Raw genomic sequence first — 288,358 nt, 5'->3', positions numbered from 1 at the left:
AACTCCGATGTGAAGCCCACCTGCAAGCCCAGTTTTATGTCCCTTTTTAACAATTTTTTATTAGTTTGTATTTGTATCCGGTTGATACGCAGTCTAATTCAGTGTCCCATTTAGAGGCGAATCTAAATATATAAATCTAATTTATTGTCAATTTCACCTCTGAGTCTAATTTCAAGTCCAATTATGGTCCGACGTCGAGTCCAATTTGTTGTCCCATTCTGGGTCAAATTCAATACTATCTCAGTTTATATTTTAACTTTAATGTGAAGCTAAGCTTCAAGTTTAATTTAATGTTCTGTTTCCAATTTTTCCTTTTTCAGGTTTCATTTAATTCCAATTATGCCTATGATTTTAAGTTCAATTTCAAATTAAATTTATTGTCCCACTCAAAAGCCAATTTCGTTTCTAATTTAATTTCAATTACACCAATCTTATGTTCAATTTCAAGTCCCATTTCATGTCCAGTAGACGTCCGATTTCAAGTCTAATGTATTGTCCCATTTTGAGATCAAATGCAATTACCATTTTAAGTGCGATGTGAGGCCTAGCTTCATGTCCAACCTAATGCACCATTTCAAGTCAAATTACAAGTCTTATTTAAATCCAATTTTATCTCCGATTTGAAGTTCATTTGCAAGTCTAATTTAATGGCCCATTTGAAGGCCAATTCCGATTCTAATTTAAGTTCAATTTCACTTACAATCTTAAGTCCAATTTCAAGTGCAATTACAAATCCAAATGAGGTACGATTTCAAGTCCAGTTTATTGTCCCATTTAAAAAGGCAAATTCAAGTCTTACTTAATTCCTATTTTAACTGCGATATGAAGTCCAACTTCAAGTTCAGTTAAATGGCCCATTTTAGGTTCAATTGCAAGTCTTATTTAATTCAAAGTTTGTCTCCGATTTAAAGTTCAGTTTATAGTCCAATTTACTGTCCCATTTTAAGTCCAATTGCAACTCTCATTTAATTCAAAGTTTGTCTCCAATTTAAAGTTTATTTTCAAGTTTAATTTAATGTCCCTTTTCAAGTCTTACTTAATTTAATGTTTGTCACCTATTTCAAGTTCATTTTCAAGTCCAATTTAATGTCCCATTCAAAGGCGAATATCGAATGTAATTTATTTTCATTTTTCCCTCCGATCTGAATTACAATTTCAGGTCTAATTTAGTGTTCCATATAAAACCCTATTTCGAATCTAATTTAAATTCAATTCACCTTCGATCCTACATTCAATCTTAAGTCCAATTAAAGTCCGACTTCAAGTTCAATGTCCGATTTTAAGATCAGATTGAAGTCCAATTTAATGTCCCCTTTAAAGGCCAATTGCGAATCTAATTTGTTTTCATTTTCACGTCCAAACTTAAGTCCAATTGAGATCCGATTGCAAGTCCAATTTATAGTCCCGTTTTAAGTTCAAATTCAAGTCTAACATAATTGCTATTTTAAATCCGATGTGACGGCCAACCTCAAGCTTAATTAAATGCCCCATTTTAAGTCCAATTTCAAGTCTTGTTTCATTCAAATTTTGCATCGGATTTTAAGTTCAATTTCAAGTCCAATTTAATGTCCCATTTGAAGGTCAATTTCAATTCTAATTTAATTTCATTTTCGCCTCCGAACTTAGGTCTAATTTCTAGTATTTTGAAGTCCTATTAAGGTTCGATTACAAGTCCAATTTACTGGTCCATTTCAAAAGCAAGTTCAAGTCTAACTTAAGTCCTATTTTAACTCGGAAGGGAATCCCATCTTACATACTTTCACATGAATAACGTACCAGGCCCAGAATTTTGGACGCAAAATTGTCGAACAGTTTGATTCAATTCAGGCCTATTTCAACAGAATTTGTAGTGCTATATCGACAATCGAATTTTTTAAAAGTTTTGTTTTATTTCTATTTTAAACAAATAACTTAGACAATTGACGAACATTAATTAACTCTATTTGAGTTTCGTTTGAATGCACTCTTTGGTCCTCGATTGCTAGTGTTAGAGCGCAGGTGGATACGGAGGAAGCGGTAGCCCTAACAAAACACTCCTGTGTCCTGAATTTAGAATCTGTGGAACGTAATGCTGATAGTACAAGTGCTTCACCATTTCTTCAAGGGTATCGCAGGTCGCTAAACAATAACCACACTCGGGTAGTTTGGTTTGTGGCATTCCCTGCCCACAGTTCATATGCTGCTGTTCAATATTTGCCATACATTCCCTTGGGCAGTACCGTTTGCACACTGCACAGTAGAAGTCCAGTTTCCACGCATCGCTATGTTGTTTGCGCGAGGTGACCTTCGATGTTTGCGATTTTTCTGTTACTGGATTTGATGGCGTTTCCATCGAGGATGCTCCCTGACTGCGTCGCTCCTCGCCTTCAGTGCTTACTGCCGGAGCTTCAACTCTTGCAGGTTTTGCGTTTGGTTGACACGGGGATTTCCATTTGCATTTGGTTGACGCGAAGGTTGCCGAGGGTTCCTGTTTGCTATACATTGGCGAGGGTAGATATCTGTCCAGTTCGCTTGGATCGAACGGTTCATAAGTATACGTTTGCAGAAAAGAGTCCAGAACCTTGCTAGGGAAAAAATGTGAAATCTTTTCGAGCTCTTCGAGCGTAACATTCTCCTTGTCCCGAAGGGCACCGTTTTGTGAATCCATTCCAGGTAACTTTAAATCCCCGCAGCACGGGATAGTCGGTCCGTTTATGGCCTGCAGAACTGCTGTCGTTGTCGTTTGAATTTAAACTTTTACAGGTATCTACCATGTAATGACTGCAAGATGAAATTAAATTTATTTATTTAGTTTGTTGCTTTGGTTATCAAAAGATGTATTAGAAGAGTGAAAAATACAATGAAAGGCGAGGCACTGCCGAATACTTTGCCCAATCTGGGGTCAACCTAACTAGGTAAACGATATGATCTTAGCGCTTCACTGTCTGAACTGAATTTTGACTTGGTTTATATGACGAAACTGGATTTGTGAAGCAATTTACTTTTGGCTGAAGTTTTTGGAGCGTCTTAGTAGAATACGAAACCTAAAAATAAAAAATAAGAAAACTTATCCAATTTAATTCTACTATGTGTATTTTATTCAATGACAGATACGTATTTCGCCTACGACTTGCAGGCTTCCTCAGTTCGAAAACAGACACTGAGGAAGCCTGCAAGTCGTAGGCGAAATACGTATCTGTCATTGAATAAAATACACATAGTAGAATTAAATTGGATAAGTTTTCTTATTTTTTATTTTTAGGTTACTTTTGGCTGATTTGCCATCTTATTTAACCGATTCATAGAGAGGTTAACAAAATAACATAAAATATAACAATACTGTACATTGAACCCTGTTTCAAGATTTTATTTCAAACTTGAATCACTTGAATCAGTCCATTTTCTTCTTCTAACTACATTATTTTTCAGCATTTTTAAGTTAGTTCCACGTTTTTAGGTCGTTTTAAGTTAAACTCCGCACTGTCGGGTGCAATCGGATTCAAAATGAAGGTTGAAATTGGACTAGAAACTAGATTTGGGATTCAGAGAAAATGTGTATTTTAGCATACTGAATAATTTTGTAGAACATTTGAAAGCAATAAAAAAAATTGTTAAGTTATTGAGCATAGAGTTATTGAGCATAATTGATTTTTGAACGCTCCTTTTTGGCACATCATTATATTTTGCAACCGGTAAGAGATACCCGATCAGGAGGGCATAACAAAATTATAACTGATCCTGTTATTTTTCGACCGATTTTTCGCTAACAACGGCTGTTATAATTTAGCTACTGCAAGTGGTTAAAATAACTCAAATTCTAACAAAACTGCTTAGCAGTGATAGCAAAAATATAACAAAGTTTGTTATGTTTTGAACAAAATTATATCAAAATTTGTTACCATATTTCTAACAAATTGTGTTATAATTTTGATAAAACCATAACTTCTTTACCTCTGCCTGCTATATCGACATTTTCCCGACCTATTGTCAAAAATAGTACAACTATTTATCGGGAACATTTACAAATAGCAACAAAAAAAGTTTTTCACACATTCTTTCAATTTCAAAAACCGCATCCTTTCAGTCGGAATTGAACTCACGACCTTCTGTCAGTTGTCAGTTTTTGCTGTTCGGGCTGTCTATAAATATATCTCTTTTGGTACGAGACTGTGATCAAGAAAAAGAAATCGAATCCGTTTTATCAGTGTTGCACCGTTCTGGCAGTGTTGCTCGAAGTGCTTTCAAATATACCAGAAAATAAATTAGAGTGAACCTGGCCATTCAAACTTTGTTTTTAACTGAGTTTTATATTTCAGATTTTGATTCTATAAATGTTATTGCTGATTTTGGTAGGAACCAACCACAGTAAAGATTAAAAACAATTATGAACCTAATTATTTTAATGATGCGTGGAAGAAAATATTTCTCAATTATACGAGGTTTTGTTAGTAAAGGATTGGAGAAAACACTTTTTGCTTTTAAATTTTGTAAACAAGACGTAAACCGAGAAAAAAACTAAAACATTTTATTTTATCGTTAATTATTTTTTTCGTAATGTGTTTGCTTGATAACGTTTGGATCCAAGCATCTACCAACAAAATAAAAGTTTGAGAGATTTTCTTTTTAATCTCAATTCGTTGTTCGTTTCAATTCGTTGTTAGAACCTAATAAAGTGCGGAAAATACATAAAAGATGGCTTAACAGGAGCGGCATTTTGTATCGAGTATATTTCTAACTGCAATAGTTTATGTTTTCATTTTATACACTTGCTGTTGTTGGATGCTTAAAAAAATTGTTATCCAAATAAACAAAAAAAGTCTAGAATTGACGACAAAAATTGATAGATATAAGAATTCGCTACATGTAATCGTTATTTCGTTCTGATGCACTGAAACTGTACACTAAAACTGAACAACTGAATTTGCAATTGCACTTGAAATTAGACACGAAATTTTACTTTGAATTTCATTTGAAATTGCATGTCAAATGTACATGGTATTGGATTTGATATTGGGCCAAAATTTAAACTTGAAATTGGACATTAAATTCGTATTAAATTTAGAATTCAAATTGAATTCAAAATAAACATGAAATTTAACTTGAAATAGTACTTGAAATTTTACTTGAAGTTAGGCTGGTATTGCATGTAAAATTTGGCTTGAAATCAGATTTGAAATTACACATAAAATTTGCGTTAAATTTTATAGAAAAGGTATGGCACGTTCCCCATTGTATGTCCCGGGCACACAAGTGATGATATGTAACCAGGGATGGTTTAATCACGTTGACTCAATTTTGATTCATTTGACAGTACCGTCTCAGCCGAGCCAAATATGACAATGTTATGTATGGGACATTTGTAGAACTAGTTCTAATCTACAATTTTTATGAACAAAGTTTTGCTGTATCTTTTGTAGTTACGGTGCTACAACGCTAGTAACTCATCTGTGACTAAATGAACGTTCATTTAGTCACTAATAAGATACTAGCATTGTCGCGCTGTAACTATAAAAGATACAGCAAAACTTTATGCAGCAAAATTATAGATAATAACCTGTTCTACAAATGTCTCATATATAACTTTGTCATATTTGGCCCCGTTAAGACGGTACTGTCAAATGAATCAAAATTGAGACAAAGTGATCGAACCATCCTTGTATGTAACATTTTTAGTAGTGGCCAAAGCCCTAATTCTCCTATAACTCAATGAGTTATAACTATCAGAATCTGTTACAAACTTGAAACTTTTGTTTTCACTTCCTGATCAGTTTATTTCTGATTTGTAACACAATGTGTTATAAATATCAGAATGTGTTATAAATTTGATGTTATCTTGTTATGCCCTCCTGATCGGGATAGTTACTAGATTCCGCAAAATTGCTTAGTTTAGTGTGCTCTGCAACCTTTCGAAGAAAAGTTTTCCATTCTTCGCACCAATTAAACCGTCATTTCAAATTTGGGCTTAGTTGGGAATGTCTCCGTTTTGGTCAAAGTGGCGCTTTTTAACGAAAGAAGGGGATGTCCCCCATAAAAAATACTTGCTAGTTCGAGGGATAGTCCTGTTGCGCTTTGATATTTGGGAATGTCGTTCGTAGATGATACTAGTGTTCAGGCAAAATGTGCGGTACGATAATTTTTGTGATTTTTCTTCCAAGTGCTATGTCTGTTAGTCTATGATAACACGTTGATGTGTTTTAGACCATATTATTACAAGAAATTTTACTGAAGACAGTAACCTTCTATCTCTTTAGCGAAGAGAGAGAGAAATTTTATTTATTGTATATGAATTTGTAAAATTAGTTTTTTTGTTTTAGCTTTTTTTGTACTTGTTGTATGACTTTTTCATGTATTACAAAATTGTACAAATAGTAAAAATACACAAATTTGCTGAACATAGTATACCTCTATGTTTGCTTGTTTAGGAACTGTAGAACTTTGATTATAAAAAATACCCTAATTTTGACCCCGAATTACTCGACTACCAGCCGACGGATACATTTTAAACATTTTATATTTGCTGATTGTTTTGTTGCATACAGGCACCAATTTTCCATATGAAGAAATAAGAGAAAATTTCAGTTGGCGTCAAATTCTGGTACACCTCACATGCTGATTGCTTCGTTTCTGTGATGGTAGTTTATGCTGATCTATTTTTCCAACAATTTAAAGTATTAATGCATTGAATATATATGACATTTTGCTCATAACAAGTTTATTGAAGAATGTAAGTTAGATAAACAACAATTTGTAACTTTATAATAATATGGCGTTCAAAAACCTACACGTTTTTACACGTTGTACAAAATGCAACAGCGTGAATAGCCGAGGGTAATAAAAATTGATGAAATTCATTCATTAAAACTTTATTGGTATGAATCAAATAGAATGGCATTACAGGAAATGATGCATAGTTCAAAAACCTATAAACTGGACCTTTACTAGGCAATATATATGATAAAGAATAATATTTTCTCCTACAACTTACTTTTACTTGCTCTTACTCAAATTAGTAACAACTTACTAAGGATAACTTACGCAGCAATTTCATGAAAAAAGTCTCTATCAAAATTTATAAGTGCTCCTATTTCGTTAAAATTTTGTAAACTTATTCAATTTTCAAACATTGTATGTAAACTAACGCACCACGCAACGTTAACCAATAGATGAATTATGTTCCGAAGACGTGTCGATTTCTATCTCAAATAGCAAGTAAGACCGTATAACAAAGGTTCCTTTCACCGCTAGATGGATCAAATCGGTTTTTTCATGCTACAACCTGTTGAAATAGATTAGTTTTCAAATGCGGGATGTGTCGAAGTTAGTCGCTTTTCCGTAGTTGAAACCAAAACACATTAAACAACACGTGGACATGAATATCTTTTTTTGATTATATTCTGATCGACATCGACAATGTTAAAGTCGAAATTCGGACCAGTTTGGAATTAAAGCGATCACTGTTTAACAGTACTGTACTGAAGTTGACATCGACAAAACGGTAACTTTATACACTGGCGAGAAAAATAGTATCTTACAGAATGCGAAAATTAAAACCGCTACAAGTTAAAAACTGAACGGTAAAATGCTTCTCTTGTTCATACAGTACACCTGCTCCGCCTTTTTTTCATTTCGTATGGGTGATGATCGTAATATTTTTTTACCTGTAGAGTTTGTTATTATGCTAGTCGCTGTTTTTTACTTTACAAGTTCACTGTCTCCCCAAATCAAAAAACCTTTACAGTGATCTGAATCGGTGTTAATAAAACAAAAAGAAAGGCTTTGCCAGAGGTGGGCACCGCTAATCAGCTAACCGCTAACATGTTACCTAGAGAGTAGCGCGTTCGCTAAGTTTCAAATGTGCTAGCGCTTCTATTAGCTTCCAATAAATATAAGTGCAACTAAATAAACTACCAGTTGGACTAGAAATTAAAGTTGCAATTTGATTTAAAACCAGACTTAACATAGGACATGAAATGAGACTTGAATTTTGATTGATTTGATCTTGAATTTTACTTCATTTACTTCATATTAAGCTGGAAATTGGACCTGAGGTTGAGATTAAATTTATAGTAATGCTGCAAGCTGCAAGCATTACTCGGATTTAAACATGAAATCGGGCTTAAAACAGAATTTGTCATTTTCATTTGAGACTGGAATTGAATTACACCTGAATTGGAAATAATTTCACTTGAAATTAAATTTGATGCAAAGCTCGAAATTGAGCTTAAAATTTGAATTGAATTTGCACATAAAATTGAATTAAATTGGACTTGGGATTAGACTTGGAATTTTATTTGAAATTGAAATTCAAATTGTACTTGCCATTGAAGTTGTAGCAGGAATTAAAATAGATTTGAAATTAAGTTGAATTCGCTGATTCGTTTTTTTCTCTTTTCCAGTTCCGTTTTTTTCCTTTTTTTCGTTTTTTGTACCGTTTTCTTAGTTTTTCCTCTTACTTTTCTTCCTTGTTCTTCCACTTTTCGGCTTTTCTAGCGTTTCTCTTTTTTATATCCTGTGTTTCCTGTTTCATTGTTTCGTTTTTCTTTGTGTCCTGTTTCATTTTGCTTATCAATCGGTTTTTCCTAACGCTTTTCACTAGCTTTTCGTAATTTGCTATTCCGTTTTCCGACCTCGCTATTCACTTTTTCCGTTTTTCTTCGTTTCTACCATAAGGTCGCCATTCACCGTTCAGCTCTATTTACCGCTCATTTCAAACAAAAAATGCTTATATCTTTTTAAAATGGTTCATGTTTGCAAAAACTATTGACAAACAATAATTTTGTATATTTAATGATACGGATTAAACATAAATTAACACTATATTCATAAAAGCTCATTTCCAAAATAAATAATCTTTATAGTGAGGGACGAAGAACGACATTTTGATCGCGTCTTTATTAAGACCGAGTGCAAATGACTAAGTTAATTATCAGCTCAAGCGAACTTGTTGCTTTGGTTATTTAGAAACTATTCTACTAAATAACGTGAAATAAGTCAACAGTATTTATATTAGCGTTCTATTCTGCTATAAATACCGCACCCAAAACAAGGGTCAAAACGCGGGTTTTATTTATTTGGTAACAGTAAAAAATATGAGCGGTAAATGGCACCCATATGGGCTGTGAATGGATCATCATATGTGAAGTGAGCGGTAAAAGGGGTTATGAGATTGCATTACTTTTTTTTAAAAAAAAGTCACTATTATTAAATATTTAGAAACTCAGTAAATTTTTCTTGTAAACACAATTGTTTTCTCTATCTTATGACGTAAATTGGGTTTCGATGGACCTCAATTTAGATTTGCTATGGACAAACTAACTTAGAATCGTTTTTGAATGAGCGGTGGATGGCAACCATACGGTAATTTGTTTTTAATTTCCTTTCCTTCTCGGTTTTCGTCGTTTTCTTCTTATGTCCCGTTTTACTATTTTCGATACCCCGTGTTTTCGTCTTATCTGTCACATTTATGCGGTTTTTGGCTCACTTTTTCCCTTTTTCGATTCCGATATCCATCTTTTTTTTCTTACTCGTTTTCGTCTGTTCCGTTGTTGCTCCTGCTCTTCCTTTTTTTTCCTGTCACGTCCACGGCACGTTTTCTTTTCTGTTAAATCCCTTGGTTTTATGGTCGGAAGACAATGTTTTCATTTTTTCCTTTTCTCCTTTTTTTGGTTTTGTTTTCCATTTCCCAGCTCCCGTATTTTCTCCCTTTCCTTTTCTCCTTTTATATCCCAGTATTCTCCGTTTCGTCTGATTTATATTTCCCCTTTTCTGTTCAATTTATCTTCATTGTTATCCCGTTTTCCCAACTTCACTCTTCTCTTTTTACGTTTTTCATCATTCCTTTCCGTCTCGTTTTTCATCTCCGCCTTCGTATGTCTCGTTTTACTCTTTTTGATGCTCCGTTTTTTCGTCTTTTCTGTCACATTTATGCAGTTTTTGGCAGCCTTGTTTCCTATTTCTATCCGGGTTTCCTTTTTCGTCTTTCGTTTTCCGTCTTTTTTCTTTCCGTTTTACCGGTTTCTTTGAAATCCGCTATCTATGTCAACTTTTCCGGTTCGGATTTTTATCTTTTTCGCCTATTAATTTTTTATCTTTACAGTTTTTCGTTTTCGTCTGTTCCGTTCTAGCTCTTATTATGTCCTGCTTTTCCTTTCCTTTCCTTTCCTTTTTCTGTCACGTTCACGGCACGTTTTCTTTTCCGTTTAATCCCTTGACTTTATAGCCGGAAGTTAAAGTTTTCATTATTTTCTTTTCATTTTTTTTGCTCTTCCCATTTTTTCTAGCTTTGTTTTCTATTTTCCAGCTCCCGTATTTTCTCCCTTTTTATCCCTCTATTGTTCTCCTTTTTGTCATTTCAATTCAATTCAATTCATTTATTGTCCGATAGCGTAAGGCAAGCCTTTTTTAAATCTACTATCTCCGATCTTACTATATCAGTATTGTACAGTTTTCTATTATTATATCTAATACTAATAAACTAATTTGTATTTGTTTGTAATAAACTAATGTCGGTTCCAATAATCTAGAGAGCCCCTCTTAAAAAATGCTTCTGACGGTATTTGCTTTACTGATCTAGGAAGAATATTCCATTTAACCACACCAAATACAAACAGCGAGTTAGAGTAACCAGAGGTAGTGTGCGCAGGAACTACTAAATTTTGATGCCGTTGTCCTCGAAGAAAACTTAACTTCTGGTAAAGCGGTGCAGGATATTGCGAGATGATGAGCTTGTGTAAAAACAGACACGAACGATGAATGAAGAGCCGGTCCAAAGGACATCCGAGGAGGTTTCGCTGAAGATGGGTGACGGAAGAGTAGCGATTCAAGCCGTATACATATCGTACACAACTGTTCAATGCCACGTGCAGTTTATTCATGGCAGCGGCGCTTGGTTTTATATGCACTACATCACCGAAAAGTAGATGCGGCAAGATTAGCGCCTTGAATAATTTCATCTTGGTAGCAGTCGGTGCTGCAGCAGTGGTGCAACGCAATGTTCGCAGAGCAGCATAAATCTTACCACATTGCTGATTAATCATGCTATCCCAGGAAAGATCTTCACGAAAGAGATACCCTAAGTTCATCGCACTAGCAGCAAATTGGATCGGCTGGCCATCGATGATTACCGGAGGTATTTCCGATGAATTCAAACGATTATTTCTATGATATCTCATCCACAGCGCGCTACTCTTGGAGTTATTTATATGCAAGTCGTTTTTTCTAGACCACGCAGATATACGGCACAAATCATCGTTAACAATACTAACAATTTCTGCTGCAGGAACACCATTTCGGAGAACGTACAGCTGAACGTCATCGGCATACATTTGGATGGAGCAGTACTTGAGCACATTAGGAAGGTCGTTGATATAACAGCAGAACAGCATAGGGCCAAGCACAGATCCTTGTGGAATTCCGGAACAAACTTCAGCACATCGTGAGAATCGACCCGCACATGATACAGTTTGCATACGTTTCGAAAGATATGATGCAATAATTATTTTTTCCCTTTTCTGTCTTCATTTTTTTCCTCGTTAGGATTATGGTTTTTCCTTGATTTCTTTTCTGTGCGTCATTTTTTTCTAAACTTTCAACGTCGTTTGCTTCCTTTTCTCTCGTTTTCAGTTTTGTTTTCTTCATTCTTGCTTTTTTGACGTAGGACTACGTCTTTGTTTACTATCTGGGACTGGGTAGCACTTTGTGAAAACGAAAATACAAGTGTAACGTTGACATGAAAGATTTCAATTGCTAATAACTACTAAACTACTTAACGAACCTGAACAATTTATATGTCGTTGGAAAGATAAAATGATCAGCATTTTTATTGTTGGGGCGAGAGAGCAAGTATATGGACGGCGTAAGAGGGGGCTCCTATACAAATGAAACACAAATTTCCTCAAAACTCGAGAACTAATCAAACAAATTGAACCAAACTTGGCATGTGGGGGTTTTTGGAGGTAAGAATATTTTCTATGGTGTACTGAGACCTCGTCCCCTTCTAAGAGGGGGGGCTTCCATACAAATAAAACACAAATTTATTCATAACTCTAGGACTAATCAAGCAAATGGTACCAAATTTGGCATGTGGTGGTCTCAGAAGGAGAGATTTTTTTTTCTATGGTGAATTGAGACTCCTCCCCTCTTTAGGAGGGGGGGGGCTCTCATACAAATAATATCCAAATTTCCTCATAACTCGAGAACTAGTAGATCTAAAGTAACCAAATTGGGCATGTGGGGGTTTTTGGAGGCATGAATTTATTTTTAACTTACCGTTAACTTATGTACTTGTTGCCATTTATGTCAAACGAGAAGGACATTCGAATGGCACGTCGTGGGATGAGCGTGCTTTGGCTTTAATGTTATTTGTAACCAATGGCCCTTTTAAAGGTCACAAGCGAGTAAAAGTAAAATTATTGAAACGTGTCAAGCTATGCATAATCATATTTAATGCAATAATCTGTGGGCTGGTCATTCATTACTATTTAAACCTTTATGATGCACACAAGTGATTTTTAAACGTCCACGTAATTCCAAAGCCACCATTGCATTCAATGAAGAATTGACTTTGAATATTTCGCTCTCTTTTAATCATTCACTTAAGCAATGGTACTCACAGATTCTTATAAACATGCGTATGCCAGAAATGCAATTTACATTAGTCTTTGATCTAATGATCTAATATAGTACTACGTCACCCTTTGATACAACCCGTAGGGCTGTATACCTTGTAGTTTTTTTATTTTATGTTGTTTTCCCTCGTATTTTGTCGAGTTTTTCGTTCGTTTATTTTTCTTTTTTCAAGCCTAAATACTGCACAGTGGTCCGGTTTCGAAAAAGTGCGTACATTAGTAATTGGGAAAAAAAATTTTTCAAGGGTGGTGTCTTCCGAGAAGTTTAATAATAAAATATAGCGCATCTATCTGAACTATTAAGGTAACCGTAAATTCACTTATTAGAGTGATACAAACTTTTATTTTTTTAATTTAATTTAAAAAAAAATCTTTTTTCCAAAAAGTTGCAGAACATACTAAAATAAGCAACTTTGCTGAATGTAGTAACTATCTATCTCTTACCGGTTGCGATATATAATGATGAGCTAAAAAGAACACTTAAAACTTAATTATGATCAATAACTTTACACGCGATTTTTTCATTGCTTTCAAGTGTTCTTCAAAGTTATTCAGTATGTTAAAATACACATTTTCTCCAAAAACTGTTTGTCGCTGGGACGCATTTTCAATTAGTTATAAAAGAAATGAAAAAAACAAATTCGCACTATTCAATTTTTCTTCAATTGCGGACAACTTCGCGCAAATTAGACAACTACTAGGTGAAAGTACTTTATTTTGTCTATGAACAAAAAATATTAACATCGGAAGATCTTCAAAGGAATCTCAGAAAAAAAATCAATTGAAAAATGTGTTATTTTTTGATTAAATTTTGATTTGAAATTTTAAATATTTTGATAAAATTTTATATAACTCAAAAAATAGGCATCTTAGAGAAAAACAGTCTTCACAAAAAATGTGTATTTTAGCATACTGATCTAACCTTTCCACGGTGCCTAACCTCAACTCTTGTTTGAAGTTTTTGTGTGGTTTGTTTTGAATCCATTTGTAACCAAAATTTATTGCTAGTGGGCTTAGTACTAGTAATTCGTACCAGTTGTTTGCGGAAACCGGAAATGCCCGACTTTTCCGAAGCAGAAAAATAATAGCAGTTCTGTACAATATACATTTTTGTCATTTTTGCAGTTTTTTCACTTCTGGGACTTGCGAATAAGTAATCAAAACAAACCACACAACACTTTCAAACTTGGGACGAAAAAAACGCACTGACATTTGCGTGGAATATTTTATAACTTTGTTAAAACCAATACAAAAATCATATGCAATGTTATTGAGCCCAAATAATTTTTAAGTGCTGTTTTAACACATCATTATGTTTCGCAATCGTTTCGTTTTTCGTTTTGGTCTTCTTTCTTTTTTTTTTGTTTCACCATTTTCTTCGATCCACTATCTGTGTCAACTTTTCCGGTTCGAAGTTTCATCTTTTTTGCCAATTAATTTTTTATCTTTACCGTTCTTCGTTTTCGTTTGTTCCGTTCTTGCTGCTTTTTCTACTTTTTCTGTCACGTTTACGGCACGTTTTCATTTCCGTTTAATCCCTTGGCTTTATTGCCGGAAGACGTTTTCATTTTTTTCCTCTTTCTTCCCATTTTCTATTTCTTTTTGTTTTGTTCTCCACTTCAAAGCCCCCGTATTTTCTCCTTTTCCTTTTCTTCTCTTCTATCCTTATATTATTCTACTCTTTATTTTTCGTTTATTTTTCCCCTTTTATGTCCAATTTACCTTAATTTTTTTCTCGCCTTGTTTATGGTTTCTCTTCTTTTCTTTTCTATTCCTCATTTTTTTCAAAAATTTCCTCGTCAAGTCAAGTTTTTTGTTCTCTTTTTTCTTTTTCCATGTCAGTATTTATTCAATTTCTCTCTCTCTCGTAATTTTCCTTCTTTTCTGATTTGTTTGTCCAGTTTTTGTCATGTTTTTCTTCGTAATCTGTTCTGGTCATTTTTCCTCTGTCTCGTTTTACCAGTTTTGCTTCATGTTCTGGAAATCAGCAGGAGACTTGTGAAACTTAATTTTTTGGTCATACTTCAGGAACAGCAAATAAATGTCATGGACATTTTGTCATTAAAAGATTTGAAACCAGCAACAAGGGATTTGTATAATATTACAAAAAAGTTCCATGTGATCGAACGAACTTTTCCGACTTTTGTTTGAAGTTTTCTGCCATTACTTAGTTTAAAAATGGAAATGCATTGGTTTTAAATAGCACTTGAAACTTGGCTTGAAATTGAATTTCAAATCGAACTTCGAATTATAATTGAAGTTGGACTTGAAATCAAAGTTGGGAATGGACTTGAAATGGAACTTTGAGCAAGAAATGAAATTGGTTATAAATAAATTAGATTTGAATTGCACTTGTAATTGTATTTGGAATCGAACCGGAAGCTAGACTTAAAGTTAGACTAGAAAGCGATGTTGAAATTGGGCATGAAATTAGAATTGAATTTAAACTTGAAATGGAGCTTAAATTAGGCTTAATGATAAACTTGAAACCAATTCATAACTGATCTTGGAATTTGACTTTAAACTGGAATTATTTTTAAGCAAATTCTATCGCAATTCTATCGTTGCTGATTAAATTCAAAACTGCATACTTCTGGGTCGCAGATATTATTTTGATTTACAGAGAAGGTGGGGCACGTGCCCCAACCTGGGCAAGCAGGTGATTATTTGGCTGTTTTCATAATTTTGTCTTCCACTTTTATTAATTTAACTTGCCCTTTTTAATTTTCATTGACTTATATAATGCATGACACTAAAATTTAAATTAAAGTTGGGAAACGGGCGTCATTTTGGACATATCAGTAGTACGTATAATCCGAATTAATTTGTAACATCCGGCATCCCTCAATAAAGAATCTTTGTCTATCACTTTGAAAAAAAAATACTTGGATTGACTAAAATCGAATTGTCTTTATTTGATTGTCGCTTAAATCCACAATCTTGAATTGGTTACAATCTGCGGTTTTCAATAGCTTATTGGCACAAATTTTACCAAAATAAATCATACGTCTTCAGATGGAAGTTCCGTTTCCGCAAATGTTTTACTCGCAGGTCAGTGTAAATAAATGCAATATCCTACATTATTTCTAAGTCTAGAATATATTGTAAAAACCAATAGGCACTTAGAGCATTAGTTTGGTCTGTCCATGTGTTATGTAAAACCCGCCATCCTCGGTAAGAATCGACCCAAATGATTTACATATTGCGTCGATAGCTTGCCACTTCGATAGTTACGCTCCTCTCCTACCAGTCATGGTTGAAATGCTTCTTAAAATCGCCTGATATCTATTTTGTATCATCTCTCTTAACGAAGACGATGCTGCATCAGAATGTTGTGTTTTTTGTCGCTTTGCACCTGGAAGATTTTTCTGGTGGTCTGAAGGTACGTCTTGGTCAACGGATTCCTCTCTGATCTGTTCGTGTGAACGTTTAGTAGTTGCCTGCTGCACGCCCTGATTGTGCGAATCCATTTCGAGTATCTTCCAAAATCCTTCCACTGCCAAAAATTTCCAATTGGTAATCGACAAGACTTCAATGTCGGCGTCGTTAAAATTTACACCAATAATGGTGTGAACTGCCAACCAGATGAAATTAAGTTGATGATTCGTTTTGTTGCTTAGTTCGAGTATCTGCCAAAGAAAAATCTTTTGTAATTTCATCTAATAAGAGGCAAGTGGATAACGCAGCATAGTGTAAAGGTCCAACCACAATGGATACCGTTTAGAATAAATTTTACAAATTAAAAAAAATCTGTTCTATTATAATTTACGAACCTTTGACTTCCAAGCACACTACTCTCAAACTATTACGGTACCATCTTCTATGTACACTTAATACTGAATACTGACACAATTCCACCGAAAGTCCGAAATCTAACCGAATCCTACCAAAAAAGCTATTCTACTAACGCAACGCGAGGGTCAATCCGGTCGATCGTTATGAGGATGAGAAAAGCTTTTGGCTATTGTTCGAAACTTCGCATAAAATTCACCGTGGCACGATCGCAAATTAAAACACAGCAAATCAAACAGCCAAAAAACATAAGACAAGTTTCAGATACCAGTAAGACATGAAAACTATTGTTGCTACCCAATTGAATGGAAATGTTATAAAATATTTGGGCTCCGCAATGAAAAATTTTGCATTTTTTACTTTCAATTAATATTGTTAATATTACCTACTTGTTTCAGTTCATCACTATTTGTATTGTTCCTAAAGGGTACTTCTGTTGGACAAATTGCCACAAATTCCACGCATAGTACGTTGCTTTCACAACAATTTGATTCTCCGACTATTTTGTTCGAACAAAAGGACACAGAACAAAGACGTATTTTAAAGCTGTGATAGTTGTATAGAGACTATAGACTACAGTCTCTGTAGATAGTTGCTCCCAGCTGCAGTACATTCCATCGTCGATATTTTAACAATTGTCCAAATGATAACGATGATAACACACACAGGGTGTATCGTGCTTTGTTTTTTTTTCGAAATAACTCACGTTGGTTTTGAATCCTTTTAAATATGTTATATTTTGGTTTTTAAATAACCGAAACCGAATTTTTATAATCACCAAAATAACTTTCTGCTGGATGTTATAACGCGCTTTTTCTGTTTCCAAGCACTTGTAATCATACGATCGCTATATTGACAAAATAGCATATGCTCATTCGTTTAGTTCTGCTGATCTTGGAGAAAGAAACCTTTCGATTTTCAATAGTGCGATAAACGACTACAAACAATGGCACCATCCGTAGTGGAGTTTATTAAGATGGCTCGGGAGAATTGGCAACCTTGCCTGCACCAGCTGAGGGCAGGTGTGGAGGGATGGAGTTATCTGCTCAATGTATAAGAAAGGCAACAAACTGAATTGTGAGAACTATCGTACAATCACCGCTCCGTATGCCACATACAAAGTGCTGTCCCGGGTTTATTGAAGGATGATCAGTCATGAATCAAATGTTAATCATGCTGCATGAACACATGAACACAGCGTTTTCACGTACAATTATTTCATTGATTTCAAAGCTGCGTATGATATCATCGACCATTAAAGGCTGTGAAAAATCACAGACAACGGCTTTTCCGGAAAGTTTATCAAAACAATTTGGGCTGCGTTGAATGGACTTTCCGTACATTCATTTTTCGAGATCTTTAGGCTGTAAAACCCACACAGATAATTGATTTTATTCAAAAAATTTACTCAATTTAAAAAAAAAATTGCGACCAATTTTTAAAGCTAGTTTTGAAGGGGAGGGGACAACTAGCCCCTCTACATCAGCTCTTCTCTACATCAATTCCACAAGTTGTTTTTGTAATATATGTAGGTACATCGAGACCTCTCTCTTTAATTTCGTTCGGCCAGATTTTGAGCCTTTGTCATCCTTCAGTTTCCCCCGCTGTTAGAATCAATTTGTTCTTACCTATTTTAAGCATTTGTGAGAATTAGCATATAATAACATCCAAACCTGTTAGCTTATCAGTACAACGTTGCCTTAACCCGGTAAACGATGAAAAATTATGCAGATTAGCAAGTTGCTACTGAAAGTCAAACATACCTGAAAAGAGAAGAATTGATAATTTAGTTAATAAATAATTAAGATCTTAAAAAATTAAAATCAGTTTACAATAATAAAAAACAGATTTAGTCCATTTGGTGATGAGAGGAACCTTCTCTATACCATCTTACTCGTTATTTGACGTAAAAGTCAACACGTTTTCTGAACATAATTCAACTGTTAGTTAACGCTGTGCAATTTAATTCATATAACCACTGACAGTTAACTGAAAGTCATTAAACACCCGAACTAATCCCCCAGGCGTTGTGACCTAGCCTTTCTACTGCCACAATAATTATTTTTTAATTTCTCAGGAACATCTATAATTAATATTATTTTGAAACGATGATTCTACAATTGATGAAGGGACGGTAAGGGAAAGTAATGAAGAAGGATTTTTTCGGGAATGGTCCAGCGCCTCTGTGGTTCAAAGGTACACGGGTACCAGTGAGCGACACGCCCTGGCAGGTGTTGTGGGTTCAAATCCGGCTATAATCTCTGATTACAGCTTGGTTCGACCCATGCACCTTCCAGCATTGGACAAAAGATAGGAGTCACAACGACAACTTGTTAACCATAGCTACCTATTACCCCCCCCTTCCTTTCCACCCTTCCCCTTCCTTTCCACCCTTCCCCTTCATTCCCGAAAAAATCCTTCTTCATTACTTTCCCTTACCGTCCCTTCATCAATTGTAGAATCATCGTTTCAAAAAAAAAAAAAAAATCTTAATATATGCCTGACCGCATTTCAAGGTCATGACTAAAGTCACGAGTTTGGTCAATCTATAATTAACTTGACTATATTTTTAAATATCCGTTCCTTATTCCTCAAAACCCTTATTTACCAGTAAAATTCACAACGTATTGCGTACAATAATTATATTTTCTTTCCTGAGGTGCGTAAATACTTATAAGCATCATGTAATTTACTTGTTGAGCACCTTATTTAGTTTTATAACATTTACGTGATTTATAGAAACATATACCTATATACAAAAGATAATTTTTACAGACTTGAATGAATATTTATAGAATGAGGGGCTCCGTAGCCGCAAGGTTACCGAATCTGCTTTGACAAGCGAGTGGTCGTGGGTTCGAATCTTACTAGAATCAAGCCATTCGATGTCAAGTGACTTTAGCTTAGACCCCCCCCCCTTCTGGGGGTTGACAAAAACTTAGTAAAATATTCAAAATCATGCAACCGGACTAACGTTGTACTATGTCATCCGTGGTCGTATCTTATACACAACCCCTCTGTTTTTTTTCTTGGGGTATCTAAAGTTTTCTTTAAGCACCTCTCTCCTCTGACTTGTGACAAAATTAATACCTCCTTGTCCACCGAAATTGAGTGACCCTGAGATCTAAAATATTCATTTTTGAAACTTCCTATTTTCTATCTGGTACAGTTCTTCATCGACTATCATTTAAAATTAAAACCTAGTATCTAACCTTACCTTTAAACCTAGTAGAATTACCAAGTCTAATTTTTTCAAGCACCATTTACAGTATGATTTCGAATTTGACAACAAACGCGTGACGCCTATGTTGCCAAAATCGAAACCGTGGCAAAATCTAGACCATTTTTAACTGAAAAAATTGCATATAAATGTGTCAAAAATTGAATAATTACCACTAATTTGTGAGATACATGTATGTGAGGTGCATGCAGGACTCTATATATAGTCACTCTACTTCCCCCTTAACGACGAAAGTGTTGGCAACGCTGTCATGTGAAGCTGTCACAGTGCGCGATTATCATTGGCAACATTGCTCGCGTATCGGCCTCTTTTCCAGCAGGCCCTTGGACAGGTAAGACGTACTTTGTTCACACAGCGCTTCTCCACGTCGAGTGATTTCTACAGTGCGATTTATAATGGCGTCTGGTATGAAACCTGTTATGCCATTGAGTATTCACATAATTAACGCATTTTTCACGATTACAACGGTTTTATATTCAAAATGTTCGACAGGGGCTGTCGCAAACCTTTAGATACTTTGCAGTAAGACGTAGTCCTACGTCAGTAAAAATCTAACCTTTCGAAATATGTAGTCACTAAACAAAAACTCGAACCCCACTGTACTTGATAAACTACGTTTAATACAAGTTATATTACATATTATTAATGAATGGTTTAAATTTTTGAAACTAATAGGCGAGATAAATTTTTTATGACGTGGAAATCGTTTCAACCATATCTGAACAACAGGTAATAATAAATTTCCAATATACAAATGTCACACATACATACACAGCACATATCAAGTCACTGAAACATTGTTCAATTGTTGGGCTGACATAAAAACAAGACCCTCGGCGACTGTGACCGATTTCAAATTTTTCAACCGACTTTCATACCTTTCTAACAGAGTATAAGAAAGGTAAAAGCTGTTCAACCTATTAATAAATAACAGTAGTATAATTGTACTATTAAAAAAAATCTTTGTTATTATTTTGTTCATTTACATGGAAGAAACTATAACAATCCTAATTTAGGTCCATTCAAAAATCAAAAATAGGTCCAATTCAAGATCATGTTGGGTCCATTCAAGATCAAAAAAGGCTTTGGCAAAAAACGATATATTTAATAAAAGTTTCATCAATTATACATTTTTAAAGCACTGATAATGTAGAAAAAAGGTGGTACTTTCCAACAAATAGTAACATCACCACATATTATTTATAAATAACGAGTAAATTGAGCAGGAGTGCGAGTGGTGGTGTTAAAAAGCGCTAAATAGGTCCATTCAAGATCAATTACCCTATATTGTAAAAAAAACTTCAAAAGACAAAACAGGGGCAGAATGCATCACAGCGGGATCGAACAGTTATAAAATATTTTTAATTTGCAGTACATCTTTTGTTTCGGATTATTTATTAAAAATGTAACAATATTATGTGTTGTATAGGAGTTGGAATCTGCCTTTGCGTATGTAACAAACGCTATAACGAACGCTTCCGCCATTTCGGCAGCCTAGTTTTAGGAGTTTATACAACACGTGATTGAATGTAAATTTTTTGGTTGCGTTTAACGCCCATCTGGGCAAACTTGGTGCGTTTTGTCCACGGGCTTTGGCGTTCTGCCTCACATAATGATTTTGACTCTTGCCAAAAATAGTCATAAATAACAAAAAATACTGGTTTTTATAACAAATACAAATAACAAAAAAATACTGGTTAGGAAATTTTCTATTTTCTATTTTCCATTCTATATATATTGATTATACTGTAAGCACAGACAAACAGACATAACACTCGTTTTCCATTCATCGTACCGATAAAACCGTCATTTCAATTTTGGGCTTAGTTGGGAATGTCTCCGTTTTGGTCAAAGTGGCGCTTTTTGACGAAAGAAGGGGAATTCCCCATAAAAAATACTTGCTACTTCGAGGGACAGGCTAAATGTGAGGTACGATAATTTTTGTTGATTTTTCTTCCAAGAGTTATGTCTGTTTGTCTGTGCTGTAAGCATGCGCTCTATTTTTTTCGCCTTTGGAAATTACCTTGGCTTTGAATAAGCAAGCTAATATAAGCAATTTTAGATAATTTGACATTTTCTCAGTAAATTGAAAACTCTGCATTGTTTGTTGTTTGCTGTTCTGTGTACACTTAGCACTTCAGGCACAGAGAACAGACATCCATTCAGGAACAAATTTTTCGGGTACCTACTCTTGGATAAAATTTCAAATTAAAATCATCTAATATGCTAGCGTCACCACCACTATAGTTTCCCAACTAAATGATTCTTTCGATTTGCACACTGACAACCTTTGGATCTTCTGGCGCTAGTATATATGGACTATAAGCATTATGCTAGCGCCAGAAGCTAGCTGTTGTGAGTTTAGTGTAGAATTTTATACGCCTTTAGCGACATAGTCACTATAGTTTCCCAACTAATTTGGCATAAGTTTTATCCAAGTGGGGACCTTTCGCTTGGATGTCTGTTCTCTGCGCTTCAGGCTTATACCCTAGACAGACATACAATTGTACCAGCGTTGTACGTGTACAGCGTTGTACATGTACAACGGAAGAGTGACAACCAACCCGGTAACAATGTGACAGCTCCCATACTAATCAAACGTACCTAAAACTGCTGGTTCATGGTTCACGACAGATGTTTGAAAGCGGCGTAAATATCGAAGAAAGAGTTTATTATCATTTGTTTTGGCAAAAAAACCCTTGTGCATATAAGATTGGTTTATTATTTCAATAGAGTATTTTACGAACTGACAACATTATGTTAAGTATCAAAACGTTTCCGTGGTAATGACAATAGCAGCATAACTGGTTCTTCTGTCATAATAACATGCTCTATTTGGTTCTGTCATGTAACAGAGTGTTTTTTGTACAACTGCAACGATCTCTATTGCTTGGATTTACTCTTGAATTTTGCTTAACTTGTTCTGTTAACGACAAAATCGATCCAGTAATCATGAAAGAGCATTTCATTTTGAGTTGCGCAGCGGATAACTTTCAATGAAACACGCAATATTTAAATACTTTAGAGCAGACAACTCGTACACAAGAGTGACAATCTTGTAATAAATACCGGTTTTTATCTTGTAAACAAATCAATCAAACAACCCACCAAGAATTCAAACCAAGATTCAAACAGTTTTACCGAAAACATGAAACAATGCTGAAATAATCAATACGCACTTCTCAAATCGTTGTCCAGTCAGCTTTTTGCGTTCACATTTAACGTAACAAAAATTTACATTTCCTTTGGAAATCGAAGGTGTGTCAATTTTGACCGGCACGTAAAAACGATCGTCGCGACATTTTTGATACTGGCGGGTGTTATGGGAAACAGTTAATAACTGTGACTTTGTTACGGGGTAGGTGACAACATACTGCTGTACGTTGTATGTGGTTGTGCTCATCACTGAAATTGTCTAATTGCATGCTCTAAGCGTTGGTTTTTGTTTCTATTCACGTAATGCAAACGCAAATTTCAAGATACCGAACGTTTTGCGTTAAATCTTTGCCAAAATCTTGCAAAATAATAATTAATTCAAAATTCTGCTTAGTTTTTGTTATCACAACTACCAGTCATTGGCGCTGCGCGCAGTAAAAAGCGAGTAGTTGTAGCTTCGTACAACGCTGAAAGAGGTAGGTACAGAAACCACCGTTGTACCACTTTGCTTGTGTCTGTACACGGTGAAAGCAATGCAATTGTACAGGTACAACGCTGGTACAATTGTGTGTATGTAGGTATTAGGTATCAGGCTTTCACTCTAATCTGTAGTCTTCGTAAGCGGGTTTTGTCACCACATCGCATCAACCATTAAAAACATATATTTCTTATATCACGTGATAAAGATAATAATTACTAGTTTAAAGTTGTAATAAGTAGACAGTTTCATCCGTGTTACCGAGAGTTATGAATAAAAGCGAATCCTCTTCGTTACCGGCATATTTTTCGGTTCGCGGTATTTATGTTTAAACGTACCAGTCGTACTATACTATAAAATACGCCATCTACAGGGATGAGACATTAGACCGTATGAATAAAAGAGTTAGAGCAAATGCTCCCATACGATTTAAACGGGAAAAGCGAAGCAAAATGTTTTATTCATACGACCTATTGTCGCGGTTATGCACGATTTAGCAACACTTCCTACAGCCGGCTGTCTGGAGTTTAAATTGCTATAAATACTTATACCTAATGTACAACTCTCTGCTTACTTAGGCTCAGCAATAGTGCAATATTCATTCAAATTTTTCATAGGAACAAATATATTCTCAAAACTGTATAATAATTAAAAAAATTAAATACGATCGATTGAATAATGAATAGATGAAAAACATAGCAAAAATTCGACACTTTGTAAAAAAAACAAAAAAGCGACAATCACTTATCAAGGTGAATCCTGATCCAACAAACTCCATCTTACTAACAAAACTCCTTCCTGTAATCTTTGTAGGGATGCAGAGGTTAACACGGTCCCTAGAACAGCAAAGGTTACACTAACATTCCTTCCCCGTTCCCACCTGATTGCAAGGACTTGGCCGGCGCAGTTATTGATCATTTATTATGCCGAATCACTGAATTTTGCACAATGAGAATGATCGGTAAATCCCAACCCCATTCATTTGATTCATTGTTCAATTTCACTGGTTCTGGTCAATCACTGAGTGCAACCATTGATATGTGCAATCAGTCTAAGCTAAGCTAAGCTAAGCGACTGGTTTTAAAGTTTCGTTTGTATTTTTCCAGCAGCAACTTTGAATGCAATTGAATTGATTTTGAGTAACATTTCCTACGATTTAACGTATAATTAATCTACTCAACATCGACAAATCGTGTCTGGCTGTCAGTCGTCGTCATTTGAAACAGTCACTAACTTCTGCTGAAGCTTGCATGAAACGTTATGTTCAAAAAATGACACAAGTCGCTTCAAAAAGAACAAGAAACTCAACTTAATTTATTTGTTTCGACGATGCCATATCAGAATACGGAGAGCTTTGTGCTTTTTGAGCATTCTTGCCAGCAAGAATCTGCCAGAAAAGGATTTGGAATATATTTCAAGTCTTTCGAGTTATCGGAACTTCTGTTTTTATACGACAGGCTTCGCAGCCAGGTGTTAGAGTACAGGACAGTTGCAGGGCCCGTTGCTACGATCCTATTGACTCTAACAGCCTCTCCCAGCCAAGATTCGAACATACAATGACTGACTTCGTAGGCCAGCATCTTACCTCGAGGCCAACTGGGAGGTGCACAGCACTATCTGCGAATAGTGGAATTGATAACAGAGAAGAGAAGGTATCTGTGACCGATGATAAATATTTTTTAATTGTTGGAAGAGTTGGCAACAAACTCTGTTCTAGCAGGGGAAATAAATCGCTAAGCGTATTCTATCTGCTTAAATTCTACTTTACTAAGCACCTATATTGAAGCTAAAGCACAGAGAACAGACATCCATTCAGGAACAAATTTTTCGCGTATTCTTGGATAAAATTTCAAATTAAAATCACCTAATATGCTAGCGTCACCACCACTATAGTTTCCCAACTAAATGGTTCTTTTGATTTGCACACTGACAACCTTTGGCTCCTCTGGCGCTAGTATATATGGACTGTATGCGTTATGCTAGCGCCAGAAGCAGGCTGTTGTGAGTTCGGTGTAGAATTTTATGCGCCTTCAGCGACATCATCACTATAGTTTCCTAACTAATTTGACATAAGTTTTATCCAAGTGGGGACCTTTCGCATGGATGTCTGTTCTCTGTGGCTAAAGTTTGAAAATAAAGTCATTTATTGAAAAACATCAGCATTACTATTAATTTCGAATAAATTGCCAATAGCGGTATTTTACCGGTATTACCGGTATTTTCGGTATAGGCGTAGAAAATACCGGTAATACCGGTAAAATACCGCTATTGGCAATTTATTCGAAATTAATAGTAATGCTGATGTTTTTCAATAAATGTCTTTATTTTCAAACTTTAGCCACAGAGAACAGACATCCATGCGAAAGGTCCCCACTTGGATAAAACTTATGTCAACCGGTATTTTCTACGCCTATACCGAAAATACCGGTTTTTATCAAAAGCGCCCAATACCGACGGCCCTAATCTCAAATGACAAATGAGATTTAATTCTAATTCCCGTCGTAGTAAGTAGAGCCACTCTAATTTTCATTATTTCTTAGATGGATTTAATGACTACTCAACAAGTTCTTGTGCTGATTTCACTCAAACATACTTACCTTCCGATCCATGCACTTTGAATTCACTAAAAAGCGATTATTAAAGCATTTTATTGAAATTACGCAGCTGACTTTATTTCTTAAGGGGGCATAGTACTTTTTCAACTTAAAAAATCGAAATTTTTTATTGATTATTTCGAAAGATTAACATTTTGACCATATATGTTTCAAGTCATTTCAATGAATTCCAAAAATTGACAAAGTTACAGCTATTTGTACCGCGCATGTCTGGAGCGATTACACGGCGAATAAAAAGTTCAACGTCGTTTTTCTCGAAACCAGGTTTTGAAAGTCGGTAGCATAAATATCTCAAGAACGGCTCAAGCAATTCTCATGATTCTTTTTTGTTTTAAAGCCAACAAAATTATCTTTTTTTGATATTACTATTTTTGTATTTTTTAGAAATGTTTAAAGTCAATTTTTTCGACTAAAAACCTTACTTTTATGTTTGAATGTCCGCCATTTTGTTATGCGTTCGAATTTTAAAAAAGGATGGGTCAAACACGAGATAATTTAATATACTTTCATGTCGTTTTGGAATTTTTCAATTCGGATAAGGCCCCCAGCGCCAATCCATGGTGCCGCAAATCATGTTTTTTTCGAACGATCATGTTCAAGGAGCCGTAGTGGAGAGGGGAAGAGGTTCACATATGCAAACAAAATTGTAAATATTAGTATAAAGTGCAATGTTTGGAATGCAAAAAACGTTATCGAGAATAAAATATTTGAAATTAGGCAAAAAATATGGTGTTAAAAGTACTATGCCCCCTTAAATTCGTCGTACCGTTTTGAAATCCGTCAATGAAAATTTTTCATCGTCCGAACTAAAAATCCCAACAATGTTTACGAAATTAGCGCGCATGTATTTGTGTAGAACGGCATGACAAATGTTATTCTGCAAAACGATAATGCGTTGCGTGAGTTATTTTCATTTTATGAATGACGGGAATTGATTAGTCGACATTTTCTTTTCCATCGCACGAAAAAAACATAGCAAATTTGTCTGCTAGGAATTCTTTCATGAAAAGAAGCATTTAAATAGATCTTGGCTTATTTTGATTGATCGCGTATGATAGTCAACAAACTAAAATAATAGGGAATAACTAATTTTGGATTGGGTGTCATAAAAAACGCTGATATTTTTAATAATTTGTGTTGGACAGGACGGGAATAGGCAATTACGACGAGCAGCAACATACCCTATAACAAATTACGAATTATGCTTTCATAATTGAAATGAATCATCTAAAGTTCAACAGTTCAAAGTAAAGATTTGTATAACGCGGTGTAAAGATTTGTATAACGCGGTGGATGGTGCTGTACGCCCTTCGTGATATCTTTGCTTAAGTTATTTGCTTAAGAAGAAAAGAGAGGGAGTTTTTCTTTCGTATTCCATTATTATTGACTTGAATGAAACAAGTAATTAATTTGCGTGCTTTTATTTATTTCTTAGTGTTACTACAGTTTAACCACAGAGAACAGACATCCAAGCAAAAGGTCCCCACTTGGATAAAACTTATGTCAAATTAGTTGGGAAACTATAGTGATGATGTCGCTGAAGGCGCATAAAATTCTACACTAAACTCACAACAGCTAGCTTCTGGCGCTAGCATAACGCTTATAGTCCATATAAACTAGCGCCAGAGGAGCCAAAGGTTGTCAGTGTGCAAATCAAAAGAATCATTTAGTTGGGAAACTATAGTGGTGGTGACGCTAGCATATTAGGTGATTTTAATTTGAAATTTTATCCAACAATTCCCAAAAAATTTGTTCGTGAATGGATGTCTGTTCTCTGTGGTTTAACCTTACTATACTAGTTGACCAAACCTCGTGATTTTGGTCATGACCTTGAAAAGCGGTCAGGCATATATTAATATTTTTTGAAACGATGGTTCTACAGTTGATGAAGGGACGGTAAGGAAAAGTAATGAAGAAGGATTTTTTTTGGGGAATGGAGGTGAAAGAGTGGAAAGGAAGGGGTTACAGTATCGTTTTAAACAATATTACTAGACTAGATTAGAAGTTTTTTAAACCGTTAAAAAAGATTAAAAAATTTATAAAAATTAAAATCTGCTTTAAACTACAAAATTAAATAAAACTCAAATAAGCGAAGCCTGGATGCGTACATTACGTTTTCAAAGCAAGACTTTCTGTTTACATTCGACAGACTTTGCAGCCAGCTGTTACAGTACAGGATAATAGCGGGCCTAGTGCTACGATCCTACTGACTCTAACAGCCTCTCCCAGCTGAGATTCGAACCTAAGACGACTGGATTGTTAGTCCTGCGTCGTACCTTGGGGCCATCTGGGAGACTTTGCATTTAAATAGTTAAATAAAAATGTTTATGTTAAATAGTACTACATTTTTAGTACTCTAATTTTTCTGTATATATCTTTCGATAACTATATTATACATTTTTCTACTTAATAATAATAAAAGTTTAATTAAAAAACATTTTGCGAATCTATGATTTTCTAAAATATGTGTACGAAGCATTCCATACCTCACACGGGACAATATTGTGGCAATTGATTCTCTGCTAACCAATATAAAAGAAAATGCAGCTAGAGAGATGAAATTGATGCAAGAAACTTATCGAAAGTGAAAACTTGATAGCTCTCTTTTTCTTTCTATGTCACAACCAACCGAAACGTTAACTCCGATAATAATTCATATTACCAATATAATACAAATGATCGAAAACGTTAACCGCTAACCAAAATGGTTTCATTTACTGTTTGATGGTATACTAACGTTCAAGGTTTGTAATGCTTAACGGCAGAACTTACTCAGGTAATCAAGTAATTTAAGTCACCTTAGATTACTGCAGCTAATCACTGTCAAGAAGAATTTAAACAGTATTTTGGATGACAATTTTTAACAGCTATTAAAAAGTACCAGTAATGCCAATAAACGGTTGATTTAGTGCTTATTTGAATGCTCATTAGTTACGTGGGTATGATTGTTTAGTTGGAATTCTTCATTCACCACCTTCACTGTTGTTTGTCTAATAAGAAATATCGTTTTTTAATTTTTAAATACCCAAATAAAATACATGATTTAAATGTTCGAACTAGAGAGACTAGAGAGTCCAATTGAAACAAATAATCTAGCAACAATGCAGCTGCATAGATCAGTGTTACCAAATGCAAGAAATTAATCTGTGCTCAGCAGATATTTAGAATAAATTACCTTTTCAGAATCTAGACATACATATTTTTTGATAATTTTACTGCAGTCAATAGTCGTAGTGTAAATAGTTATGCTGCTGCTGTTCATTTAGGACTAGAACAACATTAAATGTAAATAGTGTGCACGCAAATTTTGAATTAAATTACTCCGTTTTAGCCGCGGTAAATGGTTCGTTGCTGCATTAACCTAATGGCACGTCGCTCATGAGTCCGCAGATGAAGAGCCAGATGATCGTTACGACTGAAACGCTTGTCGCACTGGTTGCACGCGAACGGTGCATTGTTACTGTGCTTGTACTTATGACGTTTTAAATCATTTTTATGCATATATTGACGCGTGCACTGATCGCATTTGTACGGCTTGTCCGCTTGATTGTGCCGTTTTCGGTGAGTGGTAAGCTTTTCTTCCGATGAAAAGTTTTTTCCACACTTTTCGCAGGGAAAGTCCAGCTCCAAGTCATGAATCCACTTCGTATGCTGGCTCAATCCGCATTTACTGACGTACCAAGCGTTACATTCTTCGCACTTGAACTCGCTGTTGGAACAGCCAGTTGGCCGTCTACGCTTAGGTGGTTCCGTCCCATCTCGGCGCTGTCTGCGGGGTTTCTTATCCACTTGGTTTTGTTGTTGTTGTTGTGGTTGTTGTTGTTGTGGTTGTTGGTGTTGTTGTTGTGGCGGTTGATTTGTGGCCGGTGTAATAAGCACGTCCTCGAGGATGGTGATTTTAGTTCGATCGGAAATCTGACCAGCTGGCTGGTCTACCTCACCGAGATTCATCGGGTTCGGTATTGTTTGGTAAGTGGGATTACAGCCGAGTTCATCGGTTACTGCCGAGCAACAACTTCCATCTGGAGACAGTACGGAGTTCTGTAAATCACTATACATCACTTGAACTTGTTGCTGATACGGAGCGTTACAAATCGATGCATTTTCTACCATTGTGCCATCGAGAGGAACACCTTGAATTTGGTACTCCGACCTAGGCATTATTTCACTATAGCCTGGTAGAGTAAAGTCACATCCTGTGTATGACTGGAACGTAGTGTCTAGGGCCAACGAGTCCATCAGATTGGCGAGGCAAGATGAATCGGACGGTGGATAACTAATTTGTTGACCGCCCCACAGTGGGGTATTGTCTCCTCCCGTACTCATATCGGAAGTCCTTGAAGATGGCAAATTTTAAAAATGTCACACACTTCTCACGCACTTACGAATGTTTCACTTCAATAATATTATATTAAGGAACTGACCCCAACTAATGGTAAACCTGTAATGAACGATCACTGGAGCTAAATGGCAAGATAAATCGGTCAAATCGCCTACCTCCGCAGTTGATTATTGGTAGTTGACTAGGTTATACCACATGCTTAGAATGTACCAAAAATCAACTTGATTGGTTAATGGACAGCAAAGATATCGCGATGGGCGTACAGCACCACCCACCGCGTTAAAAATAATCTTTACGGTAAATGGCTTAAAACGGGCTGATTTTGCCCAGCCACCTCGTTCGACCGATTCGACGCCTCTGGACTTTTTTGGTGGGTTATTTAAAGTGTAAATGTAAATAAAAAAATTACAGGTTTTTGTTACTCAATTGATGTTATCTTAAAAATTAAACAAGAGCCAAATAAAAGGTATATTAATAATCATTTTTCAAATGTTTCGCCGTTTTTTTTTATTTCTTTTTTACAATTTTCAAAAACTTACCGAAAAACTACCTAAGCATTTTACTTTACCTGGAACAGAGCAGTTTTGACCAATACATGCGTCTTTGCAGGGATCACCTCCACGGATTATTTAGCGGTAATCCATGCAGGTTTTAAAGAATCGAACTGCAGTGCGGAGGTAGGCGATTTGACCGATTTATCTTGCCATTTAGCTCCAGTGATCGTTCATTACAGGTTTACCATTAGTTGGGGTCAGTTCCTTTTTTATATTTCAAAATAATATTATTGAAGTGAAACATTCGTAAGTGCGTGAGAAGTGTGTGACCTTTTTAAAATTTGCCATCTTCAAGGACTTCCGATATGAGTACGGGAGGAGACAATACCCCACTGTGGGGCGGTCAACAAATTAGTTATCCACCGTTCGATTCATCTTGCCTCGCCAATCTGATGGACTCGTTGGCCCTAGGCACTACGTTCCAGTCATACACAGGATGTGACTTTACTCTACCAGGCTATAGTGAAATAATGCCTAGGTCGGAGTACCAAATTCAAGGTGTTCCTCTCGATGGCACAATGGTAGAAAATGCATCGATTTGTAACGCTCTGTATCAGCAACAAGTTCAAGTGATGTATAGTGATTTACAGAACTCCGTACTGTCTCCAGATGGAAGTTGTTGCTCGGCAGTAACCGATGAACTCGGCTGTAATCCCACTTACCAAACAATACCGAACCCGATGAATCTCGGTGAGGTAGATTTCATGAACACCCAGCAGCCGTATCAGCAACAAATTCAAGTGGTGTATAGTGATTTACAGAACTCCGTGCTGTCTCCAGATGGAAGTTGTTCCTCGGCAGTAACCGATGAACTCGGCTGTAATCCCACTTACCAAACAATACCGAACCCGATGAATCTCGGTGAGGTAGACCAGCCAGCTGGTCAGATTTCCGATCGAACTAAAATCACCATCCTCGAGGACGTGCTTATTACACCGGCCACAAATCAAAAGCCACAACAACAACAACAACAACAACAACAACAACAACCACAACAACAACAACAACCACAACAACAACAACAAAACCAAGTGGATAAGAAACCCCGCAGACAGCGCCGAGATGGGACGGAACCACCTAAGCGTAGACGGCCAACTGGCTGTTCCAACAGCGAGTTCAAGTGCGAAGAATGTAACGCTTGCTACGTCAGTAAATGCGGCTTGAGCCAGCATACGAAGTGGGTTCATGGCTTGGAGCTGGACTTTCCCTGCGAAAAGTGTGGAAAAAACTTTTCATCGGAAGAAAAGCTTACCACTCACCGAAAACGGCACAATCAAGCGGACAAGCCGTACAAATGCGATCAGTGCACGCGTCAATATATGCATAAAAATGATTTAAAACGTCATAAGTACAAGCACAGTAACAATGCACCGTTCGCGTGCAACCAGTGCGACAAGCGTTTCAGTCGTAACGATCATCTGGCTCTTCATCTGCGGACTCATGAGCGACGTGCCATTAGGTTAATGCAGCAACGAACCATTTACCGCGGCTAAAACGGAGTAATTTAATTCAAAATTTGCGTGCACACTATTTACATTTAATGTTGTTCGAACTAGAGAATCGCCATTTTTAACCGTAAAAATTCCCATCAAGCAAAATCATTTTAATTAATTATTCGTCAAAAAGGCTGCGGAGAAAGATTCATTGAGTACTTCGTTATTATAATGGATTTTAACAGGATTAGCACTAAATGAACAGCAGCAGCATAACTATTTACACTACGACTATTGACTGCAGTAAAATTATCAAAAAATATGTATATCTAGATTCTGAAAAGGTAATTTATTCTAAATATCTGCTGAGCACAGATTAATTTCTTGCATTTGGTAACACTGATCTATGCAGCTGCATTGTTGCTAGATTATTTGTTTCAATTGGACTCTCTAGTCTCTCTAGTTCGAACATTTAAATTATGTATTTTATTTGGGTATTTAAAAATTAAAAAACGATATTTCTTATTAGACAAACAACAGTGAAGGTGGTGAATGAAGAATTCCGACTAAACAATCATACCCACGTAACTAATGAGCATTCAAATAAGCACTAAATCAACCGTTTATTGGCATTACTGGTACTTTTTACTAGCTGTTAAAAATTAGCATCCAAAATACTGTTTAAATTCTTCTTGTCAGTGATTAGCTGCAGTAATCTAAGGTGACTTAAATTACTTGATTACCTGAGTAAGTTCTGCCGTTAAGCATTACAAACCTTGAACGTTAGTATACCATCAAACAGTAAATGAAACCATTTTGGTTAGCGGTTAACGTTTTCGATCATTTGTATTATATTGGTAATATGAATTAGTTATTATCGGAGTTAACGTTTCGGTTGGTTGTGACATAGAAAGAAAAAGAGAGCTATCAAGTTTTCACTTTCGATAAGTTTCTTGCATCAATTTCATCTCTCTAGCTGCATTTTCTTTTATATTGGTTAGCAGAGAATCAATTGCCACAATATTGTCCCGTGTGAGGTATGGAATGCTTCGTACACATATTTTAGAAAATCATAGATTCGCAAAATGTTTTTTAATTAAATTTTTATTATTATTAAGTAGAAAAATGTATAATATAGTTATCGAAAGATACATACAGAAAAATTAGAGTACTAAAAATGTAGTACTATTTAACATAAACATTTTTATTTAACTATTTAAATGCAAAGTCTCCCAGATGGCCCCAAGGTACGACGCAGGACTAACAATCCAGTCGTCTTAGGTTCGAATCTCAGCTGGGAGAGGCTGTTAGAGTCAGTAGGATCGTAGCACTAGGCCCGCTATTATCCTGTACTGTAACAGCTGGCTGCAAAGTCTGTCGAATGTAAACAGAAAGTCTTGCTTTGAAAACGTAATGTACGCATCCAGGCTTCGCTTATTTGAGTTTTATTTAATTTTGTAGTTTAAAGCAGATTTTAATTTTTATAAATTTTTTAATCTTTTTTAACGGTTTAAAAAACTTCTAATCTAGTCTAGTAATATTGTTTGAAACGATACTGTAACCCCTTCCTTTCCACTCTTTCACCTCCATTCAACAAAAAAAATCCTTCTTCATTACTTTTCCTTACCGTCCCTTCATCAACTGTAGAACCATCGTTTCAAAAAATATTAATATATGCCTGACCGCTTTTCAAGGTCAGGACCAAAATCACGAGGTTTGGTCAACTAGTATAGTAAGGTTAAACTGTAGTAACACTAAGAAATAAATAAAGGCACGCAAATTAATTACTTGTTTCATTCAAGTCAATAATAATGGGATACGAAAGAAAAACTCCCTCTCTTTTCTTCTTAAGCAAATAACAAAGACATTACTCGAAAAACTCTCCACACACATTTATTGACAAACATCATTTCATGCGTTCCTATTTGTACCAGAATATTACTTACTTACTTACTTAGTTTACCTTACGTCTTATGACAAGGCCTGTGGAACGTAATTCCTCCATTCCTAATTCGGCCCGGCCATCACGAGCACCCAGTGCTCACCAGATCTCGCTCCACCTGGTCTTGCCACATCGCTCGCTGTGCCCCCCTTCGTCTTGTTCCTACCGTATTCGATGCGAAAACCATTTTTGCAGCATAGTTGGACGGCATTCTTGCAACATGTCCTGCCCAATGGATCCACCCAGCTTTAGCCACTTTCTGAATACTGAGTTCGCTGCAGGGACGCACGAGTTCGTGGCTCATTATTCGTCCCCATACACCATTCTCTTGTATGCTGCCAAAGGTGGTTCTTTGATGGCCAAAGATGGCCGTTCGAAAACTCCGTGTGCACGTAAGTCGTAAGTCCTAACCGACCGCAAGTGTTTGTGGCGTCCGTAGTGGCAAGAAACAAAATTAGTGTTTTGTTATCTGTATCTGTATCGACCATATTCTAAAACCTTCGTTTAAATCTCGCAAACATCCACGGCTTTAACGAATCAATGAAAATCCTTACTTTGATCTTTGATTGGGACCACACTAAAAGAAGGAGTCTTCAGACAAAATGTATATTTTAACATACTGAATAACTTTGCAGAATATTTGAAAGCAATAAAAAAACCCGGTTTAATCCACCTAATGGCGTAAGGAATCTATGTTATCCCATCTTATTTGTCATTTGATTGGGCATTTCCAGCTCAAATATTATTTTTACTTGGAATGAAAAGTTGTAGGATATTCAGAAAAAAATATCACTGAAAGAAAAAACTTCCCAAAATCATGGAACAAATTCATAAAATTCAAATTTTATGAAGATCCGGCTTCCTATTTGCTTTATGTTTTGTAAGCATAGCCTAAATTATGCTCTAAAATCTGGAGAAGGGCTACTTATGGACACTCTGTCTGATATTTTTGGAAAAAACCTGTAAAATTTGTATTGTTAGTAAAAATCAAATTCGAATCTTCGTTCGGGTTCGAATCTTAGTAAAATCAAGCCATTCGATGTCAAGTGACTTTAGCATGGGTTTATTCTCAGGCCCCTCCATTTACCCTTCCTTCGTGCTGAATTCTATATTTACCCTCTAAAGCCTCTTGACAGTGCAAATGTCCCTCCTATAGTTAAGTGTACTGGTCAGAGGTACGAATGAGTCCTCGCCAGGAACGGCTATAATATGGGATAGTGCTGGCAACGAGGAATAAGTGGGTAAAGTAGATTAAGCTTTGAAGGAATGGTAAACCCCAATACACGCAAGCACGCATACAATTTAAAATAAGCATATCGCTCACTCAATAGCGATTATAGCAAAAAGAAATACAGTGCAGGTCATACAGCAAACACCCGGGCGATATTACAATAGATCAACTATACTGGTCGCAGTAATGAGTCCACACATGGAAAAAAAAAATACTGGTCGCAGTAATGAGTCCACACATGGAAAAAAAACTCAAATTCTATACGTATCATTTTGAACTAAATTCTTATATAAACTGTTTCTTAGGCCCAGTCGTTGCGAATGTGAAACCTAAAAATTATGCATAGGGTAATATAATCAACCTTCACGGATTTGAACCAAATTGTTTTGGGGCGAACCAACCTCCGGTTGAAAGCCTCATTAAAAAATATATAAATAAATAAATGAACTAAATTTCGTCAGGATGTTCGTTTTCGTAAAAGTCCTAATTTTGGTGCCCATTGGATCACGATTAATGGTAGTACCGTGAAACCACCTAATTCCGATCACCTAAGGCATGATTCATCTTTGAGTCCCTACTGAAAAATATAGCTTTGATATTTATTTACACGGTATGTGTCTTTAGCAGTGCTTAAAATTATCAGTTGATACTCATAAATTTGAATATCAACTCGCTCCCTATGTAGCTGATATTTATCAGTATGAAAATCAATATCAATATCCAGTCACGATATTATTGGAACAGATAATCATTATTCCATCTCTAAATCTGAATATCAAATATCAGTATCAACGAATTCGGAAGGAAAAATGATACTCAGTATCAAAAATGTCAGTTACATCTCGAGGTGTTAATATTTTCACTAAGCGTTGTTTTCACCATAAACGTTTGATTTCAACGCAAACCGCACAAACAGTTATCTCAACTTTAAAGTAAATTGTCATCACAAAACCTACTGCAACCTGTTGCGTCCCAATCCACTAGAATATAAATATTCAGTGCAAGACGCTGAAACTGATATTCATATTCACTGCCATGGACTGAAAATGTTATTCAGCTCTGACTTTTTTGTAACGCATTATGAATTTTTCGAAACGAAACGAAACGAATATACAGCAACATCGAAACTCAGCGACTTGGTTTATCAATGAATTTTTGTTCCAATGATATTCATATTCCATCTGGAAAAAAGAGTTTTGATATTGCATTGACTCAAAATCAATCATTTTGAGTTTCTATAAAGTGATTTTTTCCAGCACTGGTCTTTGGCAAGTATTTTCAATTATGTTTCATGGAAAATACTAAAATGCCCAAATTATTTACCAAAAGTTAAAAAATTGCATCAAAGTATGATGTATCAGTGCACCTAATTCCGATCATCAATTATAAGGGGTGATTCTAATTCCGATCACAGGTGTATCTAATTCCGATCACGTTATGATGAGCTGTTGATGTATAAAACTATTGTCAACTCGTACCAAATGGATCTGAAATGTATTGCATTTATGTAGTTTGACGGCAATCCCCCTGCCAGCCATCTTCTGCTTGCGTTAATGATCATTATTATCATTAGCTTAATATTCATAAAATTTGTGCACTCAAAAGATCTACAAGCGGACTAGGACACTTTCCTCTTCTTTTATCTTTGTTCAACTGTTACAATTACAATAAAATGGGGCCACATTCGACGTTCTCATAAAGCTTTGATCATAAATAATAGTAAAAATCAAATCCAGATAATAGTAAAAAGTGTTCCAGACATGACCGCGTAGTTGGCGTAGAACTACGTGAGGCTGGTTTTCGCGAAGAAACCTTGAATATTAAAGAAAACTTTTTACGCCATATTGGTATATGTGTAAGGTAAAATAGCGTAAAGTGAGAACAAAACAAACAATATAATAATAATATTATCTTGCTGTACTGTATTTATGGTGAGCTATTTTGTGATATCAAAAACGAAAATTTTTACCAGTGCCACAATCGGAGTATTTCAGTATAGAAATTTGCCTCACGCATCCAGCTATTAACAAAGTTCTAGGAGAAAACTTAAGTCCTCAAAATAATATGTTATTGTTATATTAAAAGAACACGCATTAATAAGATAGTTCATAACTGCGCTGTCGCTGTCGCTTGTTTGCAGCGTTAGAAAAGCAAAACGTCTGAGCTTTTCAGTTGGCTTCGAGGTACGGCACTGGTCTAATAACCCGATCAAATGAATATATCAAATTCATAACAGGATGAGTCCTAGGTAATAAGTATTTTATAACAAAGTCTCCTTTGCGTTTGGTTATAAACTTGGTCCCGTTAGCAGTTAAAATAACTAAAATTGAAACAAAATTTGCTCAAGTCATATCACAAATATATCAAATTATGATATAATTTGATCTAGTTTATATTCATATGAGTAACATAAATCAGTATTCTGTCTTGCTGTATAACCAAATTGTAACAAAGCGATTTATAAGCGGCAGAACGAGATAGAATCTTGGTAGAAACATTTATAACAATGTTTGATAGACATATCAACTTGAGCAACAATTCTGCAAGATTTTTGCTAGAATCATCTGATCGGGAAGCTAGACGTCACATGTTCGAATCTCGACTGAAATAGTCAAAGGATTTGTAGTCCTACAATTGTCCCGTACTCTTACAGGCTGCGAAGTCTGTCGTATAAAAACTGTAGGTCAAAATTCCAAATCGGAATGTAGCGCCTAGGCTATACTGTGATCTGTAGTAAGCAAAAACCACGCAAGTTTATTTTGCTTCTTTGTCTTGAATCAGCAGCAGCCACAAGCTTGATGCTTATGGAGATGCAGAGGATTCCCTGGTCTTTATTAGCAACAAGTATTGGACTAACATTCCTTCCCATCCCACCAGGACCCGCATTCGGACGTGGCAGGCGTCGGTATTGATCAACACGTAAGGACCTAATAAGATTGCAAAATAAGGAACAGTGCGCTGTCCTAAGCATGCTTTTTCCAGCCATCGTTTTGCAATTTTCATTGGTCCTGGTCAATAAGGGAGTAGCAGCACACGGGCGGAATCCTATGCTTATGCTTGCTTATGCTAATCAGCAGCAGCCACAAGCTTAGTGTGCGTAATAGTCGTCCGTGCCTGGGAAGCAAGTCTATCATACGAAAAATGTATGGAAAATTTTTAGCTTGAAAGCTTTTGTTACTTTTCGCTATTTAGCGATTGGCAAACAATCTTTTCAAGAAATCCTGTATGGCTACATCGTTTATGATCAAAATACGTTTTAAATTGGAAGAGCTATTAGCGTTCAAAATCTTTCATTCTTTCGTGACGGTGGCTTGACACGCTCCAAATTTTTGTTGACACCCTGCCGTAAGACGTAGTTCTACGTCAAAAAATTTCGATAATCCTACCATCTTATCCTGTTGCAAGTATTTCTAAAATCCAAATAGCAACTTCGTTAGCCTGCATTTTGCCAGTTTATAACTATGATATAGTGATCGGAATTAGAAGCAGAAAAAAAATACGTTCATAATTCCGATCAATCACTTTAATGGAATAAATTCCGCAAGTTCAGCATTTTTTCAGCCAAATTTGATATAGAACGGTTACATATGCTTGTATCTATTTGTTATCGTAGAATACCAAAGAAGGTAATATGTTTTCACGCTGCTATGATCTTAGCAAATTCGGTCGAGCGCTTAGCACTTCGGCTAAGAAAATACATTTTGATGGCGTTTTTTGCTACTGCCTGTCGAATTTAATTTATTTTGAAGTGCATGGTGCCCCAAAGGCAGTCATTTTTCAACAACTGACACATAAACACATAGCACAATTACTAAGCGTGCTCATTTACTACATATTTTGGCTCAATTTTCTAAAAATTGACCATTTAGGTTGAGTGATCGAAATTAGGAGCTGATCGCAATTATGTGCGGTCACGGTACCTCTTTTTTAAAAGGAAAGACCCGTTTTGTCAACTATTTTTACCTTTGTTATACTATAATAAAAATGGTTTAGAAATTGGTCGAAAAACACAATCTCCGTAATTTCTTAAAAATTTATTTTACAGGTTAAAAGTTATTTAATAAAAAATTGATTAAATTAATTCAACAAAATTATAAAGGTCTGTGCCTTAGGACACGAACGCAGCGTTAACGTAAAATTAGGAATGTAGATGCGATTCGATAACACTGCACATTTTTCAAATATTCCATAGATTGTTACGCAAATTTATAACTTTGTTAGATGAGGTCAAGATTATACTTTTCAAATGCCTGCATCTTGTGTATCAGTTTCTTCTTATTTGTGGTTCTATAAAGAATTAAACCACCAAGGCATCACATCCTTTGGTGAAAAGCGGAAATACCACATTTTTGCAGATTTTTGATTGGGTTGTAGCACCAGGTAACTTTAGATAACTAGCTGGAAGCTACACACCAGTTAACAATCGATATACGTTTATTGGCTTAAATAACTTATTCAAAGCATACAACATTTGTCATTAAACGCAAAACTTTTGGCTAAACAGTAAATAATAATCAATTGATTTGGGTTATCATTCACAAATCACAAAACTAATTCATTCTTATCAACTTAATCGAAAATAGTTAAAAACGCCATTTATTGAAGCATATCGCTTTGATGTATGCTTGTCTTTCAAATAATATGTAAAATGCTAGTTAAAATCCCGCAGGTTGAAAGACTTTCAATTAATATTATCATCATTCTAAGTACATTGGAGGTTTTCTTGACACTCTGCTTTTCAGTTATGTTTATACTTTACAGCAATTAAATCAAAAGTTTATAAAGAATTTCATGGCTAGTCTTTAAATAAACACTGAAAGTTTGTGCCTCATGTCACACGCTAGAATATCCCCACTACCATGTTTTTATACAAGACTTCAGTTTAGAATATATTTTTATATTTTACTAACTGACCCGACAAGCTTCGTATTGCCACAAATTAAACTGTGTTGTACATAAATCGTGAATCTCGGATGACCTTTGTCACAATCTCGAGTTTTGCAAGTTTCTGGGGAGTTCATGGGTGTTTTAATATACAAATTTTCCTCACAGTAAAGTAGAAAACAACTCCCCCCACTGCTTAGTCTGATAAAATAAAGCGGAAAGCATTTAAATATTCGCCATCATTACAAACCATTTCGCCGAATACCATTTTGCGGAACACCAATTCTCGGTTGACCATTACGCGGAATATACAGTTTCGCAGAATACCATTTCGCGAAAAACCTTACGCGGGATGTACCATTTCACGGACAATCTTTTCGTAGAAAGTACCATTTCGCAGGGGTGACCCAACTGAAGGAAAGTAATAGAGGTCAGTAGATGTCCGTCTCGCCCTGAATCAATTTATATTACTATTGATAGTTTTTGGTGGTCTTTTATTGACTAATGTTTTATGAAAGAGTCTAAAATTTCTCGAGTTCAATTAGTTTTTGAGTTACGTAAAAATTTCTGTTTTATTTGTATGAGATTCCTTATCCCCCTATCGTAGGGGTGAGGGACCTAAAACCATCATAAAAAATTCCTGCCTCCAAAACTCCCCACTAGATAAATTTGATTTCATTTGCTTGATTAGTTCTCTAGTCATGAGGATAATTGTATTTCATTTGTATAGAACCCCCCCCCTCCACTATTTGTCATTTGTCATTTATTTAAAAATTCATTGGACATAGTGCGGTCTTAATGAATACTAATAATAATAATAATAATAATAATAAAATAAAAATAATAATAATAAAAATAATAATAATAAAAATAATGTTTATAATAATAATAATAGTAGAGCAAAAACTTAAATACAATTATCCTACACACGAAGAAACACATAACTATTGTCTTTGGGAGAGTCGTCTTCTAAAAATATCGATGGAGATGTCGAAGTCAAATAATTCGTAGACTGTGTTGAACTGGGCTGCCATGTACCTTGTTGGGCTAAATAGACCGTAGTTGACTCTCCTTGCTTCGAGATAGAGAAAGTTCCTCGTTCGAAGAGCTCGTTCTGGGGCGTAGAGATTGATCTGTTCCAATAACGTTGGGCAATCAATTTGTCCGTTCAAGAGCTTAGCAACGAACACAACTTGGGCGATGTTGCGCCTTTTTTCGAGCGTTTCGAGTCCCAACAGTTGACACCGTGCAACATATGGGGGTAGGTCCGACGAGTTACTCCATGGCAGCATGCGAAGAGCGTAACGTATAAACTTTTTTTTCACCGACTCAATCCTTGCAATCCAGTTAGCTTGAAACGGGCACCAGACAACTGAGCAGGACTCGAGTATTGAGCGTACTAAGGCGCAGTAAAGCGAACGGAGACAGTAAGGATCCTTAAACTCATCAGCAATTTTAAATATAAAGCCAAGCTGCCTATTAGCCCTAGAGACAATCTCCTCAAGATGCAGGCGAAAGGTAAGCGCACAATCGAGATTTACGCCTAAGTCACGAACGTGGTCAACTCGTTGCAGTGCATGACCCAGAATGCAGTAATTGAAAATAATCGGGCTCTGATTGCGGTGGAACGTGATGACATTGCATTTGAGGACACTAATTGTCAGCAAATTTTTCGTGCACCAGCCTTCAAATGACTCGATCATCTGTTGTAGTCTCGAGCAATCAAGTACGGTTTTTATAGTCAGGTATATCTTGACGTCGTCAGCATAAAACAAGCGGCATTCAGTTGGTAAGACTATAGAGAGCTCGTTGATGAATAAAGTAAAAAGCAATGGGCCTAAATTGCTTCCTTGAGGAACTCCCGAAAGATTGCAAAACAATTCTGACTCTTCGTGACCGATTTTGACGCATAAACTACGGCCGGTAAGGTAAGACCTCATCCATCTTGTAAATGCAGCAGAAATTCCAAGTTTCTCCATCCGATTTAATAATATTTCGTGGTCGACACGGTCGAATGCAGCTTTTAAATCTGTGTATATCGCTTCTACTTGCGCGCCTTTCTCTAGGCTATTTAAACAGAACGAAACAAATTGCGTAAGATTCGTGGCAACAGATCTTTTGGGGATAAAACCGTGCTGATCGAGAGATAAGTAATGTAAGCTACTGCTGAGAAGTGCGTTATGTACAATTATTTCCAAGACTTTCGAGCAGGCACAAAGTGACGTGATGCCGCGGTAATTTTCCATGTTTCTCTTATCTCCCTTTTTATGCACGGGAAACATAATGGATTTTTTCCACAATGTGGGAAATACATTCTGCACCAGCGAAAAGTCAAATAACATTGCTAGCGAACGAACAACAGCTGTGGTACATTTTTTCAGAACACTTGAAAGGATTAGGGGAAGACGGGGTAAGACGGCCCCCCTAAGCGAATAAATTGCTAGCATATAATGTGTACGAAAATTCACATTTTCTTGTACCACACATGGAAAAGCATTCATTTATCTACCATTAAAAATTATATAAAGAATTAATTAGTTTATTTTTCCGTGATTTTTCATCAATTTTCGAAACGTCTAAAAATTACTCGTTCACAACAAGGCGGGGTAAGAAGGACCACCAAAGGGGTAAAACGGACCATGGCGGAGTAAGGCGGATTGTGGCAGATTTGAAGGTTTCTTTGAGTTGTAAACACAATTTCAATATTATTAACTATGTAAGAACAAGTTCTTAAGGGGTTTTTATGTACATGCTAAAAGAAGGTATAGTTTAATTTAGAAACCTGCTAAAAGAAGGAACTTTACTACTAGTTCAATTTTGAAAATGAGACTAGACGTTATTTTACTCCACTGGTTTTTATTTACTCTTTTCTTGGCGTTATTTTTGTTGATTTGTCAGCAGGACGTTTACTCTTCGAATACCATTAACTTTAGGTGAAGGTAAAGAAGGCGTTAAGTGAATTGGAATCATCGAATTTTGATTCCGTTAGATCCAAATTTACATTGATTGTGTAATTCGAATGGCACTTGTTGGCTTCTTTGGACGTGGGAGGCTCTGTGTTAGACAGGATGATCTCAGATTCAGGGATAATTTTTACTACAGGTGTACTCTATTTCGAAAAAGACACTGATGTAGCCTGCAAGTCGTAAACGAAATGCGTATCTGTCAGAATAATAAAATAGTTAGTCAAATTTAACAGGAAAAGGGTTGGTTTTTTCATTCAGTATTTCTAAAATCTATTAAGACACTAAACAGAAGAACTTTAGGCAATTATGAGCACTATGACGTATGGCCCTTTTACCCCGTGAAAAATGGCCCGTCTTACCCCTAGCTAACAATTTACATTATTTTGCTTTTATCTCTCAATCCGTACTATTTTATATACATTTTCCGCCACACGCAGAACAAGAATTGCCCAATTAAAGCCAGTGGTAAGAGAAACGTCAAAATAATTAGCTTTTTTTTTGCTGAAAAACCTTAAATTTGTTGCTGCTGAAATTATATCGCATGAAGACATTGCGAACGAAAAGTTTGTTTTGATTCTAGTTTTGACGTTGGATACGGCCGAGTGCCACAGGTTGTCTCGAAAGTGTTTAGATAGGCTAATAAACAAAACATACTGGGGCATTTGTAGAAAATTTAAGGATTTCTTGACGAAATCTATGTGGTCCCTCTTACCCTGCCGGGCCTTCTTACCCCTTGTTCCCCTACGTCTGATCCAGCAGCGAGGGAATAATTAAGCTTTTTGATTGCAGTTTCAACGAGATGATCAGTTATATAGAAAGTGTTCAAATTGATCATATCAGGCGGTGTGTCTTCGACAGCAGAGGCTACTTGTGCTTCCGATGCAATAAAAGTGTTGAAGGAATTTTTGAAGTGGGCAGCAAAGAGTTCACATGTTTCACCTGCTGTGTTCGCGCTACAGGTACCCAAAAATATGTTCACAGGCAGCCCTATCTCGCTTTTCTTAGAATTCACGAACGACCAGAACAATTTTGGATTTTTACGCAACTTGGCTTGAATTCGTGAGGTAAATCGTTTATATAGCGATCGATTGTAAGCTCTGTAGTTACTGCTCGCTATATTAAATTGTTGCTTTGAAAAAGGACAGCGGAGCCTGGTGTATTTTCGTAGGGCAGAAGACCTGAGACGCTTCAAAAACCGCAGATGAGCGTCACCCCACGCTGGTTTTCGAGGTGAGTTGTAACTAAAATAACTACCGGCATCATTAACATCCGTAAACCGGTCAAGGCAACGCCAATCAACACGAGCAATAGCTTCGGTAAGAGCGGGAAAGTCTGCTCTTCGAAAGTCCAACTCTCTTGCGTCCGAGGTATCTTCAAACTCAATAGGTGCTGGTAAATCAACTGTAGCTTCCAGAGCAGGATGGTCAGCGTCAAGTGGGATTATAGGATCTACTGCTTCCTGTACTGAACAAAACGGGGTTGCACATTCATTGACCAAAACTAAATCGAGAAGACGTGAGTTTCGGTTGACTACCGTATTAATCTGCACCAAGCCTTGGAGATAAAAACCATCCAGAAGCGCAAGCCGTCGAAATATGCGATCGCAAACCATCGACCATAGGTGGTACACTTGATAAGAAATTCCAGGCGAGACAGGATTGATTATAGTCGCCGAATAATGCGCAGTACCACACGTTAGAACGTGGAAAGATACAAACAGAAGAAGATGCAGCGAAACCAAATCTTCCAGAAGGAAAACCGCTACCTGGAAGAGCAGGACTATGACGCAAAAGTGCTACCAGAATCCGTTCATCCGTTCCGAGATCCGTTCATCCCATAAAGGCTTTGTGCCACGCGCCGAAATGTGTCGTGATAAGAATAGCAGTATCCTGACGGACGATCGTGCGGTGACCGATAGGTGGAAGCAGCACTTCGATGAACACCTGAATGGCGTGCAGGCGAAGAACCATACCCAACCGTAAGCGAAGTGGTGCCAGCCCCAACCATAGGCGAAGTTAAGGTGGCCATCATGAAGCTAATTGAACCACCAATTGCGAACAAATTTGCGGGAATTTGTGGCCGGCTTCGTCGAAGGTCGGTCTACAACGGATCAAATATTTACACTGCGGCAGATCCTATAAGAGAGCCGTGAATACAGAGTTCACCCGCACCATTTGTTCGTGGACTTCAAAGCCGCATATGATACCATCGACCAGAAAGAGCTATGCAAAATCATGGACGAGAACAGCTTCCTCAGGAAGCTCATCAAACTGATTAAATCTACGATGGATGGTACTCAGGGCTGTGTTCAGACTTCGAATGGATTGTCAAGTTCATTGGAATCACACAGAGGGCTTCGTCAAGGTGATCTCAGGTCTCTCATGCCTGCTGTTCAACATAGCGCTACAAGGTTTTATTAACCGAGTGGATATCAACTCACAGTGCCACGATTTTCGACAATGAATTTTATCGGCAGAACAGTTGTGGCGGTAGCTGAACAGTATACCAGACTAAAGTGCGAAGCAGAAAAGATTGGGTAAAAGGTAAATAGGTCTAAAACAAGGTACACGCTGGCCAGCGGAGCCGAGGCCGACCGACGCTGCTTGGGCAGTAAGGGTAAACGGGGTAACAACGCCCGCCGGGGTAAGACCGCCCACCATGGTTTTACAGGGCCTTGCTCAAATTGGTGTTAAATGTTGATGACAGTCATATTACTGAATGCGTACGCAATATTTTACAATACCTTGTACAGCAATATCGTATGAACTATCGGAGAAATAAATAAAAACAGATTTTTCGTTATAATCGTTTCGTTTTTTATAACTTTGTTTCCGCAGAACTTAGGGTTTATTTTATTCAAAACGTTAAAACTTTTAGTAAATCCAACCCATATCGCATCTCTGATCCTGTCTTCATCCCACAGTACTTAAATAAGGTAGGGGAAATGTGTATAATGTGCCCCCCCTAAGAATAAATGGATATATCTCCGTTATACTTCCCCAAATTAACGTTACAACTGCGTGTATATGTTGATATTTAAGCTGACCACCAATTGCAATTGTTTATTTCATTTAGTATTGTGGAATAAACATGCTAGGAATTATTTAATAAAAGCACCTAAATGTTGTGTTTCTCGTCTGCGCGGGGTAAAATGCCCCACCTGCGGTATAATATGCCCAATGCGGTAATTTGAGTATTTCTACCAGTGACAGACCAACTCTATTTTGTAGAAAGTAAAACTATTTCCTTTGTTTTGCAAAATATCGTTATTTTATGTAAAATAAACCTAGTTTCGGCCTTCTGGTGCACTTTTTCTTTTCTGCATGGGGCACATTATACCGCAGCTGTGGCGTTTTGTACCGGGTAGTTGAATTACCTGGAATTTGGACGTTGGTAATAAATTATTCCCACCACGGTTGCTCTACAATACTAATTGAATTAAATAATGGCAATTGGCTTCAACTTAGATCTGTTTACCAATGTTGATAGCCACATTTGCAAGGGGGGGCAAATTGCACCACCGCAAGTGGGGCATATTGGCCTGCCTTTACTTATTTGAAAAAATATTAAATGCTAAAGCAAATCAAGCGTTTCATACCGTTATTTTTGGCAGGGATGTCTTTTTGAAGTTCACTTTACGCAATCGAATCGCAACAACCGGTTATTTACAGATTTTTACAAGAAAATAGCTTATGGAAATGACGCCAAAGGTTACATCGGAAGCTGCTACAAAACAAATTTATTTTTGTTTTGTTTTTACAGCATGCGACAACTGTCATACTTGCATAGTAGGCTAGTTCCATCAAATACTATGGTTTCTGGGTGGTTTTGCATTTTGATTTCGCTTGTTTAGCGAAAAACGAAGGGGGGGCACATTGGCCAGGGGGGGCACGTTATACACAATTCCCCTAACAGTTCATGCAGTTTTGTTGAAATAAATAGTGAAATGTGTAAATCGGTCATTTGGGGGTAAAACCGCCCACAACGACCGGCGTAAGACCGTCGTGCATAATGCTAGTGCGATAAGGAGATTTTTAAAATAATTGCATAATTTGCACCAAATAATCTCAGATTTACATAAAACAATGTAAATGTGCTTAACTTGTAGCTGGTAGACTGTTTGAAAAAATTTAAATCGCCAATTTTCCCTGCGGGCGCTATGGACATTTTCTTGTTTTCTCGGATATAGCTTTTTTCCATAATTCCTCCTTCTTGGAACAAATATCATGGAATAAACATTTTTTTATGAAAATATAGCAAATTTTCTTAGCAATGCAATAATAATATGTATCTGTTTTATCAATCAGAACAATTTGAAATATCAAAAAATGACCCACCGGATCAATTGCAGGAACTTTAATATCCATATTGTTATATTTTATTTTTAATCCTCTCTAGTCCTTAAAGATTGACTCCAGGATGCCTAACCCGATCCATCTTGTTGTCTAAGGAAACTACACGGAATCAATTTCAAGACTGTTGGTACTTATATTACTGATAGTCTTCCAATACGAGTGGTTACCGGACACTCTTTCGATATTGCGAATCTCGGGGAACCGTGTATTGTTTGACGGCAAACTGATTCAATTTGTTTAAATTAGATAAATTCACGAGTCCAATGCCATCAGTTTTGTTCAAATCGGTTGAATATTGTTAAAGTTATACGCTATGGCGGTTTTACCCCGTTAGTGGGCGTGTTTCACCCCGCATGGAAAAATACTCTATTTTTGTGGATCGCAATAAAAAATAGAAAATCATTACAGATATTTATGTTTTTATTTTTTACATGTAGGTAATAGATCAATTGTTCATTTAAAGCAGATAAAGAAAGAAATTGAGCTACAACTTTTTTTACCGAGATGGTTTTGCTTAAGTGGGCGGTCTTGCTCCGCCTACCCTTAGTATAATGATGGACAACAATGAGTTTGAGGTAGTCGACGAATTTGTTTATCTTGGCTCACTGGTAACGGCGGAGCATGATACCAACCGTGATATTCGGAGGCGTATTATCAGCGAAAGTCGGCTTCACGAGCAGTTGTGGTCAAGCAGCCTAAGCCCCTGTACAAAGTGTACCCGCTACAGGGCACTATATTGACCGGTTTTTTTCTACGGGCGTAAAACATGGACACTGAAACGGGTAGGTAGGTAAAGTTCAATCCAAATCATAAGTTCACTTCAAATTCTAGCCTTTTAGGACGAATTCACGTTGAATTTCTCTATACATAGCAGTATTTTGAACTTTTTACTTAACTAGCTTAACGTGTCTCATATGCAAATTTCAATAAAATTTTCAGTCAGAAAACCGCCTTGGCGTAGCATCGTTTCATTGGCAAGGACATGGTTTTAAAACGCGACACGTGTAATGAATAATTCATCGAGTTTAACCCAAATTAATGCTAAGACGTTTTCCGAGCCCATGAAACAATGCAATGGTACGAAAGTGAAATTAGCGCCAACACGTACCTGGCCATTTTAGTACCGATAGGCATCTACACGACCTACCGTCTGAGCACCGATGATGAATGGAAACTTTAAAATAATCACATGATGTGATGTGAGCTTATCAAACATAATTAACTCGTTGCACGCCACTTCAGCCTATTAGTCGTCGTCGTTGTCGTCGTCGTTGTTCTCGAGAAGAACAAAACGTAAGACCACACGACTGACTGGGGCTACGCTGTGCTGATTTGACATCGACCGTGGTCGAATAACGCAATCCGAAGGCACGAATTAAAAATAATCCACATTTACTCAGTTCATTCACCCGACAAGAAATTGGCTGCAGAATAAACACCGTAACAATTTCACAGCCGTCTGTCGGGAAAAAAAAACTATATAATTTTCCATAGCCTGCTTTCAGTTGATTCTACCTTTATAGTCATAAATTCCTCTGACGCAGCAGTGGAAGTATTTTCTTTCCACTGGCACAGCTTGCATAGGCTTATTCGCATGCAACAAAGCAAAACAACATCGCCATTATGGTTATTAGAGAAATTCTCCTTTATTCCACTATCCGTGAGGCATTCCTGATTTCCTGTAGGACTTCTGGCGGGCAGCAGCGAGCGTAAGGATACGATTCGCCTAAACCACTGTCGCTTGTGCTTGTGCTTGTGCCTCGCCGGGCAACACGGTATTAGAGATGCTGACGAAATTTGATTGCTGCGGACTTACCTGTTGAGCACCGAGCGCTGTGACTTCGGGGTGTTCCAGGCGGTTCGGACGGTACGCAAAATCTGTTCGATGTCCGGTATTTTGCGACCTGCAGTAGAGAAAATATTGAAAAGGAGAAAAAGCAGGTTAGAACGCAATCAGCTTTATATCTAACAAATGATTTTCTTGCTGCACGATATGGTGCAGTGCATCGTGCTGTCCGAAGAAGTCTGAACAGTTTTTCTCGTTGAAACGTTCCAATGGTGGTCTTGAAATTAATCGATTGGGGGGATCACGGCGAAAATGGCGATTTTTTGATAAAATCCAACTTGGCGGTTAAATCCAAGATGGATGCCAATAAAAATATATGCTCCATTCGAAACCCCAGTTCTTCTTTACAGAACTGAACTATTTATTAGTTGTTTCATTGCAAATTTACTTACTGCCCATGGATTCATAGTTGACGTAAAAGCCAAAATGACCAAAATGTACTTTTTCGGTCCTACCCATTCTTAACTAACTTAAACATTTGTTAAGATTATATTGCCTTAACCCTTTATAAGGTCGTGGCAATTATATTGCCACCAACGAAAAATATTTCTATAATAATGACATCAATATAATCTATAATGACATCAATATAATTATAGAAGCAAAATAAAACATTTTTGTTGGTGGCAATATAGTTGCCACTGCCTTATAAAGGGTTAAACCTTTTTCCGATAAAAATGCGTTTTCTTAACAATCATAGTGTTGGTCGTTACGTCAACTTTGCATCCATGGGCAGCATGAATTTCAAGGTATGGTAAACATTCCACATTGTTTTAAACTGTCGAGCCCCTTAGCGAACGAGGAGTCCACTGGTTCGAAATATTAAATATGTAATTCTCATTTTTTAACCATTTTCAATCAATCAATCATAAAAGTTCTAATATTTGAAGATCTCGTGTCAGTAGTGGCCTCGTTTCAACAAGAATTACCCATAAGTTTTTCCCCTTTGATCTATACCCATAAAAATGAAGTTCTGTCTGTCTGTCTGTCTGTCTGTCCAAATGTTCCTTATAGACTCGGGAACTACTGAACCGTTTAGAGACCCCTGCCCCTTCTGACGGGGGGGGCTCCCATGCAAATGAAACACAAGTTATTGCATAACTCAAGAACTAATCAAGCAAATTGAACCAAATTTTGCATGTGGCTTTGGAGGCAAGAATTTTTTTCTAAGGTAAATTGAGATCCCTCCTCTCTTTAGGAGGGCGGCTTCCATACAAATGAAATACAAATTTCCTCAGAACTCGAGTACTAACCAAGCTAATGGAACCAAATTTGGCATGTGATGGTTTTTGGAGGCCAGAATTTTCTCTATGATGAATCAGAACCCTTTCCCTTTTTAGGAGGGGTGCTCCCATACAAATGAAATAGAAATTACCTCATAATTTGAGAACTAATCAAGCAAATGGAACGAAATTTGCCATGTGGGCGTTTTTGGAGGCAAGGATTTTTTCTATGGAGTCCTGAGACCCCTCCTTCTAAAAGAGGCAGCCCCCCGCAGAAATCACCTCAGTCTTGGTTTATATTTCTTTGGTCTACCTCTCTACCTCTATTACCTTTCTTCAATTGGAGAGTAATCGGATAGAATCATCCCTGCGAAATGGTACATTCCACGAAAAGGTTTTCCGTTTTAGGTTTTACTATGTATTTAGGGATGAATAGGGCAAAACGGACTATTCTTGCATTTTGCACAGTATGGAATGGGTGGGATTTAGTTCTTCTGATATTTTGACAACATTTGGAAGCTATTTGAGTTCATTTTACAAGCGGCAAGTAAATCTTCATACTGTTTAATTTGCTTATAGCATTATTGTTGGAGATATAGAGGCATGGAGACATGGAGGCGTATGAGAGACAACAAACTTAAATATTAGGGAATAACTAGTTTTGCATTGTGTGTCATAAAAATACTGATATTTTTAATAATTTGTGTTGGATAGGACGGGAATAGGCAATTACGACGCGAAGCAGCAACATACCCTATCTCGTACGATTCCAAACAAGCGGCTTCTAATTCTTGGGATTACGAGCTCGTTTTTGCCCATTGTGTAATGGGGGGAGTTGTTTTCTACTTCTTTGTGAGGAAAAATTGAAATTTTGTGTATTAAACTACCCATGCTTTCATAGTTATGTAACTGCCAAAATGAATCATCTAAGGTTTGAGGTAACTCCTCGAAAACTTGTAAAACTCGAGATTGTGACAAAGGTCATCTGAGATTCACGATTTATGTAGAGCACAGTTTAATTTGGGGCCATATGAAGTTTGCCGGATCAGCTAGTTTCGTATAAACCTCGCTGGGAAAAACCAGCGGAAAGTAGGGCGTAAACATTCTCATTGAATGTGTAGAAAAAGTTCAGACAAGAAACGAATAAACCCAAGAAATTCTTTGTATCTAGACTTTAACAAATACCGATTTATAATAATCCAAGCAGGTTTAATATGAATTAAGACAGGACAGATCATTTGTTACGATATTGTTAAGATAGGTAAGACCGTCTACGCCTTTTATAAACGAATGTACGACCATGTATAGTGTAGGGTGTCAGGCAGTTAATAATTTCCCAATTTTCTACCTCTTTTTATTCTACCTGGATCAAATGTAACCTAATGCTTATTCCCTTAGATTCTTGAGGGAACTAGATACCACAGAACGGAAGATCAACTTCAAGTAAAAGCGAATTCAAAAACTGACCACAAAAGGAATGCAAAAATCAGTAACGATTTTTTCTTACTTCGAGTAAGTTTCTCAGACCGTGCACATTTATGCCACTTTGACTGTGGTATAAAGTGGTATAATATTTTTGTATGTTTTGAATTGATCGTTAGCTCTACAGTTCTACCTAGTTAATAAGGATTGTTGTTATTAATGACAACTTAAAGAAGATATTATTGAAAAATTATAATCGAAGCAGAAAAGTGATGCATTATAATAAAGATTTTACTGTTTTGAAATCTAAAATAAAATATCGGCTTTGCACACATCAGTAATTGAAACTAAAATTAAGTTTTCAGTTCTTTGGAACGGAGATGATTTGGAACTTGGAAGCCGTTAATAGATAAAATTATTTTAGTGGAAGGACTTTCGAATACAGGTTGTTCCTCTACCTGCTACATGTCAAAATTGCACAACTTAGACGTTTAGCAAAATGGAACCTGCTTGTTTTTTCCCTAAGTTCAATAGATCAGTTCGTTTCATTTTTGGCACCGATCGTTTTTGGTTCATCACTTCATGTGTCTAGACCAATCAGCACACGTGTATGAAATTTGACACCAATAGAGCCTCTTTGTTCGAAGTACAATTCTCCGATAAGAACGCTAGGGGACGTTAAAGCGGTCCTTAACGGCTGGTAACGGCTGTAACGCTCTGCGGCTGATTCGCCGTTCGCCTTAACCTATTAAATGGACATAATTCGACCCCCGGTACATAGCCATTTTTCCGTGGTTGAAATCTAGGTATCAAAAGCACTGGGCGGGAAATCATTTCATATGTCGAATTTGTTTATTCAATCCGGATTCGAACTGGATGAACTTTTTGTGTTCATTTGCTCCTCTGACATAAAATTCATCCAGTTTCAACCCAGATTGAATAAACAAATTCTACAATAGAAATTCTTTGGAGCGGCCATTGTTGTTTCGGGGCCAGCATCGATGGGTCCATCAGTATGGGGCTATTGTCAAATCATATGTGAGAGTGTATTGGTGATACCGGCCTGACTTAACTGGTTCCAACATGTAGAAGTATGTGTGTTTGAAAATATTTACATGCTTACCGCAATTTGTGTAACTGTGCTCACCGCAATTTGACACTTCGACTCATTAACAAATCATTGCGTACTACTGTCACTTTAAATGTAATATTTATGTACGTTATTTTCAGTTTAAAATTATGGGAGGGACCATCGCTCATAACGATTTGTATCAGATCGATTTTATTTAAGTGCGAACACAAGGTATATTCATTATGCTTGTTGTAGGAATGAAGTAGTTGTGTGAAAAAAATTATAAACAACTACAAAAAAAATTTCACGCAACACTAGCCGCTTTATAAGGGTGAACCTGTTATTTCGCACATCGTTAATTTCAAGGGGTTTCCAGAAAGGCGTAGAAGTGCGTAGTAGTCAGAGATTACTTTTGTAATCATTTACGAATTAATTAGGTAATCAATAGTAATCAGTAGAGTAATCAATGATAATCTTGAGTAATCATGATTAATTTATAGTAATCACATGGGATTGATTACTGGTAATCAGAGGTAATCAGTAAAATAATCAAAAGTAACTTTTTTCGAAGGTGTGTAGTAATCATTGCTGTTGGAAACCCCTTGGTTAATTTATACCAGAATATTTGACAGGTCTATTGAAAGTGGTATATTTTTTTCCGTGTAAAAAGCGTTCCTGTTACCACTAGATGGCAGTCAAAAATGAACTGAGTTGTATCCAGTTTTCAAATCGAAGATGATATTCCTTTCTTTGTAGATACGCTAGGCATTGTTTTCCTCATACAAGAGTAAAAAGTATGCGTGTATTTAATAAACTATCTTAGTTTTTGTATTGCTTCCTCATTTTGCAGAAAGTGTTAGTGATAGATGACGATTGAATCTGCGCAGAGCGGCGTATCTACACTCTTAAATGATTTTACCTGTAAATAGGTTGCATTTAGTTAAAATTTGGTTGAAACTACTCAAAATACCCTTAAAGTGTACTAACTGAAATTTGGGGTAAAAAATCAATCAATTTTGGCTACTTGCTACTGATAATTGAAATATTCTCTGTAACAAATACACTCAAGTCTTTTTTTACACGGTTTGTTTTTTCCGATTACTTAAGAACGGTACAACTGAGGGACCATTTACAAACTACGTGACGAATGTCGGGCCACTCCAAAATGTATTGAGATATAAATGAATGGTCCCTAAGTTGCCCTGTTCTTATTAATCGAAAAAACAAACCGTGTAAAAAAAGTACTTGAGTGTAACGCACTTTTAAGTTCCTAATACCAATTTTTGTTTGAAAAACTACTCTAAATCTCAGTTTGTACAGCATTTTGAGCAGTTTTAACCAAGTTTTAGCTAAATCCAACCAATTTACGGGTGAACTCATCTAAGAGTATATGTTCTTTAATAATTTAAGGTACAGGGATACCTCGATATAAGACAACCTCGTTATAAAACAACCTCGATATAAGACAACCGCTCAGTTAGCTTCGAGGTACGATGCTGGTCTAACAAACCAGTCGTCGTATGTTCGAATCTCGGTTATGCGGTGCTTGCTAGTTAGAGTCAGTAGGATCGTTGCACTGGCCCCGTAATTTTCCTGTACTCTAACAGCCGGCTGCGAAGTCTGTCGATAAAGAAGGGTAATGTCTAAAGACGGTATAAACCCATGACTTTGCTTTGATATAAGACCATTTTTGTTATATATCGAACAAATCCCTTTGACATAGCTGGTAACGATACCAGAGCTAATTTTCCATTCCAAAACCGGCGCCATGAAGATCGACATTATTTCAAAATAACCCTAAAAATTGTACAAACTAATAGTTCAAACAATAATAAATAATTCAAAAAACGTAAACATACAATACAAAGCAAAATTGGCGATCGCTAATGCAAATTTTTATGACAAAAATCATGTTTCGATATAAGACAACTTTTTGAAATTATAAATTATCTTATATCGAGGTATCCCTGTATTACTAAGAGAATGGAAACAGAGAAGGGAAATCTCGAATTCTTACTTGCCAAGGTAAAACTGAAGTTATCTCTCTCACTCTCATCAATTAGACGCACTGATTTAGAATAATTCAACCAACCCATTACTTTTGTATGAATAGATTATTGCGAAATTTTCCTCTACTTAGACTCAGCTGATTTTAATTTCGCACTCTCAAAATTTCGCACTCTATTTCGAACATTGATGCCATTTGTATTTGTCACACAACTTTAAACACTTTTTTGAACCAAGTTTGGAACCACTTTTAGCACTTTTAGCTAGAGTTCATAATAATATTCAGTTACTTTTTATCAAGAGACATTTACATCGTTTTATTTTAAAAAAGTATTTTAAAACGAACTGTCTTTACTATATATTTCTGGACTTATAAACGAATTTCGTTTTTGTACAAAAACTAAAACTTTGGGTCCTTTGCGAATCCGCAGACTTGGCATCCCTGCAACCATTGAGTATCGTCTGTAAAGGTGATATTTGCTACAGAATATGCAAATTTACTCGACGATTTAGAAAAAAAGCAAGTGAATCTGAGTATGCGGAACAAATCAGTAGCGGAATTGCTAGAGCAAACAGCAGCATCTAAGTTGACGAACCTTTTTGCTTGCCGTTTCTTCATTTTCGTCAGAGTATTTAGAGCACAATCCTCCGGAGAACATATTGCTTATTTGGATATTAGTGGAAACTACGTAACCGATTTCAAACATAAGATGTGGCATTCTATAGGTAAAATCAATTGAATAATTCAGCAACAATTTACCTCAATAAAAACAGACCGACTGTCACTTTGTACAGCCGTGCACTTTGCAAGGTTGTTTTTATGAGATGAGCTATCAACATAAAAATAAGAGACAGGCGAATTTCGCACCAAAAGTCTAATCATCAACGAAAAACACTGTAATATTTTTGAAAATAAAATCAGTTGAAAACTTTGACCACACGTCTTTAAGGCAACGTTTCACATTCTATCGCATATCCATCCATGGATGGTTGCTAAGCACCCAAACGCTAACTCCGTCGTTAAAATCATTCTTGTTAAGCATCTACGAAACGACGCTAGTGGTCACATTGGCTTAACGTTTTAACGACGTTGGAAGCCCTTTAAAATTCAGCAATCCAGTCATCTTCTACATTGTACATTCTGGCTTCATAGAGGAAACGTCCTCTGAACCAGCCATATTCTACAACTTGACATGATTTAATTTTGCTCCAGATGTTGCACGGGAGTATATTGGAGACGTTTGACTGTTTTTTGAATGCATAAAAATATTTGTCAAACGAAAAACATTTTCTAAATCTAAAAGAAACTTACGATTATTTACTTTTATATAGATTTCATCACATATGAGTTTTGGTGGCGATTACGTGAAAATAGTACTATAGTTACTGTGATGTTTAAAAGAAAACATGAATTTAATTTTTAAAAAATTGTCATTAAAGTGCACCTTTCAGGGTTAGGAAGGTTTAAAAAGTTTTCACCTGTACTATTTAAAAAAAACACTAAGATTTTTTAATCACCCAAATGAAAATTAACCGTTTTATCACAGATGTAACACTGAAGTCTCATTCTATCGCCAATAAAAACGATCATTTCAAATGTTCACTTAAATGCCGGGTTTACACGGAGAAAAGTCTTACCGAACGAATGAGCTTGTTTTGTATCCGCACACAAAAATTAAGCATGTGTGCGTGCCATTCTTGAATGTTTTTTAACTCGCTACTCGCCATAGGGTGTTTGCAGAGTGCATATGTATTGGAGATCTGTTGGGCAGGCAAAAGTGACAGCTCCATATAAAACACACGGGCAGGGAAGAGCAATATTTTTTAAATGATTTATTTTCTTCATTTAAAACAGAAATTACAAATTGCTTTATATATATGGCAAGGTAATATATCTGTTTACTAAATAAAACAATTATTTTCAACAAATAAACTAAGACGCGGGAGCAATGATCAAAAATGTAACTATGACCTATGTTAGTGGGATAAAACTGAACAAATATCAATAGCCAACAGTTGCTTTCGGCTAAGAAAGCAATTTATTATGCTAAAACCAATTTTATATCCCGTTACTTTCAACTTGGCCTATTCCGTAACTGCTTCAAAAAACAGTATATTTGGGACACCGATTTAACGCGAATTCACCGAAACCCTAGTTACCAAATGTCAGCATATATTTCAGGGAACATTTGTCGGTTACTTGAACTATTAATTGCTTTAAAATGATGAATAACTTTAGAAAAAATGATAATTTTATCCGGCACGTTTTTGCTGCATTGAATAGGAAAATATGCAATGTGTGCCCAACAGATGTCTTGCATGTGTGTGTAGCAAAAGCCCTATTCGCTACTGTTTGCCAGTGTACACACACATACATAATACGAATCCCTGCGTACGATCTATCGCATGCAGGCCAGAACAACAGAATATTCAATCCGCTTCAAAGTTGGAAGCTTCCAACTTTTCAAGCGAATGCCGCGTGTGGGCCAGAGCTGCCACAAATACAGATATTTGTGCATGCATAAATTTGGGACCCATCAATTATTTCAGTTGCTGTGATTTCTGGCTCTACTAATTTTCCTGAATTTTAAAGTATTTCATATACTATTTATGTTATTTAAAAGATTAGATCGAGAAAATAAAATAATCCGGAGAAAACGGTAGGGTCTCAAATTTATGCATGCACAAATATCTGTATTTATGGCAGCTCTGGCGGGCAGCAGGAATCTACACTCTTAAATGATTCTACCTGTAAATATGTCGGATTTAGTTAAAGCTAGGTTGAAACTACTCAAAATGCCCTTAAAGTGTACAAAATCAAACTTTGGGTAAAAATTTCAACCAATTTTGGCTACTTGCTACCGATAATTGAATTATTCTCTATGACAAATAACGCAATTTTAAGTTCCTACTACCAATTTTTTGGTTGAAAAACTACTCAAAATCTGAGTTTGTACACTTTAAGGGCATTTTGAGTAGTTTCAACCTAACTTTAACTAAATCCGACCAATTTACAGGTATAATCATTTAAGAGTGTAGAATGAGGCAAAGCAGGTAGACAAGAAAACGATTTCTATCCTGTGTGAGCAGAGCTGCCATAAATACAGATATTTGTGCATGCATAAATTTGGGACCATACTGTTTTCTCCGGAGTATTTAATTTTCTCGATCTAATCTCTTAAATAACATAAATAGTTCATGAAGTACTTTATAATTCAGAAACATTAGTAGAGCCAGATATCACAGCAACTGAAATAATTGATGGGTCCCAAATTTATGCATGCAAAAATATCTGTATTTGTGGCAGCTCTGTGTGTGAGCACTGTTTTCATACCTTGTGATCACCTAGATGAATAGATTTGGCGATTCCTCCACAGAGTTTCGCGAGTCGCTGATTTCAAGGCCATTATTTGTTAGTTATTTCAAGCAATATTATCTTTACATAATGCACTAATTTCAATAGGACACCGCCTCTAGTTTCTGATAATAAATAACAGAAGTTGGCGCAAGTGTTTCATCATGCGCCATGCGTGAGAGTATGCTTGAAACTATCAATGTTTCCCTGTTGAATACAACAGATGTCGTTACTTCGTAGCGCATAGTGTGCATTTCCGTAATATCTGAATTTTGCGCGACAATAAATTTACTGAAATCAACACCCTTACTCTGTCATGCACCTCAGTTTCTTTTGTGTTTATCGCTAATCGCAATATAACCAATAAATAGTTGGTAAACATTGCTTTATTTATTGCGTTCATGTTGCGAAATTTAATTTTTTCGAATTAAAATGTCGCAAACATACTTTTCATAAAGCCCTATAAATGTATCTTTATAGGGCTTTAGCTTTTTAGGGCTCTCGGATGACTGGTAGTAAGATGCTATGGAGAGGTATAAGAAATGTTTGTTTTTTATCAAAATTAGGCAGAAATCATGAAAATTAAGTATAACAGAATAACTGTACCACAAATAAAATATGATTAGTGATTGTTTTTCAGGTAGGTAAACATAAATAAGTGAGAAATTTTGATTTTACTACCACTAGAAAAGCGCCATCTCTTGAAAAGCAACGGTTCGTATGGTGTCCTATTGTCAATCTTATATATAAAAATGGAAGTGAAAAAGTTCGACCGCGCATCACTTGAGAACGGAGCGTCCGATTTGAGCCGTCTTTTCTTTATTGTGTTCGTTTCCACCACCGCTATGTTTTTACGGCGAGAAAAGTTGAAAAATATACTGGGAAGATAGGAAAACTCGAAAAATTAGTTTTCCATATAAAACCCGCAACGCATTGTATGCGCCATGTCATTGGCTGCTATGATCATCGTACGATTTTTTGCAGCGTCGTTTTCGTATTCAAACAAACACGTGGTTACCTTCATTGAAATCGCCACATCTAACAATGCTATTAAACATTTTGGAGTCTACAATTTCAGAAAATAACCAATCAATAGGTCCAACTTATTAATCAACCTAAACTCAAGCCTAAAGCGTCTGCAATAAAATTCGTTAATTTCATTCATTTATCAAATTTATGAAACAAACACAAATCATTTTTATTCCATTTTTGTTCGAATGCGTAGCCAGAAGATCCAGTGCAGGTTAACAAAAGGTTTAAGCACTAAATTGCCACTTCCCAATCGTCAAATGAAGAATACATTTTTCATATGTCAACGGATTATGAGCATATTCGGTTTAACTAAATATCAAGCTAATAAATCAACAGTAAGAGCATATGATTTAGAATTTTTAAAAAAATAGTAAACAAAGCAACTATTATGCATCGTATTTAAGGGATCAGTCCCAGCGTAGTGGTTAGCATTCACGCCTTTCACGCCGAGGACCCGGGTTCAAATCCCAGCCCCGCAGAAGTCACGAATGACCCAAGCTGGTTGAAGAGACTATAATCAAAACAAAAAAAAATCGTATTTAACTTTCAGTCGATTTCATTTCGTATTAGACTCTTTAGAAGTGTAAAATGGTTTATAAAATGACGCTTTTATGTTAAATTGTTTTAGTGCGTGAATTACCAAAGGAGTAATACAGCGATCAATTGATTTTGTGGAATAATAAAATTTAGTTTGTTTTGAGAATAACAGTTATCGAGATTCAGCAATGCAATTCCTTTGGGTAATTCTTATCAATAGATTTATGAATCAAAAAAAAATCTGATGACTATTGATATTGAATACATATCAGAATATAACATTGACCCTTAAATTATTGTGAAATTCGAAAGTTGCAGCAGACGATATTAGCCGTCGTACCAAATTTTACAACAAATATATTAACATCCAGTATTACTATTTTTAACCATCAGAGTTTATAAAACAAGACTCAATGCAACTACTACCAACACGACTGTTGATATTGCGGAGATTGGCAAATCAACTTTTACACCGATATGCATTTCTTACTAATGACTTAATACAGTTGTTAAATTTAGACATTCTCTAAAATCCCAGCGTTTAATAAACCAAACGCAGAACTCCTTAGACAACGGCAAAACTTGACTTATACCTAGAAAATATCCCTTTTTCTGAAACGCAGCAGGAGTTTATCTGAAGTTTACATATCGTATATTTAGTCCAATTTGTGGCAGTACGTTGTCTATATTTCTTCCATTTAAAGGTGAACGCACTCACATTAGCGTAATTTAAATTAAAAAATCCAGTTTAAGACGTTAATGGCAGCAATATTTGCATTATTAAATGTGTTTATATTGTATCGCAATCCGGTGGAAAATTATTTTAAGTTAAAGGTTTGACTATGTTACCTCATATTACGGTATTGACGTAGAACTACATCTTACCGTAAGGTGTCAATCCAAAATTTGGTTTCGAGCAAGCGTAACGAAAGAATGAAAGATTTTGAACGATTCATAAAAGATACAGTAATTGTATGACTTTTTTGAAAAAATTGTTTTCTAATCGCAACATAATGAAAATCAACGAAAACTTTCAATTTTAAAATTTTCAATGTCCTTTTTTCGTATCGACGGACGACGATTACATTCACCAAGATTGTGGTTATGGCTGCTGTTGCTACTGCTTCAAAACATAATTTTTTTAATAGCTTGGTGCGAGATGGAGATTTCTATTCTAAAATACAGCAATGTTTCGCTAATTGAGGGTTTATTGATTGAACGATTCGCAAAAGTTGGACCATGCTCCAACTTGAATGTCAAAATTCTATTGAACTTTTAAGTTTAGAAATTTCTAACGACTGTCAGTCGGCCCACTTAGCGAATCAGCAGTGGTGACCAAACTAACGAAATCAGGCTGTACTCCGATTTTGGCACTCGTAAAAATACAAAAAGCACTTGACTGAAGTTTTTGGAGCGTCTTAGTAGAATACGAAACCTAAAATTAAAAAAGAAGAAAACTTATCCAATTTAATTCTACTATGTATATTTTATTCACGACAGAAACGTATTTCGCCTACAACTTGCAGGCTTCCTCAGTGTCTGTTTTCGAACTTCGAACTTCGAAAACAGACACTGAGGAAGCCTACAAGTCGTAGGCGAAATACGTATCTGTCGCGAATAAATAATAATAGTGGAATTATACCCTCAATTGATCAACCAAAAAATCCTCCAATCTGATCAACTGGGTGTACCAACTTAGTAATTCCATGATCAAAAGTGCTCTGATTTTGCTCAAATTTTGCATGCTTGTCCGCTTTCTGAAAATTTAAGACCTATACTTTTTATTTATTTATTTTAGTCGTTTACGTCCCCTTAACATGATTCTTTTTCTTATGCATATAGATAATAATGATAAATATGTTAAACAACTGATATTGATATTAGTTTTAGCATGGCATAATACAATTCAACCACACTTACTTTACTTGCATGACAATTCTTAGTCAATTAAATGCCACATAGACTAGACTTTCAAATACCGATCGATATGCATACCGGATACCGAACACACAGGAAGCATCAGTTTGTCGATAATTCGCTTTTCCCCTATTAAAGTTGAGCCGTATCGACTGGCACTCACAAAGCTACTGGGCGCTATTAGACTACTAAATAGAGCCCTTTTATAATACTGGAGAGCGGAGCTGCACTCACTAGATATCACCGCATCTCTCCAGCAACGCAGCGATGGACGATAGTGTGGGTGGCTGATGGACTAGACTAGAACATGCGAGTGTGCCCGTTAATGGTTCCGCTTTGTGTACACGACGTCGTTGACCTTGAACTCTCCCACCGGCACTATGGCAGACGATTCTGACATCCCCGTGACATTGGCTTTTTTTTCTGTGAGCTGTATGTAAACATTGAAGGATTTGAACGGACAGCATGTCTCACCAACGAGCGTCATGAGAATAGTCAGTGGGTGTTAGTGGGCTTTCGGTCTAATTGCTTTTCGATGGCAGTCATAACAGCAACCCACTGATTGTGTTTACTTTAATTGGTTGTGAAAGCCTTCTGCCAAAACATAGTCGAGTATACTGTTCTCATTGTTCTTGAATGGCATGCACTAACTGTTTTGATAATTTCACCTTCGGAAATCATGATTTGGCGAGCATCCAAGTGTACATTATGTATTTATGTAGTACAATCTATGATTTTTCATCCGGATAGAATGGAGCTGATGGAGCTACATACGTACTTTGAAGTAGGGCCCTCGGGATGATTAAACATTGAATGGAACAGAATCCACACTCCGGAGCACAGTGCTGTTATACAGATAAATGTGAAAATGTATGTGCACTTGCCGGGCGAAACACCCACTGGGATGTCATTAGAAATTTCGCAATCTGCATGGATAAGGTATACAGACAATGGATGTAAGATAAACCGGGAGCATATTTATCGATTAGCAGTACCTATGCCTGCTATAGATAGCGAATGTGGCTGGCGCCTGTCAGAGACATTGAAACCATATTCATTCGATGAAACTGAATGTTCTTTGATGGGTAGCTCAATGCAAAATTCTAGGCACGCTTTCATCTAAAATCAAACAGAAGTAACTCTCAGCAATTTGTTTTAGTACCTAGTTTACTTCATTTCCTATGTTTTATGTTTGAATTTTACAGGTGAAAGAAGATAGCAATAGTGTTAAAAATTTTTATTGAAGATATCATTAGAGTTAATTCGTTAACTATGATACTGTAATCGAAATTTTTGAGATAGGCAGAACTATTCTACGTTATTCATATAGAGCTTTAAAATATACTAGACTATATAATAGACTTAAAAATATACTAGACTTATAGTATCGGATTATTACTATAACTAAGGTAGTTTTTTGGAAAGGGAGGAAGTATCTGGTGCGAAGGACGATGAATTGAATGTATATTAAGTAGTCTAATACCTAGTTTTGCTCTATTCCCCCCAATTCTATCATTCCACACACGCATCACACACTTTCCGGTGACATTATTATTTTTGAATGACTGCTCTTTGTTTTTGCCGCCGATAAGATAGACTGTTTCTACTCGGTTAGTGTGGTAGAAAACTTTATTAAAATTCGTTAATTCCAATTTAGCACGCCAGACTGTGCTATTGCTTTTAAGTCTAAAATTAACCACCCTCCAAGCAACTAGTTCCGAAAAGTAGAACATACCCGCCCAAATCGTTCCTCTGTACCAATCACAGAAATAACACAACCGTTTCTCGTGTGTCCTGTCGGGCACGCAACATTGTACCTACCGTTCACCGATTGGGCTAGTGGCGATTGATATGCAAATCAGATGAAAGCTAGCTCCAAACTTAAGGAAACTGCCATTGGAAGCAGAAGTGGTGTATGTAATATGTAATATGTAAAGATACTTTTGCTGTGAGAGCTCAGAAAAATGGTTATAAAAACAGATTTGATTTCCCCTTGTGACCCCCGCTTTGGAACATCTTTATTTAAAGGGTGTCCCACATCAAATTGCATCACGGAAGAAACGCTACCCACTGGGTATTTTCTCTTCAAAATTTGGGTAGAAGTAATTTAGAGTGTATTGTTTACACAGTATTTTTATCGCGGTCAGTGTTTCGAAAATTGGAAAAAAGGCGTTACCCGAAAAGCAACGTCGCGAATTTATTTTGCGCAAGCATTTGGAAAATCCTCAACGACCCAACGCACAAGTTTGATGTTCCGGAGGAAGCAAGGATGCAGAAACTTTCATAGTTTGCCAAGAAATACATGATTTGGCCAAGAAATACTTCATGTGGCAAACGAAGTGCGCCATTCGTAACTGTAAACGGGCAGATCTACTTCAAGGAGTCTTTACAGAATGCGATCTTCTGGCCAGATCTAGCTTCATTCCACTATTCAAAGGATGTCCTGGAGCGGCACGAAGCCGACGGGTTCACTTTCATACCCAACGACATGAATCCCCCCAACGCACCGGAACTAAGGCCCATCGAAAAATACTGGGCTATTATGAAGCAGACAATACGGAAACATCCCAAGGAGGTCAAATCTGAGGAAGATATGAAGAAAAAGTGGGTTTTCGTATTGAAGACGCTGCAACCAGATGTTGTACAAAACGTTTTGAGTGGAGTTAAGCGTAAGGTGCGAGCATACGGTTATGGTATTGAAGTTGAATGAAATAAATATGCCAAAAGCTCACTAATGGGTTATATTTTGATGTCTGACAGTTTGAAAAGGATCGGTCAATTAGGTAATTTTCTACAGCGTTTCTTCCGCAATGCAATTTGATGTGGGACACCCTTTGCTAAGGTTTTCTCTTAATTTCATGAACGGTGATTATGGCTAATGATGACTAAGTGCTTGTTTCGCTTATTTAGAATTTAAGTAGCCATCAACAGCACAGTGACGGAAGGTGCCGGAAGGGTTCACTGAAAGGAGTCGACGTAACGACTGGTATGATGGGGGTAAGATAGTAGGTATGGGTAATGACTACATGTACGACGGAGTGATGGAAGCCATCAAGCAGCTCAAGAACAACAAGGCAGCTAGCAAAAAAGGCATCGCCATCGCAGCAAAGCTTATCAAGTTCACCCGGATGGGTTGGTTGTACCTGTCTGCACCTGTTGATAGTCCAAAACCTGGTTAGTCTGGTAAATCTAGGGCTAATAAAAAAATAATTTCAGTGATCCAGAAGTCTGTGGTTTTTAATTTAATGCACCACTATTCTTGCGATAAAATGGTCGTAAAAATTATTGCACTTGCGTAAAAATAATTACAGTTCCTAGTCCAGTTATTAATCAAATATCAAGGTTTGTATCAGGCGATCAGGCCTATTCTGAGGATTTAAATCCTAATTCAATTCTAATCTAACGCCCAATTTCAACACATTTCAAGTCCTATTTTGAGTCTAGTTTCTAGTAAAATTCCAAACGCAATTTCAAGTGGAATCCAAGTTAAACCGGTACAGAAAAACCTGATTTAATCCACCTAGTGGTGAAAGGAACCTTTGTTATACGGTCTTACTTGCTATTTGAGATAGAAATCGACACGTTTGGTTTACATGAAATTTTTGGAAATTGAATAAGTTTACAAAATTTGAACCAAAAAGAAGCACTTATAAATTTTGATAGTTCCTTTTCTCATGAAATTGCTGTGTAAGTTGTTACTAATGAGGGTAAGTGCAAGTAAAAGTAAGTTGTAAGATGAAATATTATTCTTTAACATATACATTGCGTGGTAAAGGTCTAGTTTATAGGTTTTTGAACTATGCATAATTTCCTGTATTGCCATTCTATTTGATTCACAACAATAAAGTTTTCTCGAATAAATTTCATCAATTTTTATTGACCTGCGGTTACTCACGTTGTTGTATTTTGTACACCATATGTAGGTTTTTGAATGCCATATTGTTATATACAGTAATGACCCGATTTTGTCACCCCCATGATGAATTTAGAGGTGACTAAAACGGGACAGTGACAAAATCGGGTATATTTTCAATTTTAATTTTTTTGCAGATAACTTAGAACGAACTACATATATTTCATTCTGATCACTTTTAGGACATTTCGCACTTCCTTCTACCTCTCTGTGGACATTTGTCACCTGTTCACAGCACAGCCCACAGGTATGAAAACACGCGTTTTTTAATTGCGCCGAAATGGTTGATTATACTGGTTAACTATGTTCTGAGAAATTTCACAGCGGTAAAAGCTCTTTCTTATGGTAGGAACGATTCTTTGATTAACCCCCCTAAAAGTAAGATACAAAATTTATTTTTCAAGTAGTAAGAGATAGAGCAAAACAATGTTCTACAAAATTGTTGAGAAGATTATTATAAAGAACTTTGCCAAAGAAAATGACCTTCTAGCTATTATAGTTGTGGAAATATAAAACAACTTTTGTGGAAACTCCACGATAATCAACACATCACAGTGTTTTAACACATTTGACATGTTTGAAAATGATTTTCAAACTAAGCTTTTGATAAATCAAAAACCCGAATTAATCCACCTAGCGGCGTGACCTAGCCTTTCTACTGCCACAATAATCATTATTTAATTTCTCAGGAACATCTATAATTAACTTGACTATTTTTTCAAATATCCGTTCCGTATTCCTCAAAATCTTTATTTGCCAGTGAAATTCACAACGTATTGCGTAGAACAATTATATTTTCTTTCCTTGGCTGCGTAAATACTTGTAAGCGTCATTTATGTTACTTGATGAACACCTTATTTAGTTTTATAATCGGTCGGCCTTAACTTTCGGGTTTCAGAGCCACATACGAAACTTGTTTTGAATTGACAATATGAAATATGTGTTCATAGTAGATTTTTTTATATTTTGATATTAATACCATGCGTTCAAAAGTTAACATCTTTGAAAAACAAGAGTTCAGAAAAATTATTATTATTATACTTCGTTTTTGAAGAAAAAGGATGTCGACAACAAAATAATTAATCTCAAAATTTCACTATTAGTTTGCTTGGCTTCAATTTTGCAATATATCTGAATTAGAAAAAATAACTGAATAGAGCATTAGATATGAAAAAGAGAAATTGAACTTTTTCTTAGCTGGCGCTCTTTCAGATAATAATTTTTGCATGAAAATCAAAACTTAAGCTTCTTTTGAAGGTACTTTCATGAAAAGATAGACTTGATTAGCTTGATCGCATCGTTTTTACAATGTTAGAGGGTTAGAAAAACAAGATGAGGTCGAAAAATAGTGCAAAAGCTGCGCCATAAACATGCTTGAGAATGGGAAATATGATCGATATGATTTCCAGTGCTTGTCATTTTTGATTTATTTATTAAAACATGATACATGACATAAGACATCTGTCCTTTAAAATGTCACTAACGAAAACAAATCGTACAAAGTTACTACCGTGCAGCGTTTACTTCCTATTTTTCATATAACATTTCTAAGCTCTAGTATCTATGGATTGAAAAGAGCATCTATTAATGCGCAAAATTTGTATGAAATTTGTATAAATTTATTTGGAAAAATCAACTCACTAGTATTTTAATCCTCTACACCACTACACCTACATGCTTAAATTAACTGATTTTCTTCGCTTTTTGCTTTTCTTGTACAATTGTGAGTAACAGCAAGTGAAGAAAATGACAATTGAAATGTGAAATCAAAGAAAAGAAAAAACTTTTCGATTGAATCCCACTATTTAATATTTATTTGCAATAGACACGTAGTTCGCTTACGACGTGCAGGCTTCATCAGTGTTTTATTTCAAAGCGTATACGTATCTGTCGCGAATAAATATTAAATAGTTGAATGTAGTCGGTAAAAATTTTTTCTTTTCTTTAATTTCAGATTTCGTATTCCACTAAAAGGCTTCGAAAACTTCAGACAATTGACATGTTTCTCACTTTTCTTGAATTTCAATGCAAATTTAAAAATTGCAAATTGTCATCACATACACTCACATACATACATACATACATACATACATACATACACTCACACATACATCACACATATTGAATACAATCAACATTTGATTGATATGCTTTGATTTCACACGTTTTAACGATTTAAAATACGGTGCTTAAGTGTTAAAGTTTGAATAACTTTTGAATGAACCGTCCGATTTTCAATAACTTGGTTTCGTTTGATAGATCTCAGCAGTAATTTTCAAATAATAATAGAATGTGTGATGTTTTTCATTGAATTGATGCTTATGTGTTACAAAAATATGTTTTAATTACTATTTTTTCACATTTCTTTATGTAACTTTCAAACTACAAGTCCAATCGTCATGAAATTTGGAAGTTAAGGGTTTGCAAGACTCCTCTTTCATATGCAATCAATTTTGTTCAAATCGGTTAAGGGATCTATGAGTTAATGAAGTCCCATATTTTTCGTATTTTTATACATAACTTTTGAACTAAAAGTCCGATCAGTATGAAATTCAATAGCGACCTATGGGACACTTAGACCTTTCATTTGACACTAAGAACATTAAAATCGGTCCAGCCATCTCCGACAAAAGTGAGTGAGATTAAAAGCGTTACACACACACACATACACACACATACATACACACAAACAGAAAATGCTCAGTTTTCGAAACTGAGTCGAGTGGTATATGACATTCAGCCCGCAGGACCTTTTGACGTAGGACTACGTCTTACGGCAAGTTTTGAGATAGGGTGTCATTCCAAAAAATCGAAAAATGCGAGCGTCGCGAAAAATGAAAGGTTTTGAGCGCTAATAGCTCAGCGGTTTTCCGATCGATTTTCAATATTCTTACACCAATCGATCGGAAAATCTTCTAAGAATTGACCCAAATGAAGAAAAGTATGGATTCTTGATGGTGAACTATTGAAAAATTGAAAATAATGAACCTATGTTTTACCAGAATTCTCGCTTCGTGATTGGTTGGAAGATTCTTTGCGATGATCTAAACCTATACCAATTTGATATCTGTGCTTGGGAAGTAAGCCAAAACAAGTGACCAAGTTTCCTCATTTCAACAAGATTTCTTAACACCGCGGTTAAACCTAGACCATTTTGATGTCCTTGCTTGGGAAGTACGCCAGAAAGAGTGACAAAGCCCCCTCGTGCCAACATATTTCTTACGAACGCGATTAAACCTAGTCCAATTTGATGTCTGTGTTAGGGAAGTGTGCCAGAAAAAATGACACAAGTTCGTTGTCCCAACAGATCGCAAATTCTTTACTGCCAGACGATTAAACCTCGGCGAATTTGATATATGTGTTGGAAAAATGTGCTACAGCTGTAGTGTTCGGTTACAATACGACTCTGTATGAAGGTGAAATTAGTCATCATCGATTCTTCCAATTTCAAAAGCAGTTTTTTTGTTTGAAACAAAAATTCGGTTTATGAAAATATATTCGCTGTGTTCAGATTGGCAAGAAGAATGCAGTATATATATTTTTATAAACACAATCCCGTTTTTGGGCCGAAAAGCTGCTTCCGAAATTGGGCTTTCCGACGGAAAGTAAATGACTGCTAGTTTCCCGTGAATACGCATGCTTACCGTTTAATTAGAAGTGTATTGAAAAGATGTGCTGTTGATCAAATAGGATTGAATTGGTAAAATCCCTTCAACGTGGGGAACCATGGGTAATAAAAACAATCTTTAATTTCAGTAGGGTAGCAGGAAAGCAATAGTTTGTGTTCTTGATTAGAGATGGTCGGGTTTCATATTTTCCAAGCCCGAACCCGACCCGGGCCCGAAAATTTTTTTGCAGTCAAACCCGGACCCGACCCGAGCCCGAATTTTTATTTTCTGTCAAACCCGAGCCCGACCCGAACCCGAAATTTTATTTTCAGTCAAACCCGAACCCGACCCGAACCCGGATTTATTTTTTTTGCTAAGCCCGAACCCGACCCGAACCCGAATTTTTTTTTCGGCCAAACCAAAACCCGATCCGAACCCGAATTTTTATGTTATGTTAAATTTGATCCCGTCCTGAACTGGAATTTCATATTAATTTTCATAAAACTCACACCTCGATTTAAATCTCGGCAGTTTTCTTTTCGTATTATCTATAACGTTCGAGCTCTAAAATTCATTTGAAATTTTTGGTTTTTTCACCCTTTTATTTCTTTTGGAACCGAATTGAAAATTCTAAAAAAATAAAGTATAAACTAGAATTGTTTTTTTACTTTTCACGGGAATATTTCTTAAGTTTTCTATGAAAAGAAAAATTTACATGAAAAATTATTTTGAAATGCTTGGATCTTGCTTCATTATGTTATACCGGTATCTAATAGCCGAAAGCTAGTTGTTAGTCTAAAGCACTAGCACCTTAGTTTAAAGGTAGCAAGCATAAAAGGGATTGATTTTAACACTAAACATACCGACTTCACTCTACGAATATTTTTCGCGAGAAGACCGGAAATCACGCGATTATCAATAGATTAGCGTTAATAATTTTCTCGATAAAAAAGAAATAGTAGAGCACCATACTTTGCATTATGTTTTCAATATATTTTCTAATAAAAGTTGCTAAACAGAATTGTGTTATAACGCCGTGAAAATGAACCAAAAAAAGCAATGGGTCAAATGACCCCTTCACGGCAGAGCTGCCATAAATACAGATATTTGTGCATGCAGAAATTTGGGACCCTACCGTTTTCTCCGGAGTATTTTATTTTCTCGATCTAATCTTTTAAATAACATAAATAGTTTATGGAGTACTTTAAAATTCAGGAACATTAGTAGAGCCAGAAATCACAGCAACTGAAATAATTGGTGGGTCCCAAATTTATGCATGCACAAATATCTGTATTTGTGGTAGCTCTGCTGCACGGTATGTTGTGTGTTAAAGACAGCTAAACTTACAACTATTCCATGGCACGAAACTTTTTGGAAATCGGAATAGAATTTATGATAGCAGACAATTCTAGTCTTCTGTCAGTTCACCCAACTAGTTTGGGCGCAGTTATGACATGATCCAACTGACGAATTCTGGAATATATAACTTTTGGTCTAAACTCGATCTAAATCCGAAAACACTAAACCGTCTAAAAAGCAACCAGTTCAGTGTAGCTGATATCTGAGTCATACTAAATATCATTAAAGTACTGCTTATTTTGTTATGTTAAAATAATACTTTTACAAGAACTGAATGTGGAGATGGTTCGGTTTCTTATTACCCAAACCCGAAACCCGGACTTATTTTTTTCGCTAAGCCCGAACCCGACCCGAACCCGAATATTTTTTTTTGGCCAAACCCGAACCCGACCCGAACCCGATACCTGGTAAAAGTGTCAAGCCCGAGCCCGACCCGAACCCGACGGGTGCGGGTTTTTTTTCGGGTTTCGGGTCTGAAAACCCGAGACCCGACCGTCTCTATTCTTGATTTTGTTAAATTGTTTTCAAATGCACAATCTTTTGAGAATTGAACGTATGCAATGTTACTACTTTGATAAATGTTACATACAACGCATGTAGCATGTATATATGTTGCATATAGCATGTATACATGAAGAATCGAATGATTAGCATGAATACATGCTACTATCACTACAAAGAGACTTACGTAGTCCTGCGTCACCTATATATGCGGTCGTGTCTTGTACACAACCCCTCTGATTTTTTCCATTTCCGGTTTTCCAAGTGATTTCTATATCTTTATACTATATATTTATATAGTAGAAAGGCAATATACTATATATTTATATAGTAGAAAGGCAAAACGTGACAAAATCGGGTCAAAAACGTGACAAAATCGGGGGTGACAAAATCGGGGGTGACAAAATCGGGGGTGACAAAATCGGGGAGTGACAAAATCGGGTTACCACTGTAGTTACAAATCGTATATTACGTATATACTAACGTATATTCTTCAATAAACTTGTTATGAGCAAAATGTCAGAATTATTCAATGCATTATTACTTTAAATTGTTAGGAAAATAGATTAGCATAAACCGACATCACAGAAACGAAGCAAGTAGCATATGAGGTGTACCGCAATTGGCCCCAACTGGAATTTTCTTTCGTTTCTTCATATGGAAAAATGGTGTCTGTGTGCAGCAAAACTACCAGCAAATGTAAAATGTTTAAAATGTATCCGTCTGTTGGTAGTCGAGTAATTCGGGGTCAAAATCAGGGTATTTTTTATAATCAAAGTTCTACAGTTCGTAAACAAGGAAACATAGAGGTATACTATGTTCAGCAAAGTTGTGTATTTTTATTATTTATACAACTTTGTAATACATGAAAAAGTCATACAACAATTACAAAAAGAGCTAAAATAGAAAAACTAATTTTTCAAATTCATATACAATAAATAAGATCTCTTCGTTGAAGAGATAGAAGGTTACTGTCTTCAGCAAAATTTCTTGTAATAATATGCTCTAAAATTTTGCAGAACACATCAATGTGTTATATTGAAACTGAAGGAAAATATTTTTTTTATTTCACATTTAGGGGGATTAATCAAAATTCAAATTCTACCAGACGATAGAGCTTTCAATTTCAAGAAACTCTTCCAAAGGTTCGATAAACTTAAAACCAAGTTTTCCTAGTCAAAACTCTAGTGCGCACGTTTTCTTTGGTTTTGGGCTATTGTGCGCGTAAGTAACCGTGTTATAAAAGTTGGCGCGAGTGTTCGAGGGTTAATATCTTTTGACCGGTAAAATCAATTCTTATGAAATTTTGCATATGTATTCGTAGTGTGAAAACCTCTCGTTTGATATTAAAATAATTGAAATTAGGTTATTTTTCTTGGTTAAAATCATTATAAATTATTGTTAATTTTGGTGTGGTGTATTGAATTACTCATAACTTTCAAATTAAACATCCAATCAAAAAACCATTCAATAGTGATCTATCCGGCTATATTACCTGCCAAATGAAACTAATAGCACGTAAATCGGTTTGGCCATCTCTGAGAAACAGGCGATCATTTGAACCTTGTCAAAACTGGTTTTTTAAGCATAACTTTTAAACCACTTGTTTGTTTTCAATAAAAATTGGTGTGAAGTTTAGCAATAGTAAGAGCTTTTATTTGGTACTAAGATCGATGAAATCGGTTATGTGGTTCCGGAGAAAATCGTGTCACGTAATTTTCACATTTTTGCTTATAACTTTCAAACTAAAAGTCAGACCACGAAACCATTTAATAGTGATATACTAGGTAAAAATACCTTTCAAATAAAAGTTATAGCAGACGAATCGGTTCAGCCATCTCCGAGAAATAAGCGATTGAAAATTGAAGCGCACACACATACACACATACACACACACACACACACACACACACACACACAGACATTGCTCATTCGTCGAACCTGATCGATTGGTATATGTGACACGGCCCTCCGGGCCTCAGATCGACTGTTTTTCGACCAATTCCTAAACCTTTGTTATATTGTATAACAAAGGTAAAACCAGAAAAGAGCACGGAGAAAATCTTGAAAAAAAACCTGGACAAACAGTATACCAAAAGTGGGAAAACGCGAAAGAGCATTATAAGAAAAATTGGCATGAAACGAAAAATCGTATAAGAAAACGCGTTAAATAAAACGAGTAAAAAAGATTATAAAAAAAGAAAACAGAAGAAATAAAAGAAACGAGGCAAAAACAAGAAGACTGGAAAGAGAAGGAGGGAAAAGAAAAAAACAATACAAGTGGAAAGAATGGCATACTAGAGAGAAAACAAGAACAAACTGAACAGAAAAGGCGAACAAACATACGGACGAAACAGAAACCGGGATAGACAAAGAGGAACAGAAAAGGAGAAAATTCGAGAGCAGGGAAATTGAGAAACAAAAACAGTCAACGAGAAAAATAGAAAGAAAAAAAATAAAACGGAAGACAAATGAGATGAAACGACGAAAAACAGAACGTGACAGAAAAGAAAGGAACAGAACAGAAAACAATAAAATGTTAACGGGGCAGAAAACAAAAAACGAGACTTGAAGAGAAGAAAAATGGACCTGAAAATGAGAAAAAACGAAGGAACAGGACCAAAAACGGAACAGAAAAGAAAAAATATGGGACAGGATAAAAAGTAGCCAAAAGGGGAGAGAAGAATAGCAAGAGAGAGAGAGAGAGAGAGAGAGAGAGAGAGAGAGAGAGCGAAAGCCGGTAGAAGCCGGATATAAAAAAATGGAGAAAATGGGATGGGAAAATGGCACATAAAAGGAAAAATAAGAGAAATGAGCCAAAAAAGGTATAAAGAAAACAGCCGAAAAACGGGAGATAAAAAAGGAAAATAGCATAGTTATGCCAAAGAAGAAGAACAAACAGGGCATCTGAAAGGTAAAAACGGAAAAGACAAAAAACTAGAGTTAGAAAAGTTAGAGTTAGATGACGAAAGCTTTATGCTCTCCAGATAAAAAAGGAAAAATAAGAAAGATGAAAAAACAGAAAAATGCACGGAGGAAAACGTGTCAAAAACTAGACAAACAGGAGAGAGAGAGAGAGAGAGAGAGAGAGAACTGGCAGGAAAAAGCAACACGAAAAAACCGTGACAGAATGATAGGGAAAAAGGGTAAATGTGAAGAAAAAGATGGAGAACGGGAGATAAAAGTATAAAATCGAGAGAAAAGCGAAAAAGAAAGAAAACGAGGGAAAATATGATAAACTCGACTGGAAAAGATGCAAGACGGGATAGAAAAGGAGAAAATACAGCAACAAGAGAAACGGCGACAATACAGCGTTAGGGAAATAAAACAGAACAGAAAAGAAGGAAACACAAGACCTATAAAATGAGAGAACGATACATACGAAAACGAACAACAAAAAAGCAAAAAAAGTAAAAAAAACGAAAGATACCGAAAAAAGAAAAAAGTCGAAACGTAAAAAGTGAACAAGAAAAGCGAGACAAAGGAAGAGGTAACATGGAAAAACCAGAAGAAAAAAGGCAAAAACAGAAACAAAACAACCAGGACTCAGGAAAAAGGCGGTAAACGGGACAGGAAAAGTTAAAAAAAGTAACAGAGGAAGAGGAGCAGTTAAGAAAGCTCGGTCCAAAAAGCAAAAAATGGACAGAAAAACAAGAAAAGAAAAATAGTAAGGTCATTGCAAATCATTTTCAAAGTTTTTGTCACTCCCCCCCCCTTCCTTGGAAATTGGCTTGAAAAATCGGGGGGCAAAAAATAACTTGTAGGATAAGAGTTAAATTTTTTTTATAAAATCAATTGTCTGTGGGCTCTACAGCCTGAAAAACTCAAAAAATGAGTGTACGAGTTAACGCGAAACTCGGCCAAAAAAATTTTCTTTCGTTTTTGTCTTTTTGTTCGTAAATTTTTGCATGAAAAATAACAACGTATTTATTTGAAGCAAGAATAGATTTGGTTTTCACGTAAGTAAAAATGCCTAAAATCCATATTTTTTCGCTCGATTAGAAAATTCTCTTTGTTTTTTTTCGCCCTCCCCCCTTCAGTGTCCCAACTTTTTTAAATATTTGTAATGGCCTAACTATAAAACTGTAAAATTGCTTTGCTTAATTTAGTTCGAAAACAGACACTGATGAAACCTGCAAGTAGTAGGCGAAATACGTATCTGTATTAATAGTGGAATTTATTTTGGAAAAAAAATCTTCTTGCCTTTAATTTCAGGTTTCGTATTCTACTAAGACGCTCCTAAAACTTCAGTCAAAATAGACTATAGAAAAAGGTAAAACGAAAGAGAAAAAGACATAAGATGGGAGATTAAAAGACCGGTATACAAAAAATATGCGAAAGTACAAAAAAGGTAGCCAAAAACAGAATAAACGTGAAAGAAAATATGCGAAAACAACAGCAAAAAACGGTACAGACCAAGACGAAAAACGAGAAGAAAAGGAGATATAACGAATTAGAAAAAGACGAAGACTTTAAACGAAAACAAGGAAAAAAGAGATGAGAAAAGACAGAAAGCGAGAAAGAATATAACAAAAAAATCAACGAAAAAATGAAACAGGCAACATGGGACAGGAAAAAAGTGATAGCAATAACCAAAAAAAAGGATGCAGAAAAGGAGAAAAAAAGAAACAAAAAGTGGAAAAACGGAATAATTCCATATCCAATTTCAAGTTTAGTTTCGAATGCTCTTCCAGATCTAATGCCTAATCCAATTTAAATACAATTTATGTCCAATTTCAATTCCAATTTTCAGTTCAAATTCGTGTTTAATTTAAAATCCATTTCGAAGTGTAAATCAATTCGAAATTCAAACTGGGAGAATATTTGGGAAAATATAAACTCTCGATTTTTAAATTTTTTAAGACCGGGCAAAACTGTACACTTTTGTTAACGATTTAATTCCCAATAAAGAAAAACTTCATGCTAATGGAATAGGACACCATACGAACCGTTGCTTTTCAAGAGATGGCGCTTCTCTAGTGGTAGTAAAATCAAAATTTCTCACTTATTTATGTTTACCTACCTGAAAAACAATCACTAATCATATTTTATTTGTGGTACAGTTACTGTGTTATACTTAATTTTCATGACTTCTGCCTAATTTTGATAAAAAACAAACATTTCCTATAGCTCTCCATAGCATCTTACTACCAGTCATCCGAGAGCCCTGAAAAACTAAAGCCCTATAAAGATACATTTATAGGGCTTTATGAAAAGCCTGGCCGTGAGCCAGAAGCTGATATGTTTGCGACATTTCAATTCAAAAAAATTAAATTTCGCAACATGAACGCAATAAATAAAAACAATGTTTACCAACTATTTATTGGTTCAGGTGTCAAACGTTATATTGCGATTAGCGATAAACACGAAAGAAACTGAGATACATGAGAGAGTAAGGTTGTTGTGTTCAGTAAATTTGTTGTCGCGCAAAATTCAGCTGTTACGGAAATGCACAATATGCGTTAAGAAGTAACGACATCTGTTGTATTCAACAGGAAAACATTGATAGTTTCAAGCATACTGTCACGCATGGCGCATGATGAAACACTTGCGCCAACTTCTGTTATTTATTATCAGAAACTAGAGGCGGTGTCGTATTGGAAATATCACTTCGACACACTGCGAAAAATGTAATTTGCCGGACTCCAATGGTCACCGAATTAAGGGGGCATAGTACTTTTTACACCATATTTTTTGCCTTATTTCAAATATTTTTTTCTCGATAACGCGAAAAGCGAATCGATTCGGGTTTTTTGCATTCTAAGCATTGCACTTTATACTAATATTTGCAATTTTGTTTGCATATGTGAACCACTTCCCCTCTCCCCTACGGCTCCTTGAACATGATCATTCGAAAAAAACATGATTTACGGTACCATGGATTGGCGCTCGGGGGCTTATCCGAATTGAAAAATTCCAAAACGACATGAAAGTATATTAAATTATCTCGTGTTTGACCCATCCTTTTTTTAAAATTCGAACGCATAACAAAATGGCGGACATTCAAACATAAAAGTAACGTTTTTAGTCAAAAAAATTGACTTTAAACATTTCTAAAAAATACAAAAATTGTAATATCAAAAAAAGGATGGGTCAAACACTAGATAATTTTGTTGGCTTTAAAACAAAAAAAGAATCATGAGAATTGCTTGAGCCGTTCTTGAGATATTTATGGTACCGACTTTCAAAACCTGGTTTCGAGAAAAACGATGTTGAAGTTTTTATTCGCTGTGTAATCGCTCCAGACATGCGCGGTACAAATAGCTGTAACTTTGTCAATTTTTGGAATTCATCGAAATGACTTGAAACACGTATGGTCAAGATGTTAATCTTTCGAAATAATCAATAAAAAAAATTTCGATTTTTTTAAATTGAAAAAGTACTATGCCCCCTTAAAATGCGTTAAAATGCAAGAGAAATATATGGGATTGGTGCACACACATCGTTCGTACGCGTTTTAATATTCCAAATAGCGATATAGAATACATTCTTCAGTCAAAGATTCCACAAAAATCTGCATCGGATGAAAGCTGCATTATGGCTGGTTGCTAAAGAGATTTCATTTAATTTGAGAGCGCATGAACTAGCTTTCAGAAAGAGATCAGAGAAGAAAGGTGGAACAATTGTAACTGTAAGTAGAAAAGTGAACTGAAATACTGTATCTAAATTAAATATGTATACATATTTATTAATAAAAAAATCAAACGAAAATTTCAAATCCTGTTTTAGGTTCGATTTCTTAACTAATGCCAAGTAAATCTTCCAGTTCGCATTACTTTAAGCTTTAGTTCAACTTCAAGTCCAATTTCAGCTCTAATTTTTAATCTAGATCAATTGCTAGTCCAATCTCAATTTTAATTTCCAGCTGCACCCGAAAGTCCGAAATATTGAAGTTAATCGGCTGGTATTTTTGTGATAAATAAGTAGATTTACCATCCTACTCCAGGCCAAGACGTTTTTTCTGAAAGGTCAGGTGCCCCTTCTGTTCATGTCTGGGCACGCTAATGATGAGGTTATCTTTATTTTTGAGTTTCATGCAACTCGAAAAAGGCGAAAAATTTCGCTGAAAATTATAACTAAAATATCCTCATTTGAATGACTTGATCAATTTTTGCTAGAAAATAAGTTATGTTACTAGCAAATGCCTTAAATCCATTATTTTTTTTTAATCATATAACTTCGTACGGTTGTCCAGCCAATAAAACCATTTCCAACCAACCTCCAGCAGTAGAAAGACTGTATCAAGCCACTCACGGGCATCGACCTGAATAGTGTTACCACCATTCTTGCACGAAACTGGTCTGCAGTATTTCTCGCGAGTAGTGCAGCGGAAGCGTTCGCTATGTAGGCCATAACAGAATTGTAAAAACACGAAACGAAACATTACGGCGAGAGAGTGGTTAAAAAGAAATGGTTCCCAATGTCCTTTTACGTGACCTTCCGTGGCTTTACGCACGTGCTGTTCGAACTGCGAAGGGGGATGTAAGCTTACCTAACCAAAACCAGACTAAATTTAACCGTGACACATCTTATTCAGAAGACACGATACATGGACGTATATTCACACGCACACTGATCCACGGATCCAATTGGCGGGTGGTAATTCCGGGAACGTTTTTTCTGCGTGGCATGAACTGCTTAAACACCACCTAGAGCCAGACGGCGACCGCTGGATATCGAAGAAAAGGGTGGGAGTAATATACTATACAATGTGACAGCCTGCAGCAGGTGGAGTTAGAGGTTATGTCTGGTCGACCGCAGTGAAATAGGCTGCTTGAAGTTCTCTGACCGCTGCTACGCTAGTAGTTTAGTAGGGTAAAATTGCTTCCGAAATTGTTTGGCCGGTCTGTTTTTCACCATACAGCACGTCTCGACAGCAGATTCAGACACTAGCGATGAGAATTATTAGTCTCACACGCCAGTCTGCGAAACCGTGGGAAGGAAGGCTTTCGTTTCAAGTAACTAGACCAGACGAACATATTCAGGAGTGAGCCTTATAAAGGGATTTACCGAATGCAGTGATGACAAGCGTATTACTATTATCGGTGATTGCTGACCAAGTTTGAAAAAGAAAAATACTTCAAAAAGCACTTTAATATGAGTCCACCAATTGTGATCTGCGCCAATCAGTAAAGTGTTTTGTTTCGTGCAAATGATAAATTTGCCTACTTTCCCGAAGCAGTAGAGGGAGGTTGGTGAGCGCTGCAGTACGACTGCGAAGGAAACAATAAGCAAAGAGAAACAATCGAAAGGCTAATTTGGCCACGTTTGATGTGGGTCAACAAACTGAGATTGAATAATCGGACGACTACTGACCGCCTTTCGTTTCATATTTGCTTGCGAAGGCGAAGGCTATCATTGCCTTGCGTACTAACGTTTCGAGTTGAGTTGAGTTCACCTACCCGGGCATTATGGTAATAAAGAATCTAGTTCAAACCATAATATCGTATGATGGAAATAATGCAATTGAGCTCACGATGATTATGTGCGTGAATTTGAAGTGTACTACATTGTAACATAACCGATATTTTTCGCAACCTGCTTTTTTTTTTGAAAAAAAAAGCAACTGCTAATGGCGAGAAATTAATCGTCATGACAGAAAATAAACATTCTTAGCGTAGTGTTATTGCACTTAACGCGTTACTGCTAATGTTTACCAGTTAACGATAAGTACCTCTAAACGGCATATACTTAACCTATTCGCTCGTCAGCGAATGTTTATCTAATCGAAAAATCACTGTGAGTGACTAATGAGCACGCACGGGTAGATGGAAGTACTAAAGAAATTTCCCTTCTAATTCGCAATCAAGTTGTGTTCGATTGACTTGAAACTCAGCAGATGTTCATGTTTGAAATTAGCTGTGCAACATTCTTTGCGTCTTCTTGGATAACCAAAGATCCAAGTTTCCTAATTTATCTTTCACGTCCATGTCAACAAACGTAAATTTACACGACATTTTGATGTGTAGAGCCATTTATTCACAGGAAACAACGCGCCTCCATTTTACCACATGCAATGGAGACGTTTTACATTTCGTGAAAATTTGACTGCAATTAACCACCAAAACGTCAAATTACAATTTGCTATTTTTCAAACATAGCTTCCAACAAATTTTCGCCGTACAACATTCGAACCCTTGTTATTTTTCTCCTCTTTTGAGATAATATTTTCACGACAAATGAGATTGCTGCGGATGAAGTTCCTTATTCCATCATTCTATTTACTTACATACCTATTTCGAAAAAGGGCAGAAAATCCCTCCGCCCCCTTGGGTGATGACGACCGGTGGAGGATGAGTGAGAGCGAAAATAAACATCGAAGAACAGCGTCACTGGCGTGCCCAGGCTGGAGCACACGGGGCATTTGTGCCGCCACTTTTCGAGCAGATTTATTTCGAAACAAAAAATACTCTCAAGGTGTAAACCGGATGTGTAGAGAATTTGATTCAGTTTGAGTATGTCCACTTTCGAGTCTATTTTCGGGAGGGTATTTTCAGCCCATTAAGCGGCAGCCTTAACAATATTCAGGAATTACGTTGAAACTATATTCATTCGAGACAAGATTTTCATACCATTTCATAGAATAATATTTACTGAATAACGGCGTGAATTTTGGTCCTAATGAAACGCTATTGAATTTGAGCTATAGTCGCGAGAAATGATGAAGCCGCTGCGGCTAAATTGGGCCCATTTTCTATATTGGTGTCTGTGTTGTTTAAATCCGACAGGCCGAAAAAGCCTGCACAGGACTTAGATGTTTTTCAAAAACAGATCAAAAGAGAGACCGATAGATAACGTGTCGGTATTGCCTAGATACCGGTTGATTGAAGATAACTAGTTTTGCAGTGACAACAGCTTGCTGCTGACGCTAGTGTATCATTGAATCGTTCATATACACTAGCGCCAGAAGCAAGTGGTTGTCACTCAAATACTAGCTATGTCAACACGATAGAAGAGTTTCAGGCGCAACTGCAGCACATATTGGTAGTAGTGTAAATAGAGCACCATATGCTGAAATTAAAAGCAAAATGGAAATGCAAATTGCTAGTGAATGAAAATTGATTTATATTTTCGTATCAGAGGGGAACTTTTGTGTTCTTTCGTGATAAAGGGGCTGGACTGTTGAATCACGAAAGGCCGAATCGCGAAAGGCCGAATCACGAATGACCGAATCCCGAAAGACCGAATCACGAAAGGCCGAATTTTCCCGGAATGCCTAAATCAACCAAATTTTTATTGAACATTTTGTGAGACACATTTTGAATAAATTTTTTCATCTATTTCTCTCCACGAATTTGAAACATATCCCTGAAAAACTTTTAAAATTTTCACCTCTATTGCCTTTTGTTCCACTTATAACTCTATGATGATCCGCGTCATTGATAGGTGAAGGAAAAAAGCTTTTCGTAAAATTCTGTACCTCAGTTTCAGAAAAACAAGATATACTCTACGTCTTTTTTTATTTTGGTAGTTAGAGTATAGATGATTGATAGTTATTTCTTCCCCTAAGTGCGAATGATTTACGTTTATTATAGGGTGCGAGCCCTATTGATCGTGTCAGTAGCAAATGTTTCCTAGATGATTCAGTTTGCGCCGGTGACCCGCCGTCGAAAGCGCCGGCCACGGCTATTTAGGTGCATGCATTTTCCTAGGTTTACCGACTAGTAGGGATTATCCCTTAGTTAAGTCCGAACGAGCGGCAGCGAGTAAGGACAGCATATACCTAACATTTGTGCAGGCTGAAGGCCGTGATTATTTTCGGCCGAATATGACGTTCGGCCATTCATGTTTCAACCTTTTGTGATTCGGCCATTCGTGATTCGGCCATTTGTAGGGCTGTCGGTGTTGTGCGCGAAAGACATAGAAATGTCGATGTTTTTCAGCAATTATTTTTATTTTTAAACTTTAGCTTTAGTATTGTTGCTTGGCAAAGTAGAATTCAAGCAGATATAATACGCTTAGCGATTTATTTCCCTTACGGATTTTATTGCCAACACTTCCAATAATTGAAAAAATTTCTTCCGATTCCATCGATATCTGACGAACGGGTCCAAGCGCATAAGGAATTTTCCTTTCAATTCTTCAAATTTATAGTAGTTAACCCGCTTTGAACTATTTATAAATATATTATGCTTCCAGCATAATTGATTTTCGATTTTTTACTTTTCACTTTTTTACTTTTTACTTTTTACTTTTTCCTTTTTAATTTTTAATTTTTACTTTTTACTTTTTACTTTTTACTTTTTACTTTTTACTTTTTACTTTTTACTTTTTACTTTTTACTTTTTACTTTTTACTTTTTACTTTTTACTTTTTACTTTTTACGTTTTGCTTTTTACTTTTTACTTTTTATCTTTTGTCTTTTGTCTTTTGTCTTTTGTCTTTTGTCTTTTGTCTTTTGTCTTTTGTCTTTTGTCTTTTGTCTTTTGTCTTTTGTCTTTTGTCTTTTGTCTTTTGTCTTTTGTCTTTTGTCTTTTGTCTTTTGTCTTTTGTCTTTTGTCTTTTGTCTTTTGTCTTTTGTCTTTTGTCTTTTGTCTTTTGTCTTTTGTCTTTTGTCTTTTGTCTTTTGTCTTTTGTCTTTTGTCTTTTGTCTTTTGTCTTTTGTCTTTTGTCTTTTGTCTTTTGTCTTTTGTCTTTTGTCTTTTGTCTTTTGTCTTTTGTCTTTTGTCTTTTGTCTTTTGTCTTTTGTCTTTTGTCTTTTGTCTTTTGTCTTTTGTCTTTTGTCTTTTGTCTTTTGTCTTTTGTCTTTTGTCTTTTGTCTTTTGTCTTTTGTCTTTTGTCTTTTGTCTTTTGTCTTTTGTCTTTTGTCTTTTGTCTTTTGTCTTTTGTCTTTTGTCTTTTGTCTTTTGTCTTTTGTCTTTTGTCTTTTGTCTTTTGTCTTTTGTCTTTTGTCTTTTGTCTTTTGTCTTTTGTCTTTTGTCTTTTGTCTTTTGTCTTTTGTCTTTTGTCTTTTGTCTTTTGTCTTTTGTCTTTTGTCTTTTGTCTTTTGTCTTTTGTCTTTTGTCTTTTGTCTTTTGTCTTTTGTCTTTTGTCTTTTGTCTTTTGTCTTTTGTCTTTTGTCTTTTGTCTTTTGTCTTTTGTCTTTTGTCTTTTGTCTTTTGTCTTTTGTCTTCAATTTGAAATCCAAATGCAGTTCTATTTTCTAATCAATTTTTAATGAATAGTGAAGTGAAATTATAAGTGCGATTAGAAATTTAATTTCAAATCTACTGAAAAGCTCAAGCTGTAATCCATGACATCTCTATATTATTTAATGTAAGACAATTCTAGTGATGTAACGCAGAAGTTTGAGTAAACATAGGCTCGCCATCCTACTTGATTACCCGATTTTCTCAGGCTAAAATATGCTTTGGAAAGGCCGGTACCGCCCCTTCTGTTTTGGTCTGGGCACGGGCCAGTGAGCATCATTGGATCCATATTGTCGCAAGATATATCATTAACAATTTTTTCCTACCGGGCACATCCATCAACGTCGCACAGTTCTGTGCCTGGCTGGAGAAGGGATGTTTGGCAAACTTGTGCCGGAGCCATTAAATTTGTATTCACAGACGGATGACGGGGTATCTGTGCTGTAGCACAACTATGATTGGCAAGGTCAAGGACGAACCGAGATGTACGTCGCATTAAAACGTTCACATAAAAAATTGCAATCATTATGATTGAATTGTGCTATTTTCCCTTTTATTGTGTTCTATCACATAAATAAATCGTATTCAATTACACAAATAGAAATCATTACACAATCCATTTGCGGTGATAAATTTTGAAGTGAAAATATTTGCTATCAAAATAATTTGATTATTCTTATAATGATCTGAGTTCAATTAAACAAATTTGGGTTACAACAGCTTTAGTGAGTAATGCAGTGATCCTATTTCGATTCGCAATTCTGCAATTACATTAGTTAGTTATTTTTACAAAATTGACGCAAAATAGGTAGCAAAACATTGTATTTTTTCGAATACAGTTGCGGTGCAATAAACGCAATATAGAATGAACAATGAAAAAGTGCTTCACCTGGAGTATTCGAATAACATTGTCGGTAGGCATTTGCAAGCAACGGCCTGGTAGGAGCTGAGGTTTGCTGAGGTTGTTCCACCAAGATAAGAACCGACCATAAACGGTGCCATTGTCTTTTACCAAACAGTCAGAACGGCGGCGCGGCAGTATGTCACTCTCATCTACATAGATGAAAGAATACTTCAAGCATGTTGTTATTGTTTCCGAACTATCGCAGTACCTGTACTTACACACTGACTACGAGGGAGAAAATCATCCACGTAAGCCCGAGCAGAACACAAAATGATCATCGTTGCTGCTTCCTTCGGGCGGTCTAGTGTTGCCGCTATACAAAGCTAACCGCGAAGTGCACCAACCTTGTGTTTGGAGAATGGATTTTTTTCTACCCATCATAGGTTCAGTGAAAAGGATTTTCAATTTGTGGGAAAGCTTTTGTTGATTTGGCTAAAGTTGGAGATGAATTCAGCAAGGCAATATTTTTATCGACTACTCGTAATAGTTACATACGCATTGTAGTTTTGTTCCATAGTAATAATGAAAGTAAAAAATTAAAATGTTTTACATTTACAACATTTTAAAATTAAAATTCCCTTGACTGAAGTCCCCTCCCATTCTAAGATTAGAAAAGTAGAATTAATTGGCAAATAAAATACTCAGTTAAAAATTAAAAACTACCACGGTTGCGGTTGCGTTTTTTCAACTTATTGTTAGGTTTAAATTAGCATAACTTTTATTCTTCATTCCTTCCTTCCTTCCTTGGACAATGAAAACCAACAGGAAAGCATATCCAGCTGCTAGTTTTTCCTTTGATTTAAATAATTGATGCATTTCGCAAGAATGAAGGCGCAGCACAAAGAACTACGTTTAAAAATAAAGCATCCGTATTCCAAAGTGTTTTTCCACTGGCACTGGCATAAGTAATTGAGAGCCTAGCTCCTAGCAAATGAATTTGACTTTAGAAAATCCAACAACCGCCATTGTCATAACTAACTAGAAAATTGCAGCAGCAATAGCAGCACGATATTCTTTGTGGACTGCTTCACACGGAGCACGGAACGGAAATGTTATCGATCGTTTCTTCAATTATCGAAAAACGGTGAAAAGCATCAATTCCAGTCGGTGCGGTTTTGTCGCCCAGTCAGCTCCGTAATCATATGGAACCCGTGGAATGTCACGTTCGATAGAATCATTCAATATTTACCAAGAGAACGATTGCCCCACGGACGGCAGGACGACGGCACGGGACAATACGACAGCTGGGCCAACCAACTGGCGTAAAACACACTGTTCGCTGATAAAGAGTTCACTGAACCGACTGGATGACTTGGCAATCCGATGAAAATCCCCCCGGTGTGTTTCGCGAGATGAGCTTCGACCAAACTGGGCACACAATTAGAGAAACGGACAGTGTATACAAACTTAATTATCCCAGGATTAAAAAGAGATTATCGTTCGAGCTGACTCGGTCTTCGGGACAATGGAGGAAGCTTCATTGTGTGAATTTGCGAAGAATTATTCGTTCGAGAAAGTAATTATTATTTGGATTAAGATTTGGCTTTATGGTTGTCTCGGTTCGTTCGACATGTTCTCAATGCAGCGAGGATGAACTATTGTAATAACACTAGTGATTTGGTAGTTAATTAGGCCAAATATTTTATAAAGTTTTTGTCCCTCCGGTGTTGGGCCGCTGAAGGGGGGGGGCGAAAAAAAAACAAAGAAAATTTTTTTAATCGAGCAAAAAAAATATGGATTTTAGGCATTTTTATTTAAAGTTTAAGCGTGAAAACCAAATCCATTCTTGTTTTTAATATATACGTTGTTATTTTCCATGCAAAAATCTACGAAAAAAAGACAGGGGGGTAAAAGTAAAACGTTACCCAAGTAACAATCCAATGGCAAATTGGTTTTATTCATTTCTTACAATAGTTTTATCAGAGCACTGCAGAATATATCAGGTTTTATAATGGTTTTCCTCAAGTAAATTTAGAAAGTTTATTAAGAATCAACTTACACATTGCATCTGTTTACCTATACTAATTTTATATACCCACACATAGGTTACGTAATCTTAAGCTCCTATAAAAACTGTGCAATTGCTTTGACTAATTCAGTTCGCCAAATTTTTGCCGATCTTACTCGAGGCCACTTGCCTCTCAGTCACTTGTACATTTGTTATTGTAACGAAAATTCTCATAATGCAAGAAACAAACCCCTTTTTATTACATTTGAATTTGTCTTCTACCTTTGTCAGTTTCCCTCATATTGTCCCCCAGCCGCTTGTAAATCTGACTTCCTTCTGGCAATCCCCATAAATCGACAAAAAGCCTCCTTTGCGTTTTTGAACCTCCCCTTTGTTAATGGTCACCTTATTCCCCCTTTCAAAAATTCTGCAACTTGTACAACTGCTATCGTTCCAAATGCAAGAGGAGCGCACTCCATTACCCATTTGAACCTTTCTCTCCCCTTGTAAGAGGCCATCTCCCTCTTTTGTCAACCCCCCTGCGCTGATTCTTTTATGCCAAATTCATGTGTTTTACAAACGACGTTTAATGATGAATAGTCCAGAAGCTCTGGAACTTTGAAGAAACATACATTCAAACTCACATTCCTCGTCGCCCTACTTGTCGGTTCTTGCCCAGTCAGCTCCCTCATTTGTCACGTAGCTAATTATCCATTGGTTTGTTCTATGGAAGTCCCTATAATGGAAACGAAAGGTCTTTTTTGCCATATATTCCTCTTTGGTGGAACTCCTCTCTTCCACTTGCACAACTGCAATCGGTTAAAATGCAAGAGAAACGCAACCTCCCAGTGTTAATTCCCTTATGTCAAAGACCATGTGTGCCAATTCGGTAAAGAACCGTCCAGGCGTTTTGGAGTTAGGCTCCCCCCGCCCTTTTGTCAAACCCTTCAGTTCTGATTCCTTTTATGTCAAGAAACATGAGTGCCAAGTTTGATGAAGAACCGTCCAAGCATTTCGGAGTTATGGCCTCCCCCCTGTTAGTAACCCCCTCCCCCTCTTTTTGTCAGCCCCCCAGTGCTGATTCTCTTATCATGTGTGCTAAGTCTGGTGGAGAACGGTCAAGGCGTTCTGGAGTTATGGTGGAACATACAAACATACTCACGCTCACGCTTGTATATGAACATAGATAGTATAATTTAATTGGAATAGTTTTGTTTTTTATTTTATTTCAGGTTTCGTATTCTACTAAGACGCTCCAAAAACTTCAGTCAATCACTGAAAGGAGGAGGCTAGGAGAATTTGGCTTAAAATAAACGCGCCAAAGACTAAATACATGAATAGTAGAATAGTTCGTTGACAACAACGAACCAGAAGTGGTAGATGAGTACGTGTAGTGGCGTATTCAAGCAGAACATCGAGCCTGCCCTTCGAAATACACTACACTAAATACCAACAACCAATTCTGGAACAAAGGAATCGCTACCTTTAAAACGTGATTCCTCTATTCAAGAGTAACTTCGTTAAAATACACATTAATAAAATATTCTTTTACCTACATATTCGAACGAGGCATAAGTTTTGAGTAGATTTTAGTAAATGCTGAGTAAAACTAGTTGAGTGTTGGGCTCTTCTTCGATATGGTTTACTTTCAGGGCATCAATTTCGTCAAGGTACACTAGAAAAATGCCGGAACGGGTTGGCTTGGTTATTTTTTTAAATCGGAGACAACGAAGTCGCAGGTTTATAAAATCGTCATCTGGGTCGCAAGGGAAGCAAAAGTGTGCTTGCATGTCATTGGCTTAACTTAACTTTTCTGTCATATTTGACTACCTAATAATTGAATAAAGATTAGATTCGTTTTTCTTTCCAACGATATATTGACGATGAAATTCCATGCAACGACAGAAAAGTTATTGATGTTTGAAATCTTACATTCAAACGTTACAGTTTCTTTTTCACAAAGTGCTACCCAGTATAGTGAACAAAGATGTAGTCCAACGTCATATACACTAACGCCACGCATTGAGACAATTCTGCACCACTTTCCATATCATCTTGTAGGTGACAGTCTTTTTGAATAACCTTGCTGAAGACCGCAACGTTTTAGATAGTCAGCAGCACAAGATACAGTCTGTACAAGAATATTACATATATACTGGCGCCACGTTGTGAGACTACTCCGAAATACTACAGTTCAACGCAAAATCCTTGATCTGTTCAACAACTTTGTCGAAGACACCAGCGTTCTATACGATCAGGAGCACGAGTTATTCCATGTTGGAACCAATTAAGTTAATTCCCATATGCTACGCAGACTACATTATTACGGTTTCTATTAAGACGCTCCCAATTAGCGTTCTTATTGGAGGGAATTGCTGTAATATCCAAAATTGAGGGCTTGGAGTAAGCGATACAACGCCTTGAAGGCGAGATAAAATCGCTAAAATCATCCCCGCAACTGGACTCCTCCATAGGAGCCAACTTTGATCCTGAAAAGGAAGTAAGTTTTTCAAGTCAGTATTTATCAAGTCAAGTATTTATTTTTTGTTAACCTCTGGTCACGTTCTACCAGTTCACTTAAAAAAAAGATAAGAGTTTTGTAATTCGGATTCCCTCATGCAATGCTGCCCAGCAAAATCCCACCAAGCTTTTACAACATAATGTGCATTAACGTTGTATCGAAATAAACTGCCGGATATAAGGAATTGTTTTCTCACCGAGTTGAGAAAGTAAAAAAAACTTACTAAGGGGACCGAATCCAAACTGCAAATTTTCAAAACCTTATAAGGTGTGTTAGTTAGGACTCCTAAAGCTTGGCTAAAAGTAAATTTGGACGTATAGAACAATCTATAGCTCGGGACTGGAGTGTCGCAAAAAAACCATAAATGACTGGATTGCAGTATTTTTATTCAGCTTTCAAGTTTCACGGTGTTACATTATTGCATTTCTCTGGTTCTGATAAAATCTCGAACTTTTTTCTTAGTAGAAATCATCATACCTTGCATCAGCATGTTTCTTCCACTTTGAACGCATTTCTTTAGCACTGTTAACTGTCTCTCCGTTTGCCCAAAATTTTTCAATTTTTTCAGCAAACACGAACTTATACTTGCCTGGCACATATCCATGGCCAGTTGAAATGTAAAATTTTTGACCGGAAATTCATTCTCACGTAGGGTATGTTGCTGCTTCGTCGTAATTGCCTATTCCCGCCCTATCATACATAAAATAATTAAAAATATCAGCGTTTTTACCTTTGTTATACTATAACAAAGGTTTAAAAATTGGTCGAAAAACATGAAATTGATCCGAGGCCCGGAGGGCCAAGTCACATATACCAATCGATAGGGTTCGACGATTTGAGCAATGTCTGTGTGTGTGTGTGTGTGTGTGTGTATGTATGTAATGATTTTTTCTATCGCCTGTTTCTCAGAGATGGCTGAACCGAATGGTTCGCTGTTACTTTTGTTTGAAAGGTGTTATTGTCTAGTAGATCACTATTGAGTTGTTTCGTGATACGATGTTTCGTTTAAAAGTTATAAGCAAAAATGTGAAAAATACGTGACACGGGTTTCTCCGGAACTACATGACCGATTTCAACGATCTTACTATCAAATGAAAGCCCTTATTAAAGCTAAATTGTTCAGGAATTTTTAATTGAAAACAAACAAGTAGTTTAAAAGTTATGCTTAAAAAACCTGTTTTGACAAGGTAATAATTATCGCCTGTTTCTTAGAGATGGCCAAACCGATTAATGCGCTATTAGTCTCATTTGAAAGATAATATATCCTAATAGATCACTATTGAATGGTTTTTTGATTGGACGTTTAATTTGAAAGTTATGAGCAACCGTATACACCACACCAAAATTAACAATAATTTATAATGATTTTAACCAAGATAATTTACCTAATTTCAATTATTTTAATATCAAACGAGAGGTTTTGACACTACGAATATATATGCAAAATTGCATAAGAATTGGTTTTACCGGTTAAAAGATATTAACTCTCAAACACTCGCGCCAACTTTTGCAACACAGTTACTCGCGCGCACAATAGCCCCAAACCAAAGAAAACGTGTGCACTAGAGTTTTGACTGGGAAAACTTGGTTTTAGGTTTATCGAACCTTTGGAAGAGTTTCTTGAAATTGAAAGCTCTATCGTCTGGTGGAATTTAAATTTTGATTAATCCCCCTAAAAGTGAAATAAAAAAATTATTTTTCTTCAGTGTCAATATAACACATTGATGTGTTCTCCAAAGTTATAGAGCATATAATTACAAGAAATTTTGCTAAAGACAGTAACCTTCTATCTCTGCAGCGAAGATAGAAATATCTTATTTATTGTATATGAATTTGTAAAATCAGTTTTTCTATTTTTGCTCTTTTTGTAATTGTTGTATGACTTTTTCATGTACTACAAAATTGTACAAATAGTAAAAATACACAAATTTGCTGAAAATACTATACCTCTATGTTTGCTTGTTTAGGATCTGTGGAACTTTGATTATAAAAAATACCCTAATTTTGACTCCGCATTACTCGACTACCAGCAGACGGATACATTTTAAACATTTTTCATTTGCTGATAGTTTTGCTGCATAAATTTTCCCAACAATTTAAATTATTAATGCATTGAATAATTATGATATTTTGCCCACAATAAGTTTGTTGAAGAATATACGTTAGTTAAACAACGATTTGTAACTTTATAACAATATGGCGTTGAAAAACTAACACGTGTTGTACAAAATATAACAGCGTGAGTTAATAAAAATTGAAGAAAATTATTCAAGAAAACTCTATTGATGTGAGTCAAATAGAATGGCATTACAGGAAACTATGCATAGTTCAAAAACCTATAAACTAGACCTTTACTAGACAATGTATATGCTAAAGGATAAGATTTCCACTTACAACTTACTTTTATTTGCACTTACTCAGATTAATAACAACTTACTTATCCTTACTCGGCAATTTCATCTATCAAAATTTAAAAGTGTTCCTATTTTGTTCAAATTTTGTAAACTTATTCAATTTTCAAAAATTTTATGTAAATCAACGCACTACGCAACGATAACCAATAGATGTATTATGTTCCGAAGGCGTGTCGATTTCTATCTCAAATAGCAAGTAAGACCGTATAACAAAGGTTCCTTCCACCACTAGGTGGATTAAATCGGGTTTTTGTGACACACAATACAAAATTAGTTATTCCCTAATATTTTAGTTTGTTGACTATCATACGCGATCAATCAAAGTGAGCTGAGATCTATTTAAATGCTTTTTTTTTCATTGAAGAATTCCTAGCAGCCAAATTTCCGATGTTTTTTCGTGTGACAAAGAAGAAAATGTCGACTAATCGTTTCAATTTACGTCATTTATAAAATGAAAATAATTCACGCAACGCATTGTCGTTATTTTGCAGTCGGAAAACTTGCAAAACCAACAGAAATTTTTGTAGAATAACATTTGTTATGCCGTCCTACACCTATACATGCGCCAATTTCGTAAACATTGTTGTGATTTTTCGTTCGGACGAAGAAAAATTTTGATGAACGCATTTTAAAACGGTACGACGAATCTATTTATATAAGAGGCTTATGTCTGTACCGAAAACCAGGTCTCTGATAGGACGTCATAAGAGGCTTATCGGTGAGTAAAAACTGGTCCCTGACAAGACGTCATGCTTTCGTAGCAATGGGTTGTATTCTCAGTCACGTCACTGGTCGACTGCTGGACTGCTCGATTGCTCAACTGGTTGACTAGACTGCTCGACTGGATTGGTCGATTAAACTGCTCAGTTTTATTGCTCGATTGGACTGCTTAACTAAACTGCTCGAGTGAACTGTTCGATTCGACTGCTCGACTCTACTGCTTGATTGGACAGATCGACTTGACTACTTGACTGAACAGCTCGATTTAACTGCTAGAGTGGACTACTCGACTTAACTACTCGATTCGACTGCTTGACACATTTGCTTGACTTACTACTTGACCCGACTGCTCGACTTAACTGTACGATTGAAGTGCTCTACTAGACTGTTCGATTCGACTGCTTGACTGGACAGCATAATTCATCTGCTCGATTCAACTGTTCGATTCGACGCTCGACTCAACTGCTCGATTCGACTACTTGATTCCACTGCTCGACTGGACTACTTGACTCGACTGCTCGAATGAACTGTTTGACTCAACTATTCGATTGGACTATTCGAATCGGCTACTCGACTCAACTGCTCAACTTGATTGCTCGATTCAACTGACAGCTGGATGCAAAAGCTCGACTAGACTGCTCGACTCAACTGCTTGACTTAATTGTTTGATTCGACATTCGACAGCTCGACTTAACTGCTCGATTAAACTGCTCGACTGGACTACTCGACTGAACTGCTCGACTCAATTGTGCGACTTAACTGCTCGACTGAACCACTTTACCCGACCACTCGACTAGACTACTCGATTCAGCTGCTCGACTGGACTACTCGACGTAACTGCTCGATTAAACTGCTCGACTTAACTGCATGACTTCTGTTTGATTCGACAGCTTGACTTAACTGCTAGATTCAACTGCTCGGCTAGACTACTCGACTGGTATACTCGACTCGACTGCTCGATTCTACTGCTCGACTTAGCTGCTCAACTGGACTGCTCGAATAAACTGTTCGACTGGACTACTTGCCTCAACTGCTCGACTCGACTGCTCGACTAGACTGCATTAATTAACTGTTCGACATAACCGCTTGACCCGACTGCTTGACTAAACCATTCGATTCGATTGCTCGACTGACTACTGATCGATTGAATTGCTCGATTCAACTGCTCGACTCAACTGCTCGACCGGATTGCTTGACTGAACAGCTTGATTTAACTGCTCGACTAGATTGCTCGATTGGACTGCTCGACTTGACTGTTCGACTCGACTGCTTGACCCAACTTCTTGACTCGATTGCTTGATTCAACTGCTCGACTCGCCTGCTCAACTCGATTGCTTGTCGCGATATCATATGGTCGGTGTTAAATCAGACCGGACCAAGTCGCAAAAGTTTTAAAATATGAGTTAATGATAGCAAACGATCAAGAATTTTCTAAGCAACATTTTACTCTAATCAGGTTACATAAATATTGCAAACAGCCAGAAGTTTTTATTCAGTTAAATAAAATTCAATACAACCATAAAAACTATTTTTTCAGTTTCCGGTTATGACACTTTTATGTACAACATCTAAGAGCTATATTATAGAACTAAAAGAACTAATACAAAGATTAAACTTCTTCGCAAACACTGGTCAATGGAATGTATCCGCAGTTTTTTGAATTATGAACAGACATTTATATTTTACGGATCGAAAGATTCGGGCTCAACTAGTTTAAGAAATAAAGTTATTTGCGTAATTTCAATAAAATGCTTTAATAATCGCTTTTTAGTTAATTCAAAGTGCACGGATCGGAAGGTAAGTGTGTTTGAGTCAAATCAGCACAAGAACTTTTGGAGTATTCATTAAATCCATCCAAGGAATGATGAAAATTAGAGTGACTTTACTTCCTACGGCGGGAATTAGAAATAAACCCTATGTTTCGTCGTCCATTAAAATCCATCCGTTGTATTTCGTCAAAACTTGCTTGTACAAACACCTCTTGGCTACCAAATTCTGCTTCAAGTGCCGGTTCGGAAGTTTACTGGTACTGTTTGATAGTTGATATCATATCTTCTAGCCATATCCCGGATGAAGATGCCAGGATTGGACTTAACGCACCTCAATATCTTCCCCCTCAGCTTTCGGTCCCTAGTTCCGGTTTTCTTTAAAGTTCTTTACCGCCTTTCCACACCTAGGTTCTCGTTATAACCTTTTAGAACATTAAACGCCGTTGATTTGGACATTTTTAGCACTTTCACCAACTTTGAATGGCCTAATAACAAACGGCGACATTCAGGTCAATCGGGATCTTATAAGGAACGGCCGGATAGACACCCAAAGGTATTGCGCACCACTACGGGCAAACTGGTGTTCGGGATTTTACCAATACTTTTGCTTTCAATTTCTGGATGGAATAACTGCCAACTTGGTAAACGGCTAGATAATGCGGAATATAGACCCCATAGTGGTCGTTAGCCTCTTATCCAGCAACTCCGATCCCGACCTCCTCGTGGTACCAGCCGGAATACGAGCAACCTTAGCGGAGATCGGGTAACCAACCCCGGTGGAAACTAAGGTCGTATACTAACCGGGAAGGAGGTAGTGAGTCTCGGCACTATAAGATGGCAGCCCCATCACGAGACTCGGTTGTGTTGCCCCAGTACGGCTACACACCTAAACAACACAAACTAACAACATTCAAGCATATTCGGAGCGGAATATTCGGCATCGACCTAGGCGACGAAATAAGGACGACGAATGGAGACTCGGGACTTGGAACTGCAGATCGCTAAATTTCGCAGGTTGCGAGCGGGTGCTGATTGAACAGCTGGAACCCCGCAAACTCGGCATCGTAGCTCTGCAGGAAATCTGTCGCAAAGGAGAGAAGGTATGGAAGATACGTGGCGGAAAGGCCCAGTTTTACCAGAGCGGTGGCGCTACCAACGAACTGGGAACGGGCTTTGTAGTGCTGGGCGGAATGCAGGATCGCGTGATAGATTGGAAGGCGATCAACGAGAGAATGTGTGTATTGAGGATAAAGGGCCGTTTCTTCAATTATAGCATCATAAACGTGCACTGCCCGCACGAAGGTAGACCCAACGATGAGAAAGAAGCGTTCTACGCGAGGCTGGAGGCTACGTACGACAGCTGCTCGTCACGGGACATCAAGATCGTCATCGGGGATATGAACGCCCAGGTCGGTAGGGAAGAAATGTATAGACCGGTGGTAGGACCCCATAGCCTGCACACCGACACAAACGATAACGGCCAACGATGTATAAACTTCGCAGCTTCCCGAGGCCTGGTGATCCGAAGTACCTTTTTCCCGCGCAAGGATATCCACAAAGCCACCTGGAGATCACCTGACCAACGTACAATGAACCAAATTGACCACGTTCTCATAGAGGGCCGGTTCTTCTCTAACATCACGAACGTACGCTCCCGTCGGGGTGCGGATATTGATTCTGACCATTACCTAGTAGCAGTACATGTGCGCTCAAAGCTGTCCACCGTATACCGGACACGTCAAAGCTGCCAAGCTGCCGAGAACTACGCGCGAGTACTGAATGAGGCACTGCCTTCTTCCGAGGAGTTAGGTGCTTCAAACCTCGAAGACGGTTGGGGCAGAATACGCTCGGCCATCGGAGAGGCCGCTACCGCGGCACTAGGTATTAAGCCTCGAAGTACACATAATGATTGGTTTGATGGGGAATGCCAACAAGCGGTGGAGGAGAAAAAAATGCTTGGAAAAATTATCTAAGTATTGCCACTAGAGAGAACCTGGCCAAGTACCGACGAGCTAGGAACCAGTTGACCACGATCCTGAGGAGGAAAAAGCGCCAAAAGGAGGACAGAGATCGTGAAGAATTAGAACAACTGTTCCGAGCTAATGACACGCGCAAGTTTTATGAGAAGGTGAACCAAACTCGGAAGGGCTACACACCGAAACCTGACATGTGTAGGGACGAGGGAGGGAATCTAATTACAAACGAGCGCGAGGTGGTCGACAGGTGGAAGCAGTTCTTCGATGAACACCTCAATGGCGAAGTCGCAGAAGGAGGCGGAACGGAAATTAACCTAGGAGCGCCCATGGAAGATAGTGATGTCCTAGCACCTGATCTCCAAGAAGTCAAACGAGAAATCAGGTTGCTGAAGACCAATAAAGCCGCTGGGAAGGACCGCCTACCGGCAGAGCTTTATAAACATGGCGGGGAAACGCTAGCAAAGGCTCTACACTGGGTTATTTCGAGGATTTGGGAGGAGGAAAAGCTACCGGAGGAATGGATGGAAGGAGTGGTTTGTCCCATCTACAAAAAGGGTGATCGGCTAGACTGCTGCAACTATCGTGGTATTACGTTGGTAAACGCCGCCTACAAGGTACTCTCCCAGATCCTGTTACGCCGGCTGTCACCGATAGCACAAGGTTTCGTAGGGAATTATCAGGCGGGTTTCATGGGGGCCCGCGCAACTACGGACCAAATGTTTACTATCCGACAGATCTTGCAGAAATGTCGGGAGTACAACGTGCCCACGCATCACATCTTTATCGATTTCAAAGCAGCATACGATACAGTCGATCGAGACAAGCTATGGCAGATAATGCACGAATACGGTTTTCCGGACAAACTGACGCGACTGATCAGAGCTACATTGGATCGAGTGATGTGTTTCGTACGCATCTCTGGGACACTCTCGAGTCCCTTCGAGACGCGACGAGGGTTGAGACAAGGTGACGGTCTATCCTGCATGCTGTTCAACATCGCTCTTGAGGGGGTGATCCGACGAGCGGGCATTGAAACGAGAGGCACGATTTTTACCAAGAGTAGCCAACTTCTAGGCTTTGCAGATGACTTCGATATCATAGCCAGGAACTTTGCGACGGCGGAGGCAATCTAGGCCAGACTGAAAGCGGAGTCTAGGAGAATTGGGCTAAAAATAAATGCGTCGAAGACCAAATACATGAAAGGAAGAGGCTCAAAGGAAACAAATGTGCGCCTCCCACGGACGGTAACCGTTGACGGCGACGAACTAGAAGTGGTAGAAGAGTTCGTGTATTTGGGATCGCTGGTGACCGCGGACAACAACACTAGTAAGGAGATCCAGCGGCGCATCCAAGCGGGAAATCGGGCCTACTTTGCCCTTCGTAAAACGCTACGATCAGGAAGCATACGCCGCCGCACGAAGCTAACAATGTACAAAACCATTATTAGACCGGTAGTTCTTTATGGACTTGAAGCCGTGACGCTGCTTACGGAGGACATACGCGCCCTTGCCGTGTTTGAGCGGAAAGTGCTGCGGACGATATTTGGCGGAGTACAAACTGAAAGCAGAGAGTGGCGGAGGCGTATGAATCACGAGCTACAGGCACTGCTTGGGGAGACTCCCATCGTACATCTAGCGAAAATTAGCAGGCTACGGTGGGCCGGACACGTCGTAAGGATGCCGGACGACAGTGCGACGAAAACGGTCCTCTTCAACAACCCCACCGGCACCAGGAACAGGGGGGCCCAACGTGCACGATGGCTCGACCAGGTCGAAAGCGATTTGCGACTTCTGAGACGACTAGGAAATTGGCGACGAGTGGCCCAAGACCGAGTTGAATGGAGACGAGTGCTTGAAACAGCACGAGCCACCCCGGCTCTATGCTGCTGAAGAAGAAGAAGAACTGCCAACTTCTGTCTGTCTGAATGATGTTTAAATGTATTCAAAATCTCGGTAGATACGAAAATTCTCGCCCATTAGTGGCAATATCGAAATAGTTGTTCAGTTACGTGTCGACTACGTATCGTATTCCTATGAAATTCCGATGCAATCATGATTCGCATAAAATGGCAATATCTGGTTTCACCTTTCCCACCGGCAAACCACCAGCTTAAGTGGCTCTAAATGAAAATCTTTATCACCGACCGGCAATCATTCAGTCCGCACGTCCGCACGGTGTATAGTCCCCGGCACGAAGAGCGATAATTTCTCCAACAAATCTCCGAGTCCCAAACCACCGGCCGCGCCATGTCACCGCGGGTGCTGCTGCTGCTGCTGAATGCTAAAACTTCTATAAGCTTCAATTTAGCCTAATACCGTGTAACGAGCAAAGATGCTCAATCATTGCAGATTGCCCCGACTGAACGGCTAGTACCGTTCACACTCACTACATCGTCACAGACAAGCGGATGTGGGGTGCTTGCATTTTAGCTGGACAATGTGTCCCGTTTGGCTTACTACGTACGCACGGGGTTGTTATTTTCACTTTATCACCGCACTAGCCGGCCAGCGAGCGGACTTCTAGCACTCGTATAGGTAATTTAACATCATCAGTGTATGGGAACTCGTATATAGTTTTATCTACAGGTACGGGAACAGATACTAACGTGTAGCAGTTAATTCTCTTCAGCAGATTGCAGCTGATTTGTATTTTGATTGATTCATCTGACAATTTTGATATTATCTACATAAATATAAAACTTTAATATAAAACTAAACTATTGCAGCATCCTGTATCCTAGACCTTGTCAGTCTTCTACTAAGGCGCGTGAAAAAATGTCTCCAAAGTCAAATAATTCTACAAACAGCGTGAAGGTGCGAATGCATGACGTCAGTGGTTCATAAAAACCATACATGGTCCGATGGAATCTGATTGTCGGTAAATTCGATGAGCGAAACTGTCTACGTGAAGCTCAGAGCTTAATACGGGACAGCAGAGCCGGGGTATCTATTTCATTGTTAAGGAGTTTGGCCACAGAAATTGCTTGTTGAATCCTTCGACGACTTGCTAATGTTTCCAAATCCAAAAGTTGGCATCGGTCTACGTAGCGCGAAAGATTGTTAGGTAGACGCCAGGGTAGATGTCTCAGGGCGATACGAACAAATCTTCGTAGAGCACGTTCTATTCTGGTTTTCGAACACAGATTATGAGAATTCCAGATATTACAGGCATTGTCAAGCATTGGTCGTACCAACGCAATAGTACAATGCCTTCAAGTAATGGGGATCTGTGAAGTCGCGGAAAACTTTTGTGATGAACCCAAGTTGTTGTGAAGCTCTAGAGATGACAGCTGTATAATGTTGGATGAACGTGAGTTCTTCATCAAACTTGGCACACATGTTTCTTGACATAAGAGAATCAGCACTGAAGGGGTTGACAACAGGGGGACCGAAATGTTTAGACGGTTCTCCCATAAGAACAGGACAAAAGGAGGAGCTGACGAGAAGGGGGGAGTAACGCCCACATGACTGTTACAATTTATCCGTACAACAGAAAAAATCAAAATACGAAACAATGCAATGCTCGCAGCTGTAGATTTATCAAGTGTAATTATGCACTGAATCAAAGTGACCCGTATAAAAAATGTTCGACCATTAGCGCTAAGTGTTGCTGGCCAACTCTATTTGAGTCCCAGGGGCAATCATTCAAACAGTGTGGAGTTCATCTGAGAACACCATGTTTTTCCCTTGGTAAACTTTATGCGACATGCTACAGAGTGGGCCCAGCCAATAATTTGTGCATACTTGCTCCTGGTGGTGACACTAAAAACATTGTTTACAAACAAGTTTTGTCTTGAAGTGAGATAAAAGGAATGACAGGTTTGTTGTATCCATGGAAGAAACACTGTTGCACCTTCTACTTTTTTCATTAGGTAGCATGTAATACTAAACTAATCTATAGCTATAAAAATGGATTTCTGTCTGTCTGCCCAAATGTTCCTTATAGAATCGAAAACTACTGAACCGATCGGCGTGCAAATTTGCATATAGGGGTTTTTGGGGCCAGGGAAGGTTCTTATGATGGGTTGAAACCCCTCCCCCCACTAAGAGGGGGGGCTCTCATACAAATGAAGCACAAATTTCCTGCATATCTCGAGAACTAATCAAGCAAATGGAACAAAATTTTACATGTGGGCGTTTTTGGAGACAAGAATTTTTTCTACGGTGAATTGAAACCCCTCCCCACTTTAGGACGGGGGGGCTCCCATGCAAATGAAATACAAATTTTCTCATAACTCCAGAACTAATAAAGCAAATGGAACCAAATTTAGCATATGGGTGTTTTTGCAGGCAATTTTTTTTCTATGGTGAATTGAGACCCCTTACCTTTTTAGGACGGGGGACTCCCATGCAAATGAAAACCAAAATGTCCTCATAACTCGAGAACTAATTAAGCAAATAGAACCAAATTTAGCATATGGGTGTTTTTGTAGGCAATTTTTTTTTCTACGGTGAATTCAGACCCCTCCTATCTTTAGGAGGGGAATAATGACCCCTCTCCCTTTTAAGAGGGCGGGGGGCTTCCATACAAATGAAATACAAATTTTCTCATAACTCGAGAACTAATCAAGCAAATGGAACAAAATTTTACATGTGGGTGTTTTTGGAGACAAGAATGTTTTCTATGGTGAACTGAAACCTCTCCCCGCTGTAGGAAGGGGGGCTCATATACAAATGAAATACAAATTTGCTCATAACTCGAGAATTAATTTATCAAATGGAACTATATTTGGCATGTGGGTGTTTTGGAGGAATGATTTTTTTTTATGATGAATTAGGACCCCTTACCTTTTTAGGAGGGGGGCTCTCATACAAATGAAATACAAATTTCCTCATAACTCGAGAACTAAGCAAGCAAATGGAACCAAATTTGGCATGTGGGGGGTTTTGGAGGCAGGAATTCTTTCAATGATGGTTTGAGACCCCTCATCACTGTGGTCGGAGGATAAGGACAAATAAAACAGAAATTTTTGCGTAACTCAAAAACTAATTGAACTCGAGAAATTTTAGACTCTTTCATAAAACATTAGTCAATAACAAGACCACCAAAAACTATCAATAGTAACATCCCAAGTAACAAATTTAATTTTAAGATGCACTTGAAGAGGTTTCCAGCATTTGCTCCTTAACCGTTATGTGTGCGACAAAAAAAACACCTTTAGCAGGGCGACAAGGGTACCCGGGTACCCAAAATTGATATTATTATAACATCAACAATTTTAAACCGATTTCGACGAAATAGGTGTCATTTGATTCGTTTATTTATCTAGTTTTGAATCATTTGGCCATTTGGCCACTAAAAGACACACGGGGCCCGAAAATCCGGAATTCCGACTGAGTGTCCGCTGTGAGGAAGAGAAATGATTGTATTGCAGGAAAATCAGTCATGCGGATATAAAAACTCTAAAAATTCATACAATGTACTATTTCATATAATGAGATGAATCAGGTTGGCCATTCCGGAGTAGGTTCCTGTGGGGTCATGGGTGGCCATTCCAGGATTGGAGGTAAAACCTAGCAATATGGGTATCAAAGTTCTTGGAATTAGTTCGGTAGGTGATATTTTTTACATTTCGATGTATTTTGATTGGTTATTTCGAAAATGGTTTCTACGGGGTCACAGATGATACCGCAGGATTCAAGATAATGCTTAGCATTATCAGAACCGTTCAAAACGTAGAGCCATCCGTTATACATTTGGAACCAGTTCCGAAATTATCAATCAGTACTAAACTGACCATTTCAGTTCAAAACATCTAAAAGATCCGCTAAACCAATCCTAATATTGGATTAGGCACCCAACTCGCCATCTGTATCCCTAGAGGAACCAAATTCTGGAGTGGCCAATGCGATCTAAAGTCACCAATTTATATAATTAGATGAAAAAAGGGTCCACAGTGTCAAGTTCAAAGCTAATAGGTTTACTGAAAGCTGATATTCTTTCAAAACATGCGGCTTCCCACGTTTTACCGGATGTTGCTCCGGAATTACCGATTCCCGGGAACTACTTGCCATTGATGGCCAAACGTTTTATCTAATCAAAACTAGATAAATGTACGAATCAAATGCCACCGGTTTCATCCAAATCGGTTCAACATAACTAAAGTTATGAAGATAGCAAATCATGGGTACCCGGGTACCCTTGTCGCCCTCCTACGTAATAAAAAAATTCAAGTGACTCTCATTGCTAAACCCCTTCATGGATATGCACCAAAAAACCTCAATTACTTAAGATCAACGAGTTTTACGATGTCGCAAAATTTCAATGACGTATGTTTTAAATTGAATGAGTTATAACTATTTTAAAACTGAAAAGGTACCCGGGTACCCTGTCGCACACATAACGGTTAAAACCGAATATAAAACTTGCAATTCTACAAATCTTCGATAAAACAGCCATAAAACCCTTATAAATCTGGGGAGGCCCACACTAAAGAAGGTTCTCAAGAATATTTTTAAAGGTCCTTTTAAAACTTGTAATTCTTATCGATATGTATTCATAGTGACTTCCAAGAGTCGATTGAAACTAAAAGAAAACCACCACAAGTGTTGATGATTTTATGGTTGTCGTCTCAAAGAACACTTGCAAGACATCATACACTTTTCACAGTCTTTATTTTTTTAAATTGACTGAAAGCTATAAGAGAAAAAGTGAATGCTTTTGATATTGCTTTTTCTAAATGGATATAAATGAAAATAAAAGCAGCTGCTTTGTTGTCAATCAATGAGAAATTTTTCATGTCACGCTTAGTTTGTCGATGTTTTGTGACATGATAGTTAGAAAATTTTAACGCGCCGGTTATTTTCGTTAGATTATTAAAAAATTTAATTAATAAAAAAAATTCAATAATTTCATGAAGAAGTTGATAGCTACCAAATTTTTAACAAATTGCGGCAAAAAGTCTTTTAAGTGTCCGAACATTTATTTGAAAATATAAGATCACTTATGGTATTGCATAACAACACATTTGTAAACGCCCATATGCAATTGGCTAGAATTTCAAAAGTAATCCAAACAGTTCTGTTCGCCATTTTTTCAATGGTTTTATCTAAATCAACCTGAAAGCGCTTATTAGACTAACATGTCTTGCACAAGACAAAGAAAAATTTTCCAAGAGGTCGATAAGTTCATCTATACTTATTGTATTCTTGAAGAAGACAATTTGTGCTTGAACAAGAATTGTTTGAATTACTTAAGGGGACCAAGTTTTTTGCAAGATAATCATTCTAGTATAAACAAAGAAAACGTCAACAAAGTGTCAATGTAAGTTGTTTTTTGTGCTGGAGGTTCACCTACTTATATTGAGTTTATTATTTTTTAAGTACAGCAGTCATTATGCTTACCCATATAAATTGATTTTAAAAATTAAAAGTGGGCTGCACGGCAGTTCCATGCGTAAAGTTTAATCTGCAAAATTTTTTATATACTTTGTCGTTACAACCGTCTTTAAAAAAAATATGCTTCAACTGCTTCAACCCCTTCGAACATTTTCCCAACACCGGCTAATGACCTCTATATTCAATTTAAAAAATAGAAACAACTCTACAAACCGGCACCGGCACCGCCTCCGCCAAAATACAATCGAACCAAATTTTCTAATAACATACAAATCTACCATTGATGCATCATCACCAGCATAGTCCTTCCTCAGCTCATTTGGAAATCTTCATTGTTTTTTGATTTCGCTGATTTTTCATATGAAATCTTGCTAAAGTTTCGCGCTAAAGTATTTGTTCAATTTTCTCCTGGTTCAGATGCCCATTTTGACAGATCAGTTGTTTACGCTCGAATGTTCTTTCGTCAGAGTATGATTTCTCTTACAAGAATATACGGTTTTAAGACGGTTTTATGGTAGCATTGTTAAGACAAACCAATCTTGCAGAAGAATGTCATAAATTTTTGTCAAAACTATTACTAGGTTTTAAGGAGCGCCGTTTTTGAGCAGAAATCAAGTATCCTTTAAAACCACTTATAAGATGAATTACACTTATTGATATTTCAGTTTTATACGTGTTTCTTCAAGTCTCCTTCAATCATACTTCAGAAATGTTAGTCAAATAAGATAACAATCACTTGAGGAAAAACATTATAAAACCTGATAGATTTTGCAATGCTCTGATAAAACTACTATAAGAAATGCATAAGACCAATTTGCTATTGGATTGTTACTTGGGATTAGATAATTCCGCGAGACGGCCACAGGCCGCGAGTGTTGCCGGCGACCTGCCGTCGGAAGCGCCGGCCACTGCGGGGGGCAGCCCCCCGTAGAGATTACCTCTATCTAGGTTTATTTATTTTTCTAGGGCTACTGACCTCTCTTACTTTCCTTTAGTTGGGTCACCCCGACGAAATGGTACTTTCTACGAAAAGATTTTCCGTGAAATGGTACATCCCGCGTAAGGTTTTTCACGAAATGGTATTCTGCGAAACTCTGTATTCCGCGTTATGGTCAACCGAGAATTGGTGTTCCACAAAATGGTATTCGGCGAAATGGTTTGTAATGATGGCGAATATTTAAATGCTTTTCGCTTTATTTTATCAGGCAAAGCAATGGGAGGAGTCTAACAACACAGTCTAATTTGTGGCAATACGAAGTTTGTCGGGTCAGCTAGTAAATAAATAAAAAGCTGTGGTTAGAAAAGCACAATAACAAAACTATTCATTTCCATTAGCCATTGTTAAAAGCGGAAAAATGGCTTTGTTTTTCTTTCTTTATAGGGTTTTATAGGGATTTTCGTAAAGAAAACAGGTGTGCAGGTGGCCGGGTAGACGAAAGAGGGGGAGCTGACAAATGGGGAGGAACGTCCGAAAGAGAAACAAGCGTTGTATTTTTGTATTATAAGCATTTCGGTTACAATAACCGATGTACAAGTGGCTGTGAGACAAAGGCTCCCCGAGTAAGATCGGGCACTCAGCTAGTTAACTAATAAAACAAATATTTTAGAAGCCCTGAAGAATATCTAAACCATAGATTGAAATGTTGGCGTAAAAGGAAACAAATCGTCTACTTTTTAATTTGTTATGGCTAATGGTCAACCTTCAGTTAAAATAGTTTAATAAATAAAGGCACTAATTGTTGGTGATATTAGACATATACACGAATTAGAGTAATCTTTGAAGTGAATTTCTTGTAGAATAGTATTATAACATTTAATCACTTCTGGCACGGTACAAGTATGCTTCAAATTTCAAATTTCAAATTTATTACCAACAGGCAAGACTTGCCCTAATGGACCTTAATAACTAATACATAAAACGTCGAAACATAGAGACAAAACTCGAACGTAACACTCGTTGTGATAAATTAAAATCAAATACTGCCGAAACTCGGTTGAAAGAACGCTGTAGACCAGAGATACCGCTGTTGGCACTGTAATTCGTCCGTCGGAAAGGTAAATTTAGTAGAGATAACCTCCGCAGTGATCTGGTTGGTGCATTTAAGTTGACTTGACGAAGGATGGTAGGGCAGTCGATGTTGGATGTCAAAATATCCGAAACAACCATGGCGCGCGCTGTTTCTCGGCGAAGTTCGAGAGTATCGATTCGGATGAGTTGACAAGTATGCTTGAAGTTAATAAACTTCATTGGCATGGCATCGGTCTACCGAATAATTCAGAAGAAAACTTTAAAAATGTATGATCTTCGAAACAAGCTCGAATCGTGATGGGAAAGTGTATCGTTTCGTGTAAAGAAGGTAGAACAAATGATATATTATTTATAGACAACCAAAACAAATTGCGAGAAACTGAATCCAAACACAATTTCGCTGGTAGTAAGAGCCTTACCTAACTTCACGTGGAACAATTCGGAAACATCATGATTCAGCTGTCCCAAGTAATAGCAATGATGGCCTTCACCGTGTGCTAACTTGACATGACATCTCCGCGGTGCGGTTACGGTTCAGCAAGCAGCACAACGACGGCGATGCGTGTTTACGGAGTTACGATACGCCCGGTTTCAATTAATCTAATTGTTTCGCGAGATTGAACGCGGCTCTTCACAACAACACCGTCACCAGTCGAACTATTTTTCCATGCACCACAGGCAACAGGGCCCTCTTCAAAAAGCAAAAACACCAATTTTTACTACACGCTTTGATTTACTCAGTGCGACGTAAAAGTGCTTTGACGGTCGCAAACTTCTCGGCACAACAACAAAAAATAGTTTCACTTCTCCTTTTAGCTTCTCGTCAAGGTAACTGCCAAAATTGGTCTGCTCAAAAATAACTCAGAACAAATGCACAATAATAAACCTGAAATAAACCTTACTGAAACTTTCATCGGCTAGAACCATTGCATTCCGTAATAAATCGCATTCCGGGCACGGGTTTAAGCATGACTCATTTATTTCACATCTTAAAACGCAGCACCTAGCTGTGCACTTTCCACTGTTTCCATAAATATCTCACATTGCCAAACTAAGACTTAGGCCTACCCGGAGACAACGCTGACTCGTCCGATTGCTGGTGACTATTTTCCCATCCCATCGTCAAACATCACGGCACGGCACACTCTTGAACGGGGAAGGAAAAACCCAAGGAAACACTTTCGCACCGGTTAGACGCTGAACGATAACTGTGCGGTGCTGTTTGCTGATCCGTACGGAACCGTTCTCCGTTCTAAAAGTATCGTTCTTGAGACGCACCGAAAAAATCGACCCGCGATTGCAAACTGTTCAGTCGCCACACGAGCGAAGGTGAAGGATTATCGCGGCACCACATTTACTAACCCCACGAAGCATTCGACTGATGGTCGGTATTTTATGCTGCTCCGTTGTAGAAGAGAGCAAAAAAGCTGAGCGAGCTCGACCTCGGGGCGCTGAATAGCGAGAGTGAGTTGCTCTGTTTTGTTTGTGATGGCCGCAACCCGCAACACGTGGACCATCAGTTTGTTGGGCACTCAGTAAACAGCTGATGCAAAGTGCCAACCAGATGTCGAGGTATCTCATTTTCCACCCGCTCTCCGGCACAGTAGGTGGTAAAGAGACGACAGCCGGTATGATTTTTCTGTTTGTGCTGTAGGTACTGCTGTTTTCGTTCAGATCACTCCGGAGCAGACATGAAGTCAGCCGAAAGTATGCTGTCTTTAAACGAAATTAGGTTTAACTAATTTTCGATTTTCAAAGGCGTTATCTGGCGTAAGGGAAATACTGTGCTTACTGACTTAGAGGGAAATCTCCCAGAACCGGACACCTAAGGATTTTGACATATATAAAATCAACGCTCAACGGCATAACTTCAGTTTTTATTAACTGGAAGAATAATTTAGAATTTAGAAGATAATTTTCCAATAAAAATGGGTTACACTTACAGCACTAATGAACCATTTTAGAAGCCAAATGAGGATTCGATAAAAATCATTACTTAAAAATAGTGGCTCCCAATCATAAAATAAACCAATTCAGGGCTTATATTTCTGAAAGATACATGTCAAAATGTTTAAAATCTCTTATTGCTTGCATGCTTGTTGACTAAAGATGTTTGAAAAATTACTTTGAATAAAAATCAACATGCACTATATCGAAGCTTCTCTGTTTTCTTCGAAAAATTGATCATCAACCAGTTTCCTTGTTTTTTCTTCATACCTAAGATAACCAGTTCGGTATAAGTGATGTTTTCTTTCTTTTCAATCCCGTTTTTGCGAAATCTTGATTTCATTCAAGAATTTGATTGAACCAAGTAAAGCATTTTATTGTCCGGTATTGGGGGACGGCTCGGTGTCCGGTACTGGGTGACGGGAATCACTAAGTACAATCTATATCTTTTTACGAATTGAATATCTGTGTGGAAAAATGAACTATGGAGCTTGGAAAATTTTTAATGAAAGATATTTTCTTCATGAAAAACTATATTTTACCCGACCGAGCCGAGTCGTATGGTGATCCGAAAATTGGCCGAAACATAACAATTCGATCGGCGGTAGATAAAAACAGGCAAATCTCTGTTCTCATGAATGATTCTGACATACAAAATCACGCATGCTAATTATTTGTCTCTTTTGTTGATTTTATCATACAGTACCACCCCGCTAATCCGACAAATTCATGGCCGGATTAACGAATTTAGACTCGATAATCCAGCAGTCAAACTAATGTAAGTGGGGGTTTGAAATGTCGTGTTGTTTACATCCAGACGTAAACAACTCTGGAAATTTTCGAAAAAAATTGTCATAAATACGCAATCAAGTTGTGTTATGTTAAGCAATGCACAATTAAACTATAAAATACTTTTCAATTTCTGGTTAGCCTCGAAATAAGCACAAGAACGTTAATCTATTGATAAGAGTGATGAATAAATAGAGCTCTTGGCAAAACTGAAGGCAGTTATAAGGAGCACCATTTTCCATTTCAATTTAGTTGGAATGAGTAACATCTTGACTCAAATGTCGACCCCCAATGAAGGTAATGTTCGACTGAAAGGAGCTAAGTACTTTTTAATTCGGAATTTTCCGGATTAGCGAGATCCGGACTATCGTATCGTCGGATTATTGAGTGTCGGATTAGCGGGGGGATACCATTTGAACTATGACTCAAAAGTCAGAAGTGTACAGTACTGGAAGCCCCTATCTTAGCTGCAATAAATAGTACAGTATCATCAGCAAAAAGGTTAATATCACAGAAACGTAACTCTCGTCTCATGTCATTAATATACATAATAAATAAAATAGGCCCTAATACACTCTCTTGGGGCACTCCAAGAGTATTAGCCACGTGGTCAGAAATAAAATTAATAAAAATAGTCCTCTGAGTCCCATCACACAAATAGCACTCAAACCATTAGTAAACAGTCCCCACCATTCCACTGTGGTCCAGAAAGCCAAATTAGGTGGAATAAATTGTTTACTCAGTAGTCGTTGATTTTAGACTATTTACGTGTTAGCAACAAAATGTTGATTTAGGATGCCGCTATTTTGGCATGAGCTATTTTAGGGTGACCTTTAAATTAACCAAAATCCAGAAATTATCTTCAAAACGAAACAAGATAGAGCGATATTCACTTCAGCAGTTTTATAGCTTGAAGCATTTTGAGTCATCTTGCAGAAGACGAAATCCCTCTATCTCAAACCGTTTCCATATTAGGGTGATTTTCCTGAGTCAAGCTAGGGTAACCCTACTATTTTGCGATTTTTCTCCATACCTTTTTTAATTTGCATTTCTCGCAAAACACAGATAACTTTTGAGGCTCAATAAGATGCAACTTTTGATGAAAAAAGAAATTGGCTATCTACTTTACTTCTACACTTATATTAAATTTTGTGATAAAAATGGGCCGTTTTCAAATCTTAGTATCTTAGAAAGATTACTAAACAGAATTAAAATCGGTTAACTGCGTTTGAAAGATTCTGTGCATAATATCAAAAAATTGGAGAGTGGATTTTTGTCTATCTTAAATAAATCAACTTTGAATATGTGGGGTTTTAAAGATTTAAGTATATAAAAGTAAACGAGTTGCGCCATAACTCCGGAACGCCTTGACTGTTCTTCAGCAATCTTGGCGTACATGTTTCTTGATACAAGTGAATTAGCACAGGAGGTTGACAAAAAGCGGGGTGGTCGCTAAAAAAGGGGGAGGGGGAGTCGAAATATGTTAATGTGGCTGCGATTATCTTATATTAAGGGGCGAGTCAGCGGCAGGCTGAAAACCTCTCAAATATAGAATAATAATAATATCTTGCATTTGGATCGTTGGAAGTTATACCAGTGGCTGGGAGATAAGATGAAGAGCATGTGAAAAGATGGGAGAGTCACAACTGCGGGAGTAGAACAATATAAGGAAGGCTTTGTTTCTCTTTCATTATCTTCGGAGAGACGTACAAGTTGCTGTAGACAAAAGGGCCGCTGACCGAGGAGAGCTAGCCAGGGGGAGGGGTAGATATGTCTAAATGAGGAAAAAAGCTTTGTTTTTTGTATTATGAGAATTTGCAAACTAAAACGTAGTGTTGTGAAGCCCGCATTTGGGTGGTCCAATTTTCTCTCAGGATTTTTTTCTAACGAACACACATGCATGAGCATTTCTTTCGGATTTCTTTTCTGATAATCTCATGCACTGCGACAAGTTTTTGCCATAGTTTATTTAGTTATCACCTCCCAGTTGGCCTTGAGGTATGACGCTGGCCTAATAAGCCAGTCGTCAAATGTTCGAATCTCGACTGGAAAAGGCTATTAGAGTCAATAGGATCGTAGCAACTGGCCCTGCAATTGTCTTGCACTCTAACAACTGGCTGCGAAGTCTGTCGTATAAAAAAACAGAAGGTCAAGTTTCGATAACGGAATGTAGCACCTAGGCTTTGCTATACTTTGCTATTTAGTTATCAGCCACGGTCGTTGGTTACGCTCGTCATTACAACCCAGCAGTTGATACCTATCATCGCTCGCAATGGCCCGCACACTTACCCGCGTGTGTAAGCGAGGATGTAAAATGAAGAAGAAAAGAAGGAAAGTAAAATCCGTATCCATACATCCTAGTGTGCCGCTCTTGCTAACGACCTATGGACAGCTCGTGAGCTTTGGATTCGCGGGCGGGATGTGTAGAAAGTTGCTATGAGGCTGTACACTCGCGAGTGTGTAGGTAGCAGAATGTATGCACACAATACCAGCAGTAGGCTTGCGTCAGTGGAGTAAGCTTTGGATGCTATGTTTTTCACACTCGCTCGCCTGAGATTTTCAACCTTATCGAAAACAGATGTGCGAGTGGCTGAAAGACAAAAGGATAGTGGCCTCTGATGTAAGGGGAGGTGCGAATCACGAAAAATCCCGTCGCGGGTAGAAAACTATTTAAACTTCTCATTCGGTAGTTCCACTCCATGATACTATGAAACGCATATGATTTCATTACTTTGTCTGACATTCTCTCTATTTATTGGAAAGTCTACCGTTTTTGATGTCTAACCTCATACAAAGTTCAAGTCAACAAACATGAGGTTAAGTTTATACATTCTCTTTTAGATTTGGACCACTCACACAACTTATAACGGTCTAAATGTAAGATAATTACAACCACTTTTACTTATTTGTACCTCCACTTTTACTTATTTGTCCCTCCCCTTTTTAGCGACCACCCCGCTTTTGTCAACCCCTTGTGCAGATTTACTTATGTCAAGAAACATGTACGCCTAGTTTAATCAAGAACAGTCAAGGTCTTCCGGAGTTATGGCGCAACTCGTTTACTTTTATATACTTAAATATGTTAAAACCACACATATTCGAAGTTGTTTCATTTGAGATAAACAATTTTCACTTTTTCGAAAGTGGAGTTCGAAAACAGACACTGAGGAAGCCTGCAAGTCGTAGGCGAAATACGTATCTGTCGTGAATAAAATAGTAGAATTAAATTGGATAAGTTCTCTTCTTTTTTAATTTTAGGTTTCGTATTCTACTAAGACGCTCCAAAGACTTCAGTCCGACAAATTATTTTTTTGCCCCCTGATTTTTCATACCAATTTCAAAGGGGGGAGGGTGACAATATAATTTGCAATGGCCTAATCTTAAAAAAAATTCTCCGAAAAGATGCAGAACATACTAAAATAAGCAAATTTGCTGAATATTGTAGCTATCTATCTCTAACCGGTTGCGAAATATAATGATGTGCTAAAAAGGAGCACTCAAAAATCAATTATGCTCAATAACTTTGCACACGATTTTTTTATTCCTTTCAAATGTTCTACAAAGTTATTCAGTATGTTAAAGTACATATTTGCTGTAAAGACTGTTTTTCACTAAGATGCATATTTAATGAGTTAGAAAAAATTTTAACAAAAAATAACACATTTTTCACAAATAATTTTGAAAATTGCCATTTTTTCATTTATTTTACAACTTATTGAATATGCGTCCTAGCGAGAAACAGTCTTTAGAGAAAATGTGTATTTTAGTATACTTAATAACTTTGTAGAACACTCGAAAGCAATAAAAAATTGTGTGCAAAGTTACAGAGCATAATTGATTTTTAAGTGCTCTTTTTAACACATCATATTTCTCAACCAGTATGAGTTAGATAGTTACTATATTCAGCAAAGTTGCTTATTTTAGTATGTTCCGCAACTCTTCAAAGAAATTTTTTTTTAAATTATTTAAAAAAAAAAGTAAAAGCTCGTATCACCCTAATAGGAGAAATCACGGTCACCCTACTAGTGATGAATGATGCGCTATATTTTATTATTAAACTTCTCCGAAGACACGACCCTTGAAAAATTACGCGTTTCTTATCCAATTACTAATGTCCGCATTTTTTTCGAATCCGGACCACCGTGCCCAAGTAACAATTTGGGTTTTATTACACTTTTATGATGGCATTCAAGACCAAAATTGGTCATGAAAACCGCCATAAGAGTACAAAAAAACTCACATTGTTGCTTGGGTGGGATGGTATGCGGATGTTCCTCCAAAAATTTGAAGGTTCCATTGCTACTCATTCAACACTAAATATTACAACGGAGGAGCCATTTGCTTCCCATCGCCAAAAAACGCTGCGAAAATGCACCATACTGCTTCCAACAAGATTTTGCACCGTCTCACCAGGCGAAAACTACACAGGCTTGGTGTGAAGACAATTTTTCGGATTTCATTTCTTCAAAAGAGTGGCCTGCCTCGTCGCCTGATTTGAATCCTCCCGACTGCTATGCATCATCGCCCAGCTAGCTTCGAGGTACGATGCTGGTCTAACAAGCCAGTCGTCGTATGTTAGAATCTCGGCTAGGCGGTGCTTGCTAGTTAGAGTCAGTAGGATTGCTGCACTGGCCCCGTAATTTTCCTGTACTCTAACAGCCGGCTGCGAAGTCTGTCGATAAAGAAGGGTAATGTCTAAAGACGGTATAAACCCATGGTTTTGCTCGACTGCTATGCATGGGGTTACAAGCTAGGCAAACTAGGGAGCACCAAAGAATTGACTGTGAATACTTTCAAACAACGTTTGGAGAAGATTTAGGATGAAATGCCTCAGGATATCGTGCGAGCCAGCTGTAACGCTTTTTAACAACGATTTCGACTGGTAATTAAATCAAGCGGAGAGATCTTTGAACTAGATTAATTTATTTTTATTTTATTTTATTTTTATTGGTATAATTTAATTTAATTTAAGACAAATGTTATGGATATACTTTGCATGAAATATACTCAATTCAAGTGGTGAATGACCCTTTGGGTTAAAACCACTCAAAAAAAATACACTCAAAATTAATATTTATGCAAGCGGTTTATTTTTGCGAACATTTACTTTACTGACAATTATTACTACTCATCCTGTATACGACCCTTCAGTAGGTACAATATTTCTGAAAATATTTTTTTCTTGGTGGAAAGGCAAATTTGTAGCCTAACGCACCTTTACTGTTTCTGATCAAGTGTGTAGGACAAACGACAGACTGCTTGAAGGGGCCGCATAGGATATCGGTTTGTACTAGTAAATCACCGATAATAAAATTATGTATTGAGCACAACCTAAACCACACGCCGCACAAAGGAACCCTAAAGATAAACTAGCCTAACAGTTGAGTGAGATCAAAGTTAGTGATTTCCATGTCCCCTGGTAAAGCAGTGCAAAACGAGGAGAAAAACAAAAGTGAACTGCTGTGGGAGTGAAATTTTCCCAATATTCATGCCGAATTTTTGCTCTGTTTACCAACAATTCTGCTGCCTGTAGTGTTGGTAGTCTGCTGCCATAGCTCTAGAGTATACATTTGAGAGAAGGCCAAATATTTATCTCTGAGAAAAAAAACACCAACAAAATGCTGAAGAGAATGAGTGCGAAGCGAGCATTCAGCAGATGACAGATCTAACTATAAATACTTGTTTGTCTTTTTGTTGGTCTTACCTCTTAGATTTGGTAGTTTGACCAATTGCAGGCTACGATAATTCTGGCTTTAGTTTTCAAAAAGTCGCATAATGAATGTAAAAGGGTTGATTATGCGACCTTCTGAAAACTAAAGCCAGAATTAAGCGTTGTACGAATTAAAAATAATTTAAGTCTAATGCTAAACTTTTAGTCCAAATTATGTCCAATTTTATGTCCAATTTCAATTCCTACTTTAGGTTCTATTTCAAGTCTAATTGAATGTCCTTTGCCAAAAATTCACATGGATTTTTTTTTTAAATATTTTATTCCTTTTCTGTCAATTTCTAATCTTTTAATGATAACATTTTTTCTTGTTCCTGAATTATGGACCACACAGCAGTAAACTTCATTTCAAGAGTAATCACATTCCTGAATATTTACCTAATACAAAAATTCATATCCCATAAACCAAACAGTTAAGTGAATTTTTTCTCTAAGCAAATTTACATCTGTTAATCCATCTGGATTACCGATGGATCTAGGGGCAGTCCGTCGTTTAGTCGCTCCTAGAGAAAAGCACAGAAAAGCATGGAAGAAATCGTGACAAAAAACTGGACAAACGGAACATCAAAAGAGAAAAAAACGCGAGAGAGAAAAATAAGAAAACGTAACATAATAAGAGGAAAAACATGGCACGTAAAAAAGAAAAAATGGAATAAAAGAAACAAAAATGAAGTAAAAAAAGAGGAGACTAGACAGGAAAAGAGAAAAAAAACAATAGAGAAAAGAAATAAGAAAATAAGGACAATCTCGACAGAAAAGGAAAAAAATGGCGCAAATAAGGAGCCAAAACGGGTAAGAACAGAAGGAAAGTCGGAAGCAGGAAAATTAAAAAAACCAGAGCAATAAAAGAGAAAAATGGAGAAAAAACTGCTGACAAATGAGATGAAAACGAAAAACAGGAAAGGCGTTAACGGGGCAAAAAACGAGACTGGAAAAGAGGAAAAACAAGCCGGAAAATGAGAAAAAAAAACGAAGAAAACGGACGAAAAACGGAAAAGAAAAGAGAGAACCAAAAAGAAAATACTGAAAACGGCGAAAAACCGGACCGGAAAAAGAGGAAACAACGAGCAGACAAAAAGGAAAAATCCGAGAGAAAAGAAGGGAAAATAAAAAGACGAGAAGACGTTACCAGCTGATTACCGACAAGATTTAAAATAGCTTTTTGCATGCCAATTTACAACCGCTACGCAGTCAGCAAGCTAATATACAGCAACGTGCTGTATAAAATGCCTGATATACTAATAAGCGATTGATTTACTGCTTATGGTAATGCTTATTGATTATCTGGGAAGGCAAAAAAGGGAAAACGAAGTAGAAAACAAGAGAAACCAAAAAGAAAAAGAACAAACAGCGAAAGAGACAAAAGCCGATGGAGGAAAAGAGGAATAAGAGACGAAAGGTTAAACCAGATATAACAGGAGAACGATGGGACACAGTGGGAATGGGGTAGCAAAATGGCACATAAAACGAAAAATAAGAAAAACAGATCAAACAAGGTATAAAGAAAAAAAAGTAGAATCGAATAAAAGGAAAACTGGAGAGCAAAACGAAAAAAGGGAACCAAAATAGCATAAATATGAGAGGAAAGAAGAAACAACAGAACAAACGAAAACGAATAACGCGAAGGAAATGAGATAATTTCTTTTAGAAACTTCGACCGGACTTCAGAGAAAGTCCGTCTCTTGCTGTACTCCAGGAGACGAAGCAAAACAGAAGGAAAAATAAGACAAAAGAAGAACCGGAAAAGTGAACGGGGAAAACGTAACAACAAACTGAACAAACAAGATAGCAAAAGGAAAAAACGTAAGAGAATTAAAACTGCCATGAATAGAAGAAAAACTCAAGAGAAACCATGGCAGAATGGATGGGGGAACGGGACATAAAACGAAATAAAAAGTGGAAAGATAAAAAAGGGACTCAAAAAAGAGAAAACGAGAAGACGGAAAGAGAAAATACGCCAGTAGAAAATTGGAAAAACGAGAAAGAGGGGAAAAAGGGAGAAAAGAAAAAAAGAAAACGGAAGACCAAAAGCGCTCGAAAAAAAAACAGTACGTGACAGAGAAGGAGGAAAAGCAAGACCTAATAAGAACGGTACGGAAGAACGGAAAAGTGAAAAAAGAGAAAAATCGAGATCAAAAGGAAGATAAATGTCGAAACAGGACAGAAAATGAGTTAGAAAACGAGGAAAAATGGACCTGTAAACGAGAAAACACGGAGGAAAAAAGCAAAAAATAAAAAAGAACAATTAGGGCTCAGGAAATGGGTGAAAAACGTGACAACAAATAAGAAAAATAGAGCAGAGGAAATGGAAACAATGGATAAAAAAGAAGGATCGGACAAAAAATCGAAAAATGGGACTAATTAAAGAGGTGAAACAATAGAGAAAAAGATGTAAACGGGTGATAAAAAAGGAAAGTTGGAGGGGGAATACCAAAAAAGGGGGGCCAAAAATAGAATGCACGTGACAGAAATAACGGGAAAAGAGCAGCGAAAAGAGAAAATACGGTACAGACGACAAACGAGATGGTAAAGAGATGAAAAGAGTTAGAAAAAACGAAGACTTTAATCGAAAACAAGGGGAAAAGAGACGAGAAACGATGGAAAACGAGAAAGAATGTTACAAAAAAACGAATGAAAACCAACGAAACAATGAAACAGAACACGGGACAGAACAAAAGAAAAACGAGAGAAAAAGAGGGAAAACGGAACAAAAGCGAAAGCGAAAACGTTACAAAAAGTGGTAAAACGGGACTGGAAAAGAGAAAATCCGAACAAAAAATAGAAATAACGAAAATAAGACGAAAAATGTCAATCCTAATTTCATATAATTTTGTGTCCATATCCGGTTTGAAGTAAAACTTTACGCTCAAATCAGTCCAAATTCAAGTTTAATTTTATGTCCAATGTCAAGCTTTTTCAAGTTCAATTGCATGTGCGTTTCAAAGACCAATTTCAAATCTAATTTAATTCCAATTTCAGGTTAAATTTGAAGTCAAATTTAAGCTCTGATTTCAATCCCAATTTCAATCCAATTGCAGCCGAAAGTCCGGTCGGGTTTTTTTTAAATAAGTAATTTTTTGAATAAGTAATAATTAGATTCGCGATCCTACGATTACTCGAATTTCCAGGCCAAAACATTCCTGTAAAAGATCGGGTGCCTCACCTTTTATTTATGCCAGGGCACGCTAGTAATGATTGACATTCATTTTCTTGAGCACTTTCAACAGTACACGCTTTTTAAACATAACAAAATTCATTTACATTTACATTAACAAGGCGATTTCTGTAAATATCTTTATCTTCATACAATCTATGTCACAGCTTACTAACATTCACCGCAAAAACAACTTACCGTGCTGTTTGGCCAGGACCTGCAGCAGAGGCGGGATGAGAAAGTCTCGATTCCATATCGTACTCGGCCACTTGGTCAGCGGGATCTGCCGGGACTCAAGTTCAATCGCATGCTGGCGCTTCTTCGACTTGGCATGCGGTTTCACCGTGAGAACTTCCGGCTGCGTTTTCGGTCCGGCCGGGCCCGGGTGCCCTCCGCTGCTACCGGCAACGTTTTTAATCTTTTTCGATTTCATTCGATTTTCCGGCCTAATTGGTTTCGGTGTCGGCTTTTCGCCCCGACGAACACCAACTCCATCATGATGGCCTGCTTTTTTCGCTACGTCTCGTGAGCCAGTCCTTTGGCGAACGATTTCCGTCTTCGACGGTTGCCGGTCGTACTTGGGTGCCGGAAGGGGAACGGGTTTCCGTGAGGGTTCCACGCTGGAGGAAACCCTTGGTGGCACGACCTTCCCGGGAGACGATGCCCCGGCCGGAGAGGAAATTCCAAATGGATGCGCGAAGTAGAACATGCATATTGGGGCCGGGCTCTGCGGATAGAAACAGAAAACATATGCCATTATTGTTCTCGAATGCAGTTTAGCTCTGGATGTATAGGATGTTGTAATGAACTGAGAATGAAGTCATTCAGTAGATAATCTTGCCAATACTTGATTTCACGCTTCATAAACCACAAGAGTCAAGTACGTTTATTCGGTCGCCCGATAAACGACCTATTAATAGCATTATGATTCAAATTTATTGGTTCAATAGCTCTCTGGGTATTCATGTGAACAAAGCCAATGCAACAAATGAGCGCGTTTTTGATATAAATCAAAACAAGGACTACCGCGTTGTATTTATGATCATATAAATAAATTAAAAATGTTGTGCTTATAACACAATATTCATTAAAACAACAAGCCCTGCAATTGTCCTGTACTCTAGCAGCTGACTGCGAAGTAAATTTCAAAGACATTTTTAGAATTTTCTTATTTTGGAATTCAAAGACATTTTTAGAATTTTCTTATTTTGGAATTCCGGTAAAATGCCTTAAGATAATCTGGCATCTGCTAAGAGGACAAGCAGAACAATTTAGTGCAAATTTTGAGAGATTAAGAGAGATCTCTTAATCGATGGTAAAACCATCAAATACAATTTATACCCTGTAGAGGGTGACAGGATACCAGTGTACCCACCCCAATTACATAGGTTAAACGACACAATAGACTTAAACAATGTACAGCAGAATTGTAGAGCAAGAACTAGAAAATAGTGTGCATGTACTTCCGGATAGAGTCTCCATTGTGCCGGAAATAAGTTTCGAAATAATGTCTTAGGGAAGTGACCAATCCCAAAGTAATTATAACAGAATTCGAACCCAACTTTTCCCCAGGCACTGCGGATCGCATATATTGGTGAACCGTTGGACCACAGCGGGCTGAATATGGAAAAATACTCACTTTTCAAATGCGTTTTTCTCAAAACAGGCGAAGTGTGGAAAAATGTCATTACATGAATTTTGTAGATCCAGGTACGTACTTTTAGACCATTTATTTCGTTTTCGAAAATATGTGCCAACGGAAGTGTGAGACGCCGTGGAAAACTATAATATTGTGAATCGAAAACCTATATATCTTCCTTCAGACAATAGATAGCAACTATCTAGAAGTTTTAAAAAATGCATCATTTTACGCTCTAAAAGTCATTCGAACAAATTGGGTCAAATAAAAAAGTTAGAGCAAAAAAACTGCTTTTTCAAGATTTACCCTGACTTAATCTAGAAAATTCGTTGTATAGCGATACACAGATGAGATACAAATTTGGTTTCTTCAGCAAAGTTTCTGCAAAATAAATTATTTACAACTTTGTAGTAGAAAGTATTGCTCTATATTGCAAAACAAAAAACTTGAAAATTTTATAACGAGTGAACCACCCTAATGACTAATTATACCACAAGATAGGTCTTTTGTTCTAAACAAAATCTTCTAAATACATGAAATATGTAGAGCCAACGGTTTTCGAGATATTGATTTTTGTCTGGAATTTTTGCTTTTTCGACCACAATGCATTGTTGGCGAAAATTTAGAAAACAAAATATTTTCAACATTATATAAAAAAGTTGTTTCAACCCAATATTATTCTACAATATTAATAGAAGTATCTTACGTTTGCTGTCAGTACCATTAAGCCCGGAACGATTCGGTGATTCAAAATTCTTAATTTTCTTCAAGTCTTTAGACTTAAATGATGATTTTTGTGATTACCCTAATTCAGGAGCAGGCACTTTTAGCACCAAATCAAATACACGATAATAAAATTTCTCAGATAAGGTACAAGTAAAAATAGTTTAAACAAATCTGGAGTAGCTTTAATTTGCAATAGGATTATTTTTCTCGAAATTGTTGTATTAAAACAAAAACATTAAAAGCATGTATGTATATAAAATAAAAAATTAATACCATTTCATAAATTTTCATCAGAAAACTTTTGCGTATAAATGAAAACCATTTGTAAACAGTGCCATAAACATAAAAACCGTCAAATACACATGCATAATGAGAAGTATTGCAGTTTTTTCATGCTGTTTCAGTTCTTGTTCCATGTGTTTCAGTTCTTGTACAAGCTTAGGACAATCGTTGCTTTATTGTTCAATGATTAAGCAGTCAAATTTTAATACTTTAAAAACTATAATTAATTTTTTATTTTGCTTGAAAATGTTGACAAATAGTGCATAGATGAATATCATTAGCTGTGTACAGCATGATATGGTAATATAATTATTTTAAACGTTAATTAGTGCGACATGTTTCTTATCTGAAATGCTAACAAAATTGAGGGTTATACCCCATGAACAGTGAGTCAACGGGAATAGCTACGTCATAAAACATTCAAGATCCATGATATTTTCATGCAAAGTCAAGTTTGTAAACCTACATTGCACAATGTAGTTTCAGAAAAAATTGTTGATTTTTTAACATATTGTTAAACAAAAATTAGTTTTGAGGGGGCCAAAGTAAATTTTGTTGCAATCATTTTCAAGTGATTTTCAACAACAAAATACATATTAAATTAAAATTAAAATTACTACATGGCATCACATACTAATAAGAGTAAATATTTGAAAAAATATGACAATCGAATTGTTTGCTAACTGCGCTAGTTCACTATTTTTCATAAAACATTCCTATTGGCAACGGTGAGACACAGAGTCGTGGGTGACACTGAGACATAGCTTTTGCCATGCAAATTTTTTTGAAATTTTTTTTGTGTTCAATTGCAAATGAATCCATAGGAATTGACTGTAAATGAATTCTGAAGTGTAAGTTAGAAGTCAGATGTCCAGGATTTGTCCTTTATATGAGCATAAGCATGTGAAAATAATCGGAATTTTCAATCATACTCATAATAATGTATGCTTTATAGACACAATAAACAACACGACATAATAAACATGTTGTTTATAATCCAAATATATGGTTTAAATCGATTTTAAATTGGTGTCTCAGTATGAAATACTCGTTGTCTCACTCTTCCCACCAATTGGTTAACAGTGAGACAAAGATACACCTCCACGTTTGTAATTGTAACTAATTTAGCTTATAACCGAAATGTCTGAAACTTTTTTTCAGGTAACTAGAAGGATACGCCTTTCAAATAGATTGAAGAGCGCGTAGGTAGCTATCATCAAAAAAATTTAAAATTTTTGGAAAAAAGTGTCTCACTGTGGACGTCCTCCCCTATATGACAATGTTTAACTTGAATTTTTGTTATTAAATCTTTCCTTATGTAACGCTATTGTTACAAGAAATGATCCACAACTGATCAAAGTAAGTAATTCGTGCACTTTGATAGGGTTTGAACGTATATGAATTCTAGAATTAGCGTTTTATTGGACACTGTCCAATCATTGGAATCGTTCAATGATAGGCAAAATACCTAATAAAGCTTTTCGCTTTTCGCTCTTTTGAAAGCTAAATCAATTCGCCAGCTTTTTCAACATGAAAATACATCCGTGAGCAGAAAAGTTAAAGTTTTACTGTCCATAATATAATTATGGTAATTGTGGTAGAGTAATCCTTACCTTCTAGTTAATGATAAACTACTTCCCGTTGCACTTGCATTTAGCGAAAAACTAAGAGAAAAAAATGAGCTGTCATGCTTGTGTCTCGCAAACTAATTTGCCCTTGTACGAATGTAGTCACGTAAGTCATGTCATGTCAGTCATGTAAGCTATTAGAAGGTGTGATCTGTATGATGAAATATGCAGCGCCGCTTATTAGATGGCCAAGAAGGTAGGCCAAGTAAATTTTGCCATGATCTAAGGAGAGAATTGAAAATGGGTGTATAGCTAAATTGGTGTATAGGCTGGTAAATGGCTGAATATTGCGTACCGTCGGTGCCTTGTGCACGTGTAGGCATAAAATAGATCCTACAGTGGTTCATAGCCTCTTATTCAGCAACTCCTATTCCTACCTCCTCGTGGTACCAGCCGGGATACGAGCAACTTTGGTGGAGGTCGGGTAACCAACCCCGGTGGAAGCCAAGGTCGTATGCTGACAGGAAAGGAGGGCTCTTTCGAGCTTCGTTGGCCCTCCGGCGAACAAGGGGGTTGGTGTAGCAGGCTTTGCAAGCCGACACCACGAAAAATACTAAAGCACGGAACGAAGAACAAATAAATTCTTACTGGAACAATCGGAATAGAACCACGCGACGAAAAAGAACTATGGATTGGAAACTCGGGACGTGAAACTGCCGATCTCTCAACTTCCAAGGGAGCACTCGAGTGCTCTCCGAAGTATTGAAGAGCCGCAAGTTCGACGTCGTAGCGCTGCAGGAGGTGTGCTGGAAGAGCTCAACGGTACGTACGTTTAGAGATGGACGTACCATCTACCAGAGTTGCGGCAACACACACGAGCTGGGTACAGGTTTCATAGTGATGAGCGAGATGCGGAAACGGGTGATTGGGTGGTGGCCAATCAATCCTCGAATGTGCAGGTTGAGAATCAAGGGCCGATTCTTCAACATAAGCATCATCAACGTGCACAGCCCTCACCTCAGAAGTACCGTTGACGACAAGGATGAATTCTACGCGCAGTTGGAGAGTGAATACGACCGCTGCCCAAACCATGATATCAAGATCGTCATCGGGGATTTCAATGCTCAGGTCGGCCAGGAGGAGGAATACAAACCGGTGATTGGAAGGTTCAGTGCACACCAGCGGACCGATGAAATGGGCCTAAGACTTATCGACTTTGCCGCCTCCAAGAAAATGGCCGTACGTAGTACCTTTTTCCAGCACAAAATCCATCACAAGTACACCTGGAGGCCACCAAATCAGACAGAATCACAGATCGACCACGTTTTGATCGACAATCGGCACTTCTCAGACATTATCGACGTCAGATCCTATCGAAGCGCTAACGTTGACTCGGACCACTACCTACTGATGGTTAAGATGCGCCCAAGACTCTCTGTTGTGAATAACATTCGGTACCGGCGCCAGCTTCGATTAGATCTCGCGCGACTGAAGCAGCCAGATGTCGCCGCAGACTACGCGCATTCACTCGAATCTGCGCTGCCGGAAGAGGGCGAGCTGGAGGAAGCCCCTCTCGAGAACTGTTGGAACACTATCAAAACAGCCATCAGCAGTGTAGCGGAGAGCACCATGTACCCCGGGGCATGTACCCCGGAATCAGCGGAACGATTGGTTTGACGATGAATGTAGGAGGGTGATGGATGAGGAGAACGCTGCGCGGGCGGCCAAGATGCGCAGTGCCATACGACAGAACGTGGAAAGACGCAAACAGAAGAAGATGCAGCGAAACCAAATCTTTCGGGAGAAAAAGCGGTACTTGGAAGAGTAGGAATATGCAGAGTTGGAGCAGCTGCATCGTTCTCAGGAAACGCGAAAGTTCTACCAGAAACTGAACGGATCCCGCATAGGCTTTGTGCCGCGAGCCGAAATATGTCGGGATAAGACTGGCAGTATTCTGACGAACGATCGTGAGGTGACCGATAGGTGGAAGCAGCACTTCGACGAACACCTGAATGGCTCCCAGGCGGAGAACCACGGCGGCGGGGAAAGCGATTTCGACGGTGCAACAAACGGGGAAGAGGTGCCAGCCCCAACGATAGGCGAAGTTAAGGAGGCCATCATGCAGCTAAAGAACAACAAGTCAGCTGGAAAAGATGGCATCGGAGCGGAGCTTATTAGAATGGGACCAGAAAAGCTGGCCGTTTGTCTGCACCAACTAATTGTTAGAATTTGGGATACGGAACAGCTAACGGAGGAGTGGAAAGATGGAGTTATCTGCCCGATCTATAAAAAGGGCGACAAGTTGGACTGTGAGAACTATCGAGCGATCACCGTTCTCAATGCCGCCTATAAAGTGCTGTCATAAATCATTTTCCGCCGTCTATCACCAATTGCGAATAGATTTGTGGGAACTTATCAAGCCGGCTTCGTCGAAGATCGGTCTACAACGGATCAAATATTTAAACTGCGGCAAATCCTTCAAAAGGGCCGTGAATACAGAGTTCCGACGCTTCATTTATTCGTTGATTTCAAAGCCGCATATGATACCATCGACCGGAAAGAGCTATGTAAAATCATGGACGAGAACAGCTTCCCCAGGAAGCTCATCAAACTGATCAAATCTACGATGGATTGTACACAGTGCTGTGTTCGGATTTCGGGTGGATTGTCAAGTTCATTCGAATCACACAGAGGGCTTCGTCAAGGTGATGGTCTTTCATGCCTGCTGTTCAACATAGCGCTACAAGGTGTTATGAACCGAGCGGATATCAACACGCGGGGCATGATATTCAACAAATCTAGTCAATTCGTCTGCTTTGCCGATGACATGGATATTATCGACAGAACATCTGTGGCGGTTGCTGAACAGTACACCAGACTAAAGCACGAAGCAGAAAAGATTGGGTTAAAGGTAAATACGTCTAAAACAAAGTACATGCTGGCCAGCGGAACCCAGGCCGAACGACACAGCTTGGGCAGTAGTATATTGATCGACGGCGATGAGTTTGATTTAGTCGATGAATTTGTCTACCTTGCCTCACTGTTAACGGCGGACAATGATACCAGCCGTGAGATTCGGAGGCGTATTTTCAGCGGAAGTCGTGCTTACTATGGGCTCCACAAGCAATTGCGGTCGAGCAGACTAAGTCCCCGTACAAAGTGCACCCTGTACAAGACGCTTATTAGACCGGATGCTCTCTACGAACATGAAATATGGACAATGCTCGAGGAGGACCTGCGAGTGCTCGGAGTTTTCGAACGACGAGTGCTAAGAACGATCTTCGGCGGTGTACAGGAGAACGGAGTATGGAGGCGGAGGATGAACCATGAACTCGCACAGCTTAATGGCGAATGTTTAGGACCACACTGCAGAAATGCATTGACGAAGGTAACTTCCCCGATAGCTGGAAGCGCCAGAAGCTGGTGTTGCTGCCGAAGCCGGGAAAACCCCCCGGCCTCAGCGTATAGGCCTATTATATGTCTATTGGACACGGTTGGCAAGCTGCTAGAAAGATTAATCGCGAATAGACTCACCAAGTACACGGAGCGGGAGAACGGCCTGTCGAACAAGCAGTTTGGCTTCCGGAAAGATAGGTCTTCAAAAGATGCCATACGAATGGTAGTGGATACTGCGGAAAAGACCCAAAAACAACAGAGAAGAGGAATTCGCTACTGCTTAGCATGACGGTTCCTATGTATCTCTGCAGGATTCTGAAAAGTTACTTTCATAATCGTACACTGATATACGAGACAGACATAAGGGAGAGAAGGATTACAATCACGACGGGCGTTCCTCAGGGCTCCATCCTTGACCCAACGGTATGGAACGCGATGTACGATGGTACTCCATCGCTGAAGCTTAACCTCTTCAGGGGTGTGAAGATTGTCGGCTTCGCTGATGATGTGGCGCTGATAGTAACTGACGAATCAAGAGAAGAGGTGAAGGTACACGCCATGGAATCCATACATATGGTGGAAGATTGGATGGAAGAGAATAGGCTTGCAATAGGTCATCATAAAACAGAGGTGGTAGTGATTAGTAACCGTAAGACAGTGCAGCAGGCAAATATCTTAGTCGGGGAATGCATCATCGACTCTAAGCGTGACGAGCATCTGGGTGTGATCATCGACGACCGACTAAATTTCAATAGTCACGTAGATTATGTCTGTCAGAAGGTACCAAAAGTGATCACAGTGCTAACCAGAATCATGCCGAACAATTCGGCAATAAATAGTAGCAGGAGGAGGCTCCTGGCTAGTGTAACCACGTCAATACTTAGGTATGGCAGCCCTGCATGGATCTCGGCATTAAGAACGAAAAGAAATCTATAGCGTTTGAATAGCACGTACAGACTGATGAGCATGAGAGTGGTGACCGCCTACCGCACCATGTCACTGGAAGCGACCTGCGTCATTGCCGGCATGATCCCCATTAGATTGGTATTCGAGGAGGATCTAGAATGCTACAGAAATAGAGGTCTCCGCGGAGCTTGAAAACGAACACGGGTAGGGTAGATACATTGTGTAAGTGGCAAGTGGAATGGGATAACGCAGTCAATGGAAGATGGACACAACGGCTGATCCCGAATGTGTCCCCGTGGTTGAACAGGAAACACGGAGAAGTCCACTTCCACCTGATACAATTCCTGTCAGGCAACAGTTGTTTCAGGAAGTACCTGCATAGATTCGGTCACGCGGAATCACCTCTCTGTCCGGAGTGCACTAACGTAGAAGAAAGACCGGAGCACGTGGTGTTTGACTGTCCACGATTCGGGGCAATGCGAAGCGCAATGTTTGCCACCAGCGGTAAGGATTCCAGCCCTGATAATGTAGTCCAAAAAATGTGACTCGGACCAATTTCTAAACTCTTCGTGCAATAACACGTTAAAAGGGTTTTGTTTCTTGTATTATGGAAATTTTCGTTACAATTACAGATGTACAAGTGGCTGAGTGGCAAAGGGACCCCAGGTAAGATCGGGCAATCAGCTAGTTTACAATAACTTATAACGATGTCAACCAATATACACTAGAATTTCTATTTTGGTTCACTTATTTATGTCCGAGATTTAAATTAAATCCTCTCTTTTTACGTCGAAAATTTAAATTAACGAAACCTATAGAAATGTATAGGCGTTTTTGACAAGCTATCGCCCGCTTGAAGGCGCTGCATAAAAAAAGTGATGAAAAGTAAAACCGCTGTCAAACTCCATACATTTTTGAAAAAAGCTGAAATAAAATGCAGTTTTTGATTAACCCTTTTAATTGTCAGGATTTTAGATAGCGAAATATTGGAAGAAATTTGTTTATCTACGTTAAAATAAGTAAAAATATTCGAATTAATTAACTTTACGGCAGAAAAATGTTAATGTTTGATTTTGTACCGCATGAAACAAAAGTACATAGGGTCAGCTGTAAGGTTTACATATCCTGGATAGAGAATAACCAATTATTTGCAGTCTTCAGTGCATTCCAATGTGTTTTCAAATGCTAACGGATTTATTTTCGTGATTAGCACCACCTGCGCCAAGAGCCAAACATATAACCTATCAGTTCGTAAACATAAATACACTTGCGAAGCTCTAATAATCTCCCGAATCAGAAACAATTTATATCAAATGAAAGGAAATGCATTTTCTTATTATCCATTTTCATCATTTCCACTGTTGTTAATTCAGTAAAATATTACATTTAAAGTTGAGCTCCATATAGGTGCCAGCAAGCATTTTGGGAATTTCACTTTTTTTGTAGTTCCAATAATCACAACCAGGTAGCGAACGGTTGCTATTAGTTTTGCTCGAATTCGCCTATACTAAAGTATTAACAGTAAGGAAAGTAAATGAAAAAACTGTGGCTACATTCGTAGTCCACACAGAGACACAGACACACATACCCTCCTACTTTTTAACTGAATTATGAAATATTTACGTTTATGTATTAACCAAGAGTATTTAATTATTTCCGTTTCAAGAAAACTTAATAAATCTTACCTGTAAAATCCTGTATAGAGTTGTTGCTGTTGAGTTGGGTTCTCGATTATCCATTTTCGGCTTAAACTGATTAATTCGTTACTTCACATTAGACGAGTAATGGTGGTTTTACACTTTCACACTTCATATAGACTACAATTTTTATTAGAACTTTATATGAAACTTTCACATCAACATTAGATTTGCTGAACACTTTTTGCTTATTTCTAATTCACATTTAGGTATATCTTCTTTATTGAAACGATATTTTCCATAACACTGTAAACCTCTTCAATGTTGTTCACTTCTCGATCACAACCAAAGTTCACTCTTTGTTTTTATTTTTATTTTATTGAACATCTACCAACCCCCCCGAAAGCAGCACCTCAATTTACACAATGACACACTGATGAAGGCAACGTGTAGCAAGTTCCGGAATGTGTACGCGATTCTACACCTGCCAGCAACAACCGGTGGACCGGAGGAGGTCTAAGGCCCTTGAGAGCGCAAGGCTTACACCAATCAGTCTGTAGATTGTTTGATCAATTCCTTCCACCACCACCCCACAATCGAACCGGTATCGAAGGTAACCACTTGGCTCCCACGCGACGCTAGTATGGAGGATTTTGCAGCTCCTGCAACCGATCAACAAACGGCCAAAGTAGGTCAGGTAAGATGGGATGAGTAATGAATTCAAACGCGAAAACATAAACCAACCGAATACAGTACTTGCGTTGTCTGTTACTCAGAACGGAAGTGCAGACAATGTTTTGAATTGCAGCACAAGGGGCACAAAGTTTTACACTTTGCCACAAAATGTTCGTGGTTTAACTAGCTAGGTATATAACGTAAGCGGCATTCGATTTAGTTCTCCTTGAAGTTTTCAGGTTCGAGGGCTAATTTAAGGACTACTAGGAATAATACCAGCCGTCGTTTCTGGAAAACGCATTAAACAATGTTCGTTTTCTCTCTACGAAATAAATTGGAAAAGTTTTTCCCGATAACGCGTCAAACCGCTATCGAAGTTTTGCCTTGATATCATGTGACCTAATTACTGAAAGCTCTTGGCAATTAGGCGTCGTTTTCAATGTAACTTGCAGCCAAATATTTATGTTCTTTGTTCTTTTTCGTTTAAGAAATGAGTAAGAAATCGCACGACTATGGTCTATTGTTCCATAGGTTATAATCATTCATCAAGTCACTTTCGCCATTGAACCTAATTAACTTACTTTCTTCTTACTACTTTGTTCATGCTATTTACTGGGATTACAAGATAGATAATCAAAGAAATGATAGTATCACGGATATAATTATCCTTAGTGATGAACTAACATAATATATAATAATCTGTATTCTGAGCTGCATTGTAACTTTTCGTCAAACATCATTCCAGTAATCTCACTTCAGCGCACGGTGAACTCACTAAATCTCACTTTCCCATCAGCACGGGGGATACTATCAATAGAACTAGAAACGAGCCAACTCCGATTATGTTCAATATCATAGAGGAAAACTTGATAATCGAGAGGCAGTAACGTAACTATGAAAGCATGGGTAGGTTAATATATAAATTTGCCATTTTCCTCACAGTAAAGTAACAAACAACTCCTCCCATTGTTTAGCCAGAAAGCGGGTGATAAAGCGGAGCGAAATTCGAAAAAAAAATTTTTAAAGTTTATGAAATTGGCTTCTAAAATTGGAGGGCAAAAAATAATTTATGGGATGTAATTCAATTTTTTTTAATAAAATCAATTGTCTGTGGGCTCTACAGCCTAAAGAACTCGAAAAATGACTCCATACACTCATGTTAACGCGTCTAACACCAGACAGAAATGGAAATTCAAGCAATAGAATTTGCAAAAATCGCCATTTTTTCTTTCTTTTCGTAGGGTTTTGCATGGAAAACAATAACATATATATGAAATTGGTTTTCACGTTTAAACTTTAGGTGATAATACATTAGTTTTGCTCGATTAAAAAAATTTCTTTCCGTTCAGTTGCCCAACACTGGAAGGACAAAAACTTGCTAAAATATTTGTAGTAGCCTTATTGACTAATGTTTTATGGAAGAGTCTAAAATTTCTTGAGTTCGATTAGTTTTTGAGCTACGCAAAAATATCTGTTTTATTTGTATGAGAGTCCTTATCCCACTACCACAGGGATGAGGGGTCTCAAACCACCATAAAATAAATTCTTGCCTCCAAAAACCCTCACATGCCAAATTTGGTTTCAATTGCTTGATTAGTTCTCGAGTCATGAGGAAATTTGTATTTCATTTGTATAGGAGCCCCCCTCCTTAACAAGGGAGGGGTCCTGATTCATCATAGAGAAAGTTCTTGTCTCCAACAACACCCACATGCCAAATTTGGCTCCATTTGCTTGATTAATTCTCGAGTTATGAGAAAATTTGTATTTCATTTTTATGGGAGCCCCCCTCCTTAACAGGGGAGGGGTCATTATTCATCCTAGAAAAAATTCTTGCCTCCTAAGACCCCCACCTGCCAAATTTGGTTCCATTTGCTAGATAAGAGGAAATTTGTATTTCATTTGTATGGGAACCCCCCCTCTTAAAGAGGGGACGGGTCATAATTCCCCTCCTAAAGAGAGAAGGGGTTTCAATTCACCATAGAAAAAATTCTTGCTTCCAACAGCACCCACATGCCAAATTTAATTCCATTTGCGTGATTAGTTATCGAGTTATGAGGAAATTTGTATTTTATTTGTGTGGGAACCCCCCTCTTAGTGATGGGAGCGGTCTCTAACTATTATAAGAACCTTCCCTCGCCCCAAAAACCCCTGCATGCAAAATTTCAGGAACATACCGACCGACAGACAGACAGACAGAAATCCATTTTTATAGGTATAGATTACACGGTGTTACACGGAAAAAATATTTCTCAAATGACCTAGTGTACGATGGTCACACCTAGTACATCATAAAAACTTATTTTAAATCTTCCTAACACCCTCAAAATTTCAAGTTATTGCAAAAAAACGATTTTGGCTAGGTGTCCACATACTATCATGAATAACTCAATCATTTTCCAAGCAATTTCAAGTTTTTTATATATTTTTGGAAAGCTTATAGGACAAGCTTTCTGGATACATGCACATTCACGATGGTTCTATAAAAAATAGACGAGATTTTTTCAATTAAATATAAAATTTAACTAAGAAAATTAAAGTTTTCTCTCTTTAGGAGTCCTTAAAGTGACCTTAAAAATTACTCACATTCCTTAGTTCAACATCACTTGTTTTGTAATCAATCCTAAGCCTTTAGTCAAAATTTCAGCCAAATCGAGTCTCAACGGAACCCGCTGATACGATAACGACCGCTATATGACGCTAAGGGCCCCGAAGGCACTCCCTTCTTTATCAACGACCCGCGAGAGTACTGGTGATGGTCCCCATCCCAACTGTAACCGACCGACAGTGAGAGACTTTGAGAGTCCCAGCAGCGCTTCGTAGCATAAGAACAGTTGCTGGAGGACGTTAAGAGTCTCGGCGAAACAACCTGCTTCAATGACGTTCGCTGGAGGTGGTCGAGGGTCTCAGAGGCGACCCCTACTTCAACGACGTCTGGTCAAGAACGACGAGTGTCTCTTTGGTGCTTCCAACAGATTCGACCGACCGGAAAAGTGAACGACAACTGGATGGATGACAACGAGAGTATCAGCCCCTACTTCGACAACGACGACTGTAGGAGATCAAGAAAACTGGTGGCGCCCCTACTTCGACAATGACTGCTGGAGAATATTGTGGGTTCCAGCGGCGCCCTCTACTCCACCAGCGATCGCTCGAGAACGTTGAGGATCGCGGCAGCGACCTAGCTGTAACAAGGATTGCTCAAGAACGACGAGAGTACCGGTGGTACTGTTAAAGGACTTTGTAAGTCCAAGCTGCGCTTCGTAGCAGATAAACGGCTGCTGGAGAACGCCAAGGGTCCCGGTGGCAAAAAGATAATTGTGTCAATATTTACAAAAAAAATCCCACGCTTTTGAAGAATGAAATGAACAAGGTGCTGGAAGAAAGTATGCTATTGGCCATCCAGAGCTTTAAGTAATTTATGAACGACAAAATTTTGTCGACAAAATTGTTGGATATGTTTTACTACAAAAACGTTGAATGTCACGTGTCATGTCATGTGGTTTTGGGTTTACAGGCTTATGGACCTGGAACCGTTAGCAGATTGCCGAGCTGAGTCGAATGGTATACGAGACTCGACCCTAGGACCCTCGGATCAAAAGGCGGATTTTTAGGATACTGTATATATTTTCTAATATCACCCGCTCAATCTTACAACTAAGTATCTAGATAGAAATCGTGTAGAGCAAGGAGGGGTAAAAGCGCGATGCGGGTAAAAGTGCGATTCAATTATTTATCGGTGCAAAAGTGCGATTCATGGGCGAGGCAAAAATGTATAGCTAATTATATACAACTTTAAGCACTATATTACAGATACTAGAAATGGAATATCTGCAGAAAACTGTGTGCTCTACAAATGTTGACCGAAGGAAAACAATATTTTCCGCTGATGAAACAAAAATCAAGCAAAAAGTTTGTTTGTTTGTTTGTTTGCAAAAGTTTAGATCTAACGGAGGCTGCAATACACCAGCGCAAAATAGGAAAGGCGCAAATTGAGAATATTCCTTACCGAAACATAACGCAGATTGAAAATAACATTCGCTATGTGCGCGAAACGGTGCTCCCACCTTCCCAAGTTTGTTCTATTTGTGAAGTCGGTACACAGGTTTGTTAAAGAGTGAAAAGGATAGACAAAACTTTGCACCAAATCTTCACAAACTTTCCATAAGGCAGTTCCATGAGAGTACAAGAGATCGATTTGTGCTTACATAGCGAATGGTTTTGTTAGCTACTGTAGTGCTAAATTATTGGATTTGAGCTTCGCACTTTTGTCCCGCGGTATTCGCACTTTTGCCCCGCGCTATTCGCACTTTTGCCCCGCTAGTGGGGTAAGAGTGCGAATCAGCACTTTATCAGAAGAAAGAAGAATTTATTTTGCAAAACACTATTACCGCAGATGATTTATAGTTGAATGTAAAGACATTGAGTTACTGCATCACTATAAAATATATTATGTTGTTGTCTTTCTTTATATCTCACGAAACTTCAAACATCGCACGTATGCCCCGCCCTACTCTACAAGATGCTCAGTTGTAAGATTAGGCGGGTGATACAAGAAAAGCAAAAATGCTACAACTTTTAAAAATGGTCTCAAATTCACAAATCTTGACCGATTTGGCTGAAATTTTGACCAAAGGCTTAGGATTGAATACAAATCAAGTGGTGTTGAGCTAAGGAATGTGGGTCATTTTAAGGTCACTTTTGGAGTGGATTCAGTATATATTTTTGTGTAAGTTGGTCGAAAACAAGTGATATTATTAAATGTTTTAGAGCACTGTAGCAGCATTTTTAAAAAATATCACAAAAAATCATTTATATCTTGTATATTTCATTTATTTACGATACACATTTTACATAACTTCCGAAAATGCTAGAATACAAATTAGGGCAGTTTTGAAAGGCTCAAACATTGCCCAATCATGAAAAAATATTCAACAATGCTAAACGCAATTTTTATAAAATGTCTAGTTGGTATACCGGCCCGCAGAACGTGTCAACTAATCATAGGCAGCCACTAATGTTTTACTGGGGGCCGCCCATTTGGCATAAAGTCATTAGGCATAATACTATTTGACATAACGCAAATTGGCATAATCCATTTGGCATAATCGTAAGGAGCCATTTGGCATAATTCCTCAAACTTATTTTATGGCCTAATGTTCGCTTTCCTAGATGACTCAGGGCTAGCCGGCCGCAGGCAACGGCGAGTGTTCGCCGGTGACCCGCTGTCGAAATCGCCGGCCACTGCGGGGGGCAACCCCCCTGTAGAAATCACATCTGTCTAGGCTTATTTGTTTTCCTAGGTTTACTGACCTCTAGTTCTTTCCTTCAGCTGGGTCCGAACGAGCGATAGCGAGTAAGGACGGATCACTCTTTCCTTGTGAGGCGATCGAAGCATCAAACAACAAAATCTGGCTGGATTATTAATTATACCAAAAAGTCGTTATGCCAAATGATCATTATGCCAAATGACCGTTATGGCAAATGGATTTATGCCAAATGGCGTTATGCCAAATGTCTTTAGCCCCGTTTTACTATGATTTAAACACGGGGACGAAAGACTAAAACATCAAATTTTTGCGTGCTATTTTTCGCCCCTTTTAAAAACAGTAAAATCTCTCTAAAATTCACCATTATTATGCGTTAATGTACTTCAAAATGTTTTTTGTGCTATTTCAAAATATATCACAGATAAAACGTATCATAAATAGCATTAATTTATACTATTTCCCAGCATTTACTCCGATATTTGCTGCAGTTAAGCTCAGCTCAGTTTTCTACATCCGAAGAAAATAGTGTTGTTTAGGCGGCATTTTAAAGTTAAAAATTTCAACATAAATAAACTACAAAATTCAACGCAATTGATGTAAAATGAAAATAGATTTGATGTTTTGAAAGGAGACATACATTTTTTTACAATGCCTAAACGTTGAGATATATAACAAAAGCAACTTTTACCTGGGGGTGAAAGAATGCGGAGGGGGCGAAGGCTAATGCATCTCCCCTATTGGATGTATTTACTGTCGTATGTGTTTATATCATGAAGACCACCAAAGATCCGATGATTTTTTTCACAAATAAACAAATAAACAAATGTAATATGTCACACAAATTTTCGCATAACTCGAGACTCAACAAGTAAATGGAACCAAATTTGGCACGTACCTAATGTTTTTTGAAAGCAGGATTTTTTCTGTGATTATTTGAGTCTCTGGAAGGGGGTAGGCTCCCATATAAATGAAACAGAAATTTTTGCATAACTCAAAAACTAAACGAACTCGAGTAATTTTAGACTCTTCCATAAAACATTAGTCAATAACAAAACCACCAAAAACTACCTATAGTAACACTAGATGATTTAGGGTTAGACGGCCGCGGGCCGCCAGTGTTGCCGGCGACCCGCAGTCGTACAGTCTATTGGGAAAAAATAGACTGCCCTCAAATTCTTGAGTGAATGGACCATGACGTGGAGCCTAGATGCCTTCGAAATACTGCCATGTTGAGGATGGCTCACCACCGTACGAACTACAGCAAATACGGAGTACGAAGTTGATAAAGTAGGATCCGTCTTCGATTTCCTCCTAACGCGCCAAACCCTACGTGAGCGATTCAACTGCTTCTTCAGCCGGTGTAACTAATTTGTTTACCTGTTTTTATTTAAGTATATGTTCAACTATGTTTTTTTCTTTTTACACACTTGGCCAGTACTTCTAAGAAGTTAATCCATCATTCAGACCGTGTCTAAAATCTAAAAACTAATTGTGCTCGAACTGCAAAATTGTGACATTTGTTTCAAGTTAAAATATTATTAAGGAAAACGTTATAGTATTGCAGTATGTTACAATTCAGATAATTGAATCGAAAAACGTGATCTCGCGTTGTCTGCCATCTCGGTCCAGTCATGAAATCATGGGTTATAATAATGATTTTATCGAATTTCAAATTTTATGAGTTCATTATTTTATTCATGGAAGCGGAATTGGATTTTTTTTCATGTAGTGTATGTATTATCCATCAGACGATATCTAAGGAACAATGAATAAGCAGCAATGTTACACAATATTCCTAATTAAGTAGGGTTCTTATTCTACAGAAAATATTCAACCAAGGTAACTTAAAATCCGAAAAAAATACTCCAAGACTGGAAGTTAACTTTCACTTCAACTATAATATTTCGCCTAATCTATGCAGAAAATACATAAAATACTCTTGAATTAGAGGTAAGGCTGTTTCGAATTCATTTTAAACAACATACAATTGCTGCTGAAAACAGTGGGTACGTCTCCACTAATTCGTTTCAACAATTTAAACGCAAAGTCCTCCCGAGTTTCACTAGATAGAGACAATCAAATAAAATATTTCCGGCAGTAGGCAACATAGCTACTTTCGAGCACACAGTGGATGGTCTCCCCTTCGATTAGACATTCAAACGCTAACAGGAGATAATGCCGATTTGGATGAAAATGTGGTAGATATCTGTTTCGTTTTACCACGCATTTAGATGCACATTTGTTTTGCTTTTTAAAACGTCCCATCACTTCTGTCGCACGTTATTTTTAGGTGACTTTCTCTGCGATTTCGGACCACCTCGGTGACTTGCGATGCGTAAACCGCGTGACGGCCGCAAGCAGGAGATGCACTCCGGAACAAGAGCTACTTTTAGTTTGAGAACTATCACTTATAACAACTAACATTCCGAATTCATTATCACCTGTCCAGCAAAATTCATTTCTATTCGGACCACCAGTAGGAAAATTTTGATCGATCACACAACAACTGCAAATCCTATCACCCACCAGTGGGCGCTCCAGGAGCTTCTTCAGCGTTAATCCTCCTCTAGAACGGGAACCGCGCGCGGGACTATTTGTCCGTAGCTAGGCGTGTCATTGCACCTTTCTAACACAATCTTTCCGTTGGGAATGGCTACGGCGGGTTCGCGTCGCGTCGTCACTCGTAGTAGCGGCAGCGGAGACGGCGATAGTAAAATTTACGTTCGAACGAACGACGGTCCGACGATGAACTGAACCGGGAACATTTATAACTAGAACGTTTGGGTGCAGAACCAGGCCTAGACAAAATTGGAAAACAAAATGCATGCACTCTGCCGACGACCAGCCAGAACCCCTCGGTTTGGAAAATTGTTCGCTTAGTTGGATGGGTGAAGGTGTGGTGCACCGCTTTCAGGGGCACGGTTATGTTGGAATGCTTTAAATCACTTCACCCACATGCACTCGATGGGCCAAACCCCCCAATTTGCTATACACGCACACACAGACATGTATGAAGTTGTTGGAGGTACTGTTTGCCTGGAAACCGGAACCGGCGTCACGGCGTGTTTGAAAGTTGGATTTTATTTTTGTTTTGACTACGCCACCATAAGACCGGCACGGAGCGGTGAGGAAGACAGGCCGGCGGTAGATCGCGATTTGCGTGTTTATGCTCGTCACAAGTGGTTTGAAAAAGACGGCAAGCTTCGAAAGTTTAACCCCCGGTCCGGGGATGCAAAACCATGCGGAGACGAATATTTACACTGTCAAAGTGGTGCCATGAATTTTGCTAAAGAATGCTATTCTAAATTGACCTAGATATTTACCTTGGGTTGGAAAAAAAAACTTTTTTTTGACAGAAGTGTACTGTGCGAGGTTGTTGATCTAAGCACTATGGAAACATTCACCATATTGTCATAGACTGCCAATTCCACGCTGGATGCCAAGAAAAAAAGTTTTCCAATTGACCCTCTCCCATTTGATGGAAAATTTTCACACTTTTGATTGTAAGCTTCAATTTTGTCAGTTAATTATTTTCTCTATTAAACATTCAAATACACCAAATACATGTCGAAAACCGCTTTTTAAGTTATTAAATTAAGGTTCAAGCACGTGTAACACCAAATCCCTAATGGATCCTATAACTTTTAAACCAGTTTTTTGTGTTGGAATTAATAAAAGAGACAGTTGAATTCGTCCTACAGAATCGTTCGTTTCGTTTTAAGGACTTAGTCCGATATCACTCTATCTTTTCTTAGTTTGCAATTTTGCACACAGTATAAATACATGTCATGCGTAAAGTTTATATTGTCATGTAAGCGATCGCAGAGACACGCGGAGACGGGCGAGTGTATTGCTGGTGCTTTAGGCCTGTTAAAAAAAACTTGTTCAGTGGGGACAATTCCAATGGAGTGGAAACTAAGGTCGTATGCTAACAGGGAAGAAAGTACTATGTTCTCTTGGCACTATACAATGACAGCCCCATCGCGAGACTCGGTGACGTGTCCCTAGTAAGGCAACCTACCTAAAACTATCAGCTTCTTTGGCTCGAGCTGAACGTTCCTCACAATCAATCAATCAAATACCTAAAACTAACAAACTACGAACAATTAATGAAAATGGTCAGTGTTAAGTCAGACCGAACCAAGTGACAAAATTCTGATTTCGAGAAAAACGCGTTCAAAGTTTGCTGCTGCTGTATAGTTTAAAGCTATCAGTCTTTCAAAATCATTTCATATCTCTGACTGTTTGCAACATTAATGTAATCTGATTAGAGTAAAATGTAGCTTAGGAAATTCTTAAACGTTTGCTGACATTAACTTATTTTTTAAATTTTGCGACTTGGTCCGGTCTGATTTAACACCGACCGATTAGACTTGGAACATTCTAAATGGACAAAGGCAAAGAAATAAGTGCTTGACTTTATCAGCCGAGAGCCAGGGTGTCTCTTGCCGTATCAAGAACTCGGTCCTGGGATAGTCGGCGCCAATTCATTGCGCGTCTCGACGCACGCAAGTCGGCTTCAACCTGGTCGAGCCATCTAGTACGTTGATCCCCTGTATTCCTGGCGCCGGTGAGATTCTTGAAAAGAACGGATGTCACTGCACAGTCAACCGATATCCTTGCGACGTGGCCGGCCCACCGTAGTCTCCCAATTTTTACCAGATGTACAATTGGAATCCCTCCAAGTAGTGCTTGCAACTCGTGGTTCATACGCCTACGCCACTCTCCGCTATCCGATTGTACTCCGCCAAAAATAGTCCGCAACACCTTTCGTTCAAATATGGCGAGTGCACGTATGTCTTCCGTAAGCAAAGTTGCTGTCTCAAGTCTGTAGAGGACTACCGGTCTGATTAGCGTTTTGTACATCGTCAGCTTTGTGCGGTGGCGCATGCTCCTTGATCGAAGCGTCTTGCGGAGGGAAAAGTAGGCTCGTTTTATAACTTAAATGCGTCGTTGAATCTCCTTACCCATAGTATTGTCGGCAATAACCAGAGATCCCAAATATACGAGCTCATCAACCACTTCCAGTTCATCGCCGTCAATAGTCACTATCCCTGGGAGGCAAACGTTGCTTTCTCTGGAGCCCCTTCCTACCATACATTTGGTTTTCGACGCATTGATTTGTAGCCCTATCCTCCCAGCCTCCGTTTTTAGTTTGGCGTAGATTACTTCCACCATCCCAAGGTTTCTAGTAATGATGTCGAGGTCGTCTGCGAAGCCTAGGAGTTGGCTACTCTTGTGGTCAACTCATTCCGCGCTTGTGGATACTTGGCCAAATTCTTTCTCATGGATATGCTTAGTTAGTTTTTCCAAGCTCTTTTTTCCCTCTCTATCGCTTGTTGGCAATCCCCGTCAAACCAATCCTTTCGTGCACTCAAGGTTTCCACACCTAGCACCGCGGTTGCGGCCTCGTTGACGGCCGAGCGTATCATACTCCATCCGTTTTCAAGAGTCGAAGCATCTCTACATATGGGTCATTCCACGTCAAGTGTCAGAGTCACCTGTAATCGACCTTCTCGGATTTTCACCAAAATCGGCCAGATTGTTCGTTTTGGGTCAAGAAGCAAAAATCCCACGTTTGGTGCCGATTGGAATTTCCCTCGCTTTTTGGGAATTTACAATCGGAGGGAACCGCAAAAGAAAGTCTTTCTCCTACCGTTCCCTCTGAAAATTGTAAAAAATAACGTTATAGAAACTTATTAGGTGTATTTTTCAGCAATAGTGCGAAAACTAGCACAGGGTTGAAAAACTAGATCCCTTACCCTACAACTTACTTTTACAGTCAACCCCCACTAATATGAAAAACACCTCGTTCAGGTTGGGCGAGTTCATTTTTAATCTGAATATTTGGTTACTCTATTCATTTTCACATACGCGCACCCTATGAACTTGTTGTTTTGATTTGACGAAAACAAACGTTTTGAAAACTTTTCAAACATGCGTGAATTCTAAACGTCCGGTTTGTAAAAGTAGTAATTGGCTCGGCAGTTTCAACTAAAATCGTTTATTTTGAGTGCTGGAGAGAGGTAAGTTCCATATGAGCTATAATGCGAAAGCTCTTGAGCAAGAGGAAACGCATTAAGTTTTTTTTTGCTTTTTTCAATTTACCCGGTCAACTTTAACCTCAATTGTGTATGACGCTTGATCGGTTTTTAATGTGAACGCATTCATACCACCGGGGTACAGATTAAAAATGTTCAGATTAAACAAGGTTATACCAACGGGGATACACGGTACTTGCACTTTCTCACACATTAGTAATAACTTACTCAGCAATTTCATGTAAAAAAGATCTATCAATATCAAAATTTATAAGTGCTTCTTACTTACTTACTTAGGCGGCTTGCCGTCCTAAGACAAAGCCTGTTGAACAAAGTTTCTCCATGTAACTCGGTTGAGGGCTGCCGCTCTCCAATTCCTCGGACACCGAGTACAGATCTCGCTCCACCTGCACACTTAAAAATATCAGCAAAATTTGCCGAGATTTGAACAGCCGAGCGTTCGGTAAAAATTTCAGTTTTGCAAATCGACGTTTACGGATCTTTACTAACGTTTGGCATCATAAAAAATTTTACCGAACGCTCGGCTGTCCAAATCTCGGCAAAATTTTGCTGACTTCGGCACTTTTTTTAAGTGTGTGGTCTAACCATCTTGCTCGCTGCGCTCCTGGTCGTCTTGTTCCTACCGGATTTGACGCGAACACCATCTTTGCACGGTAGTTGTCCGGCATTCTTGCAACATGTCCTGCCCATCGTATCCGTCCAGCTTTGGCCACCTTCTGGAAACTGGGTTCTCCATAAAGCTGTGCGAGTTCATGGTTCATCCTCCGCCTGCATACTCCGTTCTCCTGTACACCGCCGAAGATCGTTCTTAGCACTCGTCGTTCGAAAACTCCGAGCACTCGCAGGTCCTCCTCGAGCATTGTCCATGTTTCATGTCCGTAGAGAACAACTAATAAGCGTTTTGAACAGGGTGAACTTTGTACGGGACTTAGTCTGCTCGACCGCAATTGCTTGTGAAGCCCATAGAAAGCACGACTTCCGCTGATAATACGCCTCCGAATCTCACGGCTGGTATCATTGTCCGCCGTTACCAGTGAGCCAAGGTAGACAAATTCATCGACTACCTCAAACTCATCGCCGTCGATCAATATACTACTGCCCAAGCGGTGTCGTTCGGCCTCGGTTCCGCTGGCCAGCATGTACTTTGTTTTAGACGTATTTACTTTTAACTAAATCTTTTCTGCTTCGCGCTTTAGTCTGGTGTACTGTTCAGCCACCGTCACAGATGTTATGTCGATAATATCCATGTCATCGGCAAAGCAGACGAATTGACTAGATTTGTTGAATATCGTGCCCCGCGTGTTGGTATCCGCTGGGTTCATAACACCTTGTAGCGCTATGTTGAACAGCAGGCATGAAAGACCATCACCTTGACGAAGCCCTCTGTGTGATTCGAATGAACTTGACAATCCACCCGAAATCAGAACACAGCACTGTGTACCATCCATCGTAGATTTAATCAGTTTGATGAGCTTCCTGGGGAAGCTGTTCTCGTCCATGATTTTCCATAGCTCTTTCCGGTCGATGGTATCATATGCGGCTTTGAAATCAACGAATAAATGATGCGTGGGAACTCTGTATTCACGGCCCTTTTGAAGGATTTGCCGTAGTGTAAATATTTGATCCGTTGTAGACCGACCTTTGACGAAGCCGGCTTGATAAGTTCCCACAAATCTATTCGCAATTGGTGATAGACGGCGGAAAATGATTTGGGACAGCACTTTATAGGCGACATTGAGAATGGTGTTCGCTCGATAATTCTCACAGTCCAACTTGTCGCCCTTTTTATAGATCGGGCAGATAACCCCATCTATCCACAACTCCGGTAGCTGTTCCGTATCCCAAATTCTAACAATTAGTCGATGTAGATAAACGGCCAGCTTTTCTGGTCCCATATTTAGTAAGCTCCGCTCCGATGCCATCTTTTTCAGCTGACTTGTTGTTCTTTAGCTGCATGATGGCCTCTTTAACTTCGCCTATCGTTGCGGCTGGAACCTCTTCCCCGTTTGTTGCACCGTCGAAATCGCTTTCCCCGCCACCATGGTTCTCCGCCTGGGCGCCATTCAGGTGTTCGTCGAAGTGCTGCTTCCACCTATCCGTCACCTCACGATCGTCCGTCAGAATACTGCCAGTCTTATCCCGACACATTTCGGCTCGCGGCACAAAGCCTTTGCGCGATCCGTTCAGTTTCTGGTAGAACTGAACGAAGTCGCGTTTCCTGAGAACGATGCAGTCGCTCCAACTCTGCATATTCCTGCTCTTCCAGGTAGCGCTTTTTCTCCCGAAAGATTTGGTTTCGCTGCATCTTCTTCTGTTTGTGTCTTTCCACGTTCTGACGTGTGGCGCTGCGCGGGCGGCCAAGCTTCTCATCCATCACCCTCCTACATTCATCGTCAAACCAATCGTTCTGCTGATACTGGGCCACATACCCGATGGAGCCCTTCGCTACACTGCTGATGTTCTTGAGTTCTCAACAGATCTCGAGAGGGGCTTCGTCCAGCTCGTCCTCTTCCGGCAGCGCAGCTTCGAGTGAATGCGCGTAGTTTACGGCGACGCCTGGCTGCTTCAGACGCGCGAGATCTAACCGAGGCTGGCGTCGGTACCGAATGTTGTTCACAACGGAGAGTCTTGGGCGCATCTTAACCATCACTAGGTAATGGTCCGAGTCAACATTAGCGTTTCAATAGGATCTGACGTCGATAATGTCTGAGAAGTGCCGACTGTCGATCAAAACGTGGTCGATCTGTGATTCTGTCTGATTTGGTGACCTCCGGGTGTACTTGTAATGGATTTGTGCTGGAAAAAGGTACTACGTAGGGCCATATTCTTGGAGGCGGCAAAGTCGATAAGTCTTAGGCCCATTTCATTGGTCCGCTGGTGTGCACTGAACCTTCCAATCACCGGTTTGTATTCCTCCTCCTGGCCGACCTGAGCATTGAAATCCCCGATGACGATCTTGATATCATGTTTTGGGCAGCGGTCGTATTCACTCTCCAACTGCGCGTAGAATTCATCCTTGTCGTCATCGGTAGTTCTGAGGTGAGGGCTGTGCACGTTGATGATGCTTATATTGAAGAATCGGCCCTTGATTCTCAACCTGCACATTCGAGGATTGATTGACCAACACCCAATCACCCGTTTCCGCATCTCGCCCATCACTATGAAAGCTGTACCCAGCTCGTGTGTGTTGCCGCAGCTCAGGTAGATGGTATATCCACCTCTGAACGTACGTACCGTTGAGCTCTTCCAGCACACACCAGCGATACGACGTCGAACTTGCGGCTCTTCAATACGTCGGAGAGCACTCGAGTGCTCCCTTGGAAGTTGAGAGATCGGCAGTTCCACGTCCCGAGTTTCTAATCCATAGTCCTTTTTCGTCGCGTGGGTCTATTCCGATTGTTCCAGTAAGAATTTATTTGTTCTTCGTTCCGTGCTTTAGTATTTTTCGTGGTGACGGCTTGCAAAGCCTGCTACACCAAACCCCTGTTTCGCCGAAGGGCCAACGAAGCTCGAAAGAGCCCTCCTTTCCTGTCAGCATACGACCTTGGGTTCCACCGGGGTTGGTTACCCGATCTCCACCAAAGTTGCTCGTATCCCGGCTGGCACCACGAGGAGGTAGGAATAGGAGTTGCTGAATAAGAGGCTATGAACCACTGTAGGGTCTATTTTATACCTACACGTGCACAAGGCACCGACGGTACGCATTATTCCGCCGTTTACCAGCCTGTAAGTGCTTCTATTTTGTTTAAATGTTGTAAACTTATTTAATTTCCAAAAATTTCATGTAAACCAATGTACTATGCAACGTTAAGCAATAGATGAATTATGTTTAGAAGGCGTTTCTATCTCAAATACCAAGTAAGACCGTATAACAAAGGTTCCTTTCACCACTAGGTGGATTAAATCAGGTTTTTTCAATTGTAAATTAACTTTTTTGCAAAAACTAAAATACCCGTGGGCCAATTAGCACCAAAATATGTTATTCTAAAACACACACTTTACACGTCCAATGAGAGGTTCACGCACAAGTTTGATTTATTTACCCGAAAATGAAAGCAAACGTAATAGGAAGAAGAAGAACAGCCAAAGCATGAGAAAAAGAAGCCCGTCTTCGCGACTCTCTCTCTCTCTCAGATTCAAACCACCAAAACATACGTCCAGTTCATACAAGTTCCAACATATTTGGGGCTACCAGTTGTTCAAATTAAAAACTAACCCCGTTAGTTTACATGAGGAATCGTTCAAACGAGCACGGGTCCACTGTAATCTTAACTGTATACTTTTTCAATCAAATAATCTGTCAATTTAGCAGAGATTATAAGTCAAAAGAGGGCTGATAGGGTTTTGTGAGTCATTTCTCGGTTATTGTATTCAAAAAATGCATACGCCCGTTTATGCGAATAAACAGACTGTTTATTCTCATAGCTTGACGTAAATCCCGTGAAAAGCATCCAAGCTGAATTGAAATGCTACTGATTTGGTTACAGCTGATTTAACTCTGAAAGCAGGTGGTAGACGCTGAATAAATTTAAGCAAAGGCCTCTGTATTCTGTAAGTGTTTAAGCAGCCAACGAATGCGCTGTAAATCAACTGCTTCACTTAACAGTGTCACAAGCAGATTAGGCGCATCTTCAACCTCTCCACAACCTGTCAATATTCGGCTGAATAAGTATTGTAGAATTGTTTACATAAATTTTATTCGATGCATATTCAGCTATGGCTGAATAATAATGGCCGGTAAAATGTTTAAACAGCGCATAAATGTTCCTTGGGCCGCTGAGGTTGCTCATATCCCAACTGGTACCACGAGGAGGTAGGGATAGGAATTGCTAAATAAAAGGCTGAGAACCACCATGGGGTTTGTTTCACGCATTATCCAGCCGTTTACCAACCCTGCCATCTTACTATCTTAAAGTCGGTGTTCCACCTTCTGTCAATGTCTGGGCACGCCAGTGGTACAGATATAGCCACCGCCCAGTCATTTAAACTGCTAGAAATAGAGCTTAAACTTGGTAACACAAACCTGCCAGCCAATAATAGAATAGATATCGACATCAAAACAATTCCATTCTGACAGAGAGTAACAATCGATAGCATGCTTTTCATCTATTCTCGAAATAAAAACCAATAAATATTCTACGCAGCAAATTGCTGCAGCTGGGTGCAACCGCAAAAGCACACACGTGTGTCGAATCGATTCCCCGAATCACAGCTACGTAACTAACAGGTACCCACCCTCATAAAGGATGAAATGTCAAAAGCCACGAAATAATCAAACCAACTACAATCGATTTCAATTTGAACGAGCTTTAATTGAATTTCATAAATTTGTTCTCTAGGCATTAAATATAATTATTTATCGTTTAGTTTCAAAAATAATTACTTTCCTTTCCTAACTTTTACAATTGCTCTCCGGCTGCTCTCTAGCGCGTTCGTTCCCCCGCCCTTACAATTGGTGTGTGTAAATCATTGGTTTTGTTGTTCATCATCTAGCGTACAAGTGCAAATCGTTCCCGCAAACCAGTCGTAATTTTCTTCATCCGTTGTTTCTCTGTCGTTTGACTTACCCACCGATAGTTTTGTTTGTTTTGTTTGTAGTATGCAAATCCAATCGAAACCAATCCTAATCAAATTTTTACAAAATTACTACAGTTGAACCAAAAGCAATTATGTACACTTATGGTATTGTTTTTTTGTTTTATTTACACAATATTGGATAGTAGAAAAAATATAATTTCCTCTATTGTATTCTTTTTTTTCTGTTAAAGAGAAACACAAATTGATGAAAGTTTGAGCAATCAAAAGAACTTCTGTCGCCGTTTAGTTTACAGTTTGATCCTTCCCATTCCATTATGTTACAAAATTTAGTAGTTTTGGCAACCGTGCACCCCCTGACCATAGTGTTTCAATTAGTTTAGTCTTTTCTTCCTAATATTTGGATTCACAACGAGGTGATCTTTTTTTTTGCAAAAAAAAATCACACCAATGCTGCCGCACTTTTTGGTTGGAGTTTCTTCAACCCTTGTGTTTTTGTTTTGTGTTTCATAGCCTGTTCTCTATTTCTCCTTCAAATAAGCAAGAAACCGAAACTTATTTAAAATAAACTTGCACATATCTGCCCACCTCATCGTCCTCTTTGTGAGAGATTTTTCACGTACTTTTCCTACTTCTCATTAGTTTTTTATTTGGTTTTTTTTCTTGTTCACCAGAATTGATTATACTTATATGCACATACTTACTAGGTGATCACAGCTGATGAATATATATTTTGTTTATTCTGTCAAACCTTCTGTTATACCTACGATTATTATTAGCTTTGTTAAATATTATTTTTTTGTTATTCAATGTCTTGTGAGTTTTGCTTCCGGCACTCAACTCTGATCAACTACGAAATCGAAAAGTTTACTTCAATTTTATGTCTGTATTGTTGCTGTCTTTATTCTGCGGCGTTTGCAAAGATTTTTACTTTTGTTTCATTAGCTTATTCAGAATTTATCGACAGGGAAAACGTCATCCTAACCGTTACTTTTAATTAGTGAGGATTGAAACTAACAGGATTGGAAGGTAAATCGTATTCTGCTACCATAAATTGATTTCATTTTGCTCGTTCTTGCGACTACACTATAGCAGAGCAGTTGATTTGCTTTCAAGCATCCGAAGAATATCGGTAGGATAAACCTTCGGAAGTTTCTGCAATGGTTGCTGTATTCATCTTAAAAGGTAATTCGAACAGGTAAATCTCGCTATATTTAAGACAAAATCTATTATCTAAAGATAAATTTGAAAAATAACTGGGTATTACTAACTAGTGATTCATTTCATCGTAAAGAATTGGAAGTAAAATTAAAATGTATTTGAAACATTCAACATTAGTATTTCAAACGGTTACAGCATTTGGAAAACAATCTGGTGATCCGCGTACTTTAATAAGCCATTATCGGCAATGTCTTTAATCAGATCTTGCAAATTTTCAATATATCAAATCGAAACAAGACAATTGCACGGTATGTCTATTTGGATAAAAGAAAAATCTAATATAAGATAGATGAAATATTCCTTTTGTTGACCTAAAAGCGAGTTTAGTTCTAATCTAGGATCGATTGTTTGTCTTAATTCGTGGCCCACAGTTTAGAATCATTGGTGTGGGAGTGGATAATTGTAGATCGAAATGATCAACTCAACTTTATTCATCGCATTCTGAAATACAAAATCAGTGATCATGTTCTAAACCTACGCTACCGCTTCTTGGAAGAGCTATCTATTAATGTAGGTATGTCACTTCCTTAAATTCGACTTATTAATCAAACTACTAATACTAACGAATGAAAAGTCACGTAAAACCGAAACAAATTTGAGAACTTTCTCCCCTAGCGCAACCAAAACTTGATACATTGTTACCTATGCTACGCATGCAAAGCTCACATCAAATATTCACATCCAAAAGTGGAACGGAAAGAGTGTACTGTTTTGTTGTTTCCTCAACTCCGCCACCAATTAGTAGTATCGTTCCTACTCCTCCTTGCTTTTCCCTTAATGCTACTGGGCTCATCCGCTTTGCCTGGTTGCTTTGCTTAGACGCAGGCGCCATCAATTTCGGGCTTTTCCGGTACGAAACGATCGGTCAGTAGCACCGTGGCGCCGTTGGGTTTGCTGTTGATGTTGTTGCCGGTCGTCCCCTTCGATGGAATCTACAAAAAGAAGGAAAACGGTTTATTATTGCGACCTCTTAGGAACAATGAGCGATTCCTGGAACATTAATCGTCACTAAAAACTGGTAAAGGATTATTTTCAGTGTAAATTCGTTCTATTTTAGAAATCAATTTTCTATCACTTTTCCTTCGACATAATTATTCAGCAATCGATTGTTTTCGTGATACAAGTTTTCAAACATGATATACAATACATGATAGATAAATAGGTCCTTTTTGAAAATGAGTCTTAAACCAAAATGGTGCCAAAACCTGTGAAAGGTGTACATTTCCTCTTATCAAACGCATTGGTAAAGTTTCATCCAAATCAGAAAGGTTCAAATTTTGTCATTTACCTATTTCACGTGGAACTGCTCTAGTGAAGTTTCTTAGTGTTTCCCAAAATCTATTGACAACCTCAAAGCTGAAATACATTCTGTTCGTGAGCGGGCTACGAATGAATTCCAAACAGATAATTGTTTTTATTTGTTTTTTAAGAATTTGTTTGCACTTTGTCGACTGTTTCTATAATTTTTCAAGACCTGACATTTTTTTAAATAAAAGGAAAAGGAGAATTTGGCCAAAATCATATATGGAGGGAGGGGGGGGTCTCAAAAATAAGGAAAAAAACCACTTACATAATTAATGCACAGCCCCTTGGTTCTGACTCGCGTTTTTCGACCAGTTTCTAAATCTTTGTTAATAGTAATATAGGGTACGGGAGGATATTTTCAGCCCATTAAGCGGTAGCCTGAACAATATTCAGGAATTACGTTGAAACAATAATTATTCGAGACAAGATTGTTATACCAATTGATAAACTAACATTCACGGACTACCCGAATGCATTTTGGTCTTAATGAAACGCTACTATATTTGAGTTATAGTCGTGAGAAATGATGAAGAAGTTACTGCGACTATTTTAGACCCATTTTCTATAGTGGTGTCTGTGTTGTTTAAATATCCGGCAGAACGAAAAAGCCTGCGTGGTACAAACCATAACAGTTATAATGAAATCCGCCGAATAACTCAATAGGTGGTGCTGCACGTGTGCCCACCATAATTTCTTAGTTGCGCAATTAACAATAAAGCGCAATTAACAATGATTTTTGGCATATTGTTGGGGCTTATCGCCTACCAAAAAACCAGCTGTATCTATTTGAAGAAGCCTGAGAAATTACAATGAGCAAATAGCACCATCCGCGTGTCGGTATTGCCTACATACCAGCTCATTGAAGATAACTAGGTTTGCAGTGACAACCAGGGCTGTCTAGCATCACCGTCAAAACACCATAGTCAGCGACGAAAACCAAAGTACTGCCGTCTCCATCAACGACAAAAAACCGACTGACTATTTCTGGAGAAGAATAGTCACCTTCTATCAAAGCAGTGACGAAAAATATTTTGACCGTACTTTCTCTTGATAAGTCGGTTAGTCGGCCGTCAATGATCAAAACCTGCATAATTTAGTCAACGTCGCGCGTAATATGGTTAATGACTAAGAAATATAATTTATTGTCGGACAATTTTTTGCCTGCGATTAAATTTAGTAAATATGTATATTTTTAGTATGGGGCGATAACCCTTGCAATATATACTTTTTTAGAATGCGGGTGACGACTAGAAGTCGAAAATCGATGTTTGACGCCATTTTGAAATCCAAGATGGCGGACTATTGATTAGCATTTTGCATGAAAACCCTTGCAATATATGCTTTTTTGGAATGCGGTTGACGGCTACAAGTCGAAAATCGATGTTTGACGCCATTTTTAAATCCAAGATGGCGAACTATTGATTAGCATTTAGCATGAAAACCCTTGCAATGTATACTTTTTTGGAATGCCGTTGACGACTAGAAGTCGAAAATCGATGTTTGACGCCATTTTGAAATCCAAGATGGCGGACTATTGATTAGCATTTTGCATGAAAACCCTTGCAATATATACTTTTTTGGAATGCCGTTGACGATTAGAAGTCGAAAATCGATGTTTGACGCCATTTTGAAATCCAAGATGGCGGACTATTGATTAGCATTTTGCATGAAAACCCTTGCAATATATGCTTTTTTGGAATGCGGTTGACGGCTAGAAGTCAAAAATCGATGTGTCGAAAGATGACGAACTATTGTTTAGCATTTTGAAAAATGAAAATGAAAAAGAAAAAAGTTAGAAATTGACTACAGTAATGACCCGATTTTGTCACCCCCATGATGAATTTAGGGGTGACAAAAACGGGACAGTGACAAAATCGGTTTTTTTCAATTTTTATTTTTTTGCAGATGACTTAGAACGAATTACATATATTTCTTTCTGATCACTTTTAGGACATTTCGCACTTCCATCTACCTCTCTGTGGACATTTGTCACCTGTTCACAGCAGTCCCACAGGTATGAAAACACACGTTTTTTAATTGCGCCGAAATGGTTGATTATACTGGTTAACTATGTTCATAGAAATTTCATAGCGTGAAAAGAACAATTCTTTGATTAATCCTCCTAAAAGTAAGATAAAAAATTCATATGTCGATTCTGTAATTTTGAGATCGAGACCTCAGAACATATACTGTGTCAATGCAGCGCTCTAATTCAACGAAGACTGCGTATTCTCGGAGAGGGCGTTCTAACGCCTAGCGAGATATGGTCTGCTGAAACAAAAAAGGTACTGAAATTCATTAAGGAAGTCATACCTTCTTGGGGGGAAATGCAAATTCATAGGGCGACCAACACGCTGACTCATAGTGATGGAACGAACTGATTATGCAAACAGCAACTCGGAGTATACCACAATAGATCTAACTAATGGTCGCAGTGGTCCAGGCTCCCATAAAAAAAAAGATAGAAAATTTATTTTTCAAGCAGTAAGAGATAGAGCAAAATAATGTTCTACAAAATTTTTGAGAAGATTATTATAAAGAACTTTGCCAAAGAAAGTGACCTTCTAGCTATTATAGTTGTGGAGATAAGAAACAACTTTTGTGAAAACTCCACGATAATCAACACAGCTCTTTTCACAGTGTCTTAACACATTTGACATGTTTCAAAATGATTTTCAAACTAAGCTTTTGATAAATCAAAAGCGTGACAAAATCGGGTAAAAAACGTGACAAAATCGGGTCAAAAACGTGACAAAATCGGGGGTGACAAAATCGGGGAGTGACAAAATCGGGTTACCACTGTATATGTTATTAATCAACGATTGCAACTTTTTATCCATGCGGTGCAAGTAAGTTTTTGGCGACCTGCGGTAAGACGTAATCTTACGGCAATAAAAATATCATTGTTCGAAACATTCTATAACCGCAAACTTTTGTTCATGAACACACTTTGGGAAATACTTTTCCTAAAATTAAAAAAGACGAAAACATATCCAACTTAATTCTACTATGTATATTTTATTCACGACAGATACGTATTTCGCCTACGACTTGCAGGCTTCCTCAGTGTCTGTTTTCGAACTTTATACGAAAACTTTTTCGTCATTTAAAGTATATATGCGGAAATTGACTGATATTTAAGCATACCCAGGTAACCAATAAGCATTTCCAATGCAATTTAAAAGCAAGCCGATAAGCATTTAAGTTGCTTTAAATGCTACTTAAATGCTATTTTGGCAAAATATGCGGCTACTTTACTGCTAGCCCTCTTATAGTGCTGACAATGCTTTTTTGCAGCTAGTTACCAACAAGAAGAATTTAAATAGAATTGTGCATGCCAATTTACAACAGTTATACAGTCAAAAAGCTGAAAAACAACAACCTGCAGTATAAAACGCCAGGGATGCTAATAAACGACTGATCTACTGCTTATTGGTTACCTGGGTATTTTTGGAAGTAAAATATTTTGTATTGCCAACAACGGATACTTTGGTTGCCAAAATCGAATCATGCCAAATTCGAAATCCCACTGTATATACTTTTTTAGAATCCGAGTGATAGCTAGAAGTGGAAAATCGATGCTTGACTCGACTCGAATGCTCGACTGGGCTGCACGACTCGATTATTCGACTCGACTGGACTGTTCGATTCAACTACTTGACACGACTGCTAGACTAAACTGCTCTATTTAACTACTCGGCTTGACTATTCGATTTAATTAGGAAATCACCAAGTTATAAACGTTCGAAACCTGACGACTCTAAGAAATAGATTTTTTGGAACGACCCTTATCACAGCTACCTTTCTGAAAGACGTAGTCCTACGTCAAAAAATGTGTGGGTATGGTACATTTCGAACAATATTTTTGTTGAAGTTGTTGCCCTATATTCGATTTTGGCAACATGGGTGACACGCATTTGTTGCCAAATTCTAAATCCGACTGTATATGTATAGATACATATTTTCAAGACAAAAACTTGATATTGTTCGAGGTAAGCAGAATTTAAACTGCTGAGCTCGAGCAGTCCAGATAAGCAGTTAAGTCCAGTAATGAAGTCGAGCAGTTTATTCGAGCAGTCCAGTCGAACACTCGACTCGAGCAGTCAAGTCGAGCAGTTCGAGTCGAGCAGTCGAGTCACATAGTCCAGTCGAGTAGTCGAGTCGAGCAGTCCAATCGAAAATTCCAATCGAGCATTCAAGTCGAGTCAAACATAGTTTTTCACTTCTAGCCGTCACTCGTTTTTCAACAAAGTATACATTGCAAGGGTTAAATGCAAAATGCTAAATAATAGTCCGCCATCTTAAATTTCAAAATGGCGTCAAACATCGATTTTCGATTTCTAGCCGTCACCGGCATTCCAAAAAAGCATATATTGCAAGGGTTTCCATGCAAAATGCTAATCAATAGTCCGCCATCTTGGATTTCAAAATGGCGTCAATCATCGATTTTCTACTTCTAGTCGTTAACGGCATTCCAAAAAAGTATATATTGCAAGGGTTTTCATGCAAAATGCTAATCAATAGTCCGCCATCTTGGATTTCAAAATGGCGCCAAACATCGATTTTCGACTTGTAGCCGTCAACCGCATTCCAAGAAAGCATATATTGCAAGGGTTTTCATGCAAAATGCTAATCAATAGTCCGCTATCTTGGATTTCAAAATGGCGTTTAACATCGATTTTCGACTTCTAGTCGTCAACGGTATTCTAAAAAAGCATATATTGCAAGGGTTTTCATGCAAAATGCTAATCAATAGTCCACCATCTTGGATTTCAAAATGGCGTCTAATGTTGATTTTTTAACTCTAACAATTTTCCCATTCCAAAAATGTCATTACTGTATAGGATTTCATGCAAAATTACCAAAATAACTTAAATTGTAAACCGCCATCTTGCATATCAAAACGGCGTCAAACTTCCAATTTCGAACAATTGGTAAAATGGCATTAAACAATCCATCCATCCATCCATCTAATAGTATCCCCGGTTCCAAAACATCAAATTAGGAACCTTTTTACGTCTTCCAAATAAATAATCGGGCTTTATTTTGTCACTGACAAAGACGCATGGAAACGACTATTTTTGCTGCGCGACTATTTATTTTTGGTTATAGTCAAACGTCGCTTACTAAACTGACCGTCACCTACCCTGGATGCGTCCTGATTTTATTCTAACAGATTATAGTCAGTGATTTTTTGTCACTGACAAAAAACGCTTGGGACTGACTATTTTGCAGGGTGACTTTTTGTTTTTGGTTTTCGTTTAGCGTCAGTGACAAAACTGACCGTTACCAGCCCTTGACAATAGCTTGCTCCTGGCGCTAGTGTACATTAAATCATTCATATACACTAGCACCAGAGTCTAGTGGATGTCACTCACAAACTAGCTATGTCAACACGATAGAAGAGTTTCCAGCTCATCTGCCTCGCATATTCGCAGTAGTTTAAATAGAGCACTATAGGCTGAAATTAAAAACAAAATGCTGCAAATGGCTAGTAAATGAAAATTGATTTATATTTTCATATCAGAGGGGAATTTTTGCCGATTCTTGTTTCACTCGGACTACCGATTTTTCGAGTGCGTAATGGTTCTTGAGATCAGGAAGATCTTCGTTGGAGACTTGCTGATGGTAAGCTAGATAATTGCCTTGCGACTCAGAAAATGCTTGTCGTGGCTCGTACACTGTCCAGCCGAGTTGGCACCGTACTGCGATTGGTTTGCTTGTCGTGCCAATCTTCGTTTCGAACGGAGAAAAAACGTAGATGTTACTTAACTCTATTAAAATTGCTGGTAGACAGTTACACCAACTGATCGGCAATCCCCGCATGTGGTCATACTGCGTCGTCGTCGTCAGCCTTGAGCGCCTAAAGCGGTAGTCTCAACGACACCGACGGCAGCAAAATCTTCTCCGGATTCTCCTCATCGATTGCCGACATCCATAAATTCATTCGCGTAGAATTCTTCTCCATTCGGTAAACATCCGCCGTTCAGTTGAGAATTAGCTTTGCCTTCACTCCACCTAGCCTCAAACGATCAGCCAACTCGGTCTCTATTAACGTGATGGAAGCTCCTTCGACCTTCGTCCAGAAATGCGAGCACAGCCTTTCTCCGCAGTGAACCATAACTGGATCTGGAATCATCCGAAACATCGTTGTACCACGGATTGTGAGATTCTCCGCAATCATCCTCGTCGCACCGAATTTTGAAACCACATTACTCATGGCGCTCGTTCAGACAGACTCTGCACAGTTTCCATTTGGTGATGATCTTCATCCTGTCTGCGAAGTGCAGGTTTTTAAAGACCTGCAGAATCTTAGCCGATGATCGTCTCGTTGACAACTTGTAGAAAATAAAATTTGAAAACTCTTTGCCGAAGTCACTTTGGCTCTATCTCTTCAATATCATAACAATATCTTGATGCTTCATGTTAGTTTAATGACTTTTTTACCGAAAAATAGTACTTTCTCCGCCCGAAAATCTCCGAAAGTGGACAATAGTTGTAGAAAACATAATAATCATTTGAAAGATTAACATTTTGGCTTCCACACTCAGGTATATTCATTAGAATCCCTTGGTTAGTTTGGGACTAAAGCGTCTCTCAAAAATTGTCATTTACAACCTTCCATCGATATTCTTTAATTCTGGCAACCCAAGACTGCTGGATATGATTACATACTATTTAGAATTACTCTTTTTTGTGTGTCCGCGAGTGAGGCAGATAAAATAGAGATCTATCCATAGTGCTAGCTCTCTTTTTCATCGTGATGTTAAAGTGTTTCGCAATAGTGTGTGAACAAAAGAGTGAATAAAAGTATTATGTGTCATGTAATCAAAAATTCATTCATGCCAATAGTTGCTTTTGATGACATACAACAACTTTGCTATAGATAGTATAGCATTTTATTCACGTTTTTCCTCTTGAAAACGTCAGGTTCGCGTTTTTCGCTTTTTAAACAACTGTGGGCGGCCCCCCGCAGTTGTCGGCGCTTCCGACGGCAGATCGCCGGCAAAACTCGCGGCCTGTGTCCGTCTCACGCTGAATCATCTAATGTTACTATTGATAGTTTTTGGTGGTCTTGTTATTGACTAATGTTTTATGAAAGAGTCTAAAATTTCTCGAGATCGGTTAGTTTTTGAGTTACGTAAAAAATTCTGTTTTATTTGTATGAGAGTCCTTATCCCCCTACCACAGGGGTGAGGGGTCTCAAACCAATATAAAAAAATTCCTGCCTCCAAAACCCCCACATGACAAATTTGGTTCCATTTGCTTGATTTGTTCTCTAGTTATTAGGATATTTGTATTTCATTTGTATAGGAGCGCCCCCCCCCCACTATTGAGGGGGGAGGGGATATAATTGCCCTCCTAAAGAGGGGAGGGGTCTCAATTCACCATAGAAAAAAAAAATTGCCTATAAAAACACCTACATGCTAAATTTGGTTCCATTCGCTTGATCAGTTCTGGAATTCTGAGGAAATTTGTATTTCATTTGCATGGGAGTCCCCCCCCCCCCTCTTAAAGGGGAGAGGGATTGTAATTCCCCTTGTAAAGAAGAGAGGGTTCTCAATTCACCATAGAAAAAATGCTTGTCTCCAAAAACACCCACATAATAATTTTGTTCCATTTGCTTGATTAGTTCTCGAGTTGTGAGGAAATTTGAGTTTTATTTGTATGGGAGCCCACTCTTAGTGGGGGGAGTGGTCTCTAACTATCATAAGAACCTTCTCTGGCCCCAAAAATCCCTACATGCCAATTTTCACGCCGATCGGTTCAGTAGTTTTCGATTCTATAAGAAACATCCCGACAGACAGTCAGACAGACAGACAGAAATCCATTTTTATAGGTATAGATTTAGGGGTGAATCGAGCAAAACAGACTATTCTTACATTTCGCACAGTATGGAATGGATGCCATTTGATTCTTTTGATGCTTTGATAACATTTGGAAGCTATTTGGGTTTATTTCACGGACGGTAAATAAGTTATTAGCTTTGCTTTTACCATGATTTTTGTGACAGGGCAAAATGGACGCCTTCCCAAGTTCTGTACAAGATAGGACCATCACTAATCGATTCCTTGCATTTTTTACATAGGAATAGGTATCTTGTTAGACTCCAAACTAGTGGCTTGTAATTATTGGCATTACGAGCTCGGTTTTGCCCATTGTGCACTGGTATGTAAACATTGCAATAAAAAATTTATTGGAGTTTTCACGATATATTTCTAAAGCCATCGAGTTCAATTTAATATCTTTTTAATAGGTATTTAACAAAAACAAATGGACACCAGCACAACTGCAGGGTACTGGAAATTAAAAAATCATCGTATTTCCAACGGTAACTAACGGTTTAGCATAGTTGTAAGAAACAAATGTTCTGTGAAAACCCACTGGTCAGCTAACCGTTTCATCAAAGATCATAAACAACAAAAAACTGATTTCCTCGATATATTTTCGACCCCAACTAAAAGGGCTTTATGGAACCAAACTTCTTCCAGATGTAGGAATCCCGAGGGTTCAAAACTGACAAAAACTCATGAAAATTGACTCATACCAAATGGTGCTTGTGGGGTTTCTCTAACAAACGATTCAAATGCGAAATTTGTAATTTACATCATTTAGCTCAATTAGTGGCAGTACGAAGTTTGCCGGGTCAGCTAGTTTCAAAATAAAATTCGACATTCATTTCTGCTTTGGTAGAAATGTTCAACACATAAACTCGGGATTACTTTGAATCCTAAACAAGATCGGGCACTCAGCTTGTTTTTAATAAACAGCATCATTTTGCTAGTTTGGTCTTAGAAGAAACTCTATTCCATACATAGTCTTTGCAACCAATACGATATTAGTTATTGAAATACCATTTCTATCAGACTATCTCTAACAGTTTGAAAAGATTTATCGTACAAAGCAAAAAGATTGAATTTGGCAACGATCTCAATTATTGCTTTAGTAAAATGTCATGTGTCGAAAAGCTGCTTAAATACGACAAAAGTAGCTCACCGTCAAACTATTCATCCCATAGCAATCGAAAGCCGTATTTTTCCCTTTCGATTCACGTCTCTCGTTAAATTTCTTGTACCGTCCGATAGCAGGCAACACCAGCAGCAGCAGCCCCGAAAGAGCGATAAACAAGCCGGCTAAATAGAACGACAAATTGTAATTCTCCGTAATATCCGAAATCCATCCTAAAATAGAAGAATAAAAATAGTATCCACACAGTCTTTGCTTCGTATCGGCTTGCGCTCTTACCGGCCAGCGGTGGTCCAACAAGATTGGCCACTCCTTGCACCAGCAGCAGCAAACCATAGGCATTAGTGAAACGCTCCAGTGTTATCAACTCCACCAGAATGATACTTGTCAGCGAGTAGTTGGCAGCAATAAATAGCCCGAACGAACCCGCCAAAAAGGATAGGCTCTGAAATGAAAATGTAGGTAATGCCACAACAATGAGACAACGAAGCAGCAAAAAAATCACAATAATGGAAACTTACGATGTAATCGGAGAACAACGGAACCATGGCGGTCACTAATCCGCAAAATCCCATGCAGACAGCGTAGGTAAAGTTAGCATTCACGGATTTGCGGTCTCCCATCCAACCGAGGACAACCTAAAAGAACAAAAAACTGTGTTTTAGACCAAACCATGTTTCTAGTAACTAATAAAATTCATTCAAAGAAACGACTTAGGTAGTTAACGATTAAACGTTTGAAGCAAGAACACGATATAACAACAAGCAGAGAAAGCGTCATTAGTTATTTACATAGGAATATCGAAAGAAAACTGATTCAAATGACTAGAAAGATCTCGCACATTAGATTCGCAAACCAAAAATGCGCAAGGCCTTCCCGTATCTTTTTCCGACGACAAACTGCGTACCAACTTTCTTTCGATAGCTTGCGATCAGGCAGAAAACAGACTCACCTCTCCAACCATGTTAACAATACCGATTATCGAAATCAGCATCGACGATTGCGAAGGTGTGAATCCCATCTCCGTTGCGTTGTCCGTCAAGTAGACGTAGGGCACATCGTACCAAGTGTACAGGAGAAAGTTGGAGACCGCAAACAGCAGAAAGTGGATGTCACGGAAATAAGAGAGATCCAAAATACTGACCAGCAGTGTTTTGAACTCATCTATTCCCTGATACCAGGCGGTTTTCTCCTTCGCAATCGTCGTCATCGAGTTACGGTATATGTCTGGACAGGACGATGCACGCAAACGGTACCGTTGGATGTTCAGCATGGCTCCACGATACGTCAATGAATGACGATGCATTCGTAAATCTTTCAAATAGGCGGTGGTCGGTGTTCGAACTCCACCACTACGATGGCTGTGCACCCGGCGTAAGAATGGATGCTGCTGTTCGACGTCATGCCCCGGAGGTAAAAGGTTAATGTGCGGTGTCGGGTTCAAGGGGGAACCCTCGGTACCAGCTGCCGTTTGGTCCAAATTGGCCGTCTTCTCCGGCGAGAGTTCATTACTTTTAGGGCCTAAAGGTTCGCTAAAGCTACGAGAATGTAGCAGATTAGGATAATTTTGCAAAACATGCTCGTGCACATTTCGGTGCTTGTAGAGTAATTCTAATACTTCAAATGGTACTTTTTCCCCGTTTTTGATAAAGGTGGGAAGTGTAATTAACGAGCTAAATAGTCGCGGATCATCTGGGTCGATCAGTTCACCATTGACGCCTTTGATGAAGTTTCCGGTGCCACCAGCCATGCCAACAGCCGTTCCAGAGTTGGCATCAGTGGCGTTCAGATTACTTGTTGTCCCGGCTGTGTTGGTACTGTTGCTAACCGAATAAGAGTCAGCTTCCTGCTTCTGTTTTCGCTTAAGCTTCGATTTGTGCGTAGTCCATTCGAGGTCACGCATGAGAAGGCCACAAAGACACATGTTGAGGAAAATGCCCGCCAGAATGAGCGTTGTTCCGCGCCATCCATACTCGTCCAGCAGGATTTGTGTAATTTTAGCAAAGATGCACGTTCCGATGCCGCTGCCGCACACCGACAGTCCCGTGGCGAAGGATCGCTTTTTATCAAAATAGTATGCCACTATTACTACGGCCGCTACGTAACAAAGACTTAACCCAAAACCGGCCAGTACACCGAAGGTCAAATAAAGCATTTCGATAGAGTCTGCATATGCCGAAATTGCGAAACCGAATGAAGCTAGAATCGAACCGACAATGGTAACATTTCGACAGCCGTAGCGATCCGTTAGAAACGAAGCCACCGGACCGGACAGCAGCGGCATTGCCATAAACAAGGACCCAACCCAGGCGGTTTTACCTGCGGAAGAAAACAAGGTAAAATTTGTGCTGAATTCTAAATCTCGGAAATATTATTCTTTTACCTTTTCCTTCGCCAAAATAGTCCAACAGCTCCACGTACAACACCCCGAAGCTAAACGTTACTCCGTCGGCAATCAGATTCACCATAAAGGATGCAAAACAAACTACCCAACCCCAGCCACCGTCCGGTGGTCTCGCCTCGGCATATCCACCCAAGGAACTGTTCTCATTCGAAGAGGCTCCGGAAGATGTCGTACTGGAAGAACCGTGCGATAGAATACTACCCACGGGACTGGCACAGATGCTTTGCTTGTTATTACCGTCAAGCTCATGTTCCCCATCCGAATCCCGACAGCAGTACCCATTCTCCTGCTTCGAAAATTGCACATGCAGTACCGGTCGATCGCCAATGACCGTTTCGACCGGCTGCTGGAACTGCAAATTCAACCGCGGCTTCTGAACATCACCATTCAGTTCCTTACCGAAACTTACATTCGAAGGACTCTTCACAATACTTTTCGGTCTACGTTGCTTCTCGTTGTCCACCCTGACGCGCAACAATGGTTTCACATCTTCCGCATTATCATCTCCTTCCGTCGAACTACCGCGAACGTCGGCGAACCGCGATGACACTTTTTCTTGACCGCACTCAATGCCTTCATCATAGATCTTATTCACGTAAATGTTCTTGTTCAAAAGACACTTTTTTTCGTCGCCGTCACCCTTCGGTTCGAGCTCTTCATCATCTTCACTAACAGTGGCAGCCACCGTTCCGACGAACCCGTCAGCACTTCCGAAGCTGGCGTTTTTAGTTTCTGGATCATCCACGGCTGCACCGCCACCAGTGCTAACACAAGAACTATTACCCGAATCACTAGACGTCTGCGCAAGTCCTTCCGATCCGAGTGAACCACCCGAGGAAGAAACGGCAGACCCGGCAAACCCAACACCGCCGCCCGGCGATTGCTTCGGTGTCGAGCCGAAGCTAAACTGACTGCCACTGCTACAGTGGTTGCTCGAGGACGGCAGCGACGTCGCTGCTGTCGTCGCAGTCGTCGGCGGTTGATTCAAACCGATCCTGTTGCCGCTGCTGCCGGTAATGTCCTTTCCCTTCGAAAAGTACAGCTGCTGGTGACCGGCTGGCGTCGAACCGGCACTGTCGTTGATATTGGTACTACTATTAGAGACTCTAATAACATCCATTCTTCGAGATTACGGCGATTACTACGCCTAGATAATGGGTCTAGTTGAGGGGCTAGCATGCGGAATACCTGAGAACGAGAGTAATTAGAAGAGAAATTTTGTTTGAAAAATTTGGAGTAATTTTTAAACTTGTATGGCCGAAATTAACCACAAAATTTAATATAATTATTTAATATTATGTTTTTCCAGAATTGGATTGGGGTTTATAGCATCCAAACAGAGTGGGGCAAGACGTCAAGGAGAAAGAACAGAACAGTAGGTAAGGGTAGTAGGAAGGGACATCATTATTAACACCAAGTATGTGTACCGGTTCTCTTCACCCGACCTGGGGTTTTCGCTGATCAAACCAAGCTATAATGGGAGCCAGTGCAAACTCAACTTATCCTCCCAGGCCCTGTGGACCGCAGACATTGGTTAACTATTGAACCACAGCGGACTGGATTCCAGTCCAGTTTCGTTTCCAGTTTTCATCATTTACTAACTCTTTTTATCCCCTTTCTTTCTCTTTTTTCGTATTTGTCTGTCCCATTTCTCGTCTCTTCGAGGCATCAGCCTCATTTTTCCTTCGTTTTGTCTCGTTTAGTAAGTTTTTGGCTCCCTTTTTCCCTTTGCCCTTCGGTGTTCATTTTTTATCTTTCAATTTTCGTCTTTTTCTCTTCGTTATTTCCGTTTTCTTGGGTTCATTTCTCCTGTATTTCTTTTCTTCTTTTCCTGTCCCATTTTGCCATTTTATGTCCCATAAATCCCCTTATATATTTCGTTAGACCGTTTTCCTCTGTCGCTTTTTTGTTCCCCCACCATTACTCTTTTTCCTTTTGCTTTCTCTAGCTATTTGTTCCGTCTTGCCTTTCTGGTCTCGTTTCCCATGTTTATTTTCTTTTTCATTTCCGTCTTCCCTCTATTTGTCTCGTTCTTCCTTCCTTTCTCTCTCTCGTTTGTCCTTCTTCTGCCTACTGTTTCTCTGTTCCGTACTGCTATTCTTGCCCCGTTTTTCCTGATTTCCATCTTGTTTTCCTTTTCTCTATTTTCCAGTATTCTTCGTTGTCAGGCCCATTTTTCCTCGTTTCCTGTTCTATTGTTTGTCATTTTCTGCCCCGTCTTTATTTTTTTTGGCTCTAGTTTTTGTATGTTTGCCTTTTCAATTCCTTTTCTATCGTTTCGTTTGCTATCTATTTATCGTTTTCGAAAGGAAAGAAATAACTCCAAAAAAATGAGGACTGGGCAGCATATAAGAAAAAAACGGGATAGAAAAGGAGAAAATACGGGAACAGGAAAATAGAGAAACCTGAACAGACAAAAATGGAGGAAAAAATGCAGATAACAGAAGGGATAAAACGAAAAAGAAAAATATAATGTAACAGAAAAGGAAAAAATAACGAAAAGAACGAAAACGAAAAACGAAGAACAGACGAAACAATAGAAAAGGAGTTGAAAAGAGGAATAAGATGAAAACCAGGATGGAAATAAAAACGAGAAACAACGAATAAAGACTAATAAGAACGGCACAAAATATGACAGAAAATGAAACACTAAAAGAGGAATAACAGGCCTGAAAACGAGGAAAAACGGAAAAAAGAAAAACGAGCGAAAATCAGGACTGAAAAGGCGAAAAACGGGACTGGAATAAAACTACGGAACCGAGAAAAAGAAAAAGATAAACAAAAGGAGAGAAAAGGGTCAAAAGTGGAAGTGAAGTGGAAAGTGGAGAGAAGCGATAGGAAAAACGAGACAAGAAAGGGAAGATAGCTAGAACAGATAGCTAGAGAAGTCGAAAGGAAAAAGAAGAATAATGACAGCGGTAGAGGAAACGAGGGAAACGGAAAAAGAGGTCAAACGAAATATAAAGGAACAAGATGGGACACAAAACGGGAAAATAGGACAGAAAAAGAAGAAAAGGAAAACAAGAAAAATGGACTAAAGTAAAAGGTAAAACGAAAGAGTAAAAAATGATCAAAAGGAAATAAAAACTGGAACCCGCGAGCAAAGCAAAATAAAAAAGGAAGCCAAAAACAATAACGAGACAGAAAAACAAGGCTGGTGACCCAAAAAGACAAAAAATGGAACAGACAAAGACGAAAAACGCGAAAGAAAAAAGTTATAAAAAGTTCGAAAACTGGAAACGAACAAAGGAGAAAGGGAAAAGAAAAGACTAATCTCAAGTTTTTAGTCTTGACCTTGAAATGCGGTCATACATATATATTAATATTTTTTTGAAACGATGGTTCTACAATTGATGAAGGGACGGTAGGGAAAGAAATGAAAATTTTTTGGTGAAGGTGGTGAAGAGCGGAAAGGAAGGGGAGGGGGGTATTGGTAGCTATGCTTGACAAGTAGTTATTTTGACTCCTACCTTTTGTCCAATACTGGAAGGTGCATGAGTCGAACCAAGCTGTAATCTAAGTGGGTTCGAATCCGGTTGTAATCTTAGATTACAGCTTGGTTCGACTCATGCACCTTCCAGTATTGGACAAAAGGGAGGAGTCAAAATGACTACTTGTCAAGCATAGCTACCAATACCCCCCCCCCCTTTCCGCTCTTCCCCACCTTCACCAAAAAATTTTCATTTCTTTCCCTACCGTCCCTTCATCAATTGTAGAACCATCGTTTCAAAAAAATATTAAAGAAAAGACGGAAAACAGGAAGGAAAATAACAAAAGAAGAGTGGAAGATAGGAACACATAACTGAATTAAGAAAATAACCGGATTGAAGCGAAGAAAAACTTAACAAAACAAAAAAAAAATGAAAATAAAAATTGAATAAACGATAAAAACAGAGAAAATCGGAAGGAAAAAAATAAAAGAGGATCACGCCGAGGACCCGGGTTCAAATCCCAACCCCGCAGAAGTCACAAATAACCCAAGCTGGTTAAAGCGACTATAATAAAAACAAACAAAAAATTCATTCAATTCAAATCCATTTTAAGTCCAATTTCCAGATCAATTTTTGAAGTGAAACTTCAAGCCCAAATTTGTCCAATCCCAAGACTAATTTCTATCCAAAGTCCAATTTCAATTTTCAATCCAATTGCTCTCGAAAGTTCGGAATTTTCAACCTAATCGGTTGGCAAATTTTGTGATAAGTAACTTATGAGTTTTCCAGGCTAAAGCATCTTCTGGAAGGTCCGGTGCCCCATCTTTTGTTTATGTCTGGGCGCGCTGGTGTTTAAAATCCAAACCTTTGCTTTCATTTCCATTTTCAAGACCAAATTTAAATGATGGCAGAAAACTCCGAATAAATCTTGGAAAATTATGTTCTGCGCGTGCTTTTTTGATTGTCAATTTCTAATCTTTTAATGATAAATTTCTTGCCGCTCTCCGGAAAAAAGAAGCAAAAAAAGAAAAATGACACAGAAAGAGATAAAACGGAAAATAGACGGGAGGAAAACGCAAAAAAAAACTGCAGAAACGGGAAGAGAAATGCGAGAGAGCGAAAAAGAGTAAATAAAGGTGTAAAGAGAAGCAAAAACGTGACAGAAAAATCGGACATAAAAAGAAAAAAATGTGAAAAAGAAGAAAACGGAAGGAAAAAAACAAGGAGACTGGACAGAAAAATCTGAAGAACGGAAAAAGAGAAAAACGAGAGAAAAGAAAGAAAAAATATGAAGAAACGATGTTTTAATAAATAAAACAGACAGAAAAAGAGACAGGACGGGACAGAAAAAGGAAAAACGGAGAAAATATAAAAATGGAAGCCAAAGGGATGAAACGGGATGGATAAATAGAACGTGACAGTAAAGAAGGAAAAGCAGGACTTAATAAAAGGAAGAACGAAACAGACGGAAATAAAAAATGGGATAGAAAAGGAGTTAAAAGCGAAAAAGACGAAAACTGGGTCAAAAAAAGAACTAAAATTGAAAGTAGAGAGGAAAAGAGTCTCGAAATTAAATAAAAAGAAAACTCATCCAATTTAATTCTACTATTTATATTTTAACCTTGACAGATAGGGGAACTGTGGGTAAAATGAACAGGGGGGGGTAAAATGAACAGGTAGCCAAATTCCCAGTAAACCGATTAAAATCGGTTCCAGATCAATAGGTATCTTCTCCGAGAAGTATTTCAAGCTGTTTGAGACAATATGTGGTGATCATAAACTTTCTAATGTGAAAAAAATTAAAAAAGTAAAAAATATTTGTTGAAATCTGACGCCGATGGTAATTTCCACTATTAGTATATAAGCTTTTTTGGCGAAACAAATTAAATTTCGACTATTGGTGTCATTTAGTGGTGATTGCTTATCACTGTCCTACGGATCTGTCGAAAATTCCAAATATTTTTATCAACTGTTTGTTTATAATAAACACTAGAAAACAACTGGTGTTTTGGGGGCAAAACGAACACTTCACTATGGGGGCAAAATGAACAGTGTGTATAATGATGTTTTATTTTCCATTTATCAGCAGACAGGACCTAATTACAATTCAATCAATAAAAATGATCGAGTCTCTCGAAAAATGACGAAAAATTACCGATGAAGCGAGTTGATAGTCAAGCATTGTATGAATGTGGCGAAGATACATTATGTTAAGTTTGTGGAGTCCTATTTTAATTCCAGCAGCCTTGTTGAATATCTACAGCTTATGTAGAACAATGATAAGGTAAAATAATGTTTAATTTATCCAAGCTGCATGTTAACTTTAGTTTTCCATGACATGTTCATTTTGCCCTCACTGCATGTTCATTTTACCCACACGAAAAAAATCAGGCTCGAATGTGACGCTTTCGAAAATAAGGAATTTTTCATGACAAATCGTCCTTTATCAAACGTCTTTATATTTTGCTACATGGAATATGAATCCAGCTTTCAATTCATGTAGTGCGTTCAGCATTTGGTTGGTTTCTGGGGAAGCAAATGGCGAAATTGCTAAGGGTGTTCATTTTCCCCCCAGTTCCCCTACGTATTTCACCTACGACTTGCAGGCTTTCTCAGTGTCTGTTTTCAAACAGTATCTGTCAAGAATAAAATATACATAGTAGAATTAAATTGGATAAGATTTCTTTTTATTTAATTTTCCGGTTTCGTATTCTACTAGGACACTGTAAAAACTTCAGTCAAGGAAAAGAGGAAAAATGAGCCTGGCACGAGGTAAAACGAGGCGTGATCGAGGTAAAACGAAAGAAACGGAACAAGAAAAAAGCTATCACCAGACAGAGAAAAAGAGGGAAAGCGAGAAATAAAAAGACATACGGAACGGAAAACAAGAAAAACCAAAAGGAAACGAAAAGCAAGAGAAAAAAACTATTGAGGAAACGAGGAAAACGGGAAAAAGAGGTTGAACGAGAAATAAAAGGAGAAAGAAAAAAGGTAAACACAGTAAAGTCGGACTAAAGGAAAAGGCAAAATGTTAAATAGGAAAACCGGAAAGAAAACGGAAAAAAGAAAGCCAAAAACAGACTAAACTTGACAGCAAAGACGAAAAGAAGCAAAATGGAGAAACGTGAAGGAAAGCACAAAATAGTACAAATAGACGCAAACTGAAAACGAAAAAAAGAAAAAGACGAAAACGGGAAAGAAAATAAAACACCAGGGAAAACATGAAGAAACGAACGAAGAAAACATGGGACAAGTAACAATTGGACAATCGACGAATGGGCACTCGATAAATGAACAATTGACAAATGGACAACCAACAAGCAGACAAGCGACAAATTGGTTACTGACAGATGGATAATTGAGGATAGGACAAATGCCCAATCGACAAATACTATTTTGATTAAAGCAGAGGAGCGTTTGGTGCGAAAAATGTTAGACTGAATACTGGGAAAATTTCGATCTGCGGCTAAAACTATTGGATAGTTTGTGGTAGTGGGACTCCAACCCACAATTCCGCGGTTGGTACCCGAGTGCTTTACGCATTTAAACCGCCAAAAAGTCAGTAACAGTAAAACGAAAAAGCACACGCGGTGTGGTATAAAAACACCAGCGTGCCCCGACGTTAGGCACCAGACTGTTAGCTCCCACCACAATGCAGTCGATAATCGTCTATCTTCTCGGTGGTAGAAGCAAAGGGCAGTTATATTATAAGTAATAACCGTCGCCGGGGGGAGCGTTTGTGTGCAAAAAATGGAATGCTTGGACTGGAGGGACAAAGCTAGATCTGAGACTAATTAATACATGTGTGTGGTATAGTTTAAATGCGTAAAACACTCGATTACCAACCGGGAAATTGTGGGTTAGAGTCCCACTACCACAAACTACCCAATATTTTTAGCCGCAGATCGAAATTTTCCAGTACTCAGTCTAACATTTTTCGCACCAAACGCTCCTCTGCTTTAATCAAAATAGAGTTTACAGTTGACCGCGAAAAAGTCAGTAAAAGTAAAACGAAAAAAAATCGACAAATAGACGATTGAATAATGGAACAAATCGATTAGCGACAAATAGAAAATCGGCGAATGGACAATCGAACAATTGAACAATTGACAATCAACAAATGGACAAATAGACAATAAATAATAAACAACAAAAGTACTGATTAATTTATTTGCTTTGCTCGGTCCTTCGTCGAATCGAGAAACCGTTTTCAAACCAGTCAGCATTGAATCAATAAATATACAACAGACAAATGAACAATTACAAATAAGCAATTAATAAATGGACGACCGACAAATTGACTATAGAAAAATGCACAACCGATAAATGGACAATTGATAAATAACCAAATAACCAAATATGTAAATGGATAATTGACAATTGGACAATCGACGAATAGACAACCAACAAACAGACTATCGACAAATTGGTTATAGACAAAAGGACAATTGGAGCTAGTCGACAAACGGACAAGCGGCAAATAAACAGTTGATAAATGGACCATCAACAACTGGATAATCGAAAAATGAACAACCGCCAAGTGGACAATTAAGGACAATCAACAAATGCACAATCGACAAATAGACAATTGAATAATGGATTGTCAACAAATCGATAATCGATAAATGAACAATCGGCGAGTGGACAATCGATAAATTAACAATCCACAAATGGACAGCCGACAAATGGACGATTGACAAATGGACAATTGACAAATGGACAGTCGACAAATGGTCAACCAACAAATGCCAGATGCACAATTGAGGGCAATCGAGAAAAGAATGATCGGCAAACAGACAGTTGATAAATGTACCATCAACAAATGAACAATCGTTAAAAGGATAATCAACAAATGGACAGTCGACGAATAGGTGATCACCAAATGGACAATTTTGGACGATCGGTAATTTACAAAAGGCAATCAATAAATGGACAATAGGGAAATGGACAATTGACAAATGGACAATTGGACAATTGACGAATGGACAATGAACAATTGACAAATTTACAATCGACAAATGGACATTTGACAAATGGACAATTGAGGACAATTCACAAATGCACAATCGACATGAATAATGGATCATCAACAAATCGATAATCGACAAATGGACAATCGAAAAATTGAGGCAATTGACAAATGAACAAATAGACAATAAACAATAAACAATAAAAATACTGATTAATTTATTTGCTTTGCTAGCAGTAGTTCGATTCTTGGTCCATCGTCGAATCGGCAACTCTTTTTAAACCGCTCAACCTTGAATCAATAAGTGAGCAATCGACAAATGAACAATTACGGCTTCCTAATTACAAATGGGCAATTGACAAATAGACGGTACTGATAAATAGACAATCGACAATTGGCCAACCGACAAATAGACAGTCGACAAATGGACAGTCGACAAATGGACAATCGACAAATGGACAATCGGCAATTACCAATAGACAATTTCAAAACGCAACGGTTGACAAATGGACAATTGACAATTGGACCATCGACGAATAGGCACTCGACAAATGAACGCTCCATTCGTCACTAACAAGTTACTAACATCGTAGCGCCGTAACTACAAAAGATACAGCAAAACTTTGTTCAGCAAAATTGTAGATAATAACTAGTTCTACAAACGTCCGATATGTAACTTTGTCAAATATATTTGAAGGTACTGTCAAATGAATCAAAATTGAGTCAAAGCGGTCGAACCATCCCTGCACGCCTGGTCCCATTCTGTTGGATCCTATCAACAATTCTTCTACCGTCCTCTACGTTAATTGTAAAAAACTATCGTTATAGGAAAATTTAAATATATAATCGACAAACAGACAATTGAATAATGAACCATCAGCAAACCGGCATAAGTGATAGGTAACAGATAGATTCGCCATCCTACAATCACTTCGCTTTTTCCAGGCCAAAGCATTCTTCTGAAAGGGGTCGGGTGCCTAACCTTATGTTGATGGCTGTGCATGCCAGTGGTTAACAGTAAGATTATCTAATAAAGTTTGTAATAACGAACTCCATAAATACACTTATTTAAATTTTTGGCCAAATGCTGATTAGGAGTGCCATTTAATATTAATGTTTTAGACATAGGATACGATCGATCAGTCCAATTATAGACTACATTTTTCCGAACGCTCATAACCGCAGTCCGTCGATGAAACGGCACAGTGTGGGGCTACCGCATAGACCAACGACTATAAATAAACCAACAGCGTAAGATCACGCAATTTCCGAGACGCACACGGTCGCCAAAGGCTTTTACATAACTTTGGTTATTTCCATAAAATAATAAAAGACAGTCAATTTCAGTCCGCTTTGATTTAAAATAAAAAAAAAACTTTCGCCATTTTATGCGATGCGTTTCGGATCTTGCGGAGGTAAATAAATATGTTCTGCCGAAAGGGAAAACAATGAAAATTTGACAAAGGATAAACCGTAGAAAATAATGACGATGAGAAACATTTTGCTTAAATCGATTTGCCTAGGTTATTCTTCAAAAATAAATCACTCGATGTCTGCCGTTCCCGCGTGTCATTGAAATCGGAATGTTTGACAAATGTGTTCATCGCTTTAACCCTCTATGAACTGAATTGAAAGAAAAAATGAAATAACTGAAATTGACAATTCGGAATTCAATCGTGAATTTAAAATAACAGTAAACTTCTGTCTTTTTCATATTTGGTTTCAAAAACAACCGTTTTTGGGACCTTCTCATTTTGCTTTTACTGTTTTTTTTTGGTTGGGGGTTTTACATAAAATAACAACAAATGAGAACACACTGAAAATAAAAAGCTGTAATTTTTGTGAGACCGCACCGCACGAGTAGCACACAGACCCGACCAGGGTTAAACCAATTAAAGAAACAATTTTCCGGCACTTACCTCCAGCTTGGAAAGCACGTTCCGTTTCCTCTGCGTCTGTTTAGAATATGGGGCTGGCGAGTAAAAGTCACCACTTGTGTAATGCTGCTTACGTTTCGTTGAAAAGGCGTCCATGCGGTTTTATCCGATTGTTATTATCCGCAACAATGCAATGAATCTGCGATAAGAGGAAGCAAGAGAGAGAGAGATGTAAAAATGAAAAATGTATACTATGCCAGTGCAGCAATGTCGAGATGACAATTATTAAATTTTGTGGGTCGTAATAATCTGTCGGTTGATTGGGAAATTGATCGAATTAAACGAATTGACATCCATGTTTGCTGGACTTTTTGTAAAATACGTTTCAATGGACGGAAAAGGCTTCCGTTAGGGTTGTATTATTAACATGGAGCAGAAGAAAGATGTCAAATTTTCACATAGTATGGTAGTTTGAGAAATTCAAAATATTTTGTAATTCGGAATATCATTTACTGTTACACTACCAACCATATTTCATCTACATCCGTATACATATAGCGATGAATGACACAACAATGGAGTCATGAACGACATCGGGGATCAATTGATTAATTATCACAATCAAACGGGTCACGTGCAGCCGCGTCTTTACGTATCGAATTGACGACGGCAGCATTTATGTTGATCTAATTGATTCAGAGTGTATGGACAACATTCATTTTCATTAAATGCAATTTTTAGTTTTGAGTTAAGAGCACAACAGCGAAGAGGAAAGAAAAATAACACTGCCAAACTATGTACAAAAAGATGTCTACCTTATGGTGAAATATTACAATCACTTTCTTTTATCCCACAATACTGTGTATACCAAAAGCCAGAAGGTCAGTTCAGGTTGCAATAAAGAAAGCAGATAAAACGGAGCAAACAGCATCTTCGCCAACCACAAAAAGGATGGCACGAGAAAGAATCCTGCATGTTTTAACAGCATTGCTCTCCTTACTTGACTACCGTTTGTATAGTTCTGCTGGTGGTTTGCTGCTCACAAATTCCACGAAAATAAGGCATCCAATTTTAAGCCGCGAACAATCTAGCCCAACGGCACTACCCCTCGCTCCGGGGCCCAACTGCAGTAGAACTAAACAAGAAAAGAATACACGGTTTCATATATTTGGCCCAGTTTCACAAGGTCTGCCTCGCCTCGATAGAGCATTACTCTAGGAACAAGCAAATGGAACATAATTCTCCAAAAATGGTTTATGAGCTTTAGGAAAATTTGCACCATAAAAAATAAATAAATAAATAGCACACTGTAGCTAGTGAAACGATACAAACATAACTATACCGCGGGGTGCAGACCAGGCTCACGAAACTCGCTAAATGGGGGAAATGGGGGGCAATTCCTTTTCTGCCATAACTTCTGTAGAAATAAATGATATTGTTAATGCGAATGGCGAAAACTTGTTTATTTCACTTAAGCTGTAAGAAAAGAAATAAGGCTTGTTCGCGATCAAATTTGGACACCCCTAAACACCCACAACTTCGGAAATACATTAACCATGAGTGAAATATTTTGCAGAGTGGTAGACGTATGTCTGTTTTTTCTGAAAATATAACACTTGTTTATATTACAAGCGCTCAGCGTAAAATGGCGTCGAAAGAAGAGCAGGTGCGAAAAGCAATAGTGTGCGGTCGCAATGAAAATCCGGATCTCTCGTTAAGAAAACTTGCCAAAAAGCTTGGATTTCCTCCAAGCACTGTTCACCGTGTTTTAAAATCGTTCGATACTCGCTTGATAACAGCTAGGAAGAAGGTAAATGGCACAAAAACGGATCTGAGGAACCACCACAAGGATGCGAAGGTAAAACAAATATTACGGAGGAGACCATATTGGCTCTGAAGTCTCTCCCAGTGGAGATTACATACGAAACGAACGGCGATTGGCTTGTGGCATTACACTACATCTAAAATTCGAATGTCGAAATTCATCGGTCCTAGTACAAAGTTACACTAAATGCTGCAGCTGCTCCACATTTTGGTGGCTGTTGGGAACGGCTAATACAATCCGTTGAGAAACCCTTCACCTATTTCAGGTCATCGCGCCTGACAACTTTTAGGAAGAAGCGCTACATAGCTTCCTTTGACGCGCAAGAGGAACTGGCCTACTACTGGAGGCCGTCCCTGCTAAAGACGGACAGGTTCGTCGGATAACTTCGCAGGCCACGAGAGGACTTTTACTGGTTACGGTGCTAGACGGCAGTCTAGGAGGTGAACCACAGTAGAATTCGAAAGTGCGGTAAAATTGATGATGAAATATATTCTATTTAATGATTTGTTGATTTTTCATACCATCAGCAAAGTTTCTTGAAACAAGAAATACTATCAATATTTAAAAGCGGTTGTATAGTTGTTGCCCATTTCGCTTTTGGATCTTTTAAACAAAAATCATTACTTTTGAAACACTGAACCGATTCTAATAATTTTGATATGATGAGCTTATTGATAAAAATATTCGTTTTTCGTTTTTTAATGGTTTGAGAACCGTTTGAGAGATGGGCGTTTTAATAATTTTTCCAACAAGCTGAGAAATTTTGACAAAAAATATTCAAAATTCAAAAATGTGCTTATACCTGCAAGGAAACGGATATTTCTGGCAAGGAAACGTATGTTTCAGGTTAAATTTCGTCTAAAGTATTGGTTTCCCTGCAAGTGATAACGTAATGTAGAACCTAGGCTTTGCTTTAGTTTTTCCCCAGAGCTTCAAATCGGTGAATAAAAGCAATCGGTTTTATCACACGTTTTTAGGAGAAATTTGATAAAAACCTCTTGAGAAACACTTATTTCAAAGCTTTTTGCTTCTAAAAATATGCGTAGAAGGATTTTTTTCGTCAAATGTGGTCCTCTCTCACCGCTTGAAATATTTGCGCTAAGCTGCTTAGTGTTGCTTCGGTTCTGTTTGCCTTAAATTATCTCTGGTACAAAAACTAAGCTAGCTAGCCCAATTCGGTTACTTTCAATCGCAAGCTGAGAAAATGTTGTACTGAAAATCTTAAGCTCGTGAAATTTAGTAACTTTTAAGAAGCAAAAAACTTTGAAATAAGTGTTTTTCAAGACGTTTTTATCGAATTTCTCCTAAAAATGTGTGATAATACTGATTGCTGTTATTCACCGATTTAAAGGTCTGGTACCGTTCTCCACCTATCTGTCCGGCGCAAATAAGTTATTGACACCATGCGGTAAGACATAGTCCTACGGCAATAAAAATAATATTGTTCAAAACCACGTAAATTTTTTTCATGAACAAACTGAGGGCATAATTTATTTGTTATTTAAAGCATGTATGTGGAAACTGATTGATATTTAAGCATATTTTTTGAAATGAAATATCTTGTGTTGCCAAAAACGAATACTTTTGTTGCCAAAATCGAGGCATGCCAAAGTAGAACCATGCCAAAATCGAACCATGCCAAAATCGAACCATGTCAAATTCGAAATCCAACTCTATAACAAAATTGAAATAAAGCATGAAATTTACTCATAGAAAACATTTGAGGTTGATCATTTTGTTTTAGATGCACTTTTTCTTCAAAAGTAAAAAAGGGAATCGCGCTTTAGTTATTTTCGGAATTTTTCTGGAATTTTGTTTTTGAAAGATGATAACATTTGAACGCATAGCCAGAATGTTGTGATATTAATATCAAAATGTCAAGAAATCTGTTCTAAACACATTTTTCATATTGTCAACTCAAAAAAGGTTCGTATGTGGCTCTGGAGCTCCGTTTTCAGACGGCCTTACCCGTTAAGGGGTTAATAAAAGGTCGCCAACTTTTCACAAACAAATTTTAGTACATGCTATTAAATTGTAAATCATATTACATTTTCAAAGGTTTTGGCTTCGTGGCTAGCATGGAGTTTATAATAATTCTCGATGCAATGAATCGTCAGATATATCATAAAGTCATCGGTGTAACCATTTTCTACGGGGATTGTTGCGTTATTGAAAACAATGATAAAAAGGAGATGACCAAGCGTGCTATCTTGCGGTACAGCTGATTTATTTGTAAATGTAGGTGATAAGTCCAATCCAAGCTTATCTTGCAAAACTCTGTCATACAAGAACGTGACAATTAGCCACGTGACAAAACCGCGCGCGGTGAAGCTCCTAAACGCAAATTTTTTTAAGCAGGATGCGATTATCACTCCGGTCAAATGTAGTAGCTACAAAAGCAAAGCCGTGGGATTAAACGTCCTTTCTAAGACTTGACCCTTCTTTATCGACAGACTTCGCAGCCGGCTATTAGAGTACAGGACAGTTACGGGGCTAGTGCAAAACTCCTACTGACTCTATCTAGCAGCACCGCCTAGCCGAGATTCGAACATAAGACGACTGGCTTTTTAGTGAGAAAAGAAGAGCTGTAGGGGTTGAATGCCCCTGGTACAGAATATTGCTTATCCAAGTATCACAACATGCCTCGCGCAATAAATCATCCCGGCAGCGATACACTGTACTGCCGTTGCGACGAACGGTATGAACAGTTCGGTGCGTCATCGGGGTCGTCTAGATGTGTTTTTTCAGAATGGTCCCACTGTGGAATGCGACTATTTAAGGGACATATGTACTTCAACGGAAGGTTCAATACCATCCCAAATCCACCGACGATGGGTAAATCTCAGCGTATCAAACAACTAGTGATTCAAGCTGCCGGCCCAGCATTGTTGTATCGTGAATGTCGAACCGGGACCGGCAACAACCTTGAACAACAACAATTATGATCCCATTGAAATGTCATCTCTTTCGCATGATCGATAGAGTATGCCAAAGTAACACGTCCGCTTACTTGTGATGGAAAAGGTATCAAAATCACTGTAATCAAATCCTACCTTTATACAACAGTAGAGACCTAACTCCCAGCAGCGCAATTAGACATCCTGATAAAGAAAACAATGCGGAAAATCGTTCAATAAACCACCGATAGGCGATCGACCGACTGGCGAACGACCTTCCATTATAAACGCAGATAATGTAACGAGAGAGCACTCGCACGGGTGGTGGTGCACCGACGACGACGAGGACGTGACGGGCCGTTGGAATCCCGTGGGAATATCATCGAGTGACCGTAATTTTAGTCTGCGCTGCACTGCCAGTGAGTGTGTGAAACTGATAAGGTTGTAATTAATGGTGGCAGATCTGTCCAATAAGCAGTGATTATTCCGTTGTTCGTTCGTGAATTCTCCCATTAGCATAGATTATCATATGGTGCTACAAAAAGTGAAATGGTTTATTTTTCCGAGTATGCAAAAATTTAAGGCGGAATTAAGGCGAGTTGCATTTTGCGTTGTATAATTTCTACATGCAATGCGGCGATTCGTTGCCGAATCATTTGCACGTGCGCTAGTTTCTGAACAAATCCTCCAGTTGGTGCACGTTTCAGGTTGTTTTTTAATTTAGGTTGCAATTTTAATATCCTCAATTTGTCGGTGGCTCACTTCAAGTTCATTCCCCTTCAAAATATGGTGATGTATATTTATAGATTAGTATCTTGCCCCTAATCTCTCCTACTATTTGCGGATGGGTTGAATTAAATATTAGAGCTGCAAACGAACGAGTTCCACTTTGGCCGGTAACTTCTACCGAGCAAAACCGAAGAGCACAACTCTTATCAGAGGCTTGGCCGGGATTATCAGCTCGCTTTTTATCAGCGGAGCACGAGAGCCTGAATTGAAATGCTGGCGCTGGACAGAAGGTGTTTTAGCTGATTAAGCACATAATTGTGCGCCGTATATTTCCGTCCGTAAAGACAATTCGCAGATTGATTTTTTTCTGAAAACTGATAGCACCGATTCGCATGCTGACTGTGCCACTCGGGTCGAAATCGAATGGGCGCATTGAACTGTTCGACTGACGAGGAACAGGAATGAAAATCGACGAATAAACTGTTACTTGGACCATGCATGAGTGGGGTTTTATTTTGCTCCTGCTAATCAAGTCAAGACTCTTGTTTAGTATTTCCAATTTACTCCCTGTAGTCAGGGTTGCCACATGCACAAATTATTCTGTGTTTAACAGATATTTGAAAGAAATTGCCTGTACAGAATCTGTATGCATAGAATACAGATTTTCGCCAAATTACACAGATTAAACAGATTTTTGAGCTTTTACATAAGAGTGAAAGAGACAGAAATAGTCAGCAAAATGACTCTCTATCTCTTTCACTCTCATTGTTTTGCATTGGACAGATTTTTGCACAGATATTTTTCCTCGCCGCACAGATTGTCAGATTTTTCCAACGAAAAACACAGAATTATATGTGGCATCCCTGCCTGTAGTTCCTCCTCGTTCGCAGACTCCTCCAGTAGCTGTTGGGACTGCCGCAGATCTTATCCTTTAGCCCCTGCCTTTGTTTACGGAGATCACGTGCCCCTTAGAGGGGTCATGCCAACTCGACCAGAGGTTAGGTTATGTGTTGGATAAGTTTTGATTACGAAAATAATATTTTTCGAAACTTTGTACTTTTCGAGCTTCACGGGGGTGAGATTGTGCCAAGCCATAATGATCGATCCAATTTGTGGATTTCACATACACAACAAAAATACGTCAGTATACACCAGCACACTCACATTCTTTACTATTGAGCACAATATTTTGACAGATTAGATTGCATCATCCATTTTGGAGCAAACTGCATCATAGGTCTGCTAAATAATTTAATTTAATTTTTACTTTTTCTCTGGAAATTTCAGATACTTTGAATAAACACTCTAATATAAGACGAATATATTATACCGTGTATAAACTGCCAGTTTTAAGGAGGGGGGAGGGGGATAGTATAGGCCACATGTTCTGCGGCCGCGGGTTCTTGAACGAAGTAATGGTTACTTTTGTTAAATAATCAAATAGGTATGCTTCCTTAGGATACACCCTTTCATATATCTCCCCCTTGTTAACCCTAGAAATGCTACTGGCTATATAAAGGCTCTCCATTGACTACGAACTCATTTTTAGTTATTTCAGACCACTCCGGGTTATTTTCGTTCATATTTTTTGTATGATGCGTTGTTTTTGGCCGGCCCCCTGCCCCTAATAGTCCACTTAGTTCATGGACGGCCACATATGAACTACTTTATACTGATCTTTATGTGTATTGTTTATAAACATGCTAATGTTCACTGTTTAGGTTTTTAGCCTAACTTTATGTTTTTGGCACAATGTCACCCCCTAGAAGGGGTGAGATTGTGCCAAAGTTGATGCACTTCCAGTAAAATTAGGTTTCATTGTAACTAGACCATCTCTACGGTAGTTGTTAATTGAACAATTTAGTATATATTGACAGCTTCGAAATCAACTTAGTTCCTAAATTGTGTGTATACTGAGCTAAAGAACAAAAATATATACTTTTTTGGCACAATCTCGCCCCGGATGACGGTATGTAAAGAGTTCATGAAAATAAACAACTTTGTATGACCTACAAGTCTCTTATATATTTCAAAATGGGCATATTACAGAGAAAAAAGTTTTTCTAACAAAAATTTATACCTATTTATACCTTTTTCCCGGGAAGGACTTGAAAAAGTTTTTGATAGAAACACTTTTATCCCTTAAATATGCCCATTTTGCAGTATACGAGAGACTTGTAGGCTATATAATTATCTACCTTCAAAAAAAATTTCATCAATTTCAGAGATGGGCTTTTTTGGAAAATCGAATTTTAGTTTTTAAAATGCTTTTTTTACTGTAGAAATGATTTTTAGTTTTTTCAGTATTGTTTATGAAAATTCAGAAAATTTAGTAAAAGTGACCCATGCCCATTTTGCGATGTATGGAAGAATTATAGGCCATATAATTAGGCAATTGCAAATAATTTCAAAAGTTTTTGTCACCCCCCCTTAGAAATTGGCTTGAAAAATCGGGGGGCAAAAAAATAATTTGTAGGATTTGAGTTAATTTTTATTTCATAAAGTCAATTGTCTGTGGGTTCTACAGCCTGAAAAACTCGAAAAATGAGTGTACGAGTTGAGTTAATGCTTCTAGCATGAAACAGAAATGGAAATTCGAACAAAGAAATTTCCGAAAATCGGCCGAAAAATTTTTCTTCCGTTTTTATTTTTTTTCGTAGATTTTTGCATGGAAAATAATAACGCATATATTAAAAGCAAGAATAGATTTGGTTTTCACGTTTAAACTTTAAGTAAAAATGCCTAAAATCAATTTTTTTTGCTCGATTAAAAAATTCTCTTTGTTTTTTTGTCGTTTTCTGTAATTCTCGCTGAAACGGGGCCACTACTGACACGAGGTTTTCAAATATTGAAACTTTTGCGCTTAATTGGTTGAAAATGGTTAAAAAATGAGAATTACACTTTTGATACCTCGAAATAGTGGACTCCTCGTTCGCCAAGGGGCCTAACAGTTTCAAAAAAAGTTGAATTTTGAGCAAACCTTGAAGTCTATATCATGTGATATTTCATAAATATTTCATAAATATCATAAATTTCATAAATTTCATAAATATCATAAATTTCATAAATTTGCCATGAAACAACTAACAAATAGCCTGGTTCTGTAAAGAAGAAGAACAGGGCTTTCAAATGGAGTAAAAAATTTTTTGGCGGTCATCTTGGATTTGGTCGCCATTTTGGTTTTTATCTAAAAATCGCCGTTTTCACAGTGAGCCCCCAACCGATTTTCATTTTAAAAGCTGAGAAAAAATTCTATAAGGAACATTCATGAAATTAGGTGCAATGGCATTAACTGAATAAAATAATCAGTTATTTGTAGCAAGGTTCACAATTTTCATATAATTATTGTGATACAGTGGTAACCCGATTTTGTCACTCCCCGATTTTGTCACTTCCCGATTTTGTCACCCCCGATTTTGTCAAACATGTCAAATGTGTTAAAACACTGTGAAAAGAACTGTGTTGATTATCGTGGAGTTTCCACAAAAGTTGTTTCATATCTCCACAACTATAATAGCTAGAAGGTCATTTTCTTTGGCAAAGTTCTTTATAATAATCTTCTCAACAATTTTGTAGAACATTGTTTTGCTCTATATCTTACTACTTGAAAAATAAATTTTGTATCTTACTTTTAGGGGGGTTAATCAAAGAATCGTTCATACCATAAGAAAGAGCTTTTTACGCTGTGAAATTTCTCAGAACATAGTTAACCAGTATAATCAACCATTTCGGCGCAATTAAAAAACGCGTGTTTTCATACCTGTGGGCTGTGCTGTGAACAGGTGACAAATGTCCACAGAGAGGTAGAAGGAAGTGCGAAATGTCCTAAAAGTGATCAGAATGAAATATATGTAGTTCGTTCTAAGTTATCTGCAAAAAAATTAAAATTGAAAATATACCCGATTTTGTCACTGTCCCGTTTTAGTCACCCCTAAATTCATCATGGGGGTGACAAAATCGGGTCATTACTGTATTTCCAAAATTTCCCAATGAACAAACTACAAACGACACGGTTTTGTAAAGAGGAGAGACAAGGCGTATGAACGAAATGAAATAAAAATTGGCGGCCATCATGAATTTGGCCGCCATGTTGAATTTTATCAATAAATCGTCATTTTCGTCATGAGCCCCCCAAATAATTTTAATTTTAAGACCACCATCGGAAAGCTGAGAAAAAATGCTATAAGGAACATTCTGGCAGCAGAACAGTTTGAATGTATGAAAGAACACCTCCCTGGGCAATGGTAACACCGGATAGAGCATTTCCCACCAATTCAAGCCCTTCCGCTTCCAGAACCAAAATTCTATCTTAGTTGATATTCTATTATAGCAGCTTAAGGTGAAATTAGTGATCATTAAGATATCATCATTTTATATTTGTATTGTTTTGCGAATAGAATAGAAACTGTAAGCGACAAATAACCAAACGCATTGTGTGTGTACATGCAGTTTGACGAGAAATGTTATTAAAAAACGGGAGTATTGTATAACATATGATGAACATTTCAGCTAAAGTCACGCGAGAGCTTAACACAAAATTCGCCTGTATTCTTTACCCAACGTAATGTTGCCATATCTTCCGTTAGATTTCTTTACTACATGTCGAAAAAGCCACAATCTTAGTATTTTGTATGGCACCACTGTGTTACTACGAGCAAGAGACAAAAGAAAGAATACAAGAATCCCCTGCCGCATGAAATAGATGCACGCTGAAAAATCGATACGCTCATTTACCGGAATGATTTTGGAATCATCTGGTTTGCAGTCGGCATGCATTTCGTCTTATGTTTAAGAATAAAGTAAATAAAACCTGCCAGATTTTTATATGGAATGGCTTATATGAGTCGTTAAAATGCAAATTTTTGGTGAAAAGTTCGGTGGATGAAAACTGCGCAAGTTTTTACGCCAGTTGTACATACATATTTTTCATAGTGCATGCAGAGTGTCTTTTGCATGCGCAAATGTAGATTAGCTGCTCGTGTGCTTTTATATTTTGTAAATTTTTGCCAGCTGCGGAAATATATTGACAGAAAGTGAGCCAGATATTGATGTGCTACAATTAAATGTTTCCAACTACTGCTTTTCAAGTGAAGTGAAGGGCCGGTTTTGTTTAAAATATGCAAGGAAAATGCGATACGCGATGAGGCTAGTGTTGTGTGTGTGTTTTATGCTTTATGTTTTATGCTGAGATGATGTTGAAGGGCATGTGCTCATAAGCAGTTTTTTCATCAGAAAAGCATTTTTGTCGATGGAACTGAGTTGCATATTAAAGATTATCGATAATGTGAGGCAAATAAACATTTATCCTAGCGAATCTACTGTACTACATTTAAAAAATTGCAACTAAAGAGCCATTAAGACCTATTTACCAACACACTCAAAGCAATCAGGGTAGTCATGAATACATGATGAGGGCTAATTTCTCGTTAATAGATCGGTTTTCCGCCTCCAACGCGTTCGTCGTAATTTCCATTCCATACCGAACAATGATCGACTGTGTCGTAACTGGGTCTCTCTGGGGAGGGACCTGAACCGCCATGCTCGATTGTTGTCCAAGTCATAACGTCGAATGAATGAAATCACGGACGTAACTCGAACCAGAGCCGCGATGTGTCACCTACCAAAGCCGCTGACCGAATGACGTTGACGATGCGCAGCGAAAGGCACGCAATCCAGCTTTGCACGAGCGATGATGGTGGCTATTGAGCGCAAGTGAGCACAATCTTTTGACATTCATTACAGGAGCGTCGAGTTCGCCCAGACTGAGTTACTATGGAAACAGCCATGATTGTTTGTTGTTCGAGTGTAAAAATGTAAACATTGTTTAATTTTGCAGATCAGCTGAAGAGCTACGTTCCACAACTGTTCGTTGTTCGTTTTCCTCAAGCTGTATTTCGTTGACAACGCTTAAAAGTTACAAAAGTCTTCGCCAAGCTCCTACCAACAAAACAAAAAAAGTTTGTTCCAATACGTTGTGTAGTTTCTAAGAAAAAGGTACATAAAGTTTGAAAAGCGTGTTTTTTCAGGAGCGGCGTTTTATTCCGTCGAGGTTGTTCCAACTTCCAAGCCGCACTGGAACGCTCATGTGTATGATCGTTTTTCGGCCACTTCGCGTGGTCAGATTATTGCAAAATTAGTATCAAAATAAGCGGACAAGACTGGAAAATCAAAATCAGGATTAAAAAAACAATGCATTTTTAAAAAAATGTAGTCGTTTATGTTCCCTTAAGCCCTTTCCAAAAGTTAATCTAGTCCAATTTTCGAAAAACTAAGTATGCAAAGTTGTTTATTTACATGAACTTTTTACACGCAAAAAGTTTCATTGAACTCTGAGAAGGTGCTGCCAACCCCATAGACGAGTTGGCGTGAAATCCGTCTATAATCACGAATCCAGCGCCGTCAGAAATTATCCGTCTCCACTTGAGAAGTTGCTGGCTTCAGACCACTGGTTGAGCCCAGAATAAAGCAGTTAAGAGTAACTAATTAAATTAGCAAGCAACTAACTGACGCAAAGCAACAAATAAAATTCTCAAAAACTATTCTCGGATAAGACAGTCACTGATTTTCCTCGCTTTGAGAATTGCTGCACCACGTCACATGCACAAATATCCCTTCAGTTCTGTTTCCGTGCAAGACAACAGTTCCGAACAAATTCTTGCAGTATGAGGATGCACTCCCAAGCACAGTTATCAAATTGGTGTAGGTTTAAACATCGTAAAGAATCTTCGACCTGTTGGGACAGAGGGGTTTTGTTACTTTTTTTGTAAAAGGAAAGTACACTCAGATAATGTGTTTAACTGTTGTCCCTGCTTGTGAAGCAAGGTAATCACGAAGAAAATGTTTGGGGATATTTGACCTTAAAACTTTTCGTTAATTTCCACTATTTAGTGATTAAAAATAAAAATTGTAATAAAAACCACATAATAGCTACATCGCCACATAATTATGAATCGATTGGTATTCAAACCATCAAAACCCCATTGCCAGAACTATTGGCGTTCAAAATCTTTCATTTTTTCGTGACGGTCGCATTTTTTTGATTTTTTGGAATTACCCCCTGATCAGCTACCTTCCTGAGAGACGTAGCCCTAGGTCAAAAGTTCATCGCACAGCGGCACACGTTATAGACCAGCAGGAAGTATCACACAACAGAACAAGTAAACGCAATATTTAGTGAATTTTTGAAAATTAACTTGACATTCTTTTTACTTTAAAAAGTCATTTCTTGATACGATTCCCGATTAAACTCTTTCGTTTTGTCGGGTAGAGTAAATGTTTAATGTAAAAGATGAAAAATTAGATGAACTAAAAAATCTTGATTGATTAGACTGAAACTATAGACTAAGCGAAGGTTGGGCTCGAACCCGAAGCTTTTAATCTTTGGTTGAGCATGTTCATCCATTTATAACACCAAGCCGTCTTCTTATATTCCGTAGTCTAACCTCATTTGTTACGCTCTTCCGATCGGGTCATTCACCACAAATTTACCCACTGAGAGTGTAATTTATTCGATTTATATTGCTTCCGCTGCACAGATTGATAGACATTAAACTGTAGCCCCGCAAATATTACATCATTGTTAGTATTTATTCCACGCGCAAACCAAATCCAATTCAACGCGCAGCCCTTGTAAATGCCATGCAGTTGTTTTCCAGACTGAGAACCCAACCAAGAAGGCGTAGCGGGAGAATGTCCGGGCGAAAGAATCCACCGAACGCTTCCCGCATTCCGGGGGGCAATGGGAAGTAGCAGTAAAGTCTGCTAAACCTGCCAAATTCTGTGTGTTCTCGAGTATCACACTGCGTGGCCCAAATGATAGACGAACAACTATCACTCTATTCACATCACGACGAATATGAAGAGGGTCCATGTCAGTGAATCAATTGATAAAGCATACTACCGTCACTAACGGTTATGATAACAAATATAAATATCATGATTAAAAAAGCAACAATGCCAGTAATTGCAATAATCAAGTTTGTATATTGACTACCAAGCTGTTTTACTTTTACTGAAACCACAGTCAAACAGACGATCAATCATATGAATTAAAATGTTTGGATCTCGGTTCACCATTTGAAGCCCAAAGTGTATACTATCCGCTGCATTCGTCGCTTGAGACGTCACTGGATTAAACATCCCATTTCGATCGGATGTCGATTCTGCCAGTGTCAGCAAAAGTTTCTGGCTTGTTGGCATACTAGCTTCTCGACAAAAAAAACTTTGATTGTTGAATGGAAACACTCGAGCGGATGTTTATATGAGCAACGCGAGAGTCTTAAAGAATGTCAACGAGTTCGGAGCTTGCCTAACGTACGAACCCTTCTAAGAATGGAAGTTGATTTCGATGTTTATTTACTTATGCATGCGGAAATGCCGCACATAAATAATAGATGCTATACGTTGCGGAGGCATTTTTTCTTTCAGTTCTGATTTCGTCTCAATGCTTCTTGGCATGTTTGTGCAAACGAATGTCAGGAGTTTGGAATGAAATTTACGCTACGTGAAACCAAGTTATCGTTTCGTAACACCGAAATCCAAAGTTCCTCGGTGGCTCGGTGCAATATTCGCGTCCTTTCTCTGCTGTAATTAATCATTGAATAAACCAGAACAGCAAATACCAAGCAATTGTGTGCAACAACCGAATTGAATTCCTTGGTATGCGAATAAATACCGCTCAAAACGGATGCAATCAGCTATAGCGTAATTACCAACTGTCACTTATTTTTGAAAAACAAAACAGCAAAAAATGCATCATCACAGAGAAATCCATTTACCAACCGAAAACCGAAACACGAATGATTTCCACGTGGTATTTCGCCAACCTTTTCTGAATCACGGCTGAATCCGAATGGCATCATGCTGGCATTCACCCAGACAAGTCCGCTACATTTTAGTAGGTCGTGTTTACCACCACCGAACGTAACGGAATCCTCTGAGTGTGCTACAATCATTCGCAAAGGAAGCATATGCCCTCATCGGTACCGCATTTGACTCTGCCAAGAAATCTACGTGTGAATTGAATGAAGCAGCACGGATTACTTCTGGTCTGGGACGTTTCTTCCGCACTTCGCACCGGCAAAACCGGAAGCCGCTCCGTCCTGCGAGTAAATTGTGCGCAGAAGTTCCTATTTGGAATGTGCCATATTCGCACAACAACGGTGTGGTATGGTTCATGGGGATACAAAACCATAATGCCCCTAATAATGATCTCTAATTCGGACTCGTCTTTTGTCATCCAATCAAGGCCGCTCGGTGTCATCTTGTTGTGCCATGTCGCACCGGTTGGCAAAAATTTCAAACAACCTGTCCCTTTAATTGGTTCATAATGCAGCATCCGAGCAGTAGAAACGACGAACTGCACACTAGGCTTAGGCGCGCTGCTCGATGTGTGTTTGTTTGTTGGCAGATGCGACCACTTCGTCTCGCGCGATATTTTTGATTCTGCCGACCTTCAGAGTTCATTCATATTTTGGATGGAACCGAACCGTGGCATGGGAACCTTGACCGCCGAACGAAAGATTATGCTACTAGTAAACTAGTAGTAAACATACGTGTCTCACCGATCTTCGCGTGACATGTTTTTCATATAAATTGATCAATTTATTTTAGAGATTCTTGTTTACTATAAAGCTACTTTTCGTTTTTTTTAACAAAACGTTCTCTTCCTCAGTTGGCATTATCGAGAAGACTGAGGCACAAAATGCCAAAAAATTAAAATGAATTGTCTGCTGAATTCATAATTTAATTAGGTGCATTCGAGCTACACGGCGCAAACACTTTTCATTTGTTTGAAGACGATTGCAACATTCTAAAAATGGCTTTTTCAAACATCAAGAATATCAAAAGACTGTCAGTACAGGTGCTATGCTTGTTAATTGCTGCTTGTATCGGTTTAGTCGCTATTTTGGTCTAATTGTGAAGCTTGATAAAATTCGACTTTTCCTACGGTTGTCTTTAAGATTTTGCATTCAAATATTTACGTTTTCTTGTCCTTGCGATTCACCATTCCTCTGGAACTTTGACAAATCATATTTTACCTGCAAGAAATAGATATATCTGGCATAGAAATGAATGCCTCCGATTCCTTTTCGTCAAAAATATCCATTTCTTTCCAGGTGAAAGCAAAGCACCAGCCGTCTGCACTACCGTATAGTAACTTATTTCAAAGTAATAAAGTAGTATTGTATAATAAAAATCGGGTATGAAATTGGTAGAGTTACGTGAAATCTAGCTCTGGCTCTCTCAAGCCTCTACCTAGCGAAGAATCCTCGAAGATCTAAGTCAATGATGACGATCGCCGGCCATACCTGAAAACGCTTCATGTGCATACTGGAGCGGTGAATCCAGGAGGGGCACAGCCTGAACGCCTGTTCCCCAGGTGAGGGGCGCCTCAAACAGCGTCTGTCTCGGAGTGGGCGGCTGAATATGAAATGCTGTATCCCGCAAGCTACACCGAACATGGCTGAGCCATCAGCGAAATGTAGGTATCGCGACCCCGGTGAGCAGCCACTACACGCATAACAGTCCCACGTATATAGGAAACTCCATAGAAAATTGGACTGTTACGCGAGTAGCAGCAGTAAGGTAGTATACCGAAACCCTTATTTACCAGGAAAAACAAAAATGGAAACACGGAACGGATCAATCGGCGTAGGGCACACGGCACACAATAAGGAAATGATTAATGGATAACGATTGGAAATTTGGTATCTGAATCGTTAGAACTTTCCATGAACCGGCACGAGCTGGCTTGCTTGCACACTTTGCTGAAGAAAAATCTGTAGTTTTTATCAAAGAAGAGAGTTATAATTTCGCTTCAGACAAAGAAAGAGGCCAAATTTAATCAAATTTTTGGTTCAAATGAAAGTTTAACCGAAATTTGTGCTTTATTTAAAGGTTAGTTTGGTTGAAGCGTTTGTTATTTTTGCTTAAAAGTGAAAACCAATTTCAATATGTATTGTTTTCCGATATACCAGAGTTCCTTTTAACACGGATAAACCCACCTTCATTCCGTCTAAATCTATACCTATAAAAAAGGATTTCTGTCTGTCTGTCCCTATGTTCCTTCTAGAATCGAAAACTACTGAACCGATCGGCGTGAAAATTTGCATGTAGGGGTTTTTGGGGCTACGGGAGGTTCTCCCGATGGCAAAAGACCCCTCTCTCCACTAAGAGGGGGGGCTCCCATACAAATTTATGCCTATAAAAATGGATTTCTGTCTGCTCTATGTTCCTTATAGAATCGAAAACTATTGAACAGATCGGAGTAAAAATTTGCATGTAGGGGTTTTTGGTGCCAGGGAAGGTTCTTATGATGGTTAGAGATCCCTCCCCCACTAAGAGGGGGGGCTCCCATACAAATCTACACCTATAAAAATAAATCTGCCGAATGTTCCTTATAGAATCGAAAACTACTGAACCGATCGGCGTGAAAATTTGCATATAGGAGTTTTTGGGGCCAGGAAAGGTTTTTATGATGGTTAGAGACCCCTCCTCCCACTAAGAAAGGGGGCTCCCATACAAATGAAACACAGATTTCTGCATAACTCGAGAATTAATCAAGCAAATGGAACAAAATTTTACATTTTTGGAGACAAGAATTTTTTCTATGGTGAATTAAGACCCCTCCCCACTTCAGGAGGAGGGGCTCCTATACAAATGAAATACAAATTTTCTCATCAAGAACTAATTAATCAAATGGAACCATATTTGGCATATGGGTGTTTTTGGAGGCATGAATTTGTTCTATGATGAATTAGGACCCCTCTCCTTTTTTAGGAGGGGGGGGGGCTCCCATGCAAATGAAATACAAGTTTCCTCATAACTCGAAAAGTAATCAAGCAAATGGAACCAAATTTGGCATGTGAGGGGTTTTGGAGGCAGGAATTTTTTTAATGATGGTTTGAGACCCCTCACCCCTGCTGTGGTAGGGAGATATGGACTATCATACAAATAAAACAGAAATTTTTACGTAACTCAAAAACTAATCGAACTCAAGAAATTTTAGACTCTTTCATAAAACATTAATCAATAACAAGACCACCAAAAACTATCAATAGTAACATTAGATAATTCAGCGCGAGACGGTCACAGGCCGCGAGTGTTGTCGGCGACCTGCCGGTGACCTGCCGTCGGAAGCGCCGACTACTGCGGGGGGGGGGACAGCCCCCCATAGAAATCACCTCTATCTAGGTTTATTTATTTTTCTAGATCTACTGACCTCTATCACTTTCCTTCAGTTGGGTCACCCCTGCGAAATGGTACTTTCTACGAAAAGATTTTCCGTGAAATGGTACATCCCGCGTAAGTTTTTTCGCGAAATGGTATTCTGCGAAACTCTATATTCCGCGTTATGGTCAACCGAGAATTGGTGTTCCGCAAAATGGTATTCGGCGAAATAGTTTGTAATGATGGCGAATATTTAAATGCTATCTGCTTTATTTTATCAAGCAAAGCAATGAGGAAAATTTGTATATTAAAACACCCATGAACTCCCCAGAAACTTGCAAAACTCGAGATTGTGACTAAGGTCATCCGAGATTCACGATTTATGTACAACACAGTTTAATTAGTGGCAATACAAAGTTTGTCGGGTCAGCTAGTATAATATAAACGATCATCTTTATCGCATTAAATTATTCCCTAAATTAGGTTAGGAGGTTGAACCCGAGTTCTAGGTATGAGGCATGAATGCTAGCCACCACACCGGGATTGACCCCTTGGTGTTTAGTTTTGTTGTCTTTCAACGTTTGTTAGTCGGCTTTCTAGAGTCTTTACGTCGCCTTTGTGTCTCTTTTCAGCAATTTGTTACCATATTTCAACGTCTTTTGAAGCGTTTTTGGTCTGATGCTGTTGTCATTTGTAGTCTCTTTTTACATTTCTAGTCGCGGCGTTGCTGTCTTTTTATCGTTTCTCCATTGCGTTTTGTGCATCCGCGTATATTCTCTTCGTCGTTTTATATTTTTTTGCATTTTTTATCGCTTTTGTGATGTTTTTTGATATCTTTCTGACGTACATTCGCCATTTTTTGTTGCTTTTAGTCTTTTCTTCGCCTACTGGTCTTCACTTTTTTGTCATTATTCCGTCGTCTTTTCGCTGTATATTCACTGTCAGTTCGTCGTCTTTTTGTTGTTTATTTACCGATTTTTTTACGTTCTTTCATCGTCTTTACGTCAACATATCGTTGTTTATTCGTCATATTATCGTTGCTTTTTGCCGCTTTTTCATCTCTTTGTCATTTCTGTCACATTTTTGTTGTCTTTTCATGGTCTTTTTGTCACCTTTCCCTTTTATTTTCGTTGTTTTTTAACGTCTGTTTTTAACATTTTTGGTTGCTTGTTTTCAGCAACTTCTTGTTGGTTTTATTGCTATTTTAAAGTTTTTTCGTTGATATGTTTCCGCCTTAACTTCGTTTTTTGTCATCTTTTTATCATCTTTTTATCATCTTTCGTCCTACTTCTGGTCAAAAAAATAAGAATGTTGTCTTTTATTTGTCTTTTTATAGTTCATTTCTCGTCTTTTTGACGTGTATGTGCTATCTTTGCGTCGTCCTTTTTGCATCGTTTTATCGTTTGTATGACGCATTTTAAACGTCACTTTGCCGTTTTTTGTAACTGTTGACGTCTTTTCATCGTATTTTCATCATATTTGAGTCGTTTTTTCGCCAGCTTTTTATCTCAATTGCTTCAATCTTTTTCTCACTGTTCCGTCATCTTATCATCACATTAAATTTCAAGGATTTGGGAGAAGAAGAAACTACCGGAGGAGCCGATGGAAAGTGTAATCTGTCCCATCTACAAAAAGGGCGACCGGCTAGATTACTGTAACTATCGCGGCATTACGCTGGTCAACGCCGCCTACAAGGTGCTCTCCCAGATTTTGTTGCGTCGTCTATCCCCAATAGCAAGAGAATTTGTAGGGTGGACTTTTTTAATCCTCCAGAAATGTCGAGTGTACAACGTGGGCGTTGCATCATATTTGCGTGAATTTCAGAACAGCGTACGATACAGTTGAACGCGAACAGCTGTGTCAGATAATGCACGAGTCCGTTTTTCCTGACAAACTGACGCGGCTGATCAAAGCTACCCTGGAGCGAGTGATGTGCTACGTACGCGTTTCGGTGACACTTTCGATTCCTTTCTAATCGCGCAGCAGGTTGCGGCAAAGGGATGGACTGTCCTGTATGTTATTCAATATCGCTATTAAAGATGTGATCCGGCGAGCGGGCATCGTAACGAGAGGAACGATCTTCAGCAAGAGTAGCTAACTCCTAGTCTTCACAGACGACCTCGACATCATTACTAGTAACCTTGGGGCGCTGGAGGCAATCTACGCCAGGCTAAAAACGGAGGCTAGGAGGATAGGGTTATAAATTAATGCGTCGAAAACTAAAAATGTGGTAGGAAGAGACTCCAGAGAAAACAACGTTTGCCTCCCATAGACAGTGACTATTGACGGCGATGAACTGAAAGTGGTTGATAAGTTCGTATATTTGGGATCTCTGGTCACCACCGACAATAATAGGAGTAAGGAGATTCAACGACGCATTCAATCTGGAAATCGAGCCTATTTTTCACTCCGCAAGACCCTTCGGTCAAGGAGCATACACCACCGCACAAAGCTAACGATATACAAAACGCTAATCAGACCGGTAGTGCTTTACGGACTTGAGACAGTAACTTTGCTTACGGGAGACATACGTGCACTTGCCGTATTTGAACGAAAGGTGTTGCGAGTTATTTTTGGCGGAGTACAAACGGAAAGCGGAGAGAGGCGGAGGCGCATGAATCACGAGCTACAGGCACTGTTTGGAGAGATTCCCATCGTACATCTGGCAAACGTCGGGAGACTACGGTGGACCGACCACGTCGCAAGGATGCCGGACGACTGTGCTGTGAAATCCGTTGTTTTCAAGAACCTCTCCAGTACATGGAGTAGAGGGGCCCAACGTGCTAGATGGCTAGACTAGGTTGAAGCCGACTTGCGTGTGTCGAGACGCGCAACGAATTGTCGACGAGTAGCCCAGGACCGAGCACAATGCAATGGAGAGGAATACTTGATACGGCAAGAGCCACCCCGGCTCTCGGCTGCTAAAGTAAGTAAATAAATAAGGGTTTTTGAGACCTGGCAAGGTTCTTATGACGGTTCGAGACCCCTCCCCTCTTTGGAAGGGGGGCTTCCATACAAATGAAACACAAATTTCTGCATAACTCGAGAACTGACCAAGCAAATGGAACCGAAGTTGGCATGCGGAGGTTTTTAAAGGCAAAATTTTTTTCTGTGGTGCTTTGAGGCCCTTCTCCACTCTGCACAGTGCACAGTAGTCCAAAAGGTCGTTTTTCTAGTGTCTCTTGTTTTCATTTTATCATTTATGGTCTTTAGCACTTTTGTTCGTATGAATATCTAAAATCCCTTAATGAATATACCAAATTCCTTAATCTAAAACTGTCAAAAGTTAGTCACCGCTTACTATAATGAAAATTAAAAAATAACTTTAACTTTAATAACTTTTTGTGCTAGGAAATAAAGACATAGTTTCTTCGGCAAAGTTGTAAATATTGTAAAAACAAGCAACTTTGCTGAAGAAATAAAATTTCTATCTTTATCGAGTGCAAACTATAGGGCATATTCTTTAAAACTTCTTCAAAAATTGGTTTTTCATGCTTAGCTTTTGTTAGTTGCATTTTACAAGAATACAATGTTCTAGGTAATTATCGAAGCTCTCAAAATATACGTTTTTGCCGAAGACCGCAAATTTTTTGGACCATTACTTGCTGAGTTATCGCATATTCAAGCTTTAAATTTCCATAGCTTCACGAGCCAATGGGGTAAAATGGGACAAGCGGATTTATGAAATCAGTGCTTCGTCTTAAAGCTTAAGTCGGGTACTATAAACTTGTACGGGTTCCGCTTGTCCCCAGCCACCCAAATGAGAGTACGGCAAACATGCGTGTTATGTGTTTCGCGTTTGCGAAAGGCTCAATATACTCGTACCTTTTTTGTGTTAGTAGATAGACACATGGTTTCTTCGGCAAAGTTATGGAAAATATAAAGGTAAACAATTTTGCTAAAGAAATGACATTTCTATCTCTATCGAGTGCAGAGTTGTAGAGCATTTTCTTTGGAAATTCTTTAAAAATAAGTTTTTCATATTTAGCGTATGTTGGTTGCACTTTATAAGAGTATATGATTCTAGGCGATTATTGAAAGACTCAAAACACATGTTTTTGCAGAAGGTTGCAAATCTCTGTGCACCGCGGCCTTGTCTGCTCGTGCAAATTTAATTTTTTACTAATTTTTTTGGTTATTAATATCGAATTGTAAGACGAAGTTAAAAGATGCAAAAGAGTATTTTAAATAACTTCAAACGCGAGAAAATACTTTTGACCGCTTTTTTCAGAATGGTTCCACTGTGCTCTGGAAGGAGGGGGCTCCCGTACAAATGAAACACAAATTTATATATAACTCTAGAACTGATCAAGTAAATCGAACCAAATTTGGCCTGTTGAGGTTTTTGAAGACAAGAAATGTTTCTATGGTGGTTCAAGACCTCTCCCCGTGTGGAATATAATCGAAGTCACACATTAGCAAACGAAAATATTTTAACAAAGCTCCGGTGCTATTAAATTTTCATTCATTTAGTTGCAAGCGTAGCAACGCTCGCCCCGGGTTCGGCTAGTATTTAGTAGAAACCGCTGAGTCTAAAAGACAGAAAATGTTAAAATAATGTCCTGAAAACATTACATATATCAACTTTCAACGAGAAGCTTAACTCAATGGTTCATTCGTGCACAATAAGTTTTAAAACTGAGTCACAAACTACCGAGCGTTTTTATTCGTTCTGGGCGATCCCGTATACAATGCACAGCCATCACATCATTAACACCACTCTTTCTGTGCACAAAAAGGCTAAGAGCACTTGAGCTCAATTGACATTCACGAAATGCTTGCCGAATGCAATGAAAGATGCATAATGCCTTTTTTGCCATGCTTAATGGCCGCCTCCATAATCACCATTCAAATTCAAACTAAAGCCGTAGGTATAGAAAGTGCATAGTATGTAGCGGCACCGTACACTCTGTGTTTGAACGAAATGTTCCACGTAAAATAAATCTTCAGCGATTGGTGATAAACCGCTTGAACAGCAAACGGTAGACCGTACTAAATCAAACCTGACTGTGTTCGAGAATTCGAAAAAAACAATAAGTGGGTCACACGGGTTTACAATTACGTGCCTCTAGGGTACTTTTAATTAGTGGCTGAAGAATGCGAAGTTTCTGATCATTTAACGGAAATTAATGGCACGTAAGTAATACTTTGCTGGTGACACTACAATTTATGCATCTGTTTTTAAATTTTTTCAATCTGTGTATTGAGTGAATTTTCAACTGTGTGACGTTCAAAATTAGTTTGCTGAGAAAGGTGCACACACCTTTTGTCATTAGTTCCACGATGCACTGTCGATACGTGACTAACACTGTCGGTGAAAACTGAAAACCATGGGATAGAACTAAAAGAGGTGACACGTAAGAAGCTTGTCTGGTCGTCCTACCCAATCAGTTCCGCTGTGCGATAATGAACTAACCCGGGACAATGACATGACATTGATTACATATCTACTACAGACTACAGCAACTTACGGTTACGAGAGAACCCCGTCACAGATAGCAGGGCAACAAAAGGGCAAACACGTGAAGTGTTTCCACGGAAGAGCACTTCAGTGGTTTTAGTTCGGATGTTGCGTTCCGTCTTTTTTTATCGATTTCTACTATTAAAAAAAATGTTCGTTGAGTCACCTGAATCCAATTTAACTATTTTTACATTGCATGCAAATCAAAATTGTAGCCCAGTAGGTACATGTCATCAGAATGCTGTCGTTCTATTTCTGCCATATCGGCAGAACATGAGCACAAGTAAATTATTTCACCGTTCTATTTTCCAAGTTTCACCAATCAGGACTTGCTGCAGCTATCTGCTTGCTAACGATTTCATCTGGCAGCATCATTTAGTGCAGACGGCACTCGACGAGTGTACCACTGACTGCACACTGCAGTGTCAGTTGAATCTAGGTGGTCAAAACTTGATTTAGTTGAACACATTCGAGCAACGAATAAGGTGCCGGCGAAATTTCACTACCTTTCGTAAGCTAAAAAATAATAGTAGAATAACGAAAGTTATTACTGAAATTAATCATTATGAATATGACTAGAATGCTAAACGTTTAAGTGTTATATTTTATTTTTGTTGTCACCTATGTCGAAGAATTCATAACAACAAAAGGTCCCAAATATGGTTTCTGAAGATTGTTATCCGGATGTTTTGGACAGAAACTTTTGACTGACACGAAAATAATTAAGATTGTTATGATTCGTCTAGTATGACCAGTCAATAATTTTGGGCCAGGTATTTATCTCAACAATGGCACTGTTATTTGCCGCAATTCTAATAGCAGTGATACTGACGCGGATGTATCAAATACGACAGAGACGCATCAATTTCAAATCATGACAGACGCTCCACTTGAATGTTTTCAGACAACAATTAGGTCAATGTTCACGTTTTAGCGGATAAAAATAAAAATTAGCCAATTCGTCTTCTTAACATCAAAACAAAAACATCCTGGTGTAACATTGACGTTGATTTTTATTTTGTGTACGATGTATTCAACATATTATACAATCAACAATTCATTTTACAAACGCTCAAACGAAAAAAGAAATTGACCACCATGATTAACCATACGCACCACTGTGGCAGCGGTTTTCGCAGTGTTTGCTTATAATTGAGAACGAAATCCATTATTATGTGGTTCGAGGAAATAAATCTTACCGGCAAATATATTGTCTCGGCACTAGGCACTGGGCACCTGCTCATTCCATGCTCGATGCAATCATTCAGCTATTCCAGCTATTCAGGTTGCAACTCGGAGATGCGGAATGAATGGGTACCCGAAAAGGGTGAAAACCCCATATTTTCTGGACAAACAAAATGAAATTACATTCTCATTCTTACTGGAATAAGTGATGTTTACAGGGTGATTAGTAATACCCGTCAGTGTTTTTGGGGCGCGTTTAATTAAAAATGGGTTGATCACAGAAGGTGTCTGCATATTTTTCGTTAAGAGTATATTCATATGTCGAGAACAGCTTCCCCAGGAAGCTCATCAAACTGATTAAATCTACGATGGATGGTACGCAGTGCTGTGTTCGGATTTCGGGTGGATTGTCAAGTTCATTCGAATCACACAGAGGGCTTCGTCAAGGTGATGGTCTTTCATGCCTGCTGTTCAACATAGCGCTACAAGGTGTTATGAACCGAGCGGATATCAACACGCGGGGCACGATATTCAACAAATCTAGTCAATTCGTCTGCTTTGCCGATGACATGGATATTATCGGCAGAACATCTGTGGCGGTGGCTGAACAGTACACCAGACTAAAGCGCGAAGCAGAAAAGATTGGGTTAAAGGTAAATACGTCTAAAACAAAGTACATGCTGGCCAGCGGAACCGAGGCCGAACGACACCGCTTGGGCAGTAGTATATTGATCGACGGCGATGAGTTTGAGGTAGTCGATGAATTTGTCTACCTTGGCTCACTGGTAACGGCGGACAATGATACCAGCCGTGAGATTCGGAGGCGTATTATCAGCGGAAGTCGTGCTTACTATGGGCTCCACAAGCAATTGCGGTCGAGCAGACTAAGTCCCCGTACAAAGTGCACCCTGTACAAGACGCTTATTAGACCGGTTGTTCTCTACGGGCATGAAACATGGACAATGCTCGAGGAGGACCTGCGAGTGCTCGGAGTTTTCGAACAACGAGTGCTAAGAACGATCTTCGGCGGCGTACAGGAGAACGAAGTATGGAGGCGGAGGATGAACCATGAACTCGCACAGCTCTATGGCGAACCCAGTATCCAGAAGGTGGCTAAAGCTGGACGGATGCGATGAGCAGGGCATGTTGCAAGAATGCCGGACAACTGCCCTGCAAAGATGGTGTTCGCCTCAAATCCGGTAGGAACAAGACGACCAGGAGCGCAGCGAGCAAGATGGTTAGACCAGGTGGAGCGAGATCTGGCGGAGAGTACTCGGTGTCCGAGGAATTGGAGAGCGGTAGCCCTCAACCGAGTTACATGGAGAAATTTTGTTCAACAGGCTTTGTCTTAGGACGGCAAGCCACCTAAATAAAATAAATAATATTCATATGTCAACACAGCTTGTAAATTTGGTTTGGATTTTCTAAGAGTGGTGGTAATTGCGATGTCCCGCTTGTTCACTATCTCACGACTGACTGAACAGCTTGACAGCTGACTTGAGCTCAATAGCTTCCTACGTTAAATGGGGACGTTAGTCAATCTGACGCAGGAAGCTGTCAACTCACTCTGACCCTTTCCTTCTGTCCCGTTATACGCTACCGACAACTACCTAAAGGCCCAAACAGAATGCTGCGTCAACGCATCCGTCAGCATCAATTTGACAGTCAATAGTCAGACTTAAGAGCCAATAAGTAACGTTAGAGTGACTATATACAGAGTGGCGACAAGTCATCTCAAATGTATGCAATGCGGTTTTTCCAAGGGTTTTCTTTCTCTTTCGTGCATACGCGTTGGATAGGTCGTCTGCTCGATTGGAATGACACTGACAGATAATTATCATTCCAATTTTGACATTGTCGCCACTCTGTATATAGTCACTCTAAGTAATGCGTAAACAATACACTTTACACATTACAGGAAAAAAGTGGCAACACTGTTTTAAACGGCGGTTCGCGGTTGTTTTTGTGTAGGATTTCTTGCAAAGTTTTTTGCTATTTTATACTTGTTTATCGTTAGTTTTACTGTTTATAGTTCGTGCAAAGTGTAAATAAAGGTTTTATTCTGCGTTTTATAATTGAAGCAACGCTATTGGAACTTAACCGAAGTGATTTTCTGCGATTAACTGCTAACATAGTTTTACTCGATTTGTTTGTTTACTTGCTGCACAGTATTGGGCAATACCATATCGTTATCCATTATATCGATACCAAAGAACGTAGCCAGAGATACTGAGAGCATACCTACTGGTGTACACCTACTGTTTTACCTGACTCACTGCGAATATGCATATTATTGAAATAAAACGTAACTAAACGTTTTATTCGTTTATAACGCATATGCAGTTAATATCGATAAACGATTTTTTATAAGTTGTGCTTTTATTATTGCATTTAATTTGTAAAAAGTTGCATAAATAACAATTCAGTTTCACAATACAATTATTGCGTACTACTGGCACATGAAATGTAACGTTTAAGTATGTTATTTTTAGTGATCAAAATTAACGATATTTTCGATACAAGGGCGATATTTTTCGAAACCTTTCGAACCAACATGATCCCGCGATTACAACGCATATTCGCAGTGAGTCAGGTAACACAGTAGCGCAATTTAATCGGTTAAGGGGAAACCGAAAGTGGCTCAAAGATGGCTGGGTAAATGGCTACCATTCGAAGCATGGATTGTTTTGTGCCTTAAAAATGCATCTGTATTGGTAGAGCACGCTTTCGCCACGTAATCAGTGCTTCCAGCGCTGTTATTATTTCCTAAAACTTGTAATTAAATTTATCGATCTGCTATGTCTCAATAAACGCTCAGCAAAATATAATTGCTAATGGAAAATAAATTTAATTGATCATATAGATCATTAAGTGTTCATAAAACGTATAATCTGGAATTAGTTAATAGATATTTGGTTGCGCACATATTTCGTTGAACTAGCGATTTCCGGAAAAGCAGCAACACACTATCAAACTTTCGTCACATCAATGAGCTTTTAAAGAGCTTTCAACTTTCGCCGCATCGATGAGCTTAGAGTGAAGTAAACAAACAAAACGCAAACGCAGGAATCACAAACGCAATCCGATGCAAGCGGATTAATTAAACATCCTAGTGATCCTACGCATTATTCAGTTGCTGCTGTTAATTTTGATTGAATCGGAATGCCTTGATAAAGAAAACAAACCCTTTTTCGCGATGTTTGTAGTCAGTGCGATTGGCTGCGGATCAGCTGTTTATGTTTGCAAGCTCCGCTATTTGACATATATTACCAATACTGATACAATATTCAAACAAACGTTTAGGTTTTTGACGAACACATGAGGTGTACAGTACAGTGTTTGTCGCACTAACACAATAGCGTTAGCCACTTTCGGTTCCGCCTTAAAATGACCGACTATACCGCTTGCGATCAACGTGTGAAAATGATAAAAAAGAAGGCGAACCTTTCAAACCCAAGCAACAATGAAAGTTTTATTGTACTGTTATGGTGGTTTTCGTGACTAGTTTTGGTCTTAAATGCCATCATAAGAGTGTAATAAAACCCATAATGTCACTTGGGAAATGCATAGGTTTTTGCGACCAAGTTTGTCACACTCGGTACGCTGGCTTGAACGTTCCTTTTATGTAAGTCACCCGATTAAACAACATTTGTTTTGGACGTGTGACGAGTGCGTCAGGCTAATGATCAGGGGGCTGATATGACGTCACATTTTCATTGCTCACATGAAAAAGGCGGCAAACGCAAAGCGATTTCGCGAAACGAATTTAACTAACCATTTTCACATTTTCATGTATTTCGCATCAATTGCCTGCCTGGCATTGGCTATGTGATACAAAAACCTTGGCTAAAATCAAACTAAAACTAACAAAATTGAACAATTTACACATCCCACTCGGTTGTCAGCTTGAGCCCATGTATGAAGCTGTCAGCTTGGGCCCGCTCTATGTTGGCTACGTTTTTTTTGTACAGGTTGGTATTGGAAGTGTCATTCCCGTGCTAATGATATAGAGCTTGCTAAGGGTTACAAAAACTTATCGTTTTTCACTCAAACGTATGTTTTTTTACCGGGGTATAACTGGGGGAAAACAAAAACAAACGTGTAAAATCAATATAAAATCTAACAACAGCAACAACAACTCGCGCGTCGATGTGTGCGTGCGGCAAACGTCAGCAAGCTCAATTCGCGCGATAAGCACCGTTTCGTCCCTTAGAAACGTTGATATTGTCCGTCGTAGAGGGGCAAATGAACGGAATCTCGGAGGGAGCTAAAAGATGAAACCGTGCAGAATAACGAGTGAGCCAAACTCACCGATAAGGTCAATGCGGCAACCCCGATGCGAATACCAGCTCGCGGTTGTTTCGCTAAACATAAACTAAACAAACTCATTGAGAACCCGGAAATCGGAAAAGCTTGTGGTCAGCTCCCCGCTCAAGTTATCCTGGATGTATCACTTGCGTGACCTCCATCAAGTCGTTGAGCGACTTGTTCGAGATGATCTACAAAACCAGGATGTCATTCGTGTTATTTCACTAGTAAAAAAGAGGGACCTTCAATCGCTCAACTACATTTCCTTCAAAGTTAGCATTTTCCTAGCGTACAAAAATGCGGCCATGAACCCTGATACTTGGCCACAGGGAATTGTATTCAGGGAATTAGACGATGCTCGGGTGAATTCGGTAGTATGGCTGTCCCTTATCGCCCCCGCTTCTACCGCTTCTTCATTACTTGGACGCCATGATTACTCCGGTGCTGGTCATCATCTATAACTTCAGTCCCTTTAGAACTCCCTTCGACTGTAGTTTGACCACAGACCCCTGCAGTAGACGGACCATAGTTTCCGTAACATCGACTAAAGTAGATTGCACCGAGTTCCCAACAGCCGACTTCTGTCAACCCGACGTTACTGCCATCTTTAGTAACGACACACGAAGTTTCTACGAAACGGTGAGATGCAGGAATTTTGCCATCCCTGTGATGTGCAATGATAGTGCTGGCAACGTGCCAGCGTGACACTGTTGAATGGAGAGGTAAACGCGGAGATCAGCAGGGACAGGATAAGAATTGTAAGCGATGGCCAAGCTGTGGAGCCACCAACCCAGGAGGAGGTTAAGAAGGCGAACAGTGAGCTGAAAACGGAAAGGCTGCTGGGACCTCTAAAAGCGGGGAGCGTGCGGCTGTACGATGCAATTCACCAGATCACAGTCAGGATCTGGGAGGAAGAACAAATACCGTTGAAGTGGTTGGACGGCCTCACTTGCCCCATTTTTTAAAGGGGCATCGACTCGAATGTAAAAGCTATAGAGGAACTACATTGCTCAATTCTACCTATAAGGTGCTTTCCCTTATCCTGTGCTGTAGACTGAGACCGTCAGTGGAGTCCTTCGTCGAAAAGTAGCAAGCTGGTTTTCGTAAGGGCAGCTCTACGACGGATCAGATGTTTACCCTGCGTCAGTTACTAGACAAGTTCTGGGAGACTTATCATCTGTTTGTGAACTTTAAGGCGGTGTACGATTCAGTCAAACGAAATGAGCTGTGGCAGATAATACTAGAACTTGGTTTTCCGACGAAACTAATTACGCTGATTCGTGCGACGCTAGATGGGTCAAAATCATGCGTCAGAATAGCAGGTGAGACCTCACTCGCTTTCGTGACATTGGATGGACGGAAGCAAGGGGATGCACTCTGCATCATCGGAATCAACGGTAGAGCAGTGGAAGAGGCCTTTGCACCTTTTAAACGAGAAGTAGTGAGATAAGGATGTGCCATTAATACCGCCGAAACGAAGTAGGGTAAGGAACGAGTTAAGCAGTGTCACCTATTTTAATCAGTTGAACATAAATGAACCGAAAATGCACTTTTTTATTCATATTTTCAACATCTTTTGATAGGATCATCTTCACAAATCACTTAACCATACATTTGATTCACACAAACACAATTTATTGGGTTTCCGACAAGAAATATGATGAATTAAAAATTGTTGTCCAAAAACGTACATTTTTCAGCTGCTGAAGGCAATCGCCACCTCGCTACTAACGAATCCATCACATTTTTCAGCACTGATTACAACCACTCTAAAAGTCAAGCACTCAATTGTCACATACCATATTATTCAGTCTCTTTTTTTCTATTATCTAAGGCTTTGTCACTAGCCGAAAGTTTTATTATTTTCTAACAAAACTGAAAACAAATTCTGAATTGACGGAACCTGTTCACCACTAGCAGCAGCTGCAGCACAACTGATGAACTATCGTGTTGCCAAGACACTGTTTCGGTTCTGGAAATAAGAATTTTAAGTTTGAAATTAACTGAAACCTCCTATGGTGAAAACGTGGTTCAATACTTTCAAGAGAAATGTATGTTCATAATTAATTTTTCTTTATTACAAACAACACAAAAGACAGCTTTTTCAATAATTCTCGAAGATCTTCGCATCACGAAGAGTTATTTAATAAAGCAGCGATGTGTTTCAATGTTATTTGATTTGACAACACTGTTCTGAGTCGGATCGTTTGTACTGCTATATGTTTACCTCTTTTGTTCTCCCACCATCCTTATGAACAGCGAGTGAGACGTCAAACTCGCAGTTTCCCATAAGAACACCGGAGAATAAAAGAAACGACGAATACCGTTTGCCGAACGGTGCGGTGAGTGTATGCCCCGATAAACAATTTAGACAGATGGCATTTTATGCATCTATGCCGATACGCTATGCCGATTACGCATCAGATGCCGATTAGTACGTCGCGGATAGGAACGCGAACTTACTGAATAGGGGGAAAAGTTCGAGGGATTTTTTAACGGGACGTAAAAAAATTCAGATTTCAGGATTGCTTAAAAAAGCACCTTGCGGGTGAAAATGGGTTCGGTGTGTTCAAAATTAGTTCCGCCGCTCCAACTTTTAAAGCGAAAAATCAAAAGTTTAGCTCAACAATAGTGTCTTCCAACGGTAATAGCTTGAAGAACTAAAGATAGCAAGAAGATTGGTATGCTGATATCCCCCACTTAGTCAACCCATCGCTTGTAATAAGGTAAAACAATCAGTGACCCGCTTAGACTGCTTAAAACTAGTTCTTTACCCTACATGTTTGCTGGCAGGGAACGTGGGAATCCAAACTGTGTTGGTACCGAATTGCAGCTACGAATCGCGTTTTCTAAGGATTACGTCAGCTGAAGTCCCATAGTTTGCCAATTCGCACAAAACTGGCGGTCTATAGAATACTTGCCCTCCCGATGATCCTTTACGGACATTAATCATGGACGCTAAAGGAAGCTGACCGACGATTGCTTGTGGTTTTTGAGCGTAAAATTCTGCGATCAATACTTGGTGGCAAAATGGAAAACGCAGTGTGGCGCAGACGCATGAACCACGAGCTGTATCAAATTTCCTAATATGCTGGTATAGAGTAGCCAAAAACTGGCACCAGGAAGAGGCAGTAGAGCTCGGGGCAGACCCCGCACCCGATGAATGTGCGCTGTCGAGGACAACGCACGGTCAGCAGATGTTCGAGGGGATTGGAGAATAGCAACCCAGGACCGATAGTACTGGAGGACCACGATTTGTTCGGCGCAGGATCGATGACGGGCCTTCGCCAATAACGTAAGTATGTAATGAAGTACCATAGCGATCTTTGGAAACAGTTGTTAGTTGATGCATCTTAATTTTTTAAAACGATAGTCTCAAATAGACAAAGGAAATGGTAGAAGAAAGTAATGAAAGTGTTTTATAGTACTCCCAGGGCAAGACAAGACATGAAGAGGAAACAGTGACAAAATATATAAGGGAAGGGTGCACACATAAGAAGGTTTATAAGAGTGAAATAAAACCTTCATTATTACTTGGGTATGCTTATAGGAAAACACATCAAAACATTTTCATCCTTATCAAAGATTTATAGGTACTACCGATTAACAAAGGCCTAAATTCGCTTCACCACTGCAAAACAAAGAAATGATTGACTCCTATTGATCGGTCGCATGGTCTCGCATCGACGACAGATCTTTCAAATATCAGTACTCGGAATCAAGAAGCAAATTATGCTGAGAACTAATGCGTCATAATTACCCTATAGCCGACGGCAATTCCAAGGATCATCTTGCACTATCAACCGGCATATGTACTTAGTAAAATGTATTAAAACACGATACTTCTGATGAGGTAAGCACTAGAACACAAACACGAAACACACCCACGAGTAGCATGGGTATGAAACTCTATCCAGTGATTTGAATTTTCATCGATGAACATTCACGCCGTCGGCAACAAACAAACCGCTTTCTTCTATGGTGAAGAAAGGTTCTTTATTTAACGCAGAAACTCCCTCATTGCTGGGAAAAAATGTTGAATAACAAATGCGGCTTGCAGCGCCACCACAAAGTAACGTCGCAGTAGAATCTCGATGACGCAACTCGGCCGAACGTTTCCACCTAAGATTTATCACGCCCGGCAGATTTTGAGCCCATTCGGGGTCATGCTGGCACTTTGCGCAAAATCGTTTCGAAATTTGCCACTTCAACACACAATCTTGCAACCAACAACCAAACAAAAACAAAAACAACACCAACGAAATAATGACCTGGACTATTTTTATATCCACACGGTGTACAGGACTATAAAAAACAGCCTCAACGGGCGCGGATCCGCTGTGGTTTTGTTTGCAAACAAACCGTCCACCGTCGACGATAAACGAAGATCGCGGATCAGCTGCTTATAGGAAACGCATCGTCATATGACGAACGAACGAGCGAACGTTTTCCCATCGACGAACAGGGGAAATTTGTTTTTCGCAAGAATATTTCACTTCTGGCGCTCTGGCCCTGCTGCTAATACTTATCACGTTGAACAGCCAGAATAAATATCACTATTTACTAATCACTAAATCACTGCTTCGCATTACAGTTCCGGAACAAAAGAGTCAAACGCACTTAACCCGCTCGACCCGAAAGACGCATCGCACTCATCCGGTTCAATTGGTTGCGCAAGCTCGCACTGCCGTCTGCCGGACGACCGACACGTTGATAACCTCCGCAAACACTGACTGACTGACCGACCGACCGACCGAGACGAGACGAGACGAGATCAACCCGCGAGAACCTACCAAACCAAGACAGGCAAAAGATGATCGACCGTTATCAAAGCACCGACGACACCCATCATAGATGATCTATTATGTACGCGCGGCACGGTAAGGACCGACCGATGAATTATACATTTCGAACAATAACGTCTCACGGATTCGAAGCGGAAACGGGAGAAAGAGCGAGAAGAAATGAAACTGAGAGCGAAGAAAGAGCAAAACACTGCGATTGCGTTTTGCCCTGCACTGCACAACTAGCGGACGGAAGACCACCGAGGCGCTGCTGCAAGCGCTGCCTGGTGTAAAACGGATGAGCGAACCATTTCCGCACCTGAGCACAGTAGGGTAAGGAACCAGCTTCTACACTAAAAAAATCGGCACGTCAAGTTTACGTGAAAACATAAGTAATTCTCATCCATCACACTTTTCATGTAACATTCACATGAATTATTGGAAGAGTTTTTTTCTAATTGCCGTCGTAATAAGTAAAGCCATTCTAATTTTCATCATTTGTTGGATGGATTTAATGAATACTCCAAAAGTTCTTGTACTGATTTGACTAAAACACACTTACCTTCTAATCCGTGAACTTTAAAATCACTGAAAGGCGACTATTAAAGCATATTATTGAAATTACGCGGCTGACTTTATTTCTAAAATTGGTCGTACCGTTTTAAAATCCGTCCATCAAAATTTTTCATCGTCCGAACTAAAAATCACAACAATGTTTACGAAGCTAACGCGCATGCATTTGTGTAGGACGGCATGACAAATGTTATTCTACAAAATTCCTGCAGGTCAGGCAAGTTTTCCTGGCTGTAGAATAACGACAATGCCTTGCGTGAGTTATTTTCATTTATGAATGACGGAAATTAAAACGATTAGTCGACATTGTCTTCTTCGTCGCACGAAAAAACGTAGGAAATTTGGCTGGTAGGACTTCTTTAATTATAAAAAGCATTTAAATAGATCTCAGCTCACTTTGATTGATCGCGTATGATAGACAGCAAACTAAAATATTAGGGAATAACTAGTTTTGCATTGTGTGTCATAAAAATGCAGATATTTTTAATAATTTGTGTTGGATAGGACGGGAATAGGTAATTACGACGATGTAGCAATATGCCCTAAGTCATACTAACCAGTTTACGTACGATCCCAGTAAATTTTATCAACTTTCCCATTAACTAGTACATGAAGTTCATGTAAGTTGCTGTACAGAAGTTTACATGATTTTTCACGTGGGTGCGACATGTCGATTTTTTAGAGTGATAGCAGTCTAAGCGAATCATTGATTGCTTTATACCTGATTATAAGTGATGGGTTGACTACGTGGGGGCTATCAGCATACCAATCTTGCGGCTAACTTTAGTTCTTCAAACTGTTAATAGTGCAAGTCACTATTATTAGGCTAAACTTTAGCTCTTTTACTTTAAAATTTGAGAATTTGAACGAAACTTACCACCAAAATGCTTCTTAAGCAGTATTCTAAATTTTTAAGCGCCCCCCATAAAAAATTCCTCCTACTTTTCCTCGTATTTAGTACGCTCGCGTAAGGCGAATCGCCCAATTTTGCTTCCTACTAACCGGTTTATTCCTGGAGTTTTAGAGTGCGACAGTGGTTCAAAAAGACGAAAAGTGCAACTTTTTTCCTAGCGTCTTTTGCTTTCATTTTAGCTAATCGGGTCTTCAGCACTTTTGTTCGTTTAAATACCCCCCATAATCTGAGGGTATGAAAAGTTAGTCATGGCTTGCAATAAAAAAATAAAATTTTTGTAACTGTTAATATTCGGCAGGGCAGTCTTCGGAGAAATTTATCAAGACTGAAGTTTGATGTTTTCCCGACGTTTCGACACTTTGTTGGTGTCTTTTTCAAGGGGTACTGTGGTAAAATACATTTTTAATGTTATTTTTAAGTTGCTTACATAAATTTCACTTTGCTTACATATCATTTAGTCTTTTGTTCTGTTTTTTGGTTTGTACATATTACGGTCATGGAGGGTAGTAGTTGGTACATGAGCTGGAACTGGAGGGACATATTTATTTTAAAAGTGCACTGTATTTTAGATATTGCCCTGTTTTTCTTACTTGGAATATTTAAAAATTCAAATAATTTTTCTTGCTTTGACCTGTACTGCGGAGCACTAAACGCTTCTTTACAAAAGGTTTCTATAGTTTGAAATATTTCAGTTTAGCTGTTGGGCCTTACCGATCTATTACTGTGTTTATTCTTTAGTGTATGCAAGATCGCTGCGTAGGTGGTGTTTAGACCTTCTACATCTACACGCTTGTTTACGGTGTTTGGTGTATTCGTGATGTGACACATTTCTAGAAATGGTACTGTGTGTGATCGGTAGCTGTGATCTACTATGGACGTTTGGCTTAGATTTAATCTGTGGTTGTGTGTGATGCAATGTTCTAATAGGGCTGTCTTTTCTCCTAGTGACCTGATTTCGGAACTGGTATTTGTGTGACTCATTAGTGTAGCTTCCAATTTGTTTACATTCGACTGATGGCCAGAAATTCTAGTTTTTAGCTTGTTTTTCGTCATCCCAATGTAGCAACTATCACAGTTGTTGCAGGGGATTTTGTAAACGACATTGGTTTTATCTAATTTGTCTACCGGATCCTTCACGTTGCTGTGGAAGTGTTTTATTGTCCTGTATTGCCTGCTAGCTATTACTAGTGTAGGATGATCTTTCGTAAGGATTTTTGTTATTTGATTAGTGAGCTTTGGCACGTATGGAATGGATCTGTAAATTTTTGTTGCGGTGGATGTTGCTTCTAGTGTGTCGTGGTTTGTTTCGGCATATTTGTCTGGTCGGCGCTAGTGGTTCCTTGTGGTGATCGATCTCTAGTTGGTAGTTTGTTTCCTTGCTCTGGTGTTTTTGGTGTTTTAGAACATTGCATCACACACAACCACAGATTCAATCTAAGCCAAACGTCCATAGTAGATCACAGCTACCGATCACACACAGTACCATTTCTAGAAATGTGTCACATCACGAATACACCAAACACCGTAAACAAGCGTGTAGATGTAGAAGGTCTAAACACCACCTACGCAGCAATCTTGCATACACTAAAGAATAAACACAGTAATAGATCGGTAAGGCCCAACAGCTAAACTGAAATATTTCAAACAATAGAAACCTTTTGTAAAGAAGCGTTTAGTGCTCCGCAGTACAGGTCAAAGCAAGAAAAATTATTTGAATTTTTAAATATTCCAAGTAAGAAAAACAGGGCAATATCTAAAATACAGTGCACTTTTAAAATAAATATGTCCCTCCAGTTCCAGCTCATGTACCAACTACTACCCTCCATGACCGTAATATGTACAAACCAAAAAACAGAGCAAAAGACTAAATGATATGTAAGCAAAGTGAAATTTATGTAAGCAACTTAAAAATAACATTAAAAATGTATTTTACCACAGTACCCCTTGAAAAAGACACCAACAAAGTGTCGAAACGTCGGGAAAACATCAAACTTCAGTCTTGATAAATTTCTCCGAAGACTGCCCTGCCGAATATTAACAGTTACAATTGAATCCAGTCGATAAAAAAACACAACCTAACCCTTAAATTTTTGTGTTAGTAGTTAGAGACATGGTTTCTTCGGCAAATTTGCAGAAAATATGAAAACAAGCTAATTTGCTGAAGAAATATTATTCCTATCTCTATCGGGTGCAAAGCTATAGAGCATTTTCTTAAACAGTTCTTTCAAAATGAGTTTATCATGCTTGACTTTTGTTGGTTGCATTTTACAAGAACATATTGTTTTAGACAATTATAAAAGTACTCAAAACACACGTTTTTGCTGAAGATGGCAATCTCTAGGACATTTAGTTGCCAAATTATCGCTTATTCAAGCTTTATTTTTTCGTGGCTTCACAGACCTATAGGGTTAAATTGGTTCTCGAAGTACCAAAACGGTAAGCGTTAGTAAACTTACTCGACAGTTCTACAATGTGTAGGACGATATCAAGGTTTTTAATTGCATTTGATGTTTCTGTAGCGCAGCTAATCACTGTAGAATGTTCGAAAGTTACGTATAAAATTTTGTTTCTGCAGAACATTGAAGCGTGATTTAATTGAGCTGTACAAACCATCCAGAACTCAAGTTAAACTTACATATTCGACGAACTTCCTTGCTAGTTTTCCACTTACCTGTGTGAGGAAAAGAAACATAAAAAGACATTATTATTATGTGTTTCTAGGGATACAAGAGAATTGTTATGACAAGTCATTATTTCCAAGGATGGTATTGCTGCTGTCAAAGTTTAAAACTTTAAAATACACTAACGCGACCCGTTGCTCAACCAAGCACGGTGAAAACATTGAACAACCTGTGCTGCTGATGCTGGAGCAATAAATTCGAGAAGCTGCCTCCGCAAATGGCTTCTAATATCGTGCCCAGCTGTGCATGTACGCTCGCTGTCACGGTCGGAAAATTTTCATGCATGCTTGTCATATTGCGCTCGCTCAGGTGCAGAGCTCATTTAAATTTTCCGGTATTGAGGCAAAGCAATAGTATTCACCCATTATCATTCATGCAATCATAAGATAATTCGAGAAAATAAAATCAAATCAGCAACCGTTAAACATAAAATATGACATGGATGTTGTTAATTTTTCGACAAACATTTATCATTATTTTAAAATCATCGATTTTGCGTTGACTAGCAGCTGTTTTCTGACAGTAGTTCTGTACACTAACACAGTCGAGCGTAGAGTCCCGGAAAAAATAACCATAACACGAAGATAAAAATCATGGTAACAGTAGGATACAAAATACAGTAAAACCAATAAAATTTATCGTCCGAAAAGATAACCAAACTATCAAACTTATTGTTGTCTACCATAACTTTCATGGTTTTCAGAGATTCTACCATAAAAATGACGGGTTGTTAAGTATCTTAACAATAAAAAAATCTAGTTTTTCGTGAACAAAAATTTTCATACAGTAAAAGTTATCATCCTTTTATAGTAATTTTTTTAGACGAAAAAACAAAATATATTTAAAAAAGGGAGTGAATTTATGATGAAATATGTCCATTTCTCTTGCGTAAAGTAAGAAACAAAAATATTAATAAATTTTGAAGTTGACGCACTTTTACAATAAATTTACCATAAGTTTCAATGTTCACAATAAAAACTGTCGTAGATGCATCGTTTCTACTACAAAACTTAACGTAAATTGTTTTTCGGGGTGTGTTGAAAAAAACGGATGGTCTAGTTCCGGTTGGGAATGCAGCACCAGGCCTTTGCTTTTTCTACTTTTGTTACAGCATAACAGGAAATGAAAAAATTTCTGCTGCGAAGAGTGATAAATTGGATGAACTGGAAAATTTCGGTGTATATAAAATGTAAAAATTAAATATGTAAAAATATATTGGGTCATTCAATGGCAGGTGTGGACCCACGCTCTTTTGATTGGTACCCGAATGTAAACAAGCGACATATGCAGGCATGGACTGGCTAACGTAAATCAATTTTCGTGCCTCGACAGTTGCAGCTGCGGAATAGGAGAGTAGTCAAGAGCGAATATGCTCAGATGGCAAAGAATAGAATTAAATGGCATCTGTACGATAAACTTGCTTTTTGATAATTGCCAGTGCAGACAAACGTGAAGCCAGATCAAGAAGTGGCTCTTATTAATGACAATAACATATTATTTCGAAGAATTAATTTTTTTCTCAAAATTTCATTAATAAGGATGCGTGAGGGAGATTTCTATTCTAAAATACCCCTATCCTAGCACTGGTAAAAATATTCGTTTTTGACATTACAAAATACAAAATAATACCAAAAATACGCTACAATTAATTGGCACTATTATGCACTTAACGCTGTTTTACGCTATACATAGGTCAATATAGTGTAAAAAGTTTCCTTTTATTTAAGATTTCCACCCACCCACCTAACGTAATTCAACGCCAGCTGTGCGGTTGAGTCTGGAACATAACCTTTTTAATTTTTTGTTAGGGCCACCTTTAGCTAGCAAATAGACGGGGATAGTTTCACGAAAATATCATTTTTATCACGATCCCCCAAGCAATAATTCTAAAACCACTTGGTTTTATTGCGCTATTAATCAATAGCTCTGGTTTTATAACGGTATTACGCAATACCGAGAGGATACGAGTCAAAACGCACATATAGGTAGCTAGGCTGGGAGGTGCTGCCATGGAGTCAGTAGGATCATTGCACTAGCCCCGTAATTGTCCTGTACTCTAATAGCCGGCTGCGAAGTCTGTCGATAAAGAAGGATCCAATTCTCAACAGGACGTTTATACCCATGGCTTTGCTTTTCTAGACAGCTATAAAACCACTATAAAAGTGTTAATAAAGAAAAAATTGATGTGATTGCTTAAGTTACCACGATAAAACTAGTTGGCTGCCCCACGTCTTATATAAGCTCACCATTCGCGTGGTGTAGCAATAAAATATGGCGCACCAATCAAAACTGCTTGTCAACCCGTCAATGAATCTGTTAGTTTTATAGAGCTATCAAAACGGTAACACACTGACCAATCCGATTTATTGCTGCCATCATGAAAAATATTATATTTCAACATCGAAACCATTATTTTATGCGAGTATTTTGTTTTACGTCGTAAACAAAAATTCATTAAAACAAAATGTTTTGCAGAAAAAAAGTTACTATCAATCGGTTTTCCTACTACAGGAAGCAACTAAATTGACTAACTGAGATTGACTAATTGAATATATTAATTTTATTAAACCGTAAATTACAAAAATCACAAAATTTCGATGGCGCTTTGATTTTATCCACCTATTGACCTATCATATCAATATTCACGAAAAAATTCAATGCGCATATGCTGCAAACCAACGGAGGCTGCTGAAAGTTTATTAATTATTCTATGGAATATTTTATTACAATCGCTATAAACCAAATCGACAAGAATGATCTGACAGTAAAACTTTAACTTTTCTGCTCACGGATTTAGCTGATTTAGCTTTTTACCAGCGCAAGCTGTATGCTTTATAGCTTTATAGCGATTGGCTTGGTCGGAAGGCAGATTTCTAGATTTAATAACGGTTTTATGAAATTGGTCATGAAAACCACTAGAGGAACGTAATAACACTTAGAATTGCATGTTACTTGGGATATTAATCCCATGCTATGCATACGCATAGTTTGTTTAAGGTCTAGTTTATAGATTTTTGATAATAAATAAACCATGCATAATTTTCTGTAACTGTAAAACCATTCTATTTGATTTAAATCAATAAAGTTTTCTTGAAAAAATTTCATCAATTATTTTTAAACATCTTTTAATCGGTGCAACCAAATCATATGAAATTTTTCAGATACATTCGTAGTGTTAAGACCTCTAAAATGATGCTAAAATAGTTGGAACTAGAAAAATCATCTTGGTTGAAATCGTTATAAATTATTGTAAATTTTCACGTGTTCGAAAAACAATTCAATATAAATTACCTTTCAAATGAGATTAATAGCGCATAAATCGGTTTGGCCATCTTTGAGAAACAGACGGTAATTATAACCTAGGCAAAACAAGTTTTTGAGCATAACCTTTAAACCATTTGTTTGTTTTTAATAAAACTTCCTTAAAAAGTTATGATAAAAAAGAGCTTTCCTTTGGTACTAAAATCGTTGGAATCGGTTCTGTGATTCCGGATAAAATAGCGTCACGGAGTTTTCACATTTTTGTTATTTTTTTTTCTTCCCGAGAAGAGTAAACGTAAATTTCTCGCATAATCAAAGATAAGATGAACTGAAAATCTTGATATTGTGCTAAAAATATCGACTAAACGAAGGTGAGAGTCGAACTCACAACTCTCAATCTCTAGTTGAGCGTGATGTTTAACCAATTACACCACTAAGCCGTCTGATTACTTACAGTCTAACATAAAGTTTTTGTCGCATTATCGAGTTCTGTAATTTTATCACGCATTTAGACAACGGGAGTATTGTTTGCCGACTTGTTTGTTCTTGTAACGCTAGCTGATAGCTTGGTTTGCTATCCGGTTAGCATATGAGAACGGTGAATCGTCGCTGCCATCCCGTCAGCGCGTAAAACTTTTAAGCGAAACGTCGAATCACGTATATATACCGATGTACTAGGTAATAATACCTTTCAAACAAAGGTAATAGCGGACGAATCGGGTCAGCCATCTTCGAGAAACAGGCGATAGAAAAAAAAAGCGAATGCGCTTCACGCCCTTCATGCCTTGACCCGCTCTGTTTGAATTCTATCAACAACTTTGTTTCATTACTTTCTTCTACCGTTCCCTGCGTCGATTGTAAAAAACTACCATTCTATAAAAACACAATCAACTTCTTACCGTAAAAAAAAGACTTATCTCCCCAGCCTCCGCCTAATTCCGCTAATGCATTGCTCAACAGAATTCCGTATAGCAACAGTAATTGGATCACTACCAATCAACGTCTACGTAAAGTAGTCACGAATCAAGCCATGACGCCACATTTGTACACATCTGATAGCGTCGGAGCGTTCAATTCAGTCAAACATTCGCAGAGTGTGGCCTAAACACGAGAATGTGGAACGATTAAATAACGCATATATGTAGCTACTGCTAGCAGTTAATGCGTTATCACTTGCCAATGCGCACCGGAGCGCTTGTCTTTCTCGCATGACCATTTTCAAAAGCTTCAACACAATCACTTCAAGTATCACTAGTTTTCTAGTGATAGAAAACCAGAAAAACTTTGTAGTCGCAAAATAAAGGAACACTTTCAGAAGAATTGAATGCTAGAGTGTGATGACGTACAGCAACCATATTGACCAGGATAATAAGATGTTTCTCTAGAGCTTTTGCTTAAATAAAAGTTCTCTGCATTGACATCTACCTGCATACAGCAGACAGCACATATCCTTTCAAACTTTAGCATTGTTAACCGTTCAACATTCTCCGAGATCCAAGCCTGGCGGCTTACTTGATACACGGAAAATTTATTCGAAACTCGTAGCCTACCCCCAGTGGATAGCAAAGTTCTCATCCACTTAGAAGGACATCAGCGTGCACGGCGGTAACTCAAAATAACTCTATTATATTCGCGAGGGGCTAGCCACCAAGAGCCGGAGTATCACTAGGCGTCGGGGTTCTCTTCGCCCACGATGCTCCTCAGCGTCAGCAGCGCTACAGGGCTGGCGGAAACTAGAACAATGCCAGTCGGTAAAATGCGGTTTTCCTATCTATACGAAGCACGTTTTTCCTTGCCTTCGCCAAGACAGTTTATAAAACGTGGCATCCTCCGTGATACAATACATACCACCTGTGTGTGTACACCTCACACCGGCGATAGCAAACATTTGCTTATCACTTGTACCGAGAAACGCACCGAACCGTATCATTTATTTGCAAATGCTCTCAAATCTCTTGACTTGTCAATCTTGCGTTTTCGATGTGTGATTTCACCCGCTCTGTGATATGTGCTTACTACAATGTAGAAATTGGATCGAAAAAATTCCATGTTTTATGGATAGCAGATGCGGCAAACTTATGTAGGGTCTTTTTCTAATTCCCGTCGTAATAAGGAAAGCCATTCTAATTTTCATCATTTGCTGGATGGATCTAGTGAATACTCCAAAAGTTCTTGTACTGATTTGACTAAAACACACTTACCTTCCGATCCGTGAACTTTGAAATCACTGAAAAGCGACTATTAAAGCATATTATTGAAATTACGCAATTGACTTTATTGCTAAAATTCGTCGTACCGTTTTAAAATCCGTCCAACAAAATTTTTCATCGTCCGAACTAAAAATCACAACAATGTTTACGAAGCTAACGCGCATGTATTTGTGTAGCACGGCATGACAAATGTTATTCTACAAAATTTCTGCAGGTCAGGCAAGTTTTTCTGGCTGTAGAATAACGACAATGCCTTGCGTGAGTTATTTTCATTTATGAATGACGGAAATTAGCACGATTAGTCGACATTGTCTTCTTCGTCGCACGAAAAAACGTAGGAAATTTGGCTGGTAGGACTTCTTTAATGATAAAAAGCATTAAATAGATCTCAGCTCACTCTGATTGATTGCGTATGATAGACAACTAACTAAAATATTAGGAAATAACTAGTTTTGCATTGTGTGTCATAAAAATGCTGTTATTTTTAATAATTTGTGTTGGATAGGACGGGAATAGGCAATTACGACGATGTAGCAACATACCCTACTCAAAGTATAAGTTAAGTTTTGCACTTTTTTGAGAAGTTTAAACTTTAATGAAATGGTTAGCTGACCACCGGATTTTCACAAAACATTTGTTTCTTACAACTGTGCTAAACCGTTATTTAGAAATGGCAATCTTGTTAAAGTCTTAAAATTTCTTGCCAAACAATCGTTGAAAATATGGTGATTTTTCAATTTCCAGTACCCAGCAGTTGTTAAATTAAACTCGATATATATCGAAAAAACTACCATACATTTTGACAGGCCATAGTATTTTCTACTGCATTGTTTCAATGCCAGTGCACAGCGGGGATTTTTTTGCAAAAAAGTTCTTTATCTCAATATCTCCAAATGCCGCTGGGCTAGGATCAATCTTTTGATATCAAAAGAAAGGTATTTTTATGGGGATTTCAATGGTGCGATTGCTAGCGGTCCTGTTTATAGTAGTTTTGGTCAAAAAAAGGGGATTTCACCCAAGTTTTCTAGGAGTACAGAGCTGTATTGATCAATAACTCTGGAATCCGCTGGGATTAAACCGATATTTTTTCGCCACAAGAAAGCTAAAGTTATGTAGTTTCCGATGGAAAGGTATTTGATCGCGGAAAAATTAGCCATTTAACCCTAATTTTCTCAGTTAACGTTGCCTAATTAATGTAACATGATCTTTATTTGACCAAAACTACTGTGCTGTGAACAAACACCAAACTGTTCGAAAGCATATAAAAATAACTTTCTTTTGGTGAAAAAAGATTTAATTGTTCCCAGCGGAATCCAGAGATATTCGCCTTTATTGGTAATCTTTGATAAAACTAGGGTGAAATGCCGTTTATTTGACCAAAACATCAGGACACAACCATGTTGTGGGATTCCTCTTGATGATAGCTATATATCTTTAGATATGGCGAAAAAAGATCAATTTTATCTCAGCGGAATCCGTAGATATGGACTTTTACATCTCTTCATGTCAAGAAAAGTAGGGTAAAATGCCCTTCTTTTGGCAAAAACTGCTGGAAACAGACGCGTATCTTCGCAGTTTACAATAATTCGCAATAATTCGAGGGTGTCGCAAGGAGGTTACATGGACCCCTTGTTATTCATGCTATTCTTCAACGGCGTCACGCGGTTACTACCGTCTGGCGCTGATGATCTAAAATTGTATTTAGAAGTTCGAAACATGGAAGATTGTCGTCGTCTGCAAACTTTGATAAATGATTTCGTTGGCCGTTGGTCGCAGGAACTGCCTCGTGATCAGCATTGCCAACTGTGAAGTTATAACGTTTCACCGTATTTAAAACCCAATATTGTTTGACTATCATATGGAAGGACTGAAGCTAAAGAGAGTCGACTCTGTAACTGATCTCGGTGTTGTTCTTGACTCTAAGCTCACTTTTCACTTACACCACGTCACTCTGATATCGAAAGCCACCCGCCGACTTGGTATTATCTAAAATATCCCGTGACTTTAAGGATCCACACTGCCTGAAAGCTCTTTATTGCTCTTTGGTTCGTCCAATTCTGGAAAACTGCAATTTGGATTGGTTTCCTCACCAGTTGTATTAGAATTTGCTGATTGAACGTATCCAGAAAAGATTTGTCCGACTTGCGCTACGTGAGCTTCCTTGGCGCGATCCTATTAACCTACAACCGTATCCAGACCATTACCGTCTACTGGGTAGCGATACGCTCGCGAGCCGTCGTAAACTGGATCAAGCACGCTTTATTGCGAAACTGATGAATGGTGACATTCACCCTTATTCTGCGAGTCACATGACTATATACGACAATTGTCACTCGCCGTGACTCGCCACGGCGAGTCGAGTCACCTAAGTGACAATCGTGTCACCTAGGTAAGAAACCCTTGTCACCTAAGTGATAAGGCGAGTCACCTAGATGACAATTGTCACCTGATTCGCGGTGACTGCAACATAGTCACGTCACTCGCCTCGCAGAATAAGGGTAATTGACTCGTCGACGCTTTTGTCTCGCTAAAAAATTCGTTCTTCACAACGTGCCCTTCGCTCTACTGGCCTGTTACAAACCAATTATCATCGTACGCTGTTTGGTTATCAAGTACCCATTACCGCCTAATATTATATGAATTTGACGCTAATTCATTTACTAAGAACATTGTTCAGATAAATTATTGTAATAAATAAATAATTAAATAAATGTAAAATAAGTTCTCATTGCCATCCGTGTGGAATTCCTTACAAGAACCGTGTAAAATATGTTTTTTTGCACAACACCGGCCCCCATTATTGCACACCAAAATAACCTTCAAATCTTATTATTGCGCACCTCACGCCCAATAGTAGCACAGCTTTTGTTTTGACTTTTCCTCATTATTACAATTGCCTGCTTGTTTTATTTGTGGACAAAACCACTTACATATTCTTCAGGATTACCTTAACATACATTATGGACCTGGAAACCTCGCAAAAAACGGCGAAATACGGAAAAAATCGCGATACGGTAAACTACGGCTGATAAACAAAAAGCAACACCTCAGAGAGGTGAACTGTCAAATGCGCGTGACAGAAAGAAAGGGGTTAGGACGTGTGCAATAAAATTGGAAGGAGTACCATTCGTTGTTCCGATTATTGAACTTACGAATTTATCAGCATCTTGGGTTATAAAGACTCAATTTTATTCACTTAGTAAGCTGCGAAACACATAGAACAGTTTTTTTGCATTTAACGTTCGGTGAAAGCTTATTTTGTAAATCAGCTTTTTTAATAATTGTGACAAGAAAGTCGTCTGGTGAAGGCGAAACTGGGACACATATAAGAAACTTGTTATTACGCTTAAAATCACGTTGGTTGACATGAAAAATAGTGACATTTTGACGGATAATGAAATTTTATAGCCGAAATTGTTGTGATCGAACCCTATCGATTGGTATATGTGACTAGGCCCTCCGGACCTCGGATCAACTTCGTGTTTTTCGACCAATTCTTAAACCTTTGTTGTAGTATACCGTCAAACGGGGTAACTTGCAACAGCGGGGTAACTTGCAACAACACTATATCCGTCGAATTTATTGTGTTTTTTGAACTGTTACTTAAATTTTAATTTTTATCAGTCGCTGTATCTTGTTGATAACAAATCAAAGAAACCCAAGTTACTGTTATGTTGATTTTTTGCTGTTTTGGTGAGTTTTAAAAACCTTATAACATGGTGTTAAATTCATTGTCAATTGTCTGTAAAACGTTTGCTTCGCCCACAACACTTCAAATAATAGATGCCTTACATACATTTTTTATAGTAAAATGAATAATAAGCAAATAAAATAGTTGATTTATGACTATGTCTAGTTTTATTTATCCTGCTTGTTACCACCTTGTTCGTAAAACAAGTAGGGTAAGGAACGAGTTAAGCAGTCTCACCTATTTTAATCAGTTGAACATAAATGATCCGAAAATGCACTTTTTTATTCATATTTTCAAAATTTTTTGATAGGATCATCTTCACAAATCACTTAACCATACATTTGATTCACACAAACACAATTTATTGGGTTTCCGACAAGAAATATGATGAATTAAAAATTGTTGTCCAAAAACGTACATTTTTCAGCTGCTCTTCAGCAATCGCCACCTCGCTACTAACGAATTCATCAAATTTTCAGCACTGATTACAACCACTCTGAAAGTCAAGCACTCAATTGTTACATATTATTCAGTCTCTTTTTTTCTATTATCTAAGGCTTTGTCACTAGCCAAAAGTTTTATTATTTTCTAACAAAACTGAAAACAAATTCTGAATTGACGGAACCTGTTCACCACTAGCAGCAGCTGCAGCACAACTGATGAACTATCGTGTTGCCAAGACACTGTTTCGGTTCTGGAAATAAGAATTTTAAGTTTGAAATTACCTGAAATCTCCTATGGTGAAAACGTGGCTCAATACTTTCAAGAGAAATGTATGTTCATAATTAATTTTTCTTTATTAAAAACAACACAAAAGACAGCTTTTTCAATAATTTTCGAAGATTTTCTCAGTGATTTAATAAAGCAACGATATGTTTCAATGTTATTTGCTTTGACAACACTGTTCTGATCGTTTGTACTCGGATCGTTTGTACTGCTATATGTTTACCTCTTTTGTTCTCCCACCATCCTTATGAACAGCGAGTGAGACGTCAAACTCGCAGTTTCCCATAAGAACACCAGAGAATAAAAGAGACGACGAATACCGTTTGCCGAACGGTGCGGTGAGTGTATGCCCCGATAAACAATTTAGACAGATGGCATTTTATGCATCTATGCCGATACGCTATGCCGATTACGCATCAGATGCCGATTAGTACGTCGCGGATAGGAACGCGAACTTACTGAATAGGGGGAAAAGTTCGAGGGATTTTTTAACGGGACGTCAAAAAATTCAGATTTCAGGATTGCTTAAAATAGCACCTTGCGGGTGAAAATGGGTTCGGTGTGTTCAAAATTAGTTCCGCCGCTCCAACTTTTGAAGCGAAAAATCAAAAGTTTAGCTCAACAATAGTGTCTTCCAATGGTAACAGCTTGAAGAACTAAAGATAGCAAGAAGATTGGTATGCTGATATCCCCCACTTAGTCAACCCATCGCTTGTAATAAGGTAAAACAATCAGTGACCCGCTTAGACTGCTTAAAACTAGTTCTTTACCCTACTTAAACGGGGTAATTTGCAACAGCTGGTAGATATAAAAAGCTGTGTTTCATTAACTTCGCGAGGCAAGTTATCATTTCTTTTTGCATCAAGCAATACAAATAGCACAACTGGAGAGTGTAAGATGCCTTTGGTAAGTCGGAGTATTAGTTTTTCTCGGGATATACTGGAAATGGTTATAGAAGCAGCAAAAAGAAAGTATCGTCACTGAGAGAGATCGACCAACAATATGACATATACAGTAGTGTCTAGTTACGATCAGTCGTAACGTAATGAATATTCGCATATTACGTAGTCAAAGTTTCGATGATTTTTAACTCCATCACTCTCCTTCGTAACACGATTTTGTATAGTAGATTTACGACGTATAATGCGTTATTACACAACCCCGCTCCTCTAAGTGCGTTACGTAATATGTGATTGATACTTAAAGAAGGCAGCTCTATAGGATCCAGACACGAAATATCAACAGCATGAATAACCTAAAAACTTGAATTCGTTATTTCTGCTACGGGCCTCGTAAAATTATTTTCATAAACGCAACGTAGGACATTTATGCGTTTAATTATAGCAAAAGCATGAAAAATCGCAAGTCGAATTAACATTCAAAACGAACAGTCAAAAGAAACTTATACAAATCATTAAACTTTTCAAAAAACATTACTTGTTGCAAGTTACCCCGTCGAAGGGGTTACCAGCAACAAACTAGTTAAAAATTTCTACAACAATTTTTCTCAATACGTGATTTTATTCTATCCTAGACCTAATAACTTCGGGTTAATACATCCGGGTTATGTGTAGGGTACATCCGCCGGGTTATGTGTAGGGACGAGGATGGAAACCTGGTCACAAACGAGCGCGAGATGGTCGACAGGTGGCTACAGTCGATAACAGCGTGCCAGCTGAAGAATAATAGAGCTGGCGCCGTAAAGCACCGACTCCTTCCATCTATAAAAAGGGCGATCGGCTCAATTGCTGTAATTACTACGGCATCACGCTCATCAACGCCACCTACAAGGTGCTCTCCCAAATTTAGCTACGTCATCTATATTCGCAATAGCAAGAGAATTCGTAAGGCAGCATCAGGCGGACTTTTAGCGTTGTCGAAAGTACGACGTGCTCACACATCGTATTTTCATGGATTTCAAAGCAGCATACGATACAGTCGAGCGCAAACAACTTTGGCAGATAATGCATGAGAACGATTCTCCGAACAAACCGATGCGGCTAATCCAAGCTACTTTGGAGCGAGTGATGTATTGCGTGCGTGTTTCCGAGGCATTCTCGAGTCCCTATTGCAGGTGTAACGGGTGGCAACTAAAATTTTGGAATTTTTTTCTCAAGCTGTCAAAAAAAAGACAAAGATACATGAAGAAAATCTGATTTACCGAAATTAAAGATACATTATCCATTGTTGAAAAAAAATTAGTGTACATTTGAAAACGGTCCGTAATCGGCTGTTCGGCGAGGCTTTCATTTGACGTAGAAACAGGAGCGTTGTACGGCCGTCATGTCAACTTTGCGAATGCATCTCTTGATTCTACCAATCAACTGTTTGCAATTCGTGGCTCTCCAGTTATTTTTGTACGCCGAGGAACTGAAAATCCCGAAGAAATCTTCGATTGGGCACACTGGGACAGATTTTTCGGGTTGTGGTTTTTGGGTAAGAATGGAATCGAATGGGTATTCAGGAACGATTGTGTTTTTTTTGGCGTAACGCGATGATGCTCTCTCCGGCCAAAATACGTATTGTCCATCTGCATGATGTTTTTGTAGAAACGGGATCAAAATTTTCTTCAAACATTCGTCTGGTGCAACTTAATTGATAGCCAAACCAAAGGGCTTGTTGTTGAAGAAACGAGAAAGAGAACGATGTTCTTTTGCGTCCATAATTTTGGCTGGTCTGCCACTACCTTGCTTGCGAATAGTTGTTGGTCATCTGAGGATATGGTAAACAGACGAAGCCGCAACACATTTGCTTTTTAAATGTTGTACCATATACTTTTTGCCGAGATTTCTGTTGCAGTTCGTAGAAATGTACAACGGGCTCCCGAAATGCTTCTTGTTTCGACGCCATTTTAACAAAACTGGGCAAGCATAAACAAACAAAAATATTTTCAAAAAGAGGAGAGAGAGAGAGAGCTTACATATACATACTCTCATTTCTCTCTGAGCTCCTTTGATGTTGAGCATAAGCGCCGCGAAAAAATTCCGAAATTTTAGTTGCCACCCGTTAATCCGAGCGTCGAAACAAGCGAACGATCTTCGGTAAAAGTAGTCAACTCCTAGCCTTCGCAAACGACTTCAACATCATTACTAGTAACCTTGGGATGGCGCCAACTAGACCAGACTAAAAACGGAGTCTAGAAGGATTGGGTTACAAATCGATGCATCGGAACCCAAATGTACGGCAGAAAGAGTCTCCAGAGAATACCACGGTCGCCTCCCACGGTCAGTGACTATTGGCGGCGATGAATGGCAAGTGGTTGATGAGTTTGGGATCTCTACTGTGACTATTTTTGGCGGAGTATAAATGGAAAGTGAAGAGTGGTGCAGGCGTATGAACTACGAGTTGCAGGCACTACTTAGAGAGATTCCCATCGTACATTTAGTAAAAGTTTGGTGGCCTCGTCACAAGGATGCCGAACGACTGTGCAGTGAAATCTGTTGTCTTCAAGAACCCCACCGGCACCAGGAATCAGGGATGGGACGATCACTTTAACTCAATTCACATTCCTTTGATAATACCGTCTCAGCCAAGCAAAATTTGACAAAGTTTTATATGGGACATTTGTAGAATTAGTTTTTATCTATAATTTTGCTGAATAAAGTATTGCTGTATCTTTTGCTGTTACGACGCTACGATGCTAGTAACTCGTTAATGACTAAATGAACGTTCACTTAGTCACTAAAGAGGTACTAGCATTGTAGCACCGTAAATCCAAAAGATACAGCAATACTTTATTCAGAAAAGTTGTAGATAATAACTAGTTCTTCAATCGTTCCATATATAACATTTTGCGTGTGTCGAGACGCTAAATGAATTGGCGACGAATAGCCCAGAACCGAGTATAGTGGAGAGGAATTCTTGATACAGGAAGAGCCCCCAGGCTCGTTGCTGATCGAAGTAAGTAAGCATGTTCAACAACAAATATAAACAATGATATCGTAACATCATATATTGATTGCCCCGGAAAGTTGAATGAAAGAAAAGTTGTAACTTTTATCAGAGTTTATTTCAACTATCAACTTTATTCCGAAAGATACGCATTTCGCCTACGACTTGTAGGTTTCATCAGTGAATGCTTACGACCAAATGTGTTTATTTATTTAATAGTGGAATTTAATTGTGAAAAAAGTTTCGACCTTCATTCAACTTCACTTTTTATTTCAGCACAGCACAGTGAATATAAGACCTTTAACCAAATCAATTCAGTTTTCCACTTTCATCCAAATGATTCAATCTACGGGAAAACTCTGCTGCTGCAGCTATACTTAGACTACATTAATGGCTAGAGTTTACGCTAGCACCACATATGCACAGCTTAATGGAAACACTTATCGACGGTATTCCAACCACAGCACTGACGCTGACCTTGACGCCACCGAAGGACGCCCGCACCGCGGAAAGGACACACAGTAAAGGCAATAACAGTGTGGAGCGAGAAAACGGCGAACGGACGCAAGAAAATCATCACAGCTGTTTGTTGTTCGATGCTGGTTTTCTTTGGTCCAAAACAGTGAACAAACAGTGACGGACGAAAAACAAGCACTCGACAGTAATGAAAAATTTATTCCAACTAGGTATGCGATAATCCTTCGTACGTGTGTTGGAGTGTGAGAATATTGCAAATCAACATGTAACGGTTGTGGTGGAAATCGATCCAGCATGATGTAACAAAATGGTATTTCACTGTAGAGGTATGATGATGCGGGAAAAGTTCAACGATCCCTTGCTAGCATGCTGTCGCCATCGGCATTAGTGGCACTGACTGGCAGATGGTAAACAAGCAAGAAAAACCGATCGGTCGTGCGGTAAACCACCTCTCTCGGGCGATGACAAATTGAGCGAAGTTTGGTATGGGAATTGCAAAACATGACACCAGCTTTTTTTATTGTCGATGACATTTACGTAACAACAGTCAACGGTGTAACGTTCGTTTCGAGAAGTGATATCGATCCCAATAGGATCCTTATATCAGAATATTACAAAATATTTTCTCTTCTATGTAAGAGGTTTATGTAGGTACGCTCTGCTTAGCGGAATATCCGACTTTTGGCCACCATAGTGAAAGCAGCTCATGCATAAACTATAGCATTCATGTAGGCAAACCTTCAGATTTTTTTCCAAACTTTGGCCTGGCTGAATTATTCAGCTTACATGAACCTTTCGGCAATGGCAGCTAATGGCAAAAACTCATACTATGGCTATCCGCATAGCCGCACCGACACGTTTAACGTTCTGTAATAGGAGCATCCGGTGCGATGTTATTAAGGCACGGTACCGAGCACAAGCGGCGGATCTCATATCTCATGTTAATTATGCTCCGAGTAAGGCTGACCCAGTCAGCCTCATGAATGTCCACTTCCTGTGACCTCCTGCTGTTGGAACATCTATCCCATTAGTATTGTCGTGATTCATAAATAATGAAAGGATAAATGCTGCCCGGTTCTCTCAATGTTACGCTGGCTGGCTTGCTTCACGACCGGCAAGCGACAAGTTTCTGTTTGGGACAGTTGGCCAACCAAGCTAGGTAACTATCGCGGTCGCATCCGGGTCTTCGCCGGGGGAAGCTCCTCCAGCTCCTTTTAAATTACGCTCTTAGCTACGGCCCTGGGAACCATCATTGACATCCCGGGCTAGATTTAATCAGCATTCAGATATATGTATGACCCATCCCCCCGGTACAATTTGCAAACAACATTGCCAAATGCAATGTTATGCAAGCGGTAATGGCTGAGGATGCAACAATAATGGGAAGTTTTGATAATTTGTTGTTCGTTTTTTTGTGGTACAAAACAGAAACTACCGCAAAACGTGGTTAGGTACGATTTCCTGCACCGAAAGAACGATTTACAATGTGCCATGAGCAAAACACTTCATTTTACATAAATGTTCGTTACTGTTTAAGCGTGAATTTTATATTCAAAAGAGATCGACTTGAATAAAAAAAATCGATTTTTATTCGTCGCATGGATTGAGCTGCTGATGCTCATGAAGGAACGTGACCATTTCAATTCCAACCAACCGTAGGATTTGAGAATCAAACGTTTTTGCTATATTTGTGATCAGGGAGATTGGAATCACTTCGCAGCGTTTATTTTTTGCAGATTTTGATGATTTATTATGTAAGTAACCTTACATTTATTACAATCTGGCGTTACTGCTAACTCCACTCAATAGACCAAATCAAGGTGACGTCACGAATCTGCGTTGACAGATACTTGGCGCTCTTGCATAACAAACGAATAGAATACAACAGCTATTCAAATGTGTAAATGACAAATTTGTTTTTACGACTAAATTTCAAGAACTATTTCTGCTTACTTACTACTTATTCAGCTGAGAGCCGGGAGACTCTTACAGTATCAACAATTCCTCTCCATTGTGCTCGGTCCTGGGCTACTCGTCTCCAATTCGTTGCGCGTCTCGACAACGCAAGTCGGCTTTAACCTAATCGAGCCATCTAGCAGGTTGGGCCCCTGTGCTCCTGGTGCCGGTGGGGTTCTTGAAGAGAACGAATTTCACTGTACAGTCGTCCGGCATCTTTGCGACGTGGCCGGCCCACCGTAGTCTCCCAACTTTCACCAGGTGTACGATGGGAATCTCTACAACGTAGCTCGTGATTCATACGCCTCCATCACTTTCCACTTTCTGTTTGTGCTTCGCCAAAAAGGCAAGGCATACGGCAAGTGCACGTATGTCTTCCGTAAGCAAATTTACTGTTTCAAGTCCATAGAGGACTACCGCCCTGATTGGGGTTTTGTACATCGTCAGCTCTGTGCGGCGGCGTATGCTCCTTGATCGAAGCGTCTTGCGGAGGAAAAAGTAGGTTCGATTCCTAGCTTGAATGCGTCGTTGAATCTCCTAATGCGTTTTATTATCGACGGTGACCATAGATCACAAATATACGAACTCATCAACCACTTCCAGTTCATCGCCGTCAATAGTCACTGTCCGCGGGAGACAAACGTTGCTTTCTCTGGAGCATCTTGCTACCATATATTTGCTTTTCGAAGCATTGATTTGTAACCCTATCCTCCTAACCTCTGTTTTTAGTCTGGCGTAGATTACTTCCGCCGTCCCAGTGTTTCTAGTAATGATGTCGAATTCGTCTACGAAGGTTAGAAGTTGGCTACTCTTGCTGAAGATCGTTCCTCTCGTTTGGATGCCCGCTCGGCGGATCCCACCTTCAATAGCGATATTGAATAACAAGCAGGACAGTTCATTGCCTTGCCGCAACCCTCTGCGCGATTCGAGAGGATTCCAGAGTGCCCCCGAAACACGCACGTAGCACATCACTCGCCCCAGGGTTGCCTTTATCTGCCATAGCTGTTCGCGTTCAACTGTATCGTATGCTGCTCTGAAATCCACGAAAATATGATGCGTTTCTAAGGGATTTATCGGAGGGTAAAAATTTGATCCGTAGTAGCACGAGCGCCCATAAAGCCCGCCTGATACTGCCCTATGAATTCTCCTGCTATTGTGGATAGACGACGCAACAAAATCTGGGAGAGCACCTTGTAGGCGGCGTTGACCAACCTGATGCCATAGTAATCGCAGCAATCTACCCGGTCACCGTTTTTGTAGATGGGACAGACTACACCTTCCATCCACTCCTCCGGTAGTTTCTCGGTAGTGTGATTAAACGTTACTACGAAACTCTAAGCATCGAACGGAAGGGAAATGCGGTCAGAATGGATGGTCTATTAGTGATCAGGATCACAAGCGGGTCGTGAAAGCGTTTAAGCGGAATCCCAATGCTTTAGTCAGGGATGTCGTAAAAAAGTTGAATATGTCCAAGTCTTTCGTTCAGAGAACCAAGGACGGGTAGGGACTGCATAGTCGTAACGAACGGCAAAATACGGAGGGAAAGTCATGGAAATTGTACACCGGTACACCCAGATACTGACGAAGCCTTATTGTATCATCATGGATGATGAGACTTCCGTCAAGACGGTAGCTTCTGGGGCTACTGTTCTTCACCACCAAGCACAAGTTTGATGTTCCGGAGGAAGCAAGGAAGCAGAAATTTTCAAAGTTTGCCAAGAAATACATGATTTGGTAAGCGAGTTCTGCTCATGTGACAAACGGAGTGCGCCGTTCGTGACTACTGGGACTGTAAACGGGCAGATCTACCTCAAGGAGTGCCAACAGAAGCGTCTGCTTCCTCTGCTGAAGCAACATGAGAGCCCTGCGATCTTCAGGCTGGGTCTAGCTCAGTGCCACTAATCTAAAGATGTTCTGGAGTGGTGCGAAGCCAATGGGGTCACTTTCGTACCTAACGACATGAACCCCTCCAACACACCGGAACTACTATGCATCCCAAGGAGGTCAAATCTGAGAAAGACATGGAGAAAAAGTGGGTTTCTGCACAGAACCTTATGACCTTATGAGTGGAGTTAAGCGGTATTGAAGTTGAATGAAATAAATATGCCAAAAGCTTATTAATGGGTTATGTGTTATATTTTATTATCGGTCAGTCAATAGGATCGGTCAACTAGGTAATTTTCTACAGGGTTTTTTTATGATGCAATTTGACGTGGGACACCCTATATGACCATCTATCTTCAGAAAAATTCCATCAATTTCTGAGATAGCGTTTTTTGGGAAATTTTTAAGTCCTATAGTTTTCGATTCACATTTTTTATTGAAAAAAAGAGAAGAAAAAATTAAGCCCTTTCCTAAAGTTTGTAAATTGGTTGATAAAGTCTCGCAATAGCTTACAGTCCTGAACAGATCGCATATAGAGAACTATCTTTAGATCATCAGCGTATAGCAGCTTGCAGTCCGATGGGATCACAAAGCAAACGTCATTAAAATATATTATGAACAGTAATGGTCCCAGGTTGCTACCCTGCGGAACTCCAGATTGATGGCAAAAACAATACGATTCAGTTGAGCTTAATTTAACTGAGAGTAGCCGCTCAGTTTCCGAAGCAGAATTTGGTGGTCGATACGGTCAAAAGCAGCTTTAAGATCTGTGTATACTGTGCGTACTTGAGTTGCGTCTTCTGTTCTTCGCATTGCTCCATCGAAATATATGATTCCACTTTACTAAACAGTAGCTTAATCACGAGGCTCTCCAGTAACTTAGAACCAGCGCATTAAAAATGTTATTCCACGGTAGTTCGCGACGTTGCATTTATCTCCTTGGACGTTGGACTCCGAGAACTTACTTTGTCGAAGAGACATATTGAAAATTTTCAGAAGAGGTTTATATAACACATCAGCATATGTTCTCAAAATTACAGACAGCTATTGGCGGTACAACTGAAGATACTTTTATTCCAAGCTGTCAAAATATATGGAGAACGAAAATCCTTTAACGTGGATTTGAAAAAAAAATTAAATATGCATTCTTGGAATCAATCAAATGTTATGATCTAAGGTAACACGAGAATAACAGAATAACAGTTTCTTGACGGATTTACCAAAAGTGATCGAAAAGTGGTAGCACCACATTTACAAACGCCTGAATGGCACAGAACTGGTGGTCAACCGCAACGGACCACATATTTATGCTGCGTCAGATCCTCCAAAAAATACAGCCGTGAATACAGAGTTCCCACACACCATTCGTTCGTAGTCTTTAAAGCTACATATGATACCACCAACCGCAAAGAGCTATGATTGTCATAGTAGACAAGAACGGCTTCACCAGGGAGCTGATCAAAGACCAAACTGATCAAATCTGCAATGGGGCTGTGTGCAAAATTTTCAAAGGATTGTCGAGTTCCACTGAATACCGCAGAAGGCGTCGTTAAGGTGATTGATGATCTCTCATCCGTGCGGTAAACTTTGCGGTTTCACGATGACAGGTAGTTCCTAGGACGTCATATGGACATGTGCTGACTAGCGAGTGGCAAACAAAATTTCTCAGATATTACCAATATCTGTGTCTACCATATTTGGGTATTAGGAAGTGGGCAAACTTGGCCAAGCCCAGCCGGTCATGAAACGATATGACCACGATTCTAAGGCAAAATAATTGTCAACAAGAAAATCGTAATCGTGAGGAGCTGGAGAAGTTTCGATAAGTCTCTGTAGTTCCGATCACTGGCCGACATCAACGCTAGTAAGCCCATCTAGAAACGCATTAAATCTCACCTTAGAAGGCATTGAGTTCGAAGCAGCTGCCGTTGCGTCGGAATGTCTGAACAGTTCGCTGCATCATCGGTGTCATATAGATTCCGACCGCGTTCAAAGACCTGACTGAGCACGGCCAGTTGTACTCCGTTGGTTAAACAATCAAAACTTGAGCGATTCTTTGTGGCTGTAATTTAGGTTTTGCACACTAAGGAACCAAATGCCTCCCCCCTTGGACATTGCTCTGTTGTGCTGCAGACTAACTAAATTGAAGGATGAATGTGAGTTGTACACGCACTGCTTGAATAGATTTCATTCTGCATCTGGCAACATTCAATAGACTGCGGTGGACCTGACATATAGCATAGACGTTGCACGATAATCCAGTTGAAAGGTTTCTTTTCAATAATACCTCCGAAATCGCAAACAAGGTACCACAGCAAGTGCGATGGTTTGACCATATCGAACGTCACTTGCGAGTGATGAAACACCTGGAATCCTAGCGACAAACAGCCCAAATGGGAGTTAATAGAGCCACAATAACGCTGGCTGGTCAGGTGTTAGTGGAATTCTTGAAACAACTCACCTTTGTGACTTGTGTTACCTTAACTTCCAAACGCCACCTTTTCAAACGTAACAATTATCGAGACATAACTCTTCACAACCCTGCATGCGAAATTCTCTCCCGCGTTCTGCTCTACAAGCTGAAGACTTGTCGAATACCAGTACGGGTTTCGAAAGAAGTACGCCACAACGCAGCAAATGTTTTCAACTTCGAGACTGCGTATAATTCAGTCAAGCGAAAGCAATTACCGTAGATTACGATTGAGGATGTTTCCCAAACATTAGACTTACACGTCCCAAAGGGTTCCCCATCAGGTGTCAGCTTTGAGGGTGCAATATCTGACACATTTTGAACGTTAGATATTTAGATGGTTGAGATGAGAACAACTTCATGAGGTTAAAGGTCTGCAAAAATGCTAACACTTCCGGCGACGTTCTACGACCATGGACGTGTAGGAAGGCCTGTGACCAAACTCTATGATCAACCCAACTAGAAGTCAACTTCATGCCTCATCCCATATTCGTTCGATGTGGGCTACCAATAAGGGCTGCAACGCAGTAGATTTTAAGGAACAATAGCTTTATAATACGGGTTTTATTATACATTGGTCTAATGACCAAATTTAATCAATAAAATTGAAATAAGAGCACAATTAAACTAACATTGCCACTTGGATAGAAATATTAAAGAACTCTGGTCTGAAAACTCTACCGCAAAGCCCAAAACTATCCAAACACAAAAGTATATATACTTCAAAAAATGCAGTCTTACCAACTCAAGAGCTTACCAGATGCGATTCAAAAAATTACTTTATGTTTTATTTATTATTCAGCTTTACATATTCCATGCGTGACTTTGCAAATCAGTCGACTAAACGGTAGGTACCCGGTTGCCAGATGTGTAATACCAGTGAGTGGTGAACGAGATTTTACTCAACGGAACAAATGATGGAAATGGAAATGAAGAATCCATTATCATGCCAGAACCGTAACACCTTTTCATATGTGCAGTCATATGAAATGAGGAACTGGTTTTTACGTGATTTTCCACTCGGTATGAATTTAGAATTTTCACTCGCAGGTTTTTGCTCCAGCACATGTGGTCTAACCATTCCATTCTATAGCGGAACAGCAGAACGGTAGTCAAAATATGGGTCGTTCAGTTTGTAGCAACCGGTAGCACATGAACATCCGTGTTATCTAATGGCTGTTGTTGGTTTGCTGTGCCATTTTGCATACAGTACCACATTGCAGTAGTGGGTCGGTCCGGATATGCTGCTGTTGTTGGTAGTCACAGTAGTGGTGCGATACTGCAAACCAATGCCAAGAGTTGAAACGTCCGTGCAGCGACCACAGGACTGTCGCCACACCACCAGCACCTAACTGTTGATCGATTACACAAGAATAGTTTTTGCTGCTGCCTTGGCCTTCCGAAGCTAAATGCGGGTTGAGCCGGAGAAAAGCTGGCCTTAACCTCGTTGTCCTTGTGACCGACCGGTTGAGGCCGACCAAGCTGTTACCGCGGTGCGGGTGATCGTTTGGTGAGATTTGTTTGGCACCACTACCATGCAGCAGCAACACCGCACCGCGCGCGTTATCGATTAGCTTTCGCACGTGTTAGTTGCACTGTTTGTACCTGTGCTTCCACCAAATAGGTGATTTCGAATTTTCGAATCTATTTCTGACGCATAGCACAATGCGCTTGCATGTCAGCAAGTTAATATATATTTTTACGTAATATACAGCTTTGTTGTATAAGAAAGTTTGATAGCACCTGTTTTGTCAATATATTGACAGCAGATCAGTATAGATTAGTTGGGTTTTAACGTCGATCCAAACTCCTTGATTTCCTTCGTGAAATCAAAAGTAAAAATACACCTTCTCGAAACACTGAATCTCTATGCAAGGCAAAGGCAATTTACGTTATTGTGGAAGCACAAAAAGTGCTCGGACAGGGGTATGAAATGGGGAAACCCACTATAAAGGAGCGCCCAACATAGTTCTAGTCTTCCTAACGCCTCCACCTAACGCCTCCACGTGGCCTGTATTGCAAGCAAACAGTGTCGTTTTCCGGCGAATCTATTTTTACTTATCACAAAAATAATAGCCGATTAGCTAGAAAACTCCGTATTTTCGGGGGCAATTGAATTAATTAAAGCTGAAATTGAGCTAGAAATCAGACTGGGTACTAAAGTGGAAAATAGAATTTAATTTGGACTTGAAATTGGACGCATTTGGGCTTCAAGCTTTATTTCAAATTGACCTGAAACTTGGAGTTAAATTTTAGTAATTTGGACTGGAAGTTTTACTTTTTACTTAAATATAAATATGAAATTCGACAAATTAGACTTCAATTGAGACACGCAATTAGACACGAACTTGAAATTAGGATTGATACTTTTCATCTCTCACACGTTTTCCCTTATCTGTTTGTTTTTTTCCAGCTCCGTTTTTCCACTTTTCGTTCCATTTACAGACAAGAGTCTGTACAGTTTTCTTGGTTTTTGCTCTAAACTTTCTTCTTTTTCCACTTTTTTCTTGTTTGTTGTCCCATGTTTACTATTTCATTGATATTTTTCTTTGTATCAGTAATTTCAACACTGTTTTTCTGTTTGTTTCTCACTCATTTGTTTGTAAATGTAAACCGTTTGTAATGTTTGTAAACCGTGAAGAACGGTTTCCATCTTTTCTCTTCACCTTTTCCTTTTATTCTTTTCCACTTATTCTAATTAATCATATCTCTTTCCTTCTCGATTTGCGTCTTCGCCTGATCTGCTTTTCCTCTTTTCTGTCACATTTATTCTGTTTTTGGCTCATTTTTTCTATTTGCTCTTTTCTTTTCTTCTTTTTTCAACCCATTTTACCCTTTCCTATTATCATTTTGCCCTATCTTTCTCCTTTTATGTCCTGTTTCATGTCCCGATTTCTGGTTTTCCCCGTTTTCTCTATCGGTTTTCTATTTTCTCTATAGCTATTTTAGTTTCCAATTTTCTTTTTCTCTGGTCCGTTCTTTCCTTATTATGTCCTGCTTTTCCTTCTTTTCGGTCACGTTCTGTGATTCGTTTCCGTTTGTGTTCATTTTCTCTCTTTTCATTTTTTCTCTTTATATTCCCGGTTTTCTGTTCTAGAGTCCCATTTTCCTGCTCCCGGATAAGAACTTCTTTTATATCTCGTTTTTTTCTTTGTTTGGAACAGATAAATCCTTTATGTGAAAAATGGAAAATTGGTTGAACGACAAAATCTTGATTTTAGACTATAAAAATTGCAAAGGTAACACTTTGTTTGGTTTTCCTTTTCCCCCTTTGTTATTCTTAGTCATTTTCTTTCACGTTTTCCTCATATTCTTTACTTTTTTTCTTTCTTTCGTTCACCTTCGTTGTCTAATCTAATCTTTTTTCTTCGTTTTCCCTTTTTCCTCTCCTCGAGTCACGTTTACCCTCGTGCACTTTTCCGTTTTTTTCTCCAAGAGCAACAAGAAACGAACTACTTCTTCATCCAGCGGTGATTTGCGAATATCCTAAGAAAATTTACTAACATTTCCATAAGATACTGTAAACAGATAAAACAAAAAACCAGAACGTGACAGAAAAGGATGAGAAAAGGAAAGCAGAACATATAACAAGAAAGTAGCACAGAAACGGAAAATAGTACATAATAAAAAGAAAAACGGGAGGAAGAGGAGCGAAAAGACACGATAATCGGTACCGAAAAACTCGACTCAGGACAGAAAACGACAAGACAACGAGGAAACCCGGAAGTAAAAGACAAAAGAACGGAACAGAGAAAATCAAGACGCAGGACCCTTTTATAAAACGGAATAGAAAATAAAGAATAACACCGGAAAAATGGAGAGAGTACAAGGGGGAAAACGAGACGGGAATACGGAATAGAATACAAAACCAAAAAGGGAAAAGAAGAATAGCGAGAAAAAAAACTGGTGGAACAATCGAAGAAACCAAGAAAAAGAGGTCAAACGGGATATACAAGGTGAATGGGACAAAAACTGGAAAAATGGGACAGAAAAATAAGGAAAGAACAACGGACTAAAGAAAAAGACAAAACAGGTAAAAGATGAAAGGGAAAAGAAAACCAAAACATGACAGAAAAGGGGGAATAGCAGGACATAACAAGAGGAAGAACGGAACGGTAGGACTTTACAGAAAAGGAGTTTAAAAGCGGTAAAAAGACAAAAACTGGCACCGAAAATAAGAAAAAAAATCGAAACGAGATACAAAACGAGACAGGAAAAGATAAAAAATGAGCCTGAAAAGGAGGTAAAACGTAAGACAAAAGACGAAAATCAGAAAACAGGTAAAGGGTGAAAAACAAGAAAAAGGACAGCGCAAACGAGAAACGACACAAAATATGGAATACCGAGCAGAAAACAAGAAAAACCCGGAGTCAAACGGGATAAACAAGGAGCAAAATGCGACAAAAAAACGGGAAGATGAGAAAAAAGTAAGAAACGGGAAAAGAAGAAATCAAAAACAGGAAAACCAGTTAAAAAAACAAGGTAAAACGGAAGAAAAAAATCTAATCTAATCTAATCTCACACTAACGCAGCCAATTCTGGAAGGCATCCTGGAAAATGACGATTACTTGAATCAATCATTTTTCTTGTCAACGGCCAAGCCAACTGCGCAGCATGTACCGCAGAGAGAATTCCAAGGAATCAAGTGGAACTAGAAAAAATACCTAATTCCATCAAACTCCTTGAAATCAAGGGAAGGAAGAAAGCGTGGACCTCCCGTACCAAACGCTTCCCATATACATAGATAATGATTTATTTACAGTCGTTGGGAGTATCTTTGCTAATAAGGGTTAAGTGATACTCCGGACCCTCAGGGATGAACTAATGGCATTTAGACCAGAAGCCAGGCTGCAATTGGCCAAGGATATAGCGCCTTATTTCGCTCTCTGAAAATAGATTAGTTTACCAAAAAATTAGTATAAATCATATAATACTTGAAATTAAAGTCGTGTGGTTTAATGGTTTCCTAAAACTACATTTGTAAGGTTAGGAACTGAAAACCGCACGACCCCGCACCTCCTAGCTTGGCTACTCAATTATACAAATTGAAGTATTTCCAGGTATGGCCACGTGGAGGCGCTAGGTAGGGGCTTGGGATGGCTAGAGCTATGTTGGGCGCTTCTTCCTAGTTGCCTTCCCCATTTCATACCCCAAGGTAAAACGGAAGAAAAAAAGACGAAAAACGGAAAATCACAAGAGGAAATGGAGCTAAAAACAGGAACGATCAAAAAGAGGAAAAACGGAACAGGCGTAGACGACAAACGAGAATGCAAGGAAATAAAAGTTAAAGCTCGGTACGTTAAAGTTAATTAACTTTAAAGTACGAATAAAAGGAAAGAGAATAAAAATTTCGGAATACGATCAAGTAAATAACAAAAAATGTGACTAAAAATAAGAAATAATGGAACAAGAAACGAAGAAAAACGGAACAATGAAATAAGAAACATGTGACAGAAAACGAAAGAAAATGAGGAAAAATGGCCGAAACAATAAGAAAAAATGCGAAAGAGAAAAGTAAGAAAAGGAGAAAATATGGGAGCAGGAAGATTGAGAAACGAGAACAGAAATAGAAGAAAATGGAGAGAAAAACATGAAATCGGAAGACAAACGGGCTGAAATGGAAAACAGAACGTGCCAGAAAAGGAGAAAATACAGCACATAATTCAAGGAAAGTTCCGTTTTTACGAAAACAATACGATAGAAAAGGAGTTAACGGAACGGAAACCAGAAAACAAAGCAGATACAAGCCTGAAATTGATAGACGTGAAAGACGAAAAACGGAACAAGAGACGGAAAGAGAAAATCAAAATGAAAATGACTGAATGGGTGAAAAATGGGACAGGGATTCAAAAGGAAGAGGAAACAGAGGAAACATTAGAGAGAAGACGAGATAAAAAAGAACGAAAAAACATGATAGACAAGTTAGTAAAGAAAAAAGGCAAATAAAAAGAGGGAAACGAGACAAGAGAGAGAAAACGAATCAGAAATCCAGAAATAGAGAAACAGAAACAGAGAAATCCAATGAGAAAAGAAAAACAGCAGAACAAAGTGGTTAAATAGGATATCAAACAAGGACAGGAGCAAAAAAGGCGAGGAAAACGAAAACCGGAAATTAAAAACAGACAAAAACGTGATAAAAGAGAGTAAAAAACGGGGTACCTAAAGACGAAAAACGAGAAAGATGAGCGTTAAAAAACAGGTAACGAAGAAGTGTACAAGAATGAAACAGAAAAAAGAAAAAACGAGAAAAACGGAAGGAATAAGGAAAAAATTGAGAGCAGAAATCAAGAAAATAGAATAGATCAAGGTAGAGAAGAGAAGTAAAAATCAACATAAACAAGGTGTAGCTCCCCATACACAACAAATATTGTCTATTATGCCTACGCTAACAGTTGCTCGTAAGCTCCTTCCCAGATGGCTTCTGGCTCTGTAAGTGGGGGGGAAGATGTAGCGCCTCTAACCCTCGCCTCCTATATTAATATTTTTCCGTGTTGGGGACTTACCACCGCGACCATATCCTATATTGACATACTCTGAACGCGTATTTTAGTAACGGAAGAAATTGACTGGTAGTCTTTTACGGCTCGCATTTATTGACTTAGTACATCGTTTTCATAAAGTCAGTAAAAACGCTCACGGTTGCTTCGCGTGTATTATTTTGCACAGACAATGTAAATATTTTCGTTTACAGTAGCGAGTGGGTTATACCCGGATTACCCCTACTTCAAATTTAAGTCCAATTCCAAATCCAATTTTAGGTCTAATTTCCAGTTCGATTTGAAATGAAACTTCGAGCCCAAATTCAAGTCTAATTTAAAGTGCATTAAATCAATTCTTTTTAATTCTATTTTCTAGTCCAGTTCCAAATCTAATTTCTAGTCCAATTTCTGGGCACAATAGTAAGTCCGCACTTGAGGCACTGTGCACTCTAGAGCCAGGAAGTGAGACGACTAAATAGTTATAATTTGCCCGTGGAGAAGAAGCTTCATTCGCACCTCGATTCAGTATTATTCTTATAAAACTAACCCCGGCTGGAAGCTTCATGGTCGGCAAAGCAGAGCACAGCACTAAGAAGCACTAAGAAAGCTCCTCGTTTGAATTTTTGAACAATTTGATAATTTGAATTTAAGTTTATATGTAAGATTTCATCGTTATACAGAAGCAATCCTAGAATACTTCCTTGCGGTGCTAACGACAAAAATAAAATCAATCGCATTACAATGAGTGAACTGAAATTTGAAACAACGGACAGTCATACATAAGATGATTTAATGCGATTTCATGTTGCAGCGACATCAAGCTTTCATTGAATTGTACTAGAACTAACGGGCATGATCCTTTCACACATTTAACATTTCTAGCTTTTTAACATGCTTCCTCCACGCCACAGTCAGAGATCAAATTTACGCCTGTACTTTCACATTTTTCTAGTTCATTGTAATCAAAAACCAAACCACAGTAAGCGGTACATTTCTGATAGTAATTTAAGCTTAAAATTTAATCCTAAAATGGCACTGCAAATCTGAAAGAAAAAACAACTTCTACAGTGCAGAACGATACTCAAATCGCCACATCTTACAAGGTGGACTTGGCCTTCCCTTATCGCTTTACTCTGCATTTCAAAAGTTACGTTCGCATTAAATATTAAACATCCTTTTGAATGATAAGCCTCCAGTTTCAACCAGCAACGACACGGAACGTAAGCCGTTTCTGGTTTGTGTGTCGAATGCGGAAAACATAAACCGGGAACCATCTTCCTGTGTCCTTGAACCTTCACGGGAGCTGCCTGGTGTGCTGTCTAGCGAAAGTATGACAAGGCGCAGCGGTAGCACCCACAGGACAGGATGTGGCACAGCACTAGGCGCCACTTTTCCGCCGTTTTTCAACAAACTGCCGGAAGAAGCGTGATTGCTTGGGCTAGGACTGTATAAAACCAACCAGGTGTGTTAAACCGTCAGCGGATAAGAAACTACCGGATGAAGGATAATATTAACGGTTCACCGAGAAGGGAACGCGCTCTAGAGCTTCCGCTGTCGAAGCAGCGCAACTTGACGGATGTAACTTTTCTGAGTTGGTTTAGTTGTGAAACTGTAAACAATGCGAAAGTTTTCCCATCCATGTAACGTTAAATTATTACCACCTTGTACAAGCTCCGATAATTTAAAGCAGTGTGAAAAAATGAAAGATGAGATGAATAACATGCTTCCTTATAAGACATTTGCAAAAAGGATATTAAGTTTTTCAATGTTGATTATTATTACCAAACAAATGAACGAGGGTAGAATGGATGCTGGAAAAAAAATACACGGTTTATGACAAAAAGCAATCCTCCTTAAACCTATTATCGTTTGCGGCCATAAACTCCACAAACAGCGCGTTAGCAGCGCTCGTAAAGTCCTTAGCAACAATGGACTGGTCCATTTCCGAGGCAGCTTGATGGAAACGAAAGTTCATTGCCCAGCAGAGGAAACCGGGAAATTGCCATTATATTCTTTCACGATTCTAACAACATCTAAATGGAGAAACAAACAGAACCAACAGCAATTCAGCAGAGCACCAGAGCAGAGGTTTGGGTTGTTTCTTCATCTGGTTTTGGGCGAGTTGCTTGGTCCTCAGTAACTTGTTCGGGTGAAAAGCTCGTTTGTCAACATTCAACCATAACAATAGTTGTACACTGTAAAACCAGTTAGTTGACTTCTACACAACCAAAACATTTCAAACTCACGTATGAGAAACCAAAATAAATACAAAACATAGATGCTGCTGGATTGTTTGTCATCAAAAACTTTATGTTGCGATTAGGCAATGCTCTAGTTGAATCGTTCCGGTCGATCGTGCAAAGGCTAGGCAGCGTCAGACCGAAAAGCACCAGCTTTTCTGAAGTGGAAAATCTCTTCGCCGTGCGACCAGCCGCGGTGAAGTGGAAAGCACACTATGTCATCTCTGGACGGGGAAAACTTTGCACCAACCGGCGGCAATATGGAGTGACATTCTTTTGAGGACGGACAAAGTTTTTTTTTGGAACAGCTGTTCGCTATACGAGATAACATTCTTCGCATTGGCTGGAGGTGCGCTTGTTGCGCAGTAATGTCACCGGACCGGAATGCCGCATAAGTGAGTAGGATTTCTGGTTGCTCAGTACGAAGGAATCGGCTGTTTGGGGGGCAGGTAGCTGATTGAAGCGCTCTTCTCGGAAGGTGAAAAGCACTCCGAACAATACGGGTAAATTAGAATTTCCGCATTGTAGCACACAATCGTTGGAAAAGAATGCGTAAATCTGCTTTTTTTTTCCTGCAATCAAATCGGTTGTTGGTTGCAGCACTTCCTACACATCATAGTTTCCAGCGCAGCAATGAATGTGTGAAAATAATTATAACAAAGAAAATTATTCAAGGTTGTAATCTCCGGCAAACTGAAAGTTAAATTGTGCGATTTTCCAAACATGTTTATTTCTAAAAAACTTATAAATTATGAATCGAACATAGTAAAACTCAACTTTAAACAATTTTTCTCTGCGAAATCCCTTTTCCATAAACCTTATATTTCTTTATTGGAACATTCAGCATCACTTACTGTTGTGGCTCGCTCGTTGCAAATAACTTAAATTCCTAATCAAATATACGAGGCTGCCTCAGTAGAGTATAAACGTAAATTGTGCATACGTCATCAAACTCATTAGTATAATTTGTTTTGAACGTGGTAAATGTTTTCTCCCATTCATTATGATGAAAATTATATTTGGTTAATAAGGAAACAGTGGGAAATTTTCCAACACTGGAAACAAACATTTGGAGCTGAATGCTGAAGAAAACTATCTGTTCATTTCAACATACGGTAATAACGCCATTTTTAGACAGAAAACAAGAGAAGCGACTTTCATTGCCATAGAAATAGTTCCATATCGATGAGCAATGTTTAGGCCGTATTAAGCAGAAACATTTTTGCTACATTTTCAGTATAAAAATCAAGACCAAATAATAGAAAAAGCCATTGTAAAAGTAAAATTTGTGATACATGTTGAGGCACCAGTTTTTGACCTATCAAGGTCCAGTTTTCGTCACCCTCAGAAGCATCGTTTGCATCTTGCTTCTAGTCGGAAAACACTACCGTGCCCAAGGGTGAGGCATCCGATCGTTCAGAAGAATATTTTGGACTAGGAAAACGAAGTAATCGTAGGATTCCGAATGTATAATCAACAATGTCGGGCGATAAGGATAAAAACTCCGGACTTTCAGGTGCAATTGGATTTAAAATCAGAGTTGAAATTTTATTAGAAATTAGAGTTTAAATTAAACTTGCAATCGGACTTGACATAGGACAATAAATTAGACTTGAATTTGGACTAGTTTTGGTTAGCAGCTTTACTTCATATTGAACAAGAAATAAGACTTAAAATTTGATTTGAAAATTTAGAGTTTCTTGAACTGAAAGTTTTACTTGAAATTAGACAATAAGTCGGACTTTAAACAGAATTTGAAGTTTTTGTTTAAATTGGACTTGAAATTTTATGAAAGCGTGCAATACACTATAATGCATTCGATCCTATGAGAGATGCCGTGTTGTTTCGTGCGGGCGGCCTTCGAATTCGTTCTCGTTCTCGGATAGTTCTTGTTGTCGATGCTTTAAACTCACGATGACATCACGATCTCGAGCGCATAGTTCGGTGATATTTTACCGTTCTTTATACTAATGAAAAAACAATGCTTGATTAGACCATTGCAAATATTTTTTAAAGTTTTTGTCATTTTTAAAGTTTTTGTTGTTCTACTAACAACAATTCCTTTACCGATATGCTTGTGAAGATGGAGAGGATTCCCTGGTCATTAGTGGCAACAAGTATTGGACTAACATTCTTTCCCATACCACCAGGACCCGCATTCGAACGTGGCCGGCGTCGGTATTGATCAGCATGCGGGGATTTTATAAGGTTGCACAATGCAGAATAGAATGCTGGGGGGGGCAAGTATGCTTTTCCAGCCATTATTTTGCAATTTACATTGGTCCTGCTCATTAACGGAGTAACAGCACACGGGCGGTATCCTATGCTAATGCTTATGCTTATTCTCTCTCACGTTTTACGTCTTTTCTGCTCCGTTATTTCTCTTTTCCAGTTCCGTTTTAGCAGTTATTGTCTTGTTTTTTTCATTTTCTGTACCATGTTCTTGATTTTTGCTCTCACTTTCCACCCGTTTTTCCTGTTTGCTACTTGTTTTTCATTCAATCTATCCCATGTTTACTGTTTCATTGTTCCGTTGTGTTTCGTTGCCTGTCTCACTCTTTTTTCTTATTTTCGTTTCTGTTTTCCATCCGCTTTTTGTTATTTCGGTCCTCGTCTGTTTCGTTTTTCCTCTTTTTGATGCCCCGTTTCTCTGTCTCTTCTGTTACGTTTATTCTGTTATTGGTTCCCTATTTTCTCTTTTCATTTTTATCTCCCATTTTTTCGTCTTTTTGTCTGCCGTTTTATCTTTTTCTTTAGACAGTTTTTCCTGTTTTTCTTTTATTTTTTAGTTTTATACCTCATCCCTTTGCCCTTTATACGCCGTTCGAACTCCTTTTCCCGTTTACCTGGTTTCCTCTATCGATTTTTTTCCTCTTTCCTTATTCTTCTACCCTTGTTATCGTACTCCCTTTCTTGTATCGTTTTCCCTCTTTCTCTGTTCTCGTTTTTTTTTGTTCCATTTTCACACTCTTCCTGAGTCCTGATTTTCCTTTGTTCCATTTTTCGTTTTTTTTCTTCCGTTTTTACTCGTTTTGAGGCCCGTTTTTGCTCGTTTCCTGCCACATTTGTCAAACCTGTCCAACTTTTGGCTTTTTCCTTTTTATCGGTCATGGTTTTCGTCTTTTTTCACTCTTTAGCTCCTTTTCTATTCCGTTTTTCGTTTTCGTATGTTCCGTTCTTCCTCTTATTATGTTTCGTCACGTTCTGTTTTATCCTTTTTGGGTTCCGTTTTCATTTTTTTTTTCTCTATCTTTTTTTCATTTTCTGTCCTGTTTTTCCTCTTTTTCTGTTTGTCCATATTAAGACAACACGTATTACAGCCCGTTTTTCTCTTTTTAGTCCCATTTTTGCTTCTTTTCTGTCTAAATCATCTCCAATTTCCTCGTGGGGCTTCCTTTTTTGACGTAGGGTTACGTCTTTATCATTTTTACTGGTCCAGTCTCCTCGCTTTTTGCTTCGTTTTTCCTCTTCTTCTCTGCCGTTTTATTCTTTGCTATTTTTTTTTCTTTTTATGTCCCGCTTTTCCTCCCATTCTGCCTGAATTTTTGTTTCGTTTTTCTTTTCAACAAACCAGTTATTTTAATCCTCTCTCACGTCGATCCAGTTTTGGTTACATTTTCCTTCATGTTCTTTTCTGTTATTTTTTCTCCTTTTGTCTCCCTTTATATGTTTGAATTAGGTAAATATTTAGGAGAAGCGTGTTTACCCATAAGTCAGGAACACCAAAAAATTTAGCATAAAAACCTAAAACTTAATTTATAACCGGACTTGGTTGAAACTGGAACCATTTTTACGCAATTAATTTACCTGTCGCAATAATAGTGGCCGATTAAATTAAAAACTGCGCACTTTTGCGGTATTACAGAAATTATTTTGTTTTACATTAAATTTTACAGAGAAGGTGAGGCACGGGACCCAGTGCGTCCCAGCAGTGGGTACGGTAGTGCTGGAAATTTATTTATATTAAGATTTTTTCCAAAGAGTAGAATCACTTTTCAGTTAGTGAAAAAACCGTTGAGAAACGACCGAATCGCTGATTCTCGTGATGCACTCAGAACCATTAAGGATTTGGAGCAGTATTTTATTGGTTCAGAACATAGTTATTTGTTATTTATTGCCCGTTACCTTTTTTCCATGGAGCAAGGATAAGCCCGTTGGAGTTATGCTTTTGGGATAAAAAATTAAGTTTTAGGGTTATTTGAAGATGCATTTTGTATATTTTGATGCAAAAATAGAGATTATGGGACCTATTATGAAAGTCGCATCGAGCAACTCGACTCAACTCAGTCACTGTCCAGTGTCAAGTACGGAGAAAAACGGACAGCATTGCAGCTCAATGCACGACCAAAACAAACGAAGCTCAGGCGTCACTAGCTAGGCTCAGTTGAGTCACTGGCTTTTCAGTGGCCGAACTAGTCGAGTTACTCGACTTTGATTGTATCGACTTTTCATACCAATATGCAGGATAAAATTTAATGCGCATATACTGCACGACTGCAAATCTGCTGAAGATTTATTATTTCGGTTTATTATTATCAGATGTTTTATTACGGTAGCTAAAAACCAAATCGATCAAATGGACAAATAGACTGTGATTGCTTATATTACCACGATAAAACTAGTTGGCTGCACCACGTCTCTTATAAATTTACCATAAGAGTGGCGTACCAATATAAAATGGCGCACCAATCAAAATTGATCTTATCGCGCTTTCGCTTGTCAAACCGCAAGAAATCTGTTAATTTTATAGTTATTAAAACGGTAACTCTCTGACCAAACAGATTTATTGCTGCTATTATAAAGAATGCTAAATCTAAGAAATCAGGGTAAACACCGTTACTTACTGTAGCAAGTGGCTTTACGCGCTCTAATATCGATTTTATGAGTGTTTTCGCGAGTGAATTGGTTATTAATGCTATTTATCCAAAAGTGCTAACTGATTTTAAGTGACAAACACGGAAACCCGATTGAAATCGGCAAAGATACTGGAATCAGAGTGATTAAAGTGTTTTATTTGCATCGCTGCTATATCAACTGTCCAACGCCATCGCATTGTTTGCCGTATGTACGGTAAGGCATAGTGAGTCTGCTGTGCTGTAGTGCCCGTCGCTCGTTATTGTGTACCAACGCAACTGTGTAGTGTGAACCATTGACTCTTCACGACGCGGTGTTCGAGTTGCAAGATTTTCTTTGATATTTTTTTTGTTCGGATTGCGGATTAAAAGAAGAAAAAATTGATTTGGGAGAGTGACCGTTTTTGGTTTTTCACGTTACCATGACCTGCAAGCGTTGTCAAAAAAAGGTGTCCAAGGCTGATACCGTAGTCTGTCGTAGATATTGTGGCGCCACGTTCCATGCAATCTGTGTTAATGGTGATGTACCTCTTCGACAGAATCTGGAACTGTACCACAATAATCTGTTTTGGTTATGCGACGGATGCGCGATGCTGTTTTCTAACGCACACTTTCGTACGTTGTTGACTGGATTTGATGAAAAAATTTCCGCTATGCCAACAGCTGTCCAATCTGTGCAGGAGGAAATAGAAAAGCTGAACAGCAACATGAAAGTTTTGTCTGCTAAAGTAGATGGAATCCCCACTACACCTACACCATTCTCCTCGCCGAATCCTTGGCCCGCCATTCATCGATCAAATCGCGCTATGAAATCAGCTAAACGTCTCCGTGATTCCGATGGAAATTCGATTACCATAGCTGATGACCCGATCAAGGTGGGAACAAAAGTGACTAGTGCAATTTCTTCAATTCGCTTGGATCCCCGGTCCGAAGATGACCTAACATGGATCTACTTATCAGCTTTTCATCCGAACACGACAAAAAGGCAGATAGCTTCATTTGTCTCTGAGTGCCTGGAACTGCCAGCAAACGTAAAACTCAAAGTGTTCAAGCTGGTCCCTAGAGGAAAGGATTTAAATACGCTTAATTACGTCTCCTTTAAAATTGGATTAAGCGGGCGATTTAAAGAAAAAGCGCTATCTTGCGACTCATGGCCCGAACATATCCGGTTTCGGCAATTCGAAGACAATCGTGCAAAAAACTTACCGAGGGTGGTCAGTCTATCTCTAGCGGAATCCCCTGGAACGACAACTTCATCAGCTACGAGTTTGCCGAGCATGGAAGTAGAAGATCTACTAGTTTGCCAGGACGCACGCAACGAGGCATAATGGGAGCTCCTTCTGACCCCGTAACAACCTCGTCTTGTTCCTCAGTTAACTTTACAAACAACGCTTGTTTATCTGATTGCTGCCATCTCAGTCGTCCTGGTCCTGTTCACGGTGGTTTGGAAGGAGTCTCCCAGCCTGCACTTCCAGGCAAGTATGCGTGTAATACAAAATTTTCTCTCGTCGATGAGTCCAACATTTTTAGCCTCGTTCCGTCTACAAGTCCGTACAATAAACAATTAGTGGATCCTAATCGCAACGAGTCTCCTCTTCGTCCTACTCTACAACCGGGCCGCACTGTGGACAGCACCATGGAAGCTCCCGGCCCTCCCAACCCAGTCGAGCTAATCGCAGCCTGCGCTCATCACAGTCGTCCCGGTCCTGCGGTTGGTTGTGGTATGGGAGTCTTCCAATCCGTAGCCTCAGGCGAGTACCCTTGCAACCCAAGTAATGAACTTCCGGTACCTGATACTCCGATTACCTGATACCGATGATACTCTCGAACTCTCTCGTATCAGGTGTTTAGTCCCGAATATGAAGTTTTTCGATGCGACCGTGGGCCCAGAAATAGTCGGAAGTTAATGGGAGGTGGCGTGCTTGTCGCGGTTAATCAGAGACTGAAAGCAAAACTGATCGAAAATGATCAATGGAGCAGTATTGAGCAAGTGTGGGTGTGTATCGAGTTCACTAACTGCAGGTTGTTCCTGTGTGAAATTTACATCCCCCCCGATCGAGTACGAGACGAAGGTCTGATCGACGTTCACTCCCGCTCGGTTATGACAGTGATCGACTTGGCGACAGCAACCGACGAGCTCATTATTATCGGTGATTTTAACCTACCAGGACTTTTATGGCAACCATCCAGTAATGGTTTTCTCCATCCGGATCCCGATCACTCCGTTGTGCACAGTGCAGCATTACGGCTTCTAGACTGCTACAGTTCTGCCATTTTGCGACAGATCAACCACGTGACCAACGAGAACATTCGCTGTCTGGATCTCTGCTTCACCAGCGCACAGGATGTTGCTCCAGTCATTTCGCTCGCTCCGTCGCCACTAGTTAAGCAAGTGAGGCATCACCCTCCACTAGTGCTTACCCTCAGCAATCACCACTCGAATCTAACAAAAACTATCCCCTCTGTTTCGTATGACTTTCGAAATGCTGATCACCGAAGCATTGCCGAATTCTTCGCCACTATCAACTGGTTTGATGTTCTCGACGAAAACGATGCCGACAACGCCGCCTTGACTCTTTCGCACATAATTGTGCACGCAATCGATCGTCACGTACCCAAGGTAGTACATTCGTCAAACAGCAAGCCCTGGTTGACCCGCGAGCTTCGCATGTTGAAGACTGAAAAAAGGGCTGCACTTAGGATATATTCCAAGTTTCGTAACCGCTCACTGCGTGATCAATACATAAAATTAAACACCGTATACAAAAGAACCAGTCGGACATGCTTTAGACGACACCTGCAGAGAATCCAGCGCAATCTGAAGGTGAAACCAAAAACGTTCTGGAAGTATGTTAGCGATCAGCGCAAGGAATCAGGCCTTCCATCAACTATGATGCTCAATGGACAGGTTGCTTCGGAGCCCCAGTATGTCTGCCAGCTCTTTGCCGATAAATTCGCCAGAACCTTTTCCGACGAAATCATCCCGGACGACCAAATCTCCCAAGCTGCTTGCAATGTTCCACTAGTGACTATGAATACTCTGTGTACGCTCAACATCGACGAAGAAATGATCTCTCGAGCCGCATCAACGTTAAAATCATCGACTAAATCCGGCCCAGATGGTATGTTCCGAATGTTCCGAGTAACTGAGTGCTACATACATAGTTGAGAATTTTCAGACTATGAGAAATACAAAACGATGTCGGTTATATTGTTATTCAAAGGCGCACTCATTAAAAATATACTTGTGCTACAGTTTTAGCGTGGTGCATTGTTATTCTGCATTGAAATTTTTTCAAAAATTTAAGCCAAAATATTTCGGGGGAGGGGCAGGGCCCCCAGTCTCCCCCTGGCTACGCGGCTGGACAGCAAACGAGCAAGAATTTTCAAGCAACATTTTATTCTAATCAAAATACATAAATGTTGCAAACAGCCAGAGTTAAAGATGATTTCGAACGATTGATAGCTATAAACCATACAGAGCAGCAAACTTCAGCAGTGAATTCTTGAATTGAATTCTTGAAGTCAGAATTTTGTCACTTGGTTCTGCCTGACTTAATACCAACCATATGAATCGGTTTGCGGCAGAAAATTTTCAAAGGCTCAAAGCCACTCACACAAGAGAGCCGTTTTTCCACCTATAGAATCAGTACAGTGGAGGTAATACTTACTTACTTATTCAGCCGAGAGCCGGGGTGTCGTGGCGTATCAAGAATTCCTCTCCATTGTACTCGATCCTGGGCTACTCGTCGCCAATTCGTTGCGCATCTCGACACACGCATCTAGCACGTTGAGCCCCTCTATTCCTGGTTACCGGTGGAGTTCTTGAAGAGAACGGATTTCATTACACAGTCGTCCGGCATCCTTGCGACGTGGCCGGCCCACCGTAGTCTCCCAACTTTCGCCAGGTGTACGATGGGAACCTCTCCAAGCAGTCGTACGTGTAGCTCGTGATACGTCTCCGCCACCCTTCGCTTTCCGTTTGTACTCCGCCAAAAATAGTCCGCAACACCATTCGTTCAAATACGGCAAGTGCACGTATGTCTTCCGTAAGCAAAGTTACTGTCTCAAGTCCGTAGAGGACTACCGGTCTGATTAGTGTTTTGTACATCGTCAGCTTTGTTCGACGGCGTATGCTCCTTGATCGAAACGTCTTGCGAAGGGAAAAGTAGGCTCGATTTCCAGCTTGAAAGCGTCGCTGGATCTCGTGTTATTGTCGGCGGTGACCAGAGATCCCAAATATACGAACTCATCAACCACTTCCAGTTCATCGTCGTCAATAGTCACTGTCCGTGGGAGGCAAACGTTACTTTCTCGGGAGCCACTTCCTATCATATATTTGGCTTTCAACGCATCAATTTGTAACCCTATACTCCTAGCCTCCGTTTTTAGTCTGGCGTAGATTGCCTCCGCAGTCCCACGGTTTCTAGTAATGATGTCGAGGTCGTCTGCAAAGGCTAGGAGTTGACTACTCTTGCTGAAGATCGTTCCTCTCGTTTTGATGCCCGCTCGGCGGATCACACCTTCAATAGCGATATTGAGTAACATACAGGACAGTCCATCCCCTTGCCGTAACCCTCTGCGCGATTCGAAAGTGACTTGAGAGTGTCTCCGAAAAGCGCACGTAGCACATCATTCGTTCCAGAGTAGCTTTGATCAGCCGTGTCAGTTTGTCCGGAAAACCGTACTCGTGCATTATCCGTCATAACTGTTCGTGTTCAACGGTATCGTATGCTGCTCTGAAATCCACGAAAATATGATGCGTGGGCACGTTGTACTCTCGAAATTTCTGGGGGATTTGTCGAAGAGTAAAAATTTGATCCGTAGTAGTACGGGCCCCCATAAAGCCCCCCTGATACTGCCCTATGAATTCTCTTGCTATTGGGGATAGACGACGCAACAAAAACTGGGAGAGCACTTTGTACGCGGCGTTGACCAGCGTAATGCCGCGGTAGTTACAGCAGTCTAGCCGGTCGCCCTTTTTGTGGATGGAACAGACTACGCCTTCCATCCACTCCTCCGGTAGTTTCTCTTCTTCCCAAATCCTTGATATCAGCCAGTGAAGTGCCATTACTAGCGGTCCTTGGCCATTTTTGTAGATTTCTGCCAGGAGCCGGTCCTTTCGGTCGTGACTTAAGTTCAAGCATAAAAACTATTTGTTTCAGTTTCCGACTAAAACTCTTAGAGCTAAAATCTTAGAGCTATATTGTGCAATATAAGAACTCAAAGCACTAATACAAAGATTAAACATCTTCGCAAACACTGGCCAATGGAATGAATCCGCAGTTCTCTGAACAGACATTTATATTTTCCGGATTGTAAGATTCGGGCTCAACTACCCGCTTAGGCGCCGCCGTCACTCGTGAAAACTAGCAGAAATGACACATTCGATTCGGGCAGAAATTTCGCCTTACGGTTTTTCTGCCGGATTTCTGTTCGATTTCTGCCAGAGGTTTTGATTAAAAACCGGTTTTGTACCGATTCTACTTTCCCTCCTTTTTTAGAGGGTAGCAACAGCGGATTGTAGCAGCAAGAAGCGTGCAATAAACAAGTCAACAATTTAATTATACCTGCTTTGTCATGTTCCATATTATTCTCTTACCTTTTGCCTGAAACTGCAAAACAGATGAACCACTTTTCTCCTGCCTCAAAGTGTCACATTTGACATAAAGAGAATCGAGCGAAAAATGAAGACTGGTTCTGTTCGATTTCTGCCAGGCATCCGACTTTTTCGTAAACGGGTAGTATACAATACAATAAACCGAAGTCTTTTTTTACACGGCTTGTTTTCTTAGATTACTCAAGAATGGTGCAACTTAGGGACTATTTACAAACTACGTGAAGAATTTCGGACCTCTCCCAAATGTATTAAGTAATAAATTAATGGTTCCTTAGCTGCCCCGTTCTTAATGGTCGAAAAACAAACCGTGATAAAAAAAAAAGTACTTGAGTGTACAATAAAATCTACTTGAGCTTATTTAAAAAAAAACCCGAATTAATCCACCTAGTGGCGTAACCTAGCCTTTCTACTGTCACAATAATCATCATTTAATTTCTCAGGAACATCTATGTATAATTAACTTGACTATATTTTTAAATATCCGTTCCGTATTCCTCAAAATCCTTATTTGCCAGTAAAATTCACAACGTATTGCGTAGAATAATTAAATTTTCTTTCCTTGTGTGCGTAGATACTTGTAACACCTTATTTAGTTTTATAATCGGTCGGCCTAAACTTTCGGGCTTCAGAGCCACATAGGAAACTTGTTTTGAATTGACAATATGAAATATGTGTTCAGAACAGATTTGTTGCTAATTAATTAATACCATGTGTTCAAAAGTTAGCATCTTTGAAAAACAAGAGTTCAGAAAAATTATTATTATACTTCGCCTTTGAAGACAAAGAATATCGACAACAAAATGATTAATCTCAAAATTTTACTATTAGTTTGCTTGGCTTCAATTTTGCAATATATCTGAATTAGAAAAAATAACTGAATAGAGCATTAGATATGAAAAAGAGAAATTGAACTTTTTCTTAGCTGGCGCTCCTTCAGATAATTATTTTTGCATGAAAATCAAAACTTATGCTTTTTGCCTTTCTACTATATAAATATATACGAATGTCATATACCATTCGACTCAGTTTCGAAAACTGAGCATTTTCTGTGTGTGTGTATGTATGTGTGTGTGTGTGTGTGTGTGTGTGTGTGTGTGTGTGTGTATGTGTGTGTGTGTGTGTATGTGACGCTTTTAATCTCACTCACTTTTCTCGGAGATGGCTGGACCGATTTTAATGTTCTTAGTGTCAAATGAAAGGTCTAGGTGTCCCATTGGTCGCTATTGAATTTCATACTGATCGGACTTTTAGTTCAAAAGTTATGTATAAAAATATGAAAAATATGGGACTTCATTATCTCATAGGTCCCTTAACCGATTTGAACAAAATTGATTGCATATGAAAGAGGAGCCTTGCAAACCCTTAACTTCCAAATTTCATGACGATTGGGCTTGTAGTTTGAAAGTTACATAAAGAAATGTGAAAAAATAGTATTTAAAACATATTTTTGTAACATATAAGCATTAATTCAATGAAAAACATCACACATTTTATTATTATTTGAAAATTACTACTGAGATCTATCAAACGAAACCGAGTTATTTAAAATCGGACAGTTCATTCAAAAGTTATTTAAACTTTAACACTTAAGCACCGTATATTAAACCGTTAAAACGTGTGAATTCAAAACAAATGTTGATTGTATTCAATGTGTGTATGTATGTATGTATGTATGTATGTATGTATGTATGTTTGTATGTATGTATGTATGTATGTATGTATGTATGTATGTATGTATGTATGTATGTATGTATGTATGTATGTATGTATGTATGTATGTATGTATGTATGTATGTATGTATGTATGTATGTATGTATGTATGTATGTATGTATGTATGTATGTATGTATGTATGTATGTATGTATGTATGTATGTATGTATGTATGTATGTATGTATGTATGTATGTATGTATATATGCATGTATGTATGTATGTATGTATGTATGTATGTATGTATGTATGAATGTATGTATGTATATATGTATGTATATATGTATGTATATATGTATGTATGTATGTATGTATGTATGTATGTATGTATGTATGTATGTGTGTGTATGTGATCCCAAGCAGCAATGTGAGTTTGATTGTACTCTTATGGTGGTTTTCATGACCAATTTTGGTCTTGAATGTCATCATAAGAGTGTAATAAAACTCAAATTGTTACTTGGGATGACAATTTGCAATTTTTAAATTTGCATTGAAATTCAAGAAAAGATGTTTCTCACTTTTCTGAATCAATTGTCTGAAATTTTTGAAGCCTCTTAGAGGAATACGAAATTTGAAATTAAAGAAAAGAAAAAACTTTTACCGACTAAATCCCACTATTTAATATTTATTCGCAACAGATACGTATACGCTTTGAAATAAGACGCTGTTGAAGCCTGCACGTCGTAGGCGAACTACGTATCTGTTGCAAATAAATATTAAATAATGGGATTCAATCGAAAAGCTTTTTCTTTTCTTTGATTTCAGATTTCAATTGTCATTTTGTTCACTTGCTGTTACTCACAATTGTACACGAAAAGCAAACAGCGAAGAAAAGCAGTTAATTTAAGCATACCTTCATGGTGGTGTATAGGATTAAAAATGAGTAGATTTTTCCAAATAAATTTATACAAATTTCAAACAAATTTTGCGCATCAATAGATGCTCTTTTCAATCAATAGATACTAGAGCTTAGAAATGTTATATGAAAAATAGGAAGTAAACGTTGCACGGTAGTAATTTTGTAAGATTTGTTTTCGTTAATGACATTTTAAAGGACAGATGTCTTATGTCATGTATCATGTTTCAACAAATAAATCAAAAATGACAAGCACTGAAAATCATATCGATCATATTTCCCATTCTCAAGCATGTTTAAGGCGCAGCTTTTGCAACAATCTTGTTTTCCTAACCCTCCAACATTGTAAAAACGATGCGATCAAGCTAATGACTATCTTTTCATGAAAGTACATTAAAAAAAAGCATAAGTTTTGATTTTCATGCAAAAATAATTATCTGAAGGAGCGCCAGCTAAGAAAAAGTTCAATTTCTCTTTTTCATATCTAATGCTCTATTCAGTTATTTTTTCTAATTCAGATATACTGCAAAATTGAAGCCAAGCAAACTAATAGTAAAATTTTGAGATTAATCATTTTGTTGTCGATATTCTTTGTCTTCAAAGGCGAAGTATAATAATAATTTTTCTGAACTCTTGTTTTTCAAAGATGCTAACTTTTGAACACATGGTATTAATTAATTATCAAAAAATCTGTTCTGAACACATATTTCATATTGTCAATTCAAAACAAGTTTCCTATGTGGCTCTGAAGCCCGAAAGTTTAGGCCGACCGATTATAAAACTAAATAAGGTGTTACAAGTATTTACGCACACAAGGAAAGAAAATTTAATTATTCTACGCAATACGTTGTGAATTTTACTGGCAAATAAGGATTTTGAGGAATACGGAACGGATATTTAAAAATATAGTCAAGTTAATTATACATAGATGTTCCTGAGAAATTAAATGATGATTATTGTGACAGTAGAAAGGCTAGGTCACGCCGCTAGGTGGATTAATTCGGGTTTTTGAATATACTTTCATGAAAAGATAGTCATTAGCTTGATCGCATCGTTTTTACAATGTTGGAGGGTTAGGAAAACAAGAGGGTTGCAAAAGCTGCGCCTTAAACATGCTTGAGAATGGGAAATATGATCGATATGATTTTCAGTGTTTGTCATTTTTGATTTATTTGTTGAAACATGATACATGACATAAGACATCTGTCCTTTAAAATGTCATTAACGAAAACAAATCTTACAAAATTACTACCGTGCAACGTTTACTTCCTATTTTTCATATAACATTTCTAAGCTCTATCTATTGATTGAAAAGAGCATCTATTGATGCGCAAAATTTGTTTGAAATTTGTATAAATTTATTTGGAAAAATCAACTCATTTTTAATCCTATACACCACTATACCTTCATGCTTAAATTAACTGCTTTTCTTCGCTGTTTGCTTTTCGTGTACAATTGTGAGTAACAGCAAGTGAACAAAATGACAATTGAAATCTGAAATCAAAGAAAAGAAAAAGCTTTTCGATTGAATCCCATTATTTAATATTTATTTGCAACAGATACGTAGTTCGCCTACGACGTGCAGGCTTCAACAGCGTCTTATTTCAAAGCGTATACGTATCTGTTGCGAATAAATATTAAATAGTGGGATTTAGTCGGTAAAAGTTTTTTCTTTTCTTTAATTTCAAATTTCGTATTCCACTAAGAGGCTTCAAAAATTTCAGACAATTGATTCAGAAAAGTTAGAAACATATTTTCTTGAATTTCAATGCAAATTTAAAAATTGTAAATTGTCATCCCAAGTAACAATTTGAGTTTTATTACACTCTTATGATGACATTCAAGACCAAAATTGGTCATGAAAACCACCAGAAGAGTACAATCAAACTCACATTGTTGCTTGGGATCACATACACACACATACATACATACATACATACATACATACATACATACATACATATATACATACATACATACATACATACATACATACATACATACATACATACATACATACATACATACATACATACATACATACATACATACATACATATATACATACATACATACATACATACATACATACATACATACATACATACATACATACATACATACATACATACATACATACATACATACATACATACATACATACATACATACACACATACATCACACACATTGAATACAATCAACATTTGTTTTGAATTCACACGTTTTAACGGTTTAATATACGGTGCTTAAGTGTTAAAGTTTAAATAACTTTTGAATGAACTGTCCGATTTTAAATAACTCGGTTTCGTTTGATAGATCTCAGTAGTAATTTTCAAATAATAATAAAATGTGTGATGTTTTTCATTGAATTAATGCTTATATGTTACAAAAATATGTTTTAAATACTATTTTTTCACATTTCTTTATGTAACTTTCAAACTACAAGCCCAATCGTCATGAAATTTGGAAGTTAAGGGTTTGCAAGGCTCCTCTTTCATATGCAATCAATTTTGTTCAAATCGGTTAAGGGACCTATGAGATAATGAAGTCCCATATTTTTCATATTTTTATACATAACTTTTGAACTAAAAGTCCGATCAGTATGAAATTCAATAGCGACCAATGGGACACCTAGACCTTTCATTTGACACTAAGAACATTAAAATCGGTCCAGCCATCTCCGAGAAAAGTGAGTGAGATTAAAAGCGTCACATACACACACACACACACATACACACACACACACATACATACACACACACAGAAAATGCTCAGTTTTCGAAACTGAGTCGAATGGTATATGACATTCGGCCCGCAGGACCTTCTTTCCATTTCCGGTTTTCCAAGTGATTTCTATACCTTTATACTATATATTTATATAGTAGAAAGGCAAAACTTATCTACAATGTACAAACAACTTATTTACTATTTCTGCTTATTCTTTTTTTTGCCTCTTGTGTATGGAGATTTTCGGCGAAAATAAATATCAATTCAAGTGCCAGTTTGCAGCGATTCAATGAGCAATACTTATTCTTTAAAAAACTGACTAAAAAAATGACAGCGGCGCTCAGTCACTTGCGGCCTCCTGTCTAATTTGCTCAACGATGATTGTTGTGCGTGATTCTGTTCAAAGTTGCTAGAAAAAGTTCTAACAATATTTTTTTGAGTTCAACGTTTAGGTGATTTTATGAACTGTACGATACAAATTTGATTGCCTGGTGTTTTCGTTAGGCAGCACGGATCGATTTCGTGATAATACGATAATATTTGTTGCCGTTTGCTTGCAGTCAATATTTTCTGCCGCGTTCATCGACTGATACTTGGCAAGTTTTCGAGCAAAAGGTTCAGAAGGTTTCATCGAGATTCATGCGCACTTGGTTTCGACGAACCAAAAATGAGTTACCTGTCACTTCTTTAGTCAGTTTCTGTATTATTATTTTATTTCTTTCACGATTGCTCAGTGCCAGGAAGATCGTTACAACCAAACGTCTTCCTGGGCCCAACATTACAAAACCCGTTTTTCAGCTCCCTTTCCCCCCCTCCCGATGCTTTCCTGCATGCATGCTCATGTAATAACAGACGATCATTCCGAACTTCTCCTTTGCCACATATACTGCACCGGTATCTGGGTTCTGCATGGTGCGTCTCGTAGTGCCTTAGCATGGATTGTAAGTGCTGATAGCGTTTGAAGCAGACAGAACACTCGTATGGTTTGATCAGATTCGAGTGGCGCTGCTGGTGAGTTTCCAATTCGTCCAGCGCAGGGAAACTTTTACCGCAGATTTTGCAAACGTGCGGCCTCGGTATACTGTGGTGCGCGGTTACGTGCTGCTTATACCCCGACGGCGCCAAAAAGCGTCGACCACATCTGGTACAATGGAAATCACCTTCCAGCGCCGAGCGATGGGTGCGCCTTTTACTGAGTGAAGGTTTCGGGCTTCTCTCTGGCGATTCGCCTATGCAGGAGGAGCTATAGTGAACATCCGTGGGCATCGCTGGTACCAGAGACGAATTCTCTGATTCATTTGATGGGAAACTATCGGGCGGAGCTTGTTGAAGACTTGGCAGTGTCCCATCGAGTTCCGAACAAATTGAAAATTGCATCCACAGGACATTTACCGATTTTTCGCTTGAAAAATCGGTAGATTCGCATTGGTCAATAGACTCTTGTTTGATGTACATATTTGAACTTTGACTACGGTCTGGTGTGAATTTGGGACTATCCGTTTCTATATGTGTTGCGCTGACTGAATCTGGAAACTGAACTGACTGATCCTGCAGATCTGGTGCCGATTCTACGTGTGACGGTACAGGTTGAACACCGTATGGGCTCGATGGAAACGCGGCATTGAAGTATGTCCAAAAGCGCTGCTGGTCTTGATATGTGCTTCTGTTTTCCCCTTCCTGAAAATGATACTGCTTAGAATACATTGACGAAGGATTGTAACTGTGTTGCAAATAAGTATCAATTTCGCTACATATAACGTTTTCCGCGTACATATTCTTATATCGGGAGCCCATTTATAATAATTTCAATCATGGCAGACAATTTATAAAAAATGTTTGAGCATTATTAACGTGACGGTACAAAAGCACAGCCTAGGTGCTACATTCCGTTGTCGAGACTTGATCTTCGTGATCTTTTTGGGACAAACCAGCCAGCTGTTAGAATACAGGACAATTGCAGAGCCAGTGCTACGATCCTATTCACTCTAACAGCTGCTCCTAGCCGAGATTTGAACATACGACGAGGTCGTTTTACAATCGACGGAGGGTACGGTAGAAAAAAGTAATGAAACAAATGTGTTTATAGTAACTCAGAGAAGACAAGGCGAAATATCTTTCGTGCCTGGTGGCCTAACAGCTGGATATCCAATGAGGAACTCCATCCATCGTCGATGTCATCAACGGCCGATAGCAACAGAAATTCGTGAACGTAGGTAGAAGTGGATCGGACAGGAAATGAGCGAACGAGATCTGCAGTGAAGCACTCGACTGGAATCCGCAAGGACAGCGTAGAAGAGGCAGACCCAGAGGCTCATAGCGACGCAGCTTAGCCAACGACATCCGAACTGTAGACGAGAACCTATCCTGGCGACAGGTACAAGCCATGGCGGGTAACCGCCAGCAGTGGAGATCTCTGATTTCATCACTTTGTTCTGCCGGACCGGTGGACATGGACACATAAGTAAAGTAAGTAAATGGCAGATCAAATCAGAATTAACAGAATTAGGTGCTTGGTATTTTTCCTAGCCAAGTAATTTCAATGAAGAAAAAAAACAACAAATTCGGGAAGTAGCAATAAGTAAGAGGCGAACCAGCCGCAGGCTGAAAACCTCTCTAATATAGAATAAAAAATCAGAGGGGTTGTGTATAAGACACGACCGCATATTCAACGTAGGACTACGCAAAGTTAATGTAAAGGTGCGCTTAGAATGGGCAATTTTGGCTACGTTGGGAATGCGATATGTTGCTAGTTTTAGCTCAATGTTGCTTCTGTCGCCGCCTGCACATTTGTGGTACGTCGCCATAATTACTTGGAAACATCAGCAACTGTTAGGAACAATTGCATACCACTAGTTGCCAATCTAGATACACCTTACTAAAAACACTTATGAGAAAATTGATTGCTAATGGAAATCATAATACTCTTCATTGACAGTTATGATGGTTCTGAAAAGAATCATTTTGAAAGTTTAAAATTGACTGAAACGATTGGATTGGCTACTTTGTGCTGTAGAGAAAAAACATAGTGTTAGCATAACAAAAGCATTACATTACATTACATATTGCAGAACTTCGCATCGTGTAAATTATAAGCAATCTGGCACATGCTAAACCGTTATTTAGAGCAGCGTGGGGTCGAAATCAGACATCATGATAATGCTGATAATTTAAGTTTTCTGTTTGACACTGTGAATTAAAGTAATGTATGGTATAATCATAAATGACATTCTTTTTCTTACGTCTGATTTCCAGTGGCAACATTATCGAGTTGATGTCACTTGTCCGAATATTTCAACTGGATTGTTTAAAGGGTTCAAGCGAAGAAATCACATTGTCTCTGGTTAAGATAGTGGTGAATTAACACTACAGAGCAACAATTATTAAAAAAAATTGATTTTGCTAATCAGAAACTTACTAGTCGTTAAAATCAGGTACATGGTGTCATCTCCTTACCGGTTGGTAAGGAAAAGCTCCTGGCACTAAAATGTCGATATGGAAATAACTTCATTACTGTCCATCCATGTTTCGCTGAGCGCAAGGATATCTGCCTGTCTGAGAACCGCATCGGTTGAAATATCTGCTGAATGTGCGTGCGTTTAGACTCTGTACATTCAGGCTCAGCAGTACAGATATCTTTTCGGCTTCTATAGGACTCACCTGTTACGTTAGGCGATACGCTGGCCTCTACGTGCGCCGGAGCGGTCACCTCACGCAACACTTGAACATTGGAGGGACCAGCTATTTCGTGCGATGCACCATCTAACGATGTATTGCCCACTTCAGAATACATTGAATCACTACGATTTCCTTTTCTTCTCAAATGGTAGAATTTACAGTGCTCTGCCACCGTCAACGCTGGGCTCTTGCTGGTCCAGTTAATAATGCCTGCTCACGGACTCACTTGCGGTATTTACGCATATATTTTGCTTGAAGCAATTGAGACATTGTAGAATCAGATGCACAAAATCACTCACTTCTCACTTAAATTGATTGTATGTTATTATTAACAATTTCATATGGTAACTATGGCGACGATTGAACGAATACTGTAGGGAATTTGGAAAAATTGTTCAACTTTACGTGGAAATTCCAGAAGTTACATACAAAGTACAATTTTCTAATAAAAACTATACAAAAGGCTGATATTTTGTGATTTGAATGGTATGCTAACCATAAAAATATATTCAGAATTGGCTGAGCTATAAGCGTTCAAAATCTATCACTTTGTCGTGTCGCGGTCATTTTTGCTTCTCCAACGTGCCACCCTATTAAAGTAAGACGTAGTCCTACGTCAAAAAAAAATAGGGATAAGTTCCCACCGGAATACAAAATTTGGACTGTAATATCAATAGATTAAAATTTGGTAGGATTCGTAGTTCTGGCGGTGGAATTGTTATTGTGATCCACCGTGAAATTGGCGAGCATCGCACTCTTCCTCTTGAAACAGAAGTTTGAAGTTCAAACGGGACTTGAAATTTTAATTGTTGTGGCTGCGTGTACAAACCAGTGTAGGGTAGATGCTCCAGTAATGGAGGGTTTATGTCGGGTGATAGTGTTTAAAGACAATTTGAACGCTCAATTTATCAGTTCCCAATTGAACTACATGATAATATGGTGCACCATAATGTTGGCTTTAAATATATACCAAACTTATACCATTCTGCTGGTTTATATATCTAAAATATTGCTTTTCCTGACATTAGTCTGTGCTCCCAAAGTAGTGGTAATGTTCCTATAATAGTGGAAAATTTGCCTATAATAGTGGAATTTTGTTTACCGCCCTTAGTAACGCTTGCAGTGAGCATGGCAGCAGGTGGATAACAGCGTAGGCTTGTTAAAATGTTATGAATTGTTACGAATTTCTTGAGCAATTGCACTTTATTGGTCTGCTCAAAAGGAATTTGTAATTTTTGCACCAACATCTTTAATTTTAACTGTGTATCTAAGATAAAACTGTTAACAAATATATATTTAACAATAGAAAATTGAAATTATCTCGAAATCCGCCAAAATTATGATATATTTCGCGTTTCCTCCACTACTGGTACTACCACAACTACTGGAGCATCTACCCTACAAACAAACAAACAAAAATTCTTAAAGGCGAGTTGTCTGTCAGAATTGTAAAACTGATAAATGATAAAATCAGAATTGTAAAATAAAATTTTGAAATGATTCTGAAGTGTCCTCCTTGTTTTAGAGTACGTTAGACTGCATAGACTTACTTGTGTTGAAATCCTAGAAGCTATTTCAAACAAAATTACACTGAATTCTTTTTTTACACGGGGGATGCGTGCCGTGCGGTACAAAAAAATCAAACAAAGCCTAACCTTAACCTTCAACCTTCCAGTTTCGTACTGTTCCTTTTGAAACGTCATCAGAAGCCTCCAGTTATTTGGTTCTTACTACTTACATAGATTTTCGCAAAATTAAATGTTTATATAACAACTTAGTGATCTGATCGTTTAGTACACTTTTAACTTTGTCACTAAGCACTGTTTAACACTTTGCAACTTGGCGCTCGTTCATGCTTTCGCAGTTATCATGTGCAATTAGATGCTCACTGACTTACTCAAACAGATAAAACAAAATAAGCAACAGAACTATTTTACTATAGAGTATAGATGACTGAAAGTTTTTTCTTCCCCTAAGCGCAAATGATTTACGTTCATCATAAGGTGCGAGACCTATTTACCGTGTCAGCAGCAAATCCCAGGTAACCAATAAGCATTTCCAATGCAATTTAAAAGCAAACCAATAAGCTTTTAAGTTGCCCCAAATGCTATTTTGGCAAAATATGCGGCTACTTTACTGCTAGCCCTCGCTCTTATAGTGCTCTTATAGTGCTGACATTGCGTATTTGCAGGTAGTTACCAACAAGAAAAATTTAAATAGAATTGTGGATGCCAATTTACAACAGTTATGCAGTCAAAAGGTCGATAAAGAACAACCTGCAGTATAAAACGCCAGGGATGCTAAAAAACGATTGATTTACTGCTTATATTAATGCTAATTGGTTACCTGGGATGTTTACTAGATGATTCAGGGCGAGACGACCGCAGGCCGCGAGCGTACGCCAGTGACCCACCGTCGGAAGCGCTGGCCGCTGCCCCCACAGAAGCCACTTCTATTTAGGTGCATGCATTTTCCTAGGCTTACTGACTAGCAGGAATTACCCCTTAGTACCCCTTAGCATGTACCCAACGTTTGTACAGGTTGAAGGCCGTGAATATTTTCGACCAAATATGACGTTCGGCCATTCGTGTTTCGGCCTTTTGTGATTGGGCTATTAGATATATTATGCCAGTTGTTATTTCGGAAATTTGTGTTTCTTTCTGTTTTCTGCACACTAATAGTTCTTTTTGACTCTCTGTTTATCGGTAATTTCACACTTGAGAGCAATACAATCGAAAGTATCTAAACAATTGCATGCAATGGTAAAGCAACAAATTAAACACCCAAAATCTGTTTTCAGATCAGACAGTCGCTAACACTTCTCCGCTTTGAAATTGCTGCATCATGCCACATGCATGAATATTCCGTCAACCCCTTGCTCATACACGACATCAGATTTGAATAAATTCGTCTTCTGTTGGTCGTTCACTTTTTTATAACTCTGTACTTTCAGGACATCAAATTGGACTAGGTTTGTCGCGGTCGCGGACCTACTTTTTTTTTGTATGGATATTATCACTACGACCAGCATTTTGATCTATTGTGATCAGGCTTGCTGATAATCGCATCATAACGCCTATTTTTAGTCTTCAAGCAGGAACGCATTCGAAGATTCAATAACGCCTCACTGCTCCAGAATGAAGATAATAATAACACTTGAAAGCTTGCAGCGATGCGACTTGCGTGAGAGTAATACATAGGCCGAACATTTGTGTTTTATCTTTGCGCTCTCTATTCTTCGCCTTCGGTCCGTTTGCGGTGCGAAGCGTACATGATATTCTTCACTCTTCTTCGAATGCTTCGATCTTCATGAAGAAGCGAACAAAAATTTATCACCGAGGCGATGATTAATAGCTTAGTTTAGTTGGCTGCAGATAACGGATAAAATGTAAAAGCAAACTGTTTCCGTATTTTATTTTTGGAAACCTTATAAGATAGTGTGTATGTATGTATGTGTGAGTGTACGTATGGGCGTTGGGCGAGTGTACGTATGTGTGTACTTATGAACGGTTTGCACTCACTTTTCTCAGAGTCGGTAGACAGATTTGGATGGTCTTGGTGACAAATGAAAGATCACTATTGAATTTTATATCAGTATATAAGTAAACGTTATTTGAAAACTGTTCTGTTTAAACCTATCAAACGAAAATAAACTATATTTAAACTTGAATACTTAGGAACGTATATAAAACCGTCAAAACGTGGATAACCAAAACATCTATCAAGTGTCGATTTTATGTATTGATGTATGTGTGCTTGCATGTATGTGTATGAGTATGTGTGTATTTGTGATGTATGTACGTGTACTTGTAACTTCGCGCAGAATTCGCCAAACCGAACCGGGAATTGTCCGCTAAGCCTTCAGAATTGCCATGCCGGCCGCGAAGAAATATTCTGATATGTCAGTTTTGTTTTTCAAAAAGAATAAAACTGATTTTCGAATACGGTCGTGTCAAAAATAATCCGTGAAACGTGCCAAAATCGGTTTGATCTGTAGCTGGTTCATACAAATAGTTACTCGTAGAATTAAAATAGCAAGAACTAGTTTTCCTATACAAATTTCAAACAAATTTTGCGTTCTTGCAATCAACAAAGACTTGCACTGGACAAACAAATATTTATCTCATTCAATTTCATATTGTTTCCGTAGTTACTGATATTTTACATATATTCATAGAGGACTGAAAAAATGATCATCTATGTGATATATTTTCCTAACCATACGAATATATTTGAAATTAATAAAGGTGTTGATAAAATACATTAACTGGATGACGCTAAGAAATGTTTACGCACCCCAGGAAGAGAAATATCACTATTGCACCTAGCACATTCTTGAATTATTTTTATTTAAATAAAACCATTGATAACTAAAATTTTAAAATATAGGGGAGAGACGTCTACAATGAGACACATTTTTACCAATTTTTGACGTAGGACTACGTCTTTGTTTACTATACTGGGACTGGGTAGCACTTTGCGAAAACGAAAATAGAAGTGTAACGTTTGAATGAAAGATTTCAAATGTTAATAACTACTAAACTACTGAACGAAACTGAACAATATATATGTTGTTAGATAGATAAAATGACCAGCAATTTTACAGGTGGGCGAGAGAGCAATTTTAGGGAGGACGTAGGAGATGGGGCTCCTATACAAATGAAACACATTTTCTCAAAAACAAAATATTTAAATCCAATTAAATATAGGTTTTTGAAATTTTGCTTGGAGGACTAAACTATTATTCGTTAGTAAAGAAAATTTAAAACAACAAGCATAATTATAAACTATTGAAAACAATTATGCTTTTGAAATTTCCAAAGAAGGAAGGGTTAACATTATACTTAATTATTGAATAGAATAAGACTATAATTGGAAAAATATAGTCAGTTTCAGAATTTTAATACAATACATAACAAAAGCCTTCCAGTTGGCTACGTGCTATGGCAGTGGTCTAACAAACCCGTCGTTGCATGTTCAAACCTTGACTGGGGGAGGCTGTAATATCGTAGCACTAGCCTTGCAATTGTTCTATACTCTAATAGCTGGCTGCGAAGTCTGCTGAATAAAAAGCGTGAAAGTGTAAAAGCGTGTAACGGCTGAATTTTTCTCAAATTGCGTCAGTTTTTTCCATAATGTTGTCTAATATCATCCAATTACAAATGTTACTAAAATTTGAAGAGATCGATAAATTTTCTGTTACAAATTAGAGCTGACTTAATTTATTCACTAACTGTAGCAATATTATTGACAGTTATTTTAAAAATTAGGAAGACAGTTGGCTGGTGTTAAGTCAGACCGAATTAATAGACAAAACTCTGATTTTGAAAAACGCGCAAACTTCGCTCGGTATGGTTTATATTTATCAATCGTTCGAAATCATCTTATAACTCTGGCTGTTTGCAACATTTATGTAGTCTGATTAGAGTAAAATTTAGCTTAGAAAATTCTTGATCGTTAGCTGTCATTAACTCATTTTAACTGGTCCGGTTCGATTTAATACCGACCAGTTCATAGCATGAAATAAAAAGTAAAATTGATCAAATGAGACAAGAAAAGCAATTCAAAAGTCGAGTGTACCACCGCATAGAGTGAATTCTATACGCAAATTTGATAATACAGTCGATAATACATCTTTATGGTCACCGAGAATGTTAGTTATGAAGAACTGTCTTTATATGCATAAAAAATATGTAACCTCAGATAAAATACTTAAAGCATATTTCAAAGCAATTTTAATAGAGCTGTAACTATTTAAAATATATTCTATTAGTTAACCCTCTAGTGCCCATCCCCGACATTTGGTGGGTTAAGGGCGTTTCACTTTAAATCGTTGTAAATGCTTTACTTCATTTTTGTATATAATTTACACTTATACACTTTTTATTATAGTCTAATCTATGTAATACATTTATAGTTTAATTTATAGCTTTAATTTGAAACATTTATTTCTTATTTACTTATTATTAGCTGACCCGGCATAGTTCATACTACCACAAATAATCTGTGCTGTACAAAATTGTAAACTGCATGGGTAGTCTAATATAACAATCTTCAATTTTTCCTCGCACTAAAGTATAAAACAACACCCCCTTGCTATGCTAAATAAAACAAAACTGATACCGGGGGTCAGTCCCGGCGTAGTGGTTAACATTTACGCCTCTCACGCGGCGGACCCGGGTTCAAATCCCAACCCCGCAGAAGTCACGAATGCTGTTAAAGTGATTATAATCCGAAAAAAAATAAAGCTGATAGCATTAAAATATTTGCCGTGATTGTATAATATTTCGATGAACACCATTTCGCGGAAAAGCAATTCTCGATTGACCATAACGCGGAATACCATTTCGCGGAAAGTACCATACATGCATATAGGAACACACAGACAGACAGAAATACATTTTTCTAGATATAAATTTATTATTTTGCAATTTTGCATTTTTTGAGTTTTTGCCTTTGTACTATGTGTATATGAAAATATAGTAGTATAAATGTATAGGAATCACTCGGAAAACCGAAAATCGAAAGAAGGCCCTGTGGGACGAATGCCAGGTATCATTTGACTCAGGTTTTTTTTTTTATTAATAAACTACACAGAATGGTTTATCACCTGCGAACCTGGATCCTGAGTTCCTTTACAGGTTGTAGGTTGTATTTTGTGGCCAAAGCTCACAAATTATAAACATTTTCTTCAAACGTCTGTCAACAAACATTTTGTTTAGTTTTTGAGATAAAGGTATATGAAGCTAAAAACGTAATGTTACATGAGCAGCGTCTATCAAATTTGCTTAACATAACGAAAAAAAATCATTTTTTCTTTTGTTTTTCGACCGCGAAACCTTAATTTAATAGTAAAACGTAAGCGTAGCAGCTGATAATACCATCAAGCTTCGTCGACCCTCACATTTCACAGCCAATAGCTATAGCCTATAACTATAGCTATATTCTGTATAAAGATAAACAAAGTTACTTAAGGTTTGTTACAATGTCTTATTTATCGTTATAATTAGACCTACAGTTCGTCGAAGAAGATTATGCAGAATGAAAAAAAAACTGAGTTTTCCTTTTAATTCTACGATTTATAAATGGTCGATGTTAAATCAGACTACACCAAGTCGCGCAACATTTAATAAAATGAGTTAATGACAGCAAACGATCAAGAAATTTCTAAGCTACATTATACACTAATCAGACTACATAAATGTTGCAAACAGCCAGAGTTATGAGAAGATTTCGAACGATTCATAGCTATAAACCATACAGAGCAGCAAACTTTGAACGAGTTTTTCTCGAAATCAAAGTTTTGTTACTTGGTTCGGTCTTCGGTTTGACTTAACGCCGACCAAATAATAGAATTAAGAGGAAAAGTTTTAGGTTTATCTACCCGCAATGCAACAAATCTTCTGATTTTGTTTACCATCACAACGAATTTTGCCATTCAACATGAATAACTGGTTTCCCTTGTTTCCTAAAATCATTCATTCATTCGCGAGGAAGAACCAAAAAATATTCTTCATGAAGAATGTAGATGATATCGCTCACTATTGAACGCTTCTTTAGCTGAAGACTGCTTTGTGAATCGCATTAACCCGTAGTTCATGGGTGAGCAATACTTGTTGCCTGCCATACAGGCGATAATTCAGAGCAGAACGAAGAACATGAAAAAACGAAATATGCCGAATAGCTTCAACCGCAAAGCTGATCGAAGCTGATCTGAGAAGCTTTTTTTCACAGGTCGTGTAACTCTCTGGAGAATAACTAACAAAGAGAGTAGAGTGCTTTCGCGATAATCAGCAAGCCTGATTGTGATCTTATCCAGGTGTTGTTCCGCACTTCGTTGTTATTGCAGTATCGCTATAGAGTGAGCAAACTGCTTATTATCCGTGCTTAAACTGTCAGTGTGTTGTCACCCCTTTTTCCTTCTACGCTTCTTACTACTTTTCAATCAATCTAGTTCTAGAGCCAGGTAGTGCGGAGACTAGTTATAATTTGTCCTTGGACAAGAGGTTTCATTCGCACCTCGAGCAAGTATCATTGTTATAACCAGCCCCGGCTAAAGGCTTCATGGTCGGTAAGGTAAAGCAGAGTTCAGCACAGAGTGAGGGTGTGTATGTATGTGTCCCCTACTACTTATGCATCACCAATCTCGTTCCGAGAACCAGGAAGCGGAACAAGCTATAATTGGCCCTTGAACAAGAGGCTTCATTCGCACCTCAAACAAGTACCACTCTTACAACTTGCCCTGGCAAGAGGCTTTCATTGTTAGTAAATGCAGAATGCAGCAGGAAGGATGAGGAGGGGCCTGGGAATAAACCCATGCTAAAGTCACTTAACATCGAATGGCCTGATTCTACTAAGATTCGAACCCACGACCACTCGCTTGTCAAGACAGACTCGGTAACCTTGCGGCTATAGGGCCCCCCAGGGCTACAAGGTCGCGGTCCTAAGCAATCTTTTTAAGACGAGAGGACTTTATCACTTTTTCTGGCGTACTTCCCAAGCACAGATATCAAATTAGTATAAGTCTGAACGTCGTAAAGAATATTCGACCTGTTGGGCTTGGGACGAGGGGGTTGTGTTGATTTTTTTCTAAAACTGTAGTAACGGAAATTACAGAAAACAGATGGTGTATGTAACTGTCGTCCCTGCCTGTGGAGCAAGGTGATCACAAAGGGGATATTTGAACTTGAAACTTATAATTTAATAAAGAATGTTATAGAAGAAATCATATAATTGCTACATCTTTTATGAATTGATCGCTATCTAAACCATGAAAATCCCTTCATATTGGGCAGAGGGGTAAAAGTGCGATTCAATGATTTATCAGTGCGAATTCGGAGTAAATTGACTACATTGGCATAGATCGGTGAGTACTTTGACAGCTTAAATCTATCATAAACATTTGTTGTTTATGAAGCATAGTTGCTGAGTTATGGGTAAATGTTATTTTAGAAAGGTTTTGATGTAATATTCCGTTGTACGGCAAATACGATATCAACAGGAGGATATTACTTGTTGAAAATTCGGAGCAGTGTTTTACATCACTCGCATATCTGTTATGAAAATACGGTGAAATGAGTTTACAAAATATATTTCGCTTTTCTATAATTTAATCAAACCCCGTCGAGCGCCTAGCGGGGTAAAAGTGCGATTCACGGACGGGGCAGAATTGCGATTCATGAACGAGGCAAAAATGTATAGCTAATTATATACAGCTTTTGACACTATATTACAGATACTAGAAATGGAAGTTCTGCAGAAAACTGTGTGCTCTCAGATGTTGGTCGAAGGAAAACAAGGTTTTTCCGCTGATGAAACAAAAAACAAACGTTTGGGAAAGTTTCGATCTATCGGAGGCTGCAATGCGCCAGCGCAAAATAGGAAAGGTGTAATTTGAGAATATTCCTTACCGAAACATATCGCAGATTGAAGATAATAGGGTTTTGTTAGCTATTGCTGTGCTAATTTCATGGATTCGAGCTTCGCACTTTTGCCCCGCGGTATGCGCATTTTTGCCCCGCTAGTGGGGTAAAAATGCGAATCGGCACTTGATCAGAAGAATAAAGAATTTATTTTCAATAACATTGAATCACTATAAAATATATTTTGTTGTTGTCCTTCTTTATATCTCGCGAAAATTGATGACAACTTCAAACATCGCACTTATGCCCCGCCCTACTCTATTGCATTGTTCTTGTTGATACTCAATCAAATTACGGCCATGGTATAATGCGTGTTACTTGGGTTACTTCGTGCATGCTGTCTATTACGCAGTTATTTATTTTACAAGTATTGTGTATAACGATTAGTTTGATAAGTATCGAATTACCAGTTCCAGTATCATTTGGTTAGTATTAAACTTGTGCCGAAATCTGCAAAAATAATTAAATATTTCGAGTTTCCACCACTACTCGTACCACCACACCTACTGGAGCATCTACCTTAAGGTTCAAACACGAATCCCTGAGTACTGGAATTTCAAAAGCAGTTTTTATGGTCAAAACAAAATATATGTTCTCGAAATTTTTCTCGTGTGTCCCTTGCGAACACACTGATAAATTTTCGTGAACATATCTTTTGTTTTGACCATAAAAATTGCCTTTTCTTCAAAACGACATTGACTACAAATGGTTTATGTGAACAAACAAATGCGTTAGAGTGATGCGCCCAAGTGCTGCAAAGTAAAGTAACCCCGGATGACGGTACAATATTTGTTTTGACTTTTTTTTATTTGGTCCAATCATCCAATCAACATCGAACAAAATCCTATACGACGATGGAATTATCCGCACTGCTGCATATCGACACAGAACAAGTTTCCACCGTCCAACCGAAGGTCGTTCGATCATATGGTTTTGTCGGTTTGTTGGTATTCGATTATGCATGGATATCGCGTGAATATAGGAAAATAAATATATGTATAGACACACAGCCAGCGGCAAGATTGTTTTACTGCAGTCTTTCCGTTGTCCGTCGAACGAATGTGACGAGCAAAACAAAGCCTCCGAAGCAGGCGCTATTTATGGACGTATTAAAAATTCATATTGTATCAATGCGGTCTCTGCCTGCGTTATCCACTTGAAATCCATGCCGAATTGGATTGGAACCGCTTTTGTGTTGAATTGTAGTCGATTGCTTGTGATTAAGAATACACTACTGTTTGATCAATTTATTCAGCTGTCAGGCAGAGCACTGATGAGTAGGAAATGATTGCCAGAGAAGAGTTTCAGAATACACAAAGAAATGAGATTTTGTATTAACAGACGATAAGCGATTCATTCGCAAATAAAAGAACCAGTTGCAATCGACCTCGTTTGAATTGAAATTGATGGATTCACGAATGGCGGAAAACAGTTGCAACTAATTAAAAGAAGATATAAAATACGCCTCACAGTAACCTCATTTGCATTGAATATCAAAATCAGTCCTTATCCACCAGCGGGTTGTACTCACTAGCCGCCATGGTCACTCGTGAAATGCTGGAGTGATTATTCTAATTATAAATCTTAAATGGAGAAAAACACAATCCAGCCAGATTCAAAATATTCTCATATTCGCTATGTAAGCACAAATTGATTTCTTATGCACTCACCCAAGTGCCTATATGAAGGGGCTTGTTAAGATTTTTGCGACAGACAATAATACTGTTTTGCAATCTTTTTACAAATCCCTATTTCGTCTCACAAATAGAAGAAACTTAGACAGGTGGCAGCACCGTTTCGCACAAATAGCGAGTGACATATGACATTTATTCCTCACAAATCAACACGCATCTCTAAATAAGGGGAAAAGCAGGACGGATTGTTTATGGGGTAATATCAAATAGAACTGCCATTAAAACTGGATTGCGATTGCCTGCATTTTGTTTCATTTTTGGCATGTTACAAAATTTAAAACTGTTATCAAATTTAGAATAGAACAAACATTGTGTTGCACGTGCCCTAGGTTAAAACAATCGGACTGATGGTACCGAATAGCCGAAATTCAATTGGCCGAATTTCCACAACTGAACATAGAATCAACCAAAGGGCGAATGTCGCAAAGGTAAACGAACCGAGTGAGAGTTGATTTTCACATGCAGGACAAAAAAGGAAAAAATGTTTTGTTTACACTTGCGACATTCGGCCTGTTGTTAATGTTATCTAGAACTGTCACAGAAGGTTGAAATTGTGTTTGGCCAAATCACGAGAGGCCGAACCCATATTTGGCTGAATCTCGAAAAGCGCGTTTTCGAACTAAGTTTAACCCTAGCAACTTTACAATTTATATAGGGTAAAGAACTGGTTTTAAGCAGTCTAAGCGGGTCACTGAATGTTTTACCTTATTACAAGCGATTGGTTGACTAAGTGGGGGATATCAGCATACCAATCTTCTTGCTATCTTTAGTTCTTTAAGCTGTTACCATTGGAAGACACTATTGTTGTGCTAAACTTTTGATTTTCCGCTTTAAAAGTTGGAGCAGTGGAACTAATTTTGATCAAACCGAACATATTTTCACCCTCTAGGTGCTTTTTTAAGCAATCCTGAAATCTGAATTTTTTTACGTCCCCGTACAAAATCCCTTGAACTTTTCCCCCTATTCAGTAAGTTCGCGTTCCTATCCGCGACCTACTAATTGGCATCTGATGCGTAATCGGCATAGCGTATCGGCATAGATGCGTAAAATGCGGGGCATACACTCACCGCACCGTTCGGCAAACGGTATTCGTCGTCTCTTTTATTCTCTAGTGTTCTTATGGGAAACTGCGAGTTTGACGTCTCATTCGCTGTTCATAAGGATGGTGGGAGAACAAAAGAGGTAAACATAGCAGTACGCACGGTCCGACTCAGAACAGTGTTGTCAAAGCAAATAACATTGAAACACATCGTTGCTTCATTAAATCACTGAGAAAATCTTCGAAAATTATTGAAAAAGCTGTCTTTTCTGTTGTTTTTATTATAGAAAAATTAATAATGAACATACATTTCTCTTGAAAGTATTGAACCACGTTTTCACCTTTGGAGGTTTCAGTTAATTTCAAACCTATAATTCTTATTTCCAGAACCGAAACAGTGTCTTGGCATCACGATAGTTGATCAGTTTTGCTGCAGCTGCTGCTACTGGTGAACAGGTTCCGTCAATTCAGAATTTGTTTTCAGTTTTGTTGTAAAATAATAACACTTTCGGCTAGTGACAAAGCCTTAGATAATAGAAAAAAAGGGTGAATAATATGGTATGTGACAATTGAGTGCTTGACTTTTAGAGTCAGTGGTGAAAAATGTGATGGATTCGTAAGTAGCGAGGTCGCGATTGCCTTCAGCAGCTGAAAAATGTACGTTTTTGGACAACAATTTTTAATTCATCAAATTTCTTGTCGGAAACCCAGTAAATTGTGTTTGTGTGAATCAAATGTATGGTTAAGTGATTTGTGAAGATGATCCTATCAAAAGATTTTGAAAATATGAATAAAAAAGTGCATTTTCGGCTCATTTATTTTAAACTGATTAAAATAGGTGACACTGCTTAACTCGTTTCTTACCCTAGTAGACATTAGCTAGCGTTCCCAGACATAGTTTTTTTTTGGTTAGATTTAACTTTAACAGCTTAGGTCATTCGTGACTTCTGCGGGGTTGGGATTTGGACCCGGGTCCTGGGCGTGAGAGGCGTGAATGCTAACCACCGGGGCACCGGATCTTTCAGAAAAATGTTTAACCGTGAAAATTCATATGTTACTTCTCACAAAAATACCAGCCGATTAGGTAGAAAATTCTGAACTTTTGGGAACAATCGGATTTAAAATCAAAGTCAATTGGACTTTGGATAAGAAATTAGAAGTAGAATTGGACTAAAAAGAGCCTGGGTACTAATTCCGTTATCGAAATTTGACCTTCTGTGTTTATACGACAGACTTCGCAACCAGCTGTTAGAATACAGGACAGTGCGGGGTCAGTGCTACGATCCTATTGACTCTAACAGCCTCTCCCAGCCGAGATTCGAACATACGACGACTGGCTTATTAGAATTGGACTAATTTGGGCTTAAAGCTTGACTTCGAATTGAACCGGAAATTGGATTTGAAATTAAACTTAAATTGGGAGTAATTCAGACTGAAAGTTTTACTTGGAATTAGACATGAAATTGGACTTAAAACAGAAGCTTTAAGTTTAAGTTTTAAATTGCACTTTAAATTTTACTTGTAATTGGGTTTGAAATCAGAGTGTAAAGTTGACTTAAAATTTAACTTAAAATTGAAATTAAATTGAACTTGAAATTGAGCATAAAATCGGACTTGACTTAAAATTGAACTCGGTTTAGGGGACATTATATTAGACATGAATTTGGAATAATTTCAGTTTGAAATTTTGCTACGAACCGCACATGAACACGAAGTTGAAACTAGAATTGACATTTTTCGTCTCATTATCTCATACGTTTTACCTTTTTTCTGTTTCGTTTTTTCTCTTTTTCAGACCCGTTTTTCCGTTTTTATTTGTTACGTTTTTTTCGTTTCTGTACCGCGTTCTTGGTTTTCGCTACCCTCGTTTTTTCCGTTTCTCCGTTTTTCTCTGTTTTTATCGTTTGTTTTGTTTTTCTATCCCGTTTTAAAGTGTTTCTTTCTTGTTCCATTTTTCTTCGCTTCATTTTTCGTTTTTTCTTATTCAGTCCTGGTTTTCTCTTCCACTCTTTTTTTATTTTCCTTCCTTCCTGTTTTCCGTCTTTTCTCTTCCCTTTCTCCTTTTTCGTTTCTAGTTTTCGTCCTTTTCTAATTCTTTTTAGCTCTTTTCTTTCTCGTTTTTCTTTTATTGTTTTTGGCTCCCTTATTTGCTTTGCTCTACGGTTTTCACTTTTAATCTCCCATTTTTCCGTTTTGTGTCCCATCTTGCTCGTTTATGTTTTATTTGACCTCTTTTACCGTTTTCCTCGTTTCCTCTATCGCTGTCACTATTCCTCGTTTCTCTTTTGGTTTCTCTTGCTATCTGTTCCGTCTTGCCTTTCTTTTCTCGTTTTCCCTATCTCCTTTTCCGTTTTTTCCACTTTTTTGCATGTTTATTTTTCTGCCTACTGTTTATTATTTCTCTGTTCCGTACGTCTATTCGCGTTTTCGCCATTTCAGTCCTGATTTTCCCCTGTTTACTTTTCCCGTTTTCCGCGTTATCAGACCCGTTTTCCTCTTCTCCTGTTTCATTTTTTGTCATTTTCTGTCCCGACCTGATTAGTCTTTATTCGTCACGGGTGTAGGGCGCTGCATCTCTACATATTTGCGTTGGTAGGAGGAAATGCTTATCAACTTGGGGACTATTTGCTTCAAGAAATACCTTATTGGCTTCACTGTTCCTGATTTTTACTGTCAGGTTTGGTGAGTCAATCAGCATTGTGTGATTATCTACATCTTCATGAAAATCGTCAAGAATTTTAAACTGTTTCGCAGTGTGTTCGTCAATGTTCTTAATTTATTTTATTCTAATCATTCATGAAATAAAATATCATTCTCAGTTTTCGTTAATGGTGTTCAAGTTCTGAGTATTTTACTGCAAGGGAAGCATAGCTTGCTTTCGTGCCTCGTTCGTTGCAAAAAACTTCGACAAAAATTTTTTTCCGAAGCCGTAACAATTACGCTGGCTTACATTCAAATCAGCAGTTTCGAATAATAGTTTGATATAGGTGAGGAACCGAATATAGGAGTTCCTGAGTGGTTTTTGTAATGAAGCGGTAAATTCGCGAAGCAGTAAAGTAACGGTTCGTAAACAAATTAGAACGCGTGATTTTGATGACCTCGATAGCATTATCTCGAGTTTGCGAGAAAATATTTAATCAAACCAAAACAATCGTGATAAATCGTCAACCTCATCTAACAAGGTAGATACAATATTTTCCGTTCATATAGTGGATTCGCGCGAGGCTAATCTATGTTTTACTTGCAGAATTAAATGTCCAAAGCATTAATATTTTTTTGAAACGATGATTCTACAATTGATGAAGGGACGGTAAGGGAAAGTAATGAAGAAGGATAATGAGAAGGACGCCCTGGCAGGTGTTGTGGGTTCAAATCCGGTTATAATCTCTGATTACAGCTTGGTTCGACCCATGCACCTTCCAGCATTGAACAAAAGATAGGAGTCACAACGACAACTTGTTAAGCATAGCTACCTATTACCCCCCCCCCCCCCTTCCTTTCCACCCTTCCCCTTCATTCCCGGAAAAAAAATCCTTCATTACTTTCCCTTACCGTCCCTTCATCAATTGTTGAATCATCGTTTCAAAAAAAATATTAATATATGCCTGACCGCATTTCAAGGCCATGACTAAAGTCACGAGTTTGGTCAATTGTCCAAAGCATAATATTCATATCATCGAATCGAATGCAGGACCAAATACGCCGCACGCATTTTCTTAATGGTGATCGCGAAAACGTTTTTGTAATGAATGAAAGGTAATCGCTAACGCGCGCGTTGTTTCGTTGAATCATATCATCTACCAAGATGAATCCTGATCTGTATTTTCCCTTACTAACACAAATCCTATCCCGTGATACTTGTGGAGATGCAGTGGTACCCGCGGTTTCTTGTAACAACAAATATCGGACTAATATTCCTTCCTTTTCCCATGTAGTACAGCCTTTTGGTCGTGGCCGGCGTCGTTATTGGTCAATTTTCAAACTATTGAATCAGTAGAAGTTGCACAATGAGAATGTCATGCTACCCCCAAGTACCATTCAATTGGTTCTTTGTGCAATCTTACTAGTTTGGTCAATCACGGAGTGCAACTACAGGCAGTCTACCGAAGCTAAACTAAGCTAAGAAGCTGTGCGTCCTGATTAGTCTTTATTCGTTTTTATATTGGTCCTGGTTTTCGTCTTTTTCCCTTTCCAACTCCTTTTCTATTGTGTCGTTTGTTCTTCGTTTTCGTTCTTTTTCTTCTCCTGTTCTGTTACATTCTCTTTTTCTGTTCCGTTTTATCCGTTTTCATTTTTTCTCCATTTTTCTGTTCTTGTTTGTTTATTTTCCTGCTCCGGTATTTTCTCCTTTTCTATCCCATTTTACTGCCCACTCGTCATTTTTCTTACAGTTTTTCCTTTCCTTTCGAAAACCAAAACAAAAACAGAGCAAACGAAACGATAAAAAAAGGAGTTGAAACGGGAAACACGAGCATAACCGAATAAACAGTAAGGACGAGTGCAATAAAGACGAAATAAAGCGAATAAAGACGGAACAAAAAGCACAAAAAATGTAACAGGAAAAGAGGAAAAACGGACCAGAATACCGGAAAAAGCGAAAAGGGAAACTGGCAGGAAATTCAGAAAAAACGGGGAAGGAATAGAGGTACGGAACAGAGAAATCGAGAGAGAGAAGGAGGAAAAACGAGACAAAGGGCAGACGGGAACGAAAAACAGAAAAAACGTTACAGAAAAGTCAGGAAAACGGGAGAAAAACAAGGAAAACGAGACAAGAAAGGAAAAACGGAACAGATAACTTGAGAAACTAAAAGGAAAACGAGGAATAGTGACAAGAAACGAGGAAAACGGAAAAAGCGGTCCCGTTTATTTGAGTTATTTGAGGTCATATGAGCAGCCGAATTATTGTTTCAGGTGTTTTAACCCTTTATGGACCACTTTATGGTTGCACAGTGGTCCAATCCAAACAGAGAAATTCGTGATCGCGTGAGATTACGCCGAAACGCGAGATTTTTCGCATATGGTGTCTTTGGCAATATTTCTTGGCAAAAAAATCCCTTCGTTTGACAGGAACCGTTCTGTGAATAATCCCCTTAAAAGTGAAATATGAAACCTATTTTCTCACATATTTGAGATATAAGTTTAATGCGTTCAGCAAAGATGTAGTAAATATCAATACAAACAATTTTGTCAAAGGCATTGTAGCTGTATCTCTTCATAGAAATTCCGGAGTGATTCGCGATAAGGGCGCAACTAGCAAAATGTAAACAATGAGGAATATCACTGTGATAATTTTCAAGCACATTTTCAAGTCGTAATTTAAATAAAAGTGACAAAAATCGAGTCTAAAGACATAAATTGGTGTAGAATAGAGCAATCTTATAATTTCGCAGCAATACTGCATGAAATCTGTGCATTCAAGCTCAAAATCTAAATCTTCCGGTTGAACCCCTTGAAATAAGCCTCAAAGCATTTTGACAATGAGATTCGCCCAGCCCTGTTTCGCCTTGCTTTGATTTTTTTATAAGTTTCGCCTGTTTACATGTGCCTGTGCTTTGAAAACAACGCGGTTTCGCTCTTTACTATCATCGCCTGTTTAAAAAACGATTTGCAAATAAGCCTGTTACTACACAACAATGAAAGGGGCTAAACTGTAAATTGTCTTTTGTTTTGATTAAACACTTTTACTAAAAACTTGTTTTAAATAATTCTATGACTTATTTATTGACTTATACTGGTCAAGTTAATTTGTGCTTCTTATTAAGGAGTAAATGTGTTTTCGTGAAGAACGAACATTGGAAGAACTGGGAAAAAGGATATGCAAACTGTGAAAAATAATTGACTACGACTAAAATCTCGTGTCGAGTGCGATACCATTACACCACCGGCCAGTTCTTCCAATGTTCGTTCTTCACGAAAACACATTTACTCCCTAGTGGAATTTAATCGTGAAAAAGTTTTCTTTCGTTTAATGTTTGTATTCCACTAAGGCGCTCGGACTTTTGCTAACTTTAGTTTCCTTATTTTTGCTTCTTTTACTGGAGTGCATTTTGTTTTGTATTAAATTTAACAGAGAAGGTGGGGCATCCCTAGTATAATTTTGCGAATAATGTAAATCCGTGATCTGAGCACGCAGAGAAAAAGGATTTTTAACTAGAAGATGTTGTCTCGTGTGTGTCTTTGTGTGTAAGTTTTGGCAGATGTTTGAAAAGCCAGAAAAATCGTTTCCAGGGTCTTTGTTTAGCAAAGCGGCTGAGCATCTCTTGTAAATCTCCAAACTTTCCGCCACATCCGTCTTCCACGCCGAACAATTGTTTATTACTTCTGCATCGTTGATGGTTAGCAGCAGAGCCGGCGTTACAGCTCGCGAGGCCCTGTGCAGATTAAGCAGCGAGACCCTTCTTTGTATCCCAGAATGGCATTGTGTTAAAGGTCTAAATGATCGTCTTTTGGGGCAGGCTTTAATTGCTGTACGCAGTTTACGGACCGCTCATACTTATTAATGAAGTTGAGCTAGATGGTAGTAATCCTTTGTCCTAATTCGGTTTATTAACTCACAGTTAATAAAATCGATGATCTTTTGAGATTTGAGTTCTATAGTCGGTATAGAATAAGAAGGAAACTTCCGAAGAAGTTATGCCTCGATAAAGCAAGAACCCCGCGATTGCAGAGCAGGTGCGCTGACCTTAAAATTCAGAGCTACAAAAAGGCACGTGTCGGTATCATCCGATATTCTTTAAATGAAAAAGAACGGGACGTCCCATAATTGTGCATAGCTCACTATTTAACTATTTATCAATCAAAGCCGGGGTGGCTCTTGCCGTACCGAGAATTCCTCTCCATTGAACTCGGACCTGGGCTACTTTTAGCCAATTCGTTGCGCGTCTCGACACGCACAAGTCGTCTTCAACCTGGTCGACCCATCTAGCACTTTAGGCTCCTCAATTACTGGTGCCGATGGGGTTCTTGAAGAGAACGGATTTCACTGCACAGTCGTCAGGTATCCTTGTGACGTGGCCGACTCACCGTAGTCTCCCAACTTTCACCAGGTGTACGAAGAGAATCTATCCTACCAGAGTCACCAGTGACCAAAGCATGGATGAAAAAATTCCTTGTGGATTTTTTTTCAACGAATAAATCGTGACAGATGTATCTCCCAATAAAACTGTGATTTCTTTACTTGAAAGCATTGCTTGAATCTAACTCATTAAAGTCGATTCCGTTTGGAAAGAGAGCCGTAAAAATTGAAGCGAAGGATGCGTTATCGAAAGCACCTTCAATATCAAGGAAAACACAAAGTGCCGTCTCTTGATATTTGAGCGATTTCTCAATTAATGTCATTAACGCAGTGCAGTATGTGATGCAGTATGCAGATTTACCGTGTTGGTATGCATGTTGTCTTCCATGCAACAGAGTTCATTGCGGATCTAGTTATTCGTGATTTTCCCTTTCAACTTGAGAAGCGCTAATGTCAGACATATTGGTCTGAAAGCCTTTCGCTCTGCCTTAGGTATGCCTACATTCCGGTATTTGTCTAATTTCCGCCAATTCTCCGGGATAGGTCCCGAAGTAAAACTTGCTCGAAAAATGTTGATAAGACATTATAACGCTGTCCATTTTCTGTAAGAAAACAGGTAAAATATCAGCTAAATCATACAAATATTTTTGAACAGCCAATTGTATTTTATACAGCCAGGGATTGTCCACTAGAACTGATAACATTTTTCTCTAGTCATCACCAAGCGCGAGGCCCCCCTTAAAACGCGAGGCACCGTTCCATCGCACAGGTTTGCCGGCCTAGACACCGGCTCTGGTTAGCGGATGGTTGTCATTGAAGATATGCTCAGTCACTTTTGATCTAAAAATGGTGAGACAGACCCTTCTCAGTATCCCTGAATGTTTTCGTTACCTGTGCCAAATGTTATTTTGTACGTGTTTTCAGATTTCTTCCCGTCTGGCCGTTGTAAATCTTTTCGCACTGAGGGCAACTGATTGCATAAATCCCTAATTTTCTATATTCCTCAATCGGGTCTTTAGTTTAGTTGATCCCAACTTACTTTTGAGCTGGTTCTTTCGGTTGGTCTATAGACGAGGTCGATACCGAATTTCTTGATTTTCGGGATGGGAGGGCCATGTGAAAGGATCTAAAACTATGAAAGCCCCGGGTTTCGATAGTCTCAAGGTTTGCTAAAAATTCAATTTTTCAAGCTGTCGCGCCCCTTAGCGAATGGATGGGTCCACTGTAACGAGGTATTAAAAGTGTAATTCACATTTTTTGACCATCATTTTCAACCAATCAAGTACAAAAGTTCTAATATTTGAAGACCTCGTGTCAGCAATGGCCCCGTTTCAACGAAAATTGCTCAAATGCAAAGGTTAAGCTCATTACTTACATTAGCTGTATCACAGTTGAGGGATGCTAGAAAACTCCGAATCCGCACATCCTGACTTCTCTGGGACAACAATTGAGATCGCGTTACGTCCGACCTGTTCCGCTCTTGTTTGCCTAGTTTTGCTCCGCTTGCGGTTAAACTGTCGAAGACTCCAGTAGCGGATTAGATTACTCGAGAGCACTCACTATTCTTCCCTGTGTGAAAACTACCGAAAACCGCAAGAAAAACACGGAAAATGTTGATTTTTTTTCACTGGCGACAAAAATCTGGACACTGCAAAAGAATAACAACAAACTTCGCACGCATTGGTACGGAGGACAGAAATAACACACACGTTCGTTCTGGCCTCCTGGCGGCACTTGGTAGTGGTCCGATCCTACCGTACGTACGTACGACGGAACAGAGTAGGCCAAACGAACGCGGCTATCTTCGCTGCTGTGCCGATGCTTGTCACGTTTTACTGGCTTGCGTATCTCATTCCACCCAACATTTTACATCGGCACCAGGTTCTTCCGCTGCCCACACCGCGCACATAGGGGAGAAAATTATTACGTTCTCTCTTCTCTCTACCATTGGTCACAGAGTTTACAGTTATATGTACACACCAATTGTCGAGACTCGAGAGAGAAAGCGAAATACACGGACGTACTCTCTATCATCGGTTAATGGTTGCTCGCTGTGAAAAAACCACCAACACTGACTGAAGCACTGAGCGACACTATTGCAGTTTAATCACACATGGCAACATGTATAGCCTATCAACAATATAATTAAACTAGTTCTTGCGCAAAAAAGCAACAAAAAAATAGATATCAAAATGAATAAACAAAGACATATTATCGGTCCTGGGTTGTTAGTTATGCACCAACACACATCAGGCCCGTGAATGCCAGACGCACACACTGGCGCGGCGCCAGCCAGATTTTCCTTCACCGTCGTTGTCCGTCACCGAGGGCAAGGATACATCGTGGCTGCTGATTATGCGATGCGAGACGGGCCACACGAATAGCGATTAGCACAATCAAACTTCTCGAAGGACACCTTTCTTCTTCGCTTCCTCGCAGATCAAAAAATGGCAAGAAGCAGAAAAAAGTTACTCCACAAAAAAAAGAAAACTTTTCCCCAATAAAAACAACTCATTCAAACCTTGTTCAGTGAAGATTAAATTTGCTTTCCGCTTGAATGATTACTACTACTGGCTGTATACTACTAGACTTCAGACTGTCAAGAAAGCCCTGCGAATGTGTGAAATTACTAGGTATTGTACACTACACTGGGATATCGATTGCTGGTGTGTGCTGCGCGGAATTTCTCTAGAGCGGTTAACTTCTTTGTCGGCCGAGGTTTGATAGCGAACTGGTGCTCTGCTGCATGCGCTCCACTCCGGGCGCTTGGTCGGTCATCGGCCAGCAGCAGATCTTCAGAGCGCGTGGTGTGTTGCGTCGTCGTCGTCGCCGTCGTTACAGGAGAAACCTTTAGTGTACCATACCTATGTATGCGATAAACTAAATTGTAATGTAGGGCATGTGCAACACAATGTTTGTTCCATTTTTAAATTTTATAACAGTTTTAAATTTTGTAACATACCAAACATGAAACAAAATGCAGGCAACCGCAATCTAGTTTTAATGACCAGTACTATTTACTCTTACCCCATAAACAATCCGTCCTGCTTTTCCCTCTATTTAGAGATGCGTGTTGATTTGTGAGGAATAAATGTCATATGTCACTCGCTATGTGTGCGAAACGGTGCTGCCACCTGTCTAAGTTTGTTCTATTTGTGAGACGGAATAGGGATTTGTAAAAAGATCCGTGCCAAAATCGAGACCCTTTTTCGATATGAAAAAATTTAATGTAAATGCTTTAGAAGTTGACTAAATATCTTTAATCAACGATTGCAACCATTTTATGTTTAAAAAGTCCGACAAGAGCTATCCGCCTGGTGCAAATAATTTATTGACACCCTGCGGTAAGACGTAGTTCTACGGCAATAAAGATATTATTGTTCGAAACCACATATTTTTTTTCATGAACATACTCAGGGCAACATTTTTTCGTCATTTAAAGCATGTATGCGGAAACTGTTTGATATTTAAGCATATTTTTGGAAGTGAAATATTTTGTGTAGCCAAAAACGAATACTTTTGTTGCCAAAATCGAGGCATGCCAAAATCGAACCATGCCAAATTCGAAATCCAACTGTACTTTGAACCTGGCTGAATCGTGGTTTTCTCCATTTAAGATTTATATTTAGAATAATCACTATCCAGCATTCCACGAGTGACCATGGCGGCTAGTGAGTACAACCCGCTGGTGAATAAGGACTGATTTTGATATTCAATGCAGATGAGGTTACTGTGCAAAACAGCTATCATTATTTGCTATTTCCGTACAAAACCGTAAACATTACTGTTCGCAATAGAACAAACTTGCCGGCCACCAAAGATAGATTAACTTTAATCCGTACCAACACGGTTTTCTTTTTATTTCATAGTAGAAATATAAATAATAGCGTGCTGTACGGTTCGTTCGGTAGTCACTTTAGTACGGCAAATGAGTATTCGAACACCTGTGGTACTTGGTACGGCTGCATTTATGACACTCTCTGTTTGAAACTCCGCTTTACTCGTGTTTCAAATATCTGCACTGTACTGTATCAGAACACTGTCGTATACCAGTTTCAAATTTTGGAACTCAACTGTTAGAAAAAAATAGAATGGAACGCTCTATTGGGGTTGCCGATATTCTAAATTTGTTTCATTTGAAAAAAAAATTCATTTTATATCGTAAAATAGTGTTGTACATGTCCTTCTCGACGATACTAGTAGTGGCATATAGGATGTAGTGATACATATTCGAGCTCGTGTCGCGCAACACCTTCCATGGTGCACTACGCTGTATGTAATACAATCTTTGTTGAAGTGACCCATCACATCATACCGTTATTCGATTACAAGTAGGGGAGTAAGGGATAAACGGGCCCGGCCCGGGTAAGACGGACCAAATCGATTTCGATGAGAAATCTTTAAAATTTCTACAAATGTGCTAGAGGGCCAAAAAACACTTTCAAGACCACATGTGACGGTAGTACCACAATTATTATGATTTATTTATAGACACAAATTGGGGTTTTCTTGAACATCACCAACGCACAGTGGTCCCATTGGTATCAGAACACGCGTTTTTTTAATTGCGCCGAAATGGTTGATTATACTGGTTAAGTATGTTCAGAGAAATTTCTCAGCGTTAAAAGCTCTTTCATATGGCATTAACGATTATTTGATTAATCCCCCTAAAAGTAAGTTAAAAAATTTATTTTTTGAACAGTAAGAGACACAGCAAAACCAAGTTCTATAAAATTGTTTGAAAGATTATTATAAAGAACTTTGCCAAAGAAAGTAACCTTCTAGCTATTATAGTTTTAGAGATAAAGAACAATTTTTGTGGAGACTTCACGAAAATCAATTTTTTGACCACAGTTTTTTCTACAGTATTTATACGCATTTAACATGTTCGGCAAAGATTTTCCAACAGTCAAATTACATACTTTTCTAGAATATAGTAACTTGCTATCGTCAATATTTGCGGAGAAAACTAAAGTTTTCGTTTAAAAATTATACAATTTTCAACTGCAATAACTTCCAAACATGCCAATATATTCAAGCCATTTATTACCCATGTGAAAGTACAAGAAAAATACTATAAAATGCAAAACAAATTAGCTTGACCCTGGCTATCCCTCTACCAAAACACTCGCATTGAAAATTGTTGCTCGGTTGAATTTAATATGGCGTAGTGTAAAAACCGTGTTATCCCGATCAAGCAAGTGTGCAAAATAAATAATGAAAATGTGTAATCCAAGCAGCATGGATTATTTGTAGAGATTCAGAAAAAGATTTTCAACCCTACGATAAAACTGAACCTTGTCGTGGTGTAGGGCTTTTTAACTAATCAGTAAATGAACAGCGGTCACGTTTACTTCTGAATGTGGGTATATATCAAAATACTTTTGTGATTTCAAGTGGGACTCGGGGTAAAAATTTACCAAATGTGATTGTTGCGTTGTTCAGAAAGTGCTTTTATTCCGTTTAAGAATAAGGCCAGTATGGGGATCTCTGACAATAGATGAAGTTTTCTGGGATTCATCCTTATTTATCACAACTGTCACAAATATCTCCGAAAAATGTCGGATTGATTGAGTTGGTCGGGGGCTTAGGGTTAGTAAGGGGATGTAAGCGGGATACCAGATCCGATTGGATGCCGAAGGACCACTCTGTAATGATTACGGGTAATAGCACTTCTTAGGTAGCAGATGGGAAAATTAGGTCAACTCGTGTCGCGTGTTCGAGTTTCGGCTAGGCGGTGCTGCTAGATAGAGTAGGATTTTTGCACTGGCCCCGTGGCTGTCCTGAGCTCTGATGGCCGCCCGCGGGCTCTGTCGATGGGAAGGGGTCGAGTCTTAAAGAGACGTTTAAGCCCAGAGCTTTACAGCACTTTGGTCTCGAGGGTTGGAAGGCGGGCGAGTCTATATTTTGAAGCTTTTGTCGATTGCCGCGAACGTCCAGCTTGTGCTGCGCTCAATTTACTTTGTATCGTGGGAATGCACTGTGAATGCTAAGGGGATGAAAGATTAAATTTGCCCTGATAAGTTGATAACCATTAATGCTCCGAAATTTGTTTTACCTATTGGTTCATTTGTGGTTGTTTGTGTTGGAAAACTGAAAGCGGGCGCGCGGTTGAAGACCGGTGTCAGGCGGGGCTGACGAATTCTCCACTTCTTCACTATACCACATATTGCAACTCGAGTGGTACAAAAAGTCCAAAGCACATTTACAAATTCGATCTATTATTTTTCTTCTCATCATCATAATTATCATCATCATCGTCATCATCATCATTATATTTAAAATATGACATTCCGGCCTTTGGCAGAGAGATCTTAGAGTCAGTTCGTGGAGTCCGCGCAGGGCCGAAACGCCTCCGCCTGCGGGTATAGGCGTGACGGCTATGCTTGGGGCTCTACCTGTGTTTTAGTGGGCGCCAGTGCCTGTCTCGTCAGGTAGAACTGATGTTTGAGGTCTCCCTGACACTTTGTTGACAACACAAAAGGGCCCAGCGCAGAGTTTTATACGCTATTAAGCGACCAGTTGGATAACCCGAAAAAAAGGAAAAAAAAAAAAGAAAAAAAAAGATTCAGAAAAAGATTTTCAAAATTCGTTTTCGGATGAAATTTAATTACTGCAGTTCGAGGTGTACTAATTTCGAAGTGTATTTCAAAATTCTTCATCCTCACTATCGCTATTATTGTGCAAATCATATGTACTGACCAACAGTTGCAGTACATCTTCGGAGGACATGGCGTTTTTGTTATTTAGTAGTTCCCTCATGCTAGAAATTACCGGATCAGAAGATTCTAACAGACGGCAGAAGATCCGTATTTGTAGCCATTCTGGAGATCTTCCTTGTGTGATGAGTTCGAAACTGTTTTATGTCCTTGTCCACCATTGTCATCATCAGCTCGTAACCACTATCAGCCACTACTGTTCTACCTTCGCATTCAATGGATGTAGGATGAATTTTTTGCGATTTGCTGGTCTATGTTAATTTTTTCTTGCAGCGTTAGTGCAGTCGTTACCTTTGCAAACTGGAGATGCAACGGCCGGCAATACCTGGTTGAAGACGATCTAATTAGGCTAATTCAAAGAAACATATCTGGTCGAAGATGGATGTGGATTTAGGAATATATTCTTTCCATTTGTTACTGCTTTCATGGGAACAATTGATGTGACACAAAGGCTTGAGTTGGATTTCGTACCATCATCATCAATGAATGTTTGCTATACTAGTTAAGATCTGCGGTTCCATCTGCCATCGCAACCGTACTTTACGAAAAAAGTTACTAGGTATCTTCAGTTCTTCATCAGAAAACGAGTTCAGTGATGCAGCTTTCGAGCTGATAATACTTGACGAGGTCTGATATGCACAGTAACAGCGATAGTGAGGATGAAGAATCTTCAAATACACTTCGAAATTAGTACACCTCGAATTGCAGTAATTAAATTTCAGCCGAAAACGAATTTTGAAAATCTCTTTCTGAATCTCTACAAATAATCCATGCTGCTTGGATTACACATTTTCATTATTTATTTTGTACACTTACTTCATCGGGATAACACGGTTTTTACACTACGCCATATTAAATTCAACCGAGCAACAATCTTCAATGCGAGTGTTTTGGTAGAGGGATAGCCAGGGTCAAACTAATTTGTTTTGCATTTTATAGTATTTTTCTTGTACTTTCACATGGGTAATAAATGGCTTGAATATATTTGCATGTTTGGAAGTTATTGCAGTTGAAAATTGTATAATTTTTAAACGAAAACTTTAGTTTTCTCCGCAAATATTGACGATAGCAAGTTACTATATTCTAGAAAAGTATGTAATTTGACTGTTGGAAAATCTTTGCCGAACATGTTAAATGCGTATAAATACTGTAGAAAAAACTGTGGTCAGAAAATTGATTTTCGTGAAGTCTCCACAAAATTTGTTCTTTATCTCTAAAACTATAATAGCTAAAAGGTTACTTTCTTTGGCAAAGTTCTTTATAATAATCTTTCAAACAATTTTATAGAACTAGGTTTTGCTGTAGCTCTTACTGTTCAAAAAATAAATTATTTAACTTACTTTTAGGGGGATTAATCAAATAATCGTTAATGCCATATGAAAGAGCTTTTAACGCTGAGAAATTTCTCTGAACATACTTAACCAGTATAATCAACCATTTCGGCGCAATTAAAAAAACGCGTGTTCTGATACCAATGGGACCACTGTGCAACGTACGCTCCCTACGGGATGCGGATATCGACTCGGTCATTACCATTACCGTTTTATACCTCACGACAGAGCCGCCCTCCTCGGAAAACTACGCGCGCGTGCTGGATGAAGCTCTGCCTTCCTCTATGGAGCTAGAGGCTTCTACCCTCGAAAACGGATAGAGTCGAAACGGACACGCTTGGCCGTCAACGAGGCCGCAACTGCGGTCCTAGGAGTGGAAGCCTCGAGTGCACGAAATGATGGTTTGATGGGGAATGCCAACAAGCGATAGAGAGGAAAAAAACTTGGAAGAGCTATCTAAGCATATTCACGAGGTAGAATTTGGCCAAGTATCGACGAGCGCGGAATAAGTAGACCGCGATCTTGAGCAAGAAAAAGCTCCAGAAGGAGGACAGAGATCGTGAGGAGCTGGAACAACTATTCCGGGCTAATGACACGCGCAAGTTTTACGAGTAAGTGAACCAAACTCGTAAGGGCTACACACCTAAACCTGACCTGACCTGACCAGGAACGAGGGAGGGGTTCTAATCCCAAACGAGCGCGAGGTGGTCGATCGACAGGTGGAAGCAGTACTTCGATGAGCACCTCAACGACGATATAGCAGAAGAAGACGCTACGGAAGTTTACATCGGAGTGCCTACAAATGACAAAGCGTGCCGGCTCCCGATCTCGAGGAGATCCGACGAGAAATTCGTCAGCTGAAGAATAATAGAGCCGCCGGAAAGGACCGGCTCCCGGCAGAGCCCTACAAAAATGGCCAGGGACCGCTAGCAACGGCACTTCATTGGATAATTTCCATGGCTTTGAAAGAGGAGAAACTACCGGAGCAGTGGATGGAAGGTGTAGTCTGTCCCATCTACAAAAAGGGTGACCGGCTAGATTGCTGTAATTACCGCGGCATCACGTTGGTCAACGCCGCCTCAAAGTGCTCTCCTTTTTTTGCTTTTGCTGCATCGTCTATCGCCAATAGCAAGAGAAATCGAAGGGCAGTATCAGGCAGGCTTTATGGGGGTCCGTGCTACTACGGATCAAATTTTTACTCTCCGACAAATCCTCCAGAAATGTCGAGAGTACAACGTGCCCACGCTTCATATTTTTGTGAATGTCAGGACAGCATAAGATACAGTTGAACGAGAACAGCTATGGCAGATAATGCACGAGTACAACGGGTTTCCGGACAAACTGATGCAGCAGATCAAAACTACTCTGGAGCGAGCGATGTGCTACGTGCGCGTTTCGGGGACACTCTCGTGTCCTTTAGAATCGCGCAGGAACGAGAGGAACGATCGGACCACGTTAGAAATCGGACGTAACGAGCAGGTTTTTTTTCAGCGAGGTGAAGAACTGTAGCGTATTGCTGATTGGGTCTCGGTCCGGCTCGCGAGCAAGCTGAGTAGGTATTGGGCGGCTAAACTAACACACTTCGGTCAATTGAACGCCGTTCCTCGGACCAAGAGGACCAATATCACCCAAGATTGCTCAGTGAGGTCATTGTGTCATAGTTCGTCATGCTGCCGTCTATTCGTTTTAACCTAAAAACGCCACAGCCATCCTCCTTCATATCTACAACTTCATATCTAGGTGCCTTGTAATGTGTCAGTCTACGAACAACCCTAAGCCCAGCACTCTCTGGGGACGTACTGCAACTAATATTCAAAAACCCGTGGTTTGCAAATGCTATAAAACGTGGGGAGCTGTGACCTATTCTTCCCTAGGTTTTGTTACCATTAGTTTGCAATATAGTGAGATCTTAGACCATAATCGTACACCCTTCTTTCTTGGTCTATGACTGAAAAATGTGTGATTAATCAGACCATTTTCCTTAACATTTTATTACTGACTGAAGTTTTTGGAGCGTCTTAGTAGAATACGAAACCTAAAAATAAAAAATAAGAAAACTTATCCAATTTAATTCTACTATGTGTATTTTATTCAATGACAGATACGTATTTCGCCTACGACTTGCAGGCTTCCTCAGTGTTCGAAAACAGACACTGAGGAAGCCTGCAAGTCGTAGGCGAAATACGTATCTGTCATTGAATAAAATACACATAGTAGAATTAAATTGGATAAGTTTTCTTATTTTTTATTTTTAGATTTTATTACTGGCTTTTTCTGAAATGAATTGAATAACACTTACCCTGAGAAATCTGCTTTGCTAAATTTTGTTTGTATCTCTTTTTTCCTGTTTTACTCCATTTTTCTTCTCTCTTTTCTTCCTCTTTACTTTTTCCTTTTTTTCTTTTTTTTACCTTCTCGCGTCAAATCTTTCGTTCTCTAACTTATTACTATTTGTTTTCTTTGACTCTGTGATTGTTTTTACCGGATTACGATGATAAATATACTTTATTCGATAGTAGTTTTGGAACATATGGACTACGCACTTTATTCAAATTCCAGATCCGAGTTCAGTCCTCTCACCGTCTCTTCGTTATCACTGAATTCCTCAAACTCTTCGTCCTCTATGGAACTTCCACTGTCCCAATCCGAGTCGCTTGAGGTTTCATACTCGGATTCCACCATTGTATGGAACAGTTTCTTGGTCAGGTCTTTTAACTTTGTTTTATTCTCCGCTGTCTCTTGCAGTACTGCTCCTGTCAATGTCTTGGCGAATGCAGGTTCGCCAAGTATGAGCCGGCCTTCCTCTTGTCTTAGGACCATTTAACCTGAACTTTAGCGCCTTTCTGAGGATGCCCGCGTTACCTCTGTTAAGATGTGACCATAATAATTCAATCTTGCCACGCGAATCTTATTGTTTATTGTGCGGCCCTCCAACCAGTTTTGCGCTATATGCGGACTATCAATTCCGGTTAGCTGAGGCGTGCTTCCACTATTCTGTGCTCTGTCTACTGTGGCATTTGCATCCTCATTACGTGTTGTCTCGTTATCCTTGTCTCCGGCTTCATCCCTTTGCGAATCGTCTATCTCAGTCGAGCAATCATCTTTGCTCAGACTCCTTAGAATGAATATCATGTCATTCTCCATGCGCCTCATTGAATCCCGATTCCTTTTTAGGATCGTCGCCACTTCCATTGAATAGGTGATCACTGGCGTGACGATGCAGTGATACAGCCTCCTGACTGTGGGCCAGTTGAGCGGATGGTCGTTTAAGAATGAGCACAGCGCATAGAAGGCTTTGTAAGCTTTCTTGATACGTTCCGCTGTTGTGGCACTTCGTGTCAAACTGCTCGTTACGTAGGCTCCGAGGTATCGCAGGTTCGTGACTACTGTGAGTTCGTATTTCCCGAAATGAACAACTGTATCTGGATTCGTGTTATTTATATAATAAGGATCGCGGAAGACAACTCTTGTTTTTTTCGTGTTGATCTTTAATCCGATGGATTGGAGCAACGGTTCCAGAACATCCAGCAGCCTTTCTATATCGTCTTCATGCTCGCATATAACCCGGATATCATCTGCGTACCCGAGAATGCACGGGATCCGAATGGAGTCTACATGATCAAGCTTTAACTCGGGGAAGAATTGCTGCCCCTCTGTTTTTTCACTGAGCTCGTTCGTTGGCCAAACCACTGAATTGAAGTAGTTTCGCATAAGCATCCCGTGATAATTCGGTCGATCAAAGCTTGAGATACTCCTAGATCAGCAAGTATTGCGCCCGCCTTTGTCGTGTCGACTCTGTCAAACGCCTGTTTGACATCAAGTGAAACTAGAATCGCTCTTTTCCCTTTTCTCCACATTTCGTCGATTACGCGAACACAAAGATCTGATCAGAGGCGCTGCGTTTATGTGGGAAGGCCATCTGATAGCCGGGGATTGGCGCAACTTGGCTTTTCAGTCTATTCAAAAGCAGTTTGGCATAAATTTTGTAAGGGCTTGAGCAGAGAGTAATACAACGGTAATCTTCGACATTCTTCGGGTTGATGACTTTCGGTTTTGGAATTTGCACTGTTTCCGTCCAGTCCTTTGGGACCCTGTTATTTCTGTACGCGTCTTTCATTAGATTCGTTAACTCAATAATCAGTGTTTCTGACCCATATTTTAGGAATTCGTTTCGTAAATTGTCTAGTCCGGGAGCACTGTTGTTTCTTGCTGACCATAATAGATCCGATATTTCCTGCGTTGTTGGCTCTGGACCGGCTTCCAAGTGGTTGTCATTTCTGCTGCCGTTAGGGTCAACGTTGTCAATATTTTGAACCTCTGTCGTTAGCGATTGGAGCTTTTGTTTCCACTTTTGTATGTTAATGTACTTCCTCTTTTTAAGTTGTTTGTTTCTTTTATGTTTTTTTATGAATCTAAACGTCTGTGTCATTTGTTCCATCGAGTTCTCCTTCTCTATGCTATCCAAGAACTTGTCCACCTTTTCTTTGAAGTGTTGGTCATATGCTGTTTGCTTTTCTCTTCGTGCTTCTCTTGCTTTTGTTCTTAATAGTTCAATGTTCCTGTCTGCAAGGTGCTTTTGGTTTCCTAAGAGATATTTTTGAGATGCTTGCTAAAATCGGACGTAACGAGCAGGATAAACTCAAATTCTTTAATTGCTCGTACTAGTCCAGGTATCTGGTTCTTTCTTGTAAAGACTAGGTAACCTAGGATTGGCTAAAGAAAGCGGTTCCAAGTCTTCCATTATGGGAAGGAGCAAGACTTGTTGCTCTGAATGCAAAGAATATTCCGCGTCCAGAAATTCTTCATGCTTTCTTCCCACAAAGCATGTCATTCGATGACGAGAGACACAGAAGACTCATAGAGAGTCAAAATGAGAATCTCGTTACCAACAAATGGCGAATTCTGCAGCTAACTCATCCGAATAGAATACATGCGAATTGGTCGCTAACAATAGATGATAAGTTTCTATCACAAGCCAGTCTATGGAGGCAATAATTTCTGAATTGGTACCAAAACGGGGGTTCCACAACGTACTCAAAGGGGTCCTAACAGAGATTTTGGTAAAGAGAAAACTCATCGAGATGAGTCTCCCATGCCCATGGATCTTGACAGTCTGGCGGTCCAGGGCCGAGTGGAACCAAAAAAGTGGTCTCCACAAGCAGTCTCTGACTTTATTAGCAGGTGCACGGAATTAGGAGCCAAAATTAGCCGAACATAATTAGGGCACCTCACGGTATTTACGGCGCACTCCCAACTGCCACTGGGCGTGAAGTGAGAGTGCGCCGTAAATACTTAAGATAGAGCAATACTTAGTTCAGTAATCTTATGGATAATAATTGACTCTATAAATGCCCCATGCATAACATTCTCGAACTTTGCTTGGCTGAGGTGTTACAGTTAAATAAGCAAAATAGGTGCACTGAGTGCAGGACAGCCCTGCCGACGGGTCAAAAATGGGAGTCAAAACTGGTGCTGGAGTGTACGACCCTAAATCAAGAATATCTGTAGCTATGAGAGACTGGCCAACAGTCTTCCAGGCAGAGATAACAGCTGTAATAGAACAAACAAACGTCTGTCTTAAAAGGAAATACAGACATTAACAACATATTATAAAGCACAGCAGTCCGCAGCATGACAACGGTAATAATGCGGAGAACTAGTGCAAACAGGAACGGGAAAGAATCCGCGAATTGAGTTTTATTTCAAAAATAATAACGGAAACCGAAATATGCTCAGAGGCTCAGAATCAATGGGAAAAGGATATAGCCTGCAACAGGCCATAGAAACCGTGTCAAGTGAATCATTTGTGAAAGATGGCATGGTACCAAAGATAGGTTGTATTTGTAATGACTGGATAACTACGTCAGTAGGCAATTAAAGTGGCGTATTTGGGCATCCATTAACAAGACTGGAAAGAATTCCTCGTCAACGAATATAGCGATCATGCATGGCCATGGATGTTAACGAATGGGTTAAGCCATAGCGGGCCGAAAAACCGACACCAATATGTTGTATATTTGATCTGAATAGTTTAAAAACTACATCAAATTGATCATCTAGAGAGAGCCCATCTGTCGGATTATGCACATTGAAAAATAGACTCACGAAATATAGAATATATATTATATAGGTAGAACAAAATATAAGCGAATTGAATTGAAAATTGAAACTGATCATTAAAAAAAACGTATAATTACCATTTCCTTTTGTAAATATTTTTTTAGCGTCATATAAAATTTCTGCAACGAATAGTTGTGCAGAATT

The 288,358-nt window shown here is 38.5% G+C and overlaps 5 protein-coding genes across 8 annotated transcripts; 3 read left to right on the top strand and 2 right to left on the bottom strand.

The window, feature by feature from the left end:
• Nucleotides 1–29,214: 29,214 nt before the first annotated feature.
• On the bottom strand, nucleotides 29,215–30,213 carry LOC128739692 (zinc finger protein 75A-like). The gene has a single exon (XM_053835188.1). The coding sequence runs from the start codon at nucleotides 30,211–30,213 to the stop codon at nucleotides 29,215–29,217; it is 999 nt and encodes a 332-aa protein (XP_053691163.1).
• Nucleotides 30,214–31,088: 875 nt separating this feature from the next.
• Nucleotides 31,089–32,276, top strand: LOC128739691 (oocyte zinc finger protein XlCOF7.1-like). The gene is made up of 2 exons (XM_053835187.1): nucleotides 31,089–31,644; nucleotides 31,816–32,276. Exons 1-2 carry the CDS (start codon nucleotides 31,089–31,091, stop codon nucleotides 32,274–32,276), a joined length of 1,017 nt encoding a protein of 338 aa, XP_053691162.1.
• Nucleotides 32,277–144,244: 111,968 nt separating this feature from the next.
• LOC128742165 (uncharacterized) lies at nucleotides 144,245–276,733 on the bottom strand. Of its 4 annotated transcripts, none has more exons than XM_053838410.1 (9): nucleotides 276,566–276,733; nucleotides 275,420–275,713; nucleotides 168,660–168,816; nucleotides 158,320–159,528; nucleotides 156,889–158,255; nucleotides 156,458–156,574; nucleotides 156,216–156,381; nucleotides 155,967–156,151; nucleotides 144,245–146,596 (listed from the first exon to the last, which is right to left on the bottom strand). In XM_053838410.1, the coding sequence occupies exons 4-9, from the start codon at nucleotides 159,458–159,460 to the stop codon at nucleotides 146,480–146,482; spliced, it is 3,093 nt and encodes a 1,030-aa protein (XP_053694385.1). In that variant the 5' UTR covers nucleotides 159,461–159,528; nucleotides 168,660–168,816; nucleotides 275,420–275,713; nucleotides 276,566–276,733; the 3' UTR covers nucleotides 144,245–146,479. The 4 variants fall into 4 exon arrangements, with proteins under 4 accessions (XP_053694385.1, XP_053694387.1, XP_053694389.1 ...); XM_053838412.1 differs by having other exon boundaries at nucleotides 275,420–275,692; XM_053838414.1 differs by lacking the exons at nucleotides 275,420–275,713; nucleotides 276,566–276,733 and adding an exon at nucleotides 210,305–210,355.
• Nucleotides 240,705–241,610, top strand: LOC128739690 (uncharacterized). Its single transcript, XM_053835186.1, has one exon. The coding sequence runs from the start codon at nucleotides 240,705–240,707 to the stop codon at nucleotides 241,608–241,610; it is 906 nt and encodes a 301-aa protein (XP_053691161.1).
• On the top strand, nucleotides 241,610–258,034 carry LOC128739688 (uncharacterized). Its single transcript, XM_053835185.1, has 4 exons — nucleotides 241,610–241,761; nucleotides 241,813–242,068; nucleotides 242,126–243,404; nucleotides 257,961–258,034. Exons 1-4 carry the CDS (start codon nucleotides 241,610–241,612, stop codon nucleotides 258,032–258,034), a joined length of 1,761 nt encoding a protein of 586 aa, XP_053691160.1.
• Nucleotides 276,734–288,358: the final 11,625 nt, after the last annotated feature.

Source organism: Sabethes cyaneus, chromosome 3 (assembly GCF_943734655.1).
Source record: "Sabethes cyaneus chromosome 3, idSabCyanKW18_F2, whole genome shotgun sequence".
NCBI classification, from domain to species: domain Eukaryota; kingdom Metazoa; phylum Arthropoda; class Insecta; order Diptera; family Culicidae; genus Sabethes; species Sabethes cyaneus.
Note: the sequence above shows the minus strand (reverse complement) of the source record. Positions and strands in the feature narration are given on the sequence as shown.

What these genes read in the sequence shown, in the direction of transcription:
- LOC128739688 (XM_053835185.1), top strand. Translation starts at nt 241,610, where the DNA reads ATGGGAGCTCCTTCTGACCCCGTAACAACCTCGTCTTGTTCCTCAGTT. An exon ending in CAGCCTGCACTTCCAGGCAA is followed by an intron (nt 241,762 to 241,812) that starts GTATGCGTGTAA and finishes CAACATTTTTAG; the next exon opens with CCTCGTTCCGTCTACAAGTC. An exon ending in ACCCAAGTAATGAACTTCCG is followed by an intron (nt 242,069 to 242,125) that starts GTACCTGATACT and finishes CTCTCGTATCAG; the next exon opens with GTGTTTAGTCCCGAATATGA.
- LOC128739691 (XM_053835187.1), top strand. Translation starts at nt 31,089, where the DNA reads ATGAGTACGGGAGGAGACAATACCCCACTGTGGGGCGGTCAACAAATT. An exon ending in ACCGAACCCGATGAATCTCG is followed by an intron (nt 31,645 to 31,815) that starts GTGAGGTAGACC and finishes AACAAAACCAAG; the next exon opens with TGGATAAGAAACCCCGCAGA.
- LOC128742165 (XM_053838410.1), bottom strand. Translation starts at nt 159,460, where the DNA reads ATGGATGTTATTAGAGTCTCTAATAGTAGTACCAATATCAACGACAGT. An exon ending in CTATTTTGGCGAAGGAAAAG is followed by an intron (nt 158,256 to 158,319) that starts GTAAAAGAATAA and finishes TTTCTTCCGCAG; the next exon opens with GTAAAACCGCCTGGGTTGGG. An exon ending in ATGGGATGAATAGTTTGACG is followed by an intron (nt 146,597 to 155,966) that starts GTGAGCTACTTT and finishes TTCTTTTTGTAG; the next exon opens with ATTCCATCGAAGGGGACGAC.
- LOC128739692 (XM_053835188.1), bottom strand. Translation starts at nt 30,213, where the DNA reads ATGAGTACGGGAGGAGACAATACCCCACTGTGGGGCGGTCAACAAATT.
- LOC128739690 (XM_053835186.1), top strand. Translation starts at nt 240,705, where the DNA reads ATGACCTGCAAGCGTTGTCAAAAAAAGGTGTCCAAGGCTGATACCGTA.